At 43.8% G+C, this 288,358-nt stretch overlaps 2 protein-coding genes across 2 annotated transcripts; both read right to left on the reverse strand.

Moving 5' to 3' along the window:
• Positions 1–28,400: 28,400 nt before the first annotated feature.
• On the reverse strand, positions 28,401–192,715 carry LOC146190316 (cell adhesion molecule Dscam1-like). The gene is made up of 28 exons (XM_084599769.1): positions 192,465–192,715; positions 192,248–192,342; positions 181,778–181,950; positions 172,990–173,146; positions 97,512–97,673; positions 86,296–86,451; positions 75,379–75,723; positions 74,330–74,683; positions 73,232–73,409; positions 72,078–72,307; positions 62,415–62,576; positions 59,119–59,403; positions 51,925–52,044; positions 51,459–51,635; positions 49,467–49,614; positions 44,072–44,220; positions 40,411–40,542; positions 39,621–39,788; positions 38,794–38,864; positions 38,144–38,384; positions 37,434–37,526; positions 35,850–36,071; positions 34,686–34,991; positions 33,235–33,402; positions 32,061–32,395; positions 31,580–31,646; positions 30,185–30,368; positions 28,401–29,203 (listed from the first exon to the last, which is right to left on the reverse strand). The coding sequence occupies exons 1-28, from the start codon at positions 192,713–192,715 to the stop codon at positions 29,083–29,085; spliced, it is 5,250 nt and encodes a 1,749-aa protein (XP_084455895.1). The 3' UTR covers positions 28,401–29,082.
• LOC146190317 (uncharacterized) lies at positions 180,278–181,672 on the reverse strand. The gene is made up of 2 exons (XM_084599706.1): positions 181,625–181,672; positions 180,278–181,003 (listed from the first exon to the last, which is right to left on the reverse strand). Exons 1-2 carry the CDS (start codon positions 181,670–181,672, stop codon positions 180,278–180,280), a joined length of 774 nt encoding a protein of 257 aa, XP_084455832.1.
• Positions 192,716–288,358: the final 95,643 nt, after the last annotated feature.

Below are 288,358 nucleotides of genomic sequence, written 5' to 3' on the forward strand. Positions count from 1 at the left end.
AAATAATGGAGGATTTTATTTATTCTGCTATAATGTCCTCTTTGAAAAGCATAATGTTTTAAATGATAGAGAGTACGACTACTGTAGCAGATTTGGATGCGCTGCATAGCTGATTGAATTCAAAATTGATCTTGCTTTGGTTGTTGACAAGCAGCCACTGTTGCTTGTGTTTTCATGGATTTTTCTAAGGCATTTGATGCCGTTGCGCATTGGTTAATTATATCAAACCCCTGGGTTTATAATTTGGATTCAAATCTCACCAGGTGCATTACTGAATACCTCACGTTACCGTGACGGTTTGTTGTTCTGTTGTTCTGAGCTTTTTTAATTTTGATTGGCCAATGTCATAGTCACTTTCATTTGAAATTCTTATATATGTATCATTTCCAATCTTGCATTGGTGAAGATAAAGGCATAAAACCATCTTCGTATATATCCCGAAGAAGGGATCAGCTTTTGAAAGTCAAGGAGCTTCCTTTCTGGGGTGACATTTTTCGGCATTGTTTTCTTTTCCAGAGAGCGCGTGCCTTGAATTTGCTTTCGCCTGTCCTGTAAATAAAGTCTGCTCACACTTTATACCACTCTCTGTGGTCACGAATATGTTCCTAAACCCTTTGTTATTTAGTTGAAACCTCCATTCTAGTAATACCTTGCTGGCTATGCGAGTACAGAACTAATATATTGAAATGTGGATTTAATAGTTCGTTTGAACGTCTAGCGCTGCCAGTAATTCGGACACAGCAGGGTCGAATTGTCAGCTGCAGGGCACAGCTTCAAGCACGAGAGATGGGCGCGATGATGCGATGATGCGATAGAGCGAATTACTCTGGTTAGACGGCCACCTTGTGGATAGTCTTCCCTGTGCACTTATTTTTCTGCTCACTTAATTAGTAATACTTTTTGTGCCTCTATTATCCCACACATACTTCCTAACCTGTAAGATACTACATTATTTGAATGATATCACGATATAAAGTGCTGCTTTAAAGAAGCCGTACGAACGTGTTTGCGTGGCGCGTACGCATCGTGCCTAACAGTGATCGAAAGGTTTCGAAAGGCTAGATTTCGATCTCACCCTCCCTTCTGAAAGGCATAGCCTGAGTATCCACTACTTGCGAGCTTGGTCATGTCATGTTGCTTACTGACGTCCCACAATCCGACAAAGTGCATGCTCAAGTCACCTGTCAAATACTACCTGCCAGATTCTCGGTTATCATTTTCGCTCCGGACGTCTACAACGCTGATGCCGGATATTTCTAGAGAACGGTGTTTTCAGACCTAACGCATTAATAATTTCACTTGGTTTATGGGATTTATCGTCCCAAAGTGACTCAGGCTATGAGAGACTCCGTAGTGGAGGGCTTCGGAAATGTGACCACCTAGGACATTTTAACCTGCACTGACATCGCACAGCACACGGGCGCCTAGCTTTTCGCCTCTATCGAAAAGCGGCTGCCGCGGCCGAAATTCAATCCCGCATCCTCAGGCTCAGCAGTCGAGCGGAATAGCCACTGCACCAGCATGGAGGGGTGCATTAAAAATTTGGACACCCTTTTGAGCCTATGACGCGACAATGTCAAAAGCTAACAAATAGGGCTGCTCTTGTTGATCTTTGTTCGTATGCATGTACTTTGTTATTCATTTAATTACTAATCCTTTTTTTCGGCCTGTATCATCTGACATGTACTCATTTGCATCCAGTCGGTAGCTGTCTTATTATGTACAGCACCGCCCGGGATAAAAATGAAGCTTATATTTACGCAAACCAAAGGAACGCCCCTGCAAGGTCTCGGGGTACAGAGTCTGACTAGGAATTCAATAATCCATGTTTGATTCCTATTTCAACTCCTCAACCCTCATTACCAACTCGAGTTTCCAGCTCCGAAATTCACCTTCGTTACTGTGAACGAAAAAATACGAGCAGGGTCCTAGCTGCTTCCATTAGACAAGTGACAAGTGCAGATTGAAAGCTTGTATGAAGTGTTCATGTATGCGTTTTCGGGCTTGGCACCTCTGTAGTAGTGTAATGTGATTATTTTTTAACGTTAATTTGTGCTTGACCCTCCTGCTTCTCTTAACGTCCCACTTCTATACCGACTGATGTTGGCAACTAATTACGCTAAATGAAAAAGCCAACTTGTGACCCTATTCATAAAATTATTCACACCGAATGCTGTGCTGTCGACACGAAATAATAGCAAATATTTAGGATCGGCGAATTGCAACTCACACGATTGAGTGTATTTTAACATTAGCTCTCCCCTCTGGACGTGGCCAAACCATCGTATGGTAATATGTGTTTAGCCAAAAAACTCTGCATTTTCTTTGACTATCTGATCAGTTATTTTCAATTCATAAAATGATTCAATGTTTCATTGCTCATTCATGAACACAACAAACAATTAAAACAGAAACAAAACATTCCACTGTCTCTTCCATCTTTCAGTGGCTTTTGGCTTCCTTGTTGTGTATGTCGTAGGGATACCCTAATTTCCTTGCACCTCTCTGCCGAAAGCTAGTTTTTCAGCCATGCCCAAAGCTCACATCATAGAGTAACGTACGCGATATCCACAAAAAGTAGGCTCTTATCACACTGGTCGAACGGGGCTTTTTTTTTATATTTGGCCTCCAAGGTGTACAATCTTAAACTACATTTTCTTTCCTCCAGATTGCAAGTAAGTTAAATTATTATCCCTATGCTTGCTTTCATTTTTTTCACTGCTGGTTACCTTTGTACGCATGTCATAACGATGTCCTCATTCCCTGACGCTTCTGTGCTGACGCTACTCTGCTAAAAAGCTTACCGAGGACCTGGGTTGAGGCTTTCTCCATGGAAAATGTAGCGTGAGAGGGTTCTGGCCCAGATGCTGCTCTTACTTCTTGATGATGTTTCAAATGACATTTGTGGTAATATGGGAAATTTTCTGTCCTCCGCAATAGACGCGCATGACGCTGGTGATCGCCACCACGGTTCAAGTGGCGGGAAAAGAGAATATTCTAGGAACTACCAAGATGGGCGGTCTACTCCAAAGCTCGATTGGCAGTTAGCCGTACGCTACTTACAGAGGTGTTTTGATATCTCACCAGCTGCATGTGGTTGTTGTTGTTGTTGTTGTTTTCAACTTTGTAATTACTCAAACCTTTCATGACCACTGAAGTCCACCATGGCTTGGGGAGGCTCGCACTTGAATAAATGAGCTGGAATGACCAATCTTACTTAATTTAGAAAAGTGAAATTTCACAGATAATCACACATATAATTTGTAATAAATTAAGCACAAAACCTTATAAATTAAAAAAGAACTACGTCTTATGTTTTTTTGTTTGTTTCGCATACCGCTGGCTTCCTTTACATATTTTTAGATGCAGGGGTAATTAGTTGTGTACATGGCTTAGCTAGATGCGTCATTGTAGATGGACGCACATGTATGTTTATGAGAATAAAAAAGTTAGTTCTTCCTGATAATTTTAGGATAATACCATCAAACGAAAAACATTTTCTTAATGTTATTTCACTAAAGCAATTGTCGTCTTAAATGTTATAGACGAAATCATACATTTTGTGTCCCCTTTAATTTTGGCGATTAAGTACATGCACTTGTATCTTCTATTGAAAATGATTCAAGGCAATCCTCTTTGGTCTAGACGGGAATGTTGCAACAAAACATAGTAGTTCTAATGCTGCGTTGAAAACGTGGACAAAAGCATCTCGATGCACTTTCACAAATGCGGACTGTGTTCCTAACGCTAGGCCTTTGCAGAGTTCTTTGAAACCAAGGCTAGGGAAACATTTGTAGCCCCGGCTGAGACAGATCAAGATTTACATACCTCCGCTCCGGGATCGTTACTCATCGCACTGCTGCAAATGGGAGGGAGTCTTGGCCGTTTTTCTTTTCAATTTCGCGAGATTTTTTTACTTCTTCATTCTAGTAAGAGGCATATCCTTGATATGCACGTTTCTGAGAAGTTTTGAAACTACAGTGTCTACCTTTACAATTTTTTTACGCCATGATTCTCGAAAGGTTGATTAATTTGGGCTAACACTGCTTCAATAACAATATCTAATTGCTGCCTCCGCCAACAGTTTAAATGGCATTATAGGATCTTTTTAAAGTGAACTGGATGAAGATCGGAAATGTGTAGGACTAATATAAAGACACAACTGTTGTTGGCCGGTTATTCGCCTTAATGCTGAAGAGATCAAAGGGCGCGCAAAACAAACCATACTATGCTTTTTTAATTGAATGCCTTTTTAATTGAAAAAATCAAACTATTTAAACCAGAGTAGATTGTGTTGGCCTTGAAATATCAGAGTTTATAGCATCAAGAAAGTTCTAAGCAATAACTGGCGATGACCTGAGAAGCAATATTGTGCTGTACGTCTATGAAACCGCTGCTTATTTCCACAAAGGTTTAGTAGCAAAAGCTTCCCTACGCTAGGTAGAGCCGCTCTTCGCGTGTCTGATAATTTGAGATTTAACAAGCCACGGGTTATGCATGTCTATAGCTCTCTGAATCTCTCTCTCTCTCTGACTTTTGACCTTGGATTACATTTTGTGACCATTCACCTGTGACTTTTGACCTTCGACCATGCGGGCGACCTTTCAAATAGGCATAATGGAAACTAAAGCTCCAAAACGACGAGCGTACTGAAGGAAAAGACCACACAGAACAAGCTCAACTGAATAAAACTACAATAATCTTTGTACATCGCGACAAGAGGACAAGAGAGATCGAGAAAGCCTATCAAATTGCTAAGACAGAAGCATTTGTCAGCGAGCCATCTATTCTGCTCATTACGATTGATTGATTGATTGAAAACATCTTTATTTATTCAGTATTCTCAGAACATGTGGGTGGGCCGCCTAGCCCGGTAGTCCATTGGCTGCTGCTGCTGCGCTGGCCTTCCCCACCAGCCGGTGCTGACGGTCAGGATTGCTCATTAAAAAATAGCTTGCATTTTTAGATAGCACCGGTTAAACATCTTTTCGGTCTCGTTATATGGTGCTATTTTTCTTCCTGTAGTTTTCGTGAACGCTATATATTTTTAACGGGGAATAAAACGCTTTTATTGCTAGTAAGCGCTTCTCCTGAGTGATCTCTTCTTTTACTCTGGTCGTCTTTTTTGTGCTTTAGCTATAATTATGAATTTTACCTGCCCAACATTTGCGCTTCTACTTTCAAATAGGGATTGCGAGAGCGTTGACTGGGGCGGAGCTTTGAGATTAATCATGTGATTGACGTCACACCGTGCCATCGCGTGATGGAAACAGCCATGATGTCAGCTGCGGCTGGGGTATACGAGCGCGGACAATCGTGCTTTGACTCAGAGCCAGCCAAGTATGGCAGCGGAGATGGCAGGGCGCTTAGCGCTCTGCAATGATCTCTTTTAGCGCTTAGGACGTGTGATCATCCTGCTGATATAGCTCGGCGTGCGACGATAAAGGCCGAAGGTAACGAGGCCAAACGAGCTAAACGAGATGCTGAAACTGCGGAAGAACGAGAGGAATGACTGGCCAAGCGGCGGCGCCAAAAAGCTGAACGGCGGCTGCGTCAAGCAGTTGCTGGCGAACCAATGGTCTTGACATCGTCTACTTTCCAGGAAGTACCCATGGACGCCGTATTTCAGCACACAAACGCGGTGTGACCGAGCGTAACCATGTTGTGAAGCTTTCACCCAACACCATATTTAACTATGCTAAACTTCCGCTTTGTGTTTTCTAACCGTAGGCTCCAGTGACGTAACACATGATCCTTCAAAGTTCTCGTACTAAGGGTCTGTGTTCCTTTTTATCTACGTAATTCGCAGTCCCATTCTTCCCTTACGTATACGTACCGGCGTATGTGCTTGTTGCATATGTCACTATCATCTTAGTTCTTTTTAAAATCTTACCTCTCTCTTCTGCGAAGCGTATGGTACATAAATCATAAATCTAGCAACCGCTGGATTAAGCACACAAACCCGGCCTTTTGTCTTGGTTGAAAGTACTTTCACCTTCCTTCTACTTTTGTTCACCGACCCCAGTGCTTTGATGGTGCACAGTCCATTAAACTAATCTTCCCTTTTATCAGCTTCATTTTATGACACTGCTATTAGGTGGGTCGGAAAGTGCATTGCCAGTGCCTTGAACGACATTAATGCTGCTCGCTTTTTTAGTGCACCTCATTAAATGCCCCCGCACTGCCACGCGGGCTCAGTACTGTGGAAATGTATTTTTTATTCATTTTCTAATCCTCTGTAAAGTAAAGTGAACCGAAATATACTTCACAGAGGCATTATGGAACAAACTATATTCCTTCAAACAGAAAGAAAGTCTCTAATATATCTATTTGACATGCGTATTTATAATTATTATAATATTTATAATAATATTTAGGTTATATTATAACCTAGTGTGCTACTAATTACCTTCTAAGTAATGATCATCATGTATATTTGCAATGAACTTTAACTATGCAGTGAAATATAGATAAAACGACTTAGCTTGGCAGCTTGGAACTGCGACTACGTCCGATTTGGTTTCTACCAGGTTTCGAGGTCAAAGAATCGAAGGTAGTCGGTTTTTGACTTTTTACCCCTACAGTAGTAAAGCTTACGCTCTGAAATTAGTTTCCTTATTTTAGGCAGCGGCGATTACATAGTTTCGTCCTGCGAGGCGCGCTTTTTCTCACTAAGAGTCAATTAGGGGCAAAGCTACCTTTAGATTCTGTCGCAAGAGACGCACTTATTCGCCCAAGTATTTTCCCTTTTTTTTTTACCTATATTTTATTGCTTTACGATATAAAATATATTTATTCACCAAAACAAGGGCTGCATTATAATAAAACATTCACTAATTAATTCAAGTTTGAAGAGGTAGCGATGACGTGGTACCCGTCTCTAATAGCGTGTCAGGACAAGTTGCATTTTCTGAGAGATAAGTCTTCTACGTGTGCGTGCGAGCGATGTGTACGCATGTGTGCGTGCGCGTATGTATGTGTGTTTTTGTGTTGTACACGCACTGGCAACAAATACAGCTTTCTGCGCTAGTAGATACAGGCAGGCTGATTGGCAGGCACGCTGTAAACACTGCTAATCACGAAGAGCGCATACCTGTACGCTGCTCCTTTCGATATGTTTTGGTACACTGTATTAATAATTATTAAATGTTCTAGATTAAAACCACAATTGACGTTTAGGCATGAAGTAAAACTTACTGTAATTCCTAACTTTGCACTTTCAAGGGCTTTTCTTGATTTTGCATTCATTTTGTTTGGCTAGAAGACAATTATTTTGGCTGTACAAACACTATACTGTTCCACAAAAAAATGTAGTGAAACATCCAGTAAGAAAGCATGTTAGACAAGAAGGCGTGATGTGTGCAGTGCTATTCACCGCTTGCTTAGAGGGAGTAGTCTGGTACCTAGGTTGAGCACAGTGTACGGATAAGGGTCAAAAGACAATACCTCTGTAGTCTGGGATTCACTGATTACATTGCCTTGCTAAGTAACCGAGGGGTCGAATTGTAAAATATGTTTCACGATCTGGACAGGGAAAGAAGCACGGCAGGCCTAAGGCTAAATATTGAGAAGACTAAATTACTGTTCATCAGCATCAAAATGAAATAACAGTTTGAAATAGAAGAGACATCTGGGCAAGTTGGTGCGGTGACATGATAAATAACCAGCGCTAAATACTAAAACGAAGAGCTTTAAAGGATAACAAGGTTGGGTTTCTTGAACGTGGTATGTGTGCTGGGTCATCATGACTTGTTTTTTTTTTAATGTGTGGTTTAGTGCTGCTTGGCTTGGGTTTTTATATTGTGTGTTTTTTCAATAAACTTCAGTTGCGAGTCAAAAAAACATGCAAAGTCTGAGCGCTGCTGCTACACACGGTACATCGCGCACCTCTTGTCGAACACAAGCAGTGTCCGGTTGAAGGCATCAAAGATCATCGCCGTTGTATAATTGGTTTACAGGAAAGGAAAGGCACAGTATTGCTAGTAGTGAATTCCTCTAGGTGGACAAGAATTATGATATGCGTTTCACGATACCGGGCGTGGCACAGTTGGTTAAAGCGTTAAGATGGGTATCCGCGCGAGGGATGTTCAATTTTCGGTGGAGAAAGGATTTTTGTTTTGAGGTAAAAGCCTTTCTAGCCTTCCTTCCTTTTTTTCCTGCATTCTTTTCTTCCTTCCTTCCTTCCTTCCTTTTTCCCTCCCTCCCTCCCTCCCTCCCTTCCTTCCTTCCTTCCTTCCTTCCTTCCTTCCTTCCTTCCTTCCTTCCTTCCTTCCTTCCTTCCTTCCTTCCTTCCTTCCTTCCTGCTTGCCTGCCTGCCTGCCTGCCTGCCTACCTGTCTGCCATCCATCCATCCATCCATCCATCCATCCATCCATCCATCCATCCATCCATCCATCCATCTATCCATCCATCCATCCATCCATCCATCCATCCATCCATCCATCCATCCATCCATCCATCCATCCATCCATCCATCCATCCATCCATCCGTCCGTCCGCCCATCCATCCGTCCATCCGTCCATCCGTCCGTCCGTCCGTCCGTCTGTCCGTCCGACCGACCGACCGACCGACCGACCGACCGACCGACCGACCGACCGACCGACCGACCGACCGACCGACCGACCGACCGACCGACCGACCGACCGACCGACCGACCGACCGACCGTCCATCCGTCCGTCCGTCCGTCCGTACGACCGGCGCTCCATCCGGATAAAATTATGAAATCTGTGGGGATTGTGTGTATGAAGCGGGTACAGGACTTATTTATTCAAAGGGATGTGGGAGACGCAGTCGCTCTGCAGTGAGTGTGCCTAAGCTGGTAATATTGGTCATGCAGATGGCCACTAGCAATGTCAGCAAGGGAAGCCTTCATTGCGGAGAGTACTTTGTTTCTAAATACACTAGGTCATTAGAATCAAACCTTCACCACTCTTATTTCTGTGACTTCTGAGCTCGGTGCAGGAGGTCAGTGCCTCGAAATGAGCCAAGGAATAGGCCATTTGGTAAATTCAGGCAATAACGGAGTGCCACGAAGCGGAACGACTGTAGCCTACATCATGACCGTGCTTGGTTTCAAATTTAAAGCACAGAATTCCACTCCTGCGGCCGTGCAGCAATTTCGAACAAGTTTTACTGATGGGTATTTGGTATTTTTTAATGGCGTGCTATTTTTAACACACCTTAAAGTAGCCCACATCCCAGACAATTTTCTGGCAATACAGTTTATTCATTGCACAAAGATGATAGTCCTTCGCAACCGAGTGTCTCATGCGCAGCTGTACGCCCTAGCAAAAATATAAGTTTGCATACCACTGAGGGCCATCTTTCTTAACCTGCCGCATTTAATCGGCAAATGCCCTTTTACAAAACTTTACTGGTGTGTTAATTTCTGTTTTCGTATCAGTCGCGGCAAGATTTTAGCTTCTAAAACTGGGAAATGTTCCCATTCCTAATATCTGATTGAGAGGAGTAAACTGCACCCAAGGGTGGAAAAATGAATTACATTTTGAATAAGAATTTGAGCCAGTCACGATAGCATGAGGTACAGCACTTTTATTTCCCTTCTGTTAGAAAGGCTGCATGTAATTCGTTCTCTTACAACACATAGCCTAAAGTGCAGATATAACTAAGCAGGCAATTCCAGACAAACAACGCAGACAGCAGTAAATAAATAAATCAAACCACAGTTGTCATCAAAGAGACGAAAAACTGTTGACATATAACGATTCCTTTCGGTCGAGGCCAGATTGATTCCCAATCGTTCGGGGTTGACTGCATTATTCCTTCTAGCGCTAAATATTGCAGTAAGATTGTGTTTTATTTTAAAGAAATTAGGATGATAAGTAGTGTGCAAAGTGTAGATCAAAGTCGGAGGTGCTCATTGTCAACTTCTCGTACCATTTGACAATAACTGATTTTTGAAGTTAAACAAAGGTTACGCAAAAACGCATGCATAGCACAGCGAGAAGCAAGGAACATCCTTCTTGTAGCGCTTATGTAAAGTTCATTTTGCCACTGTATTCTTCATTCGCATGCCCGGCGATCACTCAGATATATTTCACTACATGAATTTATCAATCTTTAATTGATCTGCATCAGAGTACGAGCCCGATAATATTCAAGGAAAGGAAAGAATAAAAGGCCATCAGCATATTCCAGTACTCTAGCAGCCCTGTTAACCAAATTAGATCTGAAAACGCACGAAGAAACAGAATCCATGTGCACTGTGCTAACCTTCGCTTGGAACAGTATGCAGAAACAACTTCACTGGGAACAGATCTTTCACTTGTAGTTTCCTGCTTTATCCAACTGCGATCAATACTGAGCACTGAGTGGTGGTCAGCAGTTTCGCCTATCCCTGCCCGCATCAATCGCGCCTACCTGGGCTAACATTTTTCTCTACTTTTGCTCCTCGTTCATCTTACGGCATGATGTGGTGAATTACAGGTATCTGATTAAGGGAGCCGGGCGCTACCGCAACTAGGGCAAAACAGGCTAACCGAACCGAGTTGCTGTGCTGAACACGTAGATGCTGATAAAAAACACAGAGAGAAAATTAACCGTTCCAGCGGCTCCACAGAACAGCAGACGTCAGGAGGACAGTGAGAAGGAAGTAGGCTGTTCTGCGCCGCTGATTTAGTAATTGAATTATTCGATGCTGACTGCGTTTAGCTAGTATGCTACATAAGCGGACGAATGCAGATTCGACCGCTTCGTCCCATCAAAAGGCGGTCTACATTCACTGAATGAGTCAGTTTAGTAAATGTAATATCTCACGGAATGCATATAGTATATGAAGAATGCAGGCTTGCATGCTCTAAGAAGATCACTGATTAGCGACTGATCATATCAACGCCACGATACTATTTTAATCACCTTGTTTAAAGTACCGTAACTCATTTACATCAGTATATCTACAGTCTACGTAACAGCTAGTTCGCAATTCAGCGCTCACAGCAGTCTATGTTATACAGTGGTCACTGCCACAATTTAAATTCCCAGCAGATAGCTGCAAATGTTTTGTCGTGCTATAAATTAGGGATTGGTAAAAATTTTGTAATGTTCATCCAGCATAGCGATTAGCGATCAGTCTCAGTTTCACGCGAAAAAGAGATATAGAATGTTTTTATTGACAAAATACCGAGGTGTTTTTCCTTTCCTGACTTCGTTCATTCCATTACTAACCATATAGCTGGATTCACAAGACGGTTAGAAGTGAACTTTTGGTAGTTAGTTATGCAATTAGAACAGTTTTTACAGCGCACGACCTTTTGTCGAGGCTGAGGCAATATTCCTGAAAATGCATTTGTCGATTTTCAACGCCCTCTCTTAAGAAACGTTTCAAAGTGCTTGAGCAAGAACCCCAAGTAGTTCACCTCTACAAATCTTCGTTCCGGCTATTAAACAGCTTGGTGCTGTTAATTGGACATTCAAAGTTACACTGTTCATTTATAATTTCTAAACATTTTGCCCCTCTTTGGACGTATTCACTACATTCAGTCATGTTGAGGATGCGCATAAAAGTTGCGTCGTTATATGACAGACCTCGACACAAAAGACTATCTATTTCCCCTATGAGTTCAGATCTTTTTTTCCTGCAAAGTTACTGCTATAGAAGAATCTGTGTAATTATATGACGTTAACGCCGCATTCTACGCAGTCTTACTCGAAAGAACGAGTTATCTATCTGCTGTATTCTAGCAGGACCTGTTCTGATTCCACCGGAACGTCATCGGTTGCGTGAAAAACAGCCGCCAAATATTGAGAAGCGCCCGCAACTAGGCGTTTCAGAGAGCTTGTGTGATGCGCGCCACTAAATGCGCGCATGCCCAGACATTGATTCTATAAGTGAAAACTTCCTGATGAACGTCTTAAGAAGCCTTCGGTGCAACCTCAGATGCGGCTAAGAAAATTGCACCATGAAGAACCACTACTGCGGATATATAGGCACAAGACTAGTAAGACTCCACTTGTTATAAATTACTCCTGTATCACTTTCCATTTAAAGGAACGTCTGGAGGCTACCTTCTCAAACAATATTTATAGGACTGTCACCATACACTGCAGTACGATTGATGTCTCTTTAGTGCCATTACAAAGTAGAGCGAAGTCAAAACTTAGCATTAATGATATGGCTAGAATTGCAGTATTGTCTCGACACATCGGGCTTTGTTTGTTTCTCTGAGTAAATTTGATGCTAGCAAAGTTATGAAGCTAAGGCGCACAAATAAAGTATCAACCACATGAGATTCTGTTGTAGAAAAGCTGCAACAAAATGTTAGCGGGAAGAGAAACGTGGTTTTTAGTTCATTGGCGTTGTTACAACGCACCTTACACAGCAGGCTGGCATAAAGAAAAAATTTAGGAAAGCACAACATTATCGCCCTGAGTTCCATGCAACCTGCGGTAACCATTCTGTCAAGCGCGCAGGTGCTTACATTTCTTCGAGATATTATATATTTGTAGGTGTTTTGGAAAAATATAGTTGATGTGCTTGATGTGCTTTTGCTACAGTTGTTAAAGCTGTTTTCCTAACCATGGCTCTATATTCGTATTGGCTGATGATTCACGTACTACATGGCTTTTAGCTTAAGGCTAAATTCAATAATTCCAATGTTCGAGATAATAGGCGCACTAATTAATGGTGCAGGGATTAAGCGATGCAAAGCGCGTGTACAGAAAAGAGGATTCGCAAAAACAGCCTTGGACGGGAGCCGTCAACACTGTCGGTTTATACGCTTGAATGAGGAGCTGAAGCGCCGCTCCGGATATTTTTAACCTTCGCACTGGAGTAAACTTTAATGTTATGTAGGGAAACGAATTTAAACTTAAACAGGCAAGACGCTCTACATTTGCAAACGCGTTTTTATATAAACAGCCTGACAGCGCTAGAAAAAATTCAAGATCTTATAAACCTAAGCAAATAAGGCCATCGAAAGTGAAGCGGATAGGGCTTGCCAAACTGCTCGTTACTCGCTAGTTTAAGCAGTCGACGTTGATTTGGTTCTCCTGCAAATATTAGCTTATACTTTTTATTTCCTCAGTGATATAAATAATAGGTACCAGAAAGTGAAAGCCACCGAGACGGTTGAGTTATGTGGCTTTGGGACCACAACACTTCATTTTCTTCGGACCGATGAGCTTCGAAGAAGCTAGATCTGAGACTCCGTTACGGCCAAAGAAAACGACGTCTCAGAAGTTCAGCGACGCATACCATTCCTTGAAAATTTAATTTTGGCGGCTGAAAATGCAGCAAAACCAGTTGAGATGCACTACACGACTCTCACTTATATATGTAAAAATCAAATAAGTATCAGTTAAATAAACAAAATGGGGAAATGGATTTGTATGCATTAGCCTCCTCCGTTTATGCAATTCCCTTTTATGGTCTAATTGGCTCAATGCATTGATTACGCAAATATATACTACAGCGTTTCACTATAATTTTGTATTCAATATGCAAGCATACTTGTTCTTACGCTCGGTAAGCTGAAATGCGTGCTGTCATGCGTTTATCGCGGAACGCCTTTGCTATATTCTAAAAAAACGGTGCAACAAACGGGAGTAAGAGCTATAAGCAAGTGCAGCGGCTTTTTCTTGGGATTGCTTCCATGTCCTTGTGCGTTGAGTGATGTGCAACGGCTTTACGAATAGGTATTTCTTCATGACCAGCAGAGATTATGTGAAAGTACAGAACAGTAATAGCAATAACAGCAACGTCATGTTTAGGAATGTGAGTAGTACTTGTAGATGAGCAAAGACGTTATTGCATCCCTGAAAGATTAGATGGGAATACAATTAGTGGACCACCATGAAATGCGTTGTGAAGCTAGTGACTAGTCCAGCGTGAAAAGAGAAAGGGGGGTGGGAGGGGTGGACCTTGTTTATTCTCCTAGGCATTTACCACTGGAAAACTGCGCAATTGAGATTTACACAGTATTGGAGCAGATGCAGACGCCCACATAAGTATAAAATAGATAAATGTTCCAAATTCAATTTTATTTCCAAATTAATAAGCCTCGCCTAAAGGATTTGAACACAGACTAGTCAACACTAGTTTCGTACACTTTGTGGTGCGCCCGCATGGGCGGAAAACCTGCTTCTGCATCGGTTCTACTCTCCAAAAAATGCCTTCCCGTTAGCGTGAAAGCAGATTAAATGCAATTTTCTGAGAGCATCTGCGAGCAAACTAAAAATCATAATTATAAAGGGTAGTTCTAAAGGTGATAACAAAAGCAGAGCTGTTCGAGAGGAGTTTTTGTTTTCGGCAGTTTTTGCTCCTAGAAATGAACAGAACCTGTGCATTCACTCTCAAATTTAGCGGGAGAATTTTTGAAAGGCATTTAGTATGGTGCAGTTGAAAGTCGCTTCTCCTCTCCCTGAAGTGCAGATGATACTTAAAATTTTGCTGAGCTGAATTTTGCTCCTAGACTGGCTATAGTTCAATAGGACTAGCTTATTGTTGCAAACAAAGGATGAGGCGAACAGCCGTACGCGAATTAGGAGTCATTCCTAGAGAGTGTGTTTTGTTCACCACGTACCTTGCTGCAAACAATGAGCCCGTGCTCACCTATATTTCCCCAAATATTGAACATATGCTGACCCATCTTCAAGATTGCTTGCCGAAAATTCCACAGTCAGATAAAGTCAGTAAAAGTGACGCACTGGTATGTATTTCGCATTGGGTCAGTGAAGCGAAAATGGCATTGGCGATACAATCCCGCCGAGCTAGTGTCTTTGGGCAAACATGCCTAAAGATGCGCTCCTGCTGTTTAAAAGGTACCTCATAACCTCAAAAAGTATCACGTTTTTCTTGTGTTTCATGCTCAACAGCCAGAAACGAGGGCAGCGTTTGTACTCGTTTTCTTCTCTTCTTGTCCTTTTTACTGCTGCGCTGCAATCTTCAGAATGCAAAACCAACTAACCAGTGACTAACTTTTGAGCACCTTTAGTCCGTTAGTCCGGTATTCATACTAACGAGTCGACTTAGCAGAAAGGACTTCAATACTTGAGAGACCGTACTAAGCAACCACGTGGACGTGCACTGAGAAAAAAAAAATGCTGTGAAGGAAATAAAGCTTTTCTTTATTCATATGGTTCAGACCTCTACAATATCTTTGGAGGAGGCACACCACATTGAATATTTCATTCAGGCAGTAGCTCGTTGCCTCGTGCCATTGTGGTCTTGTGTGAAGTTCATGGCGGCCACAAACGCAACAATAATCTAGTGGTCACTCAATGCATGCCTAATTATGACGGAACCATTGAAATGATTGACTTCCGTAGCGAAACTTGCCCTAGCTGAAAACATTCCCAATTTAGACCAAACACACGCTCATGCCCGAGCATATCGCAAGTGGAACAAGCAAGCACGTCGAAATGTGTTCATAAAAAAATCGATGCAAGTTCTGTCCCTAGCGCTAAGCATAAATTCGATTCAAGTTTTCTTTCGATCACTAATCATAAACAAATAGAATAATGAAAAAATGATACAAATGCGCATGTGTCGGCGGGATAAGGAATGTGTTCCAAGCACTGTATCCGAGAAATGGTAATAACAGCAGGTTTGCGAAACTCGTGACTAGTTTGAGCTTAGCCCATATAGGTTTGGGGAATGGTCGATTGAAGAAAGAAAAACTAAGAGTACCAGGCCCTGCAATCATTATTCCTCAAATTCATTAACACAGCTTTCTGAAAACAATGTTTTAACACGTCAGGATAATTCAAAATACGCGCGCTTCAGTGCAACCAAGACGACCTTCCAACCCAGTGGACTGCAGTGCAGGATAGATCTGCCCCTGGTGTGTCTAACAGTGGAAAGAAATTTCACATACACCTGGTGTTGCGTCGTGAGAAAGCATTAGTAATTCGAAACGATAGAAGCTCTAATGGGAGAAAAGCGCGGAATCCTTCAAAAATGGCTTAATGCTGGGAAAGGGGCGTCAGATATAAAACAAAAGGGCGTAATAAAACTACCTGTCAGCAGGCACCTGGCTTACACAATTGAATCAATGAATGCGAACGCATTGAAAGCCCAGATGGTAGCGAAACCGGATGTGAATGAGGAGAAAGCAGTTCAGACAGCACGAAGCCAGCAATATACCAATGCAAAGTAAGGACGAGACAAAATTACAGGTCTTCAATCTCTTACAGTGCGCATTAAATTGTTTGGCTAGAGCCATCCATTGAGACTCCACTGGCAGATAACGAAACGCCTTAGCCATTCGTGCTTTGACGAAATACAACACATCTTTCTTTTCAAAATATCTTTTTTTTTTCAGGCGCTATTTTATGTCTTTTACAAACCGTTTCATTTAAAGAGCTTTATTTTATAGCCTGTGGCTTTCAATTCTACAGCTCTGCAGGCAAAGAAACAAATACGACTCTTCCACCTTCATAAAGCTTAAAATCTTGATAGGCGACATTACAAAGGTTATCAAATTGACGCAGATGAGAGTGCAGAGTTCGCATTGAAATATGACCTACAGCCTGATTTTTGCTTGCGCATTTTTCGAAACTATTTTTGTATTTACCTGTTTATAAGCAAAGGCAAAACGCTGTTTCACTGTGAGAGAATCTATAAGCGTTTTTTTATATATCCCTGAATTCCCATGGTACTCATGACCAAACTAGACGATCGCGGACAAAGGCGCTGCAACAGCTTTCAGCAAAATCGCGGCGGCGTTGTCAGGTTTCGCTTCCTCATGAAGCCACATACCCAAGGCTGAATGTGCCGTAAGGCATTCCAAGCAATGTGCGGGGAAGCACAAGTGCACATACTCACCGACGCCAGGTCCATAAGTAAGGCAGCGTGACTTTCACTATCAGAAAACCTATTATATTGTTTTAACAGGAAAGCGCTATTGCCTTAGCGGAATAGCAAAATATGGCGGAGCTTATTTCAAACCTCCAAACATCGCGCGTGAAAAGGAGAACAGCGTAGTTGTATAGAGCGAAGCCCTTGAAAAACGTGCGTGCTATTAACGATGCAGCTTAAATTGAGCTCGTTGCTATGGCGACGTGGTTCTCATTACTCAGCGCGCTATTGAGCAATATACGTCTCAATCTACAGTCGCTACGGTGGTGGAGGAGAACTCGTTTGCAGTTGGTCACTAATCTACATCGGAGGTGAAAAATAACTCAGTGACCTTGATGTAGGGATGGCTTTGTCACGAAGGAGGGCGGGACCAATCTCACGATTCCTTCGTTACATACCTTTCACAGCGTTTTGTTGCTTTCTGTTGGGCCACCATGTTATGACGATGAAGACAGTAGGAGGTGCCAGTCAAACGCTGTCTGCTCGGCGTGATGATCGGGGACGAAAAGACCTTTTGACACTACGAGGTATACTGCCGACGGGAACTACTTACTACCTGAAACCGGGTAACTCGGCTAATGCAGCTAATATTGTAAATCTAAAGGGGTTCTATAGCCGTAGCTCGGCTACACCAGCTACAAATTCAGAGATTGTTGCGGTAGCTCCGGATGACCTTCAACCTCAGCAAAGGTGGCCTGCCTAGGCACAAGTCTTGATTCGTATAGTGTGCAACGTTTAACCGGTGCATGTCCACATTGAGTACTGAATGTTTATGACCACACGACTAACATAAGTTTACTAATTACAGTTCTCAATTTCATAGGAACAAAATAATATTGTGATTAAAACTGTTTGCTGTAGACAATCCTCATATTTCGCTTAAAAGGTTTGGACAAGTACAAACAGAAATTATATATCATCGCATAGCTATCGCTAGATATTCGGTGCAACCAGGTATAAATCCCTATGATAATTCATTCAAGCGATGATACAAAGCGTTCTGTCAGCCCAGATCGACTTTATGCTGTTGATTGAGTATGAAAGTCTGTTCTGGGTGAACGTTTATAATCGTATCAGTCTTTTAAAAAGAAAAGCTGCACCGATGGCAGAGCTTCAGTGCCAAGGGAGCTGACACGTTACTCAATGCAGACCCAGCTGTGGCACCAGAACCTAGATTCGAACCAACAGGCTCTACAAGCGAATGAGAAAGGAAATTACAATTGTGGACCACAAGAACCATGAATATATGTATTCATATTTCTTCGTATACAAGGAAAATGTAAGCAGCGGTGTGAAGGCCACTCTACAACAGTGTGCGCAAAGGTCTCTGGCATGTAGGAGTAAACAAGCAGCTAATGCCACCAACCATCTGCAGCGTCTGCGCGCGCTGCAGAAGTTTGAAGATATTGCGTTGGGTTCTCATAGCCGATAAAAAGCGTATGTTGTGTCCGACTTTCGGGTATCTCAAGAGGTAAACAAGAAGTTTTATCGCTTGTTTTTTCGACGCGCATTGTTGCTGTAAATTCAGCACATATGTGCCGCCGCTTCGGGTATGATCGAAGTAAGGGGGATACCTTTTTAGCCCAGCGTGTTCGAAGCACCGGCTGGAGAAAGAGAAAAAAATGGAACTCATATGAAAAACGAAGGCACACGAAATGGTTCGCAACCTAGTGTAGGCGCTGGAGGCCCGGTCTATAATCGTCTAGAGAACTTGAGGAGGCCCTGCGAGACTACCGATACCTCGAGAAAAAGCTAGTCAGTTCGATGCGTCTTCCTTGTAAACGAGTAATGTTCAGCGTTGAAATGAAAATTTCTCCCTGAATATGTGTTACTTTCTAGACAAATGCAAATCAAGAAAGAAATGGCAAATCAAAATCAAAGAAGAACGCCAGATGGGTCTGCCTTGAATGACGACGTGGCTGGCTGACTGAACTGCGTCTACAAACTACATAAGCAACACAAGGAGCGCACTAGCTCAAAGTGCGTTCTCATCCACAAACCGCACATACTGCTGCTGAAGAAGTTGCCATTTCCAGCAAGAATAAAATCTTTGATCATAGGAACATTTTAAAGGTAGGTATCAACAAGAAAAAAGTCACCTTTAAATTGGATTACCTTATTAGGAAACAAAATACGATACAATTGTAAATGCGCGCTATGGCACCTGTTACGCATACAACAAGCATGAACATTGCATCTGTTGTATATTGCTTAATAGTTTAAAAATTACTGCTTAGACTTTTGACAAATTCCTGCTGACAAAAAGGTGAGGTCAGCAATCGATTGCACAAAACAGCACAGTTTCGCAGTGTCGCTTGCCTCGACGTCTCAAAGATTCGCACCCCCATGCCAGCTTCAGATAAAGTCTGCGTCAAGCACCGTACTTCAAACATTAGTAGGTAATGCCACTTATACGCATGCTGTCGATTCACTTGGCCTCGTTGAGCAACAAATTTACTGAACTCGACATCGTCAATGAGCGGTGTGCTCAATGAATTTCTCTGACGCCCACTACGCTGCTGACAACTATACATCGTGTGGCATTCTATAGCATGTTTACAACAGGTGTATGTGTACATGCTCAATTCCTCCTGCGTTTATTAGAAAAGATGTTTGTCCTCCATATTTTGTACTTTGCGCAATCGAGTCAATTTTGAAGAGTAAATTACCACAACAAAAATGTTTCTGCCTAAACTGTCGATAGCCGCTTGTGATAAATGGTATTATGCGACCCGAAAACTTAGTTATGTGGGTATTTTTAAGGCGAATTAGCAACTATGTCTATCAAGCGCCGAGACCCGTAAAGTCTTATGCTGCTTGAGCTCTGGCGCTATTGGTAAAGTGAGAACCTGTCTTCTGCTAAGGACGGCGCATAATTATCAAAATTTTGCTACGATGTGCATGCAGTAAAAAATTAACAACGCACACTACACATTATTGCGATGATTTTTAGAATCCTGAATTTGTTTTAGGAGTCAATCCACAGGGTATTGTGACAACCTAATTTGAAATCAATCTACTGCTTCACATCTTTCTTTGGTGTTAGATCTAAATTTCAGAACAAACCTAATGGAACAAGTCTCAAATCCGCGCTTTGTATCTCGTTATCAGCATTGTTCGGCAATGAGGATTCAGTATGTAAGAGCTAAACAAAAGATTAAGGGTTGCAGCCCTAGAAGCTCTCGATGCATGGGACTTCATTACTGGTGAAAGCTCATGGCGTTCTTTTATCTGCCCTCAAAAGGCTCTCTTGTCGAAACTATCGCAGTGATCTTTTAATGAATCGGATTAGTGGCTCAAAATCTATAAATGTCAGAGCAATTCCGCAGCGTAATGTTGCTCAAAATATTTTTCAGGCTCTCTTTGACATCCAGACCGGTGCCAGGGAGCCTACTGAGAATGTTCTAGTGGCCCTAATAGTATGCATGCACAGATCAGCATATCACAGTGGAAGCGAAATGCACGAAAGTGTTTTGAATATATTGATAATAACTAAGAAGGCGCACAGATGTATGGCACAGCATTGTCTAACCCGAATTGTGTACAACCACAAACAAATGTTCAGGACATACCTTCTACTCCTAATTCACGCCGTAGAGCATTCAGAGTACCTATAAAGTCGAAAAAGCCTGCAGGCGACGAGAACCACTGCCTTAGCTCCTGAATGTCATGTAGAGTTCAAGAGTGCATTGCGCTGACAGTGACTCAAAAGTAGACCTATTTGGCTCCAAACTATTTCACAACCACCGCACAAGATCACAACCAGCATGAATTGTAATAATAAATTGGTTAAAACTCTAAAAGCGAGGCTGAGCAGCGACAGTTAAAGGTGTTCCCTACAAAGCTGTTGCGATGGTAAGTTGACCAGTGTGTGTGCTATGTTACAATCATATCTGACCAGTATTGTTTGGCTAATTCAGTTCCGTTTAGTCGTTCAGTCGTGTCCGACTCTTCGTGACCCTATGGACCATATCACGCCACGCTTTGCGGTCCCTCACTATCTTCCTAACATCACATAACTTCATCTGCAGTGGCTCGAGGCCTGCATATGAAGCTAATTACCAACAATATTTATTCACTGTCTGTGCTGAAAATGTATGGTTGTTCGGTCGCCATGTATGGGTCTCGGGCCCTTCCCCACTGGTTGCGGAAAGGCCTCAGGGGCGGTAGAATGCAAAACCATCTCTCTACCGTGTGACGTCGGTGAGCAGCAAAACCAAGAGTCTGTTGAAGTGTTTTGGTTTCCCTGCTCCAAACTCCTCGTCAGACGAAGATAGCATTCGTTGCTACAAGCATGAAGCCATAATAGATAGTTTGCGAGGTACATCAGATGCACTATTCGCGCACTAATTGTAGGTTTGTTCTGTATGCGTGGTCTTTAGAGTATTATGACGGCCATTTATTGCTACGTTTCTTGTTCTGCGCCACATCATCTGTGGGCCATCCAGATGCGTCAACCAAAAATGCGCCAAAATTAGGTGCGTATTGAGGCAGGTAAGTCCTGTATGTCGCTTAGTATTAGGACGTGAATATTACGTTTTGCCACTTTAGCATGGCTGTGCGGCCACAACAGGAGTGACCGCGACTTCACAATGTTCTTTTTATTTACCCCGCTATACTCTCCGCTTCGATGGGTTGCTTGAAGTGTTGTTTTTGTCACGCACTGCGGAACTTAACACAGAGCCACCATAAACGGGACATTGCAGAGGCCCACCAAAAACAAAACTAAAAACACAACAACCATCATGTAGAAGCCCTCTTTAAAAAACGTGCGGAGGAACGTTTTTACAAGAATCCAAGGCACAGCAAGCGCCCGGAATTAATAAGAATCGACTTCTACATTTGCAAGAAGGTCTAAACAAGTTGGCAACGTCGTTATAACTGTACTACACCTTGGTTGAGCTTAATTTGTGGAGAAGCCAAGCCCATCGATCATCAGCTCCTCTTGAGGCGCGCAGGCGTCAGTACTGGCCTTCAATTACAGGGGAATTTATGAGAGCGGCTCAGTTCTTGACGTAAACAGAGCCTTCTTTCTTAATGAAAGGAGTCGAGATGACAATATTATGTTAGCCCGCAACGCGAAAAAAAAAAAGAAAAGAGCGGGATAGCATGAAAACTTACGCTTTAGTGGATTGCAGTCGTTTCCCAGGCGATATTTTTCTCTTCAAAGCAGGCTCACACGCTTTCTTCAATCGGGTACTAGACCAAAAAAAAAAGGTCAAGAGTTGCCGGAAAATGAATTCTCGCTCGAAGTTTTAAGCCAGGCCGGAATATGAAAAACAAGAGTGGCGCCCTTAATTTCACAGCTCCTCTGACACCTTGTTCGAACATAATATCGAACAACATGAGCAATAGATGCTGTGCTGCATAGTAAAGAGGGCTCACGCTATGCTCCTACATCGCTCATGACTGTTACTGCGTCTTTCAGTTCGCATATCTTAACACAAAAGCGTTAGTACCATCAAGTTGAGAACATTGTTCGTCGGCGACGTGTATGGCGCGCGGCATAGTGAATCGTTTGAGGTCTCCGAGACTTGGATGATCAGAAGGACGTATTTCACAGGCTTCAACTGCGAAAGTATTGTATACTCTCATGCCGTGAAATGTAGTCCGACAGCAACGGTCTCGATCTTTTGAAGACGTGCAGCCTCAAAAAACGGCAAGAGAGTATGTGACAGATGGTAGCTGGCAGTTGACAAATATGGGGCCCTTGCACCCTCATTTGAACCATCGCCTCGAAACGTTGCGAGTTTTTCTGTGGCAAGTGTGTATTTGACAGGTGACGACAGGTGACGACAGGTGACAGGGGACCTCTCGTTTGCGGCACCGCAGCCTCAATAAAATCTAAAGGCATGCCTTTCGGAGGTAGTATTTCGCAAGTTACAAACACCAGGGTTCTAGTACTTCCCCGTTTGAATTATCCCTTCCTCAAACACGAAGGAGCATGCCGATGACTTGTAGTAGTTTGCAGAGGACTTTCAAATCAAAATAACTTTCGAATCATGAATACCTTCTTCAGCAAACGAAAGAACCAGAAATGGACACAGAAAAGCCCTTACGAGGAGACAAAAATTGAAAGTGATTTCAAACTGTTTTCAAGCCCCGGCATTATGCAGGATGTAGAGGTAATCGGAGAGGTGCGATGCAGTGAAAACAGGATAGTAAGGTCTCTAATTAATCTGGATTTGAAGAGGGAGCGGAACAGATTAGTCAGGAAGAAGACCATCAGCGAATTAGCGGAAATTTTAAAGGTGGAGGAATTCAGGCTCTCGCTGCGGAATAGATACTCAGTGCTTACCGAGGAAGCCGACTTTAGCCTAGAAGCAATGAACAATAATTCAAGAGATATCATTACTGAGTGCACTGCAGAAGTAGGTGGTAGAATTTTTAGAGAGAATAATGGTACACTATCGAAGGAAACGAAGGATTTGATTAAAAACCGCCAAAGTATGGATGCTTCCAACCCAACAGACCAGATAGAACTGCAGAAATATCAAAGCTAATCAATAGGCGCAAGGTGGCTGACATAAGAAAGTATGACACGTGGAAAAATTGAGATGCTCTAAAGAACGGTCGTAGATTGAAAGCGGTAATGAAGAAATTAGGCATGGGCAAAAATCAGGTGTATGCACAGAGGGAAAAGGCCGGCAGTGTCATTACTAACATGGACAAGATAATCCAGTTATCCGAGGAGGTCTGTATGGACCCCTACAGTAGCCATAGTAGCCAGGAAAAGAGTAAAATTGGCTGTAATGAAGAGCAATCAGACGTTCCACCAGTAACAAAGGACGAGGTTAAGAAAGCTTTAGAAGTTTTGACAAAGGGAGAAGGAGGTTGGGAGGATCAGGTAACTACAGATTTGTTGTAGGACGGAGGGAACATTGTGCTAGAAATACTGGCCATCCTGTATACGCAATGCCAGATACCGGAAATTCAAAGGTACCGGAATCATGGAAGAACGCTAGCATTATGTTAATTCATATTAAAGGGGACAATAAGGACTTGAAACTTTACAGGCTAATCAGCTTACTCTCAGTAATTTACGTACAGGGCATTTACCAAGGTAATCGCTGATAGGATCAGGATAACCTTAGACTTTAATCAAACAAATGATCAAGCAGAACTTCGCAAAGGGCAATCATATCGAGACTATAGACCAGGTGGTATAAAAGTGCTCGGAATATAACAAGACCGTACACATAGCTTTCAATGGCTACTAAAAACAATTTGGCTCGATCGAACCGCGGCGGTCATGCAGGAATTGCGAGATAAGGGTGTAGGTCAGCCTTATGTGAAAGTAGTGGAAGATTTCTTTAGTGGCTGCATAGTAACCATACTTCCGCATAAGGAAAGCGATAAAATTCTAATTAAGGAGCGCATTGTATTAAGCAAGGAGGCACGATCTCCCCAGTGCCCTTTGCAGATTGCTTAGATAGTGTATTAAATGCATGGAATGGGAGAAACTAGGCATCAGGATCGATGGAGAATACCTCAGTAATCTGCGCTTCGCTGATGACATTGCTTTGTTCAGTAACTCAGGGAACCATCTGCAACTAATGATAAACGGTCTAGACAGCAGATGCAGAAAGGTAGGCCTAAATATTAGTATGCAGGAGACTAAGCTAATGCTGAACAGCTTGGGAAAGGAACATCAATTTAAAATAGGTAGCGAAGCGTTAGAAGGGATAGGCGAATATGTTTACTTAGGATAGGTATGACCACAGACCCGAACCACGAGGGGGAAATTACTGGGAGACTGAGATTGGAATGGAGCGTATTTGCAAGGTACTCAAAAATGATGGCTAGCAGCTTATCCGTATCCCTGAAAAGGAATGTGTATAACAGTTGCATCCTACCGGTACTGATCTATTTTACTGAAACACGGTGGTTAACAAAACGTGCTCTACATAAGTTGGGGACAACGCCGAGGGCCATATAACGGAAAATTGTAGGTGTGACGTTAAGAGATAGTAAGCGTGCAGAATGGGTCAGAGAAATGACTCAAGTTACTGATATTTTATTAAACATTAAGACAAAAAAATGGACATGGGTAGGGCATGAAGTTCGAAGAGAGGATAATCGATGGTCGCTAAGAGTAGCCAATTAGATTCCAAGGGAAGGTAAGCATAGCAGGGGTTGGCAGAAAATTAGGTGGGTGGATGAGATTAAGAAATTCTCAGAGGTCAAGTCGATGCAGCTAGCACAAGACCGGGTTAATTTTAGGAAAATGGAAGAAGTCTTTGGCCTGCAGTTGGTATAGTGCGGCTGATGATAATGATAATAAGCAAGAGAGAGTTAATTCTATTATTGGCCAAAACTTTCAGCCACGATAGACCACTATGTCACAGGTTGCCGCGAATGCCAGCGCCGCAAGTCCCCCACAGTAAAGCCTGCATGTCTGCTTTAACCACTTGCGCCGCCGCACAACCTTTTGGACAGAGTCGGTATGGATATTTTCGGCCATTTGCATTATCGTCGGCAGGCAATAAGTGGATTGTAGCAGCCACAATCTATTTAATGAGCTCTGCGGAAACGAAACCTGTACCCCCAGGAACGTCGTCTGAAATCGCACAGTTCCTTATGCACTTGTCTGCTCTACCGCACGGCGCCCAATCCTACGCCATCACAGATCGCGGCCCGGCCTTCACAGCTCAGCTTCTGCACGTGGTGTTCCAGATGAGTCAAAGGTGCCATCGCAAATTTTTCTCCTACCACTCGCAGTCAAATGGGCTCAATGAACGACTAAACAAAACCATTGCTGACATGCTGGCAATGTGCGTCGATGTACAACACAAAACATGGGACGAAGTGCTTCCGTACGTGACATTTGCTTATAACACGGCCGTGCAGAAACCCACTCGCTTTGCGCCGTTTCGCCTCGTCAATGGCCGTGACGTACAATCCATGTTGAACGCCAAGCTTCCATGCACAACTGACGACCGGCCGCTCACGGCGTATGCCGCGAATTTAGTTGGTACGCAGAGGACGCCCGCCAACTTGCCCTCATGCACATTGAATGAAAACAGGCGACTGATGCAACGTCGCTATAACCAACGCTTCCTCTACGTCTGAATCTCTGGGCGAAGAGTTTGCCACTCGTATGGCCCAGTGTTGCCAACTTGCCCGTTTGAACACTGAAGACGCCCAACAAGAACGCAAAGCTCTGTATGATCAATGCCATCCAACTCCCTCCTTTTACCCTACCCCGGTGATGAAGTTCTCCTGGGGACACCAGCCCCGATTCCTGGCCTGTGTGAGAAGTTCCTCCATCGTTACATTGGCCCTTATACAGTGCTCCAACAAACATCTCCGGTGAACTATCGCGTTATTCCCTCGCACACCGTCGCAGATCGACGTCGTCGCTCCGAAGAGATCGTCCACGTCTCGCGCATGAAGCCTTATGCCCGTCGTCCCTGTAATCAGCGACCAGGGCGGCCGCTCTCTTGTCGAGGGGATTTGCGTGAGCGCAGTGCGTGAACTTTCACCTTTTTCATCTGTATAGATCCATCATCGTTATCATCATCATCGCTGACTGCTGCTCGGAGCGTCGCGCGCTGTGTGCCAGCTGGTTCTAAAAAAGAACAGACGTTCGTGCAAGTGCTGCCTTACAATACATATATGACATCGGTTAGAATTCGTTTCTCAAACTAGCCTCCAATCCGACTACCACACGAAGGCTAAATAGGAGGCGAAATCGTATACCACCACAATGAACATTGCGCATGAAAGCTCGCTCAAAATTTTGATGATAAAAGATATTCGTCTTTTCCGTTACAACAACGTCACGCGACGTCGGCTTTTCTGCGGCAATGGGCCTCTAATGATGCCACCCTAAATGTGCTATAATCAAATTGCTTCTGCTGTCTGATTCGTCATTGCGTTTGGTCCAGTGAGGTGACAAAAAACGCCTCCTACTAAGCCAACCCACGATCAAGAGCCTAAAAGCATTGCTTTAAATATTCGCGGTCTCTTTAAAGCAGTGTTAGAGCGCTTCGCTTTCATCGTGTTTAATTAGGCCCGTATATGAGGTTACGACAAAGCGATCTATTAAACTGACTTTCTTTTAGAATCTCTCACCTCGGCGGAATCAAACAATTAAATAAAACAATCAAAACACGCCAAAATGTCATGAATAAAAAAGGTGGTCTGAATTCTTTTCAAGATTTCAGACCTCCGCTCTCGCCTACAGGAGGGATTTTTGACATGTCACGGGGCCAAGAGAGAGTTAGAAACGTCTAATACGCAAGCATTTTTTTTTCCTGTCCCGTTCGCGTCCCCGTCTTCATGTCCTTTTTTGGATGGTAAAAGTAACGCAGTTCTCTCATGTGTGACAGCACCGAGCAACTTATATCTAGGCTGTCGGGTCATTAGCTAGTGCTTTAATGTAGCACCTGGCTTACATCATGTTTATATGATTGGCTTTATACGCACGCCATTCAATCCCACTGAACCTAATCCACGCTGAAATGTGTATATATTTTATGACCTGGGCAGCCACCACAGCTTCTATGTCCAGTTTGACATAGACTAAATAAAAAAAAAACACATTCAGCCTCGCTCTGTATTGTGTTTGGAGAATATGAGCCATATGTTGGCAGCGAGGGTGCGATGACGTAAGCGATATTATTGCCATAGAGAACTATAACCTCTCTCTCTTTCCATGCGTATAAGCGACACTGTTAAAACAGAAAAACTCCCCTCTCTACTTTTTTTGCTCACTACCTATCACCTGCTGTCTGTAGCCTTCGAGACCCTCACTCGCATGTACAAGGATGTGAAACTACTTCATATACCTGTTGCGCACACGACAGGCTAATATGAATGCTACCAGCAGTTCCTTACATTGACACGAACAAAGCGGCAAGAACGGAACAGCAGACAAGAAAGGCGTCTTCAAGACGGCGTTTATTCTTATAAAGAGCCAAAATATAAACATTGTCTTTCAGGTGTAAGGATATAAAACGTTGGTGACATTTTTCTCGTCAGAGAGCCGCACAATCGTCGCCACACACTCCTCGATCATTGTGTAAAAACAACTTCAGCTCTGTAATCTCTAAACCTTTCACGCTCATTATTACAATACGTTTTGATCGAAATGGATCACAGTAATAACAGTACTGTAGATAATGTCCGATGTACACTTGACATGTTCAACTGCGATGAGGTATCCAGCACTTGAAATCCTCGTACACGGTCACAGTGTGCGGCCTGAGAAATCTTCGCTGTGAAGTTCGTGAGGAGCCATGGAGGTAAGGGTATTTCTCCGGCTTTGGGGTCAGGTCATGGCGAGATAAATGTTTTCAACCGAGCAATGCGACCGCACAAATGACAGGGAGAAAGAGAAATAAGCTACTGACATTTTTTTTCTTATCGTTTATCACAGCATATAAAACACTGTTTATGCAGACCCATAATGGCTGTTAGATAACCGAGAAATTTCAGCCATGTAGAATGCAGGGTAGGAAAAAACGAATTTTAGTGGACCTATGAGAAGTTTAGTAGATGGCAAAGGGTGTACTGGTCATAGGCAGTGATCCTCATAAATATATTAACAGTTTCTAGCTAAAGAATGAGTATCAAGAAAACAAAACGTCTTTTTGAGACTGTTACTATCTGAAAATGTAAAAATACATTCCTGTAAAAAAAAAAACCATACGCCAAGTGCCTCTATCATTCCACTCAATGACCACTTTAACATATAGAAACACGTGAATATGAAACAATGAAACAACAAAAAAAAAGAACTATGGACATTGACAGAAAATCACCAAAATGCGTGTGTGTGTTATTTCAAAGATTATGTTGCTAGCCCATATTTCTATTTTAGTCGCTGGATGAGGCGCACAACATATAAATCTTGGTGATGCATCGTAACCCAAAAGGAAAATAAGGCGACCTGAGGGAATATATGTTACTTCACAAATTAAAAAAAAAAGAAATTAAGTAAGCGCACAGAACAATTAGATGCCTCATGGTAGCAAAAAAAACACGGCGCATGCATTTAACTCTTCCCAAGCTGATGTGTCATTCTTGTAACAGTATGATTTGCTTCGCAACAGTGGAGCTTGCCTTATTCCGCCGAACATGTGCCGAAACGCGTATAGTCATGTACACGCGGTAGTTCACCTCCTCATATGCCGTTAACTATCACATCCGGTACCAAGCACAAGTTGATGAAGACGTCAGGCAAAACGAATGGAGGCTAGCCCGCAGCTGGCCCCCTTGCTCGAGAGTGCTGGGGAGTCCTTGGACCTCAAGGGCCGCCTAAGTCTTCGCTGAACAATGCCTCGATGGCATGTCGCATTCGGCTTCAGAAAGTTCGTACGCCTCACCGGCGAATTCAAGGCAGTTTTCTTGCTCTATCTTCTTGAGTTCGTCGGCGTACCTGCGGACAAAACATGGAAACAAGTATAATTCTTATTGCAGGAAAGCGGCTTCATACTTATTTAGGGCAGGGCGCTTAAAGCTTCAAAATTTGCATTAATTAGCTAGCTCTGCCGGGACGCCGGTGTATTGAGGAGCAATCTGCGCGTGATGTAATATAAGTTAACCAAACTGAATATCTAGAACTCCGCGCACTCTAAGCAGCGCCGCAAAAATGTGTTTTGCCCGGTATAATGCTACCACTTGATTAAAATAATACAATACGTCAGTGAACTTGCAACGGCAACCCTTTTATTACGCGGCACTGTTTTATGAAAATTCCTTGAAAGAAAATGGCTGAGAAAAAAGTGTCTTTGAGCTAGTTTATTTGGGAACTAAATCGTCTTATTTCTATTTCTAGAGATTTCATCGGCAGCTTCATTGCGGATGAAATGCACTTTTTTAGCAATAACAATAAAAATAAAAAACGGGCCTTAATATATGAATGATATATCGTGCACTCAGAGTACCAAGAAAAATGTAATGCTCAATTACGCTTCCAATTCCTTCCTAATTACAGACGTCTGGATCGTTGTCTTCTTAAAATCTCAGCTGATGGTGTGAACTTGGCAACACTGGAGAATTTTTGGCTGAGAAGACCATTACATTCTTAATGTGAAAAACAAACTACAATGTACCACTGCAGGGAATATCATTGTAGTAATCATATTCGTCAGGCGTCCAGCAATAGTAAAACTGAATACAAAATCTCCTTTGGACAGAATCGTCGTATCAACTTTATGGACCTCTTTATTTTAGTTACAACAATTCGCTTCAAAAGTAAGCAGCGGTCCTATTATTACGTTTAGGATCATCCCGATTGCTTGGCCAGAACATTGCGGAATAGTCTGTAACGCGAGCGAATCAAAGCAATACACCCGTTAACAAAACAATTAATTATGCCGTCCCGGATACGTTTAATAGTTAATTTCTTTGAACTTGCCTGGCAAGGTTCCGCATCTTATGGTCCGCGTAGAATGCCTCTTCTTCCTGGCTGCCCCAGTGCTTTTTCTTTGGCCGTGAGTAGACGTAGGACACGTTGTTATCGGGAAAACCTTCGATGACGCTTACAGCGTGATGGGACTTGCGGAAGCCTTTGCATTTCTCTGGGGACACATACACCATGGCTGCAGAAAATCAGATCAGAATACACCACGCGACGTGGCATGAGCAGTAGCAGAAAGAAAGAAAATAAAAACAAGCAAAAAGTCACTAAATTTAACTGGGAAGAGAGGCCTACAGGGGTCAACAGCATAATTTTTTTTTTTTACATGATGAATTATACCGATTTCTAAATAACGTTGCCTGCGGTCTGTGGGTAAATGTAAAGAGCAGGTTTTCCGTTTTTTAAACTGCCGAGTAAGGTAAGAATATAGCTGCGATGAACTGTTATGTACGACACGAGACGCTGCACGTTAGAAGATTAACCGCACGGGTCGCTTTATAGCGAAAAAAAAAACTTACTGAATGTCTTCAAATGACTACCGCGTATGCGCAGGGACATTGAAGAGTTCGAGGGTACAGATCTTCGAAAACTAAGTTCCGTTTGAGGGAGGTGACGGGAGCTCAAAGGAGTTTGAGAGAGGGAGTGACGAAAGAGGGATAATGAAGAAATTAGCCCAAATCTATCAATCGCTTCTCAAATGAAACGTGGAGCTACAGTGCGCTCAAGTAAAGCTTCCGTAATGTCACATTATGCTGACCAGTCAGCGCGGCGGGTGGCCTGTGCCTGTCTTCGGGCGCAGGTGAAGTCGTAAAACTTGGGAAAATGTTAGTAACAGGCAGCGCTCGCTGTGAAACAGAAATGTGAAACCTAGCGTCCCATTTGTCACGTATAGTTTTCGAGGTTTATTTCTAGTGGTTGATGTTTTGGTTAGTGTTTAGCCCCTTTAACCATCATTCACTAGTGACAATGTTTGTCACTACTGAACCCATCCTGAGGTTGAAAGAGCAGTGTGCGTTTTTGCCTCATAACTTTCAGGCGAAAACTGTGACATCGCAATAAGGCTTACTTTAGACTCGAAGCAAACCAAACCTCCATCACGACCTCAGGCGTTCCCACTGCTGGTAAAGTACATCCCCACCTTCCCCTGAAAACAATTTGCATTTATCTATTGCGAAAGCTTCCGAAATCTTCGCACAAGCCTGAATAGTGTTGACGCAATTGCGCTGCCATGCCTACCCGTTTTATACCACTGCGTTGACTGATCCTATCACTTGATTTCTACAGGCCACTACTTTGCTGTGAAGACGGAGATCATTTCAACTTCCACATTAGAGACCTACTCAAGTTATCATTCGTCTTGCTGAAAATATAATGAACGCCTTATATACGTACCGGGTTTAGAGTAGATGTGGTCCCCAATACGCTCTGTTGATCCTACTACGTCATCTTGTGCGCAAGGCTACGTCCAGAGCAGCAAAGAAATTCCACAAGAGAGACAGCGCCATAAAGTCAATAGCTGTACTGTTTGATTTGGTAATGACCAAAAATTATTTTCTGAATGGATTTTTTTCAGTACAGTGCTTTTCCAACTGCTTTTAAAAAGAAACACATAAAGTGATGACTACGTGCTTTATGATACTCTGTCCGGCCTCCGAACTGCAAAAATGTTGACTCGGGACCCGAAGCGGGCAAAATAAATAATAAGAGGCGTACATATTCGAGCCATACATTTTTGCATTTCGAAATTTAATCTCGTCAGTAACATGAACTACGTGGATTGTCCCTGCCAGTACGTATTTGAACTTAAGATATTTTACTCAAAACTTAGGCGACAACTAATTACTAGAGTGTCAATACTGCTCGATGTATTTACCTGTAGCTCTTGGTCAGATCCAGACGCTCTTCGCAGGAATGGCACATCGTAGGTGTGCTGTGGTCTGTGCCTGTCATCTTCTGGCTGTTCTGTAGCACTCTGCAGACTGTGGGCTGAAGTCCAGCCTGAATGTAAATCTTCATTTCCATACAGTGATCCCAGGCGACCTGCTGCCGTCGTGTACGGCGAAGGGTAGTAAAGTTGCTCGCGCTCTACAGTTCGTTGCTGCTGCTGCTGCGGCTGCTGGAAAGGGTTCTGCTGCTTCGGCTTCTCCCAGACGCTCATGGGCACTGTGTCTATACACTTGGTGACTTCCGGAGATGGCTGAAGCTCACCTGCAGTGAGAAGTTTATAACTTTGAGTCCTTAGCCAATTATTGACATTTCTCAAACCGATGATGCGCTAACTTATTATATAACGCCCCGTGTAATGCCATGCCTTTGTTTAGCTACATGAGGCATAAGATAACGTAAATATATAAATAATAAATTTCAAATCAATTGTGAGAAAAAAGCGTTATGTCAGACAAGTTGGTAACCTTGAACGCCGTGCATACACTAAGAAAATCCATGCTAAGGTTAGTGATAGTCAAAACTAATAGTTTTACTGAAATATGCACTGCTATGTGAGGTGTTCCTGGAGCAGAAAAATTAGGATGTGCTCGCGGAGTAGAGCCGACACGAGTGTAACACCCGGTCGGAACAAACGAAGTGTAGAGCTAAGCGCATTGAGAAAACCTATAAAGGTGAAAAAGAATTAAAAAATTTACACGCAGGAATGCAGTTGCGTAGTATATCACCACTGTCTTGGGTTTCTTAAAATAAAGCAGATAATGGTTAAAACTACAACATTTGTGAACAGCTTTTTGCAGTTAAAATTATAATAATGGTTGCGATGTGCATTTCAATACTTTGCACTCTGCTGCATTGTCATCAAATAAATTAAATTCTTGTGCAGTCCACACTTGCTTCGTTTAATGTCATGATTTATTTTATTGTCGTTACGTTTGCATGAGCTGAAGCTGCGCTATATTCCACTAACAGAAGCTGCGAGAGTCACTTTCAGCAGCTCTTCAATGTATCCGTCTTTGTTTTAGACTCATATTTTGTGTAGTAACGCCCACAAGCGCACAAAGGGAGTCAGTGACGCCAGCTGCAATTTCTTCCTTTCAAACCTGAGTAAGGCCTCTGCACTGAAGAATGCCTTCGACGGGAGAAGACGTAGCAGATGGCGACAGCTAGAAGCAGCACAACGAGCAGGGTGCAGATGACGGGAATGAGGACGCGCATGTGACGATGTTGTGCATCCACAGCCTGGGTCCACTGGGGCGGGGGCAGGGTACCTAGATAGAGAAAGGGCTCACTTGAAATACACATAGCATCTGCTATTTAAAAGCACGCGCTGTAAACGGTACGAAAAGACAACTAAGAGTGGTGACATAATAAGGCAATTATGTTGATGTTGAAAGCATTTAATTCTGAGCTAAACAAAAAATGTTTGGCAGCCACCAGACATTGCATTCTTCCACTGCCGCGAACAGAATGAAAAAGATTATTTTCGATTACCCGTTGTCAAGAAAGCACGTGCAGAAATTTCAGGCTGGTGTGTAATAGTGTACTATCACTAAAAAGGCGGGAGGGGCTTCCGTAACACGAAAGAGGAAAAGTATCTTATTTAGGCATATTTTCTTGGAACTAATGATGCCTATACTGTCTGAATATGGGAGCGGCCATGCATCGTTCATACGCTGGCAGCAGTATAAAGCCACTAGACTTTGTGGCAAGGTCAGAATGCATGATGTTTTCTGAACGCCCATGAAATATTTCGTTGACGTTAGTACACAGCCATCTAATTCGAAAGACACCATTCTGTTATAGTTCTTGCACAAATTATTACTCGCTTTTTGAAATTCTCAATGCAATGCATTTGTAGAGCACTCTTTGCCACACTGCTCTACTTTTGTAGTCTATCAGTAGCTGATTGATGTTTGTGCAGGTGGTCTCAAGCCCTGTTATGAATTTTATTTGAAACTATTCAAGTCCTAATCACAACAAAAAAAAAAAAAATGCGGATCTTAGGACCAAGCACCGAACTGACCTGCCAATGGTCTCCTTGCCTACAGGCTAGCGCATATTCCTTTTTTCTGATATCATCTGCCCTTGCTTCCGTACTGTAACACTTCGCATATTATTTATCTCATTTCGCAGATACCGGCCGCAGAATGGATGGTGGACGAATGCTTCACATGTGCCAGAAGTTTTGAATATTGACAGAAAATTATATTTACACATAACTAAATTTATATCGAAACATTTAAATGCAAAAGAAAAACGCTCTTTGGCAAGCACCACTGAAATAAAATGGTCTTTATTACACGTAACAAGTAATGAGTATACATTGCCTTCTACAAGACTACTCGTGGGCTAGCGTCTCAGGTAGAGACGTCGGAATAAGTTTTCGTTTCTGCTGTCCTCAACAACGTCCGCTGACCCCCTCTCCTGTTTCATTTATTAAACCTTTTTCCCTCTCCCCAACGACATCATAATGTGCCACATTGACTGAATTCGCATTTTGAGCAGGCACTAATTGAAAGCATCTCCTGGGTGCACTTCAGGGTAATCTCACCTCCGGACATTGTAAGTGTAGCGAAGACGTATTCAGCCTCCGTAGCTCCTGCATCATTCTCCGCTGTGATCAGCAGGTCGTACCAAGTAGCCGGGGTCAGGTCAGGTATTACTAACGATGGCGGCTTCTGGTGGTCCGGTATCAGATGTGTTGGCGCTGTAGGAGACCAATCCTTGTGCGACTGAGGCTTGCACAGAACGGCAAATGCTGTTATCGGACAGCCTCCGTTTTTCCACGAGCTCAGCTGAAGTGTCACCGAGGTCACGTTGCACAACAAGAGGTCGTGTTGGTCCGGCGCAATCGGCGCTGTGTGCGGAATCACAACATAACTTGCCACTTACAAGAGATTCCCAGTGCTGACAGGTTTTAACCTGTAGCAGTTCTGAGATAATATAATCACAACCACTTCAAAACCATGCGCCGCTTTTTTATCTCTATTTGAATTTATATAATCTAATCTAAAGACAGCCGTCGTAAAACGAACATTTTCGTTAAATTATCGCATTTATTCGGCTTGGTTAAACGCGATACCATCAGAGTGCTTGGGTACCATAACTTGCTTTTTATGAGGTCACTAATAGTATTTATTTTAATTTGTCCAAATTTCACGCTAAGCTACGGTAAGCAATAGTGCCTATATATCTCGTGCATGGTAATTGCATTTAATTACGACAGGAATGTAAAAGACGCCATGCACTAAGATCTCCGCCCAAGTTAATAAAGGACGAAGTTGAAGATCTGAAAAATTTTCCGCGTAACCTGGTAAATTGCACAAAACTTACCCGGCTGAAAGGGATGTCGCATTAATATTCAAGGAACACTGTCTCTTTCTAATGATGCGTCGTTTACATAGGCGGCACGGAGCCTACGATGGTAGAGGCAGGGTCTGACTTCAAGATATGTTCGACCCTCTGGAATTCCCTAATTTGTAGTCACATTGCACAAGTTATGGAGAAATGAACGAGCATGTCGAGTCTCAAAATGCGACCAAAGCGACCTATATACGACCTCGTGACTTCCTGCCGTGCTGTTTCTCGAAAGCAATTTTCAGGTATACCAAGATGTTCGAACTTAAATGCCTGCCAGAGGAACCTCGTAGGGGATTCTGAAGAGCATTTTTACACGAGACAAAAGCAGGAGACAGGAAAAAAACTATATGCTTACCTGAACCATCTGTCTTGGCCACTACCGTGTTGCTCCTCGGTCCCCTGCCTGCGGCGTTAAAGGCCGTCGCGTAGAAGGCGTACTTGCGGCCGCATCTGAGACCACGAAACGCGTACGCCGAACGCTCGGCACCGGTTTGAACCTCCGACCAATCACCCGAGTCCTCCGTAGACTGCACATCGGGCGTCGGAGAGGGCTCAGCCTTGTGGTAGAGAACGAACCCTGAAGAAGTATCGCATTCTCGTAAGATCGGTGCTTGAAATTGCAAGTAGAGGTAATTCGCTATATTCCCCACTTTTTCGTCAGTAATAAAGACATCAGCGGCACAGTGCGTTGTTCTGTAACAATGGGCGAAATCACGTTAAAACAAAATCATCAGTAACAAAGTATTTTCATATAAATGAATTTTAATAGCGCGAAGGAAGCTCAGCTAAACAACGCCTGGCGCAAGTAGTATATCGTCTATACCGAGTTATGTGAAAGACCTGTTTCTCAAGCTTCTTCACCCGAGAAGGAGCTTAGCACTAGGCGAAGGAAAAGGTTGTACTCGAGGTATGCCCGCTGGATATCCCTCCGCTCTGGAAATTAAAGCTGACATCTCCCGCGTACTACTAGACTAGGCCCCCAGAAACGCGATTAACAACTAATTTCGCTAAGTGTTGTTTTGTTTGCGTTCTATTTCCCACTGGGTGCGTAACCGATCTTTAACGAAGTGATGAATAAATTTAATTTCCGTCAGACGGCGGCTTCCGGTGGCGAGGTTTTTGTTATAAAAAAAAAAAAAAAAAAAAGACAGATGCTTGCCGCCAGTACTAATTTGATGAAGTTTCAGCTCGTAATATGAGGGTTTTGAGTTTGTGTTGAGATAGTGTGATAGTGCCTTTTGTTGAATATTTATATGATGCCATGCAAGACTCTCGTGAATGATGCATTCAAGATGCAAGTTTCTGACTTCCTCTCAGTTTTCATCGATCTCGCAATTTTCCTCAAAAAGTCGGGAAAGAAATTGCATGTTTAGAATATTTAGCTGCCATAAATAATCCGACAAAACAGCGACAAATGCACCTAGACGCACAGTGAACTTCCTTTCAGTGGCGCTACGATAATACATAAACCTTGTTAAATGTAGTGAAGATTAAGATAAAAAGTATGATTCTTTCGATGATTTTTTTTTCCTAGTAGGCAGGTGCAAAATGAAATGGCCAATACATAGAATGGTGTTGAATCAGTGGTTAAAATAGGGTTAATTTAAGGGGGGTTCGCGTACGCTCGATATAGCACGGGGCCACAGGCAGTGCACGCCTAACGTTCCCATAAGAAATCAAGACTAATTTCTCCCTAAGCAGCAGGCAAAAAAAAAAAAATTATCTCGTTGCATAAGACGACGAAGCCTCTAACTTCAGCTTCACATACCTTCCTCAAATGAAAAACTTCAATTCCTCACATAAAGTTACACCTCGAAATAAAAAAATGCTCATAGAGCAGGAAAAACTAAATTTGGATATGCATTACTTCTTTTATTGCAACTATTCTTTTTTTTTTGAGCTTATAGCGTCATCAATATTAGTTGCCGATCTGACCTACCATTGATAGGCTGCTCTTTCTGGACGTCCCAGCTGAGGTGAACTGAAGACGACGTCGAGGAGACCAGTTTCAACGTCGGGGCCGCGGGAGCGTCTGTACGTGGAACCATGTGGAAAGCCTCCTTGAGTGCTTTGGAGTTTGCGTAAAACATTCGAACGCAGTAGTGACTCGCCAAAATGCTACAACTACGACATTCTACTTTATAAAGTGTCATAATACTGTAAAATAGAGGGCTAAGGGTTACATCCTGAAATAATTGCGTAAAGATCTAATGGCCCACAGGATTCCGCTAAAATTACTGCGCAATAAACTTCCTCTGCAAATAACGCGACAGAACCGTTCTATTTTGGACTAATGCATATTTTCACAACAGGCACCATGAAGCACACTGATGCTTCTCAACAAGTTTTGTAATGCGCTAGCACTACTGAGAGATATATAAGACAGACTATAAATGCCGTAATGGTATTCAATAAAGTAGAAAGAAGATAAAATTCCACTGCCAAAATTTCGGACAACAGCGTAAACTGTAAAGGCAACACCGGAATAAAGCAAGTCGAGTATAAACTTTCTTTTTTTTTTGTGTGTTGGAATGTACCCTTGATCAGTTGAGAAGTTGAGGCGTTTCAGCCTGCCATTCTCGGAGAACAAAAAAGCGCGATTCGACCACGGAAGAGATAGGTGTCACGTGAATGGGAAATGCAGCTCACCTATGTCTAGTGTTTGGGCGACGACCTCTTCTGAAGTGGGGCCAGCACCTTTGGCATTAAATGCCTGCACCACGACGCTGTACCGAGTGCTGCGCCGCAAGTCAGCCAGGTCGCACTGTTGAATCACCGAGGCAGACGAGCTTTCCAGAGTTTTGTAGGCAAATGATTCTTTGCTGTCGCGGACGCGGTAGCCAACGTAGTAGCCCTGAACTAAACCATGCGACTCTTCCTCCAGGGGCGGCTATTGGCACATGTGGAAAAAGGAGATCCTTATGCAAATTATTGGTGGACGCTGACATAAAACAGCTCTCTAGGCATTACCCTATGTGGCGAGGAGGAACGTGCGGCAAGAAAAAATGGGTCACGAAATGAATACTGTGCTCGCAAATATTGCGTTACAAGGTGGTTGATGTAGTTCAGAAACTGCAAATATACCTACGATCCTGTCCAGCTATATAATAATATCAATGCAATATTTAACACGCCTGTTTATAACGGTATCCTGGTGTGAAAGTTCTTAACGCATTTTTATCGTTGGTGGAAAGCTGAACGCAACGGCGCTCGAAAATACCTATCGCTCATTTGCTTGGTATTTTCCTAGAAAACAAGATTCTTCGGGAGAGCAATTCGTAACTATAAATTCGGCTTACCTTCCAAGACACATGCAGACTCCGTGAGCCAGTCGGCGTTACTTTGATTTCTCGAGGCGCACCACTGGGAGCTGCGTTCCGACACCAGTTTCATTACAAAGAGACACCACTTATTAACAAAGTAGTTGACACTGATCATTTACAAAGCCGTAAACATCTTAGTCGGACACGACTGAACGGCTGAACTGAACTGAAACATCTTAGCTACCAAAATGTCTTATTTAGTCAAACCAATTACGGAACTAATAGACGGCACAAGACGCAAATCTTCTGAACGATATTTCGAGAGTACATTCAGAGAGATATGAGCGTCACGACATTCCTCGTTTTCTCTCTTGTCGTTATTTACCTAAGAAAGACGTCATCTTCTTTGAAGCAATTAAAACTAGGTCGTTTAGTTGCTAAAAAAAAGAAAATTGGGGTATCTTTACGGCCATATCATATCATTTCGGCCTGCATTGAACAAGAAGGAAGCCCAGGCTTTCCTTGTCATCAAATAAAGCATGCAGAATGCAAGACGTGACAATGAGTCGTAAAATATTTCTTGTCTGCAAATGTTACTTCGTAACTACGTCTGGCATAATATATCCCCGTATTTTCGAATCTTGTGAAATGCTTAATCCGTATCATGTTTAAAATGTATACGAGCATGACGGCAGAAGCTGCTGCTTTTTTCCTCGTCGCTTCTTAGAAGAACGACTTGCCATGCGCGCCAGCATATTGAATATGGTTTTACTATGAAATTACAAAGATCGCTGTATGCTTTAGAGGAAGGTTTACTTTTCTCCTGAGCGAAACCAGAGTGTATATAAAGACATTCGGCATACCTTCTTCTTCTGTTGTGACTACGAGCACTTCGCTCGGATCGCTCAGCCCGATGGCGTTCTCTGCCCTCAGCCTGAACTCGTAGCTGGCCTTCGGTCGAAGGCCACCGGCCAGGTGGGAAAATTCGGTGGACTCGATTGCCATTAGATGAGAGTCGCGTTCCCATGAACCTGCCAAAAATTAGGCGTCATAAAGGAAATTGAAAACTTTTGGCTTAAACAACTTCTCGAAAATCTCCGTTACAACTACTGTTTCGAAGAAATTGTAGCTTAAGCTGCATCGGCAGCAAGAGGTGGTGGGTTTGCGTCAGCGTGTTTGTGTGCACTTCACACGCACCTAATCAAATTTACTTGAAGCACACTCAACACTTTGAATAATGAATCGAACGGTCTAAAACTGCTCAGTTAGTGTTCAGCGGCTAGCTCTAAAAACCGCCTGACATTTTCAGAACTGGCAGAGATGTTATTTCTCTTCATTTTCCTTGTTGTTCTGTCTTCAACACGTCATTTAACACCACAGTGACTCAATATATCGGCGCTCGGCTACTATTTCAGGGTACCTGGGTTTGAGCCCAGACGTCGTCACAGCGCTTCGAAAAAGATGGCACGCAATAGGTGCTCACATCCTGAGCGCAGTGAGCGAACGTTAAAGACTCGCAGATAGTAATCATTATGTCCAAGCCCATAATTTGCCACCCCCCCCCCCCCCCCCGGTAGCTCGAATTTAACACCTTATAAAATATGCCCTTCCACAATAATTTCGGTCATTCGCGCGTTACTCAAACGTGCGTACCATCTTGTGGCTTGTGTTCCAGCAGGTACTTGATCACCGGGCTGTTTCCGGAGTAAGGGGGAGACCACGACAGCGTCACCGACCTACTGGTCGTCTGCGTCGCCTCAAGGCCTCGCGGCTTGTCCGGCGGCTCTGCTCGGGCAGAACGTAGCGCAAGGAGAAGTAAGGAAATGGATAGCCAAAGCATTACTCTTTGAGATGCGGTGGGCTTGCTATATGCCATCGAAGAAATTCTCCTTTAAAGTCGGACCTTCGAAATTGACTTGCAGCACGTCGCTGTAAAAAAAAAAAAATGCTTTTGAAAAAAGCGTAATAGAGCAATGCTACGTTCTCGTGGTGTGCTGCATATTTCTTTTTTGATGCTGCCTATATTGCGTTTGCGAAAGACATGTTGCAGAGGCATTCTTCCCGAGCTTGTATTCAACGACTCAACGAATATTTTTCATCTGTTAAATTAGTACTCTTTTCACACTTAAATGTACGGCGAAACCTTATGGTCGAGACTCCTCTATTCCACAGTTTTTAGAATAGAACGTCGATTTACTCCGTCGTTCTTTAGTCAATCAGCACGTTCTGTGGACGAGATAATTTGACGGTACAATGTTTGCTTCGATATGAGCCCACTCGCGGAAAATTGTGTTCAGATTAGGTATATCACTCAGACTGCTGTATTTAAAATAAAATATGAGTACGCTCACGAGCACCTATATCCAATAAGCCTTTTTGGAGATAAACAAAAAGAAAAAGTCCGAGCAAATTAAGTGCAGTATAGAGGAGTCAGAATCTAAGCGTTTAAAACTATCTCTAAAGGAAGTAAGTGAGGCCCAACATCTATTTATTTATATTGTATAATACGAAATAAAGAGCACTGAGTTTTAATAGTTGGATCGTTTCCTTTGTTCGTCTCGAGTTCAGTGCCCTTACGCACCATTGGCCACAAATATTTATGCAATGCGGGTACGCGGAAAAGGATTATTTCGATGCAGTCTCACATGTCAGTTGCTTTAAATCTAAGAAGCAGTGCGAGAACAACCATACTTGCTCAGCTCACTACATTCCCAGCGACATGGTTACACCAAGAGTGCTGCAGTACTCTTCCTCCAAAAGATTTCACCCCGCAAACGCTTTGGTCCAGAGTGCTTGTGATATTAACCCGGATGTAGACGGCGGTCTGCTATCGTTCGCTTTATTAGCACCCTTCTAATGTCTGTTCTGTATTCGCCACAGATATGATATAATCAAAGAAATTGGTCTCAAATATTGCCAATAATAAAATCCACTAAAATTAGCTAATGCATAAAAAAATGCTCGGTTGTTTAGACACAGTGGGAACGAAATAACTGATGCGCTTAAGTACCAGAAGCCTAGTGATGTCGCTTTTTGAAGAAGAAACGTCGGCAGTTGTCGGAAAACCTGCATGAGTTAGTATTAAGCAGCAACAGATCACAATTGCTTATGGTACTAAATTGCTGTTTCACATTAGAAAACTTATATAACTATATCACTCTCGCTGGACCCGTAGATTCTCTGTAGTAGGGGTGTGTTAAGCCAATCTCGCCATAAAGCAGGCTGGGGTCCGAGTATTTTTCAGCAATTAGGAAAAATGGGAAACATCTAAAAGTATTTGCTTGATTTGCAAGTTCTAAACAAAGGAAAGAAAAAATCTCGTTGTCTCTATCACAATTATTCTGCGTATCGTAGATGAATATAGGCCCAATTTGCATCAAATTCTAACAGCCTGCCGCTGTGGGGAAAAGACATTTATTTTGTCGCTGCCACATAATTCAGTCGATCGAAATCTTTGCAACTGAGAGGGAAGAAAGTACACTGAAAAGCTGAGTTAACAGAATACGTTATTCGGCAAGTCGGTTCATGACGGCAGCACAAATTTACAAAAGAATTTTATTCGAATTACAGAGACACTTACATAGTTTTGCCGCTACCAGCTAAGAACGGTATCAGAAGTAGAGAGGGCGCATTTAGCGGTTTGGAAAGGGCAAGCTACGGCACCTTACCTTCGAGGGATACATTTCAGTATTATAAAAGTTGACCGACTTGTGACTCAGAGCCCGTAGTCTTTTTAATATTGAAATATTTAAGAAGAAAAGAAACTGTCTCTTAGTAACCGAAAGCAGTGTCAGTCGCCTGTCGAAGTATTGACTTGCATAAAATATGTCTCTACTAAATAAAATCAAGATTCTGTGTAAGAGCAGTGAAAAAAAAAAAAAACACAAACGCTTCTCGAAGCGCATTTGCCCCCAAACAAGAGATAAAAACTGAATGAGTGACACGTCGATCAAACTTTATAATAGAGAAGTGCGTTTAATCGAAGACGCGCCACCATGACTTGAACCCTCCTCACTCTGCCACTGCTGTTTTTTTTTTTTTTCATAACTTCTTTTCGTACTATTCGGAACATTTGCTGACAAAACTATGTATATCTGCACGGTATTCAAATACTAGCCAAATACTCGTTATGAGCTTGCTTTCCTTTCATCCCTTTCAGTGCTTTCTTCTCATCGCCTCTTTTTGCAACCTATTTTTCGGAAGTAAATTCATACAGTACATCTCAAAGACATATAGAACGGAAAAAAAAAAAAAACTTTGGGGCTACTTTGGACCCCAAAAGTGCGATGAGCTAGGCAAAAGCCTTTGTTTGAAGCGTCACTAATTCCTGATTTGCTGCGTCTGCTTCCGTATGCTGAATAGTGCGGCATTTGAGGAAGCGCCAGATGGAAAGCGCAGCACGGATGGCTGGATCGGCCGCCCGGCCGCGTCAGCTTCGTATATGCGTGAATCGCCTGGAGAAGTCATCGGTCCTGACCAGACGTGACGTCATGACTGGATGTGACTTCATGTTGGCGCCAATTCCGGTTATTAGATATGGTCGAATGTAATGTAATGATGACGTCACATTCATTCACGACTCCACGCCTGTCATAGCCGATGACGTCACCGGGTGATGACGTCACAGTCTCGCGGTATCCCGCGGAATCTCGCGCAGCATGGCGCTTATCGCGGACGCGCGCATGCACGAATGAGCACTCATGAGCCTATGAAGGTAATATAGGTGCAACTTTGAGAAAGACAAAGACGCGGAATGTCTTCACGAACGAACAGCAGTTTATGAGAAAGTAGCCAATTTAGAACTAATCATGTATAGAGAACACGTGACAGCCGTTGATACGTGGCAATGCAAGACAACCGTGATCTTTAAGCGTGACGGGCTAGATTACAGCAGAAGACAAGCGTCGCAAAGGCAGCAGAAATTAAGATGGGCGGATGAGATTGGGATTATTACGAGGATTATTTTACCATCTGTTGGTTACAGGTACACGAGAGAGGCCCGTGCCCTGCGGTTGGGGTAAGCAGGCTGCTCGTAATATGACGATAATGAGAAAAGGCGCACATGCAGAAGCAGAAAACAATAAGGTGAGAAGAATGCGTCGCGAAGCACACTGACGAGAAAGTTTCCCCGAGTGCATGTGTCCGTTAAAACTTCGACCACATCGTTGTACGCCTCTCACACTGGGCGAAGTTTTAATTTAAAGAGTTTGCAAACTCTTTTAGCTAATACTTCGCTTAAAACTGGTTCCTAATATTTATGTGTGGCCTAGATTGTGCAGTTTTGCGATTTTAGTGGACGCATACACGGACCCACCCTGGACGACCACTTGGAAATTTGTGTCGTCCCTTCCGTAGGCGTTCTCGGCGTAGCAGCTGAAGAGGGAAGAGTCCCTGCGGTCTACGCTCGGGATGCGCACAACGTACTCCAAGGCCTCGTCACCGGGCTTCTCTTCGACCACGTACCTGCAGTGAAATGGTCTTTTCAAAACTCAGTAAGACAGGCCGTCAGATAAGGGCCGTTGATGTGCATCTTTTCGGGCGATCAAAACAAGTGTATATATGCGATTTGTCTGCAACATTCCAATTCTTTAATACGATAGCGTTAAAGGCCTAGTTACGCAAAACAATTCCGTTGTTGGTGTGGGCATTTGATTATTGAGTCTTCAATGATTTTTGTGACATAGCGAGGCCATTTGATCTAAAATAGGTGAAAAGAGCAGCCAGCTCTGGTTGATATTGTCACGTAGGTGACAAGGCCGTACACGCCAAAAGAAGACACAGGCGTGATGGTACTGAAATAACTCTTTATTGGGGCTGACTTGCGCCCGCAAAAGAACTAAGCAACTCGGCGGCGGCGATAGCAACAAACGTGCTCGTCGGTCGTCGGAGAAAGAATTCCCGTCACACTCGTCAACGCTCAATTTAAAGGCTGCTCAGAACAATCTGGATGACGTCGCAAACAGCTACCAGCACAGGCTGGAACATTGTGGAAAGACACACGAGTGGCCTTTTCAAAACTCAGTAAGACAGGCCGTCAGATAAGGGCCGTTGATGTGCATCTTTTCAGGCGATCAAAACAAGTGTATATATGCGATTTGTCTGCAACATTCCATCTACCAAACAGCTACCAGCACAGGCTGGAACATTGTGGAAAGACACACGAGTGGCCGGAATCTTCGAGATAGATCTCGGCACATCTTGCGCTACAACAAAACTGATAAAGATGTGACTAGCGACATCGAGCATTAACAAACAAAGATTACAGAACTGATACGCGATCCAGAATCAGAGTGATAAGCCTTTATGCCGGCGGCTGTTAAAAACAACGAATACAGTTTTGAAGGTTTCGCGGCAATATTTGACATGGGAAGGTGGAATAAGTATCAATCCATGTTTTCTTAAACGCCGAGTGCATGTGCTCGAATAAGCACCCCCCCCCCCCCCCCCCGCACACACACACTAGAAAAGCTTGCTCCTCTACGATTTTTTTTTGTCGCACTGTTGGGGCAGAAAAGCTGAAGCGGAAGAGTTTTTTCGCATAAGCAGACTGGTGATAATTGCGAAAAGAGATAGAAGAGTTCGAGATTCTTACTGATTACGAATATCCGCTAGTCAGAGTCTGGTTTGGAACTCCTGATATTTTTAGCAATAACTGCACCAGTATCTGACGTCCTCAAACCAGATTCACAAAAATAAACAGTTGATCATATTTCATGCACAGCCGGAGCTTTAGTTCAAAAACACCTGGAATAAAAAGGCGGTACACTTAAGCTCTGCATTTAAAGGTACGACATGACACAGCTCCTGTTTTTAGAATCTGGTCTGTCTTCCGACTTTCGCGTATATATACATGCACTTCTCTACTTGTTTAATATTATTCCCTCTTTTTTTGCCGCTATCAGCTAACACGTACTAAATAGCATACAGCCAGACCACCACCATAAAAATCTGTAAATGGCAACTTCAAACAAGCCGTAAAGACGAGCCTCCGTTTCGTAGCAGCAGTGTGTCTTCCATATCACCCAAGGGTGCTGGAAGGTTCGATTCTGATTTAACCCACCCTTCTCCAAGGAGAAGCTTCAGCTCAAAAACCTGGCCAGAAGCTGTGAGTTCGGCGAATTCCTGGACGAAGCGATTAGAGACAGGCTAGTCGCCGGGCTGCGCTGCATTGACACTCAGCGTGAGTTGTCTGCAGCTGAAAAGCTGCCATTCGTAGAGGCGTGTAAAATCGCTATAAATCATTCCCTAGCCTCCACGCAGACTCAACAAAGAAAGTTAGAACAGCACCAACAGAGGCTAGAAGTTGATCAGCTGGACCGAGGGCGCCGGGTGAAGAAACAAGGCGGAACCCCTAGAATGCTTCCGTTGCGGGAAAAGGCATGCAGCCGAAAGGTGCCGGTATCGCAAGTACAAGTGCCATATCGGCGGCGAGCACGGGCATTTGAAAATAATGTGCAGACAGCAGGCGATCAAAACGACCGCACTGAACGCAATCGATAGTCCCGCAGATGAGTCTGAGGATGAGCAACAAATATACAGTATGACAACGAATACTTCTGCATACTATATCACTGTTAAGGTGGAAGGACAAGCCGTAAGAATGCAAAATGACACAGGGGCGTCAGTCACCGTCATGCGCAGGCGCTATCACTGTTACATACTACAGTTGTATCTTCTATCATAAAGCTCCACTCGGAATATTTAAGCACTTCGGAATGCGTTCACAATTCTTCCTGCTTGTTTCATTAATGTCACTGCTATGTTTTACTTGGTATTGTAGGCGCAAAGGTATTTATGCCACTGCGTATGCGTGGCGAAATTTTGTTATGTGGCAGAAGTGAGAACGCTGCACGGCGTGGTAGAACGCAGCTGTTTCCCTTCCCGAAACAGGTCAGCCACAAGACTGAGTGGCTGGCTCCGGTCGTCTTGGCGTGTTGCGTTCTCTGCAATAAATTTTTTTTTAGTTTTCCCTGCAATCCTTTAATGGTGTAGGTCGCAACATAAATGCAAGGATGTCTCTTTGACCTATCACAGCAGATGTTTAGACGGGGGGAAAAATGCGTTTTTTTTTGCGCCTAGGTTAGAAAAATGGCAGTTATTGAAAAAATAGGCTTAAAACTGACTATAATGAAACACCTGTGCTTTAAACTAAAACTTACGGCTGCAAATCAGGAAGCTATTGCGCTACGTAGAAGAGACTACATGTTCTGGTATTGTTACTTCCCGTCTATATCAAGAAAACATTCGACGCGGATAATAGCCCTGACCTCGTCCACAGCCATCGCTCGGGCGTTCGGCTGCTGGACAAAACAAGCAGATCAGATCCTCCATGTTGCAGCAAAGGTTCATAGAGACAACAAAGAAAACGTTAAGAACGATTTAGAGAGGTTCATTCAAGTTCGATTTAAGTGCGCCACCATTTGGGTTTAACTTCCTTTTTTGATTTCCGTTCACTGCACGGTTTCTAGGCGTGCAAGTACCCAAACGAAGATAGGCGAAATCAGGTATCGGAGACATTAGCGGTATAACTAACTGTGACACACAGAAATTCTGGCGCCGCTTAATGTACCTTCAGAGGGGTAAATGCGAAAGCGGAGTTCTCGAACCACTACGTGCGGATGGAAAATGGTGGAGGGGACTATATGCAAAACAAAGAACGTGACGCTTTCAGCATTTTCGGCGATGAACCGGCCTTTTGAAAGTATATCTTCAAAGTTACAGTTGAGTCAAATAATTATTTGTCTTTAAGAATTCTGCTGTCGGCGAGAATTCGTATCAAAGTAACAAAGGGGCAACCCCTTTTGCTGGCATTCTCGTCATTTCTACCGTTTTGGTGATTGTTACCTTCAAGATTTTGACAAATAATGACTTGATTACAATTTAGCAAATACTTTACAGATAGCTCATGAATATACAAAACTGTTCCACTATGTAAAATACCTTGTTTTATTGCAATAAAAAGCTGTGGTAGTGGAGTGGCCCATTTCAGTGGCCAGCGAAACATATTCATTCGCGCCGCCGTGGCATGGAACCTCGAATTCGCTGCGGCGGAGTGGTAATTAATGCAGTATTTTAATTTATTTCAGGGCGAAGGACAGAAAACATTACAAAAATCTGAAATTTTGAGTTATAGCGCATCTTCTGCAATGCAAGTGCTTATAAAACAAGCCTGGTTTGCTTTTTTTTGTTTGTGGGGCTTAACGCCCCAAAGCTAGCGGCTCTGGATATGAGAGACGCCGTAGCAGGGGGCTACAGGAATTTTTACCAGCTGGAGTTCTTTAATATGCACTCTCATCACACAGTGTACGGGCGCCTTGCTTTTCTAACCCATAGAAATGCGGCCGTCGTAGCCGAGATACGATCCCACGTTATTGTTTCCAGGAGTCGAGCGCCGTAACCACTGAGCCACCGTGGCAAAACATAAGCCAATCCGGTGCCGATGACCTTATTCCGGTGTTCTTCAATACATCGGGCCCTATGGCCTACTTGAACATTCAAGAACGTTGAACTTTGCATCATTATCATCATCGACCGGACTGCACCCACTTCAGGAAAATAACACATCTCCCATACCCTTTCACTTACCTCATTCTGTACCAGCTGCTCACACATGATCCTAACACACTATATAACCTTATGCACTCTTTTTCCCTGCTACACTTGCCTTCCCCTCGAAACTAGTCGGTCTGCATTTAGCGACTATCGGCTATTTTGCGTTCGCATTGCACGCCCAGCCCATGCCCATTTCTTGATTTCGACAGGATCGTTACTCGCGTTTATTTGCTGACACACACTACTCGCAAATTAATATATTTTAACGCTATTCTGCCTTTTTTTTTGCATAGCTGTCGGCGTTGTCCCATATCTCGGTTCGACCCATTTCGTTAACCTCCCAAGGTCAGCTTATATATCAGCACCGGTAATACATAGCTGACATACATTTTTGTTGTGTGAATACTGGCCGACATTCAGACATAATTTGATGGCACTTCTAACTGCTCACCATCCCATCTTCTTCTTCTAGTTATTTGCCAATCACGGAAAGGATGTGCGGTAGCTACCTGTCCGAAGTAGACGCATTCTACGTATCATACCCCATATCATCCACTTTTCAAGTCATAACCTACATTTTAAACCGTGATATGAGCCCCTGTCCATGGGGATGCTTCCGAAAATAAGCGCCTTCGTGCATTCCCAGGCGAGCTTGGTCCTCACGCGCCAGTGGATGACCTCCCATATGCGCAGCAATACGCTTGAGCCCGAGCCGATGCCATCTACAACCGTACATTTATACTGCACTACAGGCGAAGTCGCAACTCTTTATTCCACTCTAGAACACGCAGAGAGCACAGTGTACACAATATTACAGGGACTCTCCCCATCTTCACAGTTCGCCCATTTGTTCCAACTCGTCATCTTCCTTTCGTGTTACACTTCATGTGGAGACAATAACCTCCCCCCTGGCAAGCTTATAAGACGCGTTGATTAAGCGGTGTAGACGGCCGGGCAAAAAGTCATGTGGAGAAGAAGTGAAGCTCAATCGAAGGCTCGACTATGGCACCTTGTCGTTACAGATATGTCACACTACATTCTGTATCATGGGTGATTTCCTTTCTTTATTATCTCTTGTTTTACTGCATTCCTCAGCAGTTCATTCGCTAGGCTGAGCTCTTAAGCCATAATGCTACATAGCGTAATGCAACACTCACCTTGGTTCCGTAGCAGGGTTGAAAGCGTGTCTATCACGCGTCCAGGTCACCGTGATGGGCGGCTCACCGACAGCGCGGCAAGTGAGTGTCACGCTTTCCCCACGGCGCACTGTCAATGCCTGGAACTTGCGCTCGAAGTGTGCCGCCACTATTAACGGTTCATGGAGAAAAAAACAAAACTCTCACAAGGAAACCAGCGCTGCGACCGTCTTGAATTTATTGCTCTGCGCACTATACCGCGGACATATACCTTAAATAAAGAAAACTTGGAAACGATTTATTCGTTCTGGTAATACTTTGAAACTCGCTCCTTAGTCGATATCACCTCGTTGATTCGCTGGAATTGTCAGATGTATCCTTAAGCGAAGAATACCCAAGTTAGATTTTTTTAAAGACGGCATACATCTTCAGATATGACGGATTTCTTTTGAAACGACGAGCTATAAAGTTAGCTGACTAGTATTGACAAATATTTAATTTTTAGGACACAAAATACTAGCCTACTAGCATACTCCCAGTTGGTTTAACTAGACTCGAACATGTCATCTCTTAAGGCGAGGTCGTTATACTTTATGTTCAGGGGAAATCCCACCATCGGTGAGAGTATTATAAACAGAGGTTGAAAGGGCTTATGATGCTACAAGTCTCGCAGCCGATGCCTGAAGTACGATGTAACATCTAGGAAACTGAATTTAAATATTTGGTCTAACCAAAGTATTGATTAATAGAAAACATAGGCCGTATTCACAGTTCCCTGCGTATGCAGCACGCTACATTTACGCCACCAAGGCCCAGGCGTTCATGCCGACAATTAAATTGGCAAATCTACGTATTTCATAATATGTCACGAATGTCCCGAGAGAGCTGCAGAACTTTTCTTTGGGAGAGGATGCTGTGCGGTCTGTGCCTCTAGACCGGCCTCCGATGAACGGGCTTTGTACTTTGGCTTTTACTAGTTGTGTGCACCCTGTTAGGAAGATAGTGAGAGACCGGAAAGCGTGGCGTGACATGGTCCATAGGGTCACGAAGAGTCGGACACGACTGAGCGACTGAACTGTGCACCCTGTCGCTCTTCGACCATGGTGACCTAGGGTCCCAAAGCAGGCCATAATGAACATAAAGCGCATGAAGAGTGTGAATATTTCAGGGCTACTCAGGCGGCAAGGAGGAGTGTATCTTCGAGCTGCCGAGTCTGAAGCGATTCGGTGAATCTTGCGAAAATACGTTCACTACTGCACAAGCCACTTCCAGAGGCGCTCCATGAAAAATCTTAATGGCTTCTCCAGCTCAGTCCGAGAGCGTCAATGGTACAAAAATGGCTTGCCCATTGTAGCAGCCCGAAAACAAATTTCTGCGAAAGGTGTCACTCAAGTGGCATCAAGCAAATGATTTCATATTTCAATCGAATGCAGTTATACTTCGGCAGGAGCTTAAGTTTTTTATGGATCCCAATGTTCGAAAGCGGGAACCGCTACGGTGATCCGACCGCGCAGCCCAGGGGTACGCTGCTGAAATAAATTCAGTCACCGCAGCGTGCACGGCCTCTCAGCTTTTTATTTAAAACCACTGAAAAGGGTTAATACCACGCAAATAACGACAAAAGAATGAAAATAAATACTTCTAGTGCTTCTTTTTTAAGACCGATGCTAGTGTCGCCTCAATAGCCTGGTGCACAGCAAACTCACGCTCGGATGATCAAATAAAGGAGGTAAGCGAGGAAAAACACCCTTTTCATTTGATGCACGCATCTCTGCGATCATAAGATGCCATAAAAAATCAATCCATTTTGTTCTTCTCCCAGACAGCCTTAAGTAGATGGATGATTTATAGTTTGAATGGACTGCGTCAGAGGTTTTAATATTCCTCGCGCTGAGCTATTATTGTAATTCTAGCTTTCATAAATTGACTTTCGTTAGGTAATTAGAAATTATTGCTAATTATTAAGCTGTAACATTTTGCGACTTTTCTTCTTTATGTACACTGCCCACCTACCATGCACGTCCAGTTTCACGACGGTAGAGATTCCAGGTCCAACGCCGTTCAGCGCCTGGCACATGTAGTGTGCACCGTCACTGGTATCTGCCTCGCGAATGCTTAATGATCCGTTCTCCAGAATCTGCACATTGGCATTGCTGATGATTACCGAGAATTCACGGCTTCCCTCCGAGCCTGAAAGAATTGAAAATGAAGAAAAAAACAGAAAAGCAATGTGAAATGAAGCATCTGGGAAATATCCTTGAGTACCGCATTTCTGAACTTGCACTCGCTAATCACGAGAAATACGCAGCACTGTCTATTATAGTTCTGCAGAAAAAAATATGTCCACATATGTTCTGACGCCAAAGCGACCTGCATTTCTTTCTGAACATTCAATAAGTATTTCATTAAGTTTTTATTGAAATATAATCCTTTGAGCTGTATATTCATGCGTTAAGCAAAACTTTCTCTGTCTACTTACGGTTTGCCTTTTTCCACCGGATAACAGGTAACGGAAAGCCATCCGCTTGGCAGTCGAAGGTCACCGCCTGTCCCATTATGGCCGACTTGTCCACGGGCTCTTGGCGCCACCGTGGAGGAACTGCATGAAGAAATGACTGCCACTATATTGACAGAAAGAGAAACGGCGCTTGCCTCTAGCGCATCCAAACGTCACTGCTTTCCCGAAGGAAATGTTTTCAAGTGAGATCAGTCACATTGACCACTGCTACTTTCTTGTTAAAATGGCCCCAGCTGCTGGCTAAAAGTGATGTCACTGTTGCACATGCTTACAGGCCTCGAGAAAAAAAAAAGGAATTCTAAATGTGCCTTATTTTTGCACAGCCCCAAGAAAGAAAAAAAGCCTTCTTTCTATGTCACTAAGTGAAAGAGAGCTGTTTTCATTATTTCTGGCTTCACTGCTTTCGTCCACGTCGAAAATTGGCACAGCACATAATGTGTTTGCGTGGTAACATCAAAGTTACCTGTCCGGTGATGTTACGCTGTGGCGTGCTCCGCGAACGTGATGCCTCAGTCTCCCCATTTAATTTCAGACCGCAAAACCACGCGCTCCTGATCTGAATAACAACCATATTTGTTACCTTTCACCTCTTATTTCGAAATAACTGATGCTGCTTTTAGTTTCATGTTTCTCAAAAGGAGCTTTTTTTTTGCACTCTTTCTTACTACTGTCATGGAGATCAAAAGAAAATGCTTATTGAAACACGTAAATAAATTTGGGAAGAAAAACGTCGTTGATAACAGGAGCGGTGATAAGGCGAAATGGCTCCATCAGACGGTGTTTTTTACGTTGCTAAAAAGACATGGCAGGGGCTTAATCTACGCTGCGCAATGTAATCTCTTACAAAAATGGGGCAGAAATGCTTCGCAGTGACATTTTTAAACCTCATTTGAGGCCTAGGGCAGCCCAACGGAAACAATTTTATATGTGTACCCATAACAGTTCACTTGTTCTGACGTAACATGGCCCCGCTTTTAGAAATGCTGAATAGAAATATACAAACCGAAATGAGGGAAACTGCAATAATAATTTGCTGCTACCCCGGGTCCACTTCCTGCTAGTGCTCAAAACTGAATCCCAGCTAGTCTTTATCTCGATCGAATATTCTGACGTAAACTAAAATTTTGGCATATTCATAATTTAATCAATCAATGAAACAAGACAGTCAAAGGGATGTTGAAACACTCAGTGCGTTCCTTAGGACACCAACGTTTATTTTCTATGCAACGTGCGCGGTAATCAACCGGAGAGAAAATGTAGTTAGAAAAATTTGAAAATAAAGCGAGGTCAAGCTTGTCAACATGCTTGGATGCGAACAATTGGCTACACGCTTATAATGAATCATTCTCGCTCTATCGCCGTATTTGTTTTAACAGCAGCGCACAAACAAAGATGAGCGAAAGAACAAATATCACTGCCATACGCGTCATTCCCGGGCATACGTACTATGCACCTGCATCAAGCTTTTCAACGGCGCGAAAGCGAATGTGGGGAGAAAACTGTAGGGATTGAAACTGAAGCCCAAAGAAACAATTACGCAAGGTACTTCGCAAGTGGTCTGTAAAGCTTAACCTGATATCCTGTGTGTTTGCACCTTCTTTTTAATTTAAAAGCACTCTTTAAACAATATGTTATGATTTCATTCTGTGTTCCCAATTAAAGAAAAGGAACCTGTTGTTTAAACAAGAAAACATGACAGTTTTCTTCGGCACGACACGCCGTTGAAGCAACAGAAGAGGTTTCAGTACATACGAACATATTTTTCTTCTTTAAATAGCCGACCACGTCGAACAATAAAAAAAAAAAAGAAAACAAATAAGCTCCTGTATGGAAGACTAGTCATATATTCTGCAAGGAGCAAAGAAGCCTGAACTTGCACGGCGCGGCAAAAGAGAATTCTTTCAGGGTGTAGCAACAGTGGTCGCGAAGGCTGAAACGGCAAGCGTGCTCAAAGACCACGCCAGAGTTGCCGCAACTTTCCGCGGGTAACAAAAAGAAATATGGGACAGCGCCTTCTTCCGGCCGCAATCCGCGTAACGACCAACCGCAGCGGTCGGTATCGGACAGCTTCAGTGGTTTTTACGGCCAGGAACGTCTCACTTGTATGGTGCCAGAAGAGCTGTCACGAAGCCCGCGAACAAGAAAACGTCACAAAAAGAGAAGCGCTGCATGATAAAGAAAACGAGTTCTTAAGGCATCGGGCTAGCGCGGCAAACAATCGAGGTAGTCCTGAAAGGCTTGGTCCCTTTCTCAGGGTCGCCTCGATGGGTAGCTTGCCAGCCGCTGCATAATTACTGAGATCCTTCACGCTCCCCTGAGGCAGAAAAACGATGGGAGATGAAGGAACTACTTCCACTTTACAAGCGAAGTTCCGTGCATTGCATTGAATGAAGTGTGGTGAAATCATGGGAGTAGAAAACACATTATTCCATGCTCTCATTTTTTCATACATCAACACTGAATGCTTTTATGCGTTTTTATATCCACGCTTTAATGCATAATGATCAGCATTATATTTTTCGCAGCGTTGTAATCGATTCTAAAAGAAGTATAGAATTTACACTGCTAGTGTTGGTAAGGTGAAGCCTTACCGTTGAAAGTTTACATAGGAGCGGGCATGCGAATGAAGATACTATCTCAAAACTGTTATTTTCGTTACGTAAGAAAAGGAGCTTCCGTTTTTATCGGTGGTCCGATTTGAACATGCCGCAGGTGGTAACACTTTGCGATCCGAAAGCGGCAACACCCGTCCCACTGGAAGCGGGCCACCTCGCGACAGTATTCTAACATTCTAACCACTTTTTGACTTTTGTCCAAGGTAAGTTAATGCTGCCACCAAATGTGACCTAGTGACAGGCAACGTTGATCGGTGAATTAACATGCATACTTATTGCCTCTAAGCTACTTGTAGCACGTTAGCAGTATACGATGTCATTTCAGCATGTATTGCTCAATCTATAAGCAGTAATCTGCTAACATTAGGAGGCCACTTGTCTGGCCACTGCAACGTAAATGTTTAGGAGACATTCACGCTACTTAGCAATCTTGCTTCTGAGCTATCGAGTAAAATATAGGTCAGGAAACTAATATTATGGTCCATTGATATGATAGCCTCAATTTGCTAGCGCGTAGCGATAATAAGGAAAGTTCTTTATGTATGCAAAAGATTTCAAAAACTAATTGGCTCTGTAAAAGCACCACAAACAGTTCTTGATTTCATTTCAGGCCTCAATTTTCGCGAACCATGAACGAGGAACAAATACAAAGAATATATTCACCTCCTAAGAACTTATAAAGAAAAGGTAGTTGGCTGAGGATGAAATGCCGACTATCTAAAAACACAGCAAAAGCACAGAAATACGCGTTATGATCAAAAGCATGTGTCGACGAAGTGGCTCTGTACGAAATACCACGCTCCTGTTTTGCCAGAGAATCAGGTCGATGCGCCGCGTTAAAGGTCGATCGAACGCCTTCCGCTGTCTGCCCCTGCGTGAAGCCGTGATGGTTCCCGGAAGCATGTGAAGCTAAATGGCGAACGTGCACAGAAGAAAATATTCCTCAAGCGCCTGTATTTGTGCTTTAGTCTGGCTACGATTCATACAGAACTTGACCAGGATGATGCTAGAGCAGTGGATCCGGTCCTTTCTGCAGTGCGACATCCACCATTTCGTGGGGAAGCGAGAACGCCTCATTGCATTGGCAGTTCAGAACAATGAGCGCAACTCATGGTTGGTTTCAGACGTTTGGCGGATATCAGGCGGACGAGTGGAGCCATACAGCGACTCACATCGTTTTAACGCGAGCATTGTGCATATTCTCCTTCGGCAAATATATCATCCGAATCGGGGTGCGCGCGAAACGCTGGGACAGAGAAGGCCACGCGGGTTGGTGCTGTCGGGGAGCTGCTGCCAAATGCCGCTTGGAAAAACGATGAGGCACCTACTTCCCACCCAACGAAAAGGGGCCTCCCCATATAGACGTGCACCACGATTACAAACAAAGGAGGCGCTCACGGGCCCCACAGACCGAGAGTTGTATGCTTAGCACCCGTAGGAATAGATGGAAGAGAATGTTTCAAAGCAGTTCTGATTTTGCAAAGCACCTGTATGTCGTATTTTGTTCAAAAGCAGTACTGAACATCAAGAAACCGACTATACCGACTATGAAGGTATGAAAAACTAGCTCAAGGGCAGAACATTTTTCGAAAACCACGATGCACGTGAAGGTACCTTTCGAGAATGCTACCCATAAAAAAGCACGCTAGCACAACATACCATAATATTTTCTCGTTTCGCAGAGCAGACATAGAGGCTGCCGATGGTGAGAAGTTGTCGACATGTTTGAAGGAATGTGTTGCGATGTATCCGACGTGATTGCAAAGAAAATATATTTCTAAAAATCTGCTATAATTATTTGTTTTGAAGCCAGACATGCCGTCGGAAGCCTCACTGTTTTTTTTTTTAAGGTTCTCGCCAGATTCTTGCGCAGCCTGACATGATGCCGTAGTTCAATACTGTAGTTCAATATTTACAGCCTAGACCAAACCTTCGTTGAAAAAGCAGGTCTCGAACGTCATGGTAAGGAAACAAAAAAGAACAGCGCACTATTGCAGGCGGCCGCGCCGACGAGGCTCGATTCGAGCGGAGACGGCTCCGGCGCCCGCGAGGGCGACCTGTTTGTCTAGACAGGGGTTTTCATCGTCTAGTGTAGTGCACAGTTTGTTTATTGTGCTATATGAGGAGCGTAATTAGCGCAACTGTTCGTATCTTTCGAAGCGGCAGCATTTACGAGAGAATGTAATTTACTCTACAGCACGTTCGAGTACACGAGGAGGTTGCGCGACGAGAAAAGCGTAGAGCTTATGCGGCACTCCTTTATGTCTGGATTCACAACGTACCGTCTGTTGCAGAAGTTTGCGGCCCAACGCGCCGGGCAGAGGAGCAGTATCGCTCCCGAGAGGCGGCGCTGCGCCCGCCGGCGCTGCCTGGTGACGTAGCTATAAAGAGTGAGGAGGCTTGTTCTCTTCCCCTCATCCCGCGGCTGAGAGCAAAGATGTGCGATATCAACCGCGGGATGAGGAGAAGAGAACAAGCCTCCTCACTCTTTATAGCTACGTCACCAGGCAGCGCCGGCGGGCGCAGCGCCGCCTCTCGGGAGCGATACTGCTACTCTGCCCGGCGCGTTGGGCCGCAAACTTCTGCAACAGACGGTACATTTACAGGACATTTAGAAATAGGTTTACTTCGGTATCACGCAGCATACTTTGTTACACGTGCTTCAAATCACTCGCTAATTATTAACAAACGGCCGCCGTTATTAGCAGTCTCCGAAAACGGCAAAAATATTTCCGGAACTTTTGCTTGCATGATTTTCAAAGAGCAGAGCTCTCGACTGCTACTGTTATACTTGTCCAGGTGAGTTTAAAACACTGAGCCGTCGAAATGACCTGTTATACTTTCACTATCTGTTCTCTGCATGAAAGGATAACATTAGCGGTGCTCTGTGAATTCACAAAACTCCGGGCGACGTGCCTGCCACTAGCGGTATCTTCAGCGTCCAGAGTGGGAACACGCCTCATATGAATACATGTTAACAGAAGTCTTAAACGCATTTTTATGTTTGAACATTGCAAATACGATGCCAGCCTTTAATGAATAAAATCCCAGCACACCCTGAAATATAATGCAAAATGAAAAAACCTGCTATCGAAGGCGATGTATTTTTAAAATACTGCCACACGCGCACGTAGATGCCGCCGCTGGCCTCCAGCGCTGCACGGGAGGTCACCACAGAAACAAAACATTCACGTTTTCACGTCTCACCGTATAGGCAGCCATCCGTTTTCAGTTGTCGTGTATTTTGAAGAGAACTGTGACAAATCATGCACTTACATTTGGAAGATATATTTTTTAAACTCTCAGATAAGTACGTGCCGTGAAGCCAGACATTGGCCCAATTCACATGCTTCGAATTTGGCCCTGCAACGCTGCGATTGTCGTCAGTCCAGCCGCAGAGGAGGGATCGTTCTGCGACTGGCAAATGAGGAGCCAATGAGCATCTTTCATTTGGACCAAGCTCATATTGCACTCGTGTGCAGCACCATTTCAGCTGGCTAAAGGTGCCCACGCGATAGTAATTGTTCAATCTGCCTTAAATCTGACATGCTATTATTTCCCCTTTCGGTCTCACCATCCTGTATTCCATCACCGCGGGGTTAAGGTGTTTACTGAAATCTAAAAAAAAAAAAAAAAATTAGTTTTTTTTTTTTTTTTTTACTTCCTTAGAGCCGATGTCATATTTTTTTATTTTGGTTTTGTTTCGTTGGGTTCGCTTTATTTAACGCCTCAAAGTGACTCGGGGTATTAGTAAGTTCTTAGTGGTATTCGCAGAAACTTTCGGGCACTGGAACTCTTCAGCGCTCATTGTCAAAGCACAGTAAACGAATGTCTTACTTTCCGTCTCTAGAAAAGTGTCCGCCGCAGCCGGCATCCGACTCGCCTCCCTACTATCATCAGTCGGGTGCCGTAAACCCTGAGCTACCACAGACAGACTTTTTTAACTTTTAAATAGCAACTACTAGTGCCTCTTTTTCTAAGCTTACAAAAGAAAAGAACGTGGTCAAATTATTTGTTCAAATATATTCTTGGTGCGCTCGATTCCCTTTCGGATCTTCACTTCTACTGCCTTCAGATGGCTCTATTAGCATGTTATTCAAATATTTCTAATTCGGAATGATAATTACAACGAAGGTGTCAAGAAAAGGGGAAAAAAGCCAAGCATGGTGGAAACTGTCACCACCCCGGTTCCAAAGGGACGCTCTTACAATATATCCACCTAAGCAAAAGTCGAGCTTCTGCTTCGGAAACCATTCAGTAGATCTCGCACTGCTCAACAGCATGTTAAATGCATGCTGAACTGATGTGTGTTCACTTTCCTCGTCTCAGAGCGCAGGTTTGCTGGATGCGAGTAAGTTCTTTCATGTCAATAGACACATCTGTGCCGCTCAGTGGACGGTATGGCCGATGGTCTGGGAGCAATGAACGAGCACACGCAAAAGCGGAGAAGATGAAAGCAAGAATGAGGTCATGAATGAGTGCCATCACGGGCATACACGCCGAGTCATTTCAACCTAAAGACTATCAGATTACCACCTACCTTGGACCACCATGGGCGAAGTGTAGTTGGACGAGGCTGCGGGGTTGGAGGCGACGCAGGTGTAGTTGCCGGAGTGCATCCGGCGAACACCGGTGAAGGAGAGAAAAGACGTATAGTCGTTTGCCTTGGCCACCGAAGCCTCCAGGGCAGGGTCCAGCTCCTGACCGTCCTTGAACCACTCGATGTTGATGGGCAGGTCGCCGTCCGAGATGATGCAGGCGGCACCCGCCCGCTTGCCTTCTGTCAGGTCATCCGGGAAGCTGAACGGGCTCACAATGGGAGGGGCTAGAAGGAAGGCTAGTTAATAATTTACGGCATACGTTAAAGGTTTCAGTTGAAATGAGAGTTTACGGTATTTTCGGCTTAAGATTACAAGCTGTAGTATTGTCGAGCTAAGTACCCATTTCACTGCATCAATTAGTAAACGCGCTGGTCAAAGGAAGTTTCATGAGTAATCCTGGGCAAATCGAGTGCAGCAACAATATGAGATTCTTCAATACTCGAACTGAGCAAAATGCCAGAAGAACGCCTCGGTTAGATTGCCTGAATTTCTGCAACTCACTTTGTCATAGGATGCCACCCGATACGTTATGGTTAATTTCCAGACATTCTTTGCGGTTTGTTTCATACTTTATTCAAATTCTGCTTTATTGAAAACCCACTCTTTTAATTCAAAAGGTACGAATGAAGCTTCATCCTGGCTTAAAGAATAAATCATCATAATATTTTATTGCGCAAGGATGAAAAAGTTTTTCTTTCAGATTTATTTAATCTTGTTCTTGTCTAAAAGTGTGTTGTTATTGCAATTGGTTACGCTGGTGAGGTACAAAAGACAACATGATATCTCGCTTTTTATGCTTATATGCATTCGCACGTTTATGCATTTCTGGGGTTTTTATTCAGGCGTCAACCACAAACAATATTGAATTGTAAACATGCGTTATACTTGCTGTACGGTAGATAACATAATAGCGCAATTGTAATGCGCGCCGAGATATCAATTGGGATTCCCACACATGTCTGTCCTAGATTTCACCAAGCCTTCACAATATCCGCGATCGGCTAGAGGCCAAGAGGCCAGGCGTACGAAAAGCCAGATGAGAGCTGAATTGCGCTTATAAATGCCCTTAAGAAGCATTGCAGGAATGCTACTCAAAATATAGAGTTCACGCGATAGTTACTTAGGAGCAAAATCCTCCCAATTAAAAAAAATGCTGAAATACACACACAAAAAAAAGGAATCACTGAGAGGAAAACATCAATAGGGCGCATTTTTTCAGCAAACGATAGGTTTGGCAAAATCGCAAGAGAACGACCTCCATTAAGCCCGCCAAATCGAGCAGCGCTTGCATGCGAAGGGGCAACTCAAACCTTTTCCGTCAACAGGAAAATATGGGAAAAATCCGACATTATAAACCAAAGCGGCTTCTGAATATTAGATATCTAACGGCTAAATTTCCATCGTCGGCCTAAAGCAGGCGGCTTTCACGCGTACAATTTGGCATTTGCCAGTAGAAGTTTTGCAATCATTTCTGCCTGTACTTCCCTTCTCTTTTCGCGTTCGGCTGAATATCGTTTTTTCTTTTGTATATTATAAAGGCACAGCCTAAAGTACTCCCTGGAGAAGAATAATAAAGTTTCCACTGTAAGCTCACATTCTGGCAAGGGCAAGAACTCTGCGGGAAAGTTTATAAACGCGCCGTCAGCGTTTCATGCTTTCTTTGTGTTCTTGCCATTCGCCTGGTGTATTCCTTGTCAACCCCGTATTTTATTTTGTTGTTTGTTTCCCGCTTTTTTCTTCCTTATTACTGTAATGCAGGACGCGCCAGCGCCCCCGTTTTCCTCGCTTTTGCACCCCACGGGTTTTCGACTCGCATTTGCGAAATTGAACGCTTACATATGCGCCAGCCTTTCATTTTTTTTGTTTTTGTGCCCCGTACTTTGTTCCTTTGCCGCAAACAAGCGACGCCCGGAGAAACATTCTTTGGCTGCACCTCACTCAATAAGGTACAAACAATGGCAGTGTGAAGGGGTTGGCTAAAATGGGAAATAAATCTACCCAGCCAGAAAACATCAAGAGAATGTGTTTTATCAAGCCAAAGAGAAAAGAAATAATAAATGCAAGTTTTCACACGGGAAAAAGACAAATTAAGGCAGGGCGGGAGTAAACTAGGTTGTGCGCTGCGTGGACTAGGAAATGAAAAGGATGTGGACGGGCTAAGGGGCGGCCGGAAATTCAAATGAGCCGGAATGTTTGGAATTTCATCACGGAATGCCCCCTAGAAGTTGTAAATCGTGGGTTGCTATTTTACGCTCGGTAAAAGCGCGGTGACAAGCAAGTTATCCTCATAAATAACACCGAATTGTTTCCTTTGAAAAGGAAATATGCGGCTGCCATAATTTGAGAAACAAATTTTAAGTATGCCATTGTGTTCCGGCTACAGTTGATTATAACAAAAGAATCGGCTCTAATCGGCGAAACGTACTGTAAAAATGAATGCGGGTCTAAGAACAAACGGAACAGGCAAACAAAAGTTGAAACAGTACGTGTGGTAGATTGCCTCTTGCATCCCCGATATGAGAATAAATTTGTAGTCAGCGTAATAATCGCCACACTGTGTGCCACCCGAAGTGGCGAACAGGACCTAATTACAGGGCTTAATTTGCGGCGCTTTCTAGTTGTGAAGAGATGCGTTCATTTGTGAGCAGTTTTGTATCTCCTTAGGCGACTGTCTTCAGGGCGATGCACTTGAAACCGGCGAACGTATCTGTGACGGTTTCAACGTCGCATGTACGGCAGAAACTGCGCAGCATTGCTGCATGGAAGTGATTTGGCATGTTCGAAATGTCTTAGTATTGTATCTAATATGTATCTATTTCATCTGCTCACCCTTCTAAAGCAACCTAAATGCCACGTCTGTGTCAAACTTAAGTGGCAAAGAGGTTGTGCATAATAATGCACAACGTATTTGCCACTTAATTTTTTTAGTTACTTTTTTAAGGCAACTGAGAGTATTATCTTTTCGAATGATCTACAAACGGTAATCCTCCTGTAAACCTCAAATTACATGCAGTCCTTCTGCTTTAGAAGACAGAGGAGAATTTGCGGTAGTATCAGCTTCAGTGATTCAGTGCTGCTGGCAATTGTCATAACACTACCAGCCTAAGCGCTTCCTTACTGGAAATAATATTTCGCAAAATAGTTGTACCGCCAGTGCTTGAATTATTATTAGCATCGTATTTCCTCAGCATGTTTTGTACTGAAAACAGCGTTGGCAGAACCGGCATATACTCACTCATAATGTGGACGGCAAGTTGACCCCTGGCCACGTTGCCCTGCGGGTCCCGAGCGACGCACGCGTACCATCCGCTGTCTGCGCTGCGCTGCACCTCTGCGACCACAAGTGAGCCGTTGGGGAAGCTGCGCTGGCGATGATTTTGAGGCAACGACCGGCCGTCTGCGTGCGCAAAGAAAAGATGAAGAGGAAAAGGTCGGTTGAAAAATATACTTGTTATGGACAAGGGCGCTCGAGGCATTGTTTTAAGAACACATCGGTTCTGTGACTTTTCCTGGGAATGTTCACTTTATTCACCAGCAAAAGACGCGTTGATTTGTCATAAAGCGCATACCATAAATTGTGTTTTTTTTTTTAGCACGACACAAACTTCGGACACCCAAGACCGGAAAGGTACTTTCAAACATAATTCAGAAGTAAATGATGTCTCATTCAAGCCGGTGGAAAGAATACTAAAAAAGTTAGAATTATGAACTACCTAAAAGCCACCTGCAGCGAAATTGGCAATGAGGGTACCGGTCAAACGGAATGCAAAACGAGAAAGGTAAACAAGAATGCGCTTCGTTGGTCCTGCTAGAGAGTTGCGGCTTGTTTGATGAGAGTTTGATCAGTTCGCCCTGAATATAACAGGTGATCGGCCATCTTTCTTCGGTAGCGCGGTTGCTAGAGCGATTCTCCCGCGGAGGCGGTAGGCCTGATTTCTTAGCGAGCAGCAAGACGAATGTTTCTTCATCTAAAACGTTCATGTGGCAGCCGTACAGTTTTGCTTTTTAGATGCATCGCAGGGCTTGGGTGAGTGCGATGAGTCCTTTAAACGAAATAATGCGCCGTACAGAGGGTCCTCTGTAATAAGTTTATGGCAGGTAACGAATGTGAGTGATTTCTAGGCTTCGCAGCCTGTATATTGAAAATGTGTGTTCTTTTCGGTACAACGCACACTACAAGAAGGAGGTGGAAGTAATTATTCACACCTTTATAAGGCTGCGATATATTAGATTATTAACAGGGGTTCCTTCCGGCTTATCAGAGCCGACTACCAGATGATGCTACTTTCAGTAGCAGGAATTGTGGGCGTGGGCAGCCACGGAACATGTATTAAAATAATATTATGGAAGTCTTTACATGCAATTTTTCGCATAGGGGTTCACAAATACTTTGAAACACCTGTGCATAGGCTATATCCACAAAAGTAAGAGCTTAAAATCTTTATCATTTTTTTGGCAGTATGGGCATGAAAGGCACATGATCCAAAAGTATCAATGATCCTGCATTAAAAATGAGCATCTAGTTATCCCTACGCATCTCAGACCCTTCAATCATGGTACTGAAATTTTCGCTTGGTTAGGCATGAGTTACAACTGTTGTCATTGTGCTTGGCACTTTCCTGTGTGCGGGACTGGGTACTACATCAATTCTGAAGTGGTGTTTTTGCCTTTGTAAGGAAGGCAGCTGGGTGGGCTCTTCCGTCTTCGAAAATCTGGCAGGAGCTCCAGACAACAACAAAAAAATAATGTTTATGCTGTTACGTTAGAAAAAAGGGAGATGTCGGATGATCGCTCAAGAGCCGCGCTCGGCAAGGCAGAAAAACAGCTGGTGATTTCGATCGCAACATGCAAATATGATTTCTTTCGACCAGAATATTCGACTGCATGTAATAAGTTCGAGCAGAGGTTAGAGCAGCGGAAGAGGATGGATGATCTTCCATCACAGGGCTGCTGCCCTTTTTGCCTTTTACCATGTGGCATGACTACTTTTCCTTTTTTGATGACTTGCTAAATCAGATGGATTCTAACAACTAGGGCTGCATAACTCTTTTCTACAAAACATTTTTAAATCCAAAATTTCAGGTTATGTAAAATCGCAAAATGCCAGCTTTATACCAAGGCTTTCATCTCAATAAAGAAGTTTAAAATGGAGGTTGTAATTAAGGAGCGCAGTTCCAGAACACAAAAATTATTATTGGGGACACCTATCACACGTTAAGAAAGAAAAATAAGAAAAAAATATACGTTTGCGACAGAAATAACAGACCTGTAAGGTAGAAGTATGTCATGAAGTATTTTTAAAGCATTTCCACTGTTTACAGCCTTTCCCGGAAGTTTCAGAAGAAGCATGATCATCTACTGCAACCGGATACCGGCGATGATGCGAGGCTGCAAGCTGCCTAAATGAAGCATCCCTGCAAGTGAAATTCTTGCAAATGCGGCAGCAACCGGTGCGCCGGGAATCTCGTAAAGTAAAAGTGTTCAATAAATTAAGGCATAAAGTGAGTCTTGGGTGGCCTCCTGTTTCTCATTTCTTTTTAGCTAATACGAGGCTGCTAAAACATAATTTCGGCTTGTCATTAGAGACTTTTTGTCTTTGAAATAAAAACAATATACATAAAAATCTGAGTTCTGCTTTATGTTATATACTAGCCCTGCCTCGGCGTCTAGATATGATAATTTCGAGTTTTCTCAAAGTCACGTTACACGCGAATAAATTACACTTGAAAGTAGAGAGTTTGGGTGCCGGCGCCAATGTTACGTCGTTAAAGCACTGTCGTGGGTTCGAATTCCAGTAGCAGCATATTGATGGTCTTTATTTTCCCCTTACGTTGAAATTCTGTTATTTGTATTTCTACATTTTTGATTTGCTTCTTTTTTTTTTAATTTAGTCCTTCTCCTTTATTAGACCACGAAATAGGCAGAACGTATTATCGAAATAAATAACATATTAAAGGTATATTACTATCTTGCTTGTGTTAGAGATTAGAGTGGCCAAAAATTTCAAAACGAAACTGAAAAAAGAATACTTGATACGGTTATTTTTTGCTTTCTTCTATATACGAATATGAGAAAATGTTAAACGCCTCCCTACACCAGCTAACAACACCAGAAATGTCACGCAGAAACGTTTTAGCAACTGTTGACAGTGCTGTTTCAAAAGGTCTTTCGGTCCTGACGGAATCGATCGGAATAGAACAGAGGGTTTTACCGGCTTTGTTACGCGGACTATGCAGTCAAAACCGAGAATAACCTCGCACCACCCTAGGACAGTTAGCATATCACTCCCTTTCGTTTCCTCTCCCAATCTCTGACTGCTGCCCTCGGGCTGATGAAAAAAAAAACAAACAAACGCGAACGAACAATATAGCGCGCAGAAAAGTATTTTAGAAAAGCAGCGAATTTCACAACAGCCAATGTGAAGGCGTGAGCGCGCGAGTGGGTCATCATTGGGCACAAGCCAACTTTGTGGTGTTTTTTTCTGCATTTTTTTAAAGGTCACCTGTGGTGCATTATTCTTCGCCTGAGGTGCTTTGCATTTTTACACGTATTTAGCGTATTTACCAATTTCCTTGCTACTGTTGACGCAAAGGTGCTGGCAATCAGCGTCAGCTGGCATATAACCGGTTTCTTTGTCGACCAGATTGAGTGGTAAACTGTAGCATCGTTCAATGTAGATCTTGCTAGGAGGATTGCGCTAGGGTGTTATGTTCGAATATGGTTGTACAGGAAATAGACGCGCCAATTTGACAGCATTATTCAACAGCATACTAAGTGACGGTATCGACTGTCTTATCCCTTGACACATTCCTTTATACGATTTTTTTAGTTGTGTATATTAGCGTGACGCATCAGAGCACGTTTGTCAGCTTTTAGAGCAACTATTCTCAACAACCTCAATTCTAAAGCTTTTTGACACTTTGGTGTTCAGCATGGTTTGCTATGGAGAATATTAATGTGTCCACATTACACCCAATACATATATTGTACTTCAATCTAAGTGCTATAGCTTTCATTTTTTTTAAACATATATTTGCTTACATAGTACAAGCAATGGTCACAACACTTTGGTACTTCTTTTTAAACCACATTCCGCACTAAAGTTCATTGTCTTGTACCCCGCCCCCTTCCCCTCTGCTTTAGTGGAAGAGTGAAGTGGCGGTTAAGCCCCTCTGAAGGCTTAGACTGCGGTTCCCTTAACTGGCATAGTTCAGTCACTCCTCGTGCACCACAGTCTCGCAGATAAAATGTTCTCGCCAGATAAGCTGCGGCGGCAATATCTAGGCATAAATGCTGGATAAAGGGATGAAGGTTTCCTATATAGTTCATATGCGTTCGACGTCTCTCTAATCGTTTCAGACATGGCAAGCAATGCTGCAAACAATGTAAGGCAGCAAAAAAAAAAAAAAAAAATGTTCGCAATGTTATTGTGATCCATTGATTGGTCCATGCATTCTAATTATCATGGGAAAAGTGGCTGTATTACTGCACTTAGCTGTTTAGAACAACGTATAATTCGGCCGCCCTCATTGAAGGCTATATTCATGGACAAATTTTGACGAACTTCTTGGTGGCCTCCGAAGGAGCTAAGACATCAACAATCACTCGAAAGCCACATTTGGAGCACTTCGATGTCAACTGTACGGCCTTTGTACGTAAATGCCTAACAATATTAAGAATCTTCGAAGTATACCGGCTTTAGTATTTTCACTTTCGTGATCTCACATGGCCCTCATCGAAAAACGCCATCGTTTAGGCTATGGTAGCACGACGGTTTCTATATTGTGCCTCTTTCCTACAGGAAAGCTTTGGGTCACTTTCAAAAAGTTCTGCACACGCACCCGGCTTCCATCACTCAGTGTCACCTGATTAGATTTACTGACTCTCAACGCAGAATACACTAGCCTGCGTATTCTGGAACCTGCTTACATCAATAAGGTAGCCTTCGGGGGTCGCGTTGACAAAGATTGCTTAATGTTTAAAATAATAGTAAGGGAAAAAGCTGGACCACATGTCTGATACGCATTAAGGAAGAAGCGATTTAGAAAATTTTGAATACATCTAGTGAAGCTTAAGCGAAAATTATTTTGGTTTAACCGGTAGAGGATGAAGTTTGCTATTTAACGTTTTGAGTGTATTCAGATAAATAACCGAAATAGTAAAATATGTAAATTTGATATCCAAGCGAAACCACGGATAAAAAGCCCAAAAACCACTCTCGCTCACCATTAAACCAACTTGCTTAATAATCAATACGCTTTCTAAATATTTGAACACGCATAAGGTATAGCGGTTGCCCTGTAAGTATTTCCCTATTAACATTTTTCTTCGCGACCACAAAGGGGGCCGTTGACGCCAAAACTAGGACGTCAGGAAACAATTACGTCAAATATGACGCGGAAATCGCCGTGGGACAAAACGGAAGGATGTTTGGGAGCTAAAAACGTATGAAATGTCTGGCTGGCAGCTAATCATAAAAGAATAAATTATACTGACACGTTTCCCAGTTGTGTTAAGAGGACTTTTATATTACAGTCCATCACGTTCTTATTCACATTAACAACCGGGTCAGGCTTGGGAAGAGCTAACAGCTTAAGTTAACCTTGCGAGCCGTAGACCTACTTTCGTGTTTACCGCGAAAATGTTTGCACTTTCATTTTGGGAGATTAGAGAAGTCTATGGTCACGCAATTAGCACAGCCGACAGTTGTAGATTGCCGTTTAGTCACATACGTATAGGAAACGAAATTACGTTTGAGCGACGTTTCACTCCCGGCCTGCCATTTGGCTATGCGGTGGAGAAGAAAGTTGATTAAGCGTCTTATATTTCTCTCTCTCTCTCTCTCTGGCGGCGCGAGGAATAATGGCACTAATTGCACCGAGCACTGCAGTCCGTATGCACACACATGAAAGCGGTTCTTCAGCGCAAGCGCGAAATCCGGCAAGTGCGAACCGTGACGACTCACTTCCCGGTAGTTTCGCATGGCTGTATTCTTGGCTTGAATGGCTTTTTGCCGCTATTTTAATTTGTTGGCTACCTTCTTTCAGTTGGAGCTCTCATTTTCAAGTGCAGGAAAATCAGTTTAAATACCTATATAATATGAGACGGGGCGTTCAAAGCTCATTGAGCATTTCTTTTCTTTTTTTGCTTTTATATGCGCCAGATGAAATGCGCGTATGCATCGCCCATATTGCCACGCTATGCTGTCACCATGATGCTATGATAATTTCAGAGGCTTATGTGATTCGATATTCACAATAATCGCCAAACATTTTCAGTGCGCCTCGCTTCTGTTATAATACATGAGGCTGTCAGCAGTCCTGGACTCCATTGCTGTTGCAGTGCACGTCATGTCACACCTACACGCATACGGGCTTCGCCACATGCTATCTTTTAATAGACCTCCAAGTGCACACCAATTTGGACGACATGGCGACGCCACCAGCCTCGAAGGAATATGGCCAGCCGCCTTTTGGTGGCCAAGGAAGGAGGGATACAGGCATATTTTGCTGAAAGCTGGGATGATTTAACAGGTAGAAAGACTGAAGGACGAGAAAATTTCGCCCTTTGAGTTGCCCTAGGTACTACACCCTTTGGTGGATCGCCCTCCTTTCTGCTATGTGTGTGAGGGGAGGCGGGGACGCGTCGTGGCTGGCGGAAAGCAGGCAAAAGACGATGCTACGGCTCCGGTTGGCCGGCAACTCGAAGTTGCAGGGAGTCCCTCTGCTCCGCGCCGCTTTCGATAGTCGGACAATCGAGACATACCACCGGCTGCCTGGAGTGCGGGTTTCCCGCACTCCAGGCATCCGAAGACACACGAGACACACTAGACAGATCCCGAAGACACACTAGACACACTCTCTCTCCGGTTCCCCGCTTCCGCGTTCTCCTTCGCGTTCCTTTCGCTAGGGAAATAAAACAGTCATCTTTGAACGTCCATTCTGGGTGGACGTGATGTTTTCTGGCTCGCACCAGCACCATGCTCGCTGCACGTCTCTGTTAGTAAACAAAGATAATTTATTTTGCTTCTGCAATATGCGAAGTCCGATGCTTTCAGTCAATTTTGCGATTTATATGTATGACCTCTTAACGAAATATGGTAAGGTAAAGAGAGCTAGATACCGTTTTTTTTTTTTTTTTTTTTTCAAAATATATTACACCATGTGAGGAGTAGCCAAGTGCAGCGGTGAGTGCGAAAGAGCGCTTCAGACGACGTAAACGGGCCATCAACTGTCATAAATTTTAGAACGTTTGTTTGGATGCTGCTTTCGTTCGTTTCCCTTTTTTTCGCATATGTCACATGTAATTTTTACGTATTTGTTTCTCACTTTGCAGAGACTTGGCTGTCAAGGTTTGCGCTTTCAAGGGTTAATGTGCGGCTAATCAAGAATTGAGCCGCTGTCAATTCGAAGATGAAGATTACGATTAAACGAGGTTAATAAGATGGCTACACAACATAAAAGAAAACTGAGCAAGAGTTCAGGGGGATCCCCGGTCCGCAAGCCAACTCTTCGATAAAAGGATATGTCTTCGCCTGGGCAGCCAGAAGAAGACATGTTCCCTTGACGAAAGGCTGGCTTGTGGAGTGAGGGTCCCCACATTGTATTGTTCGTATCTTTAATATTTACATGCTGCGGATAGCAACACAGCATGCAGTTTTTCGTTTGCAGCTGCTGTCGCGACAAAACATCAGTGGCGGAAGAATTTTCTTAAGGGCTGCTGCACAGAAATCAATAATTTTCGGTGCTTGGAATTTCTTGGAAATGACACATACGTCGCTTCCCCCTACTGAAATATTGTTAGAACCTTAAAAGGAACAATACCTTCGAACCCCTTTCCATTCGCTGGCCCAGCAGATATATGGTTAGTATAAAAGTTGAAAAGGGTCCGAGAACTTGCGACAACAACAAAGCGACAACACGTCCACGCGTCCCCTAAGCAACGTTCACCGAGCAACGCAGCTTCAGCAGGCGCCCACAGTAGCCGGGAGGCTGGCCAGCCTGCATGCTGGTCATTGAGGCAGGAAAAAATGTGACGTCACACCTTCCGGTGCGAACTGTAGTTTCAGGCGGTGCCGCCAGTCTAGCTCGAGGAAAAAAAATGGGTTTAGCTCCGGTTAAACCTAGTGTGTTGCGAAAGCTTGTACGCACGGTTACACGTAGTAATGCTTCTCTTTCGGGCCGCTCACCGTTCATCTTATAAGTGCCCGAGTAATGATGTCATCTGTAGCTACTGTTATGCGCGAAGAGAACAACGAGCCCATGGACTCGGCGGCGGTGCAAATCTGAAGTCACGCACGCCGCATCTCTAGCTACTGTGCATGAGCAACGCATGCAGCGAGGCTTTGGAGTCGGCAGCGACCGAGCGGCGCACGTTTGTTCGGCGCAGCGAGGCTGCGAAGTCGGCAGCAGCAGCAGCAGCGCCGGGGGTGTAACTATGACGTTACACGCGGCGAACCGGTTGCTCTTCGCAGCAAGGCTGTGGAGTCGGCAGCAGAGCAACTACGACGAATCGAGCGGCGCACCTGTTGTTCGGTTCATGCGTATAGTAGCGGCTCCGGCTTCACACGACGAACGTGGGTTTACATTGCGTAATGAAGCTTTCGCTTCAAAAAACTCTTTCACTGGTTTTGCGATGCGATTTCAGTCATCTTGAGTGTGCCACCTGTCAATGCAGCACAAAGTATGTCACCAAAAAATTGATGCAGTATCCCTTTAAAGGCAGAGCTTAAGTGTTTCCCCATGACTTTTTTTTAATTCACTCAGTCGCCCTAATATGGCGCATGTTAAGAAAGCAGACCTCCAAAGTTCCTTTCAAAGTCAGGGGTTATGGAGATATTTACTTGTGTCAAAACTCGGAGCAGCCGCAGACACCTTGTCGTATCTATCAAAAAGCTGAAAGCAGCGCTGCAGGCTCACTTCATCACACAGATACAACATAATGTTATCCGCGTAAGTGGTTACTCGCAGCGTCTGAAACCCTAGAAGAGTGAAGCCACGGATACTCTGGTCTGTAATAATGGCCCTCAAATAAGGCTCTAAGCTGAGTAAACAAAAGAGGCGAGAGGAGACAACCTTTTCGAACACCGCGGGTCCCAGGGATAGGGGCACTTTTCCACCATCCATCACCAGCGTACTTTGAATGCCATCCTAGATGCTTTTAATTAAACATATGGAATTTTGCGGACACTGAAAAGCATCCACAACGCCGAATATGCAGCCATGTGCTAGTCGATCAAAAGCTTTTTCTTGATCTAAACAAATAAGGATGCACTAGCTAAGCGTCTCTGTGTGTAGTCAATGATATCACGAGTTGTATACGACAACCTATGCATTTCCCTGCCAGCAACAGAGCACACCTGATGGCAACCAAAGAGGGAGGCCATCACGCCCCTCAAGCATCGAACTACGATGGCTGCGAGAGCTTTGTAGTCTACGTTTAGAAGCGTGATCGGCCCCCACTCATCTGGACGAGATGACCCAGGATCACATTTTGGGATCACAAGTATTCTCCCTCTCGGAAAGCTGGCCGGAAAATCCAAATGTTCAAAACACTAGCGAAGAACATTGGTCAGTACTGAGCCAACAACGTCCCAGAAACAAAAAAAAAAATAAAAAAAAAATTACAGGGAGCCTATAGGCCCCAAGGCGAAAACAACGTATGAACTTAGGCCATTACTTTTCATATGGCAATAAAGACGCCATTACTACTTACGCTATAAATCAGGCTTAGTACTGACACATTAATCCCACGAGTCTTTTGGCCATGAATCTGACATATGCAGGGCCTCTTCTCGTATCTGTTTCCTCTATAACCATCGGTTATTATCTTATCAAGTTACCTTTTGATGTAAATATGATGACAATCCCCACACCCTAAAAAATTGGGGAACACTCGCCTTTCTGCCAGACAATGCTCTGTATGGGGTGTCCGGCGACGGCGCAATGCAGCCTCATGGTTCTTCCCGCGAGCGCCGTCACGTTTGCCATGGGCCGCACCAGGGGCCGGCCCAGCACGTTGAGCCGAGCAGAGTGCGAGGCCCGGCCGACGCCGTTGCGCGCCACGCATGAGTAGAGGCCGCCGTCCTCCACCCTCACACCGGTCAGGTTCACGTAGCTGTGCACCAGCCTGTTATTGTCACAGGGCGGGTAAATAAAATGACGACGATTTGAATAACTGATCTCGTCTACTGTGAGTATAATCTGCAATTTAAATATTTTCCAATGCTCTAGATCAGGATTCATAATTTTTGTACAATAGGTAACGTTTCTTTTTTCAGTTTATTGATTATTATCATTTTTCAGTACCATGCAAAAACCTTTTTTCCCGACTCTTATTCACCGTAATGTGATGCGTGTTCCACTTGATTTATAGATATCCCTTTTTCTCCTCTGGATTCAAACAAGAGCTTGAGCAGGGAGCTTTGCTAGTCATTTTTTGTTTCTGTCAGTTATTACTGAACTCCAGCGCTTGCAAATGAAGGCACAAAATAAGAACACACACTGTATCCCAGTTGTTTGTGTACCGTTCACCAGTAGCTTTGTCTAAACGTGCTGTGGTGCAAAAATGACCCAGCAAGAGACCAGCAGAAACCTAATAGTTGCAACAGAGTTGAAACGTGGATGAGTTGGTACATGTTCTTGAAAGAAAGCAGTCAAAAGACGAAGGACAAAAAGGAAGACAACGCACACAACGACTGAACTAACACATGCGGTTTATTTAAAACAGATCAATTTCTCAGGAAAGGTAACAGGGCATGCGCCGCTCATCTTCCGAAGCAAACACACCAAATTTCTGGAGATAAGCCAGTAATCTACTGCCGCTGCAAAAGGAAGCAAAGTTCCTTCTGCAACGAGGAGATGGAAGCTGTGCTGATTATAGCTAACATTGACTTGCGTAAAACAACCACTCTACAAAGTGCTCAGCAGATTCCTGAGCCAGACTCCTAGGTCAACTAATTTAGATGCATTCAATCAGCGTTTTTTACCAGTTTATTGCGCACAAAAAAAGTTTCTTAATCAGGCGCATTGAATGCTGAGTTCCTGAACGTACCGTTCCCCGCTGACGTAGTCCCCGACCCGGACGTGGTAGTGTTCGGGCACGGGTGCTCCATCCAGGGACCACGTGACCTGAGGCAGGGGATTCCCCGAAGCCGAGCAACGGAGGGAGGTGCTGCTCCCAGGCCGCACTTGACGCTCAGCGAAGACATGCTCCAGCACGGGGGCGTCCTCTGCACGTCGGGAAGGGGTCATAAAAAGGAAAATAAACTTTTTAAAACCGCCTATTATTTGACAGTATTGAACCTTTACCCATATTTGCAGCCTTTATAAAGCGGATATTGTTTTTGATCAGTAAAATTCTGAGGTAATGAAATGTTTATTCGATGGTTTTAGTATGACTGCCGATCCATTTTATTTGCAGCTGCGGAGAACCAAGTCTAACATTTTAAGTATAAGAAATAAACGACAACTTTCCATTTCCTTTTTGCACAAACTCTGCAACTTATGTTCAGTGACGCCTGAGGGCAGTGCCTAATTTCGCAAGAATTTGGGCCAACGTAGCGCGATTATTTGTTGGGCGCTGTTTTTTAAAACAAGAACTTGATGGCAGATTGTTTTCATTGGCGTTATATATGTCTTAACCAAAACAATTCAGCTTGCCTTTTTGCTGCCGTGAATGTTGTCTGAATAGCCGTCGCCGTGAACTACTTTGAGCGTTAAGGGACAGAAAGGCCAGATTTTGTTACTCATAATGCGAAGAAGCGATCGTATCTGCCTCATATCACCCGCAGACGCATCCGCTCTGAAGAAAATTTCGATCAAATAGCCAATGAAGCAATATTCTTTTTGAGTGCCCTTTATGCATCGCGCATGCTCCGTTGAGAACAGTAGGACATCAGCAACAATCATTCGGTAGCATTTGTGCGCTAATATTAGGTGAACACTAAGTACGCGAGTACCGATGAACTTTATTTACCTCTTACCTCCTCTGTTTACAGCTATGCAGCATGTAAGAGAGCATATATATATATAGGTAACTTTTTTGTGTACGGTAAACCACATAGCCTTCTATTTGGCAAATTTCTTGTGCTTTTGTGAACGCGAACAGCTCTATCACCACAGATTGACACAGTGAACAATGATTGCGTACCTCCTATAACCAACTGCGCCGACCCCTGCGCAGAGTCTCTGTCATTGTAGACAAGACATTGGTACATGCCCCGGTCCTGTCGCTCTACGCCCGTGATGTGGAGCAAGTCCCGGGTGAGCAGAGTCACTCTCGACATTGGAGGGCCGAGGTCCAGCAAAGGGGGCTTGCTGCTGCCGCGCGCACCGGAATAAGACGACTTCGACGGTACAGAATACGAGGAAGATGACACTGGGCGGCCATTATGGGTCCACAGCACGGCTTGCACAGGGTGTCCAGTCACTCGGCAGCTCAGGTTGGCTCCCCTGCCAACGTCCACCACTTGCACTGGCGGCTCGATGCGCGCTGACAGCGGTACTGCACGTAAACGCGAGAAGCAAATTAGGTCGGAAAATAGCGTCAGAACAAATTGTAACTCTTTAATACCATTGAGCAAAACATTGAGCCTGTGTCGGCCCATTACAGTTATTAACTACCCATAATGCCCACGAGAAATAAAGAGCAGAAATCAACAATGATGGATCGCAATCTTTGCAGTACTGCGTGGGAATTGATGAAGCGCCCGGATGGGTCTCTAGGATGCACTAGTTGTGCAAGGCGTAGTTTTAGGATCTCTTTCTGGGTCCCTCAACGGCTTCATTACATTCTTCAAATAATTCCCTCGACCACAGGTCAAAAGTATTATAATTGTTCCTTGTTTCCTATGGTAGCGAGCGTTTTGAGGTAAATACTCTTTTTATATCCTTTGCTTCACATAGGTAGAGCTAATCATATTAAAACAAGGCAGATGCTTGTCCTATTAATTTCTGAAAATCGCAGTCCCGTGCCAGCGGCGGCCACCGCATCCTTAACGAATATAGGCATTGCGTCTGTCTGACCCTCGGTCGCACTAGGCTATGTTTCCTTTTGCGTCGCTACGCAATATTTTGCACAAAGAGGCGAACGTTTATCTGTTTTGCGGAGTGCAACTCATTTTTACTTTGCTTTCCGGGCCGCACCAGTCCGCAAGCAAGAAAGGCGGTGATAAATGCAAGCCTTTTGTAGAAACGCACCTGTGACAAGTAGATCTGTGTGCGCCCTTTCTTCTCCGGCTGAGTTGTTGGCCACGCACAGGTATCTGCCACTGTCCTGTAGACGGGCAGGGCGGAGAAGCAGCGCTCCTGGTGGCAGCAGAGACGCTCGCTCAGAGAGCTTCACAGGCACCAGGTCTTCGCCCACGCTTTGTGATCCGCGGCTGAGTGAGCTGTCCAGTGCGCTGTCACGGTCGACGCGGAACCAGTAGTGGTTCGGCGGAGGGTGCCCCTGCGCCTGGCAGGGAATGATGGCACGCTCACCCTCCTCAACACGGACTAAGCTCCTGTACTCGGCCATCCGGGGAGGGAGCTGGCTGTGAGGCTCTGCGTCAAAAAAAAAAAAAAAAAAAAGCGTGGACGTCATGAACAGTGCCGTATTAAGTTCGCAAATGCGCCGAAAATATGAATAAATTAGCTACGTATATAGTAAACAGTTATTAAAAATCTGAAAGATAAAATTAATCGCTTTGGATATATTCTACTCTTTAAAATTCACAAACATATTTTCAAAAGATAGCTGTTCTCTTTGAGGGCCCTCAAGCGGATAAAGGAAGCTTTCACCCAACATTCACTCTTCAAAAGAGAGAAAATAAATAAACAAAAATGAACAAATGAATAAAACGGAGTGTAATGCAAGCATTTATGTTCGGCCACGCCATAGTTTTGTGACCAAAGAGATTGTTAAGGCCATCTGTCGAAGAGATAAATGAAATTGTTTGCTCCTAAAAGCAGCTTCTGAGAAAGTGAAATCAAAAAGTAGATGTTGATATTCCGAAATTAGTGATATTAAAAAAAAATGTCTTCAGCATTGTACACGAAACACTTATTTACTTTGATGTTCTTAGCGCTTCCGATCATGCATGTTAGCTCGTTTCTTGGTATCCTACTAGATTTCCTTTGTACATTTGGTATTAAATATACTCGTTCCAATACCATCGAATAATTTCGAAGCAAGCCAGAAAATAGCTATACATCAACGAACACTTACTTCTCAGCTCACTGTATAGATTGCATGCATTAATATACAAAAGATGCACAGAGGACGAAAGTCATATATTTCCGCACACGTTTGTAGAAAATTATTTTCTGGTGCCCTTAATATGCTTCTTCAACTATTACTCGTTATCCGATAATGCGGCTTGCATGCTACTCAATTTTACTCAAGAGATGGTGTTGGGAGTCATGGAATTGCATTATTCGCGACCTTGACGCAGGTACGGAGATATCACCCAAGCTGGGCCGAATGATCTTCCTTTATGACAACCCAGAAATATGAAACCTCAGAATTCAAATATTCTCCGGGCCAATGTTGACAGCTTTCCAACATGATCTCGGAACGCGTGTTGTCGCCGAACACCGCAAAGCGTGAAATGAGAATGTGGGATTTTTTTACGTCTCTGCTCTGATAGCATCGGAGGAGGTGAAGACGGCAGACAAAAATATGGCGTGAAACCCATTGAGGAAGCCTGCTACCGTTAATGGGCTAACTCAGGAACGGCGGTAGATGAGCAAGTGCTTGAAGGTCAACAAAGTGTGAAATTACCGCCATTTTATAGTGGCGCTCTATAACAATAAAGAATCAAACATTCTAGATATGGGGCACAGAACGTTCTGGATAAATGGTGGAATTCTATAGCTGGGATGTAATATGACGCGTGGTGACATATGGTTCCTTTTCCTCTGCTTTCCAATCAAATGCCTATATGACTACGTTATTAAAAAAAAAAAAAAAAAACTCCCCATATGTTTTTCTTGGTGTCAGTGGCTGTTCGGTTCCATCGTATGACAGAAAAAAAGCAGTCAATAGAAGAACCTCAGAAAAGCCAATTATGGTTTCAACTTTCTGAGAGCTATCTGAAGTTCAATCAATCAATCAATCTTTATTTAAGTTTGTACATACAAACTGGGGATGGTGAGAAAAAAGCAGTGAATTATGCACCGCTTGACGGGCCTCACCACCCCTACAAGTCAGCAGTAGGCACAAGGCAAGAACAACCACTGGTAAAAAAAAAAAATGAATACAAGTGCATCTACAGAACAAGGTTGACAGAACATATCTCATAACTGGCAGCAATAATAGACGCAGAAGACAGTAAGTTGTCTTCTACCTAAATGTAAGTTGTCTTGTATAGAAAAATACGGTACTAAGAACGTGAGCTGCCGGCTATAAAATGCGCACGAATAAAGGCTGGAGGAAAAGGCAAATACCTCAGGGCGGCGATATTGCCCCTCTCTCCACACACCCAACTGCGCTCAGAGATACTACGGGTGAAATAGAGAAATATACTACATTTATTTTCAGCCGAACGGTAGAAAAAAAAAGGGGGGGAGGGGGGGGGGGGGGCGGCTAGAGTTTAGTATAAGAATCAAACCTCGAAGAGGAGACAAGTGCTCGAGTACGGGGAAATCAGCGATTAAGAAACGGACAAGTATCTGAAAACTAGAAGTGGAGACAATGCGAACGAACTCGTCAATGCGTGCAGGATCTGTAAAAATAAAAACACACTCGTCTAACCTAGGAGCTTAGACAGACGAAGTTGTGCTACTTCTTTTTTCACCATTTGCTATATCGGTGCTCGGTACAGAATTGTCCGCTGAAATGTCTAAGCCACTGCAAGATACGCTTTGATGTTAAGCCTCCGTAGGAACCCCGACGGGTTGGTGCAGTGATTAGGGCGCTCGACTTCTGTGCCCAAGGATGCAGGATCGAATTCCGACCGCGGCGGCCGCTTTTCGGTGGAGACCAAAAGCAAGGCGCCTATTTGCTGTGCGATCTCAGTGTACGGTAAAGAACCCCGAGCGGTTGAAATTTCCAAACCCTCCACTACGGCGTCTCTCATAGAATGAGTCGCTTTGGGACGGTAAACCGCGTAAACCAAACTAAACCTTTCCTTAGTCTTCGAGTAGCTGGTGGAAGCCTTGTTTTCATTTCCCTAACCATCGATTGGCGAGGCGTGTTGTCTGTTTTCTTATTGGTTGCTATCCTCGCCAAGGGCGGAGATAAGAGGGCCTAAATGTAAGCGCTCTGGCTTAAAACAGGGCTGATTTCGTGTTATCAACGATTCAGTCATGTTCGAAATAGTTTTCTCCTTACTTGATTCTTCTTGTTTTATTAATGTTGTAAATAGATAGTTAACGTTCCTTTCCTGCTCTCGAGTAACGTGAATGTTTGCGAGTCCGAACCATCAATGCATCAAGAACCATTTCTTTATTATGAATAAGTGTTTCCTCCCATCGCCACCTGAAGGGGAAACTCAACTGAGTCTTAAGCGAAATTTGGTTGCGAGCAAGAAAGTGATTGTTATTTAACTATATCTCCAACGCAGCTATATGTCTTCTGAATGAAAGCTACACAACCTTCACGAACTGCTATTTCTGAAACACATTTTGTTTTTTCCATCGATAAATGCAAATGATAGCAGGACGCACAGCGATGAACAATCAGTGTGAAAATAGAGCTCTCGTATCAAGCTTATTTATGTTAACTCCTCAAGGTGAAAAATTTAATTTACGGCGATGCTAGGCTCGGTAACGAGCATCGACCAATATGCAGCCATGAGTACATTACTGCCTAGTAAACATACTTTTGTTCAGTGATAAATACGCCATTTTTAGCCTTGTGATAGGGAATCGGAGGCGCTTAGTATCTGCGCATATGATGACAACATATGGCCTTGCCAACATATACTACAAGCACTATAACCGACCAAGCTGATGTCTAATACACGAGGAATTACGACATCTACAATTCAGGAGGAAAAAGGTGCCAAATTGTTTTAAAGAAAGCCCGAGGATCCAAGCGGTACCCTAGGGTTAAACCACTGCCTCATAAATTAAATGCGCAAACAGTCGCAACTTTCGCCAAGCCCAGAGGTAGGGTTTAGTGGTTGCTGATATAATTAAAAATTGATATGATAATAGAATGTAATCTGACCTGCATCTGCGCTTGAACCCCCTATTTTCCGCTTGCGCTGTGCATATTCTACACATTTTAATTATAGAGCCGTACCATTGGATCACCGGACTACTTTCGCTTTGACTGTTCTGACTCAGTCCTTATGTCTTGCTCTCACCGCTGCCGCTGTCGCCTTAGCCGCCGATGCAATCACACGCGTCAAGCTTGGCGTACAGTCGCATCGCCTCCGCTGTGCGAGGGACCAGATTACCGAGTGAACTAGAATAGGCAGTGTAGAAGGGGGCCTCAGCGTGTTCCCAAAAACATCGCCGATTTGGGCCCAACTACCGGAAAGTACGAACGCAGCGCCGACAGAAATCTGAATTCCGATGGCGTTTGAGCAGTCAGATTTTTCCCGACAATGCCATTGGAGTAGTGAATGCGTAACTAAACAAAAATATTACGTTATTTTAAGCCCGAGGCACACGGCGTCAAACAATTTTCGAATTCTATTTGCAGACAAACTCAGAAACTCCACAAACCGCTTTCAAGGTCAGAGTAGCGCCACCGCTTCGTTCGCTATTTCCCAGGACAACCGCCTGATGGAAAGTCACCACCGCCCATTGCACTTCACTTCACTTCACTTCACTTTAATACCTTAAAGACCCTCATTAGAGGGTATTACATAAGGGGTGGGGCGCACAGAAATGAAAAACAGAATAGGGAACATATATGTGCAAGTAAGTTATACAAATACAAGATTTTCACTGCGCAAGTACACGTGTGATTCGTTCAAGAAATAAAGATGGACATGTGATAGCAGCAAGTTCTCGGGGAATAAATAGCAGTGCACTATCTATTCTAGTGCACTGTACCAGGAGAAAACATCGCAAATGTCAATTCGAACGCGGATAAGCAAACAACGGAATACAAGGCAACAAGCTGACGTGTGACGTCGTTGCTAGGGTAACGCAACAAAGTACACTGCTGTTTAGCGTACCCGGCTCAATTTTGTGAAGCGCTGCGTTGGAGCCCCAGTGCGGTCAGATTTTATTAGTACAAGAATCCTGCTGTCCTGGTAGTCGGCTTTCCTGAGCTGCAAAGCTTGGGATACTTGAGTGGCCGAAATCGACTGCTTAAAGTTATGACTTTCGTAGGAGAGGATCGGAGACTTACTTTCAAGCACTTTGATACTTAAAAACTAAGAAGAAGGCTTTTGAAAGAACAGGAGGGAGTAGCACGAGGGAACCTCGAAACTGCCTATTGAGAAGCAGACACTGGAAGCTTTTAAGAAACCCAAAGTACGCTTCAAGTAGACATACAGCGTGAAAGCAATTCTTAGGTTTTCTTACATTTTGCCTCTTTGTTTTACTATTTGTTTTAGCCTAAAATTATAATCTTTATTGGCGGAATTTTACCATATCAAATATTGTCATTCTGTAACATTTCTTTAAGCCTAGTGGCGCAAGCGTCAGAAAACGTTCTCACGGGCCAGTCTGGTTTGAAATAGGTAGTGCACAGCCCGACTCCTAACAGCATCAAGCACCAAAATAAATGTGCTAACTTTACCCAATTCCCAGTTAAACGAAGCGCCAACGCCATTCCCCGTTCTTGTTGGAGTGGTGACCATAACGGGCATTGTGAACATTTGGCAGCTGCGTGTGTCCGATATATAAATGTGCAAAGGGAAACGAGTGCCATAAACTGGAGATTCTTGAAGAAAATTGGCCAGATACGGCTCCTCCGCTCGGGCCATGAGAACCAGCAGTACGGAACGGGGAAAGTCATCGACAGGCGCTGCTCTTCCGAGATCGGAAGTCGGTCACGCGACAGCGGTGGCGACGTGGCTTTTCAAAGTGGCCGGCTGCTCTAGCGCTCTCTTCAAGTGCCCATTAATTAAACGACCGTTTTCCCCGAATGTCCATTATCTGTAATGCTCGCCCTTATAGCACTGGAAGCATTCCTCGACTCGCCCGCAACTCGATGGGAGTGTGGAGATCTGACTCCAAAGCTAGCTCACAAGCAAACGTTGATATCTCGTAGTTCAGAACTGTAAGAATTCACGTGCGTATATGTGTATTTGTCAGGTGATCTGATCTTATGTGACTCCTCCAAGCACATTTCCATCTTTATTTGTTTGGTGCTCTGAAACGACAGAAATGTTTGCCGCAATATCAAGCTGCCTGTAGTTTTAGTCCGAGCACGTCTGAGGAAGATTGTCATCCGTGCTGACCTCTGTTTCTGTGGCACAATTTTGTTGGTTTCATTTTTAATTTCAGACATGGGATGCATTGCAGGTGTCTTCTGCACAAACTGGCCAGAAACGTGCCTATTGATTGACTCGGACATAATTTGAGATCTAATTTCAGCGGTTGTTCAATGACACGTAACGATTACTTTCTCATGGTAGTCATCCCAATGTATGGCAAAATTTTGAGTACATACGTACATCGCCATTAATTTAATTGAATGAAATTTTCCTTGAAAGTAATATTATAAGTGAGAGAACAAATGACACGCCGCTCTTGACGTCCTTCCCTCCTTCACAATAATGAATGGCGCCATTTTTGAGGGCCGTCTTCAGAGCACAATTAAAATGCTTTGAAATTTGGCTCGAAAAAAAATACCCATGAATAGAGTATGCAGAAGACATAGTAATTTCAGCTATAAAAATCAAAGTAATACTTTGATTGATTGAACGAGGCTTGGAGAATAGCAAGGTGCTTGCAGTGGGCTTAGAGCTGTACTCACAAGATCACCTCAGCTAAGTAACATAAATGTCTGTGGCCTAGATGTGATCAGTTAACTGTTTTGTGACGGCATTAAACCAAATCATATCATTGGGATTTGCATAACAACAATGGTTGCCATAGCAACCACTGTTGCAAAGCCTGAAGATAATCTAAGTCTGAGGAACAAAAGTTCTAAATGCTTTATTTGGAATTTCAATATGCATCGTAACTTTACAGTGCCCCTCATACAGGGAATGAAAGCTTTGGTGATTTTCTTACGTTTTAGTAAAATGTCATCTATTTCTGGCTAGTTGGGCGTACGACCGGAACGAGTTATAAAATTTGCAGACAAACAGGTGCGAATATACACACAAGCCGCCGTACCGCCAAGTCCGTTATTACGATAAAAGAATTGTCTTCATTACGAAAGAAATAATAAACGTAAGAGACAAAAAGGGTCAATTGAAAGGCAGAAGTACAAAGGGTAAAGCCATGCGAGGGCACAAGTAACCGGATGGGACAATAAAAATATTCGGAGAAAATGACACGTGTACCGCCAACGCACATGCACCGCCAAAGCAGGTGAGCAAGAAGGCTCATCCCTCTTGAAGAGATTACGAGATAACACCAATCGCTAAGGCGCGGAGAGTGAACGCATAAAAAATTACCTATTGTACCAAGGACTTAACGATCGAAAAGAGAATTCCGTTATGCTCCGCATGGGTTCGATCAATAAAAGAAAATTTCAAAGGTTTAGGACTGGATGAAAACGCAGATATTAATTTCTACGTATTTCAGTAAAACGAGGCGATATAATTTCCATAATATTGATTACTGAGCTAGCGCCACAAACGAAGTGGAAGGATTTTAGGCTAGAGAGCAAGTCTTCCAGAGAAACAAATTAGGGGTTGAGTATAATGAGAATGGCCAAATCGCAAGTATGGCAGAAATAACAATACTTTAATTTATTTATTTCCAGTACCCCTAAAGGCCCTTGCAGTGAGGAGAGGGAAGGGGGGGGGGGATACGAACACATAGAACAAAAAATTCAGGAATGACACTTGATAACTAAAATACACACACCACACTTGATACCAGAATATAGCAGAAAAACACAAAACATTACAATAGTTACTATTAATAAGCTATTACACACCATTTTTTTGCAAACGATGTTGAAATTATTGAAAGTTTTCTTCAGTAGCAATGTGGTGATGCAGGTTATTCCAGTCTATTATTGTGCGTGGATAGAATGATCTTTCGTAAAGATATGAGCGGCAAGTCACGCGCTGTTACTAATGGAAATAGTGCAGGGAACGGCAAAAAGAATCATGGAGGACGGAAAAATGATATAGTTTCTGAAATAAGTTTAGGCGAGCAAAATGATGTCGACATGATAGGGATTTCACCTCACGTTGTTTTATTTCTGTGACACTGCTTAAGCGTGAATAATTGAAAAAGAAGCGAACAGCCCGTTTTTCAGGGCTTCAATGTTGTTTATGATGTATGCTTGTTCAAGATCCCATATAGTATAGAACCCAAAAAGAATGGATTCATATCCACAATAGCCAGAAGAAGATTCGAGAAATAAAATGCATAAAATAAAAAGACACGAAATATTTCACCACCCCGGGCAGCCCTTGTTTCCTCTCGTGCTCAAAGGAGACGAAATGGGAAAATTATATCTCGATATACATAATACCAGGTAAATGTAACGAATATTAAATACAATCTCGTGTGAACTGGGCGGAACTAAGGTAAAAAGGTGACCCTAGTGTGCAATAGATTGAAATGATGCACCAACAGCTGCTAAGCAATGAGTTTAAAATCTGTCATTAAAAAAAAAAAGAAGAAACTGAAGCAAAAGTGGTGCTATATATTTAGCGACAAACAGTTTGAGGGAACACTTGGGTCATCTATACGTGAAGCAAGGTAAAAGCATTTTAGCCGCCCTGCTGTGATCCTTGGAACGCAGCAAATACTTCAAGGGCGAGAAGAAAAGAGAGCGAGGAAGAGCGTCTATGGCTAGAGAGAAAAAAACAAATAAAAATCTTTCCCTTTCTCTATCCCTCTAGAGAGGGCGAGATAGAGTACAGAGTCGGAATCTCCTACACAACTCGGATTCGCTACAAGACTGAGCGATGCTAATATTGTTAATTCCGCAGGATATCAATGAGATTCTGATATATACTAACCGATAATTATAGTTAATGATAGATAACGATAGATAATGATAGTCACTGATGAGCGAGACTCTCTCTCGGTCCCGGGTAATCTTGCGGACACAATTCGGACCTCGGAATATTCCGCGGGATATCGGTGGGGTATCCACAATATATAGCGACCAATAATTATACTTATTGATAGATAATGATAATCACTGATGAGAAAAACTCCTTCCCGGCCTCTCTCTCTCCCTCTCCCTCAATGGTAATTCAAAAGTGCCATTGCCTTGCCTTTTAAACAAAAAATGAGGGTCTTTTGACGCTAACATGTCCAACGAGATGTAACGAAGGTGCTGATACATACAGCTTGTGGTAAACTAGATGACGCACTTGTGCATAGTTTGGTTGGCGAGAATATGGTGACATCATTTAGAGGCTGGCGTAAGAACAGTCCGCGTACGTCTGCGAGGACGTAGGGCCTGGGACGACGGAAGTAATGCTAGTTTGCGAGGATATTTGTCAGAAAGATTTATTGAAGGATTTCTATCATAACGAGGGGCTCTAAACGTATTTATTTATTTTATTACTTGAAATGTTTCCATCGTGGCAGTTTGTGACATTATTATTCAAGAGATTTGATTGATTCCTGTTCGGTAAACACGGTAAATGTAATTATGTAGCATGGCAGCACTCACCAAGATCGCATGCAACACAACTGGAAAACACAGATCCTATATTCCCTGTATGAAATCCAAAGTTAATTTACACAAGACAGTTCAATTGTCTTTGATTTCCAAATATAAATATTGAAAAGTGGTGAAAAGCAGTACAAATGCATTCGTTGTGGTGCAAAATTTCTCGAATATGCGACATGTCCTCATTCACGGCAATAAATCTTAGAGTTAGGGTGGGTGCACATACAAAGGCATGAGATTCTGCGAATCAATTACAGCAGCAATTTTCCTTCTGTATGCTGCCTTCTATACTTCACTGAAAGAATAGGCAACGAAGCTTAGAAAGAAATTCTGAACAACTTCAGAAACGGCAGGGATACTTCTTAAATGCTAGTGGAGAAAACTGCTTCCTCTTGGAGAATATATGATGATTATGCAAGAAAGCAAAAAAGAGCGAGAAAGACTGGAGACCAAATAAAGGGAAACACAGGCCTCCGGTTGTCGTGTGTTTTCCTTTCTCTGGTCCCTATATTTTTTGCGCTGTTGCATCATGCATGTGTACCAACTGTCCCAACTCAAAGCTTTACAGACTACTGTCGAAATACAAATAAGTGCGGTACATTGCCAGGAAGGCGAATATTTTTTCTTCCTAGCGAGACATGCCGGCCCGTTCTTACTGTTTTTACAAGCGATGAAAAAATTTATCACCTTGTTATTTCGATATGGTTTTTTTCGATTACAGGAGTGTGAACAATTATATTAGGGAAGCAAAGTCTTCCTCTTCAGATGTCTTGTAGAGTTCCTAACTAAAACAGTAATTATGACTGTAAATAATTTTCATCATCGTTGTCGTTAACCCGGTTGTGCGACCGAATAAAATGGCACGTATACACTTAATTTTCAATTACCCATGAACAGCTTCTATCACCAATATTCCATCCCCATAAATACCCTCATATCCCGTCTGCATGGGATTGTTTCCCATCTCCATTTATGGCTTCCTTTCGGGGCAATTACTACAAAACGCTTGCTTCGTCGTTGATCTCTCCATTAAATGTGACTCGATTACATCTTTGACTGTTTATTCTTCGATTTCAAGTATGATATCAATAATTTATTTTCGTGCCCTTCCCTTTCGATTTTTTACGTTGGTGTTAACGTAATTTACCGAACATTTTTCCCTTCATAGGCTTCTCAGTCTCTACCAATAGAAATTTTAGCTATATCGCTAGCCTCCAAGCAACATTAATACAAGCGAGTACTGGTAAAATGTACGATTTCAGATAGCGCAGTGATTTCCTTCTCTTTTGAAAGGTACTTTAGTTAGATGAAAAAAAAAACAATAACATAATTAGCGAAATATATTCACTGGTTCTCTTAAATTTACACCACACTCGCACGGACTATATACAAAGATGGACTGTACTCACCGGTGACGATGATTTTGCCGGCGCTTGTACTGAGCTGACCATCCCCTGTGAGAATGTTGCGTACTTGGCATCGGTAGGATCGATGTGTGTCAGCGCTGTCCACGTTTCGCACGATGAGTTCGCCCGTGGGGAGCATGAGGTAGCGGCCGTGCACGCCTGCAAGGTGAGCAGATACAGGCTTGTGTGAAGTATACTGGCAGAAGGGTAGCACTGACGCTAAAACATTGAATTGAGAGCACATCGCTTTAGACTAAAGCGCTTGGACTAACGTGAGGCAAACAGGCGCGAAAATTGCCTGCTATAATTTTATTAATGCGAAAGAATTACTTCGCTATGTTCACAGATTTCGGAACGTGTCCGCAAAATCGTGTCCGCAGCAGTTGTGTGTAATTGAGAAGTGATAGAGGTTAATGAGTGGTGTCAATCGACAGAGGGTGACGTAATGTTGTGTCCGAAATAATAATTAGGCCAATAAGTTATTTGGTTTTTAATTAGAATAACTGGTTCACAGGAATAGAAGGGTGCGGTATCTGTCACACTTGTTCTGTGCATACCTGAACCGCGCCGTTAGGGAAGAGAGGAAGGTAAGAGCGAAAGCGGAAAGAGAGAAAGGGGTGCCGTAGTAGATGTGACGTCAAGAATGTGACTTCACGCAACCGGAAGTAGAGCCCAAAAAGAGTATGGAAAGGGATTCGCGCAATTTGAAAGTACCAAATACTCAAATGGATAAACAAGAAATGAATTAAGTACCTAGAAGCAACCAGAAGCAACTAACAGCAGCATGGTTTCGCATTACTCCAATGCAGATTCAGCAGCGTTTTTATTTATTTATCTCCTTCTACTGACCTCTTTCTAGCTTTGGTAAAACCAACTGCACTAAGTTATGTGGTCAATAATTTCAAGCCAGGGAGGCCTCAAGCAAATAAATTTAAAATTTCTCAGGTGCCTGTTTAATTTGGACCCAAGCCGAAGACCAAAGCTGAAGTTGAATAGAGGCTTTCATGGCCACGCTAATATTGAGGACGGAGGTCTTAACAGTGCGGGAAGCCCGCTGAATCGCTTCGATATCACGAGGAGACATATTGACTAACTACTGTTCTCCCTTGCGCGTTTCTCTTCGATGGCCAGCCCAGTCAGTTAAAGGGAACATCTGACACGCCACAAAAGTTGTCGTGAGCCACAACCTTTTTCATACCCTGCGGAAAAACGTTTTGTAAACCACCTACGCTTCGACAGTTGGTGCCCATAATTTATTTTGAATCGTTGTTTTTTGGTAGTATCAAGAAGAAAACTTGATCTCGCTGTGGTTCCCTTACAAAATGGCATGACAGATAGCCATGACAGATAGTCATGACAGATAGCCTGACAGATAGGGTGAATTTTGTGCGAGAATTTCAACGCGCCTTTTTTTAGGGGAGAGTAGCTTCTCTTTAAATTTTCTATGATGCGGTCTTGAAGCAATAGCTTGAATCAGTGTTTTAAACCTGGACGTGGAAAGCATTTTAAAGCGAATAAGAAATAACTTCATAAGTTAGTTTTTTTTTTTTTAAATGGAAGAGATATTTGCCAGTTAGTGAGCCTGGTATTGAACTGAGTAGGGAAAAGAAGAAATTAGGAAACCAATGGTGAAAAAGAACTTAGTCGTACTTAATACACATCAGGAGCCATTCATTGCTTATGTACGCGAAAAAAGTGTTTGGAAATACAATTATAATTACCTAAGCGCAGTCCCTGCTGCTTCTGTTACAGTACATAGCATCCAGCTATGCAATATTTCTGCTTTCTTAAATGGTTTTTGATGCATATTGAGCATTGTAAACACTGCGTAGCCATCTGTATAAGGATGCGTTCCCGTCAGCTACCACGAATGTCCCAATGAGATTGTTGAAACCATAGAGAGATGCTGATATGTTCCGTCGATCTTATTCACATTGGTTAAGTTTTCGCTGCATATCCAGGGAAGGTTATTTAATACGCATGCTTTCAGAATGTAATATATTTCTTCAACTTTCCCATAGGCACTAGAAAAAATGAAAGTGTTCCAAATTTGAGTTATTTAATCTGCGTGGCATACACGTCTACTGAGAACTTGCAGGTCGCATGCAGCAATTAAAGTAAAAATATTCTGTCACCAGTCTCCGACCAAAATGTACAATGTATGTGTGTTACGTTAAGCTCATGGCTCTGACACAAATTGCGATCGATGTGAAATGACAGCCAGTTCTTTATTTTTCTCGAATCGCAACAAAAATGTCAAGACTACGTATGGTATAGTTGATCCTTGGCGGAAAAAAAGTTAGAAACGACAAAGAAACGTACGCAACTGTAGTTTTTTATGCATATGCCCTGCAACGAAGACTAACACAAGCAGCCATCCTCAACTCATCTTTGATATGGCGTTCAAGAGCTGAAAGGAAAACTCTGGAGGAACTGAGATTGTAAAATGGGTCTGCTTTCGCGAAATTACCGCGAGTTCACATCAAAGTCATTCGAGCTGCGTGCCGACACGAATCACATGCGCTATGTACACATGGAAGCAAAGAAGCCGCGACTCACCCAGCAGTTAACGGCTCGTCGGGAAGACAGAAACGATGGCGCGTTTGTATCGACCGGCGGAATGGAATACCGAAATAAGTAAAAGAGAAGAGCTAAAGATCAGTGAGAGTGCTGAACTCCCGCCTTCCGGGTGGACTTGCTTTCTTTGTCCCTGCTTTTTCATGTGCATTTTGCATCCCCGAAGGCACTTGTTCTGCAATCAGCTACGAAGCGAGGCAGACTCTCAGGAAGATTGCGGGTTCTCGCAGCTCGCTTCACCCGGAACAGCAGCCTTCGCGACGAGCGCCGGGAGACGTGCGCTTTCCAGTTGTTCCTCGGTGTACCCTGAGAGGAAACGCACTTTAGATCTACGTTCGATGCTGGTTCGCGGAGTCAGCTTGCTACTGACTGCGTTCATTTTTTTTTTTTACGTCTTGTTGATGTCGGCGAACTTGATTCTATGGTCGAAGAAAAAATACCGCTTTCATACAGGAAGAAGAAAATGTGAGATTTTTTGTCTTTTTATTGTTGTCAATTCTGTAATTACAAAGACTTTGAGAAGGAAGGAGAGAGATGCCGAAGCTCACTAATAGAGCGATTTAGTTTAGTTTAGTTCAGTCGTTCAGTCGTGTCCGACTCTTCGTGACCCTATGGACCATGTCACGCCACGCTTTGCGGTCTCTCACTATCTTCCTAACATCACATAACTTCATCTGCAGTGCCTCGAGAATGCCATCTAACCATCGCGTTCGCTGCCTACCCCTTTTCCGGCGACCCTCAACCTTTCCCAACATCAAATCTTTCTCCAGCGACTCCTCTCTTCTCATCAGATGACCAAAGTTGCGAATAGAAAGTAGCAAAATAGAGCGAAGGGAGTCCTTATTTAGTCCTCAGGGTGTACGCCTTCAATCTCGTACGCCTTCTTCCTTTTGCAATAAAGGCTCAAACAGACATTCTAGGCACTGGCTTCAAAACACAAGGTGGCGGAAAGCACTCACTTGATACCGCAGCGCTTAAGAGTCAACGTTCACGCAGTTCAGTGATGTTTGTCATTGTTGAAGCTATGAAATATATTAGGATTTGCAGTTGAAAGAAAGAATGAAGGGCCCTAGTCTTATGACCAGCGGGCTCAGAAAGCAGAAAGAAATGCTGCCTGGGAAAGAAGGTTGAAATCTGTGCAGGAAACAGATGTATTTATCCAACATTTTTGCATACAAAGTACGGTCTTGAGTTAGTATGGTCGAAGTTGTCATTGGTTTATGGCCTGTGACCACTCGGCCTTTCGTCTGACGTATATACGCCTGAATGGATGACCTTCTGCTGTCCTGAGATTGTTTCTAACCAACGTCTGTGTGAAAAATGTCCGAACGAATAATTAAAATAGCGCCGATAACATTATTGTTTAATATCTATGGACCGGCTCAAACAGCTTCACCATTGAAAGATATTCGAGTGCTAATTCACTAGAATCTAAATATTGTATGTAGGAATACACTAATATGATTATACTAAAGCGTTGTTCCCAAAACCTAAATAGATGTTATTGCTTTGGGTAGGAAAAGGACGAAAAGGGCCACAGAATGCTTCTCATGTCGTTCCAGGACGCAATTTCTGGGGTATAAAAAAGAATGGCAGACAGTACGTATATATTTTGCAACAAATACTTCGCACTTATGCTATCGTCACTTCTTTTGTAGCCGTGCAGAATCCTGCCTCTGAGGTCTTTTCTGCTGGCATCTTCAATCTGCTTATTATTGCTCACCTGTCTCGGTTTTCATTCACTTGCTTTAGTGGCCCTTTCCCGGATTTAGTCGCTCGTGGAAGTCTACGCCAGATGAGTGAGTGAGTGAGTGAGTGAGTGAGTGAGTGAGTGAGTGAGTGAGTGAGTGAGTGAGTGAGTGAGTGAGTGAGTGAGTGAGTGAGTGAGTGAGTGAGTGAGTGAGTGAGTGAGGGCTCGTGTAATCGAATACTGAGCAATCGAGTTAGTGAATTGTTGTTACTTAGAACAGGTGACGCGTTTCGCCAAAAAAAAAAAACAACAAAACATACCAACCTGTCTTACTTTTTTAATTGATAGCAATTCTAGACTACTTAATAAAACGTCTCAATTCTCTTCCAGATGGAAGACAAGTGTGAAAGACGAAAACATGCCCTCAACGGACGCCGAACTCAATCCATTGATCATGAATTTTTTATCGTTCAAACCGATTTGTGCCTCTACCGTTTTTTAGGTTGAAGTTTGTAGTATTTCTCATGATGAAAATTATATATATCCTGTTGCCTCAACTCCAGGTCCTATAGCATTCATTTCTAAGGAAAAAAGTATTTTCGGTCCATTAACAAGTCATTTATCTAGACACCCATTTTTTGTAGTTATCAAAAACCAGTAATTTTGTCTGCCGATAGGTTTCATCTTGAGGGAAAGCCAAATCACAGCAACTCATGCTTGGATCGAGGAAGATATGACCGCAGACCTCAATGCATGTGCTCAGGCTTGTTATAAAACTAATACAGAATCAAAAATAATGATACCCTTTAAACTAAGCTTGGTATGACACGTTCAGGTCGTTAGGAGAGGCCGCTGTATTTGTGGCTCTGCAGACACTTGCCGCTCGGTTCTATGGGCTGCTCCTACAGTTTTGCAGGCACCTTCCATTAGGTTTCATTACGGCGCGCTGCTTGGCGTGATCTAAAGTACTTTCAGGAGTCGCCAGGCTGCCCTGACCAGGGGCTTTGTAGCAAGGGCTGGCGCAAGAACTCCTGGTACTCCTCATATTAGTGCAGCCAAGTCTGGAGACAGCACAGGAAAGTAGAACGAAAGTAAATATAATCTTACAGTGTATTAGACATGAAAACGAGAAAATGGCACAAGGCTCTTTCCAGCTGTCGAAGGGCTTCCTTGCAAAAAACCCGGCCAACGTGTTTTCTCTACAAAAGACCGCCTAACAGGCCTCTGTAATTTCCGGCATCCGCTAATTAGGTTTACCGCCAGGGAAGCCGGCTGACTAAACCTCTCAACATCGAAACTTCGACAGTTCCTTATTACCTGAGTGAAAGCAAACAAAGAGACGGGAAACACTACGGCCAAAATTCTCCGCTGGCTTCATGCAACAAATACTTTTTTTTTTTTTGCTTTCACTTAAAACGTTCTCCTTATAGGTTATAGAATGGTTCACTATAAGGAAATCATTAAAGAATAGGAGCACCAGTACGGCAGAGGGCATTAATACACAACTCCGGTACAGCGCTATTAAACGGGGAAAACCGAAATACTATAGACCAGATTGTAACTGTAAATCTGCAGCAGATATCTAAAATAATATGGGAAAAGGAACACAAGGACAGCTTGGGTAAGGGCCTCGAAAAAGAGGGCCTCGAGACCCGCCACTCTCTTCTTTAAGAACGTCTCTGCCTGAGCGATAAGCTTTCCACTTGAGGGTGGCTCTAAAAAAGTACTTCATAGTCAGGGTGTTCGTAAGAAAAGTGAAATGAGAGGAACGAAATTTACTCAAGATGAGAAAGACAACTTTGGACAGTGAAGGCTGAGTGCTAACATGTACACCGACCCTGATTTTCAAAGTAGATAGAACCCCACTGTGCTGCGCTTTACTGGCATTTGAAGGCAATCTGATGTAATCCATCAAGAAATAGCGTCAGATGAAGAAGAACCACACCTTGTTATTTAAATACCAGCCTCTCACTTCGCGAAGAAAGGCTGGTATTGAAAAGGGTGTGTATTATCGTCCAGGGTGCCCGAAGGTACAATTTACGTTTGGAAATGTGGTGAGTAGAAAGCAAGCAGTAATTCGAAACCAATATTTTCAAGAATTCTGCCATACACTGGTGTAAAATGAATTTCATTTAATCGTTCATTTTTTCTGTGCACTTGCGTATCCCGTAACAATTATTCGCTCTCCTCAGTAATGCCGGATAGTCACTACACTGCATCTACAAATGCTGTACCTATAACAAACGGCTAAATAACGTAATTGTAGCAACAAGCAATTATGCACTCTGCCTTAGATACTAGCCAATATTTCTCCGATTCATACCGTTTCAATCCCGTCCGTTTATTCTAATTTGTATCATGCACTGCAAAAAAAAAAAAAAAAAAACACATCATTTATGTTTTTGTAGCGAAAGCTACAGTAGGCTAGTAGCAGCCAGTTTCGCCAGCTTCTCACAGGCCACAACTCCGCATGCGCTGTAACCATGGCAACCAGCTGCGGCGTTCCATAGGTGCTCCGCCCCTGCGCCACGCCGGTCTCCACCGCTGCATCGACTCGTGACGTCACGTGCCTCGTTATGCAACCTCACTGCGTATGCGCAAACCGTTCGCAGGTCCCCTACGCTGCGCCTAGTCTCCTTCATCGCGTCCGACTTCGTATGATACCGTGACTAACTACGCAGCTGAACATATAAGCCTGAGCGTGTGCATTTGCTAGTCGGATGCGCCATAGATGAAGAAGCGGAAGGTGAGCGCGCGTACAGTGTGCGGCATCTTCGGAGACTGTGAGAAGCTGAGTCGAATGACTCGGAAATCATTGCTTGGCGCGAGGATCTTCGACAGCATACAAATCAAACATAAAAGGCTAAGTTAGTGAGCGAGACGCCGCAAGAGCGGGAAGAACGTCTCGCCAAGCGGCGGCGTCAAGAAGCTGAGCGACAGAGTTGCCGAGCAGAGCTTTCGATACCCATATTCCTACTTAGCTGGCTGAGTCGCTACTGAATCTTTTAGCCTGTGTTTCTGGGTGCACATTTCTGGTTTTTCTAATGCCCGGAGCACACGAAGCACTGTGCTCACGACGAATACAGGCAGCAGCTACGTAGCACATATCCGAGGAACATTACGCATTGTCCTTCCTCTGTGCACTCGCGCCAACACACGGGCGTGCAACTGTTTATTACTGCAATGCCTACAGAGCCTAAATAATTTATGGTTTATGAATAGGTCGTCAGTGGTTAAGAGATTCTGGCAACATATACTGATTTACGATTTACATACGTATTCTTTACGGTCACAGAGAGGCCGCTTTTACTCCATTATCATTCCGGCTCACGCGATTACTCCACCACTTGCAACTTTCTAATTTATAGGAGTATGCTTGGGTAAAATACAAAAGCGCTTTTATATGTGTCATTTTCACCCAATAATACCATTGTATAAGCAAGCTGATTTCTGCCCGGTATATTAAATGTCTCGTTTAAATGGTACTTCTTTCACTTGAATCTGATTATGCGCAACCCCAAAATGAAACATAAACACTAATGAGCTGCATTCGCTGAAAAATGTTTTGAGAGAAATGCCGGTCGCCTGTGCATTGTGAACTGTGCTTTAGTATAGAACGCATAAAGGAACTTTGCAACAGTTTAGCAATTAGGCTATTTTCGCTCTTTTTTTCTTTCACACTTCTAATATAGCATACACATGCAAATAAAGCTTAATGTTCAGTAGCAAATTTAAAATGCCTGCGGCTTTTTACTAATTTATGCTACGGAGGATGCAAACTCACGAACAGTGTGCCACGGAAACCAAAGGATCCAGGCAATCGGGCACAAAAACGAGAAAGGACGGCTTTGTAGGCGCAATACCTTCTACTGGCGAAACCGGATCTTCTGCACAGCTCATAGAGGTAGCCACGGGCTTGAAAAACATAAAACCCGGCATTAAATAACTCTGGCTCTGATGAATAATTTCAGAAATCTTTCAGTTTCTGGACTATAACAAAAATCTTCAGCCCTTGATACACTCTCCAAGTCAAGTTAAATTACTGCTCTTCATTTGCGCCAAACATTTTCCTGGGTATTTTCTTGCAGTGCCAATACATGGTCTATTTTCTATAAGAACGGGTGATTTAGAAGAAAGCTCTGAAAGTGATAAGTGAAATTTTAGAGTACCTTAAGGTTAAACAATCTGTTAATCATTTTATTCGCAACCTCATATGAAGACGTCGACTTTGATAGGTAGCATCTATTACTTTTGTAATAAGCTGGAATTTATGTCCCTGGTTTCCTAAATGTAAAAGCATATTTATTTTGAAGCAAGAATAATTCAAATTACTCTAATGGGTTTAAGTCACTCACAAAAAAAAAATATAATCCGAGTCATATTATCTAGTTATTTTTCAACACTGCACTAGAAAGTGTAGCTTTCTATTCCTGCTGCGTAAGCATTGTTTCCATTCATCATCAAAATGTAACGTTCAGAATAGCTAAGCCTGTGTACGATCGAACAAGGACTAACAAGATTACTGAAGGCTTTCCTTTAACGTTCTTTTGCGAAGCGACAGTAGCACAGTACGATTCAAAAATACTTAAGTTGATAATAATACTTCAAAAAAAAAATCTCTTAGCCTTAGCGTATACGTTCGAAATGAGAAAACAATGCCAAATCATGTAAACGTATACGAGGCCTTTTATTAAAGTTGTATCAAGACGTTTAAAAGAATGTTAATGACGGTGATTGTTGCCGAATGAGACTGGCAATAGAGGCGCACATCGAAGTCGGGATCTTCTGGTTTAGCTGAGCGGCACTAGGCAGAACAGTTAGCTATAAGGAAGAGTTGCTTCAACGTTTATGTAATTCGCACATGTGCACGGGTCTCAAGCGCATCTGTGCAGGGAACCATAGCGGACATGTCGGCCTGGCACTGCAATGGGGCCGTTTAGCCACCTGTACCTTACTTGCTTACTCAACTGATTTATTTATAGGAAGGGAAAGGCGCGGTAACTGTCTCACTTGGTTTTCTGTGGACACCGCAACCGCGCCGTAAGGGAAGGGAGGAAGATGGGAGTGAAAGTGGAAAGAGAGAAAGAGGAGCCGTAGTGAAGGGCTACGGAGCAATTTCGACCACCTGGGGATCTTTAACGTGCGCTGACATCGCACAGCACACGACGCCTCTTCGTTTCGCCTCCATCGAAACGCAGCCGCCGAGGTCGGGTTCGAACCCGGGAACTCCGGCACAGTAGTCGGGCGTCTTACCACTGCACCACCCCGGCGGGGCTTGCTTACTCAAGCCATGGTTGAGAGCAGCACAATGCGAGCGCGAGTGCGCCAGTCGCGGGACTTTTCTTTGTTCTTGTATTTCGTGGGCTTCCTTTGAGCTCGGAAAAAAGACCCAAGAGAGGCTTTCTTTACCTCAAATATATGGAATTTTAGTTTCTGAGGTGCAATATAACTTTGCAAATCACATTTAGTGTTAAAGCCAATAATTTTAATTTAGGAAAATGTTTTTGGTTACTAATCACTTAATTGCAAGATAAAAATTGCTTCTCATGCGCAAGATGGCTGGCGAATCTATCCAACTGGCTTCCCTGGCCTGCCTCGAATATTTTCGTTTTTAACCATTGACAGAAGTTAGCTTGGACACCCTGTATATAGCAGAACGATACCATAGGGGATAACTGGAGAGCCGGTGGCCGCGCGCGGATGAGGGGGTGATTGATTGACAACTACGTATTGTTCTACCAGATAAAGAGGTTCCCTACGCCCCCGACGGCAGTACGTCGGCCTAGAAGACGGGGACCGGAACCTTCGCGATTAGAAGCAGGCAAATGGGTCTTGACACATCGCGCCTTTTTCAGCCAAACGGATGGGTTGTTGTGGGGCAGGGACCTCACTCCGCAGCAGTGCTTTCCAGGCTTCTCCACAATTTATACTTTAATTAGCTCTGGGGAGCTAGCGCATTCCCAGGTTATGTGGTCAAGCTCCCCCTCTCTCTACAATGATTCCACTTATCGGCTTCTCTATCACCAATCTGGACATGTTATGCACAGACCTGGCTTACGGAGTTGCCAGCTTGCAGGCGCCGCCACGCAACTACCCCTCTATCGCTTAGACTTTTATCTGTTGGTGGCATTGTCTCCTGCTTAACCTAAAAATTATTGACGCCTTTTGGATCATTAAACTGCGATGAGACGAAAGCCTCTTTCGCGCAGTGGTACGAAGCCCTCAACTACGGCACCTCCTCTCTCTGTTTTCACTCCCATCTTCGCAATGACGTGATAGCGTAAGCTACCAGCCATCATATAAAGCTCCACTTTAACCGAGCCGTACGAACGTGCTTGCGTGGCCTAGGGATAACGTGAATGCAAGGGTCTTGGCAGGCTGAATATAGTATAGCCAAGTTGGAGGCTTGTTTGCGATAGGGATTCGCACTGTCGATATAAGTTTCTCCAATTTTAATCCTTTCATTTTTAGTGTAGGTGTCAACCGGGGAAGTGAAACAGATACTGCGCCTTGCCTTTGCCCAAAACCAATACCAACTAAACACGCTGTGGACATGAGCAAACTCTGTGGCAGTTTCTCAATGGAAACAAAAATCAGAGTATGAAAAGGCGGTGTTGAAGGCGCTATCGCGTCTGCTCATATGAATGTGCTTTAGCGTCTCCTATTTTTATATTGCGCGTGTTTGAGACCAAGAAAATAGCCACTGTGCCTAATAGAAGTCCTATAAGAAAGCTAATACTGAGAAGTCGTTCATCTGCGTAATTTTTCAAAACTGCTGTTGTTTGCAGCATACTGTTGTTCTTAAGGACGGTAACCATTCAAAATTTTAAGGGTGCCATTTAAAAGAAAGCTAAGCGGTGATTCCCACTGAGTCATAGTTTTTTAGCATTCTTGAAACTGCAGCAAAATTTCCTATGCGAAATACCTGATGAAAAGACAGTCAAGCACTTACCATCATTTCCTAGCGTGCCGACCGTGACGCCGTCGTCTAGCACCCATGACATCACTGTGACGTAGTCTCTTACAGTGGGAGGCACATGGCAACGGAGAAGGGCAGAGTTTCCCCGCACCACGTAAACGTCGTACACGCTCGCCACAAACTTCTGCAGCACCACTGTAGAAAAGGAGGTGGTGTCAGAAGGGAGGAAGAGAGAGAGGAGAGAAAGCACAATCAGGCATGAGCAAAGAACTTCTTTGCTGGACGCGAAAACTATACACTAAATGCGATTTTTACCTATCTGAAACGCAATTTTTAAACCGTCAGAAAAGCAATTCTTTATTTTAAAACAAACAACGAATATTTACGACACTGATTTGCCCCACACGCTTATGCTGGGTAAGATAATGCGTAAATATTTGAAAATTGAATATTTTTATTCAGCTGGCAAAATTTGTCGACAATTACAATATCCGCTACTGTGAAATTTGAGAACAGCTCTCCAGAATTATTAGTTTTCGAATGTGCTAAGGAAATAATTCCAGAGGCGCGTGATCATATATAGGTTCTGTTAAATACTACTTGACCTTTTCTCGCTTACAGTCGTCGGTGAAGAGACAATTGAATTGTTCTCAATTGTTAAAACCGAGGTGCCAGCCTGACACCTGAGAGCGCCGCCAGCGGGAGTTGTCGACGGCGTATGAGCGTATCACCTACAGTACGTAGTGGTACGTAGGTGATGTGGGCGGGTTTCTCTTCTGCATTGTCGCATTAGCCCACAGATTGTTACCTACCATATGACGCAAAGTGAGTGTGATCACCTAGTCCCGCGGTGCCATCTTCACTTTCCATTTCAGGCTTTCGCCTTTCCTTCATTCTCCACTGCCCCCTTCATGCGCCAGCCTCATTCCCCTCCACCTTCCTTGATTCCGGCCACCATTTTGTGTATCCCCCGCCCTGGACGTAACCACCTACTCTCCGGTTAGTCACCCTTTGGCTTCTCGTAGCACCACCTTTAGGTAGTGAATACATTTTCATCATCATCATCATCATCATCATGAGCCTGCCTATACCCACTGTAGGGCGAAGACCTCTCCCATATTTCTCCACTTCACCCGGTTCTGTGCCAACTGCATCCACATGACCGCTGCCGTCAAGTGGATACATTTTCCCCTATCATAACTTCCTGCTTCCTCGGCGGCCACTTTCGAGCTCTTCCCGTAACAGCCACCCCCGGCTGTACATTTCGCTGCTCCTGCCATACCAGGTCACATTTCCTTTGACCCTGTTTCCCTCGTAGCTGCTACAGCTGGTAGGTGGACGAGTGCTCCAAGAACAACGCCGACTATTGGGTTGACAAAGATACGACTCGCGATAAAGAAACGGGCGCCCAACAACTATTCTCCAAAGCTTGTTGGGAAAAGAAATACAGTAGGCCAGGGCTACATTCAGTCCCTTCGAGCTCTTAAACGTTGAACGGTAAAGCCGAATATGGCAGCCTCACAGTCAGTGCTCTTACAGCACATAGGTAAAAACATCATTGTAATGGGCTGTCCAAACCTTTTCTGAGCACGTTATTTTTCAGTGCAGTAGCACTACTGCCCTCATTGTCGGAAAAACCCGATATGGAAGGCGGGCGTTTCACCGTTGCGAGCATCGATGGAAGAGAGAAAAAGAAGGGCAACAGTGGAACGGAGAAGCCAATAAGAGACATGTACCATACGTGACGTTACGAGCAGCGTAGCGAATCAGAAAGCGATCGCCCATCTCGAGGCTTCTCAGGCTGCTTTGCAACAGCTGAATAGCTGAGGGTAGAAGGGAACCTCACCTCGCATTAGTAGCTAGTCGTGTTTGAACACAGTCAGTCATGGCTCAGATTCTCAGATTAGCAAACAGGCTAACTCAAAGCTGTCTGGGTTGCCTCACGGAGAGTACTGTGGTGTGAGAAGACGGGAACCATGAAGCATGGCGACGGTGTCAGCAAAGACACAAGCTTAACCATGCAAGCAGGTATTGCTACGGCGCGATATTTTTTGATTAGCCGAATTAAACCATATGAATGTTTTTCAAGATCACAGATTATGCTAGCGCTTTTGAAAGCGGCCCTGATGCCACTAGTTAACTTCTCAAACATGGAACGGTAAAAAGAAATAATTCTCATCAACACACACGTTGTCGAAGCTTCACTTCCTGATAAAGCGACCGCAGTGAGGAGAGGTTAAAAAGGATGGGGGAGGAAGAGATCTGAGGTTTTTTTTAGTAGTAGGGGGGAACACGCAAATGCATAAATTAGTGCACGAGAAATGTTCACTGAGGACTGTAATCTCAATTATTGGCACGACGCAGGTATTTGTGCGCTCACCTTTGTAATCTACTAAATCATTTAAACATGTTATCCTTAAAATTTGCATTTGCCTGTTTGCATGTGCAACAGCAAATTATGTCGGAATTTCAAATGTAAAGAGATGTGAATCTCATCTGCATCTGGGCTGGAACTCTATTTATTTCTCTGTGTCGCATTAGGATCGCAGGGAAAATGATTAGGAAGTTTTAAACATGGTAAAAAAAAAAGAGTTCGCGAAAGCGGTGCGCCGTTTTGAATGAACAGCGTTTGACACGCTTTGCATTACGGTCAGCCTCCAGATCCGCAGTCCGACCTTCAGACACTACAGCCGTTTGTACCATCATCTGCCTCTCACGTTAGGATGACATCTGATAGTGATGACATCGGAGGCAATAGCGCTCGAGAAGAGAAATGGCCGGCCACTTCGGCGTCTGGAACACGGCTGGTGTCACAGTTGCTATGGCAATGGCTCTGCCGCCCGAGTTCTGATTTCCCACAAGATGACCTTGAGGGAGAGTCATGACTGCATGAGTGCTTTGACACTAATATAAGTATTTAGGAGCGGGAGAAAAGATGCAGTAAGTGTGTCACTCTGTGCACACAGATAGACATCACCATGCGGCAGAAAATGACAAAAGAAGGAAAAGAAGGCACTCGCACTGAGGCCCCGGCCTATATCGGAATGGAATCGGTCTACACGGTGCTCACCAGAGTGCACTAAGCATTTTATACGGGTGTTGTAACACATATCATTTATTATATTGATATAGCGAAAGTGCTGCACAAAATACATGAAGGCTCAGGCGCATAAAAAAAAAAGACAGCTTACGAGCTGCGTTTTGAACTAGTTTTTATCTGAGAAAGTCTGACGTCTAAGTAAGTCCAGTGGTTGTCAACGCAAAATTTCGCCGCAATTGTCTGCAAAATCCATGTAATTTCCGTGCAACGGCAGTGACAGCGCGCGAGGTAATTATCAGGAGATTGTTTGGTCTCCAACACATCAATGCTTGCATTTTGAAGACTTTCCTGCATTGCGCCGAAAATTCCTCTTCGCCAGAACGGTTGAGCATTTGCTGTTTCGGCACTGCACAGCAAGATAGTATAGATTAACGTATCGGAAAAACCTGGATGAAGAAGTATAATAGACACATACGACGAACGAAAAGCGCAATAATATGTACTGATTGACGAGGGTGTGATACAGCTAATAAAAAGGGAAATACCAGCATGGGCAATGGCAGTTCAGGCCGAACATCAAGCAACCCTGATTTGATCATGGTAAAAAAATACATTCAGAGTCACAAATCTGCAAAAAGACAGACTCAAGCAGCAATAAGATAGTTTTGTCGTATGGAAGACGTTTAAGAACAGCCGAGCTTTTACACCAGCGCTCCTCTTTGGAACCCTTAACGTCCGCCTTTAGGGTTGTGGCGCGATATAATTATTCGGTATCGTCTGTTGCTCTTCGTGCTGATCACTGCGCGCCTACATAAACATTCCTAATCGTTCAATCCAAAATAATTTAAATCGTGGCTCTGTTACCCTGCTAATATTTATTAGCGTATAGTCCCAAACTACCCAGTTATATGAACGCTTATTTAAAAAACCTAGCTATAACGAAGCGTAACGGACCTGCATGCGTGGCCTAAGAGTTGCAAGTCTCACTCGTTGGCTAGTTCTCTCAGAAGGCTCGATGCCCGTCTCGCCCACCCATCTAAAACTAGGAACCCAAGATGGCATCTTCTCCCGTGTAATATGGTCTCGTGACGTCAGACAATCTGAAGAGTACACAGCCAGCTTTAAACTAGCACTTTCCAGAACCATATCAGTGATCTTTTCTCTAAGTACGCCGATAACGCCCGATATTGTGCAGAAAACGCCTTTCGTGCTATCGTGTTAAATTCGTTTAAAATGAAAAATTATTTATTACGCAATTATAGCGACATGAATGGATCCCCAAGGGTGACTGGTAGATGACTGCCATTAAAGCTGTTGCGTCATATTGTTACGTGATGTATTTAACGTGACTCGCAATGCGATGAGCGGAACTAGGCGCAAGGACTTCAGGAGCCGTTGTTGTTGTTGTTCTCCTCTAATGTGATGGCACATACCCACACAGGGGGATCAGCCAAGAATTGGGGTGCAGAGATATTAGATTTTGAGATGCAGCATCCATTCTGTCAGGGTCGTCGTCTTTCAGAACACTTCTTCGTCCACGCGTTCCTCGGTCGTAGTCGTCATCGTCTGTGAGCACACCATTTCGGTCACGCGTGTACAGGTGGTTGGTTGGTTGGTTGGTGGGGTTTAACGTCCCAAAGCGACTCAGGCTATGAGAGACGCCGTAGTGGAGGACTCCGGAAATTGCGACCACCTGGGGTTCTTTAACGTGCACTGACATCGCACAGCACACGGGCGCCTTGCTTTTCGCCTCCATCGAAAAGCGGCCGCCGAGGCCGGGATTCGATCCCGCGTCCTTGGGAACAGTAGTCGAGCGCCGTAACCACTGCGCCACCCCGGCGGGGTGCGTGTACAGCTAACAATATCATTAAAGGAATAGCTTAGGTGCCACTACCCCCTTTTTTTCAAACACGTCGGCATTAATTTCGTTAATCTTGAAGTTCAGAGGCCCTCTCGCATTATTAATGCGATTCGTTGCATAGCGTTTCCCTCGGTCTATTTGCAAGTAATGTTTGTATAGAACTTTACAGTACAGTTTCCATGTTCATCTACACCAAGCCCACGAGATGTGAAAGGTAGGACGATGTGAGTGGTGGTAATGGAAACAAGTAAAAAAGACTAAACGACAAAATGGCATTTATTGTAATAAAGAGTCGACTGGGAACAACTACGAACCTGGATGGTATTAGTGAACTGCGAAGGATATTGAAGGTCGATGCCAGGACTAATTCAAACAAAGACTAATCCAAATTCGCCTGACGTGCTCGTTTACACTATGCCCCATTTGCAACACCTAGTGAAGATAAGATGGGTCAGCGCGGCCAAATAATGAAGTCGGCATGAAATAAAAATAGCAGGTACTCGAAATGAGCGCGCCTTCAGTGAGAAGGTAGTAAAATGCACTACTTTTGGAACCCAAGTTGCACATAATGGCTCCTAATGAGTATATTATGTCTTACATATTGATTCTATCCTGATTACAGTTTGAAAACGCTAGCTAAAATTGCTCCTAATATATAAACAGATATAAACAGGGCAAACAGTAAAAACAAATATGGTAGAAAACAGTCCGTACTCAAGAACAGGAAACAATCCGTGTTTACTGGGATGTATGCCGCAATTTTCAGACTCTAGTCCGCCCCTCCGTTCATTGTCACCATGTGTATATTTCCGAATAAAAATAAAAATTTTTTATTTAGGTAGTCTGCACCCGGTATATAGTAGGCAGGGATGAATTGCGGCTGGAAATAGTCTTTCTAGAATATCCGCAAGCGTAATAAATGTGTGAGTAAGCCTTGTATTCTTAATCAGTAATACTGCACGTCGTATTAGCCGCTGCAGCTGAACTAATCCTTCCTAGTACTCATTGTTTATTTACAATCAACAGGTTTCGCATATTTTCTCCCAAATGCAAGCAATGGGAAGCAGCCACTCTTCGGTACCCCAACATCATTTGATTGCATGTTGAAATTGATATTACGTTAGAGCATATTTCGTTGTTCTTCAGCGCGGTAACATGATAAAGACACCCACTCAGGGCCTTTTTTTATTTTCTTTTATAGCCTCCGGTGTGGTTCTCTGACTCTTAAAAACGACCGGAAAAATAAAATCTTGTATAAACAGCCCGCATAGATAGCCCGCAAAACGCAAAATCTCGGCTTTTAAACATGTGTTGTCCGCTGATTATAGACCGAATTTTACGGTGTTTTTTACTAAATATCTCTACTCTGGATGGTTGTAACAGCTCTTATTTGTATCAGCTTATCCAGGCCACTTTTGTCTAACTGCCATTCGCATTTCCACAATGCATATATACGTCCTGAAGTTCCGTTTTACCTTAATTCGTTTATTAGCCTAAATATGAGTATCACTGGAAATATTGCTATTCGGATAAGTTCAGGTAAATTATAATTTCGCTGCTTCAATACAGTAACCGTAAGAACGCGTCCTTTCTAAAACAGGAAAATTGTCGGGCGCAGGGCCTAAATGTAAAAAACAACACAAATACAAGATGAGATCCGTAGTTAGACTAGTGAATATTTCTCGAAGGCATGAATTCTCTTTCTTGCGACCAATTTAGTCTTTTAAGAAATATGCCTCTAATATTAAAATATAGGTTTTATGGTTCTGCTGTCATGGAAAGCAGGAAAACTTCCTACTCAGCGCCACGACATCAACGTTAAGATATTTTTTCGCTAAGCGAGGCGGTCTGTTGTACGCTTTATGAGGAAGAGAATAACGAAAAAGTTAAGACTCTTAAGGGAATAAAGGTGTGTACGCTGACTGCACAGCTACCTCTAAAGGTTGCTCGAAAAAGGAGCGAAATTCTGATATCTTTTACAGGAAAAGCGAGTATAAGCAACTGCGATGCCATATTCTCGATATCGTCATCCTGTAATCCTATAGGAAGGCGATCCATTAGGACCCCTCCGCTAGTAAATGAGCTTTTCAATCTCTTCTTTTTATTCTTTGTTCTTGAGGTCTTTCAGGTTTTTCCCGGCTGGATAAGTAAGGCAGTGAATAAAAAAGGGTCTTTTTAGCAACGGGCACTGCATTCTACGTTTTATATTGCGCTTTATGAGTTCACAGTGTCTACTGAGCAGACCAGCAGCCGGGAACGTGATATCGAAATCTAACAGATGTTGGGCTTAAAACTGTTGCGAAAGAAAGCATCTTCTGTTATCACATTGGAAATTTCCAGCATGTAAAATGACCTAAGTCCATTATGTGTTTATTGTGCAGGAGTTCTTTTAAGGTCGATGTTTAAAGATGTTCCTTCTGATTTCCTCGTGAGTTTCACCATGAATGTATGGTAGCCGTGTCTAATTATCCTTTTTTGTTGCCGCTGCAATTGCATCTAAGACATATAGCCCCACTTACAAGTGTGCTTAACGCCTGTGCCGCTCGTCATATATAATGCAAACAGAACTGACAAAAGGAGAGGCTTTTAAGGGGATAGACTTTCATATCCCTTTAGCACAGGAACTAAGCGGGGTGGTGGTGGCGGTGTACGAAAATCGGGGATGTCGTCAAAATAATCACGTGACTGCAGCGATCCTATAAACGTTATTGCAATATTTACACTTGAATAAAACGCTAAAACTATATCCTAAAAGAACACAAACGTTCTGATATAACCCTTAATAACCTTAATTCACTTATTTTCCTAGTTTATCAAGTATTTACAATTTAAACCCCGTACTTTGTCTTAGGAGCCCTGAGTGACATTTTGTAAGGCAAAAAAAAAAAAAAAGATGGCTGTCTATCTAATAACTGTTTCGTTTTGTTGATAAGGATTTACGTCCTAAAGCGACTAAGACTGTGAGGAATGCCGCAGTAGAGGGATCCGGAAATTATTATAGCCCGGGGTCTTTAACGTGAACTGATATCGCACAGCACACGGGCAGATTGCTTTTCGCCTCCATTGAATAGCAGCCGCCGCGGCCACGATTCGATCCCGCATTTTTGGGCGCAATAGCCGAGCCCCCCAACCACTGCACAGCCGCGTTGGGGTTGTTGCTAATAACCGCCTAGTGCTTATGTATTCTCAGATTTTCAGGGTGTGCCGCAGGCACGTCTACATGTGATTGTGCAGGATGTATATTGAACTGACAATGCATTTTTTCGAGTTGTTTACTCATTTGTTGAAATATTATACGGTATTATTTTGTTACCTTACTACTGCTGTGACCTAAAGCTATTCATCAACTATAGCTCTATAAAGCTATGTACTTGCAAGCATCATAGAACAAGACATACTCTACCATTATACACCATAAATAAGAATACAAATTCAAAACCCGTTCTGTCCAGTGGCACGTATAAGCATGCATTGCTCCTGTAAAGATTCACTGGCACGAAAATGCCTGGACCTCCGACGCTGTTTGCATATCATGCACATCCTTGTATTTTCTAACTCTGATGGGATGCCGAAATATACAAGCTTTCCTAGAAAATCAGACACAATGATAGTTTATTTACGACCTTTCGAAGTACAGCATAAAAAGGTAAGGGCACAATAACTACTCGAAGGCTTCCTGCCTTGGCAAGAAAGCCTGGAAGCTAAAACTGTTGTGTCTATCAGGTTTCAAAGCACAGGCAAAGCTTTTCATAACGTTACAGCACCCTTCGCGAGCGGGATCAGCATGACGTGTCAGGGGAAATTTGTAAGCGTGACCCTGCGGGAAAATACAGGCTACACAAGCTTATGTTAGTGCGGTGAGCAGAATGATCCGTTGCGGAAAGCGGGGCACAGAAGTCGATGATGAAAGGTGGTAAGATAAAAAAGCCCTAACTACAGAACAGAAAATACGCGTTGATATATTACGCAAGGTGCATTGGGGAAGAACGCGATGCGAGGAGGTAGAAGGGTCTAAAGGTGTGCACGAGCCGAAATTTTGAGCTCGATCCCGTCCCGGGCGCTAAGCTACAAACCAGAGCCCGGCCCGGCCTGATACTAAAAGGACCTGAGTCCAGTCTGGCCCGGCGACGAGAGTTAAGGCTCAGGCGCTAGACGTGCTAAAGTTACAGTTGAAGAGAGGATACAGAAATAATTTCAGGATGTTGAGTTTAGGATCCTGAAATGAGTTATCACGCTTAAAATGAAAACATTGTAAAATATATATAGTGGCACGTGACATGCATAGAAATATCATTCTAACTTATGTAAAAACAAGTTGTGCATTGATAAAGACTGAATGCATGATGAGTCCGGTAGCGCTGAAGTTTTTTTCTCTGCTCTAACTGGTGACTGGAAGGTCTAATACGTTCTGCGAGGGATGCAGGAGGTTGTGGCTACGCGGCTTGTTTTCTTCTCCAAAAGTGCGCTAGCTCTAAGTTTTAAAAGGATTGATTCTTTGGCCAAGTACTCGTTTGGCTCGACGTGTGCCTGTCATGGCCTCCGAGCAGGCGCCACCACTGCATTGCCTGCGCCGAGAAAAAAACGGGGAGTCAAGCACCGTGGTTGCGTTGAGCTGTGTTCCACTTCAACCGAGGCCATGTCGAAGTAGGAATAAGTCACAAACGGGAGATGCGTCATCGAAACCGATGCTTAAACATCGGCGCCAGCGTTCCGAAGCAGATCTGCTAAACTCAAAACTCAATAGCCCGCCAGTGGTCCCTCTGCTTGGTAATTGACGTCTAGCAAATACACGTTGAAGACGAGGACGCGTGGAGGAAAAGCATGTAGACGCCGGCAAAGAACTTGGGAAAGATTCGAAAAGAAAGAAAAAAATCTGTGTGTTGATGCAATTTCACAAACGGAATTGGGGTGCGACCTGACGCCCGTAAACACCACTGCAAAAAGCACTCTCTCACCAGAATACAATTTGGCCACTCTGATGTATTAACTGGGCACAACCTCCTATGAATATTCTAACAAAACCCCGACAATCAGTCGGCGGCGGCTGCGGAGCAACTGACCTCGGCGGCGATCACACCTGTAACACAGTGGAGGGTGCTAAGAATGTCTGGTTCCGGAAAGGCCGCTACAACCCTAGCTGATATGACTAGTTTAGAAGTCCTCTTCGAGGAACTGACAGGCATGAAATGAGATATCAAGGGCCTAGTGAGGTCAGCCAAATGAGGCACATACTGTACTGAAGGGCGGGCATGTATTTCGCTATCAAAGTTTACCGGAGAGATGCGAACTAAGAGTAGGGTTCCAGGTCAATAAACATATAGCTGGCAGCATAGATAAATTCTATAGCGTTAATGAGCGAGTGACAGGCATCGTAATCAAGCATATTAAGCTGTATAAACTGAAGGCTGTACAGTCCTACGCGCCTATACATGTAGTTATGAAGACGAAGCTGCAGAAAGCTTCTATGGAGATATAGAATTGTCAATGGGGAGAAGTAAAAACGGAGTATACTGTACTAATGGGCGACTTGAGTGCCAAGGTTGGCAAAGAGCAGGCCGGAGGCCAGGCAGTGGGTGCCTATGGCATTAGTTATAGGAATAGCAGAGAAGAGTTATTAGTTGCGTTTGCAGAGCGCAATAACTTCCCAAATATGAATACTTTCTCCAGGAAATGAAGAACCGGAAGTGGGCATGAAAATGTCCTAATGGGGAGTGTAAACAGGAAATTAACTCCATACTGTGTTCTAACACTGGAACTACGCAGGATGAGTTAATCGGAAAGGTGCGATGCGCCGACCGCAGGATGGCGACCACAGGAGCCTAGATTTGAAAAGGGAACGAAGCAGATTAGTTAGGGAGAATTCCATCGAAACAAATTAGCGGGGGAAGGGAAGGTAGACGAATTGAGTATCTCGCTACAAAACAGATATACAACGCTAACTGAGAAAGACGAAGTTACTGTAGAAACAATGAACGATACCTTCAGAGATAACATTACTGAGTGCGCTGCAGAAGTGGTTGGTAGGGTAGCTGGAGAGGATGTCGCAAATTATCTAAGCAGACGAAATATTTGGTTAAAAAGCGCCAAGTCATGAAAGCCTCCATTCTGACAGACAAGACAGAATTGGCAGAGCTATCAAAGCTAACCAATAGGGGAAACGTGCCCGACATGCAGAAGTATTACATGGAAAAAATATAGCATGATCTAAAGAACGGGGGCTGCTTTAAAGCAGTGAAGAAGAAATCAGGAATGGACAAAAATTATACGTCTGCTCTAAGGGACAAGGCGGGCAATGTCATTGGTCAAAATTGGACAAAGTAGTCTGAACCATAATAAGATTAGAAGTTGTGAAGAACAATCAGACGTCCCGCTAGTAACGGAGGGCGAGGTTAAGAAAGCTTTAGGTGCAATGAAAAAGGGGAAAGTGGCTGAAAATTTCGGTATGGTATCTGCAGACTAGCTGAAAGACGGGGAGAATATAGGGCTAGAAGAAAAGGCTACTCTGTATACGCATTGCCTGGTGACAGCGACGGTACCGGAATTGTGGAAAAAGACAAAGATTATCTGAATTCATAAAATTGGGACGCAAAAAGGCTTTAAAGAATTATAGGCCAATCAGCTTACTATCGGTTACGTACGACATATTTACTAAGATAATTACTAACACAATCAGGGTAACCCTGATTGCTCAGAATACAGCTAACCCCTATGCATAACATTCATTTATTACAAAAAATGCATTTGACAAAGTCAACACCTTCGCATTCAAGCAGGCATTAAGAAATCAGGATACAGATCAGCCGTATGTGAAAGTACTGCAAAATGTCTATATATAAATAAAAATAAATTAATCAATATATATAATGGCTGCACAGTAGTCATACGTCTGCATAAAGAAAGTGTTACATTTCTCTTTAGGAAAGGTGTTAGGCAAGGAGATGCGATCTCCCTATTACTATTCACAGCTTGCTCAGGGACTTATAATGGGAGAAGTTAGGGATAACAGTTGATGGAGAATATCTCATTAATCTCTGATTCGCTGATGCTATTGACTTGTTAACTAACCTAGCGGATGAACTTCAAAGAATGATTGATGACCTAGACAGGAAAGGCAGAAAGACAGGCCTAATAATTATTATGCAGAAGTACTAAAGAAATGCTCAGCAGCCTAGGGCAGGAACAGCAGTTTAGAAGAGGTGGCCAAACACTGGTAGTGGTAGGCGAATATGTATACTTAGGACAGGTAGTAACTGCAGATCCGGACCATGAAAGAGAAATAACTAGGAGAATAAGTTTGGGATGGAGCTCATTTGGCATGTGCTCGCAGATTATCACTGGAAGATTACCGGTATCGCTCAAGAGGAAAGTATACAACAATTGAATCAGCTGTACTCACCTATGGAGCTGAAACGTGAGGGTTAACGAAAAGGGTACTACTTAAGCTGAGAACAATACAGAGAGCTATGAAACTAAAAATGGCAAAGGGAACGTTAAGAGACAGGAAGCCCGCTGGGTGGGTCAGAGAAATAACTTGAGTTAATGACATTCTAGTGGAAATCAAGAAGAAGGAATGAGCAAAGGGAGACATATAGTGCGTAGAGAGCAGAGGACAACCGACGGTCACTTAGGGTAACAAATGGGATTTCAAGAAAAGGAAACCGTTGCAGGGGGAGGCAGAATGTTATGTGGGTGCATGAGATTAAGAACATCGCAGGGGCAAGTGAATGCAGCTTGCACAAGTCTGGGTTAGTTCGAGTAATATAGGAACAGCTTTCGCTCTGCAGTTGGTACAATCCGCATGATGATGATGATAATGATGAACTGTGCCAAAAATTTGAGTCCAACTTGCGAATATTCGGTTGCTCACCATTTCCTCCTTTGATCTTTGTCGCTAAATCTTAACGCATCTACACGTGTACGTACGTTCGCGAATTTACAGCTGTCTCGCCTTGAGAAGAATTGTTTACACAGGATGCGTATTGATAAGCGCGCCTTTAGATAACTGACTGAACTACTATTTGTGGAGCAGCCTAATTGTCATAAATGTCGTTAAGCTGACCTGTTCTGTGATGCGCGTGTTTTGGATATAAACTATTATAACAATAGAAGCGAGAGTAAAAATTGAAGCATGCAAATATTCTAACCCATCTCTACACATGCGCACGCATATTCTTTTTCACAAGACGCGGCACAAAATCATAAAAAAAGCCTAAAGGCGTGTTTTAGGACAAAAAACTTTCTGTGGACGTATGAGGCCACGTACGGCAGACACGTTTTTATTTCCAAGGCAAGCGTAGGGAAAGAGAAATGTCTATCAGTGAGGTTGTTGAACAATACGTCTTGCATTGCACTCTGGGAAGTGACTGTCTGTTGCTCTAGTATTAGGACAGAAATTCATAGTTACGATATTGTCAATGTCGATAAAATTTTTCTATTCACCTCAAGTTTACTGTCAACGCGCAGCTCTCTCTCTCTCGCTCTCTTTCCCAACTTTCTGTTTTTGAGGGCTCCCTCCGGCACCAACCCATGATTGTTTCGGTGTATCCTCACAGACTATTTTGAGATTTGTTAGTTTAAACAATAGTTAACTAGTAGCCGTCCAACGCTTAAGAAGGACTCTGCAACAAAAATTTCCATTGATTTCATGTTTAACCCGTTAGCCGTTGTCAACGCATCTGCTCAAACACTAACGAAAATCTTAAGCCAGAGGAAACCGTCCCTTTTCTCAAGACCAAAGAAAGCCATCAACAAACGTGCCTGAGCCTGCCGTTGGAGCCATCCTTGCTAGCCACTGCTATGGGACGCCCTCGGTGTAGGTTGACCGGTAATGCTTCAGAATTAAAACGTGGAAATAATAGAAAGTTAAAGCAGACTGGCTTACTGAATACTATAAATTGCATATTTCAAGGTCGCCAACTGCTACATTACAGTCATTGGTTCTGTTTTTAAAACATGTGCTTAATGTAGTGGGTGCAGTGATGATATCTGCACAGAATCTTCGGCCGAATTAAATATTATATACCTCTTAGTGGCCACGTAAATGCTTGCGCAATTTAAAACATTCTGGCTTGAGAATACAAATGAGACCCTCTTTCCTTCTTGAGACCATCCGACGCCAAATCATGGCATCACATGAATGCAGATTGCTCTATGATCCACATTTGAAATGCAATATATATATATATATATATATATATATATATATATATATATATATATATATATATATATATATATACAACAAAATGAAATCTTGGCCACGGTCAATAGTAGTGAAAAATGAAGACCAACGTGTGAAACAATTTAGTGGCGTTTCAGCTGTGGAACAGCCTTCGTCAGAATATATATATATATATATATAGCCAGTGTCTTCTTTTGCAACCACCGGATCATCACCCTGACTATACCCACTGCAGGGCGAAGGCCTCTCCCATATTTCTCCACTTAACCCGGTTCTGTGCTAGCTGCATCCACTTGACCCCTGCGAACTTCTTAATCTCATCCCACCTATATATATATATATATATATGATTATCCAAGTAAACATTAAAAAAAAGAGACATAAACTACCATCCCCAACGCTTTCCTTGGCCTCGCCGACTGTTGGCTTCTTTCCTTTATTTATATATATATATATATATATATATATATATATATATATATATATATATATATATATATATATATATATATATATATATATATATATATATACGTCACGGGCTTGTCACAGTCCGGTAGCTGCAAAAGAAGGCACTGACTCGAATGAAACACTTTATATATTAGATTTTGTTTGAAGTGATGGTAAATTGATGTGAGGTTACACTGTAATTTACTCTGGAAAAACTGCTGCCATGTATGGGCCCTCAAGCACTCTTAAAGCTGTTCTAAAGCAGCTTATTTGCCAGAGAGCTTTCAACCTCGAGTTGAAAATAATTTTAATTGAATTGAGTTGAATTTATTGTGCTGACTTGCCCCGGCAAAAAAAATCTGATTCGGCGGCGGCGATAGCAACAATCGTGCTCGGCGGTCGTCGAAGAAAGAATGTTCATCGCACGCGCCAGCGCTCAGTTTAAAGGCGGCAAGGAAACATCGAGATAAAGCCGCAGACCGTAACTGGCGTAATCTGGAACATTGCGGAAACACACGCGAGTGGCAGGAATGCTCTGGATTTCTCTCGACACATCTTGCGCTACAGAGAGAATGATAAAGCAGCATCTCGCGACATCGAGCATGAACAAAATCAAAGGACAGAACTGATCCTTGCGCTAGAATCACAATGAAAGGCCGCATGCCGGCGGCTGTCAGAGAAGAACAAATAAAGGCGAATGATTCGCGGCATTAATCCCCCCTTAAAAAGGCACTGCCTCGATGCTTACAAAATAAACACTGAAATGTAACCAAAATACTAGAAATTAAAATGATCCCAGCACGATTCGCACTGCTGGCCACACTATCAGACTACTGTACCATATGTTTTACGACGTGGTATTTTTCAACGAAACAATGTTCTATATAAATCAACTTTGTATCAGCTGCTAGGACAATAGTGGCACTGAACATGGTACAGAATACGACATAAATAAGCAAGAGCGCACTAAATACAAGGCAGTGCAGAGCTACAGCACAACGAGGGAGTGCCATTCTGGTTTGAACTCAGTCTGGGCATAAACTCAAATGAACACTCATTCTTCTGAAATGACCTTTTACTGCCCGAAGCACAGCTGCCAGACACGCTGAACTGCCAAGCTTTCACACTTCGCTTCGTATGTCGCCGTCTTCATCACATTTGGCGCCGCTTACTTCTTCCTAAGCAAAGCCTAAAGCACCCTTTAAAGGCTTAGCCAAGCATTTCTAGAAGGGGCAAAGCAAAGCAAAGCTAAACAAGCTTAGCTAAACGAGTGCAATTTTCTTCTCCTTTCTGCTTAAACGTAGTTGGTGAAGCGAAACGTCCGCTGAATATTTTCTTTCATTAAATGGTTATCAAAAATGCAGGAAAACTTTTAAATGTTCGTTCATTCCAACATAAGAAAAATATGATTTTATTTTGCCACTCGAGTAATAAATGATATCATTTAGCCTTCAGCTCAAGCTCATAAGTATTTGTCGTTTAGTTGTTCTGTCCTAAATTCAGATTATGTTGTCTCTGTGAGGCCGACCTTTAGTGCATATCAATACAAGGCGCCTGCTAGTATTCATGTTGGAGTCTGGCGCCCTCAACCTCACCTATATAACCCACCCCTTTCCCCTCTAGGCCTCAGGTCATCCTTATAAATTAGGATTTATAAATGAATCAATGAATGAATGCAATATATTGATACGTGGCAAGCTTAGTCCGCGAAGGTTAGTCCAGGATGACATAGCACACAAAGTACAGAAGCACAGCAGCGTCAGCCTTCTTCTAACACCAAATGTTGCTAACACTGTCTTCTTCTGTGTCACTGTTGCTGATCGTTGTCTTCTTCAACGTCCAGCGATGCAGGGCATATATGTCACATAACCCCCCCCCCCCCCCCCCCCCCCCCACGAATAGCACAGTCCCGGTGCGCACCAAGACGAACTACTGCAGGGGGAGTACGGCTTTATTTTGGAGACATGAACAATCATGGTGTGTGGCATAGAGGACTATCGCGGCGGATGTACAGGGGCTACCTCGTATGTCACTGGAGTGCCTGGCCGTAAAACACGGTAGGGTCCTGCGTAGCGTGGCAAGAGCTTCTCACACAGCCCAACTCTACGAGCGGGAGTCCAGAGCAAGACGAGAGAGCCCGGACAGTAGTGGACATCCCGGTGGGGAGAATCATGGCGCCGTTTTTGAGAATTTTGGGAGGAGGCCAGTCGGCGGCGAGCAATAACATGGGCGGCGTCAGCTTAGGAGATGGCGTCACGAACGTAGCAACTGGCGTTAGCGTTGGGGGCAGTACGCTGTCATACGCAACATGACGTCCACGTATAGTGCTGAGTCGTAATTGTGCGAACGAAAAATACCGGCATCACAAAACAATGTATAATAGAGGGGACTTGCGGTTGTCCGCATTCCAATAGAAATAAGCAAAATGATTTTCATTTATTACCAGCAGCGGGGCTCAGCCATGCACGTAAGAAAAAGCGCTCGCTCGTTTACAGAGCACTGATACGACGCACTTCCGGCCTTGGCCCACTTCCGGCGGAACGATCGACAGCAACGTATCTCTGACTTCTTGCTGGCTGGTTAAATTTTTCTCTCCGATCCACCGGGTGTTGAAAAGTCAATCTGCTGATGTTCCTTTTTTTCCACTTCTGCATAGATTTAAGGGACAACTGCACTATTTAATTTTTTCTTTAGTTTTCCACAGTCTAGAGAAGAAAGCATTAACGTGGCGCGAGGCAGTTTTGTGTTTTTGGAAGACACTCGCTAATGCGTGCATTTGTTATTGGTGAAATCATCAACCTCCTAGAGAAACCTCAAAAACGATACGCGTTCGCAACAGCAGACCTAAACGATTCGCTGAAAAACCATGAAAAATATGAAACGTTTTCTTAATCAATGTAACATTAAATATGAAAAGTAATTAATAATTTAACTGAAGGTAACTAGGTTAGGTTTTCATAACTCTTGGAAGTGGCGCGTTTTTTGATATTATTATCAGAGTCTCCGTTAATATCGATCGTGCTGACTTCAAATATATGACTTCCAATGTATGGATAAGCGGAAATCACGCGTTGCCTTCTGTTGCAGGATGTAAATGCCTTACTAATAGCATTTTAAGTAACATGGTGAAAGTTGTTATATAAAGCATTATCTGCAAGCAATACAAATTTATTCTTATTCTCATTGCGGCTATCTCCTGAACTAATCGGTTAGGCTTGTACAGCATGTTTTCTTGGCACTCCTAGCTCATGAAAAACAAAAGTTAACTATTTAGCGTTACGAGAAACAGGCGTCTTATTTTACGCTATTCCGGAAAGAGATAAGGACTGAAAAATGTTCAGGTGGTCTAAATATGTTTACTGAACACCCTTGACGGTAATTCCTATCTACCGAATATTGAAACCTAAAGAGTGAATTACAAATTCTGTGATCTTTTTTTTTTTTAGTTTTGCCTCCTGCTTTAGGATTTGACTCCTGCTTTGGGATTTACATAACTGCTGTGAGCTCACATTGCGTAAGTTTATTGTTTATGCACCATGGCCGTCAAATTTAGTACAGTTAGGAATGGCAGCTAACACGCCTAAAATACACCTAAGCTCCGAACTCTCTTTATAGTGTTCATCCTCATAGCATGAAACAGTCTTTTCAGTGAAAGGAAAGTTCAGTATCATGGCTACGCATTCAAGCTTTAAAACCTTGCCGTTTACATTACCGGCTAACTATATGCACTGATGAAAATACATCAGTGAATGATTTGATCTGGGGAGCATTATGCGCTGTAAGTTGGTTGCGGGTTTTTGAGCAACCTGCCTGGAGCATCGCGTTTCTCACCCGTGGCTGGAAATTTCAGATAGAGTCTTCACTACACTCGAGGGAATAATAAAGGATTGCAGCGATAGCGTGAACGAAGCGCTCTCACTTGGTAAAGTTGAAGAATCTGACCCTAAGAAAGGTAAAATATCGACACCAGCTGCGTACGGACATGAAGCCAGCGGTGAAAAACAGGTAAAATATACGAGCAACAACACCAGCAGAAGCGTTCAAGAGGTACGCACAAGAAGGAACCGAGCATAGGAGAAAAATGGCACGAAATCGTAGGAAAGACAAGTGACTCTCTGAAGTGCTCGTTTCTAAGCTTGGAGTCGAGCCCGTCATGGCAGACGAATAAGGGTGGATAGATGGATAGAGTTTGAGCAGCCGTGCCTTCGAGAGCAGCCAGGCGCGGCTAAGCGTCAATTTTCTCTTGCCTTTCCCCTTCGCGACTTCCTATCTCACTATTTCGCTACGGCTTCTCTTATGGGATTGATTCGGGCATATATATATATATATATATATATTCTTTCAAGACGATAGCGAAGGCAAGAAAAGAATTGGTCTTTGGAGAACATGCGATTATTGTTCGCGGTCTATTTCTCAAATTGCTTGACTACGCGTTCGGTTCTCTCCCGTAACCTAAAACGGAGGACTTAACTCCATCATCGATGACCGAAGAAATGGAAGGGACTGACGGCTCAGAAAAGATCGAAGGATATAAGAGGGAAGCAAGAAAATGATGGTATGAGTTCTTACAGGAAACAAAAGATGAGAAAATGCTTTGCTGGTGCGCAGAGAAGTTTATTTTTTTCTATCTCCGTCATCCTTGCTATCGCCCACCACGACGATCGTAAGTTCTACTTTAAACACGTACTAAACTGACCCATAAAAGCGTAGCAATTTCCGACAGGAATTGCAACTTTAAGTGGAGAGTAGTCTGCTGGTCCGGTCTTGTACAGCATTTTTGCTGTTGCTCCTATACGTGAAATGAGCTTGATACAAAACGAAAGACAGCTCCTTCTTAAAATAATTAGTTCAAGTCAATGACTGGATATATTTAAACGGATGAGAATCGCTATGTGCAAGTGCGCACAAAAATAAACGGAGAGCGTTATATGCTAACATTTCTCACGTGTTAACTATTTGAAACTGGTAGCCGTGGTATGTGTAAGATGGTAGTAGACGCCAGTGATTGCAATTAGAAGGGAAAAGCGGGCTCCGTTTTCTTATGTCCTCCCCTGTACGTCGTAAGGGGCGTAAACGAAGCAGTCTGGCGCTGTTGTGCTCATTTACTTCTGCTGCGTTTTCTTTTAGCTGAAATTACTGCCCCCTTTATTTTTTTTTATTTATTTTTTTTTTTTTTTTGAGGTGTATAGCTGGGAAACCTTGCTTTGCGATGTTACAGCTTGGATAAGGCAAAAAAAAAAAAAAAAGAAAAGGAGGATAACTAAGCACGGACTTAACTGTATTAAGCAATAGAATTAATTTAACTCCTAAGCGACCAGGGATCCTCTGTCTACACCACTTAGCAGACAGAGATACTTTCCTAACCGGGACAGCTTTAAGGCGCGCTTCGACAGAAAATATGGCGTCGCCGTTGTAGCATTAGCGTTGTGAGTGAAATGCCGTGGATACGCCTCAGGCAGACAGTTTGTCTCAAGTGGCTTGCCTGACCATTGGTCGCTAGTCGGATTGGTTCACGTTACGAGATCACATGATATACTTCCCGCCTATTGTGGAGGTTGCGCCGCCTAGCACTAGCGTCACAGATGGCGGGGCTCGGCTTTTCTCCTTGGATTTCTATGCAGTAAAAGGTTTTGGCGAACGAAAATTGCGACCGCTTGGTTCATAAGCTTCAACTAGGGCTTGAATTATACCTAAAAACAATTGTTTTATAAGAGGGTGCTCTAAAAGCTCTAAAAGCTCCCTGGAAAAGCGTTTCTTCAAGTTTCCTGGCTGACCTTACGAACAGAAGCGAGGACAACAGCGGATTGTCGCTGCTCAGAGCAAAAAGTGCTACTAACGCCTCCTGGCTTTTGTAATTATTTGCTACAACACTGCTATGGTGTTGCTATGAAATGTTAATTATCCCATTATGTCTACGCCATCAAGCAGCATGAGTTCGTTTTGACTGCTTTTTTCTTTAGTTATATGCGGAAAGCAGTTGCACGCTTCTTACACAACAGAGGCCGCATCATGTGTACAGCAATTTTTGTCAAAAAGTAATGCAGCACAAATTGGATCATGTCTCACGCGTGGCTGGATCGTTTCTGAACTCTTTATGCACGTGCCATTGTCTTTAAAAGCTCGCGAACTTGGAAGCGTTGCTACTGTTCGGACGTTACCCATTCGAGATTTGCACAGCTGCTGCAATTCTTCGCCTAGATGCGGAATGAATGAATTAATGAAAATAATTATATATTAGTTAATTAATTAAGTAATTATTGAATGAATGAATGAAAAACTTTATTTAGACAAAGGGAATTTTTCTGGCGTGGGTGGGGCCCTCAGTTCAGGGCCCCAGTGGCCTTTGCCGTCTTGCGCATGACTTTCATTGCGTATATTTGCGGACTGGCGCGCTGCGGATTTTTAAATCGCAGCGCATCGCCGCCATTTTCTGCGCTTCGCTTCGGCGTTGTCCCTTGTAACCAGCCCCGCCGTCGGGGCAGCGAGCGCTCCTTTCAAATCCCCCCCCCCCCCCCCCCCCTCTTCCTCCTTGGTGGCGACCGCGCGTGTTCTTCGATTGCTGCGCGCGCTCCTGCCGCCTCCTATCGCCGCAGCGTATCCCCCCCCCCTCCCCCCCCCATACAAATAAGCTACAAACGATGCGCTCTCGCTATTTCAATGACGCATTACAATCTTGTCGAATTAGATAGGGAAAATTATTTCCGATTAGTCAAGCTCGTTTGCCTGTACAAAACTGTGCGTCAAAGCGCCTGCTCGCTCACCTCTCGACCGCAGCTTGATCGGGTGCGCGAAACAGCCCTATTTTGCACTCTGGGAAAACAAGCTGTGCTTAATTATCAGGTTCTTCCCCTAACACAGTGTAAGCGTGGGTATTGATTTCAAAGCGCAAAAAGACGGATGGAACTTATAAGCTTTACGGCGTAGCCGGTCTTGATGACGCTTGTCTGGGGCAAGAATTTCACGTGTATGTGGGTTTGGTAGTACCGCTTCGGACGAAAGTCGGATTGCGACTTTGGTCTGAAGCCCACCTTGGAGCAATTAAATTCATTTTTGGTCGCTGTCACCATGAAAATAATCGCCTCACATATTCATAAATGGCAGGTCATATGTGGGAACTTTTGCCACGCGTGCTGCAGCAATGGGATAGCCGGGAACTGTGCCCCGCCTGTGCTTCCCGTAGCTACCGGTAGGTGGCTTTCAGTGGTGCCCCTAAAGACGGTGCCCGGTGCGTACAGGCAAGCTGTCAGGAGCATATTCGTGCATATATATATATATATATATATATATATATATATATATATATATATATATATATATATATATATATATATATATATATATATATATATATATATATATATATATATATATATATATATATATGTATATATATATATATATATATATATATATATATATATATATATATATATATATTTATGTTTGAGTTCTGCTTAGGCACGGCGTTTACCTAATTAGCTCACGTTTTTTCTAAGTGCAATCCATTTATTTCGCATAGCTGAAATGTATTGCAACGTTTGAGCCGCATTCCGAAGTTATAATTACAAATTACTGCAGGCTTCAATAACTCCCTATTCCGTGTGAACGGAAGACCCTGTCGACAAAACCTGATTTCCTAAATGTAAAGCCAGATACGATGATGGTTTCTCTTTACGATGGCACTTTTTAGGGCTATCGTGTTGAAGCCAGTACAAGGTCAGCAAAGATTTGGCAGCAAGTACTCTTTTTACTGAAATCATTGGTTTTCAGCCCTTGTAGTGCAGTTCTTACGGCCTAATTTAAGTAGGTTTGCACCATATAACGGATGTCATGGGTTCTTCTCTACATGAATAAAAAACAAAACCCCGTCACTGAATGCTCTTTTAAAACACTGTATACATATGGGGACACAGTATCTCACCTTCAAATAATGAGGCGGAGATTTAGGCTGCGCTTTCAAGAGCATGACACTACAAAGTTATTGACTTTCTTCTACTCCTCCGCTTGCGGATTCTCTTTTGAAAACATGCCCTTTGGTACTCGCCTAAAGGAATTTCTGTCTCTGTTACCTCAAACTTAGGTGTTAGCATACACTGATGAGCTCCTCCTCATCATCACCATCATCATCAGCCTGACTATACCCCCTGCAGGGCGAAGGCCTCTCCCATATTTCTCCACTTAACCCGGTTCTGTGCTAGCTGCATCCACTTGACCCCTGCGAACTTCTTAATCTCATCCGCCCACCTAACTTTCTGCCGCCCCCTGCTACGCTTTCCTTCCCTTGGAATCCAGTTTGTTACCCTAAGCGACCATCGGTTATCCTCTCTTCGCACTACATGTCCTGCCCATGTCCATTTCTTCTTAATTTCCACTAGAATGTCCTATGATGAGCTTCTATGATATATGAAAGGCCGTCCGACGTAGATATGGGCCCGATTTTCAATGCACCGTACGAATGTGTCTGGGTGGACTACTGGTAGCATTGCGTACGACTAGGGCGCCAGGGCCTGGAGGGCTCAGCTATTATCTCACCCTTCCATTTCAAACACGATGCGCGAGTTGGCAGTTGCTGCTAGCTCCGCCATGTCATGCGGTCTCGTGTCGTTACACAACCAGCAGATCATTCAATGCTTGCCGTGTTACCTGCAACTGCCACTTTCCAGAAGCATGTCCGTATTTTGAACTCATAACGCCGATTATGACAACGCAGGCAAAGCCTACAACGCTACCTACGCAAACATAGCCGGTGCGGACTTTCGTGAAGATCCGGAACTTTTGACCTATCTCCTTAGAATGTAACATGCCATGTGGAAAGGGAGCGGCATTCTTCGAAAGCTCGAAATCTTTAGTATGGTCCGTCTGGGCTTTTCAAGGGAATACAACCGCTCATTTGGTCTACATTTTCTGAAAACAAGGACCTGTATCTATCTCTGCGTGTCTCGAAAAAACATACCCTTGAAAGTTACCGGCAATTGTATTGAGTGTTATAACAGCGTTTCAAGTAACGCCATGAGCGCTCTCTTAATGCACTGTGTGGGAACGCGAGGACATCATTATTAGGAGTGCGAGAACGTTTACCTTGAAAGTATGTATTTTTTAGTAAGCCTACACCTTCTAAGTATGCCTCATCACAGCGAGATATTCCTGGTAAAATAGTGTCAGTTGTGGAAAGCTTTGCTAATAATCTCTTCAACGCATTTCTCAGTAAGTAGATGCCACAAACTTCACACTGAAATGATAGCAGTATAATTACGAGAATCATCGTTTTTCTTTTTGTTTTTCATTTGTGGCTTCTGTTTATTATGTTCGGCACGTGTTAATAGCGAAGGCTTTCAGAAACAGTCGGTCATTTTTCGGCGCTATAGCTCACGCGCCGATCTACATTTCCAGAAGTAGGTCTATCACACCCCTACCGTTTGCTTCATTTCTGTTCCTTGTCCAATTAAACTGTCTCAATAGCTGCTCTACGGAAGACTTACCGATTACAAACTCCTTATTGAGACGCTTCTGAAAGGATGCTGCATTGCTGTTTGTTCTCTTTCTTCACTGCATGTATTTTTCGCTAAATGTATTTTTCACTTCAACGCTTGTTGTGTTCTTCCCTGTATGTCTAGCGACATTTAGTAACTACAAGACAGAGCTTCATAAAGCATTTTTACAGCTTCACATTGTGTACATTATTTAAACGGTCCAAGTCGAAAGAGGTGCCGAAATTTTTGTGTTAAGTCACAAAAGCTGTTCTGTGCGCATTTCCCCCGTATTCTCTAATTACAACAGAAATGTTTTTGTAACAACGTACATAATTTAGTGCATATGCATTAAAAAGGGCCACAAAACACAACATTAGAAAACTTTCCCAGAATAAATAAAATATACAGAACAACAAGATGTACTCCGCAACCACGGAAAAGAAATCTTATGCCAAAACTTCAGAATATTTTCGTGCCTTTGACCGGAATTTGTCAGTTTTTCTATTTGCTAGGTTTACACAATGTACCTTGAACTGGACGATAAAAGCGGTGACGTTTCCTATTAGGCAGCTGCGTAGTTCACCTTATGGGAAAATAATGTCAGGAGGAACAACGCAAGTGTTCCTTTTGTTCGAGCAATTTAGTGGTCGCACGCATACTAAACTAAGAAGAAGTACGAAAATAAATAGATTAGATGAGAGTCACTGCGATAACCTGGCCTTGGATCCTGGTACACAGCGATTCATTTAAGAATTATTTCTTCGCTTCTTTGTGAATGAAAGATAACGTGTACGATATTATTGTCGACAAATAGCAAATATAGCGAAGGTCACCGTCTCCAATTTCCCGTTTTTACTAACATAGCTTCCGCACAATTATGCGCAGGTTTTGTACGATGCCCCGCGAACCCCTCAAGCACGTAAGTCGCTTCAAGGTGTAATTCCAAGCATTGAATATAGGCGGGCAGGCAATGCGACGGGCATTTCAATGCCTTGGACGTTTAGATCCTGTTTTGAACAAAAGGAGGCGAACATAATCATGAAACTATAATCAAGTGAACATAAAGTGCTGGAGCAGACTGGAAAGCTGTGTTAGGCCTATCCGACTTGCCGAATGTGCGCTGTCTGTGTACCCAGCTTCAAAGGCTTCCAGGAAACAGCTGCCACTGTAGTGAAATGAATCTCTTTTTAACGTTCCATAAAGCACTTCATTCAAAGAATGAGTCATGCAGCAATATGCTCTTTTACGAGGAGGCAATCTTCACATTTTTCAAGGCGCGTTCATCCTAATATTGCGTGTTGGCTTCATTAGGTGGCTGAAACAAAACGAAATTTTTTAAATACGTTTTACTGAGGCTATATCTGGAAATGGTGACCTACATCACTTCACCTCACTAGAGACAGGCTGGGCACGGTGAAGACGGGGTTCAAAACGCAAGGATAGAAATTTGGCGGACAATTCATTGGTAGCACCTGTTTCGCTAGTGCAATGCAAAAATGGCAATAAATAATTATCATTGCCACTCCCTCCAGCCACTTTTCATATATACGGCACACTGCTCCATCCCACGTCCAGGGCTAGACGGCAGCAGTGGACCCGCGAGCGTTGATGCTTAATGTTTAGAGAGGGACAATGTTTCTCGTTGACCCAGAACACATCAGAGTTAGGTGCTTCAAAGGCGACATGCTCGATTGGCCGGGAGAAACGGACCCCTAACGCAAACAGAAGAAATTGATTAGGGTTAATAGAAGACACAAGATGAAAAACACGAACCTTTCTTTACCAAACCACAGTTCTTTATATTATCGTAATCTTGTGAATGGAACAACGACTTAACAACATCGTGTGCATGTCACACGTTTCAGGCTCGAGTCTCCCTTTAGCGAAATTAACCGGTACAATTCTGGCCTTGTCTCAAGCAGCAAATGATAGTGTAACACAAATGCATAATTGAATAAAACGCTCTCTTGCAGGAGCAGGCTTAGTTAAAGCCTTTATGCCTGATGCACGGGTCTGCTTGCAGGCAAGCATATGGCGCTCAAATCTATTCCCGCTGCACTGTGCGCTTGTGCAATTCAGTGGAAGCGTTCATCTTCTCTATGTAGTCAACGCAGAGGGCGGCATCAATCATTTTAATGGCGCGCCCCATTATCTACGCCCAATAGGCAGCAGTTCTCCGTGTTCATACCAGCACGTCGAGGAGTAATCGCTGTATCTCGTACGAAGATGCTTTGTACCTCCCATCTCGGAACTTTCCGGGCAACCATTAAGTACTATCATGGGAAAAAAAGTTATTTACTCGAGGAATAGGGAATCAGATGTGTACTCATTCCTGCACCGTTCTGAGAGCGCTGCAATCGTTTCAGGTAGTTTCCTCATCAATTATAAACGAGGGCACACGTCGATTAAAAGCAACCATTGTTACTTCAGTAGGCGTACGAGTTTTCCATTTCTGTGCTTCTTAGGGGCCACAACTGGCGAGCTCGTAGATCAATACACAAATTACACATGCACGCAAGTGCATACGCACACGTGCGCGCGCACACACACACACACACACACACACACACACACACACACACACACACACACACACACACACACACACACACACACACACACACACACACACACACACACACACACACACACACACACACACACACACACACACACACACACACACACACACACACACACACACACACACACACACACACACACACACACACACACACACACACACACACACACACACACACACACACACACACACACACACACACACACACACACACACACACACACACACACACACACACGCGCGCGCGCGCGCGCGTGCGAGCGCGCGCACATGCTCACACGCACACACACGGTCACATACACGCGCACGCACACACGCACGCGCGCACGCGTTTCATCCTTATCATCATCATCATCATCATCATCGGCCGGACTGTACCCACTGCAGGGCGAAGGCCTCTCCCATATTTCTCCAATTAACCCGGTTCTGCGCTAGCTGCATCCAGTTGACCCCTGCGAACTTCTAACCTCATCCGCCCAACTAACTTTCTGCCGCCCCCAGCTACGTTTTTCTTGCATGGAATCCAAGATAGTCAAAGTAGCTGAGGAGTTCTATACTGATCTCTACAGTAGCCAAAGTAGTCAGGACCGTAATGAGATTGGCGGCAGAGAAAAACAGTCAGGCGTTGCACCAGTGACAAAGGACGAGATTAAGAAAGCAACAGAAATCATGAAAAGGGGGAAAACAGCTGCAGCGGATCAGATAACTGTAGATTTGTTGAACGACGGAGGGGATATTGTGCTAGAAACACTGGCCATCCTCTATGCGCAGTGTCTGGTGTCATCGACGGTACCGGAACCATGGAAGAACGCAAATATTATCCTCATTCATAAGAAACGGGACGCTAAGGACCTTAAAAATTACAGACCAATCAACTTACTGTTTGTTACGTATAAGGTATTTACTAAGGTAATCTTTAATAGAATCAGGACAACCTTAGACTGTAATCAAGCAAAGGATCAAACATGGTTTCGGAAACGATCCTCTACTATCGATCATATCCATACCATCAATCAAGTGATTGAAAAATTTTCGGAATATTACTAGCCCTTATAAATAGCATTCATTGATAACGAAAAAGCATTTGACTCAGTAGAAACCTCGGCGGTGATGCAGGCATAGCTAAATCAGGGGGTAGACGAGCCATACGTGAAAGTGCTGGAAGGGTGTAGTGGTTGCGCAGCACCCTTAGTCCTGCATAAGGAAAGTAACAAAATTCCCATAAAGAAAGGTGTTAGGCAAGGAGACACGATCTCCCCAGTACTATTCACAGCTTGCTTAGAGGAAGTACTCAGAGACTTGGAATGGGAGCAGTTAGGGATAACGGTAGATGGAAAATGCCTCAGTAATCTGCGATTTGCTGATGACATTGCCTTGCTAAGTAACTCAGGAGATGAACTGCAAAAAATGATTGGTGACCTAGATAGGAAAAGTAGAAAGGCAGGCTTGAAAATCAATATGCAGAACACTAAGGTAATGTTCAACAGCCTCGGGAAGGAACAGCAGTTTACTTTAGGTAGCGAAGCACTGGAAGTAGTAGGCGAATATGTCTGCTTATAGGACATGTAGTACCCGCAGATCCGGACCATGAAAAGGAAATAACAAGAAGAATAAGATAGGGATGGAGCGCATTTGGCAAGCACTCGCAGATTATGACTAGCAGTTTACCGGTATAGCTCAAGAAGAAAGTATACGACAGCTGCATCTTACCTGTACTCTCCTATGGGGCTGAAGGGTGGAGTGTAACTAAGAGGGTTCTACTTAAGTTGAGGACAACGCAGAAGGCTATGGAACGAAAATGGTAGGGGTAACATTAAGAGATAGGAAGCGTGCAGAGTGGGTCGGAAAAATAACTCAAGTTACTGACATTATAGCAAAAATCAGAAAGAAGAAATGGGCGTGGGCAGGACAGGTAGTGCGAAGAGGGGATATCCGATGGTCGCGCGCGTTTCAAAACCCTTTTATGTTTCAGGAGGTGTGTAAACGTATCTGTAGCGGGCGCTCATCTGTTTGCAGTCTGAACCTAAGAGGTCAAAAAGGGCTCGCAACAACAGCTCTTGGTCGTGGTGGCGGATATTATTCTTTCTGCAAAGGTAATTCAATTGGCCGGACATCAGCGATGGGTATTGAGCGCCTGGGTAGATTCGCTTACTGCATCCTAAAGAAAAAGCAACGCTACCTACGCAAACATCCTGATCATCGAATGACTTGCCATGGAGATAAAGAAATACGACACGCAGCGATGCTTATACAAGGGCTAGGCCGCTAGAGGAAGAAAATCGTCGTTTGATGCCTGGTCATCTGCTTAACTTTCTTTAGGCTTGCCGCAGCGTTAACAACAGAATGCCGTTTTGTCTTGATGTTTTGCGGCGTGGTGCTTCTTTCCCTCTTCCCTACTTTCTGCTCTTCCCGCCTGAAGCAGGCTGTGTACCGATGGAGGAGCCAGAAAGCAATAAAAAAGTTTTGCCAACCAGGATACGCAGATTTAAAATAAGTCGACATGGGCTTCCGGCTAACGTTGCAATATCAAAGTAAGAACTCTCGGCAAAGGACTGAGTCAAAAATTAGGAGGCAGCCATTAATTCCCCACTTGAACGATGTGCTTCACTTAAGGCTCTAAGTTTTTCAAGTGATTAGTGAAGCCTTGCAATACTTTTCACCGGGTGTAGGTAAAAACGTCCCAGTAAAAAAGGTCCCCGGAAGATACGGTCCCAGATAACCCGTCCCCGGAAGAAACAGCCCCTGAAGAATCGAAAACTAGAAAAAAACGCCCCCAAGGCAAAACCTGTCCCTGAAAATGTTTTCCGGAACTCACAAGAAAAAAACAAGATACACATTTTATGACATTTTTCTTGGCTTGGAGTTATATGCAATCAGCATTCGAAACCTGTGGCCTCTGGGCGCTTCTGATGATTATAAGAACTGCGTAAATGCATGATGAAAGAGCCATCTGGCTTTTTATACGTTGTGTTGTTTAAAGCTCCGCAGCTCGTTAAACAATCATTAGGACATGTCTAATCATCTTGGTAGCGCTGATCATTGAGCAAGCTACAAGCTGATCGGTGCGTGGTATTCTCAGGGAACCGATCAAAGCAGAAGACGTCACTAGAAATGCCTCCCAAACCTTCTGGTAACGAAGTTCAACCCTTTCTCTGATGATGGTGTAGAATGGTGATAAGGGTGATAATAGTGTAAGCAGGATGAGACGTAACCGGTCTTGCACGTTGGCCACCCTAAAAATCCTCGCTTCAAGCTTCTGGTCCGGTAAAGCTAGTGGTCACCTCGGGGACGCAAACAAAGAGAAGATGAGGCGCTGCCACTATATTACTTCTGTTTTTTCTTATGAATTCTCGCATCAGTTCGATGTTCGCGTTCACTTCCAAGTCGAGAGGTGAAACCGCTGTATTAAGGTTAAAATACATCATTCATCACAGCAGCTCGCCACGGGGAAACGCTGTCTACGTCCTATAGGAAAGACTTCAGTCCCAGTTCGGGGACGTTTTTTTCTACTTCGCAAATAGGGACATTGTTTCCGGGGACGTTTCTTTCGGGGCCATTTTTTCCGGGGACTCGACTTTTTTTCGAGGACGTTTTTACGGGATCCCACTTTTTACCACAGGAACACTTTGCAAGCAGTCGTGAAAAATGCAGGAGTGCAACACACGCGGTCTTGCTTTGTCAAGTTCGTGAAAGCGAAAAACAAAAAGTATGCGCGTCCTTCAGGTCTTCAACAAGGGACAAGATGTTACCTGGTGCGACTACCTGGAAATATTTAGGAAAGAGGCACGAAGAAAATATCGCTATAGGCAACCTGCACTGGCTAGGTGGCGCTGTAATTGTTCCACAGCGCGCCTCTGAAATGTTGTTGTTAGCCGCTTGGTTCGCGGTAAACGACCAAGGATATTCAGCAGCATTATAGATACGCGTGTGACAGATATGTATTTACCCAAGCCCCCTCGATGTAGCCCAGTTATGACACAGGCCATGCAAAGCTTCGACAGAGCGTGCAATCTGATTCCTGTAAGCTCATGCAGGTGAAGCGCCTGAAAAGTATTTGCTCTTTTCACTAGGACATGCGTTACGGCGCGTCGATCGACACAGCGAACTTCATTGCTGGCTGCCTATAGTAAAGAATGGTGGCTCAACTTCACAGGGGAAAGCACATTGGATTTTATCTGTGTGCAGGTATATCTCATTATATGATGCATTTGCAGTACAGAAAGTAGTTTGCTCCAATTTATATAAAATGCAGAGCCAAGCATCGTTTTCCAGCTGTCAATAAGCACAAAGCCCAACTCATATTCGTTGTTAGATAAAGTGTCATGGTATCAGAAGTGGCCCTTTGAGGCCTGGAAAAATCATTACCCTCGTCAGGTGTGGTATGGCCCTGCCGAAGGCACCGGAGCCTTTTGTGGCTGACTGGTAATGTTACAGAATTTTGGAAGCGTTTTAAGTAGATATTTTAACTACTTCTGCAGGCGAAAGTACCTACGGATCAGCCGAAACCGAAGCACCCATGACAGCACTCCGGTTGAGCATTGCGGGCGATGACGCTTTGGACGTCTTCAACAACTTTCAATTCGAGTTGAATGAAGACAAGAAGGACTACAGCACCCTGATGAGAAAGTTTGATGCCTATTGTGCCAAAGGTAACAATGAAGTCTATGAGAGATACGTATTCTGTTCAAGAAAGCAAGGGGAGGGAGAACCATTTGAAAAATGTGTTCGCTACCTTAAAAAGCAAGCAGCAAAGTGTAACTTTGGCGCTTTACAAGAATCAAAAAGAAGGAAACAGATAGTATTCGGAACATTTAATGACCGACTACGTGAGAAAATGTTCGGGACAACAACCGACTTTGCAGAAAGCAGAAGAAACGTGAAGAGCAGCCGAAAGGATAGCAGAGCACAAAGAAGTCTAGCGCAGAGGGTACGACAGTGTCACCGCGATTTAGAAGCGCCCGGTGCCTGCAAAGGAGCGGAAAGAAGCTAAACTATCTTTTCACTGTGGCAAATGCAACCACTGGCACAAGTATAAACAATGTCCAGCCTTTGGAAAGAAGTATCGTTGGTATCACAAGCAGGGGAACCATTTCGCAAGTGCTTGTGCGTCAGCAAGAGTGAGCAAAGTAAGGGAACAGCAAGCCAAGAACTTTGACATTCTAGAGGTCACCATCGCTAGCCGAAAGAGGGATTGATTGAATGGTTAAAGCTCAAGTTGGCTACCACGAGATTAGTTTTAAAGTGGACAGCGGATCGCAGACAAGTCTGTTTCCAGTGTTTGTTTAGAAAAAACTGCGTGGAGCAAAAGCGCTGAAGCCGACCAATTCAGTCCGCCAGTGGCATCATAACGTGTTACGGAACGTGTACGCTAGAAGCACACCATGGGAACACGACTGCTGCTTTCTAGGATTTTTTTGTTTTGTTTGCGAAACATGGTTGGCAGACCATACTTGAACTAGAAGCAAGTGAAACTGTGGGGCTAGTCCAGCGTAGAATATGTGCCGCGGGCAAGACTTCATACGACGACCTTCTAAGACAATTCAGGCATGTCTTCCATGGCCTTGGTTGTTGGCATCAGGCGTACAGCATGATCCTTTCACCTGATGTGGCGCCTGTAGTGCAACCAGCTCGACGATTTCCGGTGGCGCTAGAAAAATTCCTGAATAAGGAAGTTGGAAAAATGATACGTGCTGGTATATTTTTTAGGACGCACGAACCTACTGACTTTGTCAGTACTTTATTTTTGGAAAAGAAATATTGCGCGCTACAGGTGTGCATGGATCGCAGATATATGAAAAGTACACAAAGCGGCAGCATCTGCTACTTCACACTTGAGAGGATTTATAAGCCCGTTTAACCATATGCCTAATACTTTACATTTTTTGACGCGACTCGGGCTATCATCAGATACCCCTCGATAAGCATACTTCCAAAATCTGCAATTTTTCTTCACCGTTTGGAAGATACTCTTTCCTCGCTGTTTGGAAGATACCTTTTCCTCCCTATCCCTTCGGTATTTGTTCCGTACCAGAGTTATTTCAACACAGCATGGGCCAAGTATTTGACAGACTACTGGTTGTAAGGATATAAGTGAACGATATCTTAGTATGGAATCCAGGAAGCAAGAACCCGGTGAGCTGTTGATAGCAGTGCCTAACGGTGCACAGAAAGCAGCCTTGACTTTTAAGGTCCAGAAATGCAAATTTGGGTTGAAATAAAACACATTTCTTGGTGATGTCATAGGCCGGAAGGGAATATCGTCTGACTGAAAGCTGATAAAAAGCTTGGTGAAAGTGCTAACATCAACGTCCAAGAATGACATCTAGCGAAAGTTGGGTGTAGTTAAATACTTCAGAAAATTTGTGCCACGATTGTCTGAGCGAACAAAGCTTTTTCGTGAGCTCATCAAGTCTCGATCAGAGCTTCAATTGACAGAAAATCGTGAGCTGGAGCGGAAAAAAGTTAACTCACATCTTGACTACCGCCCTCCTGCTTGCGATTTTCGATCCGCTCAGAAAAACAAAGATTACTGCGACAAATCAAAGGATGGTGTCGGGGCAGCGTTACTGCAAGGCTACAACGGTGAGTGGAGGCCTGTAGAATTCGCACCTCATCTCCTGTGTTAGCGCAAGCCGAGAAGAACTATGCACAATCCGAAAAACAAGTGCTTGGAATCTGTTTTGGCTGCGAAAGGTTTCACGAGTTTGTGTGCGGAATAAAGGTGCTTATCGAAACTGACCACGACCCGCTGGTGGCGATAGCGTGAAAAAAAAAAAAAAGGCTGACATGCCACCGCGAGTGCAACGAACCGTTTTGCGTTTACTAAAATACGAGTTTGTATTTCAGCACATTACAGAAAAGCAGCTGCTTCTCGCAAACATTTCACGGGCAACGCTGGATCAGGGTGGAGAAAAAGTTGGCACGACACACGACGTTGAGGTTCATGCGTTGCAGTCCTTTGGCTACATGGCCAACCCCGAAACACAACGGTCGCTACCACTGGAAAGTTGTCGAGACGGCTAGCTGCAGACAGTGATGGCATGCTTGGTGAGTGGACAGCCGGTGACATGTGAACTCAAGCCATTTTCTAAAGGACTCTCTGTCGTTAATGGAGCTGTACTGAAGGGTAATACCGAAGAGTATGCAAGTACGCAAGCCGGAAATGCTTCATGCTGGCCACCTCGGATTGAAAAAGTATTCGTGCCTTTATATGCTGCTGGCAATAAACGTCAGAATTCTTGCACTGGCCGTGCTGCTGTACGCGTCATCTCTTCAATCAGTTGCAGACACTGTGTATGTTCTGCACTGGAGTGACACTTAAGCAAGATGCGCTTATTTGCAGCAGCTCAACGGAATGGTGCTTCCAGGCAGGAAGCATTATAGAGGCGGAAAAGGAACGACGCGAACTGAACATCTGCTTTTCTGCCGATCCCTCAACTTGCTCTCTCCAATATGTAGTTTGATTTCCACACTCTGTATTTGGGTGTGTATGTTTGTTACAAAGTTGCCTCCAGGAAAAAGCCATACGGGTGATCCCCAGATAAAAAAGCTGGGATGTGAAGAGACGAGATTTGGTTGGCCCGAAAGAAATCAGTTTTGCGCCATTCATCTCAGCCCAGAACAAAATACTCCGCTGCGGTCATTCTGACAGACTGAGAACAAAATCGAACGTGAAGTCAGCGGAAAATGCACAACATCTGCAAAAACCTGGCAAATGTATATAGACAACGGAAGCAAAAGAAACACAGGAAAAACGATTAGGATGTATTGAAGAGCGAGAGAAACAAACTGCCGCAAAAAAATCCACCAACAGCGCACAAAGTTGTGCCTGGAGAGCGCCCTTTCTTTCGAGAGGCACACGCATTACGAAGACAAATGGACCCACAGAGCCGCGATTGGCGTCTCTCCTGGCTCCCGGAATGCCGCTTCCTCTCCTGTGCTTGTTTCCTCTTCGCGCAGTGCATCCTCAGCGATGGCTGCGGTCTTTGTTTACTATCCTTTTTTTTTTTTTTTTTTTTTTTTTCAGTACAGTATTGGGATTTCTTGCTTTCCGCGCCTGATGTCGTCTCGTTTCTATAGGTGGCTTTGATCACTGGCTCACGCGAGAACGTGTTACTTCTGAGCCTGAGGCAAGATTGTGCCCCATCCTCAGTAATTTGTCACATTGCACGTCATAAAGTAAATTAACGCGCGTGTTTTGAGCTTCCTTATTAAAACTAAGGAATAAATAAACATCGCAACCATATATACAAACCCTTCTAGAGACAAGGCAACCAAGAAAAAACAACATCCAGGCAATTGCAAATACGAGTAAGCGAAGTGTACAAGATAAAAAGTATTTCATTGAAATAACTCATTGAAACCAATGAGCAATTAACCACTGGAAATCTTAGGACGGAGCCTTGGTTCTCTAACGGGGAAAGGGATTTTGGCAACGTGTATTACGGAAGACGTTTCTCTTCCAAGTTCTAAGAAGCTGATGCGAATTTCTGGTGCGGATTCCCAGAACCTGGTGAGGATCTCCTCTGAGATCTGTTAAGGCGGAGTGAATAAAATAAATATATATCAGATGGTATCACGCACTGTAAATGGCTGTTTTTTGAGCGGACGTAGCCGGCATACTAATTCTCAAAGCTATGTTGCTCGAGACTAGAATCTAAAGCTTCGGTCGATGCTTCTGTTAGGCTCCATTTGTGCGATGGACATTCATGTGAATTTGTTGCACAATACACAGTAAAAAAAAAAAAGTAAAAAATGTCCTGTGCAGGCATAGAAATTCGCAGTTCAGTGCTTCCGCAGGAATTGTTCCAGCTATCGTTGGTATATTGATTAAAAACGCGAGTACTGAATCTAGGGACCAGTAAAAACGTAATGCCAATGAGGGTAGAATTTAGCGGTCTGGGAAAACTTCTTCAATTGCCTACTTTTACACTTAATTTGACATTATCGTAGCTCCTGGATTGTACTAGCTCAATGTTACTGTGAATGGTACTATTTCTGTGAACCAGTCGTAATCTTATAAAAGCTCGGCAGGCGGCGTGTGACAGAAAACAGCCTCCGTACTCCAGAACCACCAGTAAAAACCGAACTCCTAACTACACAAAGTCCCCGCCGTATTCCCGTGAGACGATCACCGGTCCGTTTTCACTGGCAAATAGTCTGCATGGATAAGGAAAATCGACCAACTCAAAGGCCAGACAGCGCCAGGGTAAAAATGTGACTGCTAATCAAATTAAAAAATATATGTGAGCGCAACAGATGTCATTTCTAATTTAGTAGCAGCTTCGCGGCATGGATTTATATAATTTTACATCAAAACATTTTTTTATGTGTCCCCCGATTACATGCGTTTTCTATTAAATACACTTTAAAATTTGTTTGTTGAAATAGGTTTGGTGGAACAATAAAAATCAAAAATATCAAAAATATTGCGAGTGACTTAACATACCAGACATTCCCAAAAGCGAAGGTAAGTGAAGGGGAATTACTTTCTGTGGGCAAATATCCAAACAAGTGACGTTCGATATCAACCGGAGTGAGGAGTAATTGGTCATGAGGCCGAAGCAATTATTCTTTCTTGCACGCGGTAATAAGCGATTACAAAGCCTTCTCCCACGAAGGTGGATGATATCGTCCAGATATGCTTTCAAGGCAACCGAGGTTGTCTTTGTTCTTGAAGCTTCTATGCAATTGTGCCTTAGATCACGTCACCAGCTACTCCTCAAATATAATTTTTTATAAACAGCGTGGACCTATGCCGATGCTGCCTCATATTGTCATCGACAAAAGCTGTCCACGCGTGCGGTGCACCTGACTGGTCGAGAGGGAAGTGACGTCACCAACTGCTACATTCGGAGCGACCAACCAGGAGTCTCATCTTGTCTAGCGTACCGGCCATCTGCAATCCCACACTTGAGGTGGCGAAGGGTGGCTGTTCCTGGCCCTACGGGGCTGGGTCTGCGAGGTCAACGGCGCTTGCGGTGGGGGCTAGTCAGCCACCGAATTTTTATCTGTTCTAGACCTTCATTGCACCCGCCGCCGCTTAGGTGGCGGACGACGACTGTTCCTCTTCTTTTTCTACTTTCTTTCTCTTTCTCTCTTCTGTCCGCACGAGGCAGCAGGGGTCGAAATTATTCGTAGCCCTCCACTACGGCTCCTCTTTCTCTCTTTCTACTTTCCGTCCCACCTTCCTCCCTTTTCTTAGGGCGTGGTTGAGGTGTCCACAGAAAACAAGTGAGGCAGGTACCGCGCCTTTCCCTTCCTATAAATTAATCAGGTGGCTGAGCTACAGAGCCAGTAGCAGGCCCGTGCATCTTCTTTTCTTTTATCCCACAGCAACAACAACAATCCCACACTTGAACGCGCGCCAAGGAACGCCACGCGACAGGAACGATGATGTACCGTCCAAACCAAGGAGGTTATATTTGGTACAAGCGCACACTTGTCGGAGAAAATGTGAAAGACACCGCGCCTTTCCTTTCCTGCAAACCAATTATAATTATATGCAGCTCTGCAACAAACGCCGATAAAAGGCAAACAATGAGAGGCAAGTGATAGAAGACGAAGGATAAGCTTTCATTATTCTCTTCTTAAGAGGCATCTAAGAGATCCTCTAATTTTTTTTTCAGGTCAGTTACATGTTACTTCTCGCTTCCTCCGTCAAATATTCGTGGAGATGCCACCTGAAAGAGGAATTTACTTTGATATTTTACTTTCTGTCTTTGCCGCCTCAGCGCCATTTTCGCTACGTATTCTTCAAGATACTCCGCTAAAGGAACGGTGTCGCTCCGTTTCACTTTCCATGCTCTTTTCAGTGTAAAAAAAAATCCACAACTATTACCCCTCACTCTCCTCCCCCCTCCCCCCCCCAAAAAAAAAAAAAAACAACAACGATAGATATAGGCAGGTAAGGTGCAAGTGCTTATTTCCTGTAGCTCGAAAAAAACATGAACAAAGGGGCTTCGCTTACGGTAAAACCAAAAAAGAAAAAGGTCTGAAATTCCTGACACATAATTCTCAACTCGCAAGGTACTGTCTCTCGTGCAGTGAGTGCCACGGCTGAGTGACCTGTCCCCTCGGATCTCAGCTTTACACTCCAGCAAGTAAAAAGAGAGCCACGAAGAGCGGAACGGGCTGTCGCGTCGTGTCTGCTCCTGTACTGTTATTTGCTTTTCTTGTCCTTCTATTTCTTTGCAGCCTTCCTTCACATTGGCCTCTTCTTCTGTTCTTTTCCACTTTAGTGAGAAGACTGGAGGACTCCAGGAGAGCTGGGGCGTGTGTTGGCCAATTTTCCCCGCTCGCCGATAGTTCTCGCGGGTTCAAGCGAGAGGGATTTGCCTCAATGCAAACGAGTAAAAAGCAACATCAAACATCCCACGCACTCCAAGAAAAATAAGCATAATGAAAACAAAAGCGCGCAAAACGCAGAAACGAAACAGAATGGCCGATGTCCCTCGCTTCCGGTTTAGCTAAAGTTCTTGAGGACCAGAATGCGTTTCCTGTTTCTTCCTTGCCGCTTCGTTTGTCAGCAAGTTTTGTCGTTTGACGTACCGGGTTGGGAGCTTTAGAGCCAGGAAGCTTGAACCTGGCCGTAGTTGCCCTCCGAAAATGTAAAGAAGAGTGAAAAGGCGATCATCAGTACAAGGGACTGCCAGAGTGAGTCGGCTTGAACATGTTTGGGTGTGTGCGAGTGCATTTGGACGAAGTCAGTCATACAAATTGTGTTTGCGTTGTGCAAGAAAGCTAGCGCTCTACTGAATCTCAAATAAAACAAATGAATTGGAGTTTCATGCCCCGTCTGGCGCGAAATAAAATCGTTGGGTGATTAATTAAGTGTAAAAGGTTCTCAAAGCTGAAAGTATGATAACAATAATAAGTCGTAATCGTCAATCACAAGGCAGTTTCCCCAAGCTTACTTGGTTCTGCTCATGCATTCGGCGAAGCCCTTGTAAGGTTTTCAGAAGCATGAATTGCTCATCGAGTTAGTTTTTACATAGTGGAAAAGAGAACAGGCGGAAAACCGGTAGAATGTATGCGTGCGCCTTTCTCAGGCATGGACGCGTTTTTTTGTTCGTTCGCTCGTTATTTCGTTCGTCTGTGCGCGCGTGCGTGTGTGTGTGTGCGTGCGTGCGTGCGTGCGCGTGTGTGTGTGTGTGCGTGCGTGTGTGCGTGTGCATGCGTGCGTGTGTGTGTGTGTGTGTGTGTGTGTGTGTGTGTGTGTGTGTGTGTGTGTGTGTGTGTGTGTGTGTGTGTGTGTGTGTGTGTGTGTGTGTGTGTGTGTGTGTGTGTGTGTGTGTGTGTGTGTGTGTGTGTGTGTGTGTGTGTGTGTGTGTGTGTGTGTGTGTGTGTGTGTGTGTGTGTGTGTGTGTGTGTGTGTGTGTGTGTGTGTGTGTGTGCGCGCGCGTGTGTGTGTGTGTGTGTGTGTGCGCATACCTTCTTCTGGTCCAGCATCTTGTTTTCGGCCTATTATTTTTGCACGCGTATTGCTTGAAAGTATGTAAGTACACGCATTGTACTCTCACTGCAGCGCGAATGCAGCTCCAGTAAGCGTGACATATGCGTCGTTTTTATGCACCCCTTTTTATCAGAACTATTTCTTCACATGTGGCCTAGATATTACTGAACATGGTGGCAGTGCGATTTCCGCCGTGGCTACCTTTATCTCATAAACATTACGCTATGTTACCCTTCGCAACCAAGACTGCTGCACTTATATCCCAAAAAAGGTCCATTCTGGACACATACCACTTTTTATTCCTTCATTTGGTATTGTGAACATTTACTTCCTTCATTGGCGCCGGTTTGTCTTTGCGCCATAGTCTTGCTACCCGAGTCTGTGCACATAGATCGGACATTTCATCGAACGTATTCTATTGCGCTAAACATTTGAAAACAGAAGGCGTATAGTTGTTTTCGAGCCTCCAGCTGGAGTGAAGATTGCTGGAAAACGTATCAACAACCTTAGATATGCGGGTGATACCACTTTAATGGCAGAAAGTGAAGTGGCTCAAGAGACTTCTGATGCGCGTACAAGAAGAGAGTGAGAAGTTTGGGCTTAAACTGAACATTAAAAAGACAAAGATCATGGCGTCTTGCCCTATCAAGTCCTGGAGCATCAAGGGACAAGAAGTGGAAGCTGTGACAGATTTTCTCTTCTTGGGCTCCAAGATTACCCCGGAAGGAGACTACAGCCATGAAATTTGGAGATGCCTGCTTCTGGGAAAGAGAGCCATGGTTAGCCTTGACCGCCTAGTAAAGAGCAGAGACATTAGTCTGCCAATCAAGATCCGTATAACTCGTGCTATGGTCTTTCCAGCTGTGATGTATGGATGCGAGAGTTGGACTGTGAAGAAGGCTGACCGCCGAAGAATTGACGCGTTTGAGTTGTGGGACTGGCGGAGACTCTTGAGAGTTTCTTGGACTGCCAGAAGATCAAATCAGTCGATATTGTTGACCATAAACCCTGACTGCTCATTGGAGGGTCAAATTCTAAAGTTAAAGCTCAGCTACTTTGGTCATCTGATGAGAAGAGAGGAGTCGCTGGAGAAAGATTTGATGTTGGGAAAGGTTGAGGGTCGCCGGAGAAGGGGTAGGCAGCGAACGCGATGGTTAGATGGCATCCTCGAAGCGCTACAGATAAAGTTATGTGATGTTAGGAAGATAGTGAGAGACCGGAAAGCGTGGCGTGACATGGTCCATAGGGTCACGAAGAGTCGGACATGACTGAACGACTGAACTGAAATAAAGGAGAGGCTGCGAAAACCTAGACAGTAAAAAAGAAAACTGAAAACCGCCGTAGTGATCAGTCGAAGCTAATAACGTAGGGTGTGAAAAATCTAGACTGCATTACCGGCCCCCATCTTCAAGAAGAGCTGCTAACGTCAACGCGCGCAAGGAGCCACTTGAAGCAAGATGCTATTACTGCGGTATCACACAAAATGGCTGCTTATATTTACTAGCTTGCCAACGGATGACAAGCGGACTCACATTATAGCATTTGGTAGGCATCATACGTGACTACATGTGTAGAAAGTGTTGGACAGGACAGAGAGTGGCTTGCCTAGCACGAAAACAGATTAGCGCCATGTCAACCAGTCGCGATGAGCTGCCCTGAAGAAAGACGGACGTTTAAAATTATTAGGGAAAATCGCTCACCAAGAATTCCATCGTATGTTTCCTAATCTAGTTGTGTAGTGCTCATCAACCTGTTTAAACTTTAGAATTGCCACAGAAAAACGAGATATGAACATCTGATGATGTTAAGGAAAAAACAATGTTTCTTTACGTCTTCAAAAAACGCATGATGCATCAATAATGTTCAGGCTATATAATTATAATTTATTTATTTTTTAATATATAAGTCGCCTCTTCGAGTGAAAGTGTCGCAACAGCGCCAAAATTTATAGGTTTTCGACCCCGCCTTTTTGCTTGTTGTGTAATTCAATGGCTAATTCAGAAGGACATCACCCAGAACCACATAGAACCCGTGGCGCAACCTATGAAACAAACTATGAAACAAACTATGAATCAAACAAAGGAAGTCCATTGCTTATCATTAAAGTTCTCAGCCGTTGCTGCAGCCCCTCTAGCTCCTTGTTCTAACTATTTGTTTTTAGACCTTGCTGTCTTCATGATTGTTTATATATTCGTCTTATACTTCCAAATTTCTGTTTCCTATGTCTTCCCTATAACTCAATGCACGTCTACAAAATTTGTCATATGATGTGATTGAACTATAACATGGGAGCAGATCGGATGGCCTATGGCGTAAGCAAAGCAGCGATGCGCTTTTCTTACGCCATGTCGATCTACGGGAGACTGTCCAGGGACTGCACTTCTTTGCGCGTTATCAGCATTCTAAGAAAGAAATACAGACACAAAAAGTCATCTATGAGTTTTGCCAGAAGGTTGATGTGCAGTCACATCTGGCCTGTAGTCACCTACTAGCCAACATTTGGGTGCTCGATAGCTTCGTGTTACGGTGACAATTGATTAAATAAAATGTAAAAAAGCAATCTTGAGAATCTGAGCACAACACTGATATAGTTGAATGGTTTTTCGGTTGACAAAAAGGGATTCCGAAGAAGCGGAAATAGTAAGGTTGGGCGCTAAAGTGCAAAGAACAGCCAGAATTCTAAAAAAAAAAAAATGTCTAAGATGACTGGTTGCAAGTGACGCACAGGAATATAACAATGCTTTAACCTATTATTGGCGTTACGCCGCACATGCTTGCAGTAAAGCCGTGACAGTCGAATAAATTGTAAGCGCCTCGCATAACACCAGACATAGTCAAAAAGACGAATTAAAGTACGTGTGCTAATTTGTCTTGTCCGTTGAAAGAGAGCATTCTCGATTGCAAGAAGACAGGTAGCAATAAATTTTGAACTTGATCGAAGGCCACTATATTGATATTGAAGAACCTACAGAAATTCCGGAATTTATGTTCCATTTAATCTCATTACATTTTATTTCTTCCTCAGGGCAGCGCTGCAAAGCAACGGGCATCTTAATTGCAAATAACAGCATCAACGTCTCATACAGACTGAATGGCTAGCTTATATCTACCAACTGAATATTATATACTGGTCGCTATACGTTCCTTATCATTCTAGCTTAAACGTTGGCTCGTCGCATGGGCACCTCAGTTGACTTTGGAAATAATTCAATATGTCATACATGAGATGATTGCGCAACAAAATCGGCGATGATGAAAAACGTTTTGCCATGCTGTGAATGTTAAAATTTCCCCTTGTATTCTAATAGTCTTTCCCTTCAAGTGTCTGTGTGGTCGAAGGATACGACGCCAAAAAATTACCTTGTATTACTATTGCTTAAATCAATGAAATCCGCTGATGCCTAAAGGAAAAGTCAAAGCTTTTTTAGCGTTCATTAAAAATACAGCGCTGTTCATGCATTCAGTTCCTAATTAAAGAGAGGCAGCTCATGAAGGCGGCTCTTAGTAGAAGCCTGCATTATTCGCAATTCTGGCCTTTTCAGCAATGCGCTATACATTTCTCGGTAGGAAGAACGTTTGTTCAGATTTTTACCTCTCATGCTGCGTCTATACAAGTCACGCATAAAACCTTCAAGCCTTTCAACTGCAAAAGACCCCTCAGGCTTTCTCAAAACGTGTATTCAATTGCAATTTGGTTGTACTTATTGAAGCTACTCTTTTCCATTTACTCAAACAGCACGGCTACACGGTGTTTTTCTCGTCTTCTAGCTACGTACGCCAGTAGTAGGAATAAAAACAAAATCAAAAGAATGGTTTATGTTGTTTCAAGACATTACATTGGCCCATGAGAAAAAAACAGGACTCTTTAATTTTGTTAAATAATTTATTTAGCTTAAAATTTGTTCCTTATTTCCTTTAAAAAAAAACTAGGGAGCAGCTTAAGCTTCTTTCAGCCGTTAGGGAGACAACTGTGCGCTATACAAATGTACAGTGCTGCTCTAATGTCAGAAGCGTAGCATATGGTCTGCTAGGGGCTGCTTTTTATCTAAAACACAACTTGCAGCATTAAAGTATTTTAAAAGTTACAGTAAACATGTCTACGTGGTAGATCGTCTGATCGTCTTGTGTAGAAAATAAAACAAAATGCAATCCTGAAAATCAGAAGCTGCATGAGGTCTTCAGCACGCCACTTCCAAATACGACGCTAAGAAAAGACCGAGCGGAAAATAGCAAAAAAGCAAAAACAAAAAAGTAGCCAGACGGCGACTAAGCGCTGCTTGCGATAGTAGAACTCCACAAACGGTGGATAGCTTTGGTAGGAAAGCGTGATACATAAAAAGAAATCCAAAGCAGAGATGACGTGTGAGAAGATAATAAAATGCCCACGTTGTTTATCGTAGTCTTCTCGAAGAGCTTATGCGTCGGTGCATCTAACAACATTTTACTTCAAGACGCTTCAGCACAGCGCTGAACAAGATATGACACATTCTGAAAAGCTTCAGCTTTCGCAACTGCAACTTACCTGCTCTATCTTGGCAACTCCAAGAAAAAGAGAAGGGGGAAGTTTTTCGTGGACCATCAATCATAGAGCCTATGCCGCATGACGTTTTTTAACAACTTCATGTACTAAATTTTGTCCGCATTCTTATTTGTATTCCCGTCAGCCATAGCTTTAGGAATGTAATACTTTCGTGTATTGTATTTTGACCCAATAAAATTTCGTGGAAGATCTGACATACTTGAAGCATTGTCCACAATCTTTTGCTGTGTTGAGAAACACACTGAAGTGGTGCAGCAGAAAGATGAAAAAAAAAAGTAAAGAAACAAACGTGGTCACCGTGTCCTGACCACAAGTCTTTCATCTACGATTTAAAATCCTGAAATGAAAGAAATGATAAAAAATGACATCAACAAGAAGCGTGCGGCTTGTGCGCTCTATTGTGTAGAATATTACGACGCTGGCTGCAGGACGCTTCTTTGTTTTTGAATAATATTCCTGGATAGCCCTCCTTCGCAATTCCAATAATTCAAATTCTATAAAATCACTGAAGCGACTGCGGCTTTTGTTAACTCCTTTGCTGGACGCACATTTTATGCTTCTCTTACAACCAAGTTGTAAATATTTTGGGCGCCTGCGATTACTTGCTTAAGCAAATGAAGCCGTACAGAGCCCTCTAACACCAATTCGTTGATGGTTCATTCATGGTTGATGGATGGTTGATGGATGTTTGATGGATGGAGTGATAGAGACCCCTTGAAGCCAAATGTTGGAAGATTAGTTTGGTTTGTTTTGGTTTATAGAGAGTTACGTCTCTAAGCGACTCAAGCTATGAGGGACGCCGCAGTGGAGGGCTCCGGAAACTTTGGCCACCTGGGGTTCTTCAACGTGTACTGACATCGCAGAGCACACCGCCACCTTGCTTTTCTCCTCCGTTGAAAAGCGGCCGTCGCTGCCGGAATTTGTTCTCGCATCCTTAGATTCAGTAGCCGAGCGCCGTAACCCTTTTGCCACAGCGCTGGAGAAAGCCCTGAAGTTCATGTCAGGACAGTCTTGAGAGACTGATGTTAGGCTTCCCATGCCATCGTGTGAATTAAACGTGCTTTTTTGGATTGTTTCTTACAAGCATGTCAAGGCTAAATGTGTTTCACATTGCAATAACCCAAGCCACCTCTGAGAAAGTGTGTCGTTCTTCAGGAATTTCGTTATGAGATCAGCATCCAACTATTGCGTATCTGGCTCCACACGTTCTCGAGCTCTCGCCACAAATCGTTATTATAAAGATAAACATACCTTAATTAACTGCAGGTAAGGAAACTGACTTTAAACGATTTTATTTTTTTATGGAACTGCCATAAAAATTCTATAACTCATTTTTGTTCAGGTAGAACGTTTTCAGCAAAATGCGTGATTATATACGGTACAATCCAGTTTCAATAGTTGAATCAATATCCTTACTTCCTCATCGAAACGACATAAGTGGAATTGGCAATCATCCAGCCTGGCAAGTGAGGACCGTCACGCCACCATGAAAAAGTGCGAGCTCTTTCCTTTTCAGAATATTCGATGTCGAAGCACGCGTTTTCACTTGCGCAATCGGCCAGTAATGACGACATTTGTAATGATTTTTTTTCTAACTTACAGAGGTCGGTTTTCCGTCACAGCGATTTCGACGTGATTACAATACCGTGTTCTTTCGATAGAGGCCAACATCTATTTGCCCCGTGGCGGTGGCGCAGTCGTTAGGGCGCTCAACGTCTGTGTCTAAGGATGCGGGATCGAATCCCGGCCATGGCTGCCGCTTTTCGATGGAGGCGAAACAGCAAGGCGCCCACGTGCTGCACGATGTCAGTTTACGTTAAAGAACCCCAGGTAGTCGAAATGTTTTAGCCTCCCACTATACAGCATCTCTGATAGCCTGTGTTACTTTGGGACGGTAAACTCTACAAACCAAACCAACATCCATTTCTCACCACTGTTCTTTTCAACATTGACAAAACTACACTGAGGATGAAGACATCTAATTCAGAGTTCGGATTCACTATCTCCCAAGCTCTCTTTCACAGCGCAAGTGCGATAATCGTCTTCCATGCTACGTACCCTTAAAAACTTCCAAAGAACGCAGCAGATGTCTGCTAAAACTTTCTTTCATAAAAACTTTCTTTCATATTATGCTGTCTATAGAGGCGCGAAGTTGTAGCGAGAGATTCTTGATAAGCGAATTTCACCAGGAATTTGTTTATGAATGCATACCATAAGATTGCACTCCAAACAATATAAATGATCACATCTTCCGTCTGGACGCTTGTAGTTTTTCTATATTTAGTGTCTAAAAAGAACCTCTTTAAATACTCGGTTCTAGCGCATGGCAACGTTTAAAATAAAATTTTGTTGCGTATTGTAAGTTTACACAGCTCCCACTAATAATTTAGAAGCAGTATCTTACAATATTTCCGAAATGCAATCTGCCAATGTGTTGCGGTGTTCTAGGCTGCTCAATGTAAGCACAGGAGAAACTTAAAACGCGAAATTGTGCAAGGCTATTTAGGTTTCAGCATTTCCTTCAATATGCTTATAGCAGTACCGCACAATTTTATATAGTTGTTTCATAATAAAACGCGATTTTCAAGACAGCTTGGCTTGGGACAGAACCAGACAAAAGTAGCAACGGGGATAAAATACAATACGTTGAATTTCGGTTATGTGGACAATAAAAGAACAAAAAGATTTTTTTTTTTTTTGTGACGCAATAAAAACGCATATTACGAGTTCAATATATTTCAGTGCGTGTGAGTGGCGGTTCTAACGTTTCCAAATGTGTTCTTGGTGTGTAATTTTGCCACACGCGAGCGATCGACATTAGTGTATTCATAAATGCCCCTGGATGATTTCTTTCAGAACACTGCTACACGCTGTAGAATAAAGTATCTTTGCTTTCGTGTAAATTCATGCATGTCGAAGTATGCGTTTTCACTCAGACCTCGGAGCAAGGAATTGAGAAGATGGGAGCGAATTAGCATTAAAGTAACTTGCCAAGGAGCATAAAGACACAAAACCAGCTTGCAGACTTAGGAGTGTATTTCAGTCAACTACTTCAGTTAAAGATAGGAACAGATTGCTGGATAGTTGAAATGGAAAAAAAATATTTCCTTTTCAAAATGTTCTTCCTAAAGCACAGCGGTCTATAGTGAACGCGTCCATGAAAAATGTTGGATTGATTTGATTGATTTATAGGAAGGGAAAGGTGCGGTAACTGTCTCACTTGTTTTATGTGGACACCTCAACCGCGCCGTAAGGGAAGGGAGGAAGGTGGGAGTGAAAGTGGAAAGAGAGAAAGAGGGGCCGTAGTGGAGGGCTGCGGAGTAATGGGATCTTTAACGTGCTCTGACATCGCACAGCACACGGACGCCTCTTCGTTTCGCCTCTATCGAAACGCAGCCGCCGAGGTCGGGTTCGAACCCGGGTACTCCGGCACAAACAAAAAAGGTAAAGAGCGAGGAGGATTTTATCCTTTCTCCGCATTGCACCAATACGTTTTATCGGAAAGCTGAGTGTATAAACAAATCGCACATAGATCAGTAAACACCAGAACATTACAGAGACTACCTGTAATAAAGACATCCGGCATCTGCGCGATAGAAACGGGGAATAAAAATCATGTAGGACACAAAAATGTAAGGTAAGAGAAAAAGCACGAGAACAGTTTAGAGTAGTGCTAATCACCATGATTGCGCCTTTGTATGGATTGCTTGAATTGTGGCTTTAGCTGTACGAGCCACTAGCGGTAAAAAAGAAGCTAGTCCCACAGGCTAGCCTTTCTTCGAGCTACCTTCTATAAACATCTCTTGAGAGGAAGCGTTCGGAAATCTACAGAAAATGCAATCGGCGTCGCTTGTCGAAGCACATAACATACGACAGGGAAACATATTTTGAGGCGCTTATTCTCCTGGATTCTGTTTTGTTTTCCCCATTTCTTTCCCAGCAAATATGTTCTTGGGATGCTTATTCTTCATGATCTTTTTATTCGTTATTCACATCTCTGCTGCTCCTAGGCAAGCAGAGGAGATGAAAGCCGTCCGCGGAGCGATGCCTGAAACTACATGAATTCCATTCGTTGCTGCAATCCGCCAGCCAGTAGTAGTGGCCAGGTGGAAGTGCTGGATCTAAAGTTGAATTCTTCTTCGTAGCATCTCCTTATGCTGAGCCCATGTAAACGTTTTACTCTTTGCACGTAATTACGCTGCCATTCCTCTCGTGCACATATAGAAAAATCAACTTGAACGGATTCCACTGCCTGGTTGCGGAAGGACAGGAAAAAAAAAAAAATGAAAGCAGGAAACGTTGCATGTGTGTCTGCCCTCTCAGCAACATTTTACAAATTGAACTTCGTTTTCATTTTCTTTTTATATATCTCTCCTTATACCAAAAACTACAGTCGTGGGTGCCCACCGGCGACTCTTTGGGTCTAAATTATAGAGCAGCAGATGTTTCCATCAGAGTGCTTTATATTTATCATGTCATACTTCAGTAGTTCAAGAACAGATCTTTGACCGCATCTCACGCTCCAACTTTGACCATGCACAAGTGTAGACGGGTCCTGCCTGTCCACCACAGAAGAGGTGCATATCTAAGTTTGTGAAAAAAATAAATAAACCATTCCTGGTCATGAATTATGCAACTACAACAATAGAAGCATAAAACTACTTTTTGCAGCCTGTGGGGTGCCCCGCCGGGTACCCGACCACGGCGGCTGCGTTTCGATGGAGGCGAAACGAAGTGGCGTCCGTGTGCTGTGCGATGTCAGTGCACGTTAAAGATCCCCAGGTGGTCGAAATTTTTCCGTAGCCCTCCACTACGGCTCCCCTTTCTCTCTTTCCACTTTCACTCCCACGTTCATCCCTTCCCTTACGGCGCGGTTCAGGTGTCCACATAGCAAGTGTGACAGATACTGCGCCTTTCCCTTCCTGTGAACCAATTATTATTATTAGCCTGTGGGGAATACTATACCACATTATGCTGTGTGAAATACTGGTTCCGAAAGCAATCGAAGGGGGAGAGGTCCATTCGAAAAAGTAAGGAAATGTAATGCAGAGTAAAAGAACGGCTACCTTGAAACAAAACGAGAAGCCTGTAATCAAGTATGTTGCGAAAACGCGGCACAGTTTCGCACCGGTGTTCAATTGGGAAAGCTAGATGACATAGTTCGTCACCGTCAGAGGTGTCATTGTATTTTTTTAAAACCAGAAAACCGAAATTCAACTCCGTCCAAGGGTTTGTGGTTTGGGTTTATGTTTATACATGGGTGTATGCAGAAAATATAGAGTTTTTTTTGAAAAGCGGTGCGATCTGCCGGTCTTTCGCTGAGTTAGAGCGCACTTAGCCAATGGGTGGAGTCGAAATTATTTTTGTTTTTTCTTCAGCGTATATGCACTACCCCCACGAGGGCTTCCGATACTTCTGTAATGGGTCTAAAGGTGCCTATTATGAACGATTACAGATCAATTTAAAGAACCAGCTCTAGGGTCAACCCCACCGCGTTGATTCTCGTTCTGCACGCGAGTAACTGCCGCCCTTTTAGGATTGAACGTTCTCTGCGTTAACGTTAGGGCTAGACAAGCGCTTTTCTGCCTGCTTTAATTTTACTGATATTCACTGTACGTTTTCTGTAGCTTCTGGCCTTTTATGGGCGATTCAAAATGGCACAGTGTTTTATTTCAGAACAAACTAGTTTTGGAATTCCCAGTTTGTGCATTTAACCGGGGATAATTCCGCGGGTAACTGTAATGTGGCGTCAATCGCCCACACGCTCCTCGATATTCACTCTTCTCTTGCTGAAGGACGACGTTTTTTGATTGATTTCGAACATTTAAGGCAAATAACAATATATTTTACAAAGCGAGCTCCAGTTAAGTTACACAACGCATGGACATTACGATGCCGCCGGAGGCAGCGCTGGCAGCGACTGACTGATGCTGCCGCTAGCGAGTCAAAACAATGTGACTGCGTAGAACACCGTCGCCGCCATGCAGAAAGAGGAGGAGGGGGTCCCCCCCTCTTCCTGCGTGGCGGCAAGGGTGCTCTTCGGTTGCGGAAACGCCAGCTATCTGTTCATTGGTTATCTGTTCATTGCACAACGTTCCTATGTGCCCAGGCGCTGCTTCCCGCAACCTTCCGATAACTCAATTGCTCTCTTCTTTTCTCCGACCACAAAGCTTCTTTCATGACAGGCAAGAATTGTTAGAGGAGTGTTTCTTGATGAAATACGTGTGAAAAATTAAAAAAAAAATTGTCTACTTGTATATACGTATCTTGCTCGAAATCTTTGCCTCAATCTATCGAAAAGGTGAAACAGCTGATAAGCTGCGCTCAAATTTCGCATTAGGAAGTAACGCAATCGTGGGCATTTTTTTCCCATTATGTTGTAGCTAACGATTATATTCTAAATAGTATGTGTGAGATAGAAAAAGAAAAATTCAAGAGATTTGTTATCAGCAATAAATCGCATGCATGCGATCGAGGAGCCGTAGGCTGCAGACGTAGGCCACAGGCGAGAGGAGCCGCATACAACACTTTATCTGCGACAGCCAAAGGTTTGCCGCCACCTCTGGTTATTACGAACTAATTGATAATTACTTCAGGACGAATCTCTAAGTCTTGAGTACGTCCTGGGTCACTGGTGCTACGGAGCTTCGGCTTCACGACTAAAAGGTCTTATTACTTTGCTTCAAGCATTCGGGTTGACACCCTTTGAAACTCCTCTTTGCGTGTGCGTGCGTGCGGATGACGTGCTTTTGAATTTGTTTTGTGTCCGTGTTTGCGTGTTCGTGAGCATGTATATGATTGCGTGCTGGTGCGAGTATCATGGAGGATTGATTTTTATATCATTTTTTTTCCTTCACTTACGCTTTCACCCGTGAGGTATACGTACCATGTCAAGCGTACTACCGCGAATGCATCTGCATTTATTACAATACCTATCTGTTACTACGTCCCTCCAATTCACCTGGCCCTCGACCTACTGCAACCACTTATTCACGGTGGTGAGAATATATAAAATATAGAAATGTTCGTAAATACTTCAGCAAATAAAATGAGTTTAATTGATTACACTAATGCGCAAAATATTTAATTTAGAGCAACCCAAAATTTCCAGAACTAGTAGTATTGTAGTCTAATGAATGCATGGTCAAGAAATGACGTTTGAAATAAATGTCCTCAAATCTGCTCAAAACATAGCTTTTGTAATGGCTGCTGCACTACTAAGTTGCCATAAAATTTCGCAGGGATCGTTATTCGGCGGACGCGAGGACGATTCCAGTCATCAGGAACAAAACGTATATGCGTGCATCACTCGTGCGTTCTCGATATGTGTAGGAACGTTTATGAAAGTTTCAAGAATCTATCGAGGCTAGATATTAAACAATCCACCTGTAGTTAAGTTTTTAAATCCCAGATAAGCTATAATGGCGCACCAACATTGCGTCTGGCCGTGCTCTTTGGGTAAACAATCTACACCTTACTTTGAAATGACCAAAAAGCCGCGAACTAAGCCTGCCCCAGGTATCGCACTGTTAGCTGTACTCCTAAAGCCCCGCCGCCATGGTTGCATACTTAAGCTGCTTTAATCGAAAGTCTAGCCAAAGCGAAATAATAGCGCGTTCTCCGCTTGACGCTTTCGCAAACGTTCACACAAGCGTGAAATTCACGCCGGAATGTGCTCGTTGAAATTCCTGCTCACATTGTTGTCTTTCACACGCGAATGCGTCGCCCATGGTAGGGCTTAAACCTGAACTGCATAATTGGTGCCATCGAAGAAACTTTCGCGACGACTATACAGATCAATACATATATTTAGCGAAACACGATGATTAAAGGTTGTTTAGGTTCATCCCCCATTACGCGCCGGTGGAGGTAGCTACGAAGAAGTCACGATACTCCGCTGCTTTCAGACCTGTTGTGGGTACTCGCAGCCTTTTCTGGATGTCTGGTAACTATCAGCTACAGCAGAACCTTGAGTTCGCACACGAGTGTTTCATCATACGTGAGAAACAACATTTGGTCTCAGTTTGGGAGGATTATGGCACCGGATGACTTAAATTAGAGAGGCAGGTTTCATTAGGCTGTCATGCGCAAATTGGCAGTCGACCGGGACTTCTGTGACGTCACCCAGATAGTTGTATCATTGCCTGCTTTTCGAGTTTTGGTTTTCGTTTGTCGGTTTTATTTTTGAATGAAAATTTCGGATAATTTTCTCGGCGTTTACCTCAGAATGCGAATTGGGGACATTATTTGGGTTGCCTGAAAAATAACGAGGACACCTTGATTATTAATTTTTACGGGAGCTAAGATTAAAGATCTTGATGGGTTAACCCATTTAGAGTCTATTTCAGTTCGTTTTTTTTTTTTCAGAACGAACAGTATATTTACTTGTGATCAACGGGCGCAAGTTGCACCAGGAGGTTAGCTTAGAGAAGGAGTGGTTATCCTAACTACAAAGTAACGTAACCTAAATGTGGATGCCACAATTCAGAGCTCACGTGTTTAAGAACAAGGCTCGCATGTTAATTCATACATGTTAAAGAAAATAAGTGAGCGATTGCAATTACAATTACAGTGAATTGTAGCCCCATGAAAGTAATTGATAATCACAACAGTAATTTATTACACTTGGTTATTTTTCTATCCTTATGGCCATGCAGAAAACTCACTCAAATTGGATTAAACTAGTGTGGCCGACTTGCAGATCTTTAAACGCCGTTAATGCTCAACAGGAGCTGGTTTTAAACGTTGCCGTCACTGATTTTGCAGCGTTTCCTCGTAAAGACATCAGTCGCTGGACTGAACACTTCGTACGTGTAAGGGCTATAGTTAAGGGCGGTGATATTCGGTACAAATGCCTTGCGCAGCCGCTCTTAGTTGCGCAATACTTTGATGATGCATGGTTTCTACATCCTCTATGAAGAACCGTCTTTCATTGCTGGCACTGCAAAAAGGCGCTGGAGGTGAGGTCACCAAAACAACTAAAATATTGTGTCGGTGTTTTCGTCGAACAGCAGAGGCGGCTTCTCGTCTGTAAACATAAGCAGGACCGTTGAGTTATTCAGTCAAAAGCTGGTGAAGCTTCTGACGCCGTCCTTGCTTAGACACATATCTGGTCTTATATCTGGTAATTGCAACCAAATGCCAGCAACTGTTACACCAAACATGAAGATTGTGAACAGTGCAACATGTCAGGCAGCCATGCCCACCGTCTTGCGGCCGAACCATTTGACGCAATCACATCGTACCGGACGCCTCACCCCTGTAGCCTTTTCTACAAAGAAGCGATTGAGAACTTAACGAAAGGTAATAGCTCACAGAAAGACACACATACCCGAGAGCGCACATACCTTCTCGGATGTGTGTCTTCCTGTGCGCTATTACCGTTCGTCAAGTTACATTGTGCCATCTAGCCCGTCTTCAAGTTTTGTTAATTGAGAACGGATAATGAATCACCAAAAATATAAATAAATACCTGAAGCAGTAATGTTTCAAGAAACAATCAGTTCATTACAAAGCTACTCAAAAATTATTACTAATTAGATGTGATTGATTATAAGAAGTAAATTACATACAAGTCTGCGTGTTTTAATTCTACTATTCGCTGGGTTCAGAAGGAGGGTGGGACATCATTTTCTCTTCATGTTGAGGGCAGCGGTGGAGCTCTCTTTCATTCATCGGGATAGCCAGAACACGATTCTCTTTTGTGACACTCATGCACGAATTCTTTTCGGTGTTCTACATGCAGCTAATAAAACTTCCTAAACAATTAACTTCTGTAGGCGGCTAATAATATGAACGCAGAGCGATTAGCTAGCAGGTGGCGAAGATGTGGTGCTTGTCACTTTTGTGGCGGCACTTGTTAAAATGCTCACCTACGTCCCTGGTGAATAAATTATCATCACGTGATTCCGACTCAAAATTAAGCGTTGCACGGGGACCGCGAATAATCGCGAATGTGCTCCCTATGGAATCGAAGCCGGCTGACGGGTAAGAGCAGCAGACTGATGAAGTGCACGTCATTTAACTATGTTCGGTCCTTGCATGGGGCTATATTCAGTTCAGTTCAGTTCAGGCGTTCAGTCGTGTCCGACTCTTCGTGACCCTATGGACCATGTCACGCCACGCTTTCCGGTCTCTCACTATCTTCTTAACATCACATAGCTTCATCTGCAATGCCTCGAGAATGCCATCTAACCATCGCGTTCGCTGCCTACCCCTTCTCCGGCGACCCTCAACCTTTCCCAACATCAAATCTTTCTCCAGCGACTCCTCTCTTCTCATCAGATGACCAAAATAGCTGAGCTTTAACTTTAGAATTTGACCCTCCAATGAGCAGTCAGGGTTTATGGTCGACAATATCGACTGATTTGATCTTCTGGCAGTCCAAGGAACTCTTAAGAGTCTTCGCCAGCACCACAATTCAAACGCGTCAATTCTTCGGTGGTCAGCCTTTTTCACAGTCCAACTCTCGCATCCATACATCACAACTGGAAAGACCATAGCACGGGTTATACGGATCTTGGTTGGCAGACTAATGTCTCTGCTCTTTACTAGGCGGTCAAGGCTAACCATGGCTCTCTTTCCCAGAAGCAGGCGTCTCCTAATTTCATGGCTGCAGTCTCCTTCCGAGGTAATCTTGGCGCCCAAGAACAGAAAATCTGTCACAGCTTCCACTTCTTGTCCATTGATGCTCCAGGACTTGATAGGGCAAGACGCCATGATCTTCGTCTTTTTAATCTTCAGTTTAAGCCCAAACTTCTCACTCTCTTCTTGTACGCGCATCAGAAGTCTCTTGAGATCCAATTCACTTTCTGCCATTAAAGTGGTATCATCCGCATATCTAAGGTTGTTGATGCGTTTTCCAGCGATCTTCACTCCAGCTGAAGACTCGTCCAGACCGGCCTTCCTCATGATGCACTCTGCATATAGGTTAAATAGGCAGGGCGACAGTATGCAGCCTTGCCTCACCCCTTTCTCAATCGGAAACCAATCAGTAAGACCATGCCCAGTTCTGACTGTGGCCTCTTGCCCTTCATAAAGGTTCCTGAGGAGACAGATGAGGTGAATTGGAACTCCCATCTCTTTGAGAGCTTGCCACAATCTGCTGTGATCTACGCAGTCAAACGCTTTCGCATAATCAATAAAGCAGAAGTAAATGGGTTTCTGGAACTGTCTTGCTTTTTCCATGATCCAGCGAAGGTTGGCAATTTGGTCTCTAGTTCCTCTGCCCTTGTGAAACCCAGCTTGCACGTCCGGAAGCTCCCGATCCACATACTGCTGCAGCCTACCTTGCAGGATTTTTAACATCACCTTGCTAGCATGCGAAATAAGCGCGATCGTGCGGTAGTTGGAACAATCTTTGGCACTGCCTTTCTTTGGAATGGGGATGTAAACTGACCTCCTCCAATCCTGTGGCCACTGCAGGGTTGTCCAAATCTTTTGACATAATGTATGCAGTGTGTTAACAGCGTCGTGGTTGAGGTTTTGAAGCAACTCAGCTGGAATACCATCAATTCCGCTAGCTTTGTTCTTAGCAAGGCTGGCTAAGGCCCATTCAACTTCACTCTTCAGGATGCCCGGCTCGAGATCAGTAATCACAACCGTCCTATGTTGGGTTTGCACATCCGGGTCCTTCTTGTACAGTTCTTCTGTGTATTCCTGCCACCTCTTCTTTATCTCTGAGGCTTCAGTGAGGTCCTTGCCTCGTTTGTCCTTTATCACGCCCAGCTTAGCACGGAAGCTTCCTTTGATATCTTTGATTGTCTTATACAGAGCACTTGTGTTCCTTAACTGGCTGTTGTCCTCAACTGCTTGACACTGTACGTTCAAGAAGGCATTCTTATCTCTCCTTGCTATTTTCTGAAAATCCGCATTGAGAACCTTGTATCTTTCTCTTTCCCCCATACCTTTTTGCCATTCTCCTTTCCTCAGCTATTTTCAAAGCCTCTTCAGATAACCAGGTTGCTTTTTTGCATTTCTTTTGCTTTGGAACTACCTTAGTAGCAACTTCTTGTATTATATCACGAACATCAGTCCACATCTCTTCGGGCTCTTTGTCTTCTAGATCTAAATCTTGAAATCGATTGCTCACTTCCACGGCATATTCTAATGGAATCTCAAAATAAGAATGACACCGTCGCCTAACGGATGTTCTTTTCGCAAAAGCGGTTTACGGCGATGAGCCCCTAAAGGGCGGGCAGAGGAAAAGGCCAGTCATTTTATCGAGCTGCCACAGCACAAGAGGTTGAAGGTACGCAACTTCAGCAGCTGGTGAACGGAAACACCCATTTATGAGCAGCTATCCAATGTACTGCCCTTTCCAGAAAGGCATTAATAAATATATTGTCATCATCAACACCAAAAACGAAACTTGGCACAACGCAAAAAAAAAAAATAAAATAAAAATAACCTTGACCGCTGACCTTCGCTTAGCCAGCTGCGAGCACGATGCCCTCGAAAATTTTAAAATCTCCCAGCTTACGATTTTTTTCTTCGGGCCATAAAGTAACGCGTTGTTCCCTACGCCACTTAGCTTATTTAACGCTGCTTCCGACGCGTTATGCATTTGGTAGAGTTGTTGAAAATGCAAGCAGTTACTCCCGCGACGTCTGACTTATGGCTGGCAAATAAAGGTTATTTTAAAGTGGCGCTAGGACTTGGAGGATTTAATGAAGATTATCTTAGTGGCAATGAAAAAAACAAAAACAAAACTGCATCATATGGCGTGACACAATTATTAGGCATAGAAAAATGCAGTCAGTGCGATAACCTCTATTAAGCTTTCATTGAAAGGCCCAAGCTTGACACATAGGATCAAAGAGTAGGCCATGCAGAAATTTTTTGGCGACTCCTGAACCCTTCAAGTACACGTACCAGAAGGCATGAAGAGATGAAGAGTAAATTAAGTGTATGATTAGCCACACATAGCTTTTCACTTTGGTTTTGGTGCCAAATTTTCCTCTACTTGTGACTTCGATATTATGTTTCTTTTGAGTCGAGTCAGGACACGCCTGCTTCAACGGCGAACTAAGAAATATGCCAATTCTAAAGAAATAAAAGAGGCTACGCTGGTGCCTGTTGCCCACTGAAAACCAGGCCACAGGTTTTTTTCTATGGGAAATATGTCACAACTGTTCTCTATTGTCTCTTGACCGCGGTATGGGAAGGCATTTTATAATGCTCGAGGATCTCCCTAAGTGCCGTATCAAACAGCGGATTGAAGTTTGAGATCGAAATCTTTCAGAGGAAATATTTGAATAGGGAAAATATATTTTGCTTTTTTTCTCCGTGAGCGTAGCAGCACCTGCCTTGTTTCTGCGGGCAGGTTCTAAATTCTACACTGCTTCTTATACCATCTGTATGACTGAATATTGTTGTCTGAAGTAATCAAGCGGAGGTAGAACTGCTGTCGCCGACCGGGCCAACTGAGTGTCAAAAGAACCCTAGGATCCGTATGAAGACATGATAAACAATATTTCTCAATTAGCCTCCCGATTGCCTAAATAAACCTGCGCTTTATACACGCTCAATGTATAACAACCATATATTTTAAGATATTCGTTCAAAATACCGTGAAATCATAAAACATCATTTCAAAAGGAAGAATGTTTCAACATTGTGAAACGTAGTCATGGCAATGACCCCGAACGGAGTAGAAGGCGAGAGTACGACCCATGTAAAAACTCCCTAAGAAAAATCTTAAACGCTTAACACTTGCTGTCCCTCAAATAGAGCGGTAGCTTCGCGATGATGTACATTTTCGCATTTTACTAGGTGAAACCTTGTGAACGATATATATAACTTAACGACGAAGCACTAAGCGCAATATTTATTCACAGTTAACTAACGGCAAGTAATATTGACTTGCTATAAGTTTAGTACAATTGTACCCAATATAAACTCTCCAACGATGGGATTATGCTCTAGCGTAGACTGTAACATTTATTTACAAATAAACAACGGTTATTAATTAAGGCTTTCAATTAGTCCAGGGAAATCCCACATACTCGGCATAAGATATCTAACAATACTGACCTGATGCAGTGGCATAAATTTCAAATTTTAGTCACAGTTAACTGCAATAATTAGAAACGTAATTAGTACAGTGCTCAATTGGCATGTGCTCAAAAACGGTCAATGAGGTAAGTGGTCAAGCACCAGTTCACCAAAGCGCCCTGTACTATGCGAGATTTATCGCTAGGCAGGCTACATCGTAGTTTGACCTTGATTGAGCTTAGAGGGCGTCTGTGACGACAGATGTATTACGTTTTTCAAGTCCTATATTGCTCTCGCACACGCTACATTCTCTCACATGACTGGTGCGATAAGACAAAAAGTAGGTAATCATTATTTGATCTGTGCAATTCATCCAAACGAGCAAACGATTTCAAGCAAACATCAAGAGCTTAAAATGACGCAGGTAAAACTGCATTCGTCGATAAACTGATAAGCCAGTCCAAGTGAAACTTTCTGGCAGAACACTATAGTGTTCAAATATATAATAAGCTTGTAAACATATTAGCTGTCATATATTCTAAGGCGTCTGTGAAGAAAGTGATCAAACGAAGGAATGCAAAACGTCTGTGGATAAATAAGGAAATAATGGAGCTTTGCAATAAAAATATTCTATTTCCAGGCTGTGCGAACAAAACCCAAAAATCATAGTCCTAAAGGCAGAGTAAAAAGTGCTCGCTAATTTAGTAACAACAAAGCTAAGGTTGGCTGAAGAACATCTATTTCTTTTTTTTTTTTGGAGAGGTTCACTGACTGTTCAAATAACGCGAGAGCAGCGTTAGGTCCTTGGGGAGGAAAGGTCTAGGAAAAAGAAGCACCACCTTGATGATACAATTAAAGCAAAATTTAGAGCAATATCAGAGCTTTAGTATGTGAGTCGAATGGACACCTCACAAATCCCACAGGTCAACATTGAAGACGAATAACGCAAACGCAGAAAACAAGGAGGTTGACGTAGAGACACCTTTGGACTCCGCATATTTACCACCAATGACAGAGAATGATCTCTCCCGTACCCTAAACAATATGCAGATTGGTAAACCTTGATATTAACGGTATAAGAATACCGTATCCTATTTGAAACAAAAAGAGCTGAAACATATTATCCTAGCAATTGAAATGGGTCGAATGGCTGGTCTTATACTCACTATGCATAAAACAAAGTAATACGACCTCTGTATAAGATTGCAGGCCAATAGCAACATCACCAGGTTTACCGCATATAATGAATAAATATATAGTAAAAACTTTCACCAGCTTTTGAGCAAAAAACTTGCTTTCTTCATCTACTCAACATGGGTTCAAGACTGACAAAACACTAAAACGCTGCTTGAAAACTTTTCACTCATTTTGCACTCAAAACCTGATTACAACCAAACTGTACTGCGCTCGTTTTTCGATCTGACAAAAAGCATGTGATACTATTGACAGAGATCCGCTTTTGTTTAAGCTATAATATGTGGGATTTCGGGGGCCATTTGCGTTTGTATTGAAAAATTACTTTGGGAATCGCAAACAGACAGTACAAATTAGGGCAGTTATATCGGTTTGAAGGTAACTAAATATGGATTTCCGCAAATTTCTTCGGCAGGCCTTTTATTGTTTAAATTATAAGTGAATCACCTCAAGGTCCTGAGTATGCAATTGATACTCTATCAAGTAACAGGCGCAACAGCGTTGGTCTCGGTTCATACAAAGATGCATGTGGCGTGCAGTTATTTGCACTCTGATGCTCACAAAATCATGAGCTGACTAGAAACTAACTTCATATTTCCCTGCGAGTAAAAAATGAAACGTTCGTCTTTCCCAATCCCCACAGGAAATTGGATATGCGAAGACAAATAATCCTGCTCACTGAAACATGTACTTACAAGCTGCACCTATATCTCTATAATAAACAGGGCCCCTTCAAAGTATTTGAGAATCGAGTTTGATGATGTATTGTCCTAGAATAAGCATGTGGTAGCTTAATGTCGGAAGCTGAGAAATTTTTTAACACAACTAGATCATATCAGAAGCTGCACAACACTCGAGTTAAAAAAGAATTAGTGTAAATCAATTAGTAAAATATATTCCGAATAGAATTACTTTGTTTAGACACCTTGAAGAATCAAATAAACAGGCTAGAATATATGGTGTTGCAACGGGTTCCATGAGTAAAAATGACATAGCCAACCTGGTAAATATTGCAACTGTAGAGAAGTGACGTGACTACACAATATATATATATATATATATATATATATATATATATATATATATATATATATATATATATATATATATATATATATATATATATATTGTCACCAACACACGTAGCAAGCAGCACAACAACCGAGCTGGCCCTTTTTAATCAAGCGAAAACTCGAGAGAGAGACGAGGATGACGCTTAGCCACGTGCCAAGACATTCGGCCACTTGGTGGCGCCAGAAGATGGTCAGCGGTGTGGCATTGCCCCCCTTCCAAGGGGCATCGACCCGATGCCGCAAGCGTAGGGGAATAGTCGAAAAGCGGGGCAAGTTATACGGGAAAGTCTCTGGCGCTGGTTTGGATCCTGAATTGGTTTACCGATTGTAATAGGGCTTCATTCGGGCAACGTGAACTATTTCAGATTTCGGCTGCCGAGAGGAGCGTACAGTGCCTTGTGGTAGCACCTCGTAGTTCACCGCGCTTAGGCGGCGGAGCACCTTGTAAGGTCCAAAGTATCGCCGCAGAAGCTTTTCAGAGCGCCCTCGCAACCGTATTGGGCTCCATACCCAGACTTGGTCGCCGGGCGTGTAAGTCACCTCTCGGTGTCGCAGGTTGTAGCGCTGGGCGTCGTGTACTTGTTGGTGCCGAATTCGCTGTCGGGCAAGCTGGCGTGCAGCTTCTGCGTCACGAATAAATTGGTCAGCCCCCACGGCAGTGGAGGGAGCAGAATCTGGAAGAAGCATGGCATCCAGCATAGTCAAGGGTTCGCGTCCATGAACCAAATGAAATGGAGTGAAGCGTGTTGTTTCCTGGAGTGCAGTGTTGTATGCGAACGTGATGTACGGCAGAATTCGGTCCCAGTTCCCATGATCATCGTCTACATACATAGAAATCATATCGGCAATTGTCTTGTTAAGCCGCTCAGTCAGTCCATTAGTTTGAGGATGATAGGCTGTTGTCTTGCGGTGGGTGGTGCCACTGAGTCGAAGTACCTCACTAGTGAGTGCCGACGTAAACGAGGTTCCTCTGTCAGTTAAGACGACTGTTGGCGCACCATGACGGAGTACAATGCTGTGAATGAAGAAATGCGCAACTTCATCTGCGGTACCACGTGGAATGGCCTTGGTCTCACAGTAGCGGCTAAGGTAGTCAGTGGCAACCGCTATATACCTGTTACCCATGGAGGACTTCGGAAATGGGCCCAGTAAGTCCATGCCGACCTGTTGAAATGGGAATTTCGGGGGATCGATAGGCTGTAAGAGCCCAGCTGGTTTATTGGGTGGTGTTTTCCGCCGCTGGCACTCACGGCAGGTACGGACGTAGCGGTGCACAATGGCAGCTAGCCTGGGCCAGTAGTACTTTCGGCGTATCCGTGCCAATGTGCGAGAAAACCCGAGATGGCCGGAAGAAAGGTCATCGTGGCACGCACGAAGAACTTCGTCATGTAGCGTTGTGGGTACTACAAGCAGATAAGCAGTTTCTGTTGGACCGTAGTTCTTCTTGTAGAGCACACCATCACGCAGGCAAAATGACGACACTCCGCGCCTAAAGAGCTGAGGAGGAGATGACACGGTTCCTTCGAGGTATTCAATGAGGGGCAAAAGTTCAGAGTCAGCCCGCTGCTTTTGGGATAAGGTGGACGTCGCGATAACGCCGAGGAAAACGGAATCGTCGTCGGAGCCGTCCGCGTGGCAGGGAGTAGGGGCGCGGGACAGACAGTCAGCATCACTGTGTTTCTTGCCGGACTTGTGCACGATTGTAACGTCAAATTCTTGCAACCGAAGGCTCCATCGAGCAAGCCGACCCGATGGATCTTTCAGGTTTGCCAGCCAACACAGAGAGTGATGGTCGCTCACGACACGAAACGGACGACCGTACAAATACGGACGAAATTTCATGACTGCCCACACAACAGCGAGACACTCCTTTTCGGTAGTTGAATAATTAACTTCGGAACGGGACAAAGTGCGACTGGCGTAAGCAATGACACGTTCTGCACCGTCCTGCCACTGAACAAGGACCGCACCGAGGCCAACGTTACTGGCATCCGTGTGCAGTTCCGTGTCGGCCTCTTCGTCGAAGTGGCCAAGTATTGGCGTACTTTGGAGACGGGACTTGAGTTCCGTGAAAGCGTTTTCCTGGTCGGGGCCCCAAAAGAACGGCTCGGCGTCTTTTGTCAGGCGGGTCAGAGGCTCGGCGATCTTGGAGAAATTGTTAACAAAGCGACGATAATACGCGCAGAGGCCGAGAAATCGACGCAAGCTTCGTTTATCCGCTGGTTTGGGGAATGAAGAGACAGCGGCCGTCTTCTCTGGGTCTGGGCTAACACCACGAGCGCTGACAATGTGGCCGAGAAATTTCAGCTCGTTAAAAGCAAAGTGGCATTTTTCAGGTTTTAGAGAGAGACCAGCAGATCGGATGGCCTCGAAGACAGCGCGCAAACGTTTCAGGTGCTCGTCGAACGTGTCCGAGAAAATCACAACGTCGTCGAGATATACGAGGCATGACTGCCACTTCAGACCAGAGAGTACAGTGTCCATCATTCGCTGAAATGTGGCAGGGGCCGAACACAGGCCAAACGGGAGCACTTTAAATTCATACAAACCGTCTGGCGTAATAAAAGCGGTCTTCTCACGGTCTCGCTCGTCAACTTCTATTTGCCAATATCCACTGCGGAGGTCAAGGGACGAAAAGTAAGTGGCATGGCGAAGGCGATCGAGGGAATCGTCTATGCGTGGCAGGGGGTACACATCCTTTTTCGTGACGTTGTTGAGGCGTCTGTAATCCACGCAAAACCTCAAGGTTCCATCCTTCTTTGCGACGAGGACAACAGGCGAAGACCAGGGGCTCGTCGACGGTTGGATAACGTCGTCCTGGAGCATTTCTGTTACTTGGCGGCGGATGGCATCACGTTCTTTTGAAGACACCCGGTAAGGACGCTGACATAGTGGACGTTGGTCATCGGCAACTATAATTCGGTGCTTCGTTAGTGGCGTCTGTCGGACCTTGGAGGTTGATGCAAAACAATCTCGGAACGAATTGACAAGATTATCTATGCAGCGTTTCTCACTGGGCGAGAGGTGCGGGTTCACATCAGTCTGAATGGCTGTAGGCGTCGCATTGTCGGGGTCTGACGTGTTGGTTAAAGCGTACTGGCCTGTACATTCTCCAAGTTCTTCAAAATAAGCGACCGCCGTGTTCGCCGTCAAATGTTGGGGTTCACATGTGAAGTTTGTCACTAGCACGTTGGCTTGGCCACGGACAAGTTCGACAAGGCCCCGAGCTACACAAACTTGTCGAGTTAGAAGCAGTGACATGTTAGCTTCAGCAATGCCACTCGTGCCGGTGCTATGATCACATTCGACTGTGACGAACTTGCTCGCACGCGGAGGGATCGTTATGTGGTCGTCACAGACGCGCAACATCGTTTTCCGGAAGTCCGTGTTGCTATCAACGGCTCGCTTGGTTGAAAACGATACCATGAGCTGCTCCCGAAGGTCTATAACCGCACCATACTCTTGAAGAAAATCCATGCCGAGAATCAGATCTTTGCAGCACTCTTGTAATACGGCAAATGTGCCAGTGAAAGTAAAACCGCAGATCTCTATGCGGCAAGTGCACATGCCAATCGGCGTCATTACATGACCACCGGCGGTACGCATCATTGGCCCAGACCAAGGCGTCAGAACCTTACGGAGTGCCGTGGCTAGCTGGCTGCTCATGACGGAGAAATCGGCGCCGGTATCCACAAGTGCGGTCACATCACAACTGTCGGCGGTTACAAAAATTTCCCCGGAAACAATGCGTTCGCAGCACGTCGGTAAGTTTATCGGATCGGGTCGTCGCCGCTCGGGCCGTCGCGTCAAATCGTCGGGTGGAGGCTGTTTAATCTGAAACGTAGCGGCGGCCCCACCCCCGGAGGTCGCCGTGTTTAGTTTTCCCGGTGAGGGGACGTGCCTCTGAATTGCCCAGAGGAAGAGTACCGAGTGGGCGAAGCAAAACGCTTCGGAGATGTCGATCGCGACCGCCGTTGTGGTGACGTTGGCTGCATCTCGTTAGCAGCCAGGTACTCCTCAATCTCCTGTGGCCTTTCGCCATAGCGCGGTCGAGGCGCGTTTGGTGGGAATCCTCTCAAGCCCATTCTCCGGTATGGGCAATTGCGAAGAATGTGACCAGGTTCGCCGCAGTGATAACAGAGCGGCCGTCTGTTGGGCGTGCGCCACAAGTGCGCCTTGCTGATAGCAGGACGCTGGTATTGCTGTGGCTCGACGGGGCGCAGATCTTGTTGCTGCTCGACGGGGCGCATGTAGCGAGGCGGTGGTCCGACAACGGGACGGAATGGATTTGGCTCGGGAGCAGGTCGACGTAAGACATCACTATAAGTCATGATGCATGGCTCCGGTTGTGGTGCTGGTGGTGGTGGTGGCTGCACCGCTCGCCGAATTTCATCACGGATGACGTCCACGGTAGAATAATTATTTGCAGAGGGAGCATTCAAATGGAGGTTTTGCAGCTCTTCGCGGACAATGCTCCTCACAAGCTCCCGCAATGCCTCGTCCCTGGCTGCTGGCACGGATGCGCAGCAGGGTGTGGCCGCTACGCTTGCCTGGCGGCCGTATTGGGTACTCCGTTCCTGCAGGGAACGTTCCATGCTGGTAGCTTCTCTTGCGAAATCAGCGACAGTTCTTGGGGGGTCGCGAATGAGGCCAGCGAACAACTGCTCCTTCACCCCGCGCATGAGGTGCCGTACCTTCGCTGCCTCAGGCATGGTAGGGTCGGCCCGATTGAAAAGCCGCGTCATGTCCTCGACAAACATGGCCACACTCTCATTTGACTGTTGAGACCTTGAACGGATTGCAATCTCTGCATTTTCTTTGCGTGCACTTGAGCTGAATGTTGTAAGTAACTCACGGCGAAAGGCTGCCCAGTTGACAAAGGACGCCTCGTGGTTCTCGAACCACGTCTTGGCCGAGTCTTGCAGCGCGAAGTACACATTCATTAGCTTCCGCTCGTCGTCCCATTGGTTAAATGCAGCCACACGGTCAAAACTGGCCAACCAGTCTTCCACATCCTCTAACCGGTCACCATGAAATGATGGCGGTGATCGCGGTGCGAGAAGGACGAACGGTGGGGCGTTGCTGGAAGGCTGGCTTGTCTGGCTGCTCGTCGTGGATGTCATGGTTCGTAGCGGGGTGGACAGCGGTTCAAACTCAGGTTGTAGGCCTCGCAGGCGACGGCTGGCTTTATGGACAGGAGTCGCGTCCACGCGTTGATGAGCAGCGTCACTGACGTCTTCGGGGGCAACGTACATGGGATCTTACCCCGCACCTCCACCAAATGTCACCAACACACGTAGCAAGCAGCACAACAACCGAGCTGGCCCTTTTTAATCAAGCGAAAACTCGAGAGAGAGACGAGGATGACGCTTAGCCACGTGCCAAGACATTCGGCCACTTGGTGGCGCCAGAAGATGGTCAGCGGTGTGGCATTATATATATATATATATATATATATATATATATATACATAACTGTGCATTCAGAAATAACACTAAAACCAAAATGTAAATGCGACCTGCGGAACACCGAGATGTACAGTCGTGAGCAAAAGTAGTATACAACACAGCCGGTGATGGAGGTCGGGAAAACTGCATCGAAATGTCATGCAGCGACAGCGAGAGGGACAGTGGCAGTGACACATGCATTAGGATCAGATGGGGCTTCGCCACAATTTTCACGACCAAAGATAGCTGTGGCTAGATGAAGTTGGAAGGCAGTTTTCTCGGACTCCGCACCGGCGGAGTGTTGTATACCACCTTTGCTCACGACTGTACATATTTCGAAAAATGTACACAAAATATGAAAAGAGGTGCAAAAACCTTTTCGTCCTGTTTTTATTCAATATGTTATCTGAGCAACACGCATCAGTGAGATTGCAAGTCGAAGCAAGCGCTAATAAACATTTATTTTTTACGTATATCATGAAATAGGTTCAGGACAACGTTATTGTCCTTTTTACCAGCTTGTGCTTATTTTTTCTTTGCTTTGTGTGTTTTTGTTATTTTCTAAATTTGGTCCGACGTTTGTAAAAAGAAAAGGAAAGAAAATTAAAACTTGTGGATTAATATTTGTAAATAGCTTTCTAATGTCGTGCTATTGAATATGAGTAACTGTGACTATGATTTTCACATTATGTCAAAAGTTTGTAATTTATTTCTGTTTTTTCATGAGAAGGATCACTTATGTATATTGCTGGTTGTAAGTGCCGCATACAAGAATAATGCGCTCACTCAAAACTCGGCGGTAAAAATTTTAAATTCGTGGCAATGAAGGAATTACGTTTACAGTGTATAACCCTTCAAAAAACAGAGATGTTCACAATGAATGGAGCCTCAAAACTACAAAACATATAAACCGAACAGTAAGGAATAACCAATACGGTGGTTGCACGCATAAGCAGCGCTCAGGTACGCCGCAACAAGAAGCAGACGTGGGTATAAGTTTGCTTTGTCGTTTGCTGAAAGTGCGGTTCCGTTTTCATCGCTCGCAATGTCGTTTCAGAGTGACTTTTTTACATAATACTCTCTCGGCTATCTAGTATAAACGAATTCCTTAGTAAGTGAAGGTAGAGCAAGCGATAGCATGTCGGAGCCTAATAGCAGCATGCGTCATTCGGTGAAATACCCTGATGTACCTTTGGTCGTACGCCCAACAACCGACATTTCCCGCGGTGTTTTAAAAACGCTTCTTCTGACATTTATGAAGTTCTAGGACAATTTCAAATGTTAGTAGAATACACGTTTACAGTATTAGAGAAATATCGAAGCGAATGATTCAACCTTTTGTATGCAGCAGTATTGTCTTTTAATATTAGTCCTTAGATTGCATCTGAGAAGATAAGACTGCCTTAAGGAGCAATGTAGAATGCTTTTTGACGACAGAAACAGAAAAATAACTGCAGAAAAACGCAACACTTCCCTGGGGTACATGCAGGCCTGCTTGTTGTTATAGTGAAAACTGCTGGTGGAGTTACCGCGCTCGTGTATGATGTATTTAAGCATGGTGTCAGCCTATACCGATTCTTTCTCGGAATGAAGACTTATATTTCCCTCTCAAATCAACTCGTCAATACCTTGATGTGCAACTACCTTGTTGCCTCGCAAAGAATGGTTATCTCCTTCATTTACAGCACCCATCTTTAACTGGCAGGAATGAACACGCGCACAATGGCTACAATGGAAACTCATTTCGAGCAAAAACAGAGTTTACTCTTGAGGAAAACGTTCACCTGCACTTCAGCACACTTAGACGCTTTCAACACCCTCCCTCTTTTTTTTTTCACTTATTCTGAGTTTCTATCATATATTTTAAGCAGAAAACTGCTTGCCGACAGTAGTACCCTGAAAACATGAACATTAACTCCACTTGGACGTATTCTACGGAACCCACGGCAACGACACGGCGTAAGGTTCTCGGGCAATAGACGGTGGTGTCGCAGCTCTAGGCCCTTATATGGCCCACACTTTCCTATCGCGTTATAAAAGAGAAGAGGATCGTAAAAGCATGTGTCCGGTTTAGCCGGCAGCCCAATGTCGCTCCGTTCGCTCGAAGAAATGGCGGAAACACTAAATAAATAAACGACCAGGAAGAAACTGCTCTAACTCTGAAGACGAAGAGCCAAGCGTTCAAAGTGCGTCAACGCGTCTCTGTGAGGTAGAGAGAGCAACGATAGCTGGTACTCCGCGCTGGGGTAGGGAAGAATATCAACAAAACAGACTCAGAAAGAAATTCCGCGCTAACATGACGACCGTCAAAGAAAGTGGCCGTGAATCACAAGAGCAGGAATCTTGAGCCACTTCCGGAACTTGCCCCGACTAGAGGCGAGTAGCGACCGTTCTGGAGCGTGCCAAGGAATCCAGACTGCGATGTTGAGTGTTGCACGAAGCAAGAGCCTGTAAAGAGTTGTGGCCCGTGCTATGAGAGAAATAAAACCCATCCAAGCAAAAGTGAAACACTGCCAAACCAGCTAAAGAAGTGAAAATAAACTGACGACCAAAATTCTGAAGTTAGCAGTTTAGAAGCGAGATAGAGGACCCTAGGAAACATAAATTGCTCGTGTAGAAATGAAATGAAAAGATTTTTGATTTGGTGTATGTATTCCTTAAAGGTTTTCAGTATAAGCTCTTCTATCTAGGCAATGGTGTGCGGAACGCAATACCTTTAACTTCTTGACGCGTGAAATATACAAAAAGAAGCAAACTGCTTCTGGTTGGATTTCTGACTTCCTCCACGCAACCGAAAACTATCGAGTGTTCAGGCGGTTACAATTGCTGCCCATAACAGCCCTATATCGGGTTTCTACCATTCACAAAAAATAAATTCTTAAATCGGATTTCAAAAATAAATGCCGACTACCGCACTTACCCGGCTTCTCAACGCTAGCATTATTTGGCAGTGTCGTTCTTTACTAGATAAAAACACAACAAAACATGGCTCCTTACTTAGGAGTTGGTTGGCGAGTGCAAATAAAATAACTTTTTATTATCTTTAGATTGTACCTGAATAGAAGAAATAAAACTAGAATTTAGCATTTTAAATGCCCAGTACTTAGCTTTAGGGTGACCGTGGACGTCAGCTGCATTCTTCTCGACTCTTTTCCCTGTGTAAATTAAATGTATTATCTTGTGCCCTCCGTAATACGTCAGTGCACCGCAGTCATGCTCGTAACAAGGACTGGTAATAATGCTTTTATTTTTGCGCTACCTGAATAATTCCTGCCTAAGCTTGTCTACCGTTAAAACATCAAGCATAACTCAAAAAATTATTTTATCAGAGTTGAGAAACACCTTGAAATGAGCTAAACCGAATTGGGCTCCTACATATATATGCATAAAAAATAAGCGTAACAAACCTCCTACTCAGAATCAGTGCGTATAGGTCAGAAACCGCTTTTCTCTTTCTTCCCTGGAATATACACGAGATCGTTTGTTTACTGCGACACCGCGGTAAATCGAAATCGCTCATCCGACCGCCTCAGCAGCTCGGAAGCAAAGTGTAACTACTTCGGAGCTCTCTTCCTTTTTCTCAACTTATGAGATTAGACTTTTCTAAAACATGAATCCTTTAGACAGCCCATGATTTCCGGACAGCTGCAGTTTCTCGACTTATACATTTTAGAGCGTTATAGTAACCCTTGGTGCAGAAAGATTTCTTTGTGAATTTAGGCAGAGAACCAAAATATGATCTGTGCTGGTTACACCCGAAAAGCTGCCCCATGGCTGTAATGTCCAAGGATGGAATATCTGAGAAATAGGTTAAAACGTCTGAATTGCGTTGTTTTTCTTTGAAGTGCATGTTTCCTGACTAGGCAGGGCACATATGTAACAAAAGTAACTGGTAGATTTGGTAGGTTTGGTATATCTGATTGAACTGCGCTCAAATTACTCTTCTGCCGGTTATGACCGAATAACAGCAGCCAAGGTTCTTAAATATAAATGTGCTTATTTTTTATTAATCTTGACAAAACATTTTCAGCAGCCACTGCATATATCCTCACTTCCCATTGCTTGGAAAATAGGCAAGGTGGTTCCAACAGACAAATCCGGTAATGGAACTAATCCTGTGAAGTACCAACCATTTCTCTCACCAGCACTGCACTTGCTGCGAGATGCTAAGAGACGTATTTTTTTCTCACCTAACTAACTTCCTTGAATCAATTTATTTTTTCAGATCAGCTTAACATGGCTTCCGGAATGATATTCTTCTGTAATGTAGCTTACATTCTTCGTGCACAAACTCCATGACATCCTGTATATATTATATATGCCTCTATATATTATGATTTCTCAAAAGCCTTGGCAAAATTTCCCGCGAGCTCTTTTTTTACAAATTAAAATCGTTAAGCATTAACTACGGTCTTCTGAAATAGATTCAATGCTTCCTTACTAATCGCTCACAATTTGTTGCAGCAAACGACCATTACTTCCCGCTAACTAGGATCTGTTCGTGGGCCACTTTTTTTCCTTGTCTACATTAATGAGCTTCCCTCCGTTGTGTCATCTAATATCCATCTTTTCGCTAACGACTGTGCTATTTTCCGCGAACTAAGGAACACGATCAACATTACAATCCTGGAAAATGACTTAACTGCTGTAGTCAACTGGTGTAATACTTGGTTCATGGAACTTAATACTGTCAAATGCAAAGTTATGCGCGTATTTCGTACAGATTCCGGTGTCGCAACTTGCTACCTAAATAACATTGTTTTTGAACCAGTTTGTGCTTACAAGTACCTCGGAGTTTATATTACAAATATTATATCCTGGGCTACCACATTAATAGCATCATCAATAATGCTAATTGTATGTTAGCCTAACTTTTCCAATGCCCCATCTTCACTTACATTGCTGCTTTTTAAGTACCTTGTAAGCCCAAAACTTGAATACGCATTATCAGTAATGGATCCTGCCTATGTCACCCTAGCCCTTTCTCTTGAATTCGTTGAAAATAATTCCACTCGCTTCATCGTTGCTAACTACAGCCAAACAACCAGTATATCATCAGTGAAAAGTAGCCTTGAATTATCCTCTTTAGCGCCTGGCCGTAAAATATCTGGCTTGTTAGTGTTTCATAAAATATTACACCATCCCGCACTGCATATTGAACTAATTCTAGAACCACCCTATCTCTCCCATCGCACTGATCACGTTTACAAAGCTGGTCTGGGTCGCCGTAACGCTAAAACATTTTTCAGCCTTATATCGCCGGTACATCTCATGATGGGAACCACCATCCTGCTGAAATCGTATCCGTTAATGATACTGTGCTGTTTCATAACTGTTTAGCAAATATTGTATAATTAGGAGAACCTCACTTTTATAACATCTTGATTCACTGTATGATTAAATAATATTTAGTTAACAATCTATGATTAGGAGATGCTTGGTATGTGTTATATGCTTAACTGAATTTTTGTTTAGTATTAAATTTGACGACTTAGTTTTGTAATGTCTCTGGCCCTGAGGGTAAATAAATAAAAAATAATACTAAATTTATTTTGTGGGATTCGCTTTTATTGCGTAAACATTAAAAACTGGGAACATTGCAGCATTGCATTGCACCGCTTTGAGAATCGGTGGAGTTATTCTCTGTCCGAAACATGCGTAAGTGGTAAATAAAATTGATTGAGTACTGATATTTTCAGTACCAACTTTTGATGCGCACTAGTAGAGCAAGAAACTTTCTATGTGCACAATACTCTTGCCCGTACTTCTATGAAGTTTGAACCAAGAAAAAGTACTTACGAGTTTAGTGTATATAGTTATCCTGGAGTTTATGAACAAACACGCTGACGAGTTGTCCGCAGGTCGGTTAAAACAGAGCCTTGAGGATTAAGTTGACATCTAAGAGGACTCGTAGTATAAGGCGTGGAATACTTGAATGAGGTCACTGCTTCCGCATGCCTTTTGCTTTCTGTGGCTTCATGACAGGCAGTAGAATTCATTGGCTCACCCGTTAATCCTGAAAAGGATTAAAATAGGGTGCGCCCTCCCCACTGCAATGTAATAGGATTAGACGGTGCATCAAGCCACGTTGCGCAGGATTACTGTCGACAGCAGGACGCCGTTGGCTATAAACATAGCAATGAAATTAGGCACGCGCTTCCACGCACGCGGAACAGTAGGCTTCCAGAAGCGATGCACTGGACTCTCAGGCACCAGCTTCTCACAAGCTTTAAGCCTATTAGACGCCTGCCTTACAGCTCCTAACACCACGAGTAAACAGGCGCAGGAAAGACTTTGGAGGGCACAGCGTGGTTGGCATAATGAAACTGAGTTAATCAGGCGAAGTACACGCATATAAAACCGAAACAGGTATTTACCTTTCAGGCTAGCGTTATAAATACTAGTAAAAATAGGATACTCGCTGGCTGGTAAACTACCAGAGGAAGCATTGGCGGTTGAAAGACGCGAATATGCTATCATGCGGAGTTTTCTGCCTGCAATTAGAACAGCCTAAATGTTATCACCACTACTACTAGAGGACGAAGGCTGCTATTGCAGCTAGGAGCGCAGAATGGCGAAACAAATTGCACGTCATAAGCATACCTTACTTTTTGCATGTACAACATTGAAAAAACCTCGCTTTAAAATTGGTACTTACTCGTTTCAGTCGTGACCAAACAAAAAATAGTGGCTGCGAAGATGGATTCAGATAGGCTTTCGATAGATGCAGATGGCGATTAGGAGCTCAATTTTACGCAATAGCTTATTGGGCTCTTTGGGGCCCGTCGCTGATGGCGTACCCAGGTTTTGCCAAACGTGCCAAATAAACGGGAAAGAAAGAATTCCAACAGGATTTCGTACAACACTTCTGATGCAACCGGCCTTTTTGCAGCCTTCAGGGTGGGGTCGTAACATTTCGCTTCTAATTTTTAGCAATCTGCTAGCCCAACTGGAAGCTATTTGACGATACGGATTCGGACCGGCAACGTAAGCATCTCCAAGTGTATGCCATTCATTATAAGTTTAGATTCCCAGTAGAAATTGAGAAAGATACTGTATCTTCCTTTTGACAGAACACAAAAAAATTAGAGACATTTACAGATAGCCAAAATATGTGCCAGTTTCCCAATGCGAAAATTTTCCGAATAAAAAGGCTGTGTTATGGCGCTATGGCGTCTACTTTTCAGGTGCCTCTATGCTGTTCTACTAGTTGTTTTTTTTTTCGTGGTTTTGGCGACTAGATTTTTTTATTCACGCAAAGCAGATGAGCCAGTCACAGCGTGTCTGAAATAGAAAATTCATCCTTCCTTGTGCATTTCAGGTGGCAGACTGTTCAAGACGGAATTCAACCAACAATTCTGCGCGGTAAACACGGTAACTGGGACCCTGCGGCTGGTGTGTCTACGCAAGCTTGGCGAGAATAATGAAGGCAGCGGGTTACCTCATCAGTCATACCGCTGCTCAATTTGTGTAAACTAGATAATGGGAGGGAACGGGGGGAGTGGGGCGAGTAGGTCATGAATGCAGTGAACAAGAGCATCAAGTATTCACTAGTGCCGCTAGCCTGTAGATGCTTCTGACATATACACGTTCCCAAAGTCATAAATGTTGTTGTTAAGGGATGCATCAGGTGTAGCTAGCACATTTTGACGCATTAGAAATGAGCGCTAACGGAGTGGAGGGTTTCGGACAAATTTCGCATATTTTGGTATCACTAATGTGCACTGCTTTTGCAACCCTATACCCCGTACGCAGAATGCTCTGTAACTGCAAGAATGAAACGTTTTTTGAGGACCCGCTTCGCTTTTCCCTTAGGGTACGCCGCACGTTTCGGGCAGAACTACTGCACGTTTTGTACCACTCTCGGCCAAGAGTGTTTTCGTCTCAAGAATATGATCATCCCTCAACTGTAATGGTGGTTGGTTTCAACATAACATCGTTCTGGGGGGTCAAGTGCTTCGGCGTTCCAGTGTTAATTGCTGATTCCATTTAGGATTTCAAAAACTCGTGGGTTCTGAGCCAACGAGCACCGCTCATCATATGTATCTTCGCATGAACTTCTGTCTTCTTTGTGTGTAGGCGTCGGCGCCGTTTTTCGCTTATCGCACTGGAACGCTTCTCATAACCTTGTGCACAAGTTGAGTGGAGTCGTTATCGAGCGCGGGTATACTGTACGCGAAACAATCCAGAGAAGCCTGGTTTAAGATGGAGGGTACACTGCCACAATCTGCTGGGACACGTGTAGGCAGCGCTAAGATATGAGCCGCATTTTCCAAGGCCTATCTATGGAAGAAAAAAGCAGGTCATTCGCAGAGCAAACTCTAGCATAAGACTCCGTCGTTGCCACTTGTACTTGCAACGTTGCGCCATTTGCATGCTCTTAGTCAAAATAGTATGTACTATATATTACGACCTTTTTGCAACCTTGTCAAAGGAGATGATGATGATGAAGAAGACGATATTCGAAGCAGTGGCATGAAAACTGCCAACTTATAAGAAACCGGCTATCAAATGGTTAAACGTGAGCAGCTTTGTTTCGCAGAGCCTTTTCTTATCAAGGAACTTTATTGCCAGAAACTTTATGTAAGGAACTTTCTTAAATCTATAAGCGGGCTTTTTATGTAGAGCTATGTTGTGCTATGCTAAAACCAGTCAATAAACAAAAACTAGATCGCATGCTAGTCTATTGCAGTGGGAATCGAAGCGGACTTCTTGGCCTTAGACAGAGTTTGATTGAAACTCACCGCCAGCGAATTTTGTTGGGAAACACTAATCCGGATGTGCATAGCAACAGAATCATAGCAACTCTGTGCATAACAACACTCTGGTGCTTTCATCCACGCAACGGAGTGGCGAGGAGAGGACGTAGTCGTGAGGGTGGTGGGGAAAACGTTTAATAAATATAGAGAGTTACATAAAGGTTGCTCTGGGGTCAGGCTTAGTGCCCTTCCCTTCACAAACACTAGGTGGAGTCCCTAGTACGGGGCTTCAGTGGCTTCCGCTGCCGCCATTGCTCGTTTGACCAATGCCTTTTGGGCTTTCAGGTCGGAGCAGGCGAGTGGGTTCGCCTTCCAGTCCTCCCGGGTGATGTTTGGGTAAGGCGCAAAGGCAGGGTTGGAGGGGCTTGCCCACACCATGTGGAAAAGGTCCGAGGACATTTCCCCGCAGTGCGGGTACTCCGCGGAGAAGGCACTGTCAAAGTATTTAAGTGACGCCGGGCACATCATGGTATTCGTAAGGAGGCGAAGAAACACGCGTTCCTCCTCTCTTGTTAACCCTTTACACGGGTGGGGGTAAACATTGTGTCTGTTTTGGTACAGCTGCGTAATTTCTCTGAGAGTGTAGGCTGGTGTGAATTCTTCTGAGGAGGAAGGAGACGAGGTTGCTCGGTTAGAAGGCGCGTGGGCGGCGGCATCTGCTGCCTCGTTGCCTCCTAGCCCCGCATGGGCAGGAGCCCAGACTATGAAACGGCGGGATGGACTTTCCACGTACGAGCTGTTTTGCGGTAGTCGGTAGGCCAGGTACGGGACCCAGCCATGTTGAAAGTTCCTACACACCCCTCGCGAGTCCGTTATGATTCTTTTGGAATCAGAGTGTGTTGCTGCTAACGCGATGGCGACCTCCTCAGCCTGTGTTGCGTTTCGGGCTTTAAATGTGAGCTCGTTTACCGTTTTGGACTTGTGGATCACTGCCGCCGTGTACCACCCGGCTTGGTGCGGGCCGGACGCGCCCACATAGTACACTCCGGGTTTCCCTACGTAGTGGTGAGCTAAGATTTAATTGCTGAAAAATGTGTGTCCCAACTACAACAAACTAGATGACAGATGAGAAATACTTGGCAAAGCATCAATCTAGGGTGATGTTAGAATTAAAGCCAAAAATTTCTGAAATTTTTATTCCCTTGCCACTTGCAAAGGTCAAAGGCTAAAGATCAAACTGCTTCAGCGCATATTGCGGAAATGCGGGAACGCTAATTGTAGTACTACTGCACTAAAAAATGAGATTTCTACTCCGTGCGTCAGCAGATTGACTCTAGACCTCATATTCTTGCACTTATTTATTCGGGGAAAAAAAGGGATGCTGTGGGTCTGAGGTAACATCTCTGCAATTATGTAAATAAGGCGTTGTAGAAGCGCTTCCTGTGCAACGATTTGAAACACTGATCTTCCGTTTATCATACAGAGCCGCACTTCAGGATCGTGCCGACAGGAGAGACACTCACCCCCGCGAACGTGTGCAAGCCGACTTCTAACCAATCCGTAGACATTCGAGGCGGCGCAGCGGTATGTAGAAGAGTGAACCTCCGGCCTGAACTGGGATGCACTGAATGCAGGAAACACCAGGGAGCCGTCGGACCGTGTTTCGCGAAGACCAGGCACCTGCAAATAAAAATTGATGACAAGAGACTTATTAAAATGAAACAAACTCTATCTGCTCTGTTTACGAGCGAGAGCAGGCACAAAAATGTGACGCAACAAGAAAAAGGCTGCAAAACGATTTAAACAAAATATGGCTTCTTTGATTCATTCACCACTTGAGAGTCTATTATATATTACGATTTTCATACTTCTATCAGAATGTCTGCGAAATAAGAAGTTATAATTGAAAATAATTTTTTTATATGAGAATCAATTCCTTAGGAGCGCTTTCCAAGTATGCTATGAAAAGAAAGATAAACATTTCTAACTTTGATCGAACATTTAGGGGAATCCATCAAGGTGGAGTAGATTTGTAATAAGGGAGTAACTACTCAGAAAGCGATCACGCAATGAGTAGTTACTTACTTATTACAAATCTACTCCACATTGAAACACTCCCCTGAGCATTCGATCCGCACCGTTCCCACTTCGAGTTATCGACCAATTCTCTCTCGCCCTGCCATCTGATCTGCTGGCCGTCAGGTTAGCTCAATTGGTAGAGCGACTGCCGCGGAAAGGCGGTGGTCCCTGTTTCGATTCCGGGGCCAGACGAATGTTTCTGTAATTACAAAGTTTCTCAGAGAGCTTTTTAGTTTTCCTTTGTAGCCATATGAATGCGCTTGGGTGGACGTCAGTGAGTAGTTACTGACTCATTCAATTTCTAACTATTTCCCTCTAAACCTGAGGACCCAGGGAAAACTACTGGCAAGCCAAAACACAGAATGAAAATGTGGACAGAAGTTTAGCACATGCTGTCCTTTTCTCAATGCTAAGGCCACCAAAGAAATTGTTCAGCCGATTAGTTCTTTAAGGTAACCAGCCCTGTCCGCCTTGTCGGAACGCAAGTTACCCCTAAAAAGTCACGAAATTGACTCCTGTCGGAATGAATGGAGTTGCCTTCAATCTATAACAAAATCCCTAGGTTTTAGGAGCTCTTCTACATGGATGCGGCTGAGATGTATTTATTCTTCCATTGAGTATAGTCTGAAGCCTGCGTCAGAGCCCGGCCAAGGTCACTCTCAGCTCAAAACTGAGAGATGAGGCCTGGAATATAATCATCCGTTAGACCAAATGGTGGTATAATAAGGCGTTCCGAGATTAACGCTACATCCTAGCTAATGAGCGGTAATAAACAAAGTGTAAGAAGGTGGCAGGAAATTTTATGCTGAGTGATAAGAACACGAAAGCGGATGTACGATTCGGCGCGTATGTGTCTTTTCATTGATTGTGGAACTGTCACCGATCAGGTCAAAAAAGCTAGAAGCCAGCTTTGCAGCCGCAAATTAACAGCTTTCTTCTAGCGTGCCCAGTCAAGTGCTGGAGCATGATAACTGAACGATCGTTCCGCTCAGATCTCAAAATCTCTCACGTTCGTGTCTGGCATCTGGCCTGTTTGTATGACATGTTCGCGCCGTCCGCCCCTCGGCATGATTGCGGTCTGCGCGATGTTGTGCAATTCATAGGTAAGCTTACGAAAATGTTCGCATGGTTGGTATTGTGCTTTCGCTACGCGATGTTGCGCAGTAAAATGGGAAGTACGAAGGAAGGTAAAAATTCTGGACATCACTTTGGTCGAATGAGCAATGTCCAAGTTTGAGTCATTGAGAGGTATTGTTTATGTCTCTTTTATGAGCAGAGAGGGTAGGGGATAGTTCCCTATTTAAGCGCCACCCCAATCCTTTTCATTGTCGATGTGTCTGGAGCTAGGTGAGAGTCCCCACGCTAGAATAGCCGCGCAGAGTTCGCGGGGCGGGCAGAACGTTTCTCCACTACAACTGGTCGACTTGTCTGAAGCTACGAGGGCAGGGCTCACGCTTGAGTAACCGCGCAGAGCTCGCGCGATGGCCCGGAAGTTTGTTCATTGCATCGTGTCTTCAAATTATTTGGAGCCAGGTGGGCATAACCTTGCTCTAGTAGCCACGGAAAGGGTTCGTAGGGCGGCCACAAAGTGTTTTGTATATATCATCATTATCATCACCACCACCTCAACCTGACTATACCCATTCCAGGGCGAAGGCCTCTCCTATTTTCCTCCAATTATCCCGGTCCGGTGAGAGCTGCATCCACTTGACCCCTGCGAACTTTTTAATCTCATCCACCCACCTAATTTTCTGCCGCCCCATGCTACGCTTGCCTTCCCTTGGAATTCAGTTTGTTGCCCCGAGCGACCATCGGTTATCCTTTCTTTGCGCTACATGCATGCCCATTTGTTGTATAAAACTTGTTGTAAATGTCTTTGCATATTTCTTCTCATAAACAGTTTGCCATTGATCCTTCCTAAGTTCCGTGAAGCTAGAGATATGTATAAAGGCGATTACAAAGGGAAGTAAATAACGTATACGTGTATAGTATGCATATATATGCATCATCGTCACTGTTCGCTTAGTACAAAAGGGCGCTATGCTGACTGGTCAGAATTATATTCTATTTTCAGTAGAAGCCAATGTTTTGTAGATAAATACCTTCACATCACAGTGACGACAGTTGGCGGCATGGAGTCATTTGGATGCGTTCAAAGCACTTAATAATTTCAGAAAAAAAGTTTTATAAACATAAAATGTTCGCCATATCGTATATTATGTGAAAGATATGTTGTCACATATCTATGTATTCCGGCATATATATATATATATATATATATATATATATATATATATATATATATATATATATATATATATATATATATATATATATATATATATATTATAACACTCTTGTCTTTATATAACACAACCTTTCTGAGTCTAAGAAATGGTGCAGACGAAGCAGGCGGCACTTCCAATCCCACTCCCTTCTTCGTCCAACTGCCCCCGATTTCCTCATCTTCATTATTCATATGGACCGTAACATTTGTCCCCTTTCGCAAACGAAGCCCTCCGGGCGAGTCAGGTGTTGTCACGAGAGGGACGTTTCTTCATACGGGCGACATGCGTAACCTCAGTTTTTGCCGAACGTCGTCCACTGGCCGTAAGGGGTGCAATCCGGTAGTTAGGGTCGCCGAGTCGTTCTAAGATCACTTAAGGTCCAGTGTAGCGTGTCAGCATTTCCTGGAGTAAGCCGCTCTTTCTCATTGGTTTCCAAAGCCAGACTATGTCACCGGGAAAGTAGATGATCTGGTGATGGTGGTCGTCATAGCGAGATTTCGATCGCTCATGTGTTACCATAGTCCTCAGTCGGGCTATTCTCCGCCCTTCTTCAGCTAAGCATCGGTCGGCTTCAGTTGAAAATGGAAGGGTGGTGTCTAGGGTGTGTCCAGGGTAGCGGGTGTACAAGAGGAATAACGGACTGTATTCTGTGGTCTCATGCCTGGTAGTGTTGAAGGCATATGTGATGAACGGAAGAACACAGTCCCAGCTTTTATGGTCCAATGCGACGTACATTGAAAGCTGAGAGTTCTGTCGGTGCGTTTAGTTAAACCTATGTTTCTGAGGGTGGTAAGGGGTCGAATGTCTGAAATCAGATACACATAAACGGAGAAGTTCTTCAATTACATCGGCAGTAAACTGGCGACCTCGGTCACTAATTACAACTCTCGGGTGATCATGTCGCAAGATCACTGAATGCAGTATAAACAGGGAAACTTTGTATGCTGCGGCAGGAAGAGCGGCTGTCCCACAGTAGCGAGTAATATGGTACACACATACAACAATCGAACGATTGCCCCCTTGCGACTATGGAAAGGGACCCAAAAGGTCGACTCTGACTTTCTCAAAAGGAGCCTTGGGAGCCGCTACAGGGTGAAGCATTCCAGTGCAACACCAGTAGGGCCTTTGTGGCTCTGGCACTGAAGACAGCTGGCAACATACTTGTCAATCGTGTGGCGCATCCGCGGCCAGTAGAATCGCTCCTGAGTGCGGTGCAAAGTTCTCGGAGATCCCAGTTGTCTCAAAGCTGGATCCTCATGCATGACGCGTAAAATAGCAAGGCGGAGGCTTTCATGTACAGTTAAGAAGTGCTTGAGATTGAGCTAGTTGGAACATCTTCTCACAAATGCTGCGCTGCTTGGTGTACACGGGCAAAAGGAACCGATGGCCAGTGTCTGAGTAAACGTTCTCGTATAGCAGCCCGTCATCGAGGCAAAACTGGCGGTTTCAGGCTGGGTCCTGAGCAGCATTCAAGAACGGCTCCAGGCGCTGGTCGTTGTGTTGCTCTGTTCGAAAAGTTTGAGTATCAGGAAATCTCGGACATAAAGCAGCGACGTAGTGGTCGAAGTTATCCACATCGCATTCTGTCGTGGCAAGTGGCAACCGGGAGAGGCAGTCCGCACCTGCATGCCGTCGGCCACTTTTCTATGAAATGCTGTAGATGTATTCTTGCAAGCGAAGTGGCCAGCCGGCCAGGCGACCAGACGGGTCACGGAGATTGAGTAGCCAGCATAGGGAATGGTGATCGGTTACTACTACGAAAGGCCGTCCGTACAGGTAGCAGCGAAACCGATGCACGGCGAAAACAACCACGAGACATTCCTGGTCGGTGATGGTGTAGTTGCGCTCAGTCTTGCTGAGAGTCCGACTGGCGTAAGCAATCGCATGTTCAGGGTGGTCATAGCGCTGAACGAGGACAGCACCGAGGCCTATGCCACTTGCGTCCGTATGTACTTTAGTTGGAGCAGAAGGGTTGAAGTACCGTAAGATAGGATGTGATGTTAGGAGGAACTTCAGTTGTCGGAAAGATGAGTCGCATTCAGATGTCCACTGGAATGGAGCGTCTTTATGTAGTAGGCATGTGAGCGGGTAGGCGACATCTGCAAAACGAGGGATGAAGCGTCAGAAATATGAGCAAAGGCCAAGAAAACTGCGGAGCTCCTTCAGATTCCGAGGTTGCTGAAACGCGGCAACGGCTACGGTCTTCTGAGGATCAGGCCGGACGCCGCCATCATTGACGAAGTGACCAAGCACCAACGCCCGTCGCTCATCAAAACGGCACTTCATTGAATTGAGAACAAGTCCAGCTTGACGCAAGCAGTCCAGCACGAGGACTAGGCGGTCGTTGTGGTCTTTAAATGTCCAGCAATAGATGACTACGTCGTCCAGATAGCACATACAGACCTCCCATTTCAGACCCCGTGAAATAGAATCCATAATTTTTTCAAATGTTGCGGGCACATTGCACAAGCCGAAAGGCATAACATTAAATTCAAACAGCCCGTCGGGAGTGATGAAGGCCGTCTCCTCCTTGTCTGCTGGGTGCATTGGGATTTGCCAGTATACTGACCGCATGAAAAGTAGGATGCAGAATATAAGCAGTAAACGGCGTCATCAATGCGGGGAAGCTGGTAGACATCCTTTTTAGTAACTGAATTCAAGTGGCGGCAATCTACACAAAATCGCCATGTGCCGTCTCTCTTGCGCACAAGAATTACTAGAGCCGCCCAGGGACTGCACGATACTTGAATGACAAACTGGTACAACATTTTACGTACTTGCTCATTGATGACCAGTCGCATGGACGGCGCCACGCGATACGGTTTATGGCGAATTGGATGTGCATAACCGGTGTCAATTCGATGACTGGTGCGAGACCCGGGAAAGAAGCGTGAACTGATGGGATCCGAGAAGTCAAAAACGGATGTCTACTTTGACAGCAGATCTTCCAAAGCATAACGATCTGTGGCGTTCAGAGAATTACTAATTATACCCGCAGTTGAGCATTCACTTGGGATGATGCGACATTCCGCTGAGGTGCGTCCGTAACCAAAGCCACTGATATTGGCTTGTCTGGACTGTAAGAGGCAAGTTTCATTCCATTTGCTAAAAGAACTGGCTACGTGGAGCAAATAGTAGTCCACAATTGCGTGCAGCCTTTGGCTACCGACAACAAACGATTAGGAAGCAGAAGAGATTTCTTCGCGCAGTTCGAATAGTTAGGTGTCATGGTCGCATCAAACGTTTCCATCGCACGACGAGAACACGAAACCGGAATGTACTGCATCGACATCGGAGGCACAACCGTATCGTCACACACACACACAGCACATCTTCACAAACAAGAGGTTCCTCGAAGAACTCAGGCGGTAGGCAGCCGTCAACACTATCTCGCCCGTGCGGCAGTCTATGGTTGTGCCACACATGCGCAGAAAATCTATGCCAAGAATTACATCATGTGTGGAGTGGGGTAGCACGGCGAATTCCGCAGACAACACGGTTCCTTTGACACGGATCCCGGCCTCGGCGGCCGCTTTTCGATTGAGGCGAAAAGCAAGGCGCCCGTGTGCTGTGCGATGTCAGTGCACGTTAAAGAACCCCAGGTGGTCGAAATTTCCGGAGTCCTCCACTACGGCGTCTCTCATAGCTTGAGTTGCTTTGGGACGTTAAACGCCACATACCAACCAACCAACCAACACGGTTCCTTCAAGACACGCCTTGGCACTGCATACTCCAACAGGATACAACAAATCGCCACTAACGCTATGAAAAGTTGCATTTCAGTCCCAAGGAAACATCACTTTTGGTCCCAATAAGTTTTTAAATGTTAAACTCATAATTGATATTGTCGCACCAGTGTCCACTAACGCCATTGTAGAAATACCGTCAAGAGACACACAGATTTTATTTTTTAGCATAGTCACGGAAGGAGGTATTTCTGCGAATAGTGAGCTTTCCCAGGCGGCCTCATTTCCATCGGCCGCAGCGCCTAGTTTTCCGAAGGAGGGGACTGGGAAAGACGGCGCGGGGATGGCGAGCGGCGTGCTCGAAAAACGGGCGGTGGAGTCAGACTCCGGTCGGAAGCCGGGGAGTGGTTGTGTACGCCACCGGACTGAAGCTGGCCGCGTGGAGCAGATGACCAGTACCGACGGGAGTCAACTGGGTGATCACTGGTCGGGTCTGGATACGTTGGTCTGTAATACCGCGATGGTTGACGACGGCGGCATTGTCTTGAAATATGGCCCAGGATGCCACACCAGTAACAGACAGGAGTAAGCCGAAGAAGGGGTTGGTCCTGAAAATACTCGATGTCAGGCTATCGATAAAATTCAGGATCGCGTTGATCTGTGAAACGGGGTGCTAGCGTAGGTCTTCGCGGCCAAAGGTCGTTACGCTGATCAAGATGTTTAGAAGAAACAGGGCTTGCGAAATGTTGCCGCGAGCATTATTCGAAAGAGGCAGTGTGTGCTGCGTGAACAGAAGAACCATCAGGCTGCGATTGCAGATTGTAGGCAGGTTCGCACGAAAAAGATGGGCGGTAGGAAACTGGTGACGTGTGCCGGCGGGGGGAATCGAGCCGGAGTAACTTTTCACGAATGATCTGCCGGATTGTTGAAGTAAGGTCCGGAGGAACATGCGCGTCAACGCTGGCGACGGCAGTCACATTGGTATGCCTTCCAAACTTAGGAGTTACTCGACGTGTCTTTAGTGCTTCGCATGTGCGGATGTGACGGAGGACAGCGGAGACAGTCGAGATATCATCTTTGGCGATGAGGAAGTTGTAGACATCAGCTGCGATACCCTTCAAAAGATGCCCAACTTTGTCCTCATCGGACATGCGAGAATCGAAGTTCCTGCACAATTTGAGGACCGCTTCGGTATAGGTAGTGCAGGTCTCGCCAGGTGGCTGGGCACGATGGGCGAGTGTCTGCTCGGCCTGCATTTTGCGCGCTGACGAATCGCCGAAACACTTAAGTTCGCTGACAAAGCGGTCCCATGTCGTCAGCGTGTCCTCATGGTTTTCAAAGCAGACAAGGGCGGTGTCGGTCGGAAAGAAAGCGACGTTGTCGAGCTGAGCTGCGAAGTGCCAGCGGTCGTAACGGCTCACCCGTTGGTAGTGGCGGAGCCAGTCGTCAACATCCTCTCCCACTGCGCCACCGAAAGGACGGGGCTTTCGGTAAGATTGATAAAGGCCGGAACTCGCCCGATTTGAAGTGGCAAGAATATATATATATATATATATATATTATCTATAGTAGGAGGAAGTTAGAGACAATCCTTAAAAGCAAGATTTATCTACGGCTCCGTGGGCACTCAATTTAAAGCATTCATACACCGCATATTCTAATTTATTGCCGTTGCCTGACTCTATAGGCATATGAATGAACCTGTATGTGTTGTGACAACGAAACTATGCAAATGCTGGATAAATTCGTATTCAAATGCGCAAACATTTTTAAACGTCTTAGAAACACTTTCGTGGGGATCTGGTTATTTTAGAACTGTTTTTCTGCCTCTTTCATGACAAAGAGCTGATGGATTTGCTTGGGAGCATGAAACATTACAATCAAACTTTACGGAAGTTGGAAGCAACATAAATGAGTTTGAAATATTTTCCTGGTTTCAAATAGCTGAAAGAAGTAACGATTAGGCCCTATTGAACTCAAAAGCGCAATTTATGAAGAACGTAGCCGCGTATGTAGTCTGGGAGCCAATATGTACAATAGGAACATGAGCGCAGCCACCGAATTATACACTCTACCAATCAAAGAAGAAAAAATCTTCATCCCACTTTGCACTCTTCGCCATTAAGATACACACTACCATCCCTCAAATACATGATAGCCACCCGGAAATCTGGACGTTAAGATTCACAGTCGTGATTTCTCTTTATTATGTGCGCCACAGCAAAGTCTGGGAGTTTGATCGTGCGCTCCTTCCTCACCGTGATGGCTGCGCTGCCGTCTTCTTTCTCCCATCGGATGGTAGACACGGGCTGCCCTTGAGCAGAGCATGGTAGTACGGCTCCTGTCTCGCTTGAGAATTCCACCAGTGTAGGGGGCTCCAAAACGATTGTGGGACCACGTCCACCGTTTTCAACAGCACCAGACGGCGCCCCTGTAATTGAAGAAGCAAAGTAAAAGTTAACGAAAATGAATACTTTATTGTGCTAGAAACTTTTAAGAACCTAAGCTCTTACTGGTTTTATTCCCACATTTCACATCCATTCGTCTGTGCGGTGCACAACGCGATATAACAAGGGTGTCTGCCGCGAATAGCTATGCTGTGACTCGTGACGTCATCATGCAACTAGGTGACGTATGCCACATGACTGGGTGGCCATGTCGTGACGCCACCACAGGCGCACGTGCGGCCATCGTGCCAGCCGTTACCCACCCCCCTCTACTGTCGTTGTGCTATATATATGCCAGCCGGGCGGGTGCCGAGATTGGGTCATTAAGAGCTTTCATTGCTGTCAAAAGTTTGGCTCACCCATTCAACGCAAAGGACTCGGAGGTGTGGCAGACGTTTCGGAATAATATGGAGCACTGAAAAGTCGAGTTTAGGCCACTGTGATTCGCACCGACGACGTTTGGTCTCGAAACGGCAATCAGGGTGACCTTCACAGGGCCTTGGCAGCTAAACCAGTGGCCGCAGAGGGGCACCGCTTTGTCGCGTTAAAGCAAGTGAAGCAACCCGTGTAATGAGCGCGTCATAGTTTAATAAGGTGTGTGTAATATATGATATGATTGAAAGGACTAAGCTAACGGTCTCCAGTGGAACGCCGAATTTGCAGTGCGTCCTTATTTTTACTTAGGGATTCATTAACACCGGATGACTACGGAATTAGTTCTCAGCTATAAAGCAGCTGAACATACAGTGTACGAACTACTCAAACATAATTAGTCATGTGCCGTGTGCTAGCTTTCATTCGTATGACATATTTTCAATGCAAAGTTGATCTCATCGGAGTCGGCACAGCTAATTGTTTTTCCAATAATTGATTCAATGTGCTGCAGTTCTTTCAATTTTCATGAGTGAGACTTTGCTGGTTTGTCATTAAATTTGTTGCTAGCAAAGGCTTTTAGCGGTGCCTCCTTTTGCCAAGGTAGACAAATATCCGTTAACAAGCGTTCAATGCCGGCTAGTTCGTAATACATTTTGGAATAACAGCGCGAAGGACGAGGACGAAGATCAGAATGACACAAACACAGCGCTGACTGACAACTGATTTTATTTCCAGAAGTTGGCAAGTATATATAAATGGCTTGAAGCGTCCTCGTCCTTCGCGCTGTTATTCCAAAATATCCGTTGGGGAGAATAAATATCCACACTTCCTTACGAAAGAAAACGCAGAAATATCATTGTTTTGACATATTATTTTTGCCGAAATATACCCTTTGAATGCTCCAGATGACCATCCTTAGAAATTATTTATTTTTCAACAAGAGTGTCATGAAAATATTAGGTAGAACACTCAACAGGTAACCAGTCTTGAGCTTTGGTCTAGCGATGGGAGAATATGCACTCCATGAGCACCAATTCATATCGCATATACCTCTGAGCTCACCTTCAATTGTTCTTGTAAACAACAGGAATCGATTTCTTCTCGACGACACTATCAGTAGATGCTTCATAGGATAGATCTGACTTGTTTATCTATGAAGTGCGATCATGGCAAGTTTGTTGTTCAGTTCATTACGCAAAGTAAATTGCTCGTACCCCTTTCGGCATTTTTGGCTATTTTGCTTTAACGACGGTCGCTGGTTACAGAAGCAATCGTTGACGAAGACGAAAATGAAGTGCTCGAATAGTGTTGAATCGGCACCTAAACCCCGAACAAAATGCAGTCCTTCACCTTAAATTTACACTATCGTGTATGATCCTCGTAAAAGCGAATGGGAGGAGCCCTTAATGAGGAATTCCACCTCTGGTTTCAGATTCAATGATACAAGAAAACTAACCATGAGATTTGCTGTGAAATTTTAAGAGTAATTTTAACGTGGGTTTACATTTAATACTCGTAAAATATCAGCAATTGTTGGAGTTTTCTGTTGAATATTACTCTTTCATTTTAATTACCTTTGAAACATAAATCATTAATACTATTAATATCCTTGCTGCTATCTACTATCAGCAGAATGTCAGATCATATTCAGGTGTGCAGGTAATTACTTTTAGTATTTTCACACACGTTGCTACCGCAGAAAAGCCATCGTTTTTCTTTTTAATCACCTCCTATAATAATGTAAACTGAGTGAAAACAACCAAACCAGACGTGTGCTGGGGACATTCCGTTTCTCGAATAACGAGAAGACTGAAAATTCAAAAAAAGCGTGTAATAAATGTACCACAGAAACTTAACCCACCTAGTTAGGCTAATACGCATTCTACGCTTCCGTTCCTAAGCTGAAATGTCCTAGGGGCGGAAAGATTTAATCTGCGCTCCGGTGGAAAATTTAATCCGGTTGGTTCGTGCTTGCATCGTGACCGACCGCTACTATTTCTAATAAAGCTATAGAGTCAGCGCTGTCATCCCTTAAATTTCTTTTTCGTAGTAATACCAGCCCATCCCCACGCGAGGTAGTATCATCTCCGTTGGCTGAGCCGTATGCTTAACAAGCAGCGGCCTCAGACGCGGGCAGTAATGTATATTGTGAACGGGCCTAGCCCGTCGCTCTGACATCACTATAGTGTCTGTCCTTAGGTTTAGTAGGCGTCCCGCTAGAGCAGTGTTTGAGGCAGAGTTAGTTAGAAATGCCGCTTTATGCCTTTTGTTTTGCTAGCTGAAGACAACACTGTGTGCACGGGAAGGGAAGCGAGCGTCTTAACAATACGTCTGTGTGCTTCGTGTTATAAAGATGCAGGCCTTTGTTTTGCGTGTCTCTGAAAGCAATATGGACTATTTGAGTGTTATCATGAAGCTTTACAAATATAAAAATGTCTCAAGCAATCTTATTTAGGCGCGTAAGTGTGCTACGAATGCAATATTTCAAATTCAAAAACACTTACATGAATATTTTGTAATAACTGCTCTTATAAGTCGACCATTGTACCCTCATTGTATACTCCATATAGGTGAGGTTGTAAACTAGTGCGCAAAGAACCTCTGACACAAAGCCTAATAAAGGTGATGCTTGTTGCGCCGACCATGCACTCAATGCGACTAGATAATATTTGCTTTGACTTTCTACCAACAATTTCTAGTTGAGCTTCTTGGGCATTTGACAGAGACATATTAAAGCACCAATACAGTTGAATTGAGTGATAAGCTTACTTTTCCTCACATTCACGCTTTCTGTACTCAGGAGTGCAGTTTTTGTAATTCTGTTCCTTTAACTCCCTACAACTTCTACATTATACGCCCGTAAAGGAACGATGTCTGTCCTAATCCTGCAAATAGAATTCAGTTAGCAATAATGTTGATACTTTATCTTTCCATGTATTTCCGCGCGTTTTCATATGCACCCATTTGTATACTGTGCCGCGCTACACGGCGTAATTATACAGATTCTCTTATTCTCCTCAGAGGCTGAAAACTAAAGTCCAACTTCTTATTGAAGAAACTTAGTTGATTTATTTGATGACTAATTATATTTCAACCCTCACTTATCGATTGCAGTGCCAGGTTTTAGCCATCCACGAAATCTGCAGGATAGTTGTTCTCTTTTGGTCTAAAACAGACAATAGAAATCTCTTCGGACTGATGACGAAGACCTTCCTGCACTTGGAATACTCTTCGTAACGATTCATCAGCACATTAAATGTGGTCTCTCTTCATGCATGAGCAAGAAATTTGCTGGTATTTGGAAACTTACCAGCTCACAAACGTGTTCTACTTCGCTAGCAATACATGTCGTGAAAAATAAAAACAACGGAACGAAAGCAGCACTGATCAGATTCAAAGACGCCTGAAGATATCGGGCGGAGTTAGTTATCTGAGGGGACACCAAACCTTAACCGCGACAGATAAAAGGCGCAGGGTAAAGAACTACACAATATGTGCTGGATGGGGTAAGCCCGTGTCAATTGTGAGGTGCATCCACGCGAAGGGAGGAGAAAGAAAGACGAAGGAAGCAAGAACACAGATATCGGGGGGGGGGGGGGGATAAATCGAGAAATGTGCGCGCAGGTATTCCAATCACGAACATTGGCAGCGCTCAACGTGAGGGAATTGCCTGCAGAACGATTTCCGAAATCACGGTGTGCTGAGGTGAAGGCTGCGGCGGGCCGGGGGCAAATTGGGATGCAGGAATGTTCCACACACACACAAAAAAAAAATGAAATCGAAGCTGGATGACGACAAGGCGGCACAAACGTGCGCGAAGGGAAGGAGAGAGTGAGAGCCAAATCGAACAAAGGAATGACAACGGGCCTCCTTGCAAGTGGAAGAAACGCAAATTTTCGACTGTTATAGAGAGATTAGCGGGAAGCTTACCGTGCAGGCAGAGCTTTTTTCGATACGGTTCGTAAATGCTATTGCACGAAAAAAAAAGAAAGAAAGAAAGAAGAGGTTTAAAGTCTTTCATTTGAATTCGTGAGCCGTCTCGCACGATTTTACTTGCCTTGTTCCTCCTGCTGCTCTCGGGATGTTATTGAATAAAATGGAAATGAACTCATTCTTTCGTAGCTAACGTTAGCTGTGTGAACCTTTGTCCAAAATAGCAACAGAGACAAAAATCAATTTGTTCCAGATTACTTACTCGGGAACACAAAAGTTTTGTGGCATGAATTTTATTTACGCCTGATTCAAACGGAATCCTGCTTACAGAGATGTATTCAGCATAGTGTACACTGCCAAGTTTATTTCGACACAATCCGTTACTGCCAAACCACCAAGCGTCGTGCCACATGGGGAGCGAAAAGTGCATAAGCAGTGCTCGGAACCATAGTTCATTTAAGCGCCAAATAATAATGCTGATTGCAGATTTCTTTAGGTTCACTTACTTCACAGGTTTTATTAAACGAAAAGAAAAATGAAAAGTTCTTTATGTTATCCTAGAGTACGTTTTCATTATATCTACTTAGCACATATGTTACATTAATTTCAACTGCCTTGAGAGGCTAAAGGTTTATTCGGTTTTCTTGCACTTAAAATGACCCTCTACACCCTTCAACACGCTCAGAAAAATGCACGTTTTCTTTTTTACTTGCGTCATTTCAGTATTACTACTACTACTAGTAGTTCTACTTTTATTACTGCTATTGTAAAAACGCCGACAGCATTTTGACCGAACGACTTGTATAAGCTATCGTTTAATAAATGTTCGAGCACCAATATATAGGCTTTGCATTAAGAAGATGAAAACTCATTCGAGCCCACTTCTGATATATAAATCACAGCGAGCAGACACTGGCATAACTGAGTATAGAGAGAAGAGGGAGAATCGTCACAACCGCGCACTTTGGACCATTGAGGCCAACAGCCTTGACGTGTTTCAGTTAAAAACAAAACTAGAAATTTAGACTAGGTTGTGTAAGAATTGGGCAAGTGAGATCTCTTATGAGAACCTAGAGTATGGTGGGACATCACCTAAAACATCATACAAATGATGCTAATCATGATGGCAAGGCTGCAAAAACCATCTCATCTGTTCACGTATCAGCACAATTAAGGGCAACATTATTAATGTTTAGAATTCCGACCACTTGCTTTGAAACTGTGAGTAAATACAGTACGATATGAGGCAAGCAAGGTGGTGAAATATCTCGGCAACATTTTGCAGCCTCTGAGATTCCGGAGGATACCTGTACTCATTTCCCTCGTCTCAGGAACAGTTGACCCCCGTATCTGATAGGAAAAAGCATCTGCACATTTGTGTCAAAGCATTGCAAGGTAAAATCCTTCAAGCCCTCTAGCCATGCAAATAGAAATTCTAATATTGCAACTAAGAAAGCAATATCTTAGAATCACTCCAAGCGGACGCACATTATCACTCAACCTACCGACAGAGTAGACTATATAGTAATGCTAGAGAAAGGCCAGCACAAGCAAGAATAATGTTGCCAGCTCAAAAACTCCAATATTTATACGTTTCTTCAATCTGATTCCACCACTGAAGACCGGACAACTGTAGCACATGCTCGAAAGGAACTCATCGATAGTTAGAAAATGCCACTTTGAGTAAGTAAAGCCTTGAGGGCAATAAATGCATTTCAGCTTTGCATGCAAGAAAACATTTCGCAATGGACCGATTCATTCCGGCATTGACAGGCTGGAAGAACTAGTTTTTACTTACATCCACTTCCTGATAAAACTTTTTACTCACATATATGCATCGTATTTACGTAAGCCTAATAACTTCCTAAGTGATATGTAGAAATGTATACTGCTTTTAGAGGTGCCTTTATGATGACAGTTGAATTGATATTTCTATAGCCTAACACACTCCACGAAGGCAAGATCAAAGCTCAGGTCCTATTATACGAAAAAAAAAAAATCCCAGACTCTCCTAATATAACCGCCGTCGCGGGACTAACTAACCTGCTACTCGTACCCAGTTCTCTTGCCTTCAATAGCTCGTATGGTCTATAAACGAGTAATGCAGCTAAGGTTACGAAAATGGTAGAAGAACGTCGGCAACATATAACGGAAGCATTTAATCAGAGCTTCATTGCTCATACACCACAAAATGCAGATTTTAGAGCGTAGCTCATATAAAAAGCTGTTCGGCGACTGAGCCATGTAGTAGTCGTTGCCGGTGTAACCGCGCGAAAGATGGTCTTATATATAGCTTATATAAGGTAGTATATACAGCTGGCAGGGGAAGAGGCCGGACATTTATTTGTTGGCAGATTGTGGGGCGTCACGAGTCTAATTAGCACGAACCAATGATCGAGGGCAAGACGAATTGTATTGAGATGCTAACTCGGGCAGCGAGGTGAGAATCGAACACCGTTGAACACTGTGTGCCGTCCCTATTGGCTGAGCTGTTTCGTGTTTTCAAAATCATATGGCCTTCCTCGATAAATTCATACTCAGGTAGGGATTAGAATGCGACCATGACATGCCCTTTGACCTTGACTTGAAATGTGACCTTTGACCTCTGATTTTGGTTTAAAGTGTGAGCCAAACCAGGATATTTCAGTGCACTGCCATTCAAGTAATCGACTTAACTTTAAGCCTTCTTTCATTTTTATATTTATAGCATTTTCTTCTATTCAAGTCACGGCAAGAGCGGTTTTTCCACACCACTGGTAAAAGCGAATATCCTTCCGCCTGCCTAGCTGTTTTTCTTCCTTTCTCTCACCTACTCATTTTTCTTGTTTTCTGTCCTTCCCTTTTGCATCAAACCGCAGGGTCCACATTTTCACTCCCAATGCATATCAGCTAATAGCAAAAACTTCAACTTAAGAATGTCTCTTAAGAAAGCACAACCCAACTAACTTTCTCGTTTCATTACCAGAATGCAATAGACGTTGACGCTAAAAAAAAAAAAAAACAACGCAGAGTAAAATGCAAGTGGGCCAGGCGTGTTGCTTCATATAGAATATACCCACCAGGCTCCTCGCGGTGAGTGAATCAGGTGCAAAGACCTATTCTCAGTCAACCGTGAGAAGCGCAGCTTACGCACTAGTTTCAGTTATCATTAAGAAAAATAAACAACAGTGAAGCAGGGAGCAGATTAAGAACTGCGTCGTAGAAATTGGCTTGGAAAGATAAATGGTGCAATCAACGAACCTATCGAAGCACGAGGTGTGTTATTAGTCACGATGGCAGGTAATTTAAGCACAGAGATGCAGTTTGCTTTCTAAGCCACACAGATAGCTTCCTTATGTTTTTTTTCTTCCTATTTTGTTTTATATGCCTAAAATAGCGCGACGGCTTAGATCTTGGGCCAATATTTATGCAAAAATACCCTGTCTCCAATAGCACTCTTTATTCTCTGTTAACGATCAATTTTATGTTCGTTTCACGTTTAGATGCGTAGAAAATGATATCCAACTGCAAAAGATATATTCTTACTTTGTAGATTGAGCTGGAAGGAAATATATATTAAAGCTTTACACACAGGATGATGCAACCGAGCATATCTTGGCACTTAGGCGGTTTTGGGTCCACTTTTGCTTTTTAACTATGACATTTAAATTGGTATAAGGTATCCATTTGCAATTTTGCCTGATGACTGCGGTATTTATAGAGTAATATGTAACAGTTATAATTTATTGCAACTGAAAGATGATTTATAAACTAAAGTAGGTTGGTGTGTATTTTGGGACATATTATCAAATATAAATGAAAGTTTTCATGCCACTTTTGCAAGAAAACGGAAAAACCATTCATGAAGTTTTACGATAAATACAGTTATCATGACAACAAGCAATGAATTTAACTATATCAGCCCTTTTGGATCTAATTTATGGCAAGATAGGCACGTTAAGTAGAATAAAAATAAGACAGCGCGCGTTCGCGGTCTCTTGAAGAAACATTTCATGCACTTAGTAACTTAAACACTCGGCTATATTTTAGTCATGCTCGACTAATACTTGAATTTGAAGGTGTGTGTTAAGGTGCTCACACAGGTGAGCTTATAAGCAAACTAGCATCATTCAGAACAAGACTGTCACATTTGTCCTAGAAACTTACCGTTCAGAAAGCAAACATGAGCTTAATTGTTGTAACCTAAAAGAGCGATGAGGAAATATTAGAAAAAATTTTCAGAACCTTGGTTATTCTAGAAACCATCTTCGGAAAAGTACACCCTGGCACCAATCAAAACGACACGAGCACGGCTGGAAGGTTAAGCAATTTTCTTAAAAGGGGCCATCGATCGTTATTCTCTTTTTTCTTAGAACATGTCTGAGAATAAAAAAATGGCCAGCAAGAATGTGCACATACTATGATGCTTTCATACTGTCACATACTATGATGTGCACATACTAATGATGCTTTCTTCCATGTATTGAAATAATGTATTGTCATACGTAACATATAGCCCATCTTATGTAACATCCTGCAAGTAAGGTAAGGTGCCGAATAATCAACTATTTGCACATGGTCTGCTTTACTTTTCTCGATGGAAAGTTAGGAAATGCAATATATCATAGTTTTTTCATGAGGGGGGTGGGGCAGCGGGGACACTGTTGTATTGATATGCCAGCAACTGCAATGAGGTCAAAAGTTCGCAAGCGATCGCGCTTAAGTTTTGTTGCGCGTTGCAATAACAAATAAGAACATGAAAAGCGAGAACATATGAAACACATACACATATTCCCCTCGGTTTGGAAACAAGAGAAGTTAGGCCATTCTTACCAGTTACCTTGAGATGAAAATAAGCGCGTCTAGTTTCGGGATGGGTTGAAGATAAGTATAGGTGTACGCTGGTTGCAACCCGTCGTATCCATGGACACGAATAAACAGCGCATGACTCAACAGCATGGAATAAACGCCACTGTAACAGCAAACAAGCACAGCGAACTATCACGAGGCATAAATACCGAGGGAAAAAGTAGGACGACAAAGCCGAGCGGCGTAGTTTGCTAAAGTGCTGCGGGGGAAGGGGGGTGGGGATATACTTACATAGTTTTAACTAGTATAAACGTTCGCAGAAGATTTTGAAGGTAGTGGAGGGATTAGATTAGCTGAGGTTAAAAAGAGGCACAAGACATAAAACATACCATTTTTGGATAACATGTATGTGTGTTTCTTAGTTGTCTGGGGATCCAACTAAGGCCACACAAGGTCACATTAGGTATCGGTGCGCCACATTCAGGCCCCACGAAGATTTTGTGTACTGAACGGTAGTTAAACCAAGGATCGCAATAGGTTAATACTAACAAACCTTCCCGGGGCCGTAGACACTGAAAGCAAATTTACAAAACAAAATCAAGCGGATGTGCTTCGATTTTATTTCTCAATTTATCTGGTTCTGCTTGCGTAATGCAGAAAAGAGCAGATAATAAAACCCGGGAAAAGGAGGAATGTATAGCCCCTATCTTCGTTTCAGTATACTGCACTGCGCTGTGCTGTTTTCTTCTGCGCCATTTTAACTGTTTTCCTTGCTGTATTTTTATTTCGATCTTTGTTACTTGGCCGTTTTGTTTGTTTGTGCTGTTTCAAAATATGCGTGTTAGTCGTGTACTGTATTTTCTTTGCGCTATATTGACCATGAATACCATCACTCACGAAAACAAATGTGAAACACAAAAACGGCTTCTCAAGACCAAAGCTTCAGACTGAAGTTATTAAAAGAGTGGTCAAACTTAAAACCACGAAGAGCCAAAGGGCATCAGAACTCATCGTACCCGATATTACGGCTAGCATTACAGAGTCATTAAACAGCCAAATAATACAAAATGTGACACGTTTATGAGATGCTTACTAATTGATTCAGTTGAGGACGACTTGTCCACGTTATAAAAACTGTCAGTGGCTTTGAAGTGTTATGATTGGGCTCCTGGTCGCGGTTCGTACGGCTCGTGTAGCGGCCGACGACTGGAGACGAACGGGTATCGGCGAGCGCCTGAAGCCCCTTCACAAGCCCTGGTGCTGCTCCGCCTGACACCAGCCTATTAAGGAGAAGCCTTGGCATCGGACACGTCTGGACACATTTGGTTAGACTCCTTGGTGCCTCAACGCCTTTTCCTTCTCGCGCCGCGGCAGATTCGAGGCGGAAGAGTAGAGCTCTCACTGTTGGGTCTCCTTGGCCGCCGCCAACTGTCGCATCCGGATTACACTGTTCAAATGGCAATGGCTTCCTGGCTTATAAAAGAAGGTGCACTGCCGGTTGTTGATGGAGACCATCGTGAGCGTCCGTCGAGTGTTGTGCTGCTCGTCCGGAGGGGACGTGGCAGAATCTTCCTTGCCGGCGGTGTGCGAAGACAGTCCCGTGTAGCCAGTAGCTTTCGGCCACTGTGCTGATGTTATTCTATCCAGTACCATGCCTGTAAATAATGCATAAAGACTTTTGTTCACTGCATCTCGTGGACTCTTTGGCACACGGGTTAGAATCGTCAGCGGGGTGTTCTCGCTCTTGTTTGGTCGAACTTCGTTTTGGCAAAAGATGGTCTAAGCAGCACCAACACTGGTGGCATCGGTGGGATAGCGAATGGTCCCAGGGGTTCTCCGACATGTAACTGCATGTCGTCAGAAACCCACATTGTGCATGCAGCAACTGCTGTAGGGTAATGATAGTTAATAATTTCCGTAGAACGATCTAGCGTCTACACATACAGCAACCAGAATCGAAGACAATACAAGCTCCAGAACATATCTTCTGCTGTGAATTGCCGGTTTGGCTTTAGCACTAAATCCTTCTGAGAAAAGATGCACTAGCTCCTCCCCCTCATTTCCCAAAGCGAGTATCACTATTACAGTGAATAAACGGAAAGTGGTACACGAGAATACAGGGGTGTAGCTAAAGGAGGACGGGGGGGTTGTTTTGTTGTCAGAAAACCCCTCAAAATTTTCTGAGTGCTGCATCACCCTTTTCACCTTCCTTTCTATTTTTCTTCTGACAGAGCATAACACCACCCGAAAAATATTTCTAGCTACGCCAATGCAATAAGAGGGAACTTAATGAGATAATATAGCCTCTCGCTATGTACTTGCTGTTAGTACGAAACAATATTTTGTTGAACAAAACAGTATCCTACACCCGAACCAGCATGGATTTGGGAAAACCTGTCAACGGCAACACTGCTAGTAAAAATCATACATCACCTCGCCCTCATAACTGATAAACGTGGACAGATTGATCTGCTATTTTGAGACTCATCAAAACTTTTGATCGCGTGTCCCATAAAAAGTTACTTTACAAATTGCACAGCTATCTCGCCATCTGCAATGTAACCAAATGGTTGGAAGCGTATCTTTCAAGTCGTCGTCAGTTTGTATTTTATAAAAACCAGTCTTCAAACCAAGTCGATGTACTCTCTGGCGTACCGCAAGGCACAGCCCTTGCATCGATCCTTTTTCTCGTGTATATCCATGATATAGCACGCAACTTTATTATGACAATTCGAATGTTTGCCGATGATTGTATCATATACAATGAAATTAGTAACTATGAAAATCAGCTTCCATTACAAGCTGCACTTACATCAACTCACGGCTGATGTAAGAACTGGCAAATAAAAATTAACCATGAAAAGTGTGTCTTCATGACTGTAACCTGAAAGCAAAAAACTGTTTCTTTTCCTCACAGTATATAGCACACACCAATTAAAAAAACGTGAGTGATTAGAAGTACCTAGGAGTGGTTTTTTCACCACACTTGAAATGGGAGAAACATGCTACATTTATAACAAGCAAGGCGATTTTCTGCTGTCTGTTCATTAAAGCGTGCAACCAGATCTGCAGCACCATATACAAATATTCTGGCTCACATCGCACTAATTCGTCCTATACTTGAATATAGCATAATCCCCTGGTTTCCATATTAAGGACAATGTACACAAAAGTTAAAGAATGTGCAATGCAAATCAATAAGATTTATATACAACAGATATAGACGTGATGATTCACTAACCGAACTTTTGAATCAAGCTGGCATTGAAAATATAAGTGCTCGTGCCAAGTTCATGCGCGTTAAGTTTATATTCTTCCTTTTAAATGGCTACCTCAAAATGGACGCCAGTCGGTTCCTGTGCCCTTCGACTTCACGCAATGCACGGAAGAAACATTCTGAACATTTAAATGAATAGAGGTTAAACAATGCTTTGTTTAGGTATTCATTTTTTCCTCAAGCGGTTAGACACTTGCATTCTCTGCTGATGACGTTGTCAAAACTACCAGGCTTTCTACATTTATCTCTAAGTTGTGTAGTGTTGCATATTATTCGTAAGGACGGTTAATTGAATCGCGTCGTTGATTTGACTGTTGTTTGATATGACAATTGCGCTTAGTGTGTGTTTTATGTTTAACATTCTATTATTTGACTAGTTTCAAGTCACTGGTTCGAACGGTTCGATGTTTTTTGTTGTTGTTTTGTTCGTTAAGGCCACCTACAATTTCGTTTTCATGGTAGTGTATGGCAGTGTCTGAGTACATAAAAGTTTTCTACCTTTCCCAACGATGCCTTTGTTTCAGCACTCTCCCGCTTTCTCCCTCTGTAGCTTCTTTCAAGCAATCAAAGTAACTCTTTTAAATACACCGGGCTGTTACGATTAAAATGTAATTTAAGTATAATGAATCGGCCTACGATTATTCTGTTTTGTACATTTAAACTCAAAACTTCCACGCTTAGACACAGTTAGAGCCAATTTATTAAATGCGATATCATCGCTGGTTTCGATTACAGTTGGCAAAAAAACAAGTATTGTAGCAGAGTCGCTTGAATGGGAAGTGCGCATGGAAAAGCGACAGCAACGTGCTAAGCTTGAATGACTGCTTTGTGCGGAGGTGCATCTTCAATAGCACAGCAGTTGATATGCTCAATATGTCCGTACAAGTAACCGCACTCCAAGTTAGTAGATATCATGCGTTGTCAACACCTGACACACCGGTGTGGTTATTCTGGAAAAAAGTGCATAGTGCAGACGCCAATTCAGTCCCCATACTCCCTGGTCATAAATTTGGATCAGGGAGTGAGAGGTGCAAGTTAAGGGACACACAGTATTAAAGAGCATTACTATAGAGGTAACGAACCTGCCGCTTTAGACTGTTATGCAGTATGTTGAAAATAATCAAACACATATGTTCAAACTGTCCTCATAGCTAGTGAATACTTTTCAGATCAGGGGCACGTTTGCGTCACATTCTAAAGAGAGAATTTAAAGAGCCATGCAAACATGTCTGCTGCGTATCAATACTAGACGGATTTATAATACGCCGGAAAGAAGTACCAAATTGTTCATTTCCCCAGCGCACATCATTTTGCTTGTAATAACGGCCGCGCAAATATTTCTGGACAATGTTTACAAGGAAAAAGCGGATGAAAAAGGGGCAGTTTCAGTTAGGGAAGGATGAAAGTGAATTTGAGGAATGGCCCAAAGTCTACTCGAAGGCAAATATTGAAACTAGTATGTAATCTTAGTTAGGCTCAACGCATAGCCGGTGTATTTGCATTATAGAAACCGATATACTTCAGACCTGACCGCTAAGAAGCAGACTGCGCTCGGCTTTCTGAATAATTGGTCTAGGGTGCGCTGGGGAGGGGCAACAAGGTAGGAAGAAATAAAACACAACTGCTTATCAGGACATGTGAGCTCAGTCATACACAGGGTGCTCTGGGTGAATAATGGAAAGCACCCAGAAGCTGTGAGCGGCTACAGCATAAAAAATAAAACAAATACACGTGGCAATCTCTGCGATGAAACTATACTACGTCGTATTCATTTTCTGCTGAAGAGGTTAGGTTACTAAACTCTGGGCTTCATTTTTTTAAAGCAGAAATCACACAGTGTCTCAGATTATCAAATATATCTACGAGTTATATAATGCCGGCCGCAAGAGCTGGTATAACTAAAACATAATCAGAGCACTTTGTCCCGAAGCGCATCACTCTCCACAGCTCCACATTCTTCTCTTGACCATATCCAGATCACAAACCCCGCGAAGGTTTAAATTATAGGGGCGTTGTCCTCGATCGCTGGTGCTAAACAAGGGCACTTTACTAGGGCGCTGTGATCAAATATACGTGGTATAGAGAATGGGTGAATTTCTCATGGGGCAAATGTGTGTTACAAAGTGCAGCGGAATGGTCAGGCGGCCGTTAGTACGGCTTTTATCAGAGCTGAGACGTACTAAAGTATAGGCGTTTAATGGTTTTCCGGACCCCTTCTACGCAGACACAGTGGTCGCTAAATCTTTCCATCGGCCGTGTGGTTTGCCGATATAGAATTGTAGCATAACCTACTATGAGCAAGGACAAAGACAAGCCGGAAACGAACAGATATTGTTAGCAGCAAATCGTATATTTGATATAAAAAAACAGCAATGTCATATTGCGGATATTTAGCTCTAGAGCAGCGTCTGCTGATTGTGTCTCGCGCCTATATTGTTGCTTTTTATTAATTAGTTGTTCATCCAGCACTCACATCCTCAACTGACATTACTTTTTCGTCGCCCCTTATTTTTCTGCTTCGCCTTTAAATTTAGTTTTGCCTCTCCTCCGTTGCAGAGCAACCAACCGGAAGGCACTTCCGGTTAACCTCTCTAGACATCCTTCTTTTATGTCTTGTTCCAATGTTTCGAGTAGCGTGTTTCGACATATTAGTTATACTTAAATCAGAGCTGCAGCGCGTGCGAAAAGCTTCGCAACAAAATCAGTAGCTAGCCCTAATATCGGCTGCTTGCTGGAGATGGAGAAAAGTCGAGGTAACCTAGGTCCCGCACGCGTTCTATCAAATGTTGAGTACGTCCAATTATTTGACAATGTGCGGTGCACGGAGCAGCCGGCTCTCCATCGACATCAATCGCTACTGCTGTCGACTTGTCCCAAGAACATAACACGCGCGTTGCTGATGTCGATTCTCGAGGGCCTCATTCTCCTTCGAACGACTTTTCTTTCGCTACCCTGGTCGTTGTACCGCTGGCAATCCCAGTCCTTTGCGATTCGGTGCTCTTGCGATGATGCCTCCGCTGTGCGCGGCAGTGGCTCTGATGCGAGAAGGTTTCAAAAAGAAAGAACTAAATAATAATGGACTGGCACAACTCATCGTTTGCAGTTTCCATTGCGCATTGAGGTCCGCACCGAACACTATTAAAAAAAAAAAAAAAAAACAGTGTTTCCGTTGGAAGTTGAATTGTAAGGAGAAGTTTCTTTCGAGTGTTTTAGTAGTGGCAGTTGCTTCGCTCAGTAATTCATTGCAGGTTTAAACAATGTATTAGTGAAAAAGGATAAATATCACCATTTTCAATACAGCCGCGTTTAGTGCTTAAAATCACTTTCACAGAACGATCACAATGTCAAGCAATCATACTATTTTTTCAGAAATTGCCAATATGTCATTTTAATAAGCAGACATATATATATATATATATATATATATATATATATATATATATATATATATATATATATATATATATATATATATATATATATATATATATATATATATATATATATATATATATATATATATATATATATATATTCAATTGTGTACTAGCAGCTACCGTTTGCATTCAATTTTTTGTTTTCATATTAGGAATTCCTAAACTGCTTGATATTTAGCTTACATAAATAGATCACATTTATTTCGTACACTTTTACATTTACCGATAATACCTATTTTGCGCATGTACTGACTTCCCAGACTGTTTTCTTGTGTTTCGGGCTGTCGTTAGGCTTCAATGTATTCGGAAAACAAATCCCCAAAAAGCACGAAGGTATCCGATGGACGGCCTAAAGGCACGTCTTCCGAATAATCCGCTAATAAGGGTCAACTCAATTACCAGGACAACCGTAAATTAGGGCTGTGTCAAAGGGAATGAGAAGCCAGAGGAGAAAGAAACAGGCAAAAATAAAGAAATAAATACAATCAGGGCTGCCGCGATCCCTAAAGCACATTTTGGTCGGCCCATGCGGCGACATGGGGAAGAGAAACGCGTATTGGTAGCCGTTAAAAATGCGGTAAACATCCAGAGAAAAAGCCTGTACAGCAGCATAGCGGAGTTGGCGCTTCAAACAATGACCGTCCCGGTGAGGAAAATAGAAAGCACAGCTCAAAGATAAAGCCACGAAAAAATAAGCGATATAAAATTAAACCTAAGTGAATTGTTTGACCTTTGGTCGAGGCCCTTACAATAAGTGCTAAGGCAAGAAAAGAGCCCCAGAAAAGACAAGACAAAGACTTGGGGAGGAAGAAGGAGCGGGAACACGGATGTCGTCTTGGGAAAACATTTCGAGCAAGAGCGCGAAAAATCAGAAGAAAGTAAATATGGTTTAAAAAGAAAAACCTGCTTCGCAAGATTTACAGAAAGACATTCCCAGGGAAATGTAGACGGCACATTTCTGACCAAAATCAAATGCGAGTTGTATTGTCTGATGATGTGGATGGAGAAGTATTTGCCAGTGAAACTGTTGAAGTCATATTGAAGTTGGTGTTTATCGCACAAAACAGAGCCTTAATATGTTTGGAACAGTTGTAACAGCAAACCATTGTTACAGCCCAGAAGCTTCACGTAAGGTTCAGTGATATTAAGATCATCAAAGCGAAATTTGGCCGCAGAGGAAGATCTTCGTTTCAGGTGACCGGTAAAAGGCTGCCTTGTATTGCGCGATGTCATAGAAAAATAAAAATGATCTGAGCATGTCGATAATATTCCTAAGCTCTCTATTCCTACCTTCTTTCTAACCCCCGCGCATTTCAACGTGTTAAAATCCGCGAACTAAACCAACGAACCAACGCCGGAAGTCTGAAATAAAGGTGGCGTCTAATAATAACCAAAAACACGTTTATAGAAAGCTTGCAATCCTTTATTTTATATTTGTTCGTGCATTTTGCTTACTTCATATAGACAACACTCTAAACATCTATTCAGATGCAATGCGTCAATAAAGGAATTAAAGCATACTAGACAGGTGGCGAAAAACAAGATTGAAATTGTGCCACTGTTATATTTTCCTAATGCTGTAAGACTCGTTGAATAAGCTATCTGATTAAAAAACAATCCTCTATTCGAACATTTACAACTGGTGCTACTGGGCCTTACACACATGTAAGTACAACCATAGTTCGACGAACACTCATCACAAAAATGCCCTATATAGAAAGTTTAGAGTTTAGGCAATATGCATAACTTCCAGCCGCTGTTTAGCAAACTGACTTACGCACGACACGTCAATTCACTTCCCAAGGAATATTGCTGAATGGCACTACAACATTGAACCCAACTGTAAAGAATAGTATATAACGTTGCATTCTCCTCGGTTACGAATCGCTTAAGATCTTGCGCGAACGCGAGACGTTGCACAAGTTCGCAAAAGTATACCCAAATAACTAACATGCCATGTGAAGACTAAGAAGTTTGTGCATAGCAGATGGCATAGTAAACAGCAATCCAAATAGAACACAAGTGGAAACCTGTCTCAGGTAAACCTCTTTCTCCTAAATTAGAAACGTATTCGCCATCAGGAAGGTATCCCGGCAGCTCGTGTTTCGAGATCAATTTGCGTTAAACGGCACCTGCCGCAAGAGAACCTTCTGCGCATTGAATATAAACCTTTAAAACGACTAAGAGAAAATCTCATGACACTATGCAATAAGAGTACCTCAAATACTGGGATACCAGGAAAGTCTACTTTATTGTAAGTAAGGCAGGATGTCATTTGACTAGCGGTGCTGTTGTACTGGCAACTAATATTAAAATTAATGCTAATAATTTTGGATTGAATGCAAAGAATGAAATTGAAAGATTATGTTTGATACATGACCATATATTACCCATTTGTTTGCATTCACTATTATCTGCGTATTACTTCTGAAGCAAAATGTCTGCCAGCAATCCGTCGCCGCATCTCTAATCTCTGCTTCTGTTTGACGTATTCTTATATAGTTAGCCTATTCGACGTGTTACCATAAAGTAGTTCAGCTTATATTCCAACCAAAAAGCACAGTCTCTTTATCGGTTAATACCTTCTGTCACGATCCAACCTTATGCCATGACCTTGAGTGCATGAGTATACGAAAAATTCGGTGTTCGAGATGGCCTATAAAAACATAAAAATATTTCTTAATTTGAAAAACAGACTAAAAGTGAAGTCTCTACTTTATCTGTACAGCCGAGCAGTACCTTAGATCAGCTGGAATATAAACATAGAAAAAGCGCGAAATAAGGAGAGAAAGAAGTAATGGAACGAAATGAATGAAGGAAATCAATGTCGAGTCTAAGGAAACGCTGTTTCGGGAACGCGGGTCGAGGCGCGTCAAACAAACAGTCCAAGATGGCAAATATTTCACTGTTTGTGGTAAGACAGCGATTCCCAAGGGCAAACCACTCCCGAACCCTTCGGCCACTGGATTTCATTGCCGTCTATCGCCGTTTCTCTTCCTTGCGTCTCGTCCTTCTGCCAGCGGGGTGCTACTGTTTTGGTTCTTCCCAAACTGTTCTGTGAGAGGATGTCTGCAGCCTGCCCATCACTGACTGAATAGCTACGAGTAAAAAAAGACATCAATATTGGATTCTTCAAACGTGGTTGTCAGTGTAAATCGTTTCAGTCTGGCACCAGATTCCTTTAGTGAAGGTAGCCAATATAATAAAAGAGAAAATGCTGGAACATCAGGAAGAAATCTAATAATGGGAGGCACCAATGTAGCTATTTTATCTCTAACTTCACTCTTGCTCTTCTCAGCTCCACTATTAATTGTTATACTTCCACATTAACGCAAACAATTATGATAGTGCGAGTTCTGCTTTGGCGGTTGAGAATTATTTTCTTAATGACTGCTTAATAATTTGTTTCTTTATTGTAAGAGATAGCCAAACCGCCTTTATTTCGCGCCTAATGTGACTGTTGTTTTATTGTTTCCTTTTTGCAAAGAATCTGATTATATAACACTTAAATGTATTGCGTTCCATCGCATACATCTGTTTTCCTTATGTCCGTATGTTGAGCTCTACCTATAAGTCTGAATATTGGTTCGGTAAGAAATATTTTGCTTTAATATAGCTGTAATGCTCTAATTTCTCCCTAGAATATCTGGTATCAGATTGGTAGGTAAAAGCACCACCTGTGATCAGAGTAACAGATACCTCAAGACTATTTAGAGACGTTGAACACAATATCTGCCTTGAATTCAGCAAATCTCTCAATTGCTATGCTCCACAGATTGAACAAAAAACAGTAAATCTTGACACAATGACGTTTTTACGGGTAACTGCATATATGGATGGTAAAATAGAAAGCACATTATACTTTTCTCATTTTGCCCGTAGTAAGTTTTGTTTCCTAGTTTCTCCGACTGGAAAGATGGTGATTTGACTTGGGCGGGGCTAATATTTGCAGCTAATGCGTTCTTCGTAAGCACATCGCCTTTTGCACCCTGTTATCTTTGTTTGAGTACCCAGGCGCACATTGTTAGCATAAGCTAGTTCAGTCGCCCTTGATCTGACCGCTACTCATCTATCCTTTCAAGCCCGTTCCTTTATTGGAATCAAATGCCATATAGTGAGTGAAGAAATATCCGGAATTACAGGCAAGTTCAGTCTTGGTGAGCCAAATGAAGCTGGGCAGAGGTTAGTAGAGTTTTGTCAAGAAAACAACCTGACCATAGCGAATACTCATTTTCAACAGCACAAGAGGCGCCTGTACACATGGACTTCGCCGGACGGTCTGTACAGGAATCAGATCGATTATATTATTTGCCGACAGAGATGGAGAAGCGCTATACAAGCAGTAAAAACAAGGCCTGGGGCCGATTGTGGCACCGATCATCAGCTTCTTGTTGCTAAGATTAAGCTTCGATTGAGAAAAACGCAGAAAACTAGAAGGCCTTTCAGGTATAATCTGGATCAAGTTCCATTAGAATATGCTGTGGAAGTGAGGAATTGATTTCAAGAATTAGATCTAGAAGACAAAGAGCCCGAAGAGATGTGGACTGCTGTTCGTGATATAATACAAGAAGTTGCTACTAAGGTAGTTCCAAAGCAAAAGAAATGCAAGAAAGCAAAATGGTTATCTGAAGAGGCTTTGCAAATAGCTGAGGAAAGGAGGATGGCAAAAGTTATGGGGGAAAGAGAAAGATACAAGGTTCTCAATGCGGATTTTCAGAAAATAGCAAGGAGAGATAAGAATGCCTTCCTGAACATACAGTGCCAAGCAGTTGAGGACAACAGCCAATTAAGGAACACAAGAGCTCTGTATAAGACAATCAAAGATATCAAAGGAAGCTTCTGTGCTAAGATGGGCGTGATAAAGGACAAACGAGGCAAGGACCTCACTGAAGCCGCAGAGATAAAGAAGAGGTGGCAGGAATACACAGAAGAGCTGTACAAGAAGGACCCGAATGTGCAAACCCAACATAAGACGGTTGTGGTCACTGATCTCGAGCTGGGCATCCTGAAGAGTGAAGATGAATGGGCCTTAGCCAGCCTTGCTAAGAACAAAGCCAGCGGAATTGATACAATTCCAGCTGAGTTGCTTCAAAACCTCAACCATGACGCTGTTAACATTCTGCATACATTATGTCAGAAGATTTGGACAACCCTGCAGTGGCCACAGGATTGGAGGAGGTCAGTTTACATCCCCATTCCAAAGAAAGGCAGTGCCAAAGATTGTTCCAACTACCGCACGATCGCGCTTATTTCGCATGCTAGCAAGGTGATGTTGAAAATCCTCCAAGGTAGGCTGCAGCAGTATGTGGATCGGGAGCTTCCGGACGTGCAAGCTGGGTTTCGCAAGGGCAGAGGAACTAGAGACCAAGTTGCCAACCTTCGCTGGATCATGGAAAAAGCAAGAGAGTTCCAGAAACCCATCTACTTCTGCTTTATTGACTATGCGAAAGCGTTTGACTGCGTAGATCACAGCAGATTGTGGCAAGCTCTCCAAGAGATGGGAGTTCGAATTCACCTCATCTGTCTCCTCAGGAACCTGTATGAAGGGCAAGAGGCCACAGTCAGAACTGGGCATGGTCTTACTGATTGGTTTCCGATTGAGAAAGGAGTGAGGCAAGGCTGCATACTGTCGCCCTGCCTATTTAACCTATATGCAGAGTGCATCATGAGGAAGGCTGGTCTGGACGAGTCTTCAGCTGGAGTGAAGATTACTGGAAAACGTATCAACAACCTTAGATATGCGGATGATACCACTTTAATGGCAGAAAGTGAAGCGGAACTCAAGAGACTTCTGATGCGCGTACAAGAAGAGAGTGAGAAGTTTGGGCTTAAACTGAACATTAAAAAGACAAAGATCATGGCGTCTTGCACTATCAAGTCCTGGAGCATCAAGGGACAAGAAGTAGAAGCTGTGACAGATTTTCTCTTCTTGGGCTCCAAGATTACCCCGGAAGGAGACTGCAGCCATGAAATTAGGAGACGCCTGCTTCTGGGAAAGATAGCCATGGCTAGCCTTGACCGCCTAGTAAAGAGCAGAGACATTACACTGCCAACCAAGATCCGTATAACTCGTGCTATGGTCTTTCCAGTTGTGGTGTATGGAGGCGAGAGTTGGACTGTGAAAAAGGCTGACCGCCGAAGAATTGACGCGTTTGAATTGTGGTGCTGGCGAAGACTCTTGAGAGTTCATTGGACTGCCAGAAGATCAAATCAGTCAATATTGTCGACCATAAACCCTGACTGCTCATTGGAGGGTCAAATTCTAAAGTTAAAGCTCAGCTACTTTGGTCATCTGATGAGAAGAGAGGAGTCGCTGGAGAAAGATTTGATGTTGGGAAAGGTTGAGGGTCGCCGGAGAAGGGGTAGGCAGCGAACGCGATGGTTAGATGGCATCCTCGAGGCACTGCAGATGAAATTATGTGATGTTAGGAAGATAGTGAGAGACCGGAAAGCGTGGCGTGACATGGTCAATAGGGTCACGAAGAGTCGGACACGACTGAACGACTGAACTGAACTGCCATATAGTGAGCTCTAAGTACTATTTGAGCCTTGAAAGGAGCAGGTTCGTGACAGTAATGTGCACTAAGACAGCTAAATCATGTCCAGCGTTCAGGCTGCTTGCAGACATAGACTTGGAGAAGGAAACAGACTCACCCATGCGTTGATCTTCACATAAATTAGCTTCTTATTTTCCGCCGAAAATGCAATGAATAATTCTACGGACTAGTGTTCTCTTTACGCCATAGAACGCAAGGAAAGCCGGGCGACCTGAGCTGTCCTTCCGAGACAAATTTATTTCAACCTTCTTTTCTTCCCTAGCGTTCCTTGATGTCCTAAATATGCTTTGTTCCTCCTCACGAGAAAGAGAAAAGTTATTTGAACTTGAGGCCGACGGTCTTTGTATTGCTATGAGGGATCTCACGACGAGAAGCCGCTTGAATTCACGTGCATAATTCTCACAGAAAAGCACGCTGCAGAAATAAATCCAGGATTCATGTAAACAGTAGCGCGCGGCCCCGCATTGTATGCATGTTCTTTTCTACCACATGCTGATTACAGAACGACACCTCCCTGCGTCATGCGCTTCCATTTTCTTCTGGTCGCAGCTTTCTCCGTCTTATGCACCTGAGCTTGAAAATAGACACCCGACACGCTGCGCATTTCCATTTCTTGCCGGGCGGAAAATGCGAACGTAAACATTGGCTAAGCAAAAAAAAGCAACCTCAAAGGAATCCCGCTATCTAAATCGAGATGATGCTCAAAGCGCTATGTTCTCTGAGGCTCAAACTGGAGTGCCGCCTCAAAACAAACAGAAAGGAAGGGTAAGAGATGAGGCGGTAGCGTTGAGCCTACCTTTACAGAGGAGTGGGCGCTCTCGCTAGCTGTTTTTACATTGTCGCCAAGGGTGACTGTGAGATGCACGCATGGGACAAACATCAAGCGTAAGCCTCCTATTCTTGCAATGAGGTGTCATTTAAACAACAGCACGAAATCTATCCCCAATGTATGCAAATACACCGAGTGTTGTACTTACGCATTTTCGTGGAATGTTTACAAGAAAAGTTTATTGCAATAAATATTAGAAGTCGAAAGAAAATTTATAGGCTCTGGCAGTTGATCTTCTACAGTAGCATACATTATTCCTTCCTTGTTTTAGAGTAATTGCACCTGATGCACTAAATTATGCTCTAAAAGCCGCAAGCATCTCAAGCAGCCAAGAACAGCAGCCGCCTGGCTGCCTTGAAAATTATCATCACGGCTTGACAGTAACATGCTACACGTTCATAAGCCTGAACGGACGCCTAGCTAGAGCATTGAAGATGCCGGCGTTGAAAAGAAGATTTCGTAAAAAGTTTTTTAACAAGCTCTTTTGGCATCTGTTGAAATTTATTTGAACAATCTAGCCCTCTACCGTCAACCGCGAGGCACGATTTGTTGAATCATGAGGCAGAGCTATGTACCTTATAGCACAGGTGCATTTTTCTTCTAAATGACACAGAATAGTTATCTTGTGGTTGGGTTCAACTTATCATCAAATCATTTTTCAACTTCTGGTTTACGTCGGACTTTTGTTGCCGTATGTGTAACCGGATATGTAGTAAAACGTAGTGATACCCTCATTTTTGTCGTGATTTGATATTCTAGTTTCACGTGACGCCATTATCTTCGTTACTAGAATTGACTATTATGCTTTAAAGCCTCCTAGTTTTCATCTTTGTCCTACCTTCGAGAAGAGTACTCTTCATAAGGAAGACGGAAGCAGATTAACACTAGTTGTCTTATGTATTTATAACACAAATGTATCGAGATTTATTTAGAGAAGTGTTATAAAATTAGAAAATAAGGCAATGCAGTGACTAGAAAGTTCCCTAGAAGCAAAGCGACGCAAAGCTGCATTCAACTTCTCTCATTATCCCGTCCAGTGCAATTACGCTGGCGAATATCGCCTCCTCCCCAAGTAGCCTCGGTATTTAATCACCGGTTGCCGTGCTTGGCTATTCAAATGCTTTCAGCGAAATATGCCAATCACTGCGCTTATACGCGTTTAGCGCTATAAGCACACTAGGCATACACACCCTTAATAAAACTTGAAATTTCTCCAACCAACACTTTTATTTTATAAAACCCGACGTATCGAAGCCGGCTCGGCTCCTTCTTCAGGGGTGCATGACGCGGGACTGCGTGCAGCTATAAGTAAAGGAATGGTCGATGGGGAGAAGAAGGTGGGGGGGGGGGGGGAGAATGGGGAGGGGGTGGAATGTGTGTGAAAGGAATGAGAAGGAAGGAGGGGGGTTTAGACGAGTGAGGGTGCCGCAGGTGCAGGTGTGCTCGCTGGCGACTTTTTTCTTTTCTTCTGTGAAGTGGCCAGGAGAGAGCGAAGACCTTGCAAGGACGAAACATCATCGACAAGGCAGAACAGCACCTATACTGCTCGGATACGGGAGTGCCGTACAGTGATCAAGAAAAAAGAAACCGACGCCTTTTTTGCTCGTCGACAGCTCGAGCACAGGATGCCCAAGCTTCTAACACCCATTGAGGCCTTCGCCCAGGAGACAGCAGCCTCCGAAGCCAACAAACACCGCACCAAGCAAATGAAGAAGCTGGCAGAATTAAAACCTCGACCTGAAAACGCCCCTACTGACCATTCAAACGTGGTCACGAACCTGTCTTCCAGAAATCTAACACCCGCCGAAACTTCAATTCTGGCCAAGGGACACAAATTCAATATTCAGGCTCACGGACCTCCTCTCCCGAAAATCGTATCTGCTCTTGAAGACGGCCTCCAACAGCTGAAAACAGGTCCTCGAGAAGAAGTCAGGCTCAAAACAGTCGGAGTACTGAAAGGTCTGCATTCACGCCGAAAAGAAGAGAATCTACCACGGGATGAACGGCAGGCGCTCAAAGACCTCCAGAGAGACACGACCATCGTAATCCTCCCAGCGGACAAAGGCAACACAACAGTCGTTCTGGACAGACAGGACTATGACGATAAAATTTCTTCTCTACTCAACAGTCAAGAATACGAAAAATTGAAGAAGGACCCCACAACAAGTACCCAGGCAAAATTGAACAAGGTTTTAAAAGAAGTTTTCAAAAACCTCCCAAACCACCGAAACCTCTAGCTGCAGTTATCGTGCACCAACGGATCAGCCCCAGCCTTCTACGGTCTGCCCAAAGTCCATAAACCTGGGACTCCTCTACGCCCAATTGTCGACTTCCGTTTCTCCCCCCTCCGTTCGTTGTCGGAGTACCTGCACAAGCTCATAACACCAATCACGGGGAAAACCGCGACCCACGTCCGACACGCCGGGCATTTCATCAAACGCGTATCCCAGGTGAGCCTTGAGGCCGACGAGTGCCTTGTTTCCTTTGACGTGGTGTCCTTTTTCACAAATGTCCCTGTAAACCTCGCGTTGGCCGCCACTCGAGAAGCCCTACAGCGCGACGATACACTCAGCGCACGAACCCCACTCAGTGTAGACGAGGTATGCCGCCTTCTGGAACTATGCTTATCAAACACATACTTCTCATGCCGAGGAGAATTCTACAAACAAGTTAAGGGAACACCAATGGGTGCCTCCATCTCTGTCGCTATGGCGAATATAACTATGCAGCACATCGAAGAACGAGCTCTAAACTCTTTCCGCCCACCGCCAAAAATTTTTCTGAGATATGTCGATGACTGTTTCTCAATTATTAAGAAATCTGAAGTCCAAAATTTCCTCTCTCATCTAAATTCCATACAACCGGAGATTCAGTTCAACCTAGAAATGGAGAAGCGAGGCGCCCTGCCGTTTTTGGACGTTCTGGTGACCCGAAAAAACAACCGTCTACGATTCTCCGTATACCGAAAACCCACCCACACAGGGCGATATCTGCATTTCGCTTCGAACCACCCGACAAGCCATAAAGCGTCAGTTGTGAAGACCTTATTACAAAGAGTGGAAACACATTGCACCACAGAGCCCGACAAAGCAAACGAAAAACGCTTAATATTCAAAGAACTAACCATGAACGGCTACCCAAAAAAATTTATCCGGAAGATCATTCGCCGCCAAAACCCCAACGACAGGCCCCGGGAAGAAAATAACCAGCTGCAAACAACTACATCTCAAAAGTACGTCACTGTCCCCTATGTCCGAGGCGCCAACGAAACCATCGCCCGTATTCTAAGAAAAGAAGGAATTCGAGTGGCACACAAGCCTTCAAACACTTTGGGGAGCCAGCTACCCTTCCCCAAAGATCGACCACCAAGAGAAAGAGCCCAAGGCATTGTCTACAAAATTCCCTGCGCCGACTGTGATGCTAGCTACATTGGCGAAACAAAAAACCTAAAAGAAAGAATTCGGCAACACAAGAACGATGTACGAAATTTTTCAAGAGAACGCAACCCCGTAGCTGAACATTCAGAAGATTCCGACCACAGAATAAATTTCGAAGAAACGTTCATCCTGGAGACCGAGAACAATTACCGCAAAAGACGCCTCCTCGAGTCATGGCACATACAGTCGACCGCAAATAACATCAACCGGACAATAGGCAACCTCCCTGCTGTATACTTGCAAGGTCTTCGCTCTCTCCTGGCCACTTCACAGAAGAAAAGAAAAAAGTCGCCAGCGAGCACACCTGCAGCTGCGGCACCCTCACTCGTCTAAACCCCCCTCCTTCCTTCTCATTTCTTTCACACACACCTCACCCCCTCCCCATTCTCCCCCCCCCCCCCACCTTCTTCTCCCCCTCGACCATTCCTTTACTTATAGCTGCACGCAGCCCCGCGTCATGCACCCCTGAAGAAGGAGCCGAGCCGGCTTCGAAACGTCGGGTTTTATAAAATAAAAGTGTTGGTTGGAGAAATTTCAAGTTTTATTTAGTTATCAACCCAACCAGACAGGCAAATCTGTCGAAATGTTTAGCTTTCAATACACACCCTTGTCCGGAGCCCCTAAAAATAACACTTGTGTAAGCACTCCTCATCAAGATAGCCGCCGCTGACATTCGGATTGCAATCAAAGTGAACATCCATTCAATTTCGTCTTTAGGTCTATCGGGGAGGCGACCTAATTTGTTGCTAGGAGACCCTTCCACTCTCTTTCGCTTTTGCAGCAACTGAGATGCTCACTTTCTCTTCTCTTCAAAATCCTGGTGTTTTGATAGTTAAAAAAAACTCAGTGAAGCTTTACACGTCGGTCGCAGAAGCTCAATTCAATACCAGGCTTCACTGACCAAACAAAACTGGGGTACCAGCTAAAAGCTCGAGCAGTACACGGTAATCTTGATGCTCGTTACAACTATAGGTGACGAAGCTTGTAGTGGCACGCTTCGCGCTTGAGCTTGCTTGCAGACTAATCTGATGGGATGTCGAGGAAAAAAAATTGTTGTAAAGCACGTGGCTTTAATCGAAAAGGCTGGACCAAGTATCGATAAAATTATTAGACAGGAAGGCTGCCTTTCACTCAACTGTATGTACGAAAAATGTCTGCATAATGTGATGTCAGTACATACTTCTTATTTCCAAGACTAATAGCTGAAGAGGAACGCGTTATCTCAGACCATGTGTGGCTTTTTATAACGGTTGTTTCTTTTAAATCTACATTGACATCGTCCCTTCTAGACAGTGTTGGATGGTTGCATCGGCAATAGCACAGCTTCCTATCTCCTACCGTGAATGTACAGCTGACAGCTACTAAGATTTGAATGAAGAATGTAGCGCTAATAAGCGATAGAAAAAAGCAGCAGGGAAACCACTTTTAGCAGCCAAAAATACCTTATGTACGAGAAAATGGATTGAATTATTTGAAAACACCGCTCCTACAGCCTTCTCTATAAAACATTCTTGTGTCACCCCATGCTAAGCGGGGTATTTAAAAAGTCAAGCGTTAATCGTTGCCCAAGGCTGCACCGGAGCGTTTATAGGCGTTCAAGAAGTTAGAAGATAATATGAAAACCTCCGCCGAGAGCTAAGCCCTAGCATACTAATGACTCGCTTGTGTGTGACTTGCTGCACAATTGGCCATATATTTGCTGGTTTTATTTGGGTTTTAGTCATCCAAGAACTGCGAGGTTTAATTTCCTTGGTAATCTAGAAAACTTAATTCCGTTAAGGTTTTCCTGAAGTCACCCTAACAAAAGTTTGAAAGAAACAAATTGCAACTTTTTAAGCAACTAAAATTGCAAAGAAGCTTTACCCGATAGAAGATGTGTGCTATTAAAATGGCATATACTTTTGGAAAAACAAAAGATCCTTCTCGTTTTGGTTTGAGGCCACAAATCAATCACATAATGCCTCATACTTGAGCACGCCATTTGAAGAAACAGTCAGACGATTCCTTAGAGCTGTAGAGGTGATATAATGCCTACCGAGTTTATCTAAAATATTCTAAATGAGACACATATTATCGCTACTGTTATTGTCCACTTCAAACAGGCCCCTAGTCAAGCAGAACGGCGTCAAATAAGACGATAGTGAGCCGAGCTCACCAAAGTTTGGTTAGGCTGACAAAGTATTAAATACACTATGAAAAAAAAAGAAAAAGATTAGTAAAAATGCATCGCTAGGGCTTCTGCTACCTAACACCACCTAACCTAAAACCAGCCATGCCTTCAGCTGAATTATGACGTTTGCTATAATTCAAAGCATGTGCCACTTCGGCCAGAGTGGTCAGTGTCAACTGCCACGGTTTGAAATTTTCACAAAGAGCTCAAAAATATTTATTGTGTATAAACAGGGTAAAGTAAATGAAAGTTGTTAATTCTTGGTGTCAGGCAAACAAGCGCTGGATATCAAAAAATCACGTGAAAACGTTTAAAACACTAGCATCCGTCTTAGTGGGTCAACACTGACTAACATCGGGCTACAAATAAGGTTAGAACCGTAACGAGGTACCAGCTCACTTAGCAAAAGAATGCGTCGAAGTGAAAGTCGTTGTTGACAAAGAAATTATTGATTGGTGGCATCTCGAGGGGGATGTATCTCCAGCCAAACATACAAATTGTGGCACATTTATCTTCAGAATCAAAGAGGCTGGGTGAGTCAGAACACTCTACGCAGCTCACAACGTTTGGACGACGTGTTTGAAAAGTGCTTACTGTTAAAACTACCAGTTATGACATGTGAGGTACCACTTCAGCGCTTTGAGTGACATATCGACTATTAAACAAACAATTATATTCCGTGACAGCGTGGTAGGTCGGTGCGTGCAGTCTGCGACTTGGACCGAATATCTGCTATGTAGAAAAATCAGTCGAAAAAAAAGAAGAACCGCGCAATCATTGACACAAGTGCCACCCATTCGCTTCAAATTTGAAGCAGTGGCTGGCACATAAGAAGGTAAACTATTTTTCTAATGCGCCTTATTTGAAGCGCATTTTTTGCTCACTTCTACATAAACTGTCAAAACCATCTCCGTTTGTTTATATTTTACTAAGAGTTATTTTCAAATAATATGAAATTGAAGTAGATGCTGACTGCGATGCGTATAGCGGTTGGGAATATTTAAACACAGACTGCTGACCTCATTTCCTTTGGCTGAATTATACAGACGCAAAATGTGAGCGTTTCAAAAAGACCCCTCCAGCATCGAGGAGCTCGTCTCTGGAATGTCCCGGATCATTCCCCAGAAATCCCACGTAAAAGGAAACGCTATTCATATGCAGCCTCCCAGTAATGAAATCGGAGCCCAGAAAGCTCTGGCAGTGGATCCTTTCAGTCAACATATTTCAAAGCTAGCTCTCGCGACGAACTATCATGTTCAAGCATTTGTGTTCCTCTCTTCATAATGAACAGAGCGTTCATTTGATCCATATGGTTGAAATATATTTGTGGCTGAAAAATAAGTTGAAACCTCTGGACCGAACAGACGTTGTTCGCGGTATTTGATAATGTGCAAACTGAAGTTAACAACTGAGCGTGATCTGCCATGAACAAGAGTTTTCGCGATTCGTACATACGGAAAAGAATTTACTCGGGTGTTACCTTGCTATCCATAGAGTTATCTGTTCTACTTGGGGGGTTACAGACGTTCCTTCAGGTATGCATGTTTTTCAATGACTTTGTTTGGCCTCGCAAAAGAGAATTATTTATCAAGAATCAGCATCAGGAAAGCATTTTTTCCAGGACTGTACACCTACACCGCATACGGAGAGGGCAGCAAATAGTATGTAATGTGCAGGCACATGTTGACTTGGCTTCCACAACCTTCCTTTTTGTTTAGAATAACGAGTAGAAATTTGTAAATATGCTCTGAAAAAGAACTCATAACAGAAGTGTCCTTTAAGAAATCGGGTGTTTCCAAACATCTGCTGCACAAGATTAGGGGGAGGAGGAGGGGGAAGGAAGCGCGCATCAATTTTAGTGCATTTTAAAAAAGAAGCTACTGAGTGCATTGGCAGGAATCTTTCAACTACAGCAATGATTATTCTATCGATCTCGTTCTCACGTAATTTTCAAATATTTGACCCTCTCGAGTGTTGGTATTTCATTACCTAAGCTCGAATTTTTCTTTATCATAATGCAAGCCGCATGTTGAAAGTGCTGTGTACAAAAGTCTGCCTTTCCTCCTCCTCCTCCTCCTCTTAGCAGCATGCAAAAGCAGTAATAAAGATATATCTACAATAACAAAAGGGAAGTGAAACAGACGCAGAAAAACTGGAAATCCAGAACGCAAAAATTGCAACGCGCCGTGCTTCGTGGCCGGCAGGTGCTCAAATTCCCAGAGAAGCTGGATAGTTCGTGCGAACTCTTCTCAGAAGAACTTATTTTGAATGCAAAAATGTGAGCAGACTATCGACAGCGCTCAGAAAACGTTCGCAGCTGCAGCAACGGAGGTTTCCAATCATCCTGCCAGCAACCCTACAAACCATTTCTTTTCAGGTAATATATATACTTATCGCTAAAGAAGATTGTATACAATAGTTGCATCTTACCTGTGCTCACCTATGGGGTGGAAACGTGGAGGCAAACAAAGAGGGTTCTACTTCTGTTGATGACAACGCAGAGGGAAATGCAACAAAAAAAAAATGGTAGAGGTAACATTAAGAGGTAGGAAGCGTGCAGAGTGGGTCACAGAAATTACTCGCTACTGAAATTCTAGTGGAAATTAAGAAGACGAAATGGGCATGGGCAGGACATGTGGTGCAAAGAGAGGAAAACCGATGGTCGCTTAGGGTAACAAACTGGATTCTGAGGTAAGCAGGGGGGGGGGGGGGAGGGGGTGCAGAAAGTTAGGTGGCGGACGAGGTTAAAAAGTTCGCAGGGGTCAAGTGTATGCTGCTAGCAAAGGACTGGGTTAATTGGAGTAATATGGGAGAGGCCTTCGTCCTGCAGGGGATATCGTCAGGCTGATTATGATGGTGATGAATATATATATACAATGAGCAGCAACGTTTGCATTGCCGAATATAAGGTCTCGCTGCATTTGGTGATCTAAATTGCAGAACCTAGATATATTCTCGGTGAGTAGCATCATATATTGCTCATAGAATAACGGCAAATATTATGTTAATGGTATGACAAAAGGTTCTGTAAAACCTGGGACTATTTCTTTTCATTGATCATTCATCATTCACCGAGGTTTCATGCCTTAGAGTAGTTTGGCATCCATTATGAAGAAAAAAAAATACCTTCATGCCAAAATTGGGTTGGTAAGCCAAAGCACCCACTTCACTAAACGCTAAATATTTTTCTGTCGAATCGAATTCTGTATTCTTTTGCGCAGACATGTTGCATTAGATGCCGTTGCAGTTTTCACCTTGGTAAAATGCGTAATTTTACTGAAAGTCGAGGGGTAATAGATTTCAGTACGCGGAATAAACAAACATTCCTGTGGCAGCGACCTGCACAATATATAGAAGCACATTCCTAATTTGCACAATGCCCCGTCGCTGGTATTGTGTAAAAATAAAAGCTTGTCGAGAATACAGCTAGTTTGTGACTTGCTACCTTTTACGTGTACTTCACTTTTGTACTCTCCACGTGCCTTCATATCCGTTTTGCTATCAGATGTTAATTTAATTTTTTTTATAGATAGTTTCATGCATTTTGCTTTTTTCGCTCTTCTATCTCGGTTGCCAGTGGATGTCTCAAAATGCATTTGGTGCTTTTGTGGCACTTTCCTTTATCTCTTCTGCTTGTTGATGCGACATTTATTAAGATGTACTAGATACATCAGGAATTTTTCATAATAATATGCTCTCTCACTTTGAAAGGATATGGCTATCACGTATAAAAAATATTCAGAATTCTCTTCGAACCCAGCCCGCGAAAATTTAATTTGTACAAAAATACGAAGGTAAACAGTGTGAACTTCCAGAAACGACTAGGGGCGCGGACTGGTCATGTTGTGCGTGAAAAAAATAAAACAACTAAAATAAAGAATAACTGCTGACAACTTGTTTACGGTTTACAATGCCCCGTCAGAAGCAAAAAAGCACTGCAGGGAACCGTTTTTAAATAGGACAAGTTTGTTCACAATGGCAAGGCGGAGTGGAGTGTCGGCGTTCCGGAGCTAAAGCATGAACGCGATCAAGTCAGTTGGAAGTGACAGTAATGTGAATAGCGAGGGATGTCACCACGAATGAGTAGGGACGACGTGACGCGTGGCAGTGGATATATATACTATAAAGCTAGATAACGCACTGCGAACATCAATATGGACGGGACATCGCTGCGGACCGTTTGTCACATGCCGCTTTGAATCACTCGCTCGCTCTCACCGAAGTAAACCGATACAGTGAAACAGGTAGAGAAAATGCTATAATACGTCAGGAAAACTTGCCCTGAAGGGCAGTAGTGACAAGAAGTGAGGGCGTAAGTGCAGAAATGCAATACAGCCTGAGAAAAGAAAAAAAGAAGTGGTGCTGCATCAATGACAAAAAGGTGAGAGGGTAGGATAGACGCCTCACGTTTACTTCATGATATCGCGAAACTCTTGTATACCTCCGAAGCCCACAAACGTGATAATAAAGATCCCACGGTTTTATGTGCTTGTGCAGGCTGAAGGCGGGATGGTGTGGGGGATGAGAGGAGCAACAGAGAATTGATGAATTCACTTTGTTTTATGCCAGAAAGGCGATAGTGTTGCCACGTCGTTCATAATTTTCACCATGAGATAGTGAATCAAGAAGCTGGCTTTGCAATTATAGAGAGTAGTAATACGCCTTAGTGGGTTAAAAGTCGGATTGTGAAGCCTGTGGGTGTCAGACAAGAGAGTCAGACGTAGTCAGAAGCGATTAGGTGACTTGATATGATTATCATACGCATGATTTACTAAGTAAACGTTTGCATTCCAAAGGTAATAACGCATCGCATTTAAAGAGCAGTGCAGAACGTTTGAGGAGTGCTCAAAGTCGAAAAACAAGTCCACAGGGAATCAACGATATAAAATGCACGTAACTGATTCGTCTGTGCCTTATTACGCTTTAGCTTGTGGAGACATTTCGCCGATATTTCACGGTTAGACTAGCTAAAGCACTTGCTACAGACAGTTGTAACGCATTGCCAAATCTAGTACATAACTTTCGTTCCATGGGCATCTAGTAGCATACCCTACAAGGTCCTGTTCGGCTTCAACCGTATGAAAACTTATAGACAGAAATTAGTCAACGCATCACCACTTTGTAACTGTGAAGGTAATTTTGAGCATTCCGTTTTTGATTCTCGCCTGTAGCTGAATGTTTTCAACATTCCATAGTTGTCATCCGCTGTTGGAGAGCACATGCAGCGCACACAGTAAGATGCAGACACACACACAAAAAATCATTAAAATGATTTGACAGTTCTAGGTGATTTAAAGCGACCCTCGCATGTCAGTGTCAAAGGCTTCCCTGCAACGGAAGGCTAATCTTTCGATAGTAATATTGCTGAAAAAGAGAGATAGAAAGAGGAGAGGGGGGGGGGGGGTACCGTTGAACGAGGGAAATTAAATAGCCTCCGCTCCTGGTTCCGCACACAGCGCCCTCGTCGCAGCAGGATATAAACCGAGGAAGAAACGCGCAGGAGAAAAAGAAAAACTCGCGGTGACAGACGCGGAACGCAAGCCAGGCCAGGCGAAATCTCTGATATTGCCCTCGCACGTGGTGCAGACACTGCTGGAGCTTGCCATCCTGCCATTTACGCCTTCCCTCTTTCTCTCCTCGCTTCATCGCATTTCTTTTTATTAGCCTCCCCGACGCGCGATAATTAGGCGAACCATCAGAAGCCGGTGCACGCCATGGGGAAGCGAAAATCGCCTTTTTCCTAATTGGCGGCCATGGCTGCGTCGAGCGGTTAACGTGTAATGTGACTCTTACCCTGCCGCGTCCTCCGAGATAGCTTTGCGCCAATATAGGCAAGTATTAAGCCGCCCCACGCTATCAGTTATAGGCCTTGTTTCTTCAGACATTCTCAGGCAGAAGGCCTCCCTGTTTGCAGCCCATCATATAGAACGTATGAGGAATGGCATCCAAAAGCACTGTTTCCGAGAGAAATAGCTAGTCTACAATAGCCCCTTTTTTCCTAAACAATCAAGGCATGATTTTTAAAGAGGTAGTCCAGAATTTTATATGAAACCAGCACGTGCTGGAATCTTCGCATTACCAAAGAATTTCTGGAAACAAATTTTGTGAAATGACGTTCCTCATGTATTTGCTAATTCTGTCCACCCTTCATAAATCCGAGCACGGTAAGACATGAGGGGAAGTGAGTCGTTCTGAGCTCCATAATTGTACTAAGCTGGCTTTTATTACAATGTCTAGTGCGTGAAAACGGTTATTTGATCTGGTTATTTATATTTAAAAAAAAAGGAACTTTTTTTTTATTCTGGCAGAACAACGAACAGAACCCGAACAGCCCCGTGTCTAAATCTGCAAGCCTATACGCACGCTTTGTTCGGTGATAGTATGGTACTCGACCTTTTCAATATGCATTTTTCTCCAAGCCGCCTTTATTGGTGGAGAAAGAGGCAATTTCGCGTTGCTTCAAATCTGTCCTTTAACATATTATACGCAAAACTTGTCACGAATAAAAAAAATAACAAATATTACATGGGTTCAACGCTGCTGAACCAAATATTCAGCGAAAGCATTAGCAGCGGGTAACCGAGCGTTCTTCTTCTTCTCTTTTTCTTCTTCCTCATCCCACATATAAAGCCTCGCTTTAGCCAACCCATATGAACGTGCCTTAGTGGCCTATAGGGGTAACGTGAATGCCAGGGTCCTAGCAGGCTGATTCTGACATAACCGTCCCATGTGAAACGAGAGACCCAAGTTGGCAGCTCCTGCCAGCCTGTGTGTCACGTGGGGTGTGACGTTACAGCGTCACGTGGGTAAGACGTAACTGCGGCCGGGTCACGCGAAGGCTTGAAAGTGCGATAGTATTGCTTTCGCAATAATATGTCAACAAAACTTATGCAAAGAAAGCGACACTGTAATATGAAGGAAAGAAAAACTCCACACCTTATTGTGGTCAGCCCTTAAAGCTCTGACTTTCCGAGTCCACAAGAATGCCACCATCTCATTTCGCTGAAATGCCAGGCCATTAGTTTCCACACTAGCAAAAGAATAGAACGGAACTACAGAGAGGGGGCTGAATGCGCTGGCAGCAAATGTGTTTGTCGGTTCTCGTGTATGCAGGCGCGTAATGTTGGTGCCGCGCGTCCGCCGACGACCGAGAGTGAGGAGAAGTCCGAGCGGAGCACAGTGTTTCTGCGCGATGAGCGAAGCGCAGCCGGCCGCTGGATGCGGACGGAATAATCGCCAGCGCATTTGGTTTGCGCTGGGGCTGAGGAGGGGCCCGCTTGGTAAAGTTTCCCCACGCAATTTCCGCCTCGGTAGCGGGATGGCGGTCACCACTTCTGGAGGACGAGAGAAGAGAAGATATAGTCTGCTGAGAGAGAGAAAGAGAGAGATTGGTAGCACTTTACCAAAGACTGCTGCGACAAAGAAGACCAATCTAGAAGCGGATATTCAAAAGGAAATGCGGAAGCGATTAAGAGGGACGTGCGGAGATGCGAACAGAAATGAGATGTGCAAGCGTATAGAAGTACGTAAACATAATTTACGTTGCAGCTGCAATAAAACAAATTGCATTCGTCTGTAGCTAAAGGGAGGAGGATAGAATCAAGGCCAACGTAGCGCTGCACTTTCTTTGTGGCTTAGTAGAGACGTGTCTAAATGAGGAAGCATTTGCATGTTTCGGTAGGGCATATTCGCGCGGTCATTTGAAAACCGGCCATTTGAAGCTTCCGCGTGCAGTTCCGCTAGCGCCTATACAGCAGGAGTTTATATGCACTTCAAGTGCCAGTTTTGCATCAAAGACACGCTCGGTAGCGCTAGCTAATGGTTCTCCCGCTAACAAGGAAGTTACATAGAACAAGAGTAATTTGGGGTACTGATTTTGTGTTCGTGAAAGAAGGCAAGAGCAGTATATATTCAGTCTTCATTGCTCTGTGTGTACCTGGCTCGATTGCCGCATTTTGTCAGTTTATTTCGTAGGGCAGGAGGCAATTATCCAAAATAAAAATCCATGCGTGCCATGACAGGTGACCTGTTTATTCAGTTTAATTCAGATTTGTAGTCATCTAGAACCATAAAGTGTAACATTTGTTTCGGCTAGCTACCTTTCCTTACCCTCAAATCAATCATCTCAGTAATGCTATATAGGCATGAAATGAACGCTGCATGTAGTGCGAATGAATGCTACATTCCAAACAGCGGACAAATCACTGCGACTGATTTTCCCTCACTAATCATTAAATATTACACATGTCCACGTAATGGTGACAATGCCGCAGTATGCAAACGAAGGGACTGGCTTTGCAATTAGAGAAACTCTTTTTGAACTGACTTGCGCCTGCAAAAGAACTAAGTGAACAGGCGGCGGCGATGGCAGCAAGCGTGCTAGGCGGTCGCCGATCTGGAATGGCCGTCGTACCCGCCTACGCTCAATTTAAAGGTGACGAATAAACATATAGATAAAGCCGCAAACGCTGACTAGGATAACCTGGAACATTGCAGGAATACAGGCGAGTGGCTAGAATCTTCGAGATACATTCTGGCACATCTTGCGCGACTATGAAAATGATAAAGCTGCGTCTGTCGACAGCGAGCAAGAATTAAAAAAAAAAAAAATGCAGAATCGATCCGTGCTCTAAAATCACAGTGATAAGGCCATGTACCGGCGGCTGTTGGAAAAGAACAAATAAAGATTTGAATGGCTCGCGGTAATGAACAAATAACTTTTAAATCATCATACCTTCTTCGGTAAGCAGTGGTACACTGTCAAGGTCGAAATTCGCCCAATTTATGCTCAGCCTAACGTGCCCCAACCAAACAACCACTCACATTCACAACACAAGCAGCGAATTCGCAATTTGACGCAATACTTCTCTAGTTAAATAGAAGAAAGGTTTCGTAACCATGGAGAAGCGAAATCCCCTGTAGCATGTTGTTGCATTCGCATTCAAGTGAACATAGCTGACAATGTTTGCTAACCTCGGATGAGTGGATTTTTGTTATAATTTGAATTGTTCCAATGTGCGTACAATCCAGCATAAATCTTCATTGGAGTTGTTTTAGGTTCTCGTCATTTCGGAAATGACTGCAGCCGCAGACGTGTTTTTTGCGCGTGCTGTGTTCTTAGTACATTTTCCATGGCTTCTGCAGACTCAGACTGAGCCGAATATTTCTAAACCAGTGAAAGAAAAATTTGCATTTTCGGTGTCATGTGCAATTTTTTCACCTTTTTGCCACTTCGAACAGATACCTTTAATTGGACTAAGTTGCAGTTCTAATCATCGTCAGTATCAATAGTAGTGAAACAACAAAAAAAAAACAACTCGTATAACCATTGTATTATCGTCTCCATATAAAAAACAAATTGGACAAGGTATAGAAAAAGGTTTTCCAGCGCAATCCTTTATTACGTTGTATAAATTCATCATAAAGGTTAAAATATCAGCTGTTCCTTCCGCCGTGGTTTAGTAGTTTCTTGCTATTTATCTTCAGTAGCCCTTACCGCAATTTTTATGGTAGTCCAATGTGCGTACAATCCAGCATAAATCTTCATTGGAGTTGTTTTAGGTTCTCGTCATTTCGGAAATGACTGCAGCCGCAGACGTGTTTTTTATTTACTGCATTGAGAGCATGAGTATTTACTCATGCTCTCACGATGAGTAAATACTCATCGTGAGAGCATGAGAAATTCAGATGCAATATTTTACTTCGCATCAGAACCTTCGATCATTTCAATTAGCATCTTCATAAAAGTGTGTTGCTGCATTCTACATCTACTTCATAATTATTGTGAAACATGAGGAGCTCAAAGCTTGATTTATAAATGATTGTGCCAAGGGAAAGAATTCCTTTTATTTGACCTAACGGGTGTGAGCGACGCAAAACATTTAAAAGCAGTATTTTTGCCCCTCGTCAGAAGTTTAGACCAATGAGAGCCATCATGACCAGAATAAAATATGTTAGCCTATCCCACAGTTTTCCTAAAATTAAATGTGCTCTTCAATATAGCTGCACTTCTGGATGTTCTGTTCACCTCTGTCATGATATTTCTTTCTCCGCATTGATTGTTGATATGGTCGACTTCATATATTAATAAACTTTCTATTAAAGGCGCCTTATTCACGGCTACCTATATATTCTAACTGGAAATTTGATAGTGTGTTTTCTCATTTTACTAACGCTTCGGGTACGTAAACAGTGAAAAAGCTACTGATGGCTATAGCAGTAATAAAGCAAACGCCGAACTCATCTAGACTTGTGAAACATTCAGAGCCTGTAATCTGCACGCATTTAGCTTCTCTCGGCATATTTTGGCGCAAAAAAATCTGCATCCTATCCTCAGCGCCCTAACCTACATCTACACCACCATGGTAGGTGTCAGGGTGCCTAGCTGCCTGATTCCCTCACATCATATAATATTCGCTCCACCAAAAAAAAAAAAAAAAAAAATCTTGCACTTTCATGCAAATGTTGTTTGTGGTTGTCCAGCAAACTGCGAACGCAAATTGTGTAGCTCTATCGCTTCGTTATAAATTCGACGTGTTTTTGCAGCCAAAACCTTACGCCCGCATGAGAGCACACGAGAAGAGACATCAAGCAGTGAAAAATCACAAACTACGCACGCCATCCCAAGGCATAGCGGTCGTTTCTGCTGCTAAATATCGCATGAGGTTCGTCGCTGTTCAACTCGGTGCTCATAAAGAAGTCACACACACGTTACGTGTTGCCGAGGAACATGTTCGGACAGTGCGTTCTACAATATGCAGTTGTCTTGCGAAACGCTTGATGTAGTTTCTAACACGGTCAAATATTGAAGAACGGAATGCATGGCTAGGTTGTTTTGAAAATGAAAGATTTACTAGCCCCATTGCGTGAAAATACGGTTGCTGACGTGCGGACTTGATTGTACCTCAAAACAACTTCAGGTGCCCGCAGAAACAAGCCCTGCCGCAGTGGTACAGCGGTTAAGATGTCCGATTATGGTGCCGGAGTTTCCGGGTTTGATCCCGTCCGCCGGCGGCTGCGTTTCGATTGAGGCCACGCGAAGAGGCGTCCAGGTGCTGTGCGATTTCAGAACAGGTTAAAGATCTGCAGGTGGTGGACATTACTCCACAACCCTCCATTACGAGTCCTCTTTCTCTTTACATTTTCTCTCCCAACTTCCTTCCTTCCCTTATGGCGCGGTCGGGTGTCCGCAGAAAAAAGCTTTATAGATACTGTGCTTTTCCCTTCCTCTTGACCAAATAATATTATATTATTATATTGCGAAAGCAATACTACTTTTACTTTTCAGCCCTTCACGTAGCGAGGCGGTAGCTACCATTGACCTTTAGCATGACCTTTAGCATGACCTTTGGCGCGCCGCCAAGCACAGCTGCGCAAAAACAGGGGCCCCATCTCGCGCCATCAACTCGCGAGGCGGTAGCTACCATCATCATCATCATCAGCCTGACTATACCCACTGCAGAGCGAAGGCCTCTCCCATATTTCTTCACTTAATCCGGTTCTGTGCTAGCTGCATCCATTTGACCCCAGCGAACTTTTTAACTTCATCCGCCCACCTAACTTTCTGCCGCCCCCTGCTACGGTTTCCTTCCCTTGGAATCCAGTTTGTTACTCAGGGCGACCATCGGTTATCCTCTCTTCGCGCTACATGTCCTGCCCATGCCCATTTCTTCTTAATTTCCACTAGAATGTCGGTAACTTGAGTTATTTCTGTGACCCACTCTGCACGCTTCCTATCTCTTAATGTTACCCCTACCATTTTTCGTTCCATAGCCCTCTGAGTTGTCCTCAACTTAAGTAGAACTCCCTTGGTTAGCCTCCACGTTTCAGCCGCATAGGTGAGTTTAGTATCTACTAGCTTTAGTTTAGTATCTAGTAGCTACCAACCGCGGCCTAACTCCCGCTCCCTCCGTGAGGGAGCGCTACAGCCGGAGTGACGTCATCCCATCTGCCGCAAAAACAGGGACCCCAACTCGTGCCGTCGGCGCGCAAGGCGATAGCTACTGACCGCGGCCTAACTACCGCTCCTTCCATGAGGGGCGCTACAGCCGGAGTGACGTTATTCCATCTACAGCAAAAACAGGGGCCCCAACTCGCGCCGTCGGCTTGCGAGGCGGTAGCTACCAACCGCGGAGCTGCAGTTGTGCCACATGCTCCTAAACATTAGAAGGATTATGGGGCTGCAGCCGCAGCTACCGCCGGGGGTGCAACGCTGGATACTATAGGAGGTGGCCTAGCGGCAGCTGGAACCAAAGCAGTCTCCAGGGATGCTTTCATTTCTGCTGGCGTAAAAAATGCCGTTGCAGCCGGTGCCGGAGCGGCAGTTGTACATTCTACCTTAACCTCACCCACAACCAAGTATATCGTTGCAGCCACGACACACCTTGCCTCGCTACTAGTTATACATAGGATAACCAGGTAGCACTCTGTAATAAACAATAGTTGAACCATATGCCGTGGCCAGAGTGAATCACTGCATAACCATAAGCATAACCACAAGCACCACAACCAGCCACACCACCAGCTGAATCTAGGCGTAGCCATAGCTATTGCTTTCGCAATTACCAGGCTTAACCAAGCTAAGCCACTGCCAATTTTTGTCCACAGAAACAAGTGTGACAGATATGGCGCCTTTTTCTAACTGTTAGTTTCTGTGGAAATCTGCACCGCACAGCAACAATCCAATGTTGACTTTTGTGTTGGTTTATAGGAAAGAAAATGTACAGAATCGGTCCCATTTTAAAGTGAAAGCCTTTCTTAAGAGACTCATAGCCAAACCCTCGCGTGCGCGAGATCTGTGCGCGAAATTCTCCGAGATGTGTTCTCCATTTTTAGCGTTCCTGCCATCTGCCATCCCACTCTTGAGCACGCGCAAAGGAACACCAAGCGATAGGAGCAGTGGTGTACAGTCTAAACAAATGTTCTTTGAAATTGTGACAGATACTGCGCCTTTGTTTTCTACAAATCAAATATATTTGTATAGGACACTGCAACGAATCATCGCCAAGGAAATGAAATTTCCACTCTGCGGCATGAGCCCCCCGCCTTCCTAGCAAAAGCTCTACAAGGGGCGCGCAAAATATACCGTGTGTAATAGCAACGATCAGGCGTTCGTACTTCTCCGGTGCAGATTCTGCAGTGCTCTCTGAAGTTTTTGTTATCCATATTCGAACAGCGTCAAAAGACGAGGTAGGAATGAACATAAGAGGACGGTCTCGCATGGCTGTGCTTTTTTGCGTTATCTTTATCAATCTGTTTGAATTTGAACACCAAACTTTGAAATCTGTGCCTTTGAACTTGGAGCTATTGCGGAGGCCCAGCCGATGTGCTCAGTGCTCAGCGACCTAAGACATTTGCGGGCGGGCCTCAACAAACTACTCTATATTGTCCCATATTGTATATACTTCATTTTAGTTGTACCTTAGTTCAGTTCAGTCTTTCAGTTATGTCCGACTCTTCGTGACCCTATGGACCATATCAAGCCACGCTTTCCGGTCTCTCACTATCTTCCTAACATACCCTGTCCTTTCTCCCTATCGTTCACCTTTTTTATTTCCTCTACCGCTTCATCGCTAACCCTTTATTTCCACCTCTCAATTCAGATGCTTCAGATATCAGATGGCAGATACCGGAGCTGGCTAACATATTTTCCTTCCTTTAAAATATATAATAAAATAACCCCATACTGCTACTACTACTACTACTACCACCACTAAACATACTCAAATCTAGAGGAGAACCTCTAGATTAAGTTTGCCTTTAATGCTTGGTGGCCAAAGTACTTGCTCGCGAGAAAAACGAATTGAAAAAAACAAGCTGACTCATGTGAAGTTTAAATGTGAGCCTCAAAGAAAAGATACGTAGAAAGCGAGCAACAAATAAAAATAAAAAAAGAATCAATTTAATATAGCCCTAGGCAAGACAGGACAAGTAAGGGACACACACCTGCGCGTATTAGCAACCAAATGATTGCTCCAGGTGAGGCAGCATAGAAGGAAATGAGAACAAAAAAAAATAAAAAAGCTAGCAAAGGAAACCGCCCAACCATATAATCCGGTTGAAATAGTGCAACATCACTGATTAAGATACGCATGTTCCTTAGAGATTAAAGTTATCGAAAGGCTGCTGATGCAGGTGTCTCCTAGCATTTGTACATTGAAAGCTCAGAAATTAGCCTCTAGCAATGATAGTGGTCTGATCGAGATAAGTTTCGCCCTGATATAAAGATGAGGCCTCGAGAACATTTCTGGGCATATCCCAGCCTAAGCCTAAGCAAAGCGACGTGTTTTTCGCTTCGGTACACTAGCTTAAGTAGCGTTAAACCTCAGCAATATATATATATATATTTAAAGGAGCGAACAGTCTACGAGTGCAAGGCAAACGTGAGTTTATTTTTTGTTTATACTGTTGTCAATTACAGGAATTTGTCTTGTTGCGGTTATTAGAATAAAGAGCATTAAATGCAAAGCGGAAGGAAAAACAACGCGCCCATGGTGGGACAAGGTAAGAGGGAGTCCAAAGCCAGGCTCCGCCCGCACCACTAATGTATCGCGGGAGAGAAAGTTCCGCAATTCGAAAAATAAATGAATAGGTCAATGAGACAAAAGTTTTTGGTTGGAAGTTATTAAATAAAATGGGGAGGTGCTACTAAAGCGACCCACAGCCGCGGAAGCGGGCCCGGGGAGACCCCACGCATCTCCCCTGGGAAGTAGCGGAAGGGATTTGTTGTAGGGTAATGGGAAATAGGAATTAGGATAGGGTTATGGGAAGTTGGAGGGGAATGTGGACAGCGTAGGATCTGACTGTCAGACAATTCGAGTCGAGCTCCCATATGGGCTTCCGTAGAGGGCGAGCACTCGCTCTAAGCCAAATATGCGGCCCTCGGCCCTCAGATGATTCCACCACCGCAATGCATTTGCCGGGTTTCCGACGTCTGTGACAGGTTCCCCACATGAAGCCGCTTTTGAGGTTCCCCGTCCCCCAGTCGAACCCACGACCTCCGACCTCCCACCATCGGCGCGTTGTTTTTCCTTCCGCTTTGGATTTAATGCTTTTTATTCCAATAATCGCCATAAGACAAATTCATGTAAATGACAAAAGTAAAAAAAAAAAAAAAGCGTTTGCCTTGCACTCGTAGACTGTTCGCTCCTTTCAATGCTTTAATAACGAGCCCCTCATTTCCCTTTATATATATATGTATGTATGTATATATTCAGACCCGAGGGGGGTACATCAGTTTATCCAACACAGGCACGCCACACTGCACTGTCGCTGATAAGACCATGTAAAAATCTGCGTTATTTAAACAATATCCATAACCGTGCAGTTGCTAGCCTTTGGAAGTAACCTCGTTTGAGTCATAGAGACTGTCGTGGATAGTGCAAGGCAGTAAATGAAAAACAGAAGAAATACCGGCCTGGCGACTGAAAAGGGCCGCTGTGTAATTAGTGCATGAGAGATGCAATGTGCGTTTAGAAGAAAATTAAATAATGAACAATGCCATCAATGAGGAATTTGTTTACTGCAAATGCTAGAGAAACCATGAAAATGAATTCAACAAAGCGCGGCGATTTCGAATTGGCCGTACTCCTCACATAAAATAAACAAAGCTGTGGGGGTTTAAGCGCAGCTTGAACCTTGCGATAAAGTAAAAGCTGTAACTGTCCTAGTGATAACGCCTAAAACAACGCCTTATAAATGCACGTTTTTTTTTTTGTAACTTCCCTGCCTAGTAGTTTGTTGCGGCGCGCGTCTTCCTTTCTTTCTTCTTTTTCCTTTTCTTCTCTATTTTCTCTTCTGTCCGCACGAGGCAGCGGAGGTGGCTCAGCTACAGAGCCAGTAGCAGGCCCGCACATTTTCTTTTCCTTCTTTCTACAGCCACAACAACAACATAGTTGCACAGTGGCTAAGATTCTCTAGGACTACTCCGAAGTACCAGGGTTCGCACCCAACCGCCGGCTATTACGTTTCGATGAAGGCGGAACGGAGAGGTATCCGTGTGCTTTGCTATGTCAGTGTACTTTAGAGGTCTCCCGGTAGCCGAAATTACTTCGTTGCCCTCCACTACGGCACATCTTTCTCTTTCCGTTTTCACTCCCACTTCAACCCTTCTCCGGCGTTCTACGCAGAATCCACTTTTATGCTCTGCGCATGCGATGCCCGCAGACGACTCCTTCTCTACTCTGTCAGCTCTCCACAGCGACGCGTGCATGCGCAGTGCGAAAGCTACCCTTCTTAACTCGGTGCCGGCGCGCTCATCGTGGCGTTGAACCGCTCGGATGACGCTATCCTTCTCCTCCTGCTCTCTGTAGTGAACGTAGCGGCGGAAGACGTGTCGAACGGCACAGCCGACTGCAACGTTACACCGCATGCACAGTAGCGACTTATGTCATGCACGGTGACCTTGTTTTTACATGGCGTAGTAAAGCTTTCGCTTCAAAAATTTCTAGAGCACTGTCGAATCCACACTGCACGGACGCGAAAGTTTGAACGTTGCTGCTCCATGTGATGCCCCGGGCGTGCCTTTATAGCTTTTGCTAGCATGACCAGGACTTGCGCGGCACTGTAGAACTTTCCATTCCTTGGCGCGTGTTCGTTGAAATATTCGTCTGTGTGTAATTGGACGGTAGACAGTCGCTCTGGTCGCGTGACGTCCCTTGGCGCGCATTCGTTGCCGTGCTCCTGTAACAGTTAGATTGGACGGTACGCCGTCACCCCTGTCACGTGGCGTTTGCGCTCATTATCATTATCAACTAAATTCACCATTGCTATTATCGCTGCTATTGTCATTATAATTGTCACTAATTGCAGCTTCCTTGTTATCGCTGCTATTGTCCTCCCGCTAGAAGATGATAAATAACGATGTGCTTTTCACGATCGGGGATCATTTTTGAGCTTTATTGTAACGGACTATAAAGAATAATTTTCCGCTATGACTCATAATTGATGTTAAAGCTACAAAAATGACGAGCACACTAAGGAAAGACCACACACGACGAGCGAATTAGCGACGAGCTCAGTGTGCTCGTCATATTTTTTTTTTTGTGTGTGCTTCAGCATCTGTAATGAATTGATACCAATAAGTCTAACTCCTTGCCCTCCTTCACTAGACTCGCATGGCGTTTGGTATTTAAGCATAGTTAATGAGGATGGGTTATGATTTGATGTAATTATGCTCTTGGGCCTCAACTTTATATGGTGTTCTAGAATGACAGGCTATCATTGTGATAGGGATGCAAGAGCTGCTCGAATTTTTTTTTTTTCGCGGGATTAGGCATAGGTTTATCACCATATGAAAGGCGGCTGCAGACCCTCCCGACTGGCTATTAAGGAAGTAGCGTTTATTTTCGTTGCGGAGTTTTAATGCCGCGAAACCAGGCTAACACTGGATGATCAAGCTATTCCTATATGCACATATACATGTGCTCTCCATGCTGTGATTAGAAATTTTTGTGAAATATTGTATATGAAACTCAGGCAATAAAAAAAAAAATCCTGGACGTGGCGTAGTTGATTATATTCCTCGGCTGAAGGTCCAAGAGACGGAGGCTGAATTCCCGATGAAGAAAGGATTTTTAATTTTCTGAAGATTGACAGGTGGAGCGGACACTTTCTGTCCACAGTTTCTGGGGACGCCCCTCATAAGCTATTAAATGCTTTCGCATTAAATGTAGTATAGAAAACCTTGTTTACTTATAGCATTATTTGATGAAAGATGGTGGCGTTACAGGCCGCAATGTCTGAAGTGGCAGGTTCGCTCCCGCACCTTTATGCCAACGTGCATGCTCCACTTTGCTCCGCTTGGGGTGTTTGGCACCATATCATTGCCGGCACGTAAGGTCGGTTTAGCGATCTCAAGCGTCATAAAAAAGTAGAGCTGGAAAAAACATCTTCATAGAAGTTTTATGTACTTGAAATGACGACCAGATAGACAAAATTCATCTCCGCTGACATTTCGAATCTTTGAACCTCGTATTACGGCGTTTTCTCTTTGCAGTGGCACCACTAGCCGCGTCCTGTTGCGCTTCGCTTCCTCGCCAGAAGTAGCAACCTCTCTTAGCGGTTGTTCCGTGCTGTGCGACGCCAGGTGCCTTCATTATCGGCGCTACATTCAGCTACACGGTAGGGCACTTTTGCAGTCCCGGCCAGGTAGCGCCCATTAAGAATAGATGCGTGTTGTTTATCTGGAGGTACCCAAAGAAGGAGCTCTATCACCTGATGTTTTTCCGAGTTGCGCAAGCTTCTCCTGCAGCTTCGACTGCATTTGCCTAATAACTGCAGTCTTTGAAGTAGATAGCCCACAATGCATTACATGAGAATTGTCTTTGGTGCATGATAGCCACAGTCACTTATGTTGTATAAAAATCCATATAACTAACTAAATAGTTTTACCTAAGGTAGCAGTTCTCAAGCAGCGTGATAAGCGAATTACAAGTCACGCATCCTTGCAAACAACCGCGTAAACCACACAACCTCCACTTCTGGCGCTCGTCCTTATGAGATACTGTATAGCTTAAGCCCAGAAACGGTCGGATTGGTTTTATTCACCGCGAAAACTTGACAAAAAGCGTTAGGCGGTTTCATCCTAGCCACATCATCTGGATAAGTTAAAGTATTACTGAAGATGGGAGTCAAGTAGCAGTGCTCTTCGCCATAGGCTGGCGACAAACCACAAGCGGCTAAAAATGTAAACACGATGTTATTCGGACCTTGTTTCAAACTAAAGAGCACATTAGTTTCATTTAAGACAAAGTATCGCTTATGAAGCTAATTACACAGAAAAAGCATTTTAAGCTTGCCGTTCAGAAAAACTCGTTCAAGAGCAAAGTTAAACATGAAGTGCTAGTGCGCATGCTTAGATCATACATATTTGGGCAAAGAAGGTAAACCATCTGTAACTTTTTTTTTTGCGCTCTAAGACATATCTTCCTTTACCATGCTTATCTGAGAATACCAGGATACCACGATATGAACATTTCATCAAGAGTTTTGCCTTTTGATCGTTTTTAGATCGCCTATACGGTATTCCTCCTCCGCGGGAGCTCTGAGAAATTTCTTCACAAAGTTATAACGCATTGGGTACCTTCCAACATATATGTCTAGGTTGTTGGCTCTTCCTTGTAGGATTTATGTGCATAGTAGCGATATGTCTACTAGTAGAAAGACTGTTCAGATTTATTACATTTCCGCGCCTCTAATTTTCAAAAGCCTCGCTACGCACTCTGACAGCGAAGCTAAAGTGGAAGTTCCCGTTCATTGCTGGTGAGGCGTGGCACGGGCTACAAGCGCTTGCACCTGATTGGTAGGGCCATACAGCCATTAAAATTAGGCGCCCCGTTAACGTCACTACCTGAAATTACGACCATTATGGAAAACGAGCCAGCAAAAGTGTCTTCCGCTCTTTGAACTAGTTGCTTACCCAATTTTCAATCGTAGCGTTCTAACAGTCAGGGTAAGAAAAGCAAAACTTCCCAGATCGGCGCCCGCTGTCCTCATCAATCCAAGTGCGATATTTCTCGCAGCTTTACGGAATCCTACTCTTTCTATATAGGGCTTATAATTTTAGCACCTTTTCCGTAAATAAAAACAAACGCGTATTGCATTTCTCACGGGACGGCGAAAAAAAAGGGTAGTATTTTAACGTAATTAAATCGAGCAGGCGTGAGAACGCATCTGTTTAGCATTGTCGGTTCTTGACTTGGCTTTGTATTTAATGTTTGACAGATTACCACAAGCAATGCACAGTGTTAAACAGTAACAGTAAAACGTCCTATGTGATCGGCTTTTCAACGCACAAAGAATGAAACCATTGAGCATTTTCTTGTTTGTTGTTGTTTTTTTAACGCTGGGATGCAGTTACATCTTGGACAACCTCTAAAGGGCTATTAAGATATATTTCGAGCTCGGCTCTAACGGTCTCCTCAGGTATCGCCGCTTAAAAACGAAGATTTTGACACGCAGTCTAACACGGCCTTCTAATGACTTTGGGTCTGCATTGTATAAGGTGAAGCATGATGTTGGCGCATCCCACATATCTTGACACACGGCTAGAAAAAAGATAGTTTAAGCTTGCGACTGTAAGACTATCTCCTGCAAACTGAAATAATTAAAGCAACAAAGAAACTGAAAATATGCTGCTTGAGCCAAACTTTGTATTGTTCATTGCAAGAAAATAAAAACGGCGATGGCCAGGAAATGCCGCACACGCTTCGCGCGAGAGCTAATTAGGTTATAATCAGCACTGCTTCAACGTTTTTGCTTTTTTTGTTTGAATATTGGCATGGAAGGCTTACAAAGTCTCTTCAAGGCTAGGAAACACTTGTTGCTACACCAGGTTGCGGAAGTTCAAACCAAGGTCAATTCAGGAACGGAATCGCATTACGAGCGACTTCTGCATTGAGCATCGCTTTAAGTATAAAATAACATCGATGAATTAACGCATGCAACTGAGTGCACGAAAATATTTTACAGCGTTTTATGCCACATTTTATCTTTAATCAGTCGCGAGGGCCTTATGCGTCTACGGAATTTGCAAGGGTATGTGGCTCACACCATCATTTCGCGAGTTGAGAACGCACGAAACCCCTTACTTTCCCTAATTATTTGAGTGAGCCAAAGCGAAAGTGCGACTGACGAAGAGGAGTGCGCAATGGGTGGGCAACGTTCCAGCCCTCGGGTACTGTTTTTACTTCTGCTACTTCACCATACACAGTTCTTGTCTGTTTTATTCTAGATATTTAAGCCGCACGCAATATGAAAAAGGGGGTGAGAGAAGCAAAAGCTTCGAAAAATCCCCGTTCAAACATTTCTCGTATGACGCTGAATCCATGGCGCCGGTTGCAATATAGATTTATCTTCCCGCCTTCGGTCTTTTCCCGGTATTTGCTCTAACGCCGCAACTGTGATGGAAACATGTGGTCCTTTGAGTTGGTGAAGACGGCGTTGCTAGGTTGTTGACCGAAGCTCCATATTCTCCTGCTTTTTGCGTGTCTGGCTCAATCATGGCGTATCTAGCCCATCCTATAGTCCCTCCAGGGAGGGGGGAGGGGTACACCCTTGTAGTTTTTCTGGCTCTTAGCCATTGACCCGCCGTTGAGAAAGGTGTCTGGCAAAAAACAGTCGCCCTGCTCTTACAGGAAAAACTAAAATTACTAACTTGTGACGACCCTTTCTTGGTGACAGCCGCTCTGGCTCAATGCTTCGAATGCCGAGACATTGTTATTGTACACGCGAAGCACTCCTTTAATGAAGTTGTCGATACTGGCAAGCCCATTAGTCATTGGCGTGATCACAGCCTTACCGGAAGCCGCAGAGCATTATGACAATCAAGCGTCGATGCTCTGTAGAATGCAGGTTTGAATAGCGTATCACCGTCGTTTAGCACACACTACACGTATACGTATTCGAAATGGCGGCACGCTGAAAAGCAGTACAAGTATCTTACATTTGTAATATATGAGGAGGAAAAGCTCACACAACGCATATCTAACAGCCGAATTTGAATAGCATTAATTTTTGGCTGGAGCCACAAAAGGACAGGTTCTTGAAAGCATTTAAGCAACGTAAAGGGCAACATCTGCAAACGCAACAGTGGTATTCTACTGTTGCTGCTGCAGTGTATTAATGCTGTAACCTCAGGATAATCGTGTTGCAGAAGTTTTGTTGTTTAAAAGTTGTAAGAAGTGCTCGGTAATAAAACGTCGTAGCCATCATTCAGTTAGCGGTCATAACTTCTTCTTGGGAAAAAAATTGTCTTGTATGAAAAATTTAGAATGCAGCGTATAAATAATTGTTTTCTTTTTATGACCAAAGCAAGCATAAGGTGATAAACACGGATCTGCAAAGATTACAAGATCTAACAACAGAGAGCATGGACTCTGCAAGCTCGCTCATAAAGTGCGAGCTTATATAACCTTTAAAATGATTAACGAAAAGTAAACTGTTACAGTTGGAGTCATTTCTCGTGGTGTAAAATCTGGCATGATATTGTGATCAACTTTTCATAGATACTCCACGTTCGTCGAAGAAGAAATTGAAAGACTAAAAACTGCGATTACATCGCAAACCTTGAAATTATGGGTTTTGCAGGTTTGAAGCAGTGTATTAAGAGCATTCCAGTAAACACATCTACAAAAAGAGAAATAATAAATATTTTAGACATAGTTTTATACAAAAAGATAAATGAAGTTAAGTAAGCGTATATATACTAACTGCGAAAGGCAGCAAATATAGTTTTTGCTTGAGACGGGTGCATTTGTTCGTCAGCCAAGAAATTTCAAGTTATTTTAGCGATAGGTGAAGAGTGATTAAACAAAATATGATAATTATAACCTAGAAATTAGAATGCGATTATGTGGTTCCTGCACTTTGTTTTTTAATTTCTTCCTCAGTGTACGTAATGACGCCTGTACTTCGTGCCGTGCTAAATATTGAAGAAAAAGGCACGACGTATGGCTCTTCACTTTCAGTTATAAGACAAGGTCGGAAGACATTACTTCAGGTCCCCTAAGCGCACCTCCGTTATTTTCAAATGGCATGGTGCACATCAAGGCACCTTAGTGCAGCAACCTGCAGGAGGTCTTATGGAGAGGCACACTGAACTGTCATCGATGAAAAATTGAGAAACGTACGTCGTGTCAGCCCTATACCTTCTCAGGTGTCTGCACATCTTGGCGCGTCTAATGTATTTTGAGTCTTTGTTTAATCAAGAATAAAATTTATCGGTTGCTTTTAAGTAACGTATTTTTGTTTACCGTTTTTATTCGTCGTTTTAAGTCTGGAGATTAGGCTACCTGAAAGCGTTAAGAGTGGAAAAGGTACAAAGAAAACATTTCGGTAAAGTAAATAGGTGAATGCCAAACTGACTGAACGCTGACGTTTTTTCTGACCACGCCTATTCCTTTCAAGCAACCTTGATGGTAGAATATATTTTCCGCGAACGTAGGTATGTCAGTTGTTGGCTGCAATTACTGCAGTCGTCGTTCTATGTACGCACCAGAGGGTGCTCGCGAAAACTACGTAGGGTGCTACTCAAAAGACAGAAGTTCTAGTACCAGAAGTTACATAGAAGCGCAAAAAATGCTTCTTACCTTGTGAGACGCGGAAGCCATTGGCGTGATATCGGTGAATGAAATCGAACACATCGATGAGATTTGAAAACACGAGCATATAAGCGGGTGTTCGTGGGATTGCAGAGATATTTCTTGTCAAATATAGGCCGTCTTTTTATTAAACGTCAATCACAATGTGATTGCTGCCAAATAAATAGCGCGGTTTGCAAACTGCCGAAGGAAGTTTACTTTGCTGATTTTAGATAAATATGGCTAAGTAACAGTCATGACATCGAGTTAAGCAGTTGCTTGCAACTGAGGAATGCAAGTGGATCGTAAGGGTGTTTAATTAGGTTCACAGAAAGATAAAAAATGTGGATTACATTATTATATTTCTAAGAATTGACATTACACATTCCCTTGTTTCATTGGAATTGTTTAAAAGCAATAAGTGATGAGAAAAAGTAGCTCTCCAGATGCAACGGTAAGGCGTATCATCGTGGAAACATTTATTGCCGATAGTACAGAAGGTGATGGCGAAGCCGCCAGATGGCGTTTGAGAGCCCATTTTATGTAAGAAAGGCCCCCTTGGAATGCAAAATAGAGCCCATGGAGGTCTATTAGAGAGAGCGGTGGTACAATGATCTTTCTGAGGAGCGTGTAAGCAGAAGGAGCGCTGCTGTTCCCGGTCAAGCTGCTGTTTCCGATCAAGCTGATTAATGAACTTGGTCCATGAAGTAAGAAAATGTTGAAAGCTTTGGAAACAGTCATAACGAATAAGCAAATTTCGAACAGCTGGCGGCAGAGTAAAATAAATTTGATTTATAAAGGGAAAGGAGAAAGGACGCGTATAAAATTCTACAGGCCGATTACCATAACATCTGTTATGTACAGGTTGGCCATGCAGGCGGTGAAATTAAAGATGCAAGCCTAGGTAGAAAGTAACAAGATACTCGGAGAACTTCAGAACGGCTTTAGAAATGGTAGGCGCTTAGATAATAATAGCCTGTTCGTGCTTACCCAATGCATCGAAATATCTAGAGTGAAAAATAGACCTTTGTCTTTGGCCTTCCTGGACATAAACGGGGCGTACGACAGCGTAAACAGGGAACTCCTGTAGAACACATTAAAAGAAGAAAGTATTGGTCATGAGACAACAAAGTACCTACAGGAAATATACCGAGATAACCAAGTAAGAGTTTCATGGGAAGGGATAAGAAGTACGGAAGCTGTCAAGGTATGCAGAGGATTAGGACAAGGTCGTCCTCTATCACCGCTGCTGTTCACGCTTTATATGATAAACCTGGAACGGAGGATACAAGAACGTAACCTAGGTTTTAACCTGTTATATAGATTAGGTGGAAAGGCGGTAGAGCAGCGCCTCCTCGGTTTGATGTATGCACATGATATTGTGCTGCTAGCTGATAGTCAGGAAGAATTGCAAACTCTAGTTAAGTATTGAGGAGAGAAACGGGACGCTGTAGGTTTCAGTTTTAGCGCAGTTAAGTCGGGTATGATGATTTTCAACGGCTCAACTAATCAGGGTCTTAAAATACAAGGCCATGAAATACCCAGAGTAGCAGAATATAAATATCTCGGGGTATGGGTAAACGAAGGACTGGCATACATTGGAAAGCATGAGAAATCACTTAAGGCCAAAGGGCGAAGAAATGCCGGGATAATGAAGTATATATAGGGCATTGTGGGGATACAACAGGTATGAGGTTTTGAGCGGTATTTGGAAAGCAACTATGGTGCCCGGGCGCACTTTCAGAAATGCGGTTTTGTGCCTAAAATCAGAGGTACAGTCGACATTAGAAATAAATCGGAGAGCCGTCGGACGATTACCACTAGGTGCTCACGGCAAAACCACAAATGAGGCGGTACAGGGAGATACGAGCTGGGCATATTTCGAAGTACGGGAAGCTCAGAGTAAAATATTATATGAGGAACGCTTGAGAAAATTGGGCAGTGACAGATGGGCAGCTGAAGTATTTAAATACCTATACCTAAAAACCGTTGACTCACAATGAATGAAAAGAACTAGGAAATTAACCAGTAAGTATGCTGGTCTCAAGGATGAAGAAATAAAAAGCGTTAAGCAACAGGCGAAAAACACAGAAGGTAAAAATTGGATAAATTCGATGGAAGATGGAAGAGAAACAGAGTGTGGAATTATACAGAAAGTGGAAAAGGCAGATCAGGAAGGAAGCTTTCTTTGATAACTCTAGAGGCAGTGCCCTACTTTTTGAAGCTAGATCAGGGCGCCTTGGAACACGCAGCTACAAAAAGAAATTTAACAATGAAGATGACGCATGTGCTGTATGTGGTAACTCCAGTGAAACAATTGACCATATTATACTCGAATGTAATGGTATCCATCCGGAAGTCGATGCAGGCACAGTCACTCTTCCTGAAGCTCTGAGGTTTAGAAATACCAATGGCCGAGTGAATAAACCGGCGGTGGAAGCTAGCAAAAACGACTGCAAGATTGGTGGCTTAAAAGCAGAAAAGTAACATAATGTTAGTAATGTAGAAAGAAAAATTCAATATATAGAATCATGGTTTCGTTAACCAATCTAAAATAATAATTAGGATATAGGAAGGAAAATGAGCATGATAGCAACTGCTACCACTCCGTTTCAAAGGGACTCTCCTATATTCCATCCATCCATCCACCCAAGCCTTCCGGATTCCGCCATTTCAGACGCCAAACTTCTTCCACTAATGCCCATTTGCAAGCTCCGGCGTTACGTTGAAAGGCAACGGCGCAATAGAAGCAGCAACGGGCTTCATATTGAAATATGCCAGCGTATTCTCAGACAATCTGGCGCTGATCCCCTAGTGGCAGAACACCCTCGCATCGCGGCAGATTTCAAGCAAGTGATCAGCGCGCTCACTGATTGGACCTCTTGGGCCGCCGTTCAGTACTAACTCCGGATTGAACGATTTGATTGAAAACGTCTCGCCGAACTATTAAGCAAGGCTGCCGCTCGGAGAAAGAGGACATCATGATCGTCCGTCGAGCGAAGTGCCGCCCGCTAGGAGGGCACGCGACGTAGTCTCCCCGGCCGTCGCTGTGCGAAACAGTCGCGGATGACTAGTAGCCTTCGGCCCCTCCGCTTATCTTATACAGTAAATAATGTCCTGTAAATAGCGTATAAAGACGCCTTTTGGTTCATCTCATCGATGCTGGCTCGGTTTCATCGCTGCCGTCAAAAGAACTGGCAGCCCTCGATCACAAAACGGGTGTCGAGCTCTACGGGCCCAACCCCTTGGCACAACAGCTTGAAGCACGCTCCTGTCTCTCTGCTGTTCGAGCAGTGTGTCGCCTACTCACGTTCCAACCAGAGAAAAATATCAAAAGGAGCTTAATGTATACGCTTGCAACTATATCATAATTGATCGTGGCTACGCACTCTCTGCGGCTGGTACGAGCATGTCCTATCTGTCCCGACTGCATAAATTCCTGGCTGCAAGCGCCAAGAGAAACAGCATTTCTCCACAATTTCTGGTCGGTAGTGCATGCCTTATTTGTTGCCAACAATTCTTTAACCTCGTACTTGTACAACCCATGCTTGTCACAAGGCGACTATCATCTCTAGCTCCTGACGAGCACAGCATATGTTTATTGTCGCATTCGCTTTTCGGTATGAAGCGAATAAGGATAATCCAATAATATTGTTCTACCTAGAGGTGGCAGTAAAAGTAATTAAAAATCTCTATTTGGCTCAAAACATTCATTTATGGCGTTGAACCAACGAAATACGTAGCTGCTGCAGTTGGAGCTATGCATTATTTCCGTGTATTTATTCCGGTATTCTAGTATTTATTACCTATTTGTTCTACCGCCTCACAGGTTACATGCGTTAGTTAATGGCTTCGTTATGGCTACTGAACAAATTAAGTTACCTGAAAAACACAATTTCTTCGAAATAAATTAATCTTCTCAAAAATAACCAGTATGTTTTCTCTATCAGGCATATAAGGGCGCACTAGTGGACACAGGTAAAGAGCGGAGAACACAGATCGCTGTGGGGCGGACGGAAAGGCAGAACTGGACTTTCAAGAACGCTTCGGCGCAGCTCGCGGAATGAACTAGGTTATTCTGTGAAGATCAAGCCGGCAGAAGACCCCATGTCTTGCCGCACTGAATAGATGGACGGAAGTAGACCACAGAGGTTGTTTAAGACTCTTGTCTCGAAAAGCCAGGTGGGATTTTCTTGCGTATAAAAACTGCGAGAAAACTTTCCATTATGCGAGACGCGGTACGCGCTAAGCAATTTTTCAAAAGAATCAACTGTCTGCATTTTAATGCATAATGTTGCTGTGGGGCTTAATATAATACTGCAAAATACTACATGGAATTACTGTGAACTTGATACATGAGACAGAAAATTATCTTTGACTGTTTTAAATTCAACTTTTTTTGCCACGTTTAGTTGTTTACCGACTTAAGCAGCCAAAACGATTTAAGAATGCCTAAATCTGGAACACTGCCAGCGAGGTATTCAAAGCTTGATGATGTGGCATTGGCTGCAGCAACAAATGAAAAATTTCTCTCTGATAACAAACTCTTGCAGCTTGTAAGCCCAGTTTTATCACCCTATTTGTTGTGCCGCACGTGCATAACAGAAGAAATATATTTGTTTGACTGGTAAGTGCCGTTCTTCCTAATGAGAGGATAAGTTATCTGATGTAGATTAGTGTGGCAAGTACAGATGCGTTTCTTCTCCCTCCTTCACTTTGTTGCCTTGCAAGATTCCTACTTCCATGTGGCAGTAATAATGACGGCACTAATGCCAGTCGGCAGGCCTCTGCTCTTGCCATCGACTTTTGTTATGGCCACTAACTGATACTAGTACTAGGTAACGATTGCAGACGTGAGCGGCGAAGCACTGTTCTTGCCTGGTGTGGTCTGGCTTCTGTTCCGTGTGCCAATGATCCCCAGTGTAGCTTTCGATGTCTCGTTCGGTCGAGTGCAAATGTCTGGCTTCCATCAAGACTTATCTTTTATGGTCATGTTGTAGTTGCTGTACTCACGTAGTTTTGTTATGCCGGGTCTCTAGAGGGTGCTCAAGCCATAGCTTCTCTTTTTCTTTCTTTTTTCTGCTGGTTGTGCGAAACAGCTATAACGCCTCGTTTACGAAAAATCAGGGTGCACTTGCAATATCGGCCAGGACTTCTGTGAAATAATTGAACCAGAATAGAAACAAATATATATTTGCCACAACATTTGGTACGCATCACCACTGTAGATGGTGGAATCGTTAGCGAGAGCCCTATACTACCACGAATCCTAGTTTCATATGCAAGTCTGCACAACTTCACTGATTGGAAAATAAAAGTAACTTTTACAATAAGCTAGAAGGCTGGTTATTTACTGGTTATTTGAGCACCTGGAAAATGTAATCTAACTTAAACAGTCTGCAGGTAAAACTAAAACAAAAACACAGGCGGAAGTTAGTCCTATGTTTCTAATAATTGACTCAATGGCTCCTACGAGTGTTGAATTGACCAACTCCAATTCCGGTAACAAGGATGATATCATGAGCCGACACGAACCAAACGTGTCTGGACTTATCGGGATTTTGTATTGTGCATAGGATTTCTTGCGCCGTTGCGCACCAGCATGAGCAGGGGGCCTCTATATTCTACTTGCAACTATTAAGACAGCCACATCTTTCATTTCGTTTCATAGAGCTGTATGTGTAACTTCTACATACACCTGCATTCCACTCACGGGTTTTTTTCTTCCGCGCATAAAAGAATGCTAAGCTAATTGCAGGGTACCATCAGGCTCACTGCCTCATGGAAATAGCAGAGGCCGCACTAATTTCAAGGCGCTGATTAATAAAGAAAATAATTTTTCAAGGCTGTCTCGTATGAAGTGTACTTCACGAAGCATTTTGTAACCACCCTTGCGTAAGAACTACATAGATGCACTCGAGCTCTGGTTCGATCGACTTGTAGAAGATCGCTTATTGCAGCACTGTTGCCGCCTTGTCCAGCTTTTAGGTCAAACACACATCCAGTGATATTCACGTCGAACGCGAAGAAAATGAGGAGAGTCCAAAATTTTAATGCGAGCATCATTATCTTACCGCCACTCTTTCATCTACCTAGTGCCCTTTTCACCGCTATTCATCCTTTTCTTTCATGTCCATCTCTTCATTTGCTGCATTCAAATATCTCAAAAATAAGTAGCATAATTCGCATGAAGCGAAGAAATAAAAGCAACTGCTTTGTATTTCATAGCGAAAATTTCTTGAGGCTTCCACAACAATAAATTATGTGGCCTCGTGCAGAAAGGACCACAAAGATCGTATTAGGACGTTTACGCAGTATCACAGTGCCCTGAACGACAAATTATTTCCATTCGACTCACTTAAGAATTGATAAGATATCTGCTGCACTCACCCTTCCAATTTACAAAACAATAATATAACTCAAAGGGGAGCGTGTGTTCATTGCAGCACTGAGTACATATGTCAAAACGTTCCAATTTTATCGCGAGAGAAAAAAATTATGCGCGACAGCTTTTTAGAAAAATGAACCCCACCTACACCCGTGCTGAATTGGCTTCGCTGCTCTTTCATTCTTTCCAGGATCTAAGCTACTTTTTAAAGGCCAACGGACTAGAGAGGCAACTGGTGTCTGCAAGCAATGTTACTCTAGCCGAGAGGAATGGATTAACGAGGCAATGCCTGCAGAAAAGCGGATACAAAACGCTTGGCTTCGAAGGTACTTAGCAGTCATAATGGAAACAAAGCTGGATTCCTTTGTTGGAAAGGGAATAAAATATGTCATATGTTTTAATTAGAACTTCTCATCACTTCCTACCATCCCGAAGCCCCCATTTTTCGGCAGCAAACCTGCCTTTGCGTGTCTTAGTCTCGTCGGGCGTTGAGTTTCACCAGTTTGGTGCAATATTTCTTTCATGTTAGGACGTGTTTAAGCAAAAGCGGTAAAAGAGAATGATACATCAGATACACTGTAAAGCAATAAATAAATGACTGCTCGGGTAGTTAAAGAAGCTTCGCTTCATGAAATAAAGTGCGGTGTGAGAAAATACAACTCCAAATAAAGCACGCATTACACATTACTGCGCATTTTGCGAACGCAGATTTAAATAATCTCAAGAAGTCGATGGATTGTTCTTCAATATTATCTCTGTACAAAAGTCCACAAATCTACCAGAGCAAGCGTTGGGGGCTACCCAGAGTCTGCAACTACTGACGCAGCACTCCTGAGCTGCAGCGTTAGGGGCTAAACGCAAAGGCCGATCACTCACAAATGCGACTTTGAAGCATGAGAGGCATGAATGAGCAAAAAATAAGCATGTGTGCGCCGGAGTGTATTGTTTGACGCGTTTTGTTTTATATGTGTTGTTATTTATTGTTGGAGATTTCGCGAGTTAGACGCCCAGACCTTATTTCTCGCTCCACAGCCACGCAGAGCCTTCTGGCGTGTTTGCAGAGCGGGGCATGGGCATCATGAAAACTGAACGACCGCATCGGCTGCCAAGCGCAGGGAATGTGTTTAATGTATTCGTATTTACAGCTGTAATCCGGTCCGTTTTGCAAGGTTCACATTCGCTCCATCAAGGTTTGTGCACGAGTGTGCGTGATACGCGATGTTACGCAATTCTGGGGTTATTGTACGAAGGAGTCAGAGGTACGGACATTGCTTTGACGAATTGTAAAACTGCAAAATGACGTTTTGCGAAGCTTCAGAGTATCTCTTTTGCGCGTATGTGCGGCTAAGGTGGGAGATATTTTTCTATTTAATCAGGAAAGCACGGTTTTCAGGCGTTGATACGGCAGAAAGTCGAGCTAATTGGTCAGACGACATGATGCACCACGCAGCGGAGTAGGTGACGACACATAGGAGAGGCCCACAACTACACACGCGCACACATATAAACAAGGAGCATCGTCCTTATTTATGTGTGCGTGTGTGTGGCTGTGGGCCTCTCCTATGTGTCGTCACCTACTCCGCTGCGTGGTGCGTCATTTCAAGCGTTGATTTGTACTGCATCTAAGTGAACAGGCACCACGATCGTGTAGAAAGTTCGTTCATTGCAAGTCGTTGTCAATAATTTGTACATATATCCTGCTTAGCAATATTTTTTCTTTTCTAGCAATTTTCCGTACAACCGGCGAGCCCGAAGAAGAAGCAGATGGGGGAGAAAGGCATACCTTCACTCAGACAATCGAGTAATTCAAATAGCCAATTATGTGCACCAAGACATATGCGTGAAAATAGTTCATCTTTATGTTATTATTATAACCGGCAATATACAAATGGTGCTGTTTATGGATCAAAATAGGCCGTGGAAAAAGGGGAAAGAAAACAAGCGCGTACAAATGGAATTATCTATAGCAGCAGTCCTAACTAGTCGACATCTTCATTAATATGTCACAATAATTACTTGGGTGGTTACTTAAACCACGAATCCTTGCAGTTCCGTTTTTTTTTTTCTGACGGCCATGTCTCTGTGATGTACTTTACAGTAAATAGAAATTACGCCTCATATACAGTGCATCACCTCCGCATTAAAGTTTTTCTTCAGAGGTTAGGCCATATCATAAAGGCACTCAGCGTCATGCTTGCTCTTTTATCCCCTCTTTGTCGTCTTACATACGGCAATACATGCTATGTACTCCCTCAGATTCTATCCTAACATTTTGTTGTCGTTTCTTTCGCGCTTCTCTTTACAGTCGATCTGTGTTTTTCATTGTCCTAATTCTTTTCGCGTTAGAGGCAGTAACCGACGCGTGAACAGAATAAAAGATTTTGCTGCATCTTTTACTTAGCGTTTTTTTTTTCGCTATGTTCATAAAATGTCCCTCTTGTCGCCATTTCTGTTGCGCTTTATCGGCGCGAACTGCCGTCGTTGTGCCAGCGCGTGCTTCGACTATATGTCTCATACGCAGCAGGAAACATGAATTCCTGCTGCGCGTAGAGTCGCCACAAAAACACGTTAGAAAGACTGAGGTGCTAGAGAAGAGAATAAAACCGAAATTCATCTATGCACATAGAAACGTTGCATGTAAGGCGGAGACTGTAGCAGAGAATGACGCCTAGTCAAAACGACCGTGACGGGCGAGCAAACACCCTAATATTCACTACAGTGCAGAGGCTTGCAGTGCGATCGCAAACGAAAGTCAGGCTTAGAACCTTGCGTCGTTCTTCCTTAATAATTATATCCCACCATTGCTTTTTTTTTTCTACTAGAGGAGAAAATGGTTGCGTTGAAAAAGACTGAGCGGATCGATTCTGCTCATTTGCACAGCTTCCCTTGTTATGGTAGACTTTTATGCGTGTCTCTGATCCTACGAGCAGCACTTCGAGAAAGAAAGTGCGCTTCCGCTGCAAACTGTCGAAAGGAACCACCTAAATAGAAAAATAGAGCACACAAGCTTTGATTGCATTTTATACGCTCAAGAGAAGGCAACGCGGAAGAGATGAGAGAGCAGATTGTGATATTGTGATGTATCGACCCGTAAAAAATCCTGCAAAATTAATTGCGCCTACAATTTTTCGTCTATTCTGAGGTGGTAAGGGATTTTGCAAGCCCCAGGTAGTACACACAAAGCCGAATACTCCTGTTAAGGAGGAAATGTAGACATTCTGCTTTATAAAGGAATGCTTAACGTCGAGGATTTATATAGGTGCACGCGATAAAATTGTGTAATCTATGAAAATATATTGCCAGCCATTTCTAGGATACAAAGCTTGAGAGTACAATAAACACCTATGTTCCTTTAGAATAAGTCCTCCTCTTTTGCCGCAACGTCTCTTCAGCCCTTGTGCACCTTGAGAAATTAAAACTGCACTTTCACTACTTAATCAAGGGAAATATGCAAATGCAGACACGAACGGGAAGAGCACGAGGACAAACGGAAATGCTCTTCTTCCCCTTGCTTAAGTATGTACGGCCAACTCACCCATCAAAGCGCACTTTTAAATCTTGCGCTTTCAATATATTGTTACGGACGAGGAAGAAGCGGACAGTGGCACGATCAAGAACGCTCGCGCTAGGCCCGCCGCGGTTCATTAATATCACCTCACGCTCATCTGTCATCTATATGCTCTGCGGCTTGCCGCCCGCAACATATTTGTTGGAGGTGCGGGGTATTTCATGCTTCCTTATCCTGACTCGGAGCTTCGGCGCAACACGCCTAATTCTGCTGTTGGCAGCGGGTACCTGGAATGCATCGCTTGGCTCTTGCCCAGCTAGCTGGACTAGACGCGACCGCGCCGTCCCATTGTCCCACCGTCCCGTCCCGTCCCCAACCCTGACCACAAGACACGATGGAGACATACAGCCAAATGACATTACTGACCCGAGGCGCCACTCGCACGAACATAAGACACGACGAAAGACTCGGTCGACCAGATGACCCCACTGACCTGAGATACCGACCAAAGACCCCAACGACCCAAGACACCGTCACACATAAGGATATCCCCTTGCCTATACCATGCGGTGCATGCCTAGGCCTCGGACATCGGATCTTGGCGACCTGTGGCCCGAAAGCGTCCTGGGCCAGGTCTGATCGGGGGATCACATTGGCTTCAAACCATTGTCTTTTCTCCTTGATCTTCTATGTTCACCCATCCAGTCACGCCCAACGTTGTTGTTGTTTCATGCCATGGACCTCATCGGCGTCGATAATCTTCGTCGTCCACGATCGGGACAATCGCTCGGTGGCCCCTGGTAATGATACGGACGAGGAAAAAGCAGGAAGTGGCGCAGGCAGGAGCGCAGGCAGGAGCGCTCGCGCTAGGTTCGTTGCGATTCACTATGATCATCTCATGGTCATAAGTCGCCATCTCTCGGTTCTCCGGCTTGCCGCCTGTAACATTATCACGCTCTCTCCATTTTTAGGAATTGCAGCTGTTAATGAATCAGTGATTGGTCGCGTTTGATTGCGCATGCTCAACCGGAACCCAAATAATCCCAGACTCCTCACGGTTAACTTGAAGTCCCTGGAGAAAAAGCCGAGTTCGATTTCAATTTCAAAGAAAGGAAAAGCTTGAGATCTTTCGAGCTTGTGATCCCATGTTGCGGAAGTATTGCTGTATGTGAAACACAAATCGGATGCTAAACAAAGCTATGTTGAAGGAATAAACATGTCACCTACGGATATGAAAGTTTATAGTCCGTCATCTAGGTGGGCATAACTATAATTTGATCATTGGTGTTATTAGTTTTGAGCCAAGCAAATGACATAGCTCCTGCTTCACTTCTAGGTGGACGCCCGAATTGCGTGATGCGATGAGGAATCGAAAATAAAGTGAAGGAATAATTACAGGACTGTCGTAGCGGAGGACTTTGGAGCTGACTTAAATATGAATGATATTTTGCTTCAGTTCATTGAGATATACACCGTTGTCTCTAAACTTGCGACATTATTACTAAGACAAAGTTACCGAGGACTGACGTATTGCAAATATAGACCGATGTGTTGGCTAAAAAACATAGATTAGTTTGAACATGCGTATCCGTTATTATTAAAGCACGATGTATAAAGGCAAACGAAATATTTAAACTAAAGTTTGCGTTAGATGTCAGCATTCCAATTGACCAGATTTACTTTTATGATTTATACCTTCACAGAAGTGAATTTAAATCAGTCTGCAGACCGAAAACCCAAATTTTATTGCTAAGGTTACACATGCATTAGGCTCAAGATATATTAAGCATGAGCCTCGGTTCCCGCGAAAACAATTTTTTTTTTTTTGGCAGAGGATTTCAATCGTAACTCAAGTCGTAGATTGTTCGTATGAAACAAGAAAGTACGTATAGGAGGTGACTGTCAAATTATTAGAAACAAAGTTTGGCTCGAGAACCCACGAATCCAAGATCCACTGCCTTTTTTCCAAGAATGCGCTTTCACCAGAAGCACGCGTTTTTTGTTAGTTCTATAGCTTGGTTATTATTTTTGTTCATGTATCATTTCGCAGTTTACGTATTTTCGTCCTTAATCAAGATAGAAATCCCCGTTCTCAAAAGCCCCGAGAACTCCATGAAATCTTCGATGCGTCTCAAGATTGGAGCCTTTTCTGGTTCAGAGCACTTGTAATTTCAGACCTTCGAGTTTCGTACAAATACGGGACAGTGAAAGAACAGGGGGGGGGGGGGGGGGGGTCGTACTGTAGATAAAAAAAAAAAACAAAACAATTGTTTGGAAAACGCAATTCCTGGGGCCTAGGCCTTTTAGGTACCCTAGATAAGGAGACAGCGGATAGTACTTTATCTGCTTTCCTCGCACTTTTACTCATTTTTATGTCTCAGTAAAGATGGACAGGTTCGTTAAGCTTACATGGTCAGCATATACGCCGAGACTCTCCAGAAATTGTCAAAAAACAACCATCGAGGTCAACAGCAGAGCTAGCGGGAATCCTGTAGCGGGCTGCAGGAACACGGGCCAGAGAAAGCAAGATAAAAATCAAAGATGCCTTTGTTAGAAAGTCGAGAGGAAATGGAATTAAAGCAAATACGTTCGAAATCTTGTCGTTTATCGCCGCAAGGTCGAGAAACAGGCTCAAGTGGAACTGTGGCAATCGTGTGTTTTGTAAATGCCATTGGCTAACACGATTATTAGTAAATGAGGTCGCTCCCGAGAGGCGAACAAGTGACTGTATACATCCATTCGGCACCAAGTGGGAGCGGGAACGCTGTTGTTTAAGGAAGACTTGAATACTATTACCGCAGTAGTGTAAATGAGCCCTGAAATCGATCTGTGCTCCTTGCTTTAGCTTGGAAACATTGAGACTCAGTACGTGCACGGAAGAAAGAGAAATGGATAGCCAGTTCATCATACAGGATAGCTGCCAAGTTTAAGCAATTTTCAGATTTTGTCCCTCAGCAAACACACTGCACTCCCCACACAGGGGAGCAGAAGGCTAGGGTCTCTTTACCATTGGCAGACCTCTCCAGCTCTCCTTTCTTTCAAAACTTCCTCTTAAGGCGAAGATTAAGTGCCCCTCTAATTTATTTTGTCCTGTTTGAAAAAAAACATCATGGAGGGGAATAGTTCGCATTTTAAGCGGAATACGGCTGTGATACTCATGCTTTACTTCTGCACTGTTACAGGGTTTGTAGGCAGATATGCCGCGGCTATTGAATGTTGTTATAATAGCAGCATGTAGGCCTACTTTATCCTGTTTTTTTCATGAGGCGTCAAATAGGCTACTAGGATGGCAAGTTGCCTGTCGATTCGCTGATGCTGATGCGCCTTTCGCTGCACATAACAGTGGAAACGCGGAGCGGCCTTGAGAAATAGGCGGAAACTAATTAGTATACAGTTGTAGCATGCAAATTTCCTCAAGGTGCACACCCGCTGTTGAGCACAAATGTTACAAATTATATATATATATATATATATATATATATATATATATATATATATATATATATATATATATATATATATATATATATATTTCGCCATTTTGCTTCATCATCATCATCATCAGCCTGATTTTACCCACTGCAGGGTGAAGGCCTCTCCCATATTTCTCCACTTAACCCGGTTCTGTGCTAGCTGCATCCACTTGACCCCTGCGAACTTCTTAATCTCATCCGCCCACCTAACTTTCTGCCGCCCCCTGCTACGCTTTCCTTCCCTTGTTACCCTCAGCGACCATCGGTCATCCTCTCTTCGCACTATATGTCCTGCCCATGTCCATTTATTCTTCTTAATTTCTACTAGAATGTCGGTAACTTGAGTTATTTCTCTGACCCACTCTGCACGCTTTCTATCTCTTAATGTTACCCCTACCATTTTTCGTTCCATAGCCCTCTGGGTTGTCCTCAACTTAAGTGGAACTCTCTTGGTTAGCCTCCACGTTTCAGCCCCATAGGTGAGTACAGGGCACCGAATATAAATTTGGTTATTACTCTAGGCAGATTTAGTTTAAGACTGATCTTGTTGCGCTGAGCAAGCCTCGGGAAATTTGTTTGTTGAAGAGGAAGAGCTTTTAAAAAGCCTTTTCGTAATTCCTGCGGACCGAAAAGACTTGGAGGCGTCATTTCTAAGATCTCAGTATTGTTCAGTACAGAAATGTTTTGAGGAACTACTTGTGCCATGTACCGTCGAAACATCCTCTTTCAAGCGAAACTTTTTTCAGGCCTGAAAATTTGTGACAAACGTTAATTCAAATTTTTCATGAAAGCACTAATCGGAAAGCAAGCCAAAGCAAGCTCTGAAAGGAAGATTTATGGACAACGCGATGCCAAGCTGAGTCTACATGGGTTCAAGAGTGTATCTCGATAACTGCGCTTATAAATGGTGAAAAATGGTAGAATGAAAGCTTTCAAAATGACAAAGGAACTGCGATACAATTTCATCGCATCGTAAGTGAACTTCGTCGCAGTACCTCACTTCCTTTCTTGAAACCGTCGAATACGTGCAGCGCTTCATCGCTGCAGCTGCGACGCCTCAAGTTTGTCGATTATTGGTGAGTCTCTGTAGTAAAATATGCCAATGGGACGAAGCAGGGTAGCTGTGCACCTACTAACTCGGTGGCGAAAGCGATGGGATACATTGGGCGCGTGCAAGGCAAAAGGGTAAGAAAGAAATTAAGATGCACTGAAAAACTTTTCTTGCTCAGCTTTTTAGACTGAAAGCTATGGCTTTAGGGGCTTTAGAAACGTTCTCACCCCAATCTAATACAAAACAAATAATGCGATGCTCCCTGTTTAGGTGTTAATGCCTGAAACATAATACGAACCGAAGTAGTATTTAAGTGAGCGGTTTTAGCTCTGCAGGCGATACGTTTTTAGATACTTAAACATTTCATAAAATTTTTCATACTTTATACTGATATCCATATAAAATCAGATTAATTGCTAATGCTGCCAGGGTGCTTAAAAGATTTAAAAATTAAAAGCCACCTTCGAAGAGCAGCCTCCTCCCAGTCGGGAGTTACCAGGTTCGATTCCTGGTGCCGCCGGGTACCCACCGGTTGTCAAAGGGTACAAGCTTTACCCCGGCCTGGGGCTCGGCTCTTTGAGGCGAAATGCTTGGAAAAGGGGTCATAGGTTCCAAATAGTAGCGCCTATCGGACAGTGATCCGTTCCGCCACCGGACAACAATATGTCCGCCTCGAGCGATTAAAGCCCATTATGTGGCCTTTTTTTTTTGTTTACTACTGCTGCTGACTGCTGCGGAACCCGAGGCCAAAAGGGAGAGCTAAGACAAACATGAACCTCTTTTGCAGGCTTCGAGGTTGTTCGATACTGTGTTTGGCCCAGCAGGGACGCAGCGGGATTTACGGAGCTTCTTCCAAGCGCACACCCCTAGAAAAGCCGAGCACCAGGCCGGGGGATACTTGTACCTATATTTAACGGTGGGTGTCCGGGGGTGGGCTTTGATCTAACCACGTCCCACAGCCGAGACGGGCGCTCTAACCACTAGGCCACGGCTGTGGATTAAAAGAAAGTGGTCTCTGCAACTCTCTAATCGGATGCATGATCTGAAAACACAAATTGATAAACGTCCCATAAGGAGCGGAAATTCAAAGTGTCCACCACAGCGGCATGCCTATTTAATATCCACCCTTTTGCTGTCTCTTTTTGACTCTCACCGGGGTGCGTTCAAAGTAGAGCAATCTCCGTCATTATCATGATTCACTAGTAGCCAGGATCTGGAGTTGATTTTGCGTATCTTTGCAGCCCATATTGTAAAGCTAACTTGACAATAGTTTAATTATGTCTCATTTAACATATGAACACCTGATATAATACCCTTTTCCAAGCTCTTCAACCCTAACTGTCAACCAAACGTTTTAAAGTGTTTTTTTTTTCCGCAACCAGAAAAAGGAAAATTGCACAGCCAAGTATTTAAATGCCCAAGCGTACACATATAATTTAGCTTTATGAAGGCTATCCTATTCCCGATCCCAACCCAATCTTCTTCTACTGCTCTGTTATTCTAATGATAGATTCCTAGAAAGCAAGGTATTGGGTCCAGTGTTAACAATGAATAGGATTAGGACATGGGGGCTTTAATGCTTTAGGCATTACGAGAAAGGAATGCATTTAAAATTTGTCAACTATAATAATAATGTTTGTGCAAACGTAACTTGGATTATCTTACCGTTCTACGAAGAAGGCCTCCATAAAATTTTGTAATATTCAAACAAGTACTTGCTGCACCCTGTAATCACAAGGAGTGGTGTACGAAACTCACAAAGACATATCAAGGTACGAGTAAACCTCTAGATTGCAGGAAGTGTTTCTATTGAGCGCGGTGGTTTATGATTTAAATGTGTCATGGTTCTGAAATGAAAGCATCTTCATGATGTGAAGAAAAATCAGGCGGCGAAAAATGTAGAAAAAAAGGAAGTAAGGCCTCATGTCTTTCCCACTTATTCCTGCGTATAATTTTAGATTATGGAAGCTTTTGTTATATACTTAATCATGAGATCGTTTGCAGTGTGTTGAAATGAATGAAGTAGCTTAGAGAAATTTAGCCAATCGCACTTGCATGGTATAAGCACGTCCTACAGTTTTCATTGTACATGCGGAAGTGGGAAGGGGCAGCCCCGCTCTCTTTGTTCATTGCTCACAAAAAGTGATCAGATCTTAGCACTTTATTCATCCCTTTTAAATACCTCAACAGTACTGGCCCAGAAAACTTAACACAGGTGCTACCTCTCCGCTTGAGTAATTTCTCAACTCATTTCTTCCTGAATATGCATTTTCCCATACTTTTGTTTCTTCGTAAAAAAACGCCCATTAGTACTGTGCAATCTTTAGTGCTACTTTAGTCACCCGGTCGTCAAAATACAATCGCTGTTAACAATATTCAAGACCAGAATATGTTCTAAGCCCCAGCAGTTCACTTTCTAAGGGTAGGAAGATGAAACAAAGCCACGCAAACAAAGCTACTAAAAGAAATAGTTACAATGAGAGAAAGCTGGTTCCTGCTCTCCAGAATTGTGCCGCGAGGGGAACAAAAGCAGGAAAGAGCGAATGCAGCGTTCCATGCTGGCACCAACGCTGAGCCTGCGTTTTATACTTGTTTTTCTCCATTATGCACCCTTGTTTCCGACTGAACGCGTTGCTCTGCATTCAGGCAGACAGAAAGGTGCCCCAACTGGCTTCCTGCGAGCTGCATACAGAACGGGAGGGAAAGTCCTCTCTTCGATTTTCTGCTCCTACACCCTGTTTTCCCTCTGTTCTCGCAGTCGCCTTCACCATCTTCGTCTCTGCCATCGTAGCTAAGTGGGTTGACGGACTTGGGGAGGATGCAGAAATGGAGAACAGGGAGCAGATGTGCAACTCCCGACGGCGCAAAGAACTGGACCGCATCGAGCTCTTTTGTGATAGATGATGCGTTGGGCAGTTATCGCCCGGTATCTTCGTCTCCTACTATGATTCCTTCCATTGCTTCCAGTTATTTACATAGAGAATGCTGCCTTTTTTTTTCGTTCTTTTCGAGCGCGAAAAAAAAATAGGTGCTTTAAATCTACAGCAACCAGTATAGCCATGCCTTCTTCCTCTTTTTTCTTTCTTTACCCTCCTCTTTGCAGAATCTCACAACAAAGCTAATACAGGGCCATAGCCATATCCAGAGAGAGGAATTTCTTGTTTTCAGCATATCAGACATAAAGGCCTTGCATAAAAAGGAAGAGGAGATGCAGGAATCAAGCGCCCGAAATTGTAGCCCATGAAGAAACGACCACGGTATTGCAGCATACAGCTGTTCTACTGCAATACGCCACCGGTAAGCCAGACATGAACGTAAGCACAGTCATTCCACATTGCCAACAATTTTCCTTCCTCCTCCTCCCGCCAACTGCCGTGTTGCAAGTCGGCACAATCGAATGCTTCACAGACCCAGCTGCGACTGTATGCGATCCATCGATGTTGCCTCCTTGAGGAGTGCACCCTTGCTTACGTAGTCAGAGGCCCAAAGAAGGGATGGGTGGCGAGACTGTTGACGACGAGGCGACAACAAAGAGAGAGGTAAAAGATTACGGTTAGCAACAAAAGCCAATCAACTGGCGGTCGTAGACACAGCCTGGATGTGTTGCGGAAGGACGCGCTTCGCCAAGCGATATGGCTTTGCACGCAGACAAGTATGAAGAGCAACAATAAAGTGCGTCTTGGTTCGTCCATCGCTAATGCGCGCCTTCTGTTAGTGCGCGCATGTAGCGAATGGGATGCTGCTGAGGGAACAGCTGTGGTCTTACTCGGGGACACATCTCTTCGTCGATGTTGACGCCGAGAAGCTGGGACGGAAGTTATGCCCAGATAGACAGAGAGAGGTAGGAGGATGAAGTTCGAATGAGCAAATTGTGATGCTACCGTCATCACAGAGAGTCTCAGTCCCCGGAGAGCCTTTATAGCCAATGCAGGCGAAACCTAGAATACGATCTCGCTTTAGAGTGAGGGGAGAGTGAGATAAGCTATTATCTCACTTTTGTTGGAGTGACCGAAGGCCTCGGAAGGCTTTCATCTCCAAATGCAGGCTCAACTTGAAATAACTTTGCTGCTGATATAGACTGAAGAAGACTGTTTGTTACAGCTACATGCACTAAACGTAGGTGATATTAAATAAACGCATTAGAAGCGAAACGAACGGCGTGTTCTAAACTTTATGCATTGAAATCATTACTGGTATTTGAGCTAGAAAGTCTAACAAATTCGTTCAGACAGGTGCTTGCTTAAAGCGCTCATTCCTACGGTGAAAGTTTGCTCCTAGGACATAACAATAATGCCAAATACATCGAACAACTTTAGCAGCGTTTTTATCCTACACTAAATGTAAGAAATAGGTGTTTATTTTAACCAAATTCACTTTTCATCTAGATATATTTTTTGAGTACATGCACATGGCCTACGTTTCCCATCAAAGAGGTAGCAATTGTAATAGTAGGAATCTGGAACGCGTCTTGCTCTCTCCATCTGCCGCCATCCACATGAAACCAGCAGTCCACATTACACACGACCGGTAAATTTGAGGCGTAAAAAATAACCATCGTGTAACAAATCTTTAATTATTACGCGCAAAACTTCAATTCTCTGAGGTCGAAAGTGCACGCCTAGTTTTATATTATCGCGTCTTTTTCATCTTCTATTTAGAAAAAGACATCTTTGGCATTTATTTGCTTTGGACTGCTGAAAACATATGCCACAATAGAGGCACCATCAAAAGCTGAGTGGAGGAAAAATGGCATTCGAAGGAGCGGCCGTGTTTCTTTCAATGCCTTCCAATGCCTTTTGTACACAGCGAAGGGCGTTGGTTTATAGGAGAGCACCATGAAATTCCCCTCGATTCGAGCGTTGGGCATTTTGGCGCCTGTATGGAATCGTGGCCGCTGAGCAAATGCGTGGCGACCCGGCCATTTCTGAGCGCCTCACGTCGGCAACCCGGAGTTTTACAGCCGCCTTTGAATCGAGTTTGTGTTGACTTGCTTCTTCACATTTGTACATTCATATAGCTTTTAGTTTTAAGCAAGTGCTTATGCGCTGGAAAATCACAATTCTAATTGTGATTGCTAATATAATTTCCATTTCCATTTCCCAGTCCCATTTGCCGAGATCCTCTGTAACATCATTAGTGACAAATAACTAAGCAAATTCTTCTCAGAACACTATTACGCACCGTATTTTGCATAACGCGAGACAATTTCAATGTTGTCATCGTGAAAAGTTTTAATGCCATCGTTGCCGACTATAATTATCTTACTGATCAGTTAAAATTATGTGCTTTCGCCTGAAAGAGGCTCGAACATTCAGGCAAATTTACTTACCCTAAAAAACGTTGCGTAATTAAACTATGTCTGGCGTATTAATGGTCAATCTATAGTTGCAAAAGTAGTATCACTGAGAATATAGATGACTTAGGACTTTATTTTCTACCGAGGGGGAAGAAAGGACTCCACAGTGTTGTAGGCATTTCCCAGAGAAATCGTGTCCTTCGATCGTTTTTGAACTGGAAAGCAAAACACACAATATTATGGTAATAATTGAGAGATCGCGTCGTGTGCCTTTTTTGTATTCCATAAGCAGCACAACGCCGGATTTTCACGATAATGTAGCATTACTGACTCAGCATCAACTCGTATGTAACTGCAAAAGTGGGAGATAATGCAAGTAGCATATTAGTATTTCCATCATATTTGGGCAGTTCTCGGAAGTATAAGGAAAGACAAAAGATGCAGGGTGGGAAGGACGGTTGAGCTTATATATGGGAGCAGGAAGTTTCTTGGGATTGATGCCCTGAGATACACTAACTAATGCTCGCACGGTTAGGGAAAAAAAAAACAAAGCTCACAGAAAAGCTTACGACACCGAAATTTCGAAATAAGTTTTAGTAATGGCTCATTCGCCCCCTTTGTATTACCGCCCATGCTGCCGATGAACTGATTAAACTACATTTCAGTGAGCATTGAGAACATAATCTGGGATTTGAATAAGTGTTATATCATTGTCGGCGGTGTGGAAGAAAGTTTGAATATTCATTCAAGGTTTACGCCGCGTGCTTCTTCTTTCAGGCAAAATAATCAAAAATAGGATTTTCTTACTGGATACAAAAACGTTTTTGCGCTAGGAAATTTTTTTCCCGGCTTGCATATTTTGTCCAGTGTCCTGTCAAATTGGGAAACCACCAATTCTGCAGTGCCGCTCACTTTTTAAGTAAGCTCTAGATGCTCTTCAGATAGTGAAATTGTGTTCTGCGAATATTAAACTGTCCTGTGTGAATAGCGTGAATGAAACAGAAAGATTAAAAAAAAAAAAACGAAACAACTGCAGAATAAGAGGAAGTCTCGCATTTCTCTGAAATAATGAATTTATGATATCGCTGTGTATCTAAGGTCACTACGGCCCTTATGTGCTTGCTACAAATAAACACTCTTTAAACGAAGGAAATAAGAATACGTGCCAAGGGAGCAGTAGTGTGACTACGTGAGCTGTTGCGCAAAGCGATTTCTGCAATTTATTTCATTTCCCCGAGGAAAAAAGTAAAACATGGTTCACCAGAAGTCGCCTACGGGAGAAAGCGACGAAGAAGCAGCTGTGCTTTGCGATTCGCGTGGGCGACGCTTGTGCATGCGCATATAAATCAACGCCCTTAGAATTTTAAATGAGAACATTAAACTCGTTCGCCTCCGCGTCTGGGCTCTCTTTTTCACCATAATAGGATTTCCGTCCGCTTCTCCTTCCTTACATTTTTATGGCTGTGTCGTCTCTTTACGAATCATCGCTTTCTGCCCCCGCATTCAGACTGCCATATTCTTTTCACGCGCTATGCGTTCGCCATCTTCATGAGAAACTTCGGTCCATCCGCTTCCATCGCGAGAGTAAAATAAGGCGCTGTACATTGCCTTTTTGTTTTGTTCGCCACTTTTGGTGCCGAGGACAAAAAGTAAATGATAATAATGATCAAGAAAAATATTGACAAACCTACCAAGAATACTCATTCCTAACGCAGCGCCTTTACCTTAGGACACGAAAAAAAAAAAGGCAATAATGATGTGAATGAGGTGGATCACAGGGTAAACATACAGACGATAATAACTGATAGCGTCTAAGACTGATTTTTAGAAGCTGCTGCTATCTTTGACTTCTTGAATCGTTCTTGAGTTCTTCACATCTTGAATTGTTCTTGAATTGCTGCATACCTTTTTCAAGAGGCTTGCATGGTATGAAGAGATTAGTGGCAGTCAAGCAACGAATAGTGATCCACAAGACGTTTTGCGTTCAGATTACAATTTATAACAACCGCCTTGACCAGATTCATGCGACAACAGACATTTGATGATAGTTTAGATTAGGATTAAGTAGAGGGGCACTCCATTATGAATGGCTACGATGAGAACAAAACAACCGACATTTTGCTGCTAACAATATTTTCGCTTTCATCTTTACCAACTAATCTACTACAGTATATGCTCTTAATTTTCCCTGGAAATATTTTTTGGTAACAAGCGCGGACCATTTGAGCTTAAGCTTTTGTCTTCTGTGGTAGGCTGGCATTCTCTTGGTAGCTCTTGATACTGCCCAAGGAAACGAAACAGCTTTAGAATTTTACAGATAGCTCTTCGTGATTCTCATCTATAACTGAGCCAAAGAAATGCCGAGGATATATAAGCCATGAACTTGCGGTGAGTGGATGCTGCGTGCATGTAAGCTACCAGCTTTCCAAGATTCCAAGATGCCACCAAAGAAGTAGCGGAGAAATGATTCTGTGAAATAGATTTTGAAATGAATGAAATCGATTGAAATCGATAGAAAATAGTGCACAGCCTGCTACTAGTATAAATGAAATAAAACATGCATTAAGGTGTAATGTTTAAGCGCGGTACATTTTTGTTTTCGATCTTTATTGAGGCATAAAAAGCTCCCGATTTCGAAAGCACATACGTTTAACCGAGCGGTACTGCGTCCCTATTTTCTCCCAGGAATGTTTCTCGATTTTCTTTCTTCTTGAACAGAAGAAGACGCGTGATACGCAAGTCTTGAAATCCTATAGATCATTTTGAAGATATAGCTTTTCTGTTAGTTTTTTGTCTTTACAATTGCCTTTATGTCCTCAGCCACTTGCATGCAATTTAGAAATTGCTCCCCTTCAGGCCGATCTCAGGTTTGTTTCGTTTTAAATTATGCAAGCTTCCCTCCACTAAACTCTTTCTTGTATCTCTACTTGCGTAGGTTTTTATAAAACTCATGTACGGGTTCACCATCTGCAAACTTAGCCGCAGCGCCGTTGGGACTCGCCGCGTAGCTGGCAAACACATTCTGTCGGCTTGTCTTGCAAGGCTTATTTAAAGAAATAACGCTGTCTGGTTTTCAAGCATCACGTCTTCCTAAAACTAGAACAAAATGTAACTCAGCAGAATGAAACGTCAACAGCAGATGCGGCGAAATACGTAGTAGAGTTTTCTTGTCGGCAATCATGAACGGTCGACTCCACCACAAGTATTCGCGAGCAGCTAGCAAGCCACTCGTCAATGATAGCCGCAAGAAAGAGCGGCTTCATGACTGGGCGCCACCGGGAATTTCCGCCTGCAGAATACCAATAAGATGCAATTCTGTGTTTGATGGAGGTGTCCTTTGTTTTCTTAGCATGACACGCTAGTAAAGGAACCAAAAGTATTCACATTGAGAGTCGCTTATTGTGGACAGTGGAGGCGAATTGTTGTGACGCTGCTGGAGGACGCCTTGTCTTCCCCAGTGGATCGGAAGAAGGGGGCGTATAAAAGAGGAAAAAGATTCAGTATATTTCTCCGTAGCGTGTCACAGTAAAAGGAGCGGCGTCAAACACACATCAGAATGCACAAATGTGATTATCTATACCTCGCCACAAGTCTGGTACAAAATGGTTTATCGGTTTTCACTGAATTTGGCATGCGCTTATTTTTCTCGTATTTGTGTTTGTCGTGGGTGAATTGTGTAGGATGAAAAAAAAAAATTAATTGTGATAGCAACAAAGAATTGACTGGTATTTTGACACTTCGTTACGGCCTTCTTTTTTTTTCTTGATCAGTTCTTTTTTTTCTGCAGACAGCAAATACATTATCCCATTCAAAACGGAGACAACATCTGCCGACAATGAGAGAACAGTCTGAAATTCTTGTGAGCCATAGAAATTTTACAATTAATACTGGACACGTCAAACTTTACAAATAGGAGACACCAAGAAGTAAATAAGGCGAGGTATAGGGCAGATGTCCACAATTAAGTGCATTGTTCAGGGGTGCGCTTCCCAAATAAAATGCATCCACCGTGCCAACAGGTTTGCTGTGAGTGCATGTGCGGGCACGTGCCTGCGCTTATGCGTTTGGGTATATGTGCAGTATGGTGGTGTCAATAGAGAGCAAAAATAAAACAAGTTTCTTAAAATTACTATTCCTAAATTTCACTCATCTGTATTCGTATGACATTGACGTCTACACAAAGCGAAAAACATCGGTACACACATTGCAACAAATAGTTGTAGGCTTTTAATCTTACCTAGACATTACAAAATACAAGTACGCATTGCGGGCGTATATGTTTTGCCTAAGGACTTAACTTCAACCCATGCATTCTATTAAAGTGATCACAGAATCACCGCATTATTCGCTCAGCTCATTTTCATGCTTAGTTCGTTTCCCCATTCTTTCTTTTTTTTTTTAATGCCAAAATTTTAAAAATATAGAAATGTCTCTTTTCTGCCGACATGCGTAAGCTTCTACGACCATCTCTCAGTGTCTGCGGTGGCTTTTTTAAAGAAAACATACTCTACATTCCTAAAGCTAAACGAACGTGCTTCTTGAAATTTTATAACAAATCTATCGGTACTACATCTGGCCAAAGTGTCTGGCTTCATCTTACGACTGGCTTTCGGAAGTAGAACTTTCTGCAAGTCCACATGGGCTGTAAAGGTCTTATTTTAGATGTCTGCAGTTTAATTGTGCCCATCTGGGCTTCTTCAACAATGCGGTAGTACTACGCAGTGCACGAACGCATCCACGTCTTATTTTCATCTAGATGTGGCCCCCTGTAAATAGTTTTCAATCCCGCTACCTTTAGCTCAATATCGCGATCCTCCACAGATAACTTCTGTGTTATCATACAGTGCAGTGCCGTTAGGCACGGCGGCGGCATACCGTAATCTTGAAGCTTGCGTTCATTTCGTTGTCAAATGCCCATTTTAACTACGCCCAGAAAATGCGGGAGGTTGTTGAACTCTTCCGACATTTGGGCGCTCCACTTATGATAAATGGAGCATAACTGCATCAGAAAATGTCGGTGCATGCTCGCAGCATTTCCATTAGGTTTGTTAATGTCTTACACAATTAGGTCATCTCCACACACAAACGTTTTTCTCTGTGCATTTTCTATTTTCTGAGAGAGCCAAATGATGACAGCAGGTTGACAATGAAGCAAAATTACGTTTAATTTTTTTATTTTTTTAGCTGGAAAGAGATGTCAGCAACTGTTTATGCCTAGCTCCTCTTCCTATCCCTGTGGGATGGCCTTTCCCGAATGGACCTGTCTGTCCCTGCTTGGGCAGTGCAAAGCCAATTAATGAAGTGCTGACAAGAAGCCATAGTCAGCAAGTCAGCAGTCTCGCAAAAGTACTTGCATCCGTTATGAAAATGCATTCATCTCTGGAAAGAGAGGGCATAGGACCTCCCTTCTAAGAAGAAATATCACTGAAACAAGAATGTCAAGTGAGGTGCTTTATGAGCCATGAAACGTGAGCTGCCTTTTCGGAGAAGTGGCCATATTTTAATCCTGCTAATAATGAACGCATTCCCCAGACAAAGGTAAGACTTGGTCGCAGATTTGTCTAGCACACTAACCGCCTCTCGTAACACAGATTTCTTTGTTCTCAACGATGTAATCTGCTTTCCCTCTCTCCATCGCAGATTCATTGCTAATTAGGCTATCCTAGTGGTTTTTGGCAGACAAGTTCCCCGATAATATTTTCTCATGAAATTTCATGTGCTGATAAAAATATCTGCGATTTTGCTGATCCACTAGTCTTTAACGCTGCCTAAACAGCCGTTAGTTGTAATGTATGGATGCGAGAGTTGGACTGTGAAGAAGGCTGACCGCCGAAGAATTGACGCGTTTGAATTGTGGTGCTGGCGGATACTCTTGAGAGTTCCTTGGACAGCCAGAAGATCAAATCAGTCGATATTGTCGACCATAAACCCTGACTGCTCATTGGAGGGTCAAATTCTAAAGTTAAAGGTCAGCTACTTTGGTCATCTGATGAGAAGAGAGGAGTCGCTGAAGAAAGATTTGATGTTGGGAAAGGTTGAGGGCCGCCGGAGAAGGGGTAGGTAGCGAACGTGATGGTTAGATGGCATCCTCGAGGTACTGCAGATGAAGTTATGTGATGTTAGGAAGATAGTGAGAGACCGGAAAGCGTGGAGTGACATGGTCCATAGGGTCACGAAGAGTCGGACACAACTGAACGACTGAACTGAATTGAACTGAAACAGCCGTATTCAAAAATCACAAAAAGGAACACATTTCACGACTCGGCTTGTCTTGTTACTGTTTGCTGGGGTGCACAGCTAGAAAAGAATACATTTATTTTACTTTTATTGCGCGTAATTTTGTCTGTGGTACGACAAGCCATTTCTTCGTGATGTCCGCATTGGGTGGCTGGTGCAGGCAAACGTCTATACGTTAGTTTGCTTTGCAGCTTGTATTCTTTTTTCTGCTTACGTGCTTTACTGCTTCTAGGCACTAAACATGAAACCAAACTTGTACAAATTATTGAACAGCAGAAACCTACCCTCTAGACGGAGAAGTTTTTGTGAAAGACTGTAAGATATGACGTTCCCTCTGTTTACTAGCCATTTTGAATGCCTTGCGTTGTCTGGCAAAATTATTTTACTTTTCGAATTAACAGAAGGAAGCAACTCCTCTCCAAAGCCCTGTTATACGATTCACCTCTATATAAAGGCTGTGATAGTTTCTGCTGTATACCATGGATGTGTATATTTTTTTAATTCACCCTGAACACACGAAAAGAACCGCGCACCCCAGAAGAGGCACTGTTTTCATTCATTTGTGGGGCTGCACCGTACTGGAAGCGACGATAACGAGAGAGAAGGAGGAGGAGGAAGATGAAGAGGAAAGGCAGGGGGGTTAACCCGTAAAAGCAAAATTAACGACAAAGAAATGAACAGTAAAAGTGCATTAAAATTTCAAGTGCGGAGAGACGTAAGCAAAAAAAAAAAAAATAAGTGTGTAGAGGAGAGCTGTGGAGCATAAACACTGCACCAAAGGACACAGCTAATGGCGGAGGAGCGCGTCGCGCAGTAACCTGTCTGGAACACGAGAGGGTGTCGATTGCCAGAAACTTCGTGGGCGGGAGAAGGATGGAGGGGTCGCTCAAGAGATAGAAGAGAAGGCGGCGATGGGTTGACTCGGCGAACGCCAGAAGGCGATGCTTCTCTTGAGAGGAAGGGCAAGCGAGGGGGCGTGTTGGGTCAAGGCGGCGTTGCTTGTGCAAATCTTGGGAGGAACTGAGCTTGGAGAAGCTTACAGAAGCGAGAACGTTAGCGAGCAGGCCGTGGCAAAGACCAAGCTAGAGGTCGATTCCATCGATCGACCCAGGTCCGCCAGCCCAGAAGCAGCCAACAGAAGACGGCCGCTCCTTCCGCCACGAAGAGGGTGCTAATCAAGGAGCCCGAAAAGCGCTTATTGGGAACATTACAATGGATAAGAGCCAAGACGTGTTGGACGACGGGGAGGGTAGGTGGGAAAATCCCAGTTACTACAAGGAAAAAAATACCCCGGTGCAATAAACGCCCTTCTGGCTTTCAGTGCTTTTCTTCCTGAAAGCTTCGGGCTTCTGTGATGTGCTTATACAGTGTCGTGTACATTTTTCGCATTCCTTTGTTTTATTTGCTCCTAATCTTTAGTCCCTCTTTTTAATGTTTGTTGTCTCTGCCTCAGCACAGAAATATAGATTGACGCCCATTCATAGTTAGCACCACACATTTCTGAAACTTTGCATTTGTATCCTTCTCAAAACAGCCTAATAGGTTGGTTGCCGTTGCATCCGCACAGCGGCAGATAAGAAAAAAAATTAAGATTTAAAGCTTGCCTCACACAGATGGAATTCCTGATCCGGGACGTTTATTTATTGAACATTCGAGCAGGATTTGCTTGTCGCACTAATCGCGACAGCGTTAGCATCCCCAAGCATGCGCACAAATGTCCTCTAAGTGCATTCATATGTCAAAGGACCAAATGATCTTAACTGAGTATGAGATGCTGTTTTTTATTATCGGATAAGTTGTATCTTTAGAAGCATTTATTGAACAAACTCCACAGTCACAGCCCGAAAAGATCCATAGAGTGTATTGAATGAGTACATGACAATGTAACAGAGGCAAACAATACCACATAGTTTTGATGAGCCGGAAATTCAGTGAAATAGCAGGCAGTTCTGAGTAGTGTGCATGCACTCCTCGATAAAAACAGTCATGACAAAAAGCTATCTCTATTGATTACGGTCCGGTAAAAACGGTGTAAGTCAGCTATTAACAAGAAGTACTCGTTTTTCGCTGTGAATATTCTCTATTTTAATATTCTCGTCGCCTGTACAGCCCCAAATGGACGAACAAAACAGATGTGTACCCTGCAAATATCCTCCAAGTGCATTCGTCTCTCGTACATTTATTTGACAAAAACGTTCATTACTCATTTCACCAGTGTTGGTAATACAAAGTTTTAAAGCAACCGCCACTCCCTTTTCGTGACATTCAGAGCACGGCTGAAATATCAACTGACCATTTTTGATCGTCCAGCAACGATCCCCACTTTGCATCCACAGTTCGAAGGCGCCACTTTTCCGTCCCTCTATACGTGCACACACACAAAAAAGCGCTGCACTCTATAATCAGCATTGAGGGCACTCAAAACACTTATTCGTAGAATTTGAGGTCGAAGTAGAGTTGGCCGTGAGGACATTCTGTGCGCTCTTCCACTGCACCCTGCTGTGGGCCGAGCTTCCTTTCTGCAAGCGCCGGAAATCATCAATCAAGCGTCCCCAATTACGCGTGCAAAATGCCACCGTGCGGGAGCTTGGCAATAGACTCAGTCCATCGGGCAATTTATGTAAGTGACGGCTCATTACACTAACGGAGCGCCCTCGTCTTCGTCGCTGGTAGCGGGAGAGACGACGGGGTCGCAACCTCTGCACTCACTGAAAAGGACAGCAAAATAGAGAGTAGAGGCGGGTTCCTTTCAGTAAGTGCTGCGCGTTCTCCATTCAGGCGAAGGCCAATCGACCGGATCGGCGCGCCCGCCGCGGCTCAAACAAAAAGGTTCCTTGCATGAGGGAACAAAAGTTGTTCGCAGCGCACGGACAAAGCAAGCCTGCATATGCAAACCACGTGTCGCGACCTATTTCTTTCGGGCTTTTTATTTTCCTCTTGCTTTTTCTTAGGCTTTATGCATATTCGTGCTTCTCTGTACAGATACAGAAAAGAAGTGCCGAGATCACTACGCAGAGGCTGAGCATTATATATTCGAACTGCCGCCAATCAGCACCTCGCGTGTTAAACAATGAGCAGTGCATATTGTAGTGATGAAGCTATTTCTCACTGCTGTGACCAAAATGTTCGTACGCTACATAGGAGGAGTTAAAGATGGGTAGTTTACCTTAGTTTTTGATTGTACAAGCTCTTTCTTCGTCATATCAAACTAAAGAATCAAGAATTTGTGACTGCCTGGCAGTTCAAATTCGATAGAAGATATAAGTAATTACAGTCTTATCAGAAAGAATTTGCAAATTAAGCCCCTCGCCCCATATGAATTAACATCGGTTTTGAAATATTGATTCATTCGTACATGCCTTACTACACTTTAAGCGTCCTGGCTAGGTTTGTTGGGATAAACATCTTGCATAGACTGTGGTCTCCAGTTTTGTCATAGGACATAGGTAATTGCTTATCTATTGGCAGTTTTTGTGAACTTTCTCTAGATTTCAATTTCTTTGGCAGCCGTGTGATGTCGGTGAGAAACTGCAAATCAGTGTTTGGTTCCTCTTAGCTATCTATTTAGGGAAAGTGATTCAACACAAAGATCCCAATAAATCTTTGGCAGCTGAAGCTAAGCCACGTCGAGAGATAGCCTGTCGCATATTGAAGGTTCAGCCTCTCGCAAATTACTACGAGTTATAACAAAAAGCCAGCATGCAATGGTATTAGAGCATTCGGACATATGAGCGTAAACTGCATTCATAAAACGCAATAGGTAGTTCATTAATACTTGAAGGAGGGGTGGGGGGGGGGGGGGGGGTGGGGGGGGGGGTTAGTTGATGCACGTTCATTAAAAAGGTGTAGAGCCAAAACGCACAACACGTAGCTAGAGAGACAGAACAGGTGTATGCGCATGTCCTGTCTCTATATCTTCGTGTTGTCCGTTTTTGCACATCTTTTCGTGTCTTGTCTCTCTATCTAAGTGTTTTCCGTTTTGGTGATGCATCTTTTTAAGGAAGCGCATTATGTAAAGTGGGTTATGAGGAACTTCCAGATCTTTGAGAAGGTTGCAGCACGTCAAGCCCGCTGCCATCCCTGGTGTATATAGGGCTGGTTTGGGGAAGTCGTTGTGGTGGAGGTAGGACAAGGTTTGAGGGGTAGGAGGGCTGACCAGCATGCAAGCTCCTTTTAAGGCGATAGCCTTTAATGTCTCATGCTCGCGGATCCTGTCCGTCTGTCCGTAACGCTTTCGTTACGTGGGAGGAGGTAGCTGGCAGCTCTCATAGCCGAGCACTAACTGGACATACGGCTTCCTTACATTACCTTTGGCAGGGGCTGCCAACTCGGGTCTCTACTTTCGTATGGGAAGGTGATAGCTGAATCAGCCTGCCATGACCCTTAAATTACGTTATCCGTAGGCCACGCAGGCGCATTCATACGGCTCGGTTAAAGCGGAGCTTTATATGTTGGCTCGTAGCATACTCTATCGTGTCGTCGCGAAGGTGGGAGTAAAAACAGAGAGAAAGAGGTACCGTAGTGGAAGGCTTCGGACCACCGCACGATAAAGGCTTTCGCCTCATCGCAGTTTGGTGATGCAAAGGGCCGCCTAGAATTTTTAGGCATACGAGACGCAAAAAATGAGAGACGCGCCGGCAGGGTATTTTATGTTCGCGGCGGTAAAATGGTTATAAAAGAGAGATTTGGGCAGGATAGGAAGAGGTGAAATAAAATGACGAGATGTTTTGAGTCCAGGCTTCGCAAAGGGCTAGATAAATATTGTGGTTTCAGTTGTAGCGTCAGGGGACGGTACAATGAAACAGTTACGGATACTTTCAGAAGGATGTGTTATGAGACCCTTGCAGTGTGTACTTTAATTTTACTTGCTGCCTAATTCACATTACGATATTAAGCTCACATTAGTCATCAGCTATGTTCAACTCAAAGCAAAATTTCAGATATAGGACGATGCAATAGAATAGTCAGGACTTGTGCGTGCTTGCATAGGAAGATGCCAGTGTCCTCATATGCATTAAAGGAACCATGGCTGGGATGAAATCGAGCGCCTTAAAACAACATGCCTGCTACGTAAAATCAGTAGTAATGCATGTTTATCTTTTGTGACGTGTAGAAGAGAGGTACACCCAGTTATGCCCAGTTTTGGATATGGTGCCGACTATATTAATATTACTTCCCAGTACTTATAATTACTAAAAATCAGTAGGGATAAACGGCCGTTGTAACATCCTACAATACATTAGTGTAACGTTGTTTATAGCAGCAGATTGGCATGGATAAGCCAATCTGCTGGAAGGGCCTCGATTGCGGGTCTATTGGCTTCAAGAAAACGGTGGGTTTGGTCGGCGGCGTTTCACGACGCTGACAGCTGCGACCCGTTTTGACAAAGTGTGACACGTCTGAATTAAGTCGAGGCCAGTAGTACTTTTCCCTAAGCCTTGCAAGTGTGCTGGTGCCTCCCAAATGTGCAGACGTTGGTTCATAGTGGCAAGCTTGTAAAAGTTTATCACTTAGACACGCATGTACAACAATCAGGTAAAACGTTTGGCTGGTGGAAAAGCTTTTCTTCATAAGAACATCATCGCGAACACATAACACTTAACAGCTCGCAGAGCCGTTGTACATGCACCGTTTAGATAGTCCATGATGTGACAAAGTTCGGGATTTGCAGATCGTCTTTCAGTGAGGCACTCTGCGCTGATGGCATTTAACAGTATGGCGTCATCACGAATTTCATCTTGGGGGCTCTAGAGAGGTACGCGAGAGGCAGTCGGCGTCCGAATGCTGGCGGCCGGACTTGTACGTGACAGTTATGTCGAATTCCTGTAGTCGAAGACTCCATTTTACAAGACGGCCTGACGGATCCTTTAGGTTCACGATCCAACATAGGCCATGGTGGTCAGTAACTACTTTGAACGGTTTCCCATAAAGATATGTTCGGAATTTCGACGTCGTCCACACAATAGCTAGACATTGTTTCTCTGTCACAGAATAGTTCGATTCCGCTTTAGACACACAGCGACTAGCGTGAGCGATCACGCGCTCTTTACAGGCCTGGATTTGAACTAGAACGGCACCCGGACCTACATTGCTTGCATTGGTGTGAAGCGCCGTTTCGGCATTTTTCGTCGAAGTGAGCCAATATGGGAGGTGCTTGTAGGCGGCGTTCAAGCTCTTGGAATGCTTGTACCTATGATGTGTTCCAAGTGAAAGGCGTGTATGTCTTCGTCAGACGTATTAGGGGCTTGGCGAGTCGAGCGAAATCTTTGACATAGCGCCAATAGTGGGCACATAAAGTAAGAAATCGTCGAACAGCTTTCTGGTCTTGGAGTGGAGGGAAGTTGGCAATAGAAGTCGTTTTCTCGGGATCCGGCAGGAATCCAGCTTGGCTTAATATGTGCCCAAAGAACTTCAGCTCGGTGTACGCAAAATGACATTTCTCGTTCTTTAAAGTAAGCCCAGAGGATGTTATCGCTTGCAAAACAGTTTCGAGCCGCCGAAGGTGCTCTTCGAACGCTGTAGCGAAGACTACAACGTCGTCAAGGTAAACGAGACATGTCGGCCAAATGAGGTCGGCAAGTACTTTGTCCATACGCCGTTGGAAAGTAGCCGGTGCAGAGCAGAGACCAAAGGGCGTAGCCTTAAACTCGTAAAGCCGACCCGGCGTAATACACGCCATGTTCTCTCGGTCCCTCTCATCTTCTATTTGCTGTATCCAGATTTCAAGTCCATTAAAGAGAAGTATTTCGCGGAGAAGAGGCGATCCAGATCATCGTCGATGCGTGGCAGGGGATAGACGTCTTTCTTCGTAACTTCGTTTAGTGGGCGTACCATCATTATTCTTTACAAGAACTACAGGGGCAGCCAGCGGACTCCGTGATGGCTGGATGACATCGTCACGAAGCATCTTTCAGCGGGTGATAGCGGCGCGTTCAGCCGGAGACACTCGGTAAGGTGGCACGGTATCATCCGCAATAATGCGGTACTTGGCGAGATTATTTCTGCCAACAGGTGAAGAATTAGAGAAGGTCACCCGATAGCGCTGGACGAGCTCGTACACTGGGTGATGCTGCAGTTGAGAAAGCGCTGGGTTAATATCGAAGTGTAAATCGGTGGTAGCCCTTTCCACGTCGGTCAATGACAGCGTCCTAAGTCCAGAGGCGTTTCGAACGTGCATAATACCGCAAATAGCCACTACAGTCCCAATGCTTAAATTCTGGTGCTTATCGCCAACATTTGTGAGTAGGACACCTTCTTTGCCGTCGTCGAGGCGAACGACTCCTCTGGATACAGCAAGACTGCGTTCGAAAAGCAAGATCTGTTTTCTCACCATAACACCTTTTAGTCTCGCAGGGTCTTCGCAGCCACAGAGATAATCACACTGGAATAGGACGGAATAGTGGTGTGATCATCAAGAATGTACTGTGCTGTTGGTCGCTCTGAATCTCTGTGTCTTGCGTTCTCAGTCCATAAGGTGAGTGACAGTTTGCAGGTCGATAACGGCTCTATTTTCTGCCCCGGAAGAATGACGTCGCGGGAACACTGGGCAAGTACGACGAAGGCTGCTAAGTATGTTTCTTCTTGCACTGTTACAACAGAAGGGCAGGTACCGGTCGGCGTGACCAAGTGGCCTTCGGCAATACGAGTTTGCGGGCCTGTGCTGGGTGTAGTTGCCTTTTTCAGAGTGGCGGAGAATGGCCCACTCATTACAGAATAATCGGCGCCAATATCCACGAGCGCTGTCATGTCGATTCCGTCCACTGAAATGTTCAAGCTAGCGGTTACAGTTGTGGTGTTGCCATAACGTCGCGGGATTGAGACACGGCTGCGGTGTGACATTAGCTGATTTCGTGTCCTCGGAGAAGTGAAGCGTCGAGGCAGCGGAGCATTGTCGGGAGCGTCGTGTCGTCATGAAACGGTATGACCATCCGGTTGCAGCGGTGGAGGAGCTTGAGACTTTCGTCGAAGAGCAAGTTTTCCCCCAAAGGCTGCCGCTTGTATTTTTCCCGACCAAGGCTTGGGGAGCGAACCCGCGTCAGGCCGGCATTTGGACTTGTTTGCGAGGAGTAATGGCGCCGTGAAGGCGACCGGGAGCAGTCATAGGGAATTCCGGATGTTTAATCAAAGTACGCGTCATTGACAGGGGGCCGTTCACCATGCTGTGGCTTTCGCGAGTCGGCGCTAAACCCCGGCAGACCCATTCGTCGGTAAAAGCAATTGCGGTGCAGGTGACCAGCCTTGCCCCAGTGGAAGCACCGCGGGTGATGATCGTGAGTACGCCAGACGTGCTTTTGCGTGGACGACCCTGAGGAGGTCGAGCGGGAGGTACTGGATGAATGTATGCAGGGGCTTCCTGGCCTCGACAGGGAACTTCGGTTTCTTCGCCTCGAGGAGGCACACGCTCGCGATCAGCGCAGATTTAAAACAAACACTGCACCGTGTCAATATCAAGTATCCAAGGCTCTGAAGTAAACAGACATAATGGGATCAAGTATCCGAGGTGCCCTTTTTGAAGATAGCGAACGAGCGTAGCGACTGAAGCTATAACGCTTTGTTGCAAACTCCAGTGACATTTTTATACTTTATACTGTAAGGAAAGTAATTGTACAATACCTGGGACTGTATTCTACCCAATATCCCATCGAAAACGTTTGCTTCTCTGGCATTGGCCACTTCATTTAGAGACCTAGTTGCGGCTGCCAGGCGTCCTTGAGAAGCGACGGACCACTGGAGCTATAATCATCGGACCACGACAAGGGCTGCATGTCTCAAATAAGAACTGCTCGTGGCATGCGCCAAGTGGAAACAGCTATATTGGACGAAGGAACCGACTAAGTTGCAATTTCCTTGGCTGTACTCTTGCTACTTTTTCAAACAGCTGCTGTCACGCTCACGTCAGGTTACTGAAATTGGAACCGAGGCAGCAAAGAGCGCACCCTCTGCTTGCCATATTGGAGGCAGTCCTGCGTGGAGTGCAGACAATCGTACAAGAGGAACATGCGATTTTTTCACGTACTATATTCCATGCACTAATCACGACACGTCGACTGCAACTGCTGTTAGCTTTCAACTCCATTTTGTCTTAGCTTGTTTCTGGGTGCCCTGGCCACGCCTTTCATTACCCATTACCATTGCAGTTCTAGTATATTTACATTCTGCTAAACCGATCATAACCTCGGGTGTCATGCGCCACAGTTTGGGCTATTGCACAAATCATATTGTCAGTGCGTTGCATTTTACTACAGACAAGAGGTGTAAAAAGTTCTGAAACAACGGGGTGACTTGTAATTTCAAAGAAGGCTGCAAAAGTTGCCATGAAAATATTTTTCGTTAGTTAATGTCCACCTGAACTAGCTGGCCAGATACGCATAGGTCAGCTTCTAGAAAAAAAAGCTATTTTTCTTACTATTTGCAGCAGTTTTTGTTTCCTTTTTCAGTATTGTATTGTAGCTCTTTGATATAACTGAAGATATTCTCTGTCCTGCATAATATATCTTTCGTTCGAAGAGAATTGCACAAAGCGCTGAAATATAAGAGCCCCTACCGAATTTGCACTGTGGCAGAAAAGTGCCTGGTGTAACGCAAGAACTGACGCCAGTGTTACCAGAACCATGCCGCAACGTTTTCGAAATAGACGTTCGGAGTGCGGATTGCAATACATGTCTTGCACCTCTACACACATAAATATTTCGGCGCCTCTGAATTCACGACTGGGACCCCCGTCAGAAAATATATTTTTTTGTGGTTAAACCTCTCTTGGCAAGGAGCCCCAGAGTTTTTTGTTCCAGGCAGACTGCACATGTGTGCACATGTGTGATATACATTAATGCTCCTTTTCTGCTTCGTTTTCTTTAGACAGGGCGACACAAAAAGATCTCGCTGAGGCGATCGCCTGTCTGCCTTAACAAAACATAACCGGGGAGCAATGTTCAGTAAAGAAAGTGCTACCTTGATGCAAAAAAAAAAGTGACAGAAATTTTTTTTTCTTCAGAAATTCTTCAGGCCCCCGGCAGGTCGATCTATTGATACCGGTAAACAGGAAACAGTCATAAGGCGTTGGACAGTTACTCAGCTGCCATATTACGAACAAGTTCGGGATCACTGGAATTTTGTTCGTGAGCGGGAGTGACTGCAATGATCAAAACTCTTTTCGCCATTGCGAGGGCGCCAAAAGTATTTACCAAGAATTAGTGAAGTATGTTTCACAATTTCCAATCATTCTGATATGGAGTTATCATTGCGTGCTTTAAATAATTCAAAACATTATTTTACAGTATAAATTAACGCGTTTTCGGAGACTTACCCTGGCCTTCAGAAATCAGCAGGATTCATCATCTTCCTTCCCAAAGCACGCAGGCTATTGTCTGTCTCTATTTGGTCCGCTTTGATTTTACTATTTTTATAGCAGATGACTTCTATAAACTGCTCTCAGAAATGAGATACTTATGCATGTGTCGCTTCAATGAAGAATCATATCTACATATAAAAGCAGAACTCAAGCTGAGGACCTCAAGGGCACCCTGCATATCCTAAGTACTGTGTACTCTCATCCAAACCTAGCGCTAAAAGACATGCGCCCAGCTTCAAATTAGGATATAACTTCACTCTTAGGTTGCATAAAAGTAAGGAACTTCTTAAAGCGCAAGATGGCAAAGTTAAAAAGATGCTTACCTGTCACCACAGAAATGTTCATGTACACGCAGATGTGTGCCACAAGGATGACAGTCTCGTATAGTGCCAGGATGCCCATGCTGCTTTCCCAGTGGTGAAATCACTCAAGACAGCAGTAATCCAGCTCTTTGGGATGCGAATCACTCACACACACCAGGAACACGATGAGCGGTATCCTAAAGAAAGTGTATTCCGTCTGTAAGATTGAAACGTCACAGGTTTCAATAACGCTGAGGGGGCTTGTAATCTGCATGCAGGTTACGATGTCCGTAGAATAACAGCGGGCAACTAGGTTTTGTTGATCTGGCACTTTGTAGAAGTCAATAGCAACGTCACAATTGCGACAAACAGAATACCTATGTTCTCGGATTTCGCAGCCGCGGTTGAGCAGGTTTCGCACACCCCACAAAAATCACAGGGTGACAGGCGTCCTTAGTGATTCGGAGTAATCAGTCTTTATATCTGACTGCGATGCGAATCACGACTGCAATGAACGTATTTAGGTGCACTGGCGTACTGTTTCTGGTTACAGAAATTGATGGCTCATTGGCTGAAGTCCGAAGCAGAATCTGATGCAGAAGCCACTTTCATACTTTTACGTACTAACTATTGCAGAGTTGCATGTTAGTTTCTCATGTGTGCACTTCATGTACCCAGTAGCGTCAGACGAAACGGAGAAATGCAGAGAAGAATCGTCAGCATTTCTGCTACGGTGTCCTTTCTCGGGTGCCTTGAGCAAGAATAGTAGACGGAGCTGTTGAATGATACTGGGTGATGCCCACTTCGAGCAGCGACAGCGATTCAATGAGCAATATGCAGAAGCGAAAAGCGGTAGCTCCAGGCGCGGGCGACGGGTAGCGAAGACATTCCCGACGGAGGCAGAGCGGTTGGGCGCATGACAGCAGCGCGCGGCTTCGGTGAGCCGACTCCCCGAACGGCAGCAGCCGCTTAGCGCGCCTCCTTTGCTTCTCGTCGCCACGAGCGCCCCCGCGTTGCGCGAACGTCGTCACAAACCACGTGTGCGCGCGCGCCAGCTAGTTCGCCCACTGATGGGCCCGGCGATGCCCTCTCCCCAATAAGCTGCTGTCGGCCTTGTTCAAGGCCATTCCTCCTGTTCTCCCAGCTTCCCTCGGGAGGAAGCTGGAAAAATAAAGGAACTCGTAGTGTAGAAATCGGCTCCTTTCTACGTTTTCCTCGCAGCTCTCGCCTTTTTTTTTATTATTCAGGGTCTGGGCAGGCCAGAAAGAAGCGCCGACTAAGGTTCCTTCAGTTTTCCTCACTGATAGCAAAAAAAGAAAAGCGCAAGGTGTTGGCTACCGTTCATACCGGTTTGTTTATTGGGTACGCCTGATCATTTTCGAATGAATGATGGTTGTCAGTTCTGCCGGAAAAAGGAAAGGCTGCAGCGCTGGGTGCTTCTGAGCTGTGCCGATAATTCGAGGCATGGGGACATGGCATTCAAGGTTGTTACATCTAACGCATGGGATTTGAAGCTACACTCTCTTCAAAACGGCCTTTATAGTATTTGAGTGAATGAATTAACTAATTAAAAACAGACAAAAAGTTACTGGCTGAAAATAATGCAGCTAAAATACTTTTTGCCAGACTATACAAAGCATAATATCCGCCTTGTATCTATGTGACTCTTTCCATTTACTTCTTTAGCAGGGGATATTCAAAACTATTTCGGAATATTAGGGGATAGAAATAGGATTTGACAAATCTTAAAATAGCGGGCATGCCTTTTTGCGAAATTACGAGAAACAACGTTATTGCGGTAACTGTAATTTTTATAACGTAACAAAAATATATGCTCCTCAGTCTCAGTGATATTTTATGTGCTGAATATAAATGGTTGCATGATCCGGTCTATAATGGCTGTGTTAGGCATGCTGCGGCGCTGATTTGCCAATCGACACCTGGGCACGTAGGAGTTGTGAGTCTCTATAAGGGCAAAGCTCGTATTCTGGGACTGACGTGCATCAATTAAAGACGAGGCCTGCTCGCATTTCTGGATGTGACGATTCTCCAAAACGTTATTCCTGAAGCAAGTGAAATATAAAAAAAAAACCACGGCAATATATATATTCAAATGTAGGAGAAGTGTAGAAATGTATAACTAAATGCATTTCGATGTAGTCGACGAATGAAAACTTGATCTGCTCGTTCATTATCCGAAACTTAACTGCCAATGTTGTGAATATATATTCAAATCAGCTTAACTATTTTAAAGTCGCTAATTAAACCCGGTTTCACTTCCACCTGAAACGTAACAACCCTCAACAGTAATTGTGCGTTTTTAATCGACAATATGTTCTATTCCCTTTATATCTGCTCACTGTTACTTTAGTTGTATGATATGGTATGATTGCATTTTGTTTCTGCATGAGTGATTAGACTCCCAATTTTCTAGCCTGCTGAGCTCATTCTCCGTCATAGAAAAGGCACACATTACTCCAACCATCAAGATGCTAAAAGTAACGCATTCATGGGAGCCGTGAAACGTCAGAGAACAATATACGAAAACCTTACGGATTACCAGCCGAGAATAACTTCTCCGCTCTGAAGTGCCGATGCAGGCCTGGGGATATCACTCAAAATATCCAAATTCTCCTCCTCTTGTGACCAATGGCAATGCGAGCATGTACTGCAGAACTATGAAACAGTTTGAAAAGCTTACTGGCTTACTTTGTTGTTCAAATAAGACATCATCATCATCATCAGCCTGACTATACCCACTGCAGGGCGAAGGCCTCTCCCATATTTCTCCACTTAACCCGGTTCTGTGCTAGCTGCATCCACTTGACCCCTGCGAACTTCTTAATCTCATCCGCCCACCTAAATTTCTTCCACCCCCTGCTACGCTTTCCTTCCCTTGGAATCCAGTTTGTTACCCTAAGTGACCATCGGTTACCTTCTCTTCGCCCTACATGTCCTGCCCATGTCCATTTCTTCTTCTTAATTTCCACTAGAATGTCGGTAACTTGAGTTATTTCTCTGACCCACTTTGCACGCTTCCTATCTCTTAATGTTACCCCTACCATTTTTTGTTCCATAGCCCTCTGGGTTGTCCTCAACGTAGGTAGAACTCTCTTGGTTAGCCTCCACGTTTCAGCCCCATAGGTGAGTACAGGTAAGATACAACTGTTATATACTTTCCTCTTTAGCGATACCGGTAAGCTGCTAGACATAATCTGCGAGTGCTTCCCAAATGCGCTCCATCCCAATCTTATTCTTCTTGTTATTTCCTTTTCATGGTCCGGATCTGCGGTTACTACCTGTCCTAAGTAGACATATTCGCCTACTACTTCCAGTACTTCGCTACCTAATGTAAACTGCTGTTCCTTCCCGAGGCTGTTGAACATTACCTTAATCTTCTGCATATTGATTTTCAAGCCTACCTTTCTACTTTTCCTGTCTAGGTCATCAATCATTATTTGTAGTTCATCTCCCGAGTTGCTTAGTAAGGCAATGTCATCAGCAAATCGCAGATTACTGAGGTATTCTCCATCTACCCTTATCCCTAACTGCTCCCATTCCAACTCTCTGAATACTTCCTCTAAGCAAGCTGTGAATAGTACTGGGGAGATTGTGTCTCCTTGCCTAACACCTTTCTTTATGGGAATTTTGTTACTTTCTTTATGCAGAACTATGGTTGCTGTGCCGCCACTGTATATATCTTTCAGCACTTTCACGTACGACTCGTCTACCCCCTGATTTCGCAATGCCTGCATCACCGCCGAGGTTTCAACCGAGTCAAATGCTTTTTCGTAATCAATGAATGCTACGTATAAGGGCTGGTTATATTCCGAGCATTTTTCTATCACCTGATTGATGCTATGGATATGATCGATAGTAGAGTACCGTTTCCGAAACCCTGCTTGATCCTTTGCTTGATTGAAGTCTAAGGTTGTCCTGATTCTATTAGCGATTACCTTAGTAAATACCTTATACGTAACAGACAGTAAGCTGATTGGTCTGTAATCTTTAAGGTCCTTACAGTCCCCTTTCTTATGAATGAGGATAATGTTTGCATTCTTCCATGGTGGTGGTACCGTCGATGATACCAGTCACTGCGTATACAAGGTGGCCAGTTTTTCTAACACGATATCCCCCTCGTCCTCCAGCAAATCCGTAGTTATCTGATCCTCTCCAGCTGATTTCCCCCTTTTCATAGTTTCTAATGCTTTCTTGACCTCGTCCTTCGTCACTGGTGGAACGTCTGAATATTTTTCCCTACCGCCAATCTCATTGCGGTCCTGACTACTTTGGCTACTGTAGAGATTTGTATAGAACTTCTTGTCTATACATCTTATCCTGTCCTTGACTACTTTGACTATCTTTGACTATCTTGTCCATATTCGTGATGACGTTGCCTGCCTTGTCCCTTATCGCATACATCTGGTTTTCGCCTATGCCCAGTTTCTCCTTTACCGCTTTAAAGCTTCCCGCCTTCTTTACAGCATGCTCAGTTTTCTCCATGTTATACTTCCTTATATCAGCCACCTTGTGCTTATTGATTAGCTTTGATATATCGGCCAATTCGATCCGGTCTGTTGGATTGGAAGCTTTCATTCTATGGCGTTTCTTAATCAAATCTTTCGTCTCCTTAGACAGCTTACCGGTATCCGCTCGAACTGTCCTCCCGCCTACTTCTACCGCGCACTCAGTAATGATATCTCTGAACTTATTGTTCCTTGCTTCTAGGGTAATGTCGCCATCCTCGGTTAGAGCACAATACCTATTCTGTAGCGAGAGCCTGAGCTCTTCTGCCCTCCCCCTCACCGCTAATTCGTTGATGAGTTTCTTTCTTCCTAATCTGTTGCGTTCCTTCATCAGATTTAGGCTAATTCGGGACCTCACCATCCTGTGGTCACTGCATCGCACTTTTCCGATTACCTCTACATCTTGCATAATGGCGGGGGTTGAACACATTATGAAGTCGATTTCATTTTTATTCTCCCCGTTCGGACTTTTCCATGTCCATTTCCGGTTCTTCCGTTTGCTGAAGAAGGTATTCATGATTCGTAAGCTATTGCGCTCTGCAAACGCAACTAGTAACTCCCCCCTGCTATTCCTAGAACCATGCCATAGTCACCTACTGCCTTGCCTCCTGCCTGCTTTTTCCCTACCTTGGCATTGAAGTCGCCCATTAGTACAGTATGCTGCGTCTTTACTTTTCGCATTGCCGATTCTACATCTTCGTAGAAGCTTTCAACTGCCTGGTCATCATAACTGCATGTAGGTGCATAGGCCTGTACAACCTTCAGTTTATACCGCTTATTAAGCCTAATTACGATGCCTGCCACCCTCTCATTAATACTATAGAGTTCATCGATATTACCCGCTATATACTTATTGACAAGGAAACCTACTCCTAGTTCTCGCCTCTCCGGTAAACCTCGATAACACAGTGCATGCCCGTCCTTCAGTACAGTATATGCCTCATTCGGCCTCCGAACCTCACTAAGCCCTATGACATCCCATTTCATTATTCTAGTTCCTGTAAGAGCACTGCTAAACTAGCTTCACTAGCTAGGGTTCTAGCATTAAACGTTGCCAGGGTCAGTTTCCAATGGCGGCCTGTCCAGCGGAGCCAGGCTTTCTTAGCACCCCCTGCTGCGTCACGGGTCTGACCGCCGCCGTGGTCAGTTGTTCCGCAGCCGCTGGTGACTGAGGGCCGGGGTTTTGTGGAGCTTATCATGAGAGGCTGCTGATGCTGATGCGGCCATTCCCCTTTCTATCGGGGGATCACAAAGTTCTGGATCAGGCCAGGAGAGAAATTTAACAGTCTTCTCTGTTGCGCCACCAGTCCTCGAGGCGGCGCTTTGTCGTCTCCACTGCCCTCATGATTACCCTAGTCTCTTCGGGTAGTGACGTCGACTGTAGACCGAGTGCTGTCAAAAGCGCCTCCGCTGGTGTTGTCGCTGTTGTAGTGGGGGCGGGTCGCAGTTCGGTGCACTCGATCACTACATGTTGGATGGTCTCTTCGGCCGCGCTGCACCTGGGGCACCGGGTATCCAAGCCCTCGGTGTATTTGGCTCGTATTGTCCTTGTGCGCAGCACGCCGCTCCGGGCCTCGCAAAGCAGCCCGCTACCTCGTGAGTTGTCGTAGAGGTTTTCTTTAGTGATGGTATGCTTGGCACTGGAGTATACCGCCAGAGATGACTTCGCCTGTGTTTCTCTGAGCCAATTACTGCACCAGGGTGGCCAACTCCTGTTCTGGTGAGGGAGTGCGTTGCCGGAGGTGTTCACCGGCATCAGGTCGCACCCCAAACCTGTTTATGCAATTCCATCGACACGCGGATTTTTTTTTTAAATCCGGTGGAAAATTGCGCGGCACCGGGATTTGAACCCCGGTCCTCTTGCATGCGAGACGGATGTTCTACCGCTACGCCACCGCTGCCTGTCTATGGTGGCCACAAATAAGACATGGCGGCCACAAATAAGACATGGCAAAGAGGTTTGGAGTGGCAGTACACTTTTGCTGTTTCACAGGGTCGAGTCTGTCTGGTAGGTCATCTCGACGAAGTATTTTCGTCCCTCTGCGAGGACGCGCATATTAACCCCTTTTTTTTCTGTCGGGATCGGATCGATGGTACCGATATACTCTTCGGACGGCGCGCTGTAATTCGGCTGTCGATAAATTACCGCACTTTAGCTGAATTGCACAAAAATATCGCTAAACGGACTGCCTTACAAAGAAGAACCGACTGTTGCAACGTGGTAAATAAAGTAAGCCGCCGAAGTTCTGTCGTACCATCGCTTTTTTATTGCCGTGCCATCATGTTAATGCCGTATTCATATTACGTTTTAATCGTAATCTGACCGCTGCGTTTAGTGATCCTCTCTGTCACCAAGTACGCATCTTCTAACAAAGGGAAGTATTATGGCAGTAAACCGTATACGGCAGCCAAGCCAGAAAGCAAATGTCAAGAATGCAGTTGAAGTCCATGCACACTTCCAAGAATGCGAATTCAATAAAGTGTAAAACACTGCATAGATTTTGCGTATGTTTTACAACTGGTGGTAGTGAAAAAATAACGTAAAAAAATTATTAGACAGCTATCGCTTTGTAAACATCCCCAATGAACAACACAAGTCGCTTGGAATCCACCATTGTCAATCAAGACTGCGAAGGCGTAGGCAGAAAGGAAACACTGTGGCTCAGAGGTTCCAGCAGTTTCCGCATGAGTTGACCGGATCTCGCCTGACCTGGTTTGGCATTCTCCGAAGCCAACGTGAACGCCACTAGGGAAATCAGTGCCTGCTGCTCGCGACCCGTAACGGCCTGACCCGAGAAAGAAGTCGGCGCAAAGAACAGCGACGAGATAGGGTTTCGCTTTTGCTTAACTTCCGCTGTGAAGAGCGGTACTTAAGATTGAGTGTCGCCCTATATGTCGACATGCATGCAAATGCAATACGAAACAAATCAGCTGGGGTAAAAAAGAACAACAAAACTTGAGCCGTGTTACCTGTTTCTGTATCTGGCAGGCATTGGATAGATTCATGTTCGATACTGACCATTGCGGACTGTCAGTGCTTCATCGGGAGGAAAAGAAATTTCTTTGCGAGGACTAATCCCTCCCAGAGGTACTCAAAAATATTTTTAAAATTTACATTTTCGTTCTTAGGTAGCGTTTTTGTCTATCATGGGGTTTGGTTTTCGTTTGAAGGCTAAATTGATTCCAATTGATGGAGAATAAATGAATAAAGCCGAACATTTTTCTTTCATTCAGTTCATGTTTGACCAGCCAGTAACGACTTGACAGTAGGAGGGTTGCAAAGAATTTTAAAACGACATGATTTGAAGGAAAGGCAATAAAGGGAGGCGGGACATTAAACGTTTTGAATATTCGACTCTACGGTACCAAATATGCTTGCCAATGTTTGTTAAATCTGATTATTTACACCTAAACCCTCCTTCATTAGGTTGATTTCGTCAGCATTGCGAGGACCATATTTATCTTGATTGCTCATACATGCGAGAACCCATCATTCGCCGTTATTGCAGAAACTTTACGCGCCTTACTCCGAAGTTTCGTGGCATGCTTTAAATGAAGCCCGTCTGAGAGCGTTAGTGATTCTTTTTCTTCAACGACTACCGATAATGTTTATGTTTAACGCCACGGCCATGTTCCACACTTCGTGAGCACAAGCCAGTCCTATAAAAGGTTCCTCTGAAGGCCTTTCTTTGCCTGCTGACAGCTTCATTGTCATCATGAGCACATGACTTGTCATTGATTTAGTGAGTAGTCGTTCTTGTGTCATCTTGTCTACGCCAGACTATTTCATTTCGTTTTTAAGAACCCGACAGCGTTTCATCCAGCTATCCGCTGAATTGAAGCGTAGAAACCAGAGCAAGTGCAGCGCTCTCGTATAATGCTCAGCTAGGGACGGCAGCTTCGAATTCAGCCGCAACTATGACTACTATGCCATCCGTGGTAATTTTGTATATGTACTTTACGTGCGGAACGGAATATAAAGAGGCTCATGACAAGCATTTTGTCAATGCAGGTGTACCAGTACTGCTTAGCAGAAGGTTTCAACAGCTGGGGCGATTTAGAAAATCAGCGTGATGTTTTCACAAGAGGGCCACCGCCCACAGTCCTTTCACTGCGGTCAATCAACACATATCCTACGTTACTACGCATACCGAAGAACGGACTAGGAGGCTTTTCTACTACGCACCTAGACCGCTACCCGGACAACGAATAGTGGAAGTTGAAGACTATGCCGCAGAAGTACTAGTCGCAACCGCCATGATTCCTTCTTCGCATCGCCAATCCACTGCTGCGGAACGGCTACCTGCGATATGTCAACATTGACTCCTATAGGAAGCTATATACCACGAAAGCAATGTTTGTAGGTTGGGTGCCTTCACAGCTAATCGAGGTAGATTACTAAACGCTGACGACGAAAGGTGACTTAGTATCATGTTTGACGCTGCCGAAGATCAAAATTAGCAACATAGAACTGAGATACAGCTTAGAGATCACAGTGATGGTATTCAAAGAAATGGCGCCTACACTAAGTATCAACGCCCAACGAAGCCATGATTCGTCACTGAAACTGAATCCAGATTGAGAGTAAGACTATTCAATGCATGGTGGCAATCGACAGCTCATGAATTCACTACTCACTTTACGCTCGAGCGAGGTATTTATGACAGCGGACCTTTCGCACACAGTTCAACTGACACCAGCCTAGGATGGCACACAAATCTGCACCACGATACACAAATTTGTTATACCTTGTGGGCTACGCTCACCTAAGAATGGGCGCTCTAATTCTGCCTGCTTCGTAGTTCTCCAGAAGTGGTCGTGAGGCAAAGTCTCGGGCATGAAGTTCCTAAAGCGGCATAACAAATTCTTCACCCTTAGTCCAGCTCATCAACGTTCCCGCGTACGAAATTGCTACATTAATAACAACCCTGAAGCATCACCCTGAAATGAACTTCCTGACGAAGAGGCAAGCGCCTCACTTATAGAATCAGCGTTATCTCCGCGTGCACGGGCCATAAAAGATCATAGATGGGTCATTGATTTGAAAGCGGGAGTTGTATTACAGCGAGGAATCGACATCCGAAGAGCATTGCTCGTTTCAAAAATGACCAGTGTGTAGCGTCCAAGACAAAATGTACCAACACCTCTTTAGGGGAACGACACTTGATTTTCCGGAAGGGCTAACCAACAATCGAGATATGTTTGACTTCCCCGTCAAACCTGTAGAAGACCTTCATAGATCATTCGACTATTTGAGACAGTGCTACCACACACAACCACAAAAGATAGACGACCGACAAGACACAAGCTCTACTCAGCGCTTGTGTCTTGTCGGTCATCTATCTTTTGTGTGTGTTAGCAGTTTCAAATTTTCCTACAGTAGAAGACCCATAAATAGCACCTGATTATCATATAAAAAATTGACATAGCCCGGTTTTAGCACCGACAAAAGCTCCTGCGGAACCTCTTTCTTAGTTATTTCGACCGTTCACTTGTCTCGCAAACGTTGCCGTAAGCTTCAATGGCGAAGCATCAAGTCTCAAACGGCTGATGTCACCGTTCTATACGCCAAAGTCCCAAGCGAGCATCGAGGTGCGAAGACCAAGCCATGTGGAGTCCAACCGATGAAATACTTTGTCGCGGCATTATTGGACAACCCAATAATCCCTGTGCAGTAGCGATTTTCTTTGCGAAATCACGACGAAAATGTATCATGGTGCGTGTGACGCTGGTCAGAGGACTCATGCGAGAGAGCGCCGTCTGCTCGTGTGCTCCTGCGGGATATGGTTTGGTAACACGCCCCCGGGATGCATCATCATGTAGGCTTGCGTCTATGCTGAAGCAAAAGTCCTGCTCCATCACGTTGCTTCCTCTGCTGAAGAAACAGAAGTTCAACTCCGGCAGCTTTTATATGATGCTCGCACCTTTCTGCTAAGCTATTAAAAGCTAAGAAGGCCCTACAGTGGCTGCTAATAGTGAAGTCAGCCATGTTTGCACGCCTTTCTGTATCCAGCCTATCGTTCGGAAGTTGGGACTTGTATGTTATACAATTCCGAAAACCACACGTCTCCATGTCGAATAAAAATGCTAGGGTACCAAATCGCATTTAGACTAACGGCGCCAAAGTGCTTGCCATTTTTCGCACGGCCTTCCTCACATTTGTTCTGTGATATGCTAGCTGCAAGGCTGCACTGCCCATTAAATAGGCACACTCAATGATTATCAGCACCCGGTATCTTTTCTGTGCTTATTTGTTCCTTACCGAACCAGATATTTAGCATCTGCATCCAGTTAATCAAGATATAGGAAGATTCTGAAAGCGTTGCCATAGTGTTTCGACCGCGGCTCCTGTAACTGCAATCAACTTTGCTGTGGTTTCGATGACTGCACACGAAGTGGTGTGGGGAGGATGGCGGCTCCGCTATTTAATAAAGAGGGCGCCAAGAGTAACAGGAACCTGCTCGACGCTGGCGTGCTCCTGGACCAATTTGTCACCCGACGCCTCCATCATCCGCGTCGTTAAGGCCGCCTGATGGAGCTTTGGAGCCGTGATCCCAGTTTCTTGCAGTGCACTGGACGCTGTTGCCATGGTCCAGACTGTTAGTTTGTCACGTTGCTAGTAATTTTCTTTGTAAATTTTTCTAAATTTCAATCTCGTTCGCGCTCATTATTAAGAACTGGACTAATTTTTTTACTCTTCCTGACTAGGTAGGCTTGGCCGCAACTATGAAGGCCAATCGAATATTCTTCAGCTGACTGAGCATGTCCTTTGAAAGGTAATCTTGAGGTTTACCCGTTAATAAGTGCGAGGCACCACCTCTTAGGGAGTTTAATAAGTTTTTATTATCTCTACTTCATGTCGACTAAGGAGTGATTACTTCTTTTTCGTAGGGACACGCAATAACTATTACAATATAGTTAAAATACTCCTGCTCCTATATGGCGTGACATGGTCCATAGGGTCACGAAGAGTCGGACACGACTGAACGACTGAACTGAACTGAACTGACTGCTCCTATATTACATTCTTAACGAGCTACATTACTCTTTCCTGGTACCATTCTGCGTAATTTCATCATTTTCGAGCTCTTGTTTCCACTAAAATGTTATTTTCTTTTACCAGCAGTGTGCATTTACAGGTGGATATATTTTAATGATAAGATGCTAACGCAATATACGGCTCACACGCAATTTCTAGTAAATATTTGCTAATGTTTGTTTTTTGCCTGCTTATGATGTTTCTTGCCGATATTCAATTATATTACGCGGTAATGTCTAATAACAGCTTATTTCGCGTTATTTATTCGCCGATATGCTATCAACATACATACAGTAATTTTTATTAATTTGCAAGGTTCTCCTATAATCTTTCAGCCAGGCAATTTTTTCTTGTGCAAACCTAACACACTTTGAGCAAACACAACATATCTTACCTTTAATATGAGATATGATATAAAGCAATGCGCAACGCAGTCGACCAACTTCGAAATTTATTAGCCGTGAATACAGCGCTACTGCTCGTCTTTCGTCTCCGTAACTAGTGCGCTGTACGGAATTTCGGGCTCAGTCAATGTGGAAATGGAAGGGTGAAGAGCGGAAGAAGCAGGGATACCAGGCAGCATCGAGTGGCAAGCAGCGTGGGCCTTCTGGGCGCGCACAAAAGGAGTAACGGTTCGGTGAGCTCGAGAGAAGTGGGCGAAGGGTGTGAAGATGAAAGGGGGCGGCAGTAGGATAAGTCGCAATCAAGGTGCGAAGCTAATGATGCGTCGCTTCTTTATCAGCGCCGGTGATTGTGTGCGAGGTAATGGGAAAAGTTGCGGCGCTAAAGGAGGCGAGAGAAACGTCGGTTGTAGACTGCTTGCTCTTTATTTGTCCTTGGTTTCTAGGTTAAAATCTAGGTTACTGCAGCTCCTAGAACTTTCTGCTGCTGCCGCTGATATTCCCACTTACCTCGAAAAGCGATGATTTAAACTTTTAGTATCAATATCCCAATGCCGCCATCTGTGTATTACGATATCTACTTGCCTGCCAAAACACATAAAAAAGAAGATGACAACAAAAACTTAGTCATAAGCGTGACAGTGAGCAGGTATCATTGCCGACCCACTGCTAACTGGAGTACATGCTTTCTCAAAACTTTCGCCTCCAACTTTGAAAGGCGTTGGAGAGTTTGCGCATTTGATCTTAAGCAATAAGAATTTATGCGAAGCTAGGCAGATTTTCAAGGTATGTATAAAAACGTAGAGGTCCAGTTTTCAAAGACATAATTATACTTGGAAACGTCAACATGAATATTTTTAGAAAATCAGTAATCCTTAAACAATAAAAAATAACAAAAATAATTTCATTGTTGAAAGTGGGCCAAAATGAGGTGCTCCATGAATACAGGCCAAATTAGAGCCTGCATATCATTTTCAAGCGTACATAGTCCTGAGAATTATTGCGTTTTTTCTCTGCAGACGCTCAGCACTTTGAATTGTTCTTTAGAGTGTGTTAAACCATTTTTTTTTACATATACGAAAAATAGAGGTTAACAAGACACAGCGGGTTCAACGCCAAATAGTTAATGCAGCCTTGTCAGTCGTGTATAATTTTCGTTTTTTTTCTCCGAACTATTTCTCTACAGATCTTCCTTAAGCCTCATAAAATTTGTCGGTATGACCAAAATACTCATAATGTAAGCTTAAAATTCCAAATATGTTTATGCGTACATATATCTACGCGAACATGGCAAAAAAGGTAAGAATTTGATGACTCAGCGCCGTGCTGAGGGTGTGTGATTCCCAGTACTACTGCATCCAGATGTAACCGCAGAGGATCTCGGGGCGAATAAAAACCAGCACTTAGATTGATAATTTCTGCGCTCCCTGGCGAAGCTCCACCGCAGCCTAGTCTTGAATCTCAATGTTTTCTTCAGGTGTAGCCTGCCGGTTGTACGTACAGCTTTTTTTCCTCAGGGATTTTGAAAATTAATTCACCATTGCTATATCAGCGAAAATCAACGCCCACTCAGCAATCTAAGATAACGTTCACTTCCTGACATGGGTCAGTATATTTATGGTCCTGTCTTTATTTATTTCATTGCTAAACGCCTCCTAAGCCTAGCGGCATGGCGAAGTTAAGAAGAGGAATCACGGAAACGGTTCAGCGAGGTCTGTACAGCAACACAAGATACGAATGTATGGCAGCAACAATGAGCGCAGCGTCAAATATTATTGTGCTGGTTTGCTAACAGTAGTTTTTTAAAAGAACCAACGTTTTTGTTTTGCAGCCTGAAATAGACTCTCGTTTCACGATTGTTCTAACATTACTACGTAGTTATTGAAAGGCGAAGATGCCCATTTTACTTAGCTTTATAGACCGGAATTAATACTAGGTCTACGAGAATATACCTGAATATACCGCAGGGTTAATTTCTTATGGAAGGGATCTTCATGCTTTACAACTTCATGCTCCCTTTAACCAGAATCTCGAAGCGTGCAAGTGTTTCCGCATCCAGAGCAAACAGGGTGAGGAAGTGAGTAAGTGAATAAAAATAAAAGTAGTTCTTTTGAAAAGATACTGCATCGCCACGCGAATAAACCGCGACATGAAAAGTTACTGCATTTGTGGCTGCAAATGTTTCTTATGAATAATTCAAGATTCTTTATACGGCATTTCCCATAAGATGCGATCGAGACGACGCTTTTTTATAAATGAATGTCATGGCCCTTATCTCTGGCGTATTCAAACATTCTTACCCAATCTTAAATTGAAGATTTTTACATGGCAATTACAGGCATAGAATATTCCCATTTTGATTCCACACACTTATTGTAACCAACAATACCCAAAAGAAGTGTAGAAAAGATATGTTAGACTTCAATCATTTCATTCATGAATGCGCACTAAACGCACTTGAACGTTTCTTGGTACGTCAGGCTTCAGATCCAATAAACAGTTTATATTTCAAAATCGGTGTCATGACCTCTTTAAGCGTCAATTGGCACCGCCTTTAAAGTATCGAAGGAACTGAAGATGAACCGAGGTCAGAGTCTTGGGGGAATCTCGGCTGAAACAATAACTGAAATTGAGGTGAAATTTTTTAAGTGTATGCATTGGACTGCGCGGGTCAGGTGTCCATAGAACAAGTGTAACAGATACTGAGCCTTTCCTTTCCTGTGAACCAATTATTATTATAATTGTTAGCGTCTGAAAAGAAACTCTGATATTAAGTTAACCAAGGATGAGTTGTTTAGTTTATCGGGAAGCTTCAGCATTAGTTTAGGGTGGGAAGCTATTTCGAAGGTCTGTGTAAAGTTCATAAGTGTAGCATCAGTCTGATCAGCTACATCAGGGTGTACAGTGTATGGAGCATAAATGCGAAAGCTCAAATACTTGTGGATTTTGTGGTCATTTTGAGGAATATGTTTTATATGCGACTTTTTATAACACTGCCACAGATGGCGCCAGTGAACAGGATGTGGTCAGGTACAATCGATTCGGTCTATAGTGAACGGACATGCCTCAATAAATAACATAACTTCGTTCGCACACACAAAAAAAGAAGCTCAGTGCCTAGAAAAAAGAGAAAGCATTCCGCACGTAATGTGCCGACAACCTTATAGTTTGCTGGCAGTGTGCAGACTTTACGAATATACAGAAGGACAGGCATAACATTGAAATCATTACCGTAATTCAAAATTGTTTTAGCGCAGATCTCGACAACGCAGGGGTTACTAAGTCTTATTTCAAATTTCGTGCTGCTACATGATCACTATACGAAACCTACGAATGATAAGTAAATCCTTTTAAACTATCCTTGAACGTTTGCATTATATGGGCTGTTTATTCTTGATATATTTCATTCACGCTGCGTATGATGTTTTGTGCTACGTGTTCGACACGTGTGTACTTTGCTGTCCTCTCGTATTTTTATTATCACGCATATGTTTTTACAGTAGCAGGATGTATTTGATTATTTAGGGTGATATATATTCATCCTCTGCTCTTTGCTCTTTTCTTATATACTGTCTTCACTAGTCGTGTATTTACGTTTGGGTATCGTCAAGCATTCAATAGCTTTTTGTCCATGCACTTGACATTTTTGGGATGTTGATTGTAGCTCGTATTCTATTACTATCAACAGGAGAGAATAGAGAGAAAATAAAACTAGAAATAAAAGCTGGGCAGTGTGGTGCAACGCCTTCACCATGACTGCGAAAAAATTGTTTTCATTAAATTCTATAAGCAACTTCAGTCCGCACGCCAGAAAATTAAGGGGTATCTGGCGTGTCTGTCGATACGCCAAACTCTTCTGGATGCCTATGGTTCAGCTTTATTGCTATCTTTTTGTATTCCCAGTGTGAGCTCTAAGAAGGAGCCGGATCAAGCTCACTCGGGAAATCCGGCGCGCAGTGGCGGGCGTGGTTCACTATCAGGATGTATGACGTCCCCGCGACTATCATTCCCGCGCGCGGCGCTCTTGCAGAACAGAGTATCCATCGTAAGCTGCTTAGCGACGACCTTTCCTGATAAGCCGCTTTGCGATTTTTTACTTTACTTTAATCTACCACCTTCCGACAGCTGCAACATTGCGCAGACCGGTGTCCTGGTCTTGATTTCCTTTTCGCGGCCTTATATGTCCCCAAATAGGCTCTGGTGCGATTCTATTTGTATAGTGTACGCGTTCACATAAAATACTGATGCCCACATTTCGAAAGCTCGAGTGAACTGGATCTCGATAGCAGCCTCTATGTGAGAGCAGGGGACTTTAAGCAGATCTTCAAAAGACGGGCTGGAACATTTCATACATTATAAAATTATGTGCGAATTTTCGCTATTATGCGGGGCCTACCCATGACAAGAAGAGCTGAGCCCTCAATCAGGAGTATATTTGGCATAAGAAGGCTCTCAGGAAATAGAAACGTTGGCTTAGTCACAAAAACTTGGATCTCCTGCATTTCATCGGATTGAGTCCAGGCGCACCGCGTTATCTTAATAGTGTGTCTGGTTCATTATGGAATACGTAGGAAGTTTACCTACAGCTCCATTACAGTGGCTGACTGCGCAACATTTTCGCACCGCTTAGGGTATTTGCGATCTGCACCATTTAAAAGCTCTCCAGCAATTTGGTTTGAAAATCATCTGTTGTCACTATCATATAGTCCTGGTTTGAAGGAGAATGTGATATTACATTTTCTTGCCTAAGTTACCTAAGGCGGTCTATTAAATGGCTACGATATGCCAGATCATAGTTCCAGCTTATTGCAGGTGGCGTTTTTGATACCGAGTTCGGCTTTATTTTTCCATATCTGTTACGATCGTGATACATAAGGCACTTCCAACGCTGCCGATCAGATGCCCACTGCATAGTTCATGGAAAAGGATGACATTAACAACGGCCCTAATGTGGAGAAAAGAGAGTAATTACTCACATCTTATAGCAGGTAACGACATAAAACCTGCGGCATCGAAGAGCGTTTGACCACATTTTTGACAACCGTAAGCATGACGCAGGAAATATTATTGAACGCCACAACGACTGGTTTCACAGACCTAGTGGGAAATTTGAAGACTGCTTCTCACCATCGGCGACTCCAACTAGGCGAAGAAGGTGCCTGATTAACTAGCGCACTGCACGAATTCAGCATTTATGTTTAACGCATTTAGCGCAATGATGACTACTTACGATTATTTGTGTCACAAGGAGCACAAGCCGGTTTAATTGCATTGAGCCTTTGTTACTTATCCGTATGCACAATATACATGCCTGTAGCTGGTGTTCGGACAGCGATGAACATTATTCTCAAGGCCTGAGTGGGTTAAATTCAGGTCTGTGGTAACGTCGCCACATAGGCGTGTCTAGTAACACTCCTTTCCGCATGCTTGTATTGTATCGCACATGTTTCGAATTAGAAAACAAAATTCGATCGACACATTCAACACTGTTTACCGCAATGATGACGCATTCTTTCTTGTAGCTGAATATTGTCCGCAAATTTTTCGAAAATCGTGCTACTTATTTTCGCGAATTTTTCTGCTTCGAATTTCTTCTACATCCCTACGCAAGCTTCGAGGCTTCTTGCTGCGAAGCGATGATGTTTGCCGAATCTGTACAGCTTGGTAGCAAAACATAGTCAAGCGTTTTGCATCTGCTAGTTTGAAGTGGTGCATTACCGCCATATCTTCCTCAAAGGTTGCAAAGCGTCGGTGGGATACATGACCAACGTGTAACGCTCGCTGAACTTCTAGAGATGTGCTCGGGATTTTAGTGCGAATGCACTATCCCAGGCCTTCAGGATGTGCGTTACAGATACTCCAACTTTTCTTTCCTATAAACCAATCTCTAATGAAAGCATTAGAAGGGTATGTAAAATGATAGTGATGATGGTAATTACAAA

This window comes from Amblyomma maculatum, chromosome 4, assembly GCF_055883805.1.
Source record: "Amblyomma maculatum isolate TAMU_Amacu chromosome 4, ASM5588380v1, whole genome shotgun sequence".
Taxonomy (NCBI): Eukaryota; Metazoa; Arthropoda; class Arachnida; order Ixodida; family Ixodidae; genus Amblyomma; species Amblyomma maculatum.

What these genes read in the sequence shown, in the direction of transcription:
- LOC146190316 (XM_084599769.1), bottom strand. Translation starts at nt 192,715, where the DNA reads ATGGTACTGGATAGAATAACATCAGCACAGTGGCCGAAAGCTACTGGC. An exon ending in GAGCATTGTCTGGCAGAAAG is followed by an intron (nt 62,577 to 72,077) that starts GCGAGTGTTCCC and finishes TTGCGCACGCAG; the next exon opens with ACGGCCGGTCGTTGCCTCAA. An exon ending in GGCCAAGACAGATGGTTCAG is followed by an intron (nt 34,992 to 35,849) that starts GTAAGCATATAG and finishes TTCCGCACACAG; the next exon opens with CGCCGATTGCGCCGGACCAA.
- LOC146190317 (XM_084599706.1), bottom strand. Translation starts at nt 181,672, where the DNA reads ATGTATTTGAGGGATGGTAGTGTGTATCTTAATGGCGAAGAGTGCAAA. An exon ending in TTAATGGCGAAGAGTGCAAA is followed by an intron (nt 181,004 to 181,624) that starts GTGGGATGAAGA and finishes TCTTACCGAAAG; the next exon opens with CCCCGTCCTTTCGGTGGCGC.